The following is a 288,358-nucleotide window of genomic DNA, read 5'->3' on the forward strand; positions in this document are numbered from 1 at the left end:
GTATTCTTTGAATTCTTAGGTTGAAAAGCCTGTCCTACATTTGGCAACTCGAGTGGAAGCATCTTGTCGTAGCTACCCACCCATCTATACACTCATTGTCCAGTTATGTCTTAGATTAAAAGATCAACTTTGGTTTGGTAACTGGAGAGTACCAGCTTTGTCACCTGTGTAGGTGAAATAGAACAGTCCAAAGACAAGTATAGGTGGAAAAGTTTCTCTTTGCTTCCAATAGTAAGTGTAAGATTCCCCAACATCTTAACAATAGTTTCAAGGAGTTGCCATTCACAGGAGCGTTCATGTCCCCTTCTGGCATATTGACACCCTCTGATTTAGCAGAATATTATTTATGATCCTCTGCAAAGATGTCACACAGGAGGGAGGAGAGGCTAGCTCCTGGTTATTCTGAGGCAGGGTATTGCTGTGTTGCCCAAGCTGGAGTGCAGTGGTGCAATCATGACTCACTCAGCCTAGAACTCCTGGGCTCAACTGATCCTCCTGCCTCAGCCTCCAGAGTAGCTGAGACTATAGGCAGCACATGCCACCATGGCCGGCTAATTTTAAGACAGATTTTTTTTTTTTTTTTTTTGGTAGTGATGGGGTCTCACTGTTTTGCCCAGGCTGGTCTCAAACTCCTGTCCTCAAGTCATCTTCCCATCTAAGCTTCCCAAACACTGGGATTACAGGTGTGAGCCACTGTGCCTGGCCCCCATTTCATATTTTTATTGCAATTCATGACATTCAACATTTTTTCATGCATATTATTACAATGATTCTAAGAGATGTCAAAAGCTGATTTCCCAAATATCACCAATACAACCTATTGGTAAGACAAAACTGAGATTCTTCCTTTGGTAGTGTCTCAGAGAGGGACACTACCCTCAGAGAGGGGAAGGTAAGGTCAGAGTTTCTTGAGAATTGGAAGTTTGTTTTAAGGTGGGTATTTCCATGCAGGAGGATTTGATTAAGACCTTCTATATGACAGTCCAGGATTGGTTAAGATAAAAAAAGATGTTGAGATGAGAGATCTTAGGGCAAAAATGGTCTCCTGATGCTTTCCATTGAAGTGGTGATGAGTCCTCCAGCAAGGTCCTATAATAAAAAATCAAACCATTTACCTAGTCATGACAGTCCTGGAAAAGTAGTCATACTAATAAAGCCAGTGGAATAGCAAAGTCACGTTAGTGTAGCTGATAAGGTGTGATTTCGGCTGACTGTCAGGAAGATGGTTTTGGTTCTCAGAAGAAACATGATCATGTATCCATTTTATAGATGAGGAAAATGAAGCTCAGGAAGATTAAATGGCTTGCCATGGTCAAATATCTAATGAGTCCTAGAGAGAGAACTAGCACTGAGCTCCTTCCCATTTTGTTCACTAAGAACTTTCCCTCCTATACTGTTCTTGCCCTTGTCTCAAATCTCTCTGGGCATTGATGAGTTGCTAGAGCAAAAGGTATCTTCAAATTGATTTTAAAATATAAGCCACACCGTCTTACTTGAACAGATGATAAAATGCTTTACTGAGAATGGGTTTGTCCAATGAGTCTAAGTGCTTTCCACTCTATGTTTCAAAGATAATCTGTGGATGAGGAAAAGGGAATTATGTCCTTACTAGAGGTTCGATGTGACAAATTAATCATTAACATGGCACTGGCTGCTATATCAATGGTATGCAGGGGACAGAAATCCTTTACTGTTTTTTTCTCTAAGTTTTTTCATAGGGATGTTTTTAAGCGGAAGTAAGAAGTTTTTAAGTGGAAGTAAGAAGGAGCCAGGGAGAAAGGGAGATAAAGCTGGAAAAATGGAGAGAAAAGGTCTCTCTCTGTCTCTTACACACTCTCTCTCATTTCTGCTGTGTACATTTGGATTTTCTTTAGTTCTTTTTCACCTCCCTGACTCTTCTGTCCTTCTAATTCCCACTCCACCTTACTCCCACGTCTTATGTGCTACATCTGTGGGTATAATTCATGAAGGTAAAATATACCCCAAACAAAATGGCTGTAAAGAAAAATATGGTGCCAAAGAACTGTGAAAAAGTTTACCAGTGTGAGCCCAAGTCTTAGTGTGTTAAGTGGGACACAGATTATGCTTTTTATAAGTCTACTACTAAGAGCACATAGCAGATGCTCCAAAGTATTTGTTAAAAGAACAAATGAACAAACAGGTGGACACCAGTTACCATTTTGCTTTTGAGGTCAACTCAAGATGCCATTTTGTTTTCATTACTTTGGTCCCAGACATGCTGATCAGAGCTTATCCTAATGTCAGCAGTGTGTGAATCAGGTGACAAGTAGGCAAATATTGACAGGACTTGGTGGTGTCTCTGCCCTACCACTGCTGCTTAGAGTGCCAAGTCCTTCTCCAAGTTTGGGTGGAGATGGGGTGAGGGAGACAAAGGCTTGGAGAAGAGAAAGCCTGGATGAGCACTGGAATAAATAACAGGCTGGATGGATGGACAAGCATAAAGAGGTGGGGTGACATTCGTGAAGCAGAACTAGTTTGATTGGAAACTGAATAGATTTTTGGCAGGTTAAGTGGTTCTAAGCTTTTCTATGAATTGCTCTAATGTTGCTCTCCAAGAAATATGTTAAAATTAGTCACTAAAATCTCATAGCAGAGACTCAGGCACTAAGACTCACTTGTAAACATAACGCAACCAAAGTTTCTTGTTTTAAAAAATCTAAAGATACTTGCAGAAATGTTATAGATTTTATTAAAAATTATTATCCTCTGAAGTGATCTAACAAATGTTTTAACATTTTGACAATAGAATATTATATATTTTGATATATGTGTCTCAATAGGCTTACCTCTATGTATGCTGTACTAAAGGAAATTGCATTCAATATCAGTTGCATGGAAGAGCAATTTTCCTGTTGATTGTACTTCTATTTATTTATCTATTTAATAATTAGATCTCAGATCTAATTATTAATTTAAGGGTACATCACTCAGTGTTAGTAAGTAAAAGTGTCTGTTGAGTCTAGTTAATTTTATAACAGTTATGGGGCACCAAATTAAATATGAAATGCAAATATATACAAAATGCAAATACATGAACAAACTGATAAAATTGCTAATTGCTCTGCCTTTTAAAAAAAAGCTTCTGTGTGGCAAATGTACCTAACAAAATATTGCTACTAGTTATAAAATTTCTTTGTTCCAAGCTTGATGCAAACAGATTAGGGATATAATCTGTCACATATACACATGAAAAGGTGGATTCTTGGAGACAATGGCTGTGAGGAGTATTTTCATTAGCTTGTCTCTGTGGTATTGTATTTGTGTATAATTGAAAAGTGAACTACTTTCATTTCCTTTTTAAAAACAGAGTCCTGAGACTGACAGGATAATGGAATGGCCAGTGGAATAGCATGATTTAAACCACTATTTGTTAGTCATGATGTCTTTGTGGACAACTTAGAAAAGTAACATCCTAATAATTCTACTATTGTGAAGTTTCATGGCTACTTGAACATTTTTAAAAAATTAGATTCTTGTCAGCTTAGGATGAGGTTTTTGGTAGTGGGTTCCAGACCTCTAACTTTGGCCTTTTCTTTTTTTACTTTCTTCAACTCTTTGAATGAAGACCCCAAAGACTCATGAATCAAATTTAGAAATGAACTAAAGCTGAAAGAGATTGTTAGACTGGGAGTGTTGGAAAATAAGTCAGAGAACAAAATAAATATTCAAAGATAATGTCATAAATTGGAGTTAGGAAACAAAAGCAGCAAAATTAAACCTAACAGAGATAAGTGCGAACTTCTCATTAAGGGTTCATGATTTAATCACCTGAGTGTAAGTTGGAAGGAGATCTCAGGACTTCTTATTAAAATGACCTAGGGGATTTAATTGGTTCCAACTTTAATACAAACCAGTAAGTCTACAAAGCTATCCAAAAGCTATGATTCCCTTGGCTATAAGTTACTCTAGGAAGAAGAGCCTGTTTTTCCTTCTCCCTTCAATCTATATCCGAGGAGGAGTATTTTTTTGGATTCAAATCTGGGACATGATTATGCTATGTTTGCCAGTGGACACAGTCACTGTGTATTAACAGGTCAGCACTTGGGTGTGACTATTTTGCTGTTCTTGGAAATACTACTGAAGTGGAAAAGGTCAGGGCCTACTTTCTATTAGAGACTCTCTTCCTCTCTCTTCTTTATCTGCCATCCATATGCCAGAAATGATAAGCCAATTCAGGGCTTACTCTCCTGGAGTATATCCAACAAACTAACTTTTCTTTTTTCTTGACGTGGGACTGGAGTATGGTTAGATCTAAAATTTGGGGGCAGGTAAAAACATTCACAGGCCTCACTCACAGCCTGCTTTGGGCTGAAGGCATTTACGCTAAGTAGCCTAGGAAAAAGGTTATGCTACACGTGGCCCAGCCCAAATATTACAATATCTCTTTTTGGAAGCTTGGGATCTAAATTCAGAAATCAATAAGGATTTGTTTCATTTTTCCTGTTTCATTATTTTTGTGTGTGTGTTTGTGTCTCTTTCATGAACCTCTCCCTCTCAAGGGAGGATGGCAGTGTCTAGAGTGGGCGATACATATTCCTGTATTCTTGGGACATTTTACCATTCAGAAGCACAGCACCCTATCCTTTACTACTTCTAATAGCTGGATTAAGAGGACAATATAAGAGTTAACATCCCTTTATACTCCAGACATATGTTTTTGACTCTATCGTACATCCCTATTTGGGGGTCCCATATGCACCTCAAAGGTTTATTTTCAAAATTTAACCTCTTTGTAACCTCTTCCCCTGACTCTCCACCCCTACTACTCACTTACAAATGTGCTTCTGCTGCTGTTTGAGTATTCTCTGTTCATTAAAGACATCATCATATTCCTTGTTTCTTGGCTCTTTTGACCCTCCATATTTAGTTTGACACCGATTCTGTCATCAATTAAAAAAAAGGTCTTTGGAACATATCTACTCCTGTCTTCACATAGTTTGCCATCACTATATATCACTTGGATTATTTTCAGTCATGGCCTATATTTCCATTCCTGCTACAATGCTTAGCACATAGTTTGTGACTGACTATGGAAAATATAGCTTTTATGTCTGCCTTCAAATGTTTAATGGAACATGATGTTTGAGAAGCAATAAATTTATTTTTTGGCTGCTTCAGATATCAAGGAGGCCAATTTTCATTAATGTGGGATAGAACTTAAGACAGATTGACTCCAACTATGGACTAAACCATTTCATAAATCTTTGAGCTCTTTATCATTGGAACTATTCAAGGAGAGACTGGATAGACATCAGGGAGAAGTGCTGTCAAAAGGATGCTGGCTTTAGTAAAATGTCAGACAATATGACTTTTAGGGTCTCTTTCCATCACAAGATTTGATGATTTATATATTAATTTTCAGGGATTAATTGAAATTAATTAATTCAATTCTGTTCTGACTGGTAGAATTAGAGATGTGTAATTTTTTCTTATTTCTTTCCAAAATTTTTAAGTTTTCCAAATAGAAGTGTATTACTCTCATAATCAGAAAATTTTCATCTTGAGTAAACTCAAAGACTTTGCTTTTTAAAAGAACATTTTGATCTCCCCTTTGAATATGAGCATAACCTTTCATTATATGTATCAAAGAAACATTTTTGTTATTGTGTATATGCCAACTGTTAGTTTGATGTAGGTTTGGCTCCATATAATAGAAAAGAAAACATAACAGTAGCTTAAACAAGCTAGAATCCTAGTTCTCTGTTTTTAAGTAAAAGAAGTTTGGATGTAGGTAGCCAGAAGTGGTATGGTGACTTCACCATGTCAGGCACCAACACTCCTTTATCTTGTTCAGCTGTATGTGACTTCAATTCCTAAGGTCACCTCATGGTCCAAAACAGCCGCTGAATATTAGCATTACATATGTGTTCTGAACAGCAGGAAAGAGGAAGGAGAAGATGGACCTGCCTCCTTCATTTTAAAGTTCTTCCCAGAAATACCAGACAACACTTTTTTATAAATTTCACTGGTGAGAATTTGGCCATAAGGTCATATCTAGCTGCAAGGAATTCTGCGGGGAAAATCAGGGCTTCGTTTCCAATGAGGAAGAAGGGAATGGTTATTGGGAAGCTAATAGCTGTCTCTGTTACACCTGTTGACTAAGGGTAAGCATAATACAGAATCATTAAGGAAATGTCACTGGCCACAGCTTCTTTGCTAATAGTTTTAGGAACTTCCTATTGGGCTCCATTTATTTAGATCAGTCAACAATTATTTGCTAAAAACCTGCTATTTGCATCATTTTTTTTCTTTTGTAGAATGGATTTGTACCTTCCCAATGGGGTTTTAGTGAGCATTAAATGAGATAATAATGTAGAACGCTTGGAAGAGCATCTGATATATATTAAGCACTCAATACATGTCAGTCATTACTCTGATTAATATTACTATTTGTGAAAGAATAAAAGTGAGATTGAAAACATAGTTCCTGCCTTAGGTTCCTTCTCTTCTGGTGAAGACAAGATACATAGATGTGAAGTAACTTCAGAATAAGTGTGCAATTAAAATCCAGATGTTATGGAGCAAAGTATATATTTTGTAAACATTTAAAGGCTAAAAAAGTCCCTATAAGGGTGTGTGTGTGTGTGTGTGTGTGTGTGTGTGTGTGAGAGAGAGAGAGAGAGAGAGAGAGAGAAATATCATGGAGTATTTATGAAGACCTAAGGCTTTAGGTTTTATGATATCTTAATTTTTTCTGGTCGCATAATTTGGTTTCATTTCCCAGAGAGGCTAACCACTGGCCTATATCATCTCAGGCTGGTAAGGGTCTTTCAGTTTCTTAAAAGTTTCAAGGCAGAGGCCACAGACTCCCAAATTTTTCTCTTATGTTTATTTGTGATACTGTAAGTATTAGCTTTTTTAGGGCAAAACTCATGAATTAAAGTAAAAAATTTTTTGTAGTTTAAGAATATAGCACCAACTTAAAATTGTATCAATTGAATTAACAACATCACTGGTATGGGAGAGAATGAATCACCTATTAGAACAGATATTGCCTGCTATTTTTTTTTAGAAGTAAAGTCTTTCCTAGCATTGCATTCTATTTTATGCAGTACATTTGCTAAGAGAATTCAAAAGTAGAGATTGGGCCCATTGTCCTTCATTCCAGCAGCACTGAAGGTCCAATTTCATCTTTTGAGGCTCTTAAGGAGCATACCACATAAAAAGGAATGGACTGCTTGCTATTCAGCCATAGCTGGAATAGCAATACCAATCATTATACTGTTATCTATTTGAAAAATGTGGATTTTACTTGGAGATGGTATTTATTGAAGCCTGCAAGAAATCTGCTTTCTGTCTACCTGGCAAGAGCAATTTGAAATGGAAAATTCAAGCTCAGAAATTCAGTTGAAATTTGAACTTCTCTATATTGCCATGGATTTTGGTATGATGATATATGCAAGGGTAGGGGTGAGGGGTGTCCACTGGCTTCTAATCCTGTGCTGTGCTTGTCTCCTGCTGCACAATAGGGCAATCGAAGGGAAACCTTCTCCAGCTTTATTAAAATGGGGAGGGCGTGGGATGCTGGGGCTGATGCACTTAAAATGCGCTCTGAAGCATCATGGAAATTTTGCCGAAGACTTTTTATGTAGCAACAATTCTATTGATAGAGTCAATGAGAGTTTTGTCTGTGCAAAAACTGCAGGATGGGCCCCCAAGTCACATGCTTTCAAAATTATTCTCCCTTTGTTGGATATCACAAAGAATATTTTCCCATGAAAACAAGATCTTTTGTTTCTCATGAATTCATTCTAATTGTAAAGCGGGCTGATAGGGTTACTGCATGTTCTTTTCTCGCACTGGCAGGTGGCCTGAGGGAGCTGGTGAAATGGGCTCAGTCATCTATTAAGTTTTTTCTGGTCTTAGTGTCATTTACTTATCATCTAAAACCGTAGTCCTTGATGTTCATCTCAAAAGGAGATAACAGTGATGTCACAGATACTGATTTGTTCCTATTTGGCTTTAAGAGATAGCAGGCAAAATATCCCTGCCTTTCTGGTTTCCTTACCTTTTTGCAAATGTGTATGACTAACAAAGAGAAACACATAGGAAATATAGACAGGTAGGGAAAGTTGAGACAAGTTACAGCATCAATTTTCAAAAGAACTTGTTAAATACTTCATTGCATGTGCTAGGTTCTGTGCAGAAAATAAAATAGGTACAATTTCCTCTTTATGAGGACTTACAATTTACCAGCCACTGTGCTGTGGTGAAAACATTTAGCAGCAATTTGGCAAGCATTTGCATAAATGCTCTGTAGAAGACCTGTGCTAAATACTGAGGATTTAAGACAGGTGAGGCCTAGGCTTGTCCCTCAAGAAACTCATGCAGAAATGCTATGTAATGATGTGGCAGTGCTGCAGCAAAAAAAAAATGAAATTAAAAGTGCAATAGGAACCAGATGAAAGACAATTCAGTACGTAAACATGAAAGACTGCAGCCAAAGCCCACAATATGTTAATGAAGGATAGGAAATGTATTTTTAAAAATTTCCTGTATGACCTATTGTGGAAAGCTTTGGCCAGATCTTTTGCACGGAAATCTTTAGTAAGTCCAATGATACAGTAACAAGTGAGAGGGTGCAGATTGTGCTGAGTTACAGGATGGAGGCTGGGGCTGTGAACCTCTCTAAATAGTAATTGTAATCTGTGGACTGTGCCAGTTGTGCATGCACACACAACCACATGATCACCAAACTTCTAGAGAGCATCTGTATGGAGCAGAGGAAGGTGAGATGAAGGAGCTTCATTCACTTTTTTTGTATCTTTGATCTTGAGGACATCTATTGTACTTTTTGTTTGCTGGCTCCCCATCTAATCTTGGAAACTGGACTGACCTTTGAGGTCTAGCATAGCTCATCTGTGGTGGGTTTTGGGGACAAGGTAGGCAAGATATGGTTGGAGGCAGAGATGACTAGAGAATATCGGACACGGACAAAACATGGTGTCACCTTTAGATCAAGAAAGGAGGACTTTGTGGTGAGTAGGATGTGAGTTGTTTCCTTAATTGGATGAGGGTAGTAGATTTCCCCCCTTTTTGGTTGAAGTAAGGAAGAAAACCCTGGTTAACAGGGATGAATGGGGGAAAGGAGATGTTCTTGGCCCAAGCATAGGGATCAGGTGCAGCATAGGCCTAAGGACAATGGAAGCATTTGGGCATCATTGAGCCTGGTTTGAGTGCAGGTTATTCAAGGGCAGGGATGCACCATTGTGAAGGGAGGTGGAAAGTGCTGATCTGGGACCTGATACAATGGTATGATGACCATAGTCTTACATTAGAAACAAAGGACACATGATTCGATGAGGGACTGTATCTGAAGATGAATAGGAAAGAGACAGGCAACACAGGCAGGGCATGTGATATTAGTAATCACAGCGATAAAATAACCAGAGAGTGACTCTATTAAAAATGGGGCTTCTAGTGAAGTCTAGATTGTAGGGGGAGAAAAACTATTGTTTTATATCAATCAAGCAACATCTACAGACGTTCAAGCTCTCTGGATTGCATTCGCTGCTTATTATACTGCTTTATCAGGTTTCCAAAGGTCCTGGTTGCACATTAACCTAGAAATACACAAAAGCCAAATTCGGTAGCTGGTATGGTGAAAAGAAGATTTTCTTTTTCATGTGTTGTCTTGAAGAGAGTCTGAAGGGGCTCAAATGATTCTCACATGCAGTCCTACAGTATAAAGGGACTTCCTGATCTTTAAGCATTTTCCTCCCTTATTCCTATCCCCTCTTTTTGTCTGACCCTAACTCTAAACATCTTTAAGAAAAGCACTTAGAAAAATATAAAATAAAAGCAGCTGGGTGGGTGGAGGTGGAGTGTGCTTTGGTTGTTCTTTGTCAAAGCTGCAGGCATTAAGTGAGCCAAGGCCTCACAGAAAGAGCTCTCTCTTGCTCAAGTGTCTGTGGATTTTGCTCTGCACCATTTCTTTGAAAATCTCCTTGACATAACCCTGATGTTTCTTCTTTCTCTTGCCTGACTGCAGCTGTACCTGACTCTTATTTTGTCACTTGCCAGCGGCAGGAGCTAGCAGATACATTTTACTAATTTCAGCTGTTTGGATTAGTATCACCATAAGTGGATTAATATGGATTTCATTAAAGAACCCTAAAGACTCAATCAAGGCCAAAAACTTCAGTCGGCCAAATCTACAATTCCTTATGCAACCCTCACTGATAACAAGGCTGCACCCTCCATTGCATAACCACCAAATAGACAAAGGATGGCAGACTTTTCATAAATACATATATCTAGCAATGGCCAGCACAGTGGTCCTCAATGTTCAACTGACTGGAGTGCCAAAAGTAAGAAAATGCTAGAAAAAAAAAATCTATTGATGAGAATATGTCAAAGGGACACAGGGGCTTACTGAAAAAGCTCCCAGTGGCTAAAGCTGGAAAAATTTGAGCAACAACATGAAGTAATATCGATTTAAAACCAAAAGTATGATATAAAAAAAAAAGAGAAAAAAGAGAAAATAAATAAATAAATAAAACCAAAAGTATAAAATAAATATCCACGAGTCATACTGATATAAATAAGTACTTGAATACATAAATAAATGGGAGAGAAAGACACAAGTCTCCTGTGCAGATAAATTCCAAATAATTTATGTAGGTTCTCTGCCTTCAAGGGATGGGATATAACTTCCCACTCCTGATGTGTTGGCTACAGGGACTTTCTTTCAAGCATACAATATAGAAGAGCTGGGGGAAGAGTAACTTTACAGTGGGGAAACCTGATAAATGCTATCTCAGCCAGGTGATCAAGGGTCAGCATCAACAGTGGTCAGTCATGTTGATGGTGTGTACCCTTGAAGTGATGTGACGAAAATGGCACTTCACTTAGGTGGTCTTTCTTCTAAAAACACACAATTGCAGTCCCATTATGAGAAAAACATCAGAGAAATTCCAATTGAGGGACATTCTAAAATACGTATGACAAATACTTCTGAAACTGTCAAGGTCGTGAAAGACAAGGGAAGTTTGAGAAACTGTCACAGCCAAGAGGAACCTAAGGAGTCATGATGACTAAATGTCATGTGGTGTCCTTAATGGGATTCTGGAACAGAAAAAATAAATCTGAATAAAGTATGGTCTCTAGTTAATAATAGTATATCAACATTGGTTCATTAATAGTAACTATACAAATGTACCACACTAATAATGCAAGACGCTAACAATAGGGGAAACTGAGTGTGGGATGCATGGGAACTCTCTGTACTATCTGTAACTCAATAGCTACAGTTTTTTTAAAAAAAATAAATCTGAAACAGTTGTAAAAAATAAAGTCTTTTCAATAAAACAAAGCCCACAGATAGAGATTGCTGGCAGTCAGCCGGCCTGGGCTCATAGAGGGAAGCGTGACTAAGATGTGGGCATCTGCACCACCTAATATCTGCAGATGTGAATTACTAGAAGAGTCCCAGGCACCCTTCTGGGGCATTTTGAAAGTTCCCCTCTCTTGCTATGGTCCTCTCTTGGAGAATTTGCAATGCACACTTCAAATCTGTCAGCAGAGAGTGGGCTCTGATTACAGCCTGCACAGTGGCCTCAAGACGGTTAGGAGTCCCATCAGACCACCAAGGCTATCTGAGTCAGAGACGGGGGTGCCTGCCTGTACCGAGCTCTGCTGACCAAGTAGGCAGAGCAGCCCACCAGTGTGTATGGGCCTGTCCTTGTTCTTAGGAAACAACAATGCTACCCACTTCTCTGGGCTATTTTCTTGGGGCTTCACAGGGATCCAATATGGATGAGGCAAGAGGCTCTGCTTTGAGGGTTTCAATGAAATCTCCCCATTCTATCCAACATAATCTGGCAGTTGTAGCTGAGGAAGTCCCCAAACTACAGAACTGAGGAAGGCATCTCAGCTCTGCAGACCCTCACCAGGCTGAGGCTGCTATTTGTAAAATTTGAATATCTAAACAAAAGCAGATGGTGGCTATGCCTTTTGTTTCTGGGCAAATCATGAACAATAGTTTGTGTCTGAATTCCATAGGTGGCCAGGAGCATAGACTTCTCTGCTCATGAATGGTGTGTTTTTGTCAAGACTGACTGAACCCTTTTCTCTAACCATGATTCCCAGGAAAGAAACTGATTAACTTCAACCTGGGCAGCATGCCTCAAAGAAGTCATGTTAAGCACAAGGCATAGTCTATGTTCCATGGTACCGGCCATATTTGGCCACTAACCAATACATTTGAGAGTGGCATATACTTCCTGATTCTTCTAATTTCCCCTTTGAATTTTAAAATTAGGGGGCTGTTTCGTGGCCAGAAGACAAGGTGTTAGATGGCAATTAATGTAGGCCAAAGGTTCCATCCCTTTTCCACATTAATTTTGGGAAAAAATGCTTTTATGTTACATGGTGGCCCTCTATCAGACTAGCATAAAACTACAGTAATTAAGATGTAGGCCAGGCGCAGTGGCTCACACCTGTTATCCCAGCACTTTGGGAGGCCCAGGCGGGTGGATCACCTGAGGTTCGGGAGTTCGAGACCAGCTTGACCAACATGAAGAAACCCCGTCTCTACCAAATATACAAAATTAGCTGGGTGTGGTGGCACATGCCTGTAATCCCAGCCACTGGGGAGGCTGAGGCAGGAGAATCTCTTGAACCCAGGAGTCGGAGGTTGCGGTGAGCTGAGATTGCGCACCTGCACTCCAGCGTGGGTAACAAGAGCGAAACTCCGTCTCAAAAAAAAAAAAAAAATTAAGATGTAAACACAAAGCATTAACAAAGAACATTGGTACTTCCTGTCTTGTCCAACAGAGAGTCCCCTTACTAACAGAAATGAAAAAAGCGGGCCTTGGAAAAAAGGAATTATCTCTGACTTTTTGTCTAGTCCATCATGATAAGCAGATATCATCAATGAAACTTCATTCCTAACTGACTTTGTTCTGGGCTTTCATATATGCATAAGTTAGCAGAGAAGAAGAGTTAATAAAGGATGCCAGGCTCTGTACCTATTGATCTGAGATTGGGATTTACTGCTGCCTGGAAAGTTCTACCCAATTTCAGCTTCTGCAGTGTACCCAGCAGAGAGAATGATAAATACCACTGTGCCATTGGGGCTGTCACTTTAGAGAGTGACATGAATGATGATAAAAGACAAACACAAATTCCAGAAAAACTTGGATTGGTTTTCCTGTCAACACGACTGAAATGGGAGATGTGAGACTATTGATAGAAAGCACTGAGTGTTCCTGATGCAATGTTATATAACAATGACTATGCTGTGCGAAGGTACATTTCACTGTCTCTGGAAAACAGGAATACATTCTCCTGGGGAACCTGCTTTTAGAAAAGATTCTTGTATTTTCCTTCCAAGGGAAATGAAAGCAGAGAGAGAATGGAATTTGAAAAGCATCAGAGAAAGTTTAGAACACCATCAGAGACTACAAGATGGTGTTTGAGAAATCCTATGACTACTCTATCCTCCTCACTGCTTGAAAGAGATGATATCATTCAGGCTTTGGAAAGATGGCTTGGGCTATTTTGACCCATCTGATGGGTGACTTAATTACTTGCTTTGCCTGTTGCCTGATGCAGTCAGCAATACGAAATCGTCTTTAGAATAGCTAACGGATTATGTAAATAACAAAGCCAAAGGCACTTTAAGACGTGTTACTAAAGCATGCTCTTTATTAAGTTAACTAATGTATGTAAAGAGTTTAGAACAGTATCTGGAATATAGTAAGTGCTCAATAAATGGTGGCTATTATAGCAGACACTATTTTTAAATTTTTAATTTTAAGTTCTGGGGTACATGTGCAGAATGTGCAGGTTTGTTGCATAGGTAAATGTGTACCATGGTGGTTTGCTGTACCTATCAACCCACCACCTAGGTATTAATCGCAGAGTGCATTAACTATTTTTCCTAATGCTCTCTGTCCCCCCACCTCACCTTCCGACAGGCCCCAGTGTGTGTTGTTCCCCTCCCTGTGTCCATGTGTTCTCATTGTTCAGCTCCCACTTATAAGCGAGAACATGCAGTGTTTGGCTTTCTGCTCCTGTGTTAGTTTGCTGAGGATAATGACTTTCAGCTCCATCCATGTCCCTGCAAAGGACAGGATCTTATTCTTTTTTTATGGCTGTATAGTATTCCATGGTGTATATGCGCCATATTTTCTTTATCCAGTCTATCATAGATGGGCATTTGGGTTGATTTTATGTCTTTTATAGCAGACAATATTAATGTCCTGCCACATATTCCTTGGCCTTCCTCTGAGTTTGCCTGCATGTGCCTCCTAGTTCCTGTGCACATCAACAGGTGCCCATTTTGAGTGCTGGGCTTCCTTGGTTTCTCTGCCCAAGGGCCTCCTTAGCTACCAGTGGAGCTTGTACATTTCTTTGCGGGAGAGGCTAGAAATGCTGGGGCAACCGTCAACCCATGAGAAATGGGACCTGATGAATAAGTACCCCAGCTTCCATGTTCTTAGGTGGGAAAATTCTGAGGAGTGTTCTATAAGCTTCCTAAGAGGATCCTCTTCAGGATTGAACTCTAGTTGCCCACAGCAGAAGGCTGCTCATTAAAGCACCCTTTCCTTGTCTTTTCACTATTTCTTATTTCACTTTATCAATTATGCTTCCTGGGATCACCCCTCAAATAAAATGCCCAAACCTCAGTTGTTTTTCACAGTCTATTGTTTTGGTAATCAGAACTGAAAAAGTATTGTTGGCATTAACTGCTGCTAAGTATGGGGGCCATAAAAGGTCATGGCAGAAAAATTCATTACAATATTATGTAATATGGCTACACAATGATTTATCATTTGAAGACAAATAGATGCATGCCGATTTTTGGATTTATAGAAAATGACCAAAAATTATTCAAGTAATAAAAAATAGGCTTTTGGAATAGTAGCTATAGCTGGAATTAGCCTCCCTCAAAAAGCTCATGTTTACCAAAATGTAGAAAGAAGTAGTGGCTACGTGGTAACATTTACAGCAACTCTTGTGCTCACAGTTCATCATCTTTATTGTGTTCCAACATGGACAGCAAGACATGTCCAGTATGCATACACAGTGGCCTGCACAATTGTATTTGCTTCATGAAAAGAATAAGCAAAAAAACTGTTCAAGGCTTTTAGTTCAGTATAAATTCATTCCTCTAAAGGAAAATGCCATCCTAAACATTTTTTTACTTGCAAAACAATCTTCAAGCTATAGAGCAATTTATTTTACATGACATTTACAGAAAATCAACAGAAGTAGCTTTTATAACGTGTGTATCCACAAATCACGTTTCCTTGCTATGGTTACGCATTGAAATCTCTTGAGGTCTCTTCTGGTGCTGCCTCTGGGAGAAGGCCTTTAGAAATGATTGTTTCTGTTCACGTAAGTATCCTTTTCTCAATGGAAAATGTATATTATTCCCTACTGGGGTACCACTGCTTTCTCCACTCCCAGGCCCCCAAAGACAGTATTTGACAAGGATTGCTACCTTCTGCCTTAATACCTTCATAGTCTCCAACATTTCATATGGTGCTTTACTTGAAACAAATGAGCAAAAATTGAAAAATGAAATAACAAACAGGAAAACTGAAGTAGTATGTAATTTAACTGACAAAAATAATTTGAACATGAAAATGTGGGTGAGTTCAATGAGTATAATTATAACAGAATCTTGAGATTTCATAACAACATTAGCATCCAGCCTTAGCACACTGTTATTCCAAATGACCTTTTCCCCCTTCCCATTCACTCCCTTCAGTACTTGGAGGATGGGTTTCATAATATCAGCTGAGCTCAGGGGTACTGTGGGCTCTCACACAGTGATGCTTAATCACAACATCACTTCTCCAGCCTAGGATATTGCTGTTTACCCTTTAATGCTGGTCAACAGAAGACAGATGGTAAGCAATCACTTTCTAATGGCATGTTCGGAAATCATTATATTTAAAATGTTAATTTATTAAACTTTTTTTTTTATTCCAACTGAGCCTAGATCTTTGATCTGGAGGATTTATAGGTTATGAACAAGGACACAATGGTTACCAAAAAGAGGATAAATTAAAAGAAGTTTTCAAATGAGTAAGGTGGTGTGAAAGGGCAGAGGATGTGCTGTCAATGAAATGTAGGTGAACACAGAGTTTAGTTGTGATGAACATATTTTGTCTACAGTAAGCGAGGCATCCAGAAAATGGTCTATAAGAAAGTAACTCCCAAAGACAGATTTTTGAGTGTCCACTGGCCCAAAGAAGGCAAGGATCTTGCCAGAACTTCCCACATCAGCTAACCTTTCTGGTATTGTTAATAGCCTTAAACACACAAAGCCACCTTGTGCAAGTGAACCGAGACTGCAAAGATTCTTAAAAAAAAAAACTTTTGTATTTTTTAATAAGTAGAGACGGGGTATCACTATTGTTGCTCAGGCTAGTCTTGAACTCCTGGCCTCAAGTGATCCTCCCACCATGGCCTCCCAGAGTGCTGGGATTACAGGTAGGAGCCACAGCATCTGGCTCAGATTCCTTTTGAAGAGTTTGGCCACAAGAATTATGCAGAGGCCAGGCACAGTGGCTCCTGCGTGTAATCCCAGCACTTTTGGAGGCCAATGCAGATGCATCACTTGAGCTCAGGAGTTTGACACCAGCCTGCCAACATCGTGAAACCCCATCTCTACTAAAAATACAAAAAATTAGCTGGTTGTGATGGCATGTGCCTGTAGTACCAGCTACTTGAGAGGTTGAGGTGGGAGGATCACTTGAGCCCAGGAGCTCAGGGCTGCAGTGAGCTGTGATCATGCCACTGTACTCCAGCCTGGGTGACAGAGTGAGACTGGGGGAAAAAAAAAAAAGAGAGAGAGAGTTATGCAGAGACGTTCAAACTTGAGTTACAGGGGGAAAAATGATTCTTGGTAGCCACAAGGGCCTTCTCAGGACAGTAGGTCTCATTAAATCAGGGCTATTTTTTATTGTGATAGAATTCATATAAAAATTTTACCACTTTAAATCAGGGCTTCTTACTCTTTTCTTATGCCGTCGACCCCATTGGCAATTTGGTAAAATCTGTGGACCCCCTTCTCAGAATCATGTTTTTAAATGCATAAAATAAAATACATAGAATTTCAAAGGAAGCCAATTACTTTGAAACTTTGTTATCAAAGAATTTTAAGAATCAAATATGTGAAACTGATATATGTGCTTCTTAATTAATCTATTAATAGCAAGATCTAGCAGGCAAGACTAATAACTAGCATAATTTTAAAGTGGTGATGAACAAAGAGAATATTTTGATTCAGCTGCAACAATTATGGGGTGAAAATATCTGTGTCTTCTCCTGGTGGCAAGGGTCTCAGGTACAGATAATACTGCTGTAGGTTGTTGATTAGATTATTAATAGAAGCAAACACTAAGTTTTAGTTAGAGGTTAGTGCAAATAAAGTAACATTTTTCTATCCAAGTTTATGAAACCCCTGAACTCTTGTCACCAGATTAGGAACCCCTGCATGAAATACAAGCTCCCCTGCCTCCGCCCAGTTTTTGGTTAAGTTTGGAAGCAAATAATAGAGGGAGGGTGAAGTAGTTGGAGCCAAGAGGGACTCAGCCAGGAATCGACAAGGTGAGGCCAGTGCAACCATAGTGGCAAGGTAACCACAGGGCACTTTTAAGTCAGTGATGCCTACTCTAACTCAAAAAGTTGTTTTTTAATCACGTAGTGTCAGTCATTTCTATGTTTCCCTCTGAACGCTTCAGTAAAGTCAGGTATATTCCAGAATGTATTTTGGGAGTGGCCTTTCCATGGCCCTTGAGGAAGGGTCTGATTTACACACTTGAGAGGCAAAGGCCACTGATCACCCAGGCAGACGCAGGAATTCTCAGGGATCACCAAAGTTCTGGGGAGGGCTTTGAACTTCTGTTGCATACAGAGCTGGGGGCTTAGGTTGACCTAGACCCCCAAAAAACAGAGAGCCCAGATGATATCCAGTTGTACTTGGTTTATATGGAATAAGTATTAATAGAACTACAGGAGGTGTGGGACAGATCCAGTGAGACGAACTGCCTTCCCTTCCTCTTCAGCTAATCTCTGCAGTCTGGAGTATCTATTTTCCAGTAGAGTCAAGGGCTGTAAACTAGGATTCTAGCTAAATGAAGAGCATCATTTTGCCTCCTCTGACCTTACACAGAAGTCGCTGCTTGCCTTTGCATTTGGATTGCTCCAACTATCATTTGCTTACTGTTCCCAGTCATCTTATCTCGGATGTGAAAGATGGTGACACCACAAGCAGAGCTCTGTCATGGATTCCAGGGGCTGAGTAAGGTGGTGAGGTGTAGTGGTCTACACCTTGCACTTTGGATCTGATCCGAGTTTGAATCCTGGCTCTGCTACTTGCCTTGGGCAAGTTTCTTCACTTTTGCAAGCAACAATTCTCTCCTGTGTAAATTGAGGAAAACAATTACACTTGATTCATAAGGCTTTTGTGAGTATTAAACCCAATAATGTGTGTAGCACCTTTAGCGTGGTTTGTAGTGCATAGTAGGTGTTTAATAATATAGCTATGGCTGGGCGCGGTGGCTCACACCTGTAATCCCAGCACTTTGGGAGGCCGAGGCGGGTGGATCACCTGACGTCTGGAGTTCAAGACCAGCCTGGCCAACATGGCAAAACCCCATCTTTCCTAAAAATACAAAAAAAATTAGCCAGGTATGGTGGTGGGTGCCTATAATCCCAGCTACTTGGGAGGCTGAGGCAGGAGAATTACTTGAACCCAGGGGCGGAGGTTGCAGTTAGCCAAGATTGGGCCACTTCACTCCAGCCTGGGCAAAAAAGTGAAACTCCGTCTCAAAAAAAAAAAAAAAAAGTAGCTATGTTTGTTGCTATTAGTATTATCATTATATCACACCTCACTATATAAGAGAGGTTAGCCCTATTTTTTCAAATGTTAGTAAAAAACACAGACAATTTTTCCATAAAAATTTTAAATGTTCACAATAATACCTTCTCTCTACTCCAGTTCCTACCCATATACACCCCCACCATTTCACTTCCTCATCCCCTTTCTCCTCTTTGCCTTTCTTCACATGACAAATGTTAACTTTTTTCAAAAGAAACAGGTTTTTTTGATAACCTATTCTCATCCTCTGCCTCCTTATTCGCTATTGTAAACAGATGCATGCATACACACACTCTCACACACACACGCACACATATTCCTCTCTCCCTGCAGCAAGAGAATCAAATCCAGGCCTCCTGCCTGGAACTGCAGAACATTACCATCAGGCTGGTCCATTAAATATCATTTGAAAGTCAATTTTATCCCGCAGTGGTAAGTAGTATGCGTGCTTCTGTCTTCATCTACCTTAATTAGGAAAAGCAATTTGCTGCACATTTCTTAAAAAAAAGAAAAAAAAAAGCTGATCAAATTTGAGCTCCTGATAGATTGAAACACAGTGTATGTTGTGGTGGTGATACAAAGATGTGAAACCACTTCCCACATCTAAATTATGGCTTGGTCTAAAAACAGTCTAGCCTTATGACTCTCGTGTTTTCTAAGTAACTTGTGCAATTGCCCATAATTATGGAAATAGGGGCCATCTCCTGAAAGCTAGCCCCTCCTCATTTTGTTTCCCAAACCGAGAATAGAAAACTCCATTTTGAGTCTATCATTGGAGATCTTTCCATTCCATCATATTTTCTGTGATTCGGTACCATTAACAATCTCAAGACCATTTTTGCACATCTACTTATGCCAAAATGGTTAGAGCAGCTGAGAAGCTACAGCTCCGTTGAAGGCGGGTCTCTGCTTTGCTCATTTGTTTCTTTTAACTAGCCCAGGCTAATTATAACTCACATGGGTACCTCTGACTTGAGTTTTCCTGGTATATGAGGAGGGTGCCAGTGGCAACTTAGCTGGCACTCCAATGGCCTTGGAGTGTCTGGAGAGCTGCAGGGACAAGCCCATTGGAAGTCTTTGTGCTTGAGGAACTAAGGAGTATCCTAAGAGGGCACAACCCCTCAGAGAAGGATGAACCAGGGATGAAGCAGCCAGGCCTAAGGAGCGTGGCCTGGTAAGAGAGCTTTGGACTTTAGAAGGGAGGTGTGATTATGAGTACATGCCCTGTGGTCATTGGCATGCTAAACTGACCCCTGTGCAGCCTCTGAACCCCTGTTTGGGTCCTGGTGAGAGATGAACTGTCATTCTTGCACCACTGTCTATATTCCATTTGCCAGGAAGCAGCCAGATAACTACTTCCAAATCATAAATCAGATCACTCCTCTGCTTAAAAACCTTCTATGGCTTTCCACTCCACTTAGCAGTAAATAAAACTCCCCTTCTAAGAGCCTACAGAAAACCGACCTAAGCAGATTCTGCTGGCTTCTCCCACCTCATTTTCACCCCTTTGCCCTGAGTTTTCAACCACAGAGTCTTCTTTGTCTTCCTTAGCCAGGCCCGTTCTCACTCTACTGCCTACATATTTGCTATTTCTTCTGTCCTGATTACTCTGCCCTGGGGGATCTCTCTGTATCCTCCAGATCTCAATTTAAATATTACCTCCTCAAAGAGTCATTTTTCTGAGCCCTCTGTCTAAAGTGGCTGCTGTCTCACGCCCTCTCATGCACCAGTAACTCTCACGTATCATTCTCTTTTGTTTTACTCCTAGTCCTTATCACAGGCAAACATGATATTGCTTGCTTATTAATTTATTGTTTGTCTCTTACCTCTTGAGTATGGGGTCTGCCTTAGTTAGCTTCCATCTCAGAAGCAGAGCCTGAGACAAGGGTTTGGTGCAGGTTCTCTATCTGAGAAGATAGAGAGCCTTTAAGTATAATATTACAGAAATAAAGGGGTTTGGTGTAGGAATCAGAGCTTACACAAATATGGAAGGTTGCAGGGGAGTGAAGATCAAAGAGACTGAAGCTGGAAGGTCAGAGAAATGGCCCCCGATGACCTCAGCCTGCAGCAAAGCACTGAAATGGTTGGCTCTCAAAAGTTCTCTGGGAAATTATGTCACATCTGTCTTCTATAACTTTCTGAAAATATTAGCCTCTTGGCCTCTCCTAACTTTTGCCTTTCCAATCTCACTTAGGTTCCTCTCATTGGCAAGATGTCTTGAAGTGTGTCTGGAACTGTTCACTGTAGCCATGTTGGGATCAGAAATGAGTCTGAATGGATATGAGGTGCCTGATACAGAGATACTGCCTGTCTTTTCATTTCTCTGCCCCAGACCCTGAAATAGTGCCTGGTGCACCATAGATACTCAATAAGTGCTTGCTGAGTGGCTGATTCACAAAAGGTCTGTAAATAAAAACTCACAGAGTTGTGTCATTCAATTTGGGAACCCAGCAGCATCCAAGCCACCTTGCTATGGGACCCCTTTAATAGAGGGTACCTCAAAAATCTAAGAGGCATTCACTATCTATTGTTCCAGACAGTTGGGCTCTGCCAGTGCCTCAAGGTTCCAGGCTTTAATGACTGTGCTCAGTGGATAGTAATAGAACAAATACGGCTAACAGCAAGGGGTGGTGGATAGACATAGAGATATCTGAGCAAACTTGTTCATGAGCACGTGTGAAACAACCCTGGGACCTCCTAGAACTGCTATGGATAGGGGGAGCGGTGACTAAAATGTCTGCTATTATTTGTAATATAAGTCCATCAGGACCATTGGCTTAGCCAGGAAAAACTCAAGTAATAACAATATCTGTAAGAAAATGTGTCATGAACATAGCACTCAAGGATGGGGCACATTGCTTAAAAGTTCAGAAACTCTTAGCATAGGAACTACCCATGAGATTCCATTAACCAGTACAAAATTGTACTGGCTAGGAAGAGGGAGGAGGCTGTGAGTTTAACAGTGTTGTTCCTGCATCTGTTGATAATGTGGCCATGGAAGACAGCATGAATCCAGAGGCCTAGGGCCTGAAAGAAATCAAGTGGTGGAAAGTTGCATTAGAATTTAAATCAAACAGGGAAACCAAAGCATGAGTCATGTACAGGGCAGAGCATTAAAAGGCCCTGTACCTCTGTGTAGTAAGCATGAGCCTGCTGAGGTCTGGGGATTAGTTGATGAGATAGATGAGTGCTGTTCCATGAATTCCATAATGGAAATAGATGCTGTCCCAGAAGTTATTCAGATAAGATGTTTATAAACATCTATGTAGTGTACAGCTACTTTAATTCTCAGCTTTTACTTGAATCCTCCTGGGCATGAAGACAGCTCTTCATCATTTTGAATATGCTATTTCTATGTTCATTCATTCAACAAATATTCATTGAGACCCTACTATGTGCCAAGCAATTAGTTAAGCACTAAGGATGCACTGGTGAACAAAACAGAGCTTATATTACATATTTATCCAAAAGAAATAAAAGCATACATTCATACAAAGACCTATAGACATATGATCAAAGCAGCTTTATTTATAACAGACTAAAACAGCCCATCAACTGGAGAATGGATCAACTAGCTGTGGTACATCCATAAGACAGAATGACTCAGCAATAAAAGGAAACAAATTATCGGTAAATGCAATCACATGGATGAATCTTAAAAGGTATGCTAAGAAAGAAGCCAGGCACAAATGACTACACACTGCAATTTCATTGATATGACCCCATTCTGAAACAGGCAATATTATAGGAACAGAAAGTAGATCAGTGGTTGCCAGTGGCAATAGAGGATTGACTGCAAATGGGCAGAAAGTAACTTTTGGGATGTTGGAAGTGTTTTATATCTTGATTGTGGTGGCAGTTTTATGACCGAATACACTTATCAAACTCATTGAACTTTACTCTTCAGTGTGGACTGAATGCTCAAAAGGCTGCGTATTACTGTATGTAAATCGTACCTTAATAAACATAACTTAAAAAAAACCATGATAGTCTGTATTCTAGCAGGGTAACAGACACTAATGACTCAATATATAAGATGCATCAGACCCACTTGTGCCCCACAACACTTCCTGTCAGCCCACCTCTTATTTCACCTGCTGCTCCAGGGGACAGTCCCCTGCAAACTTGTGCTTGTCTCACATTCACAGCATCTCTCCTCAAGCATGCACTCTATGCATTGTTACTTTCAGCTCTGGGGCTTCTCCAACACCTTGGGAATTTTTGGCCTGCAGGCAAATGCAGCCTGGATGTGGGGTACATTAATTACCAGGGGTAAGCTCAGCACTTCAGGCTGAAATTTCTAGGAGGCATTCTGTATACTTTTCAGGAGGTCTCAATGGAACTGAGCCCTCATGGCCCAAGTGGCAACATTATGAAAGTACCCTTGCATTGGCCATTGGCTTTTTCTCCTTCCCTGCCTCACTTTCCCCATTTCCTCACTCCTGCTTCATGGGATAACCTCCCCTAATAAACTATCTGCACTGGAGTCCTTCTCTGAGGCTCTGTTTATTTATTTGTGATTTCAGGGACCGAAACTGAGACATATTGTAATCTCAGATGATAGAAAGAAAAAACAAATAGAGGAGATAGAGAGATAATAATGCTACAACAGATAAGGTGAGGAAAGATAACTATGAAGTGAGGACTTCTGAGCAGAAACCTGAACTCAGCAAGGGAATGAGCAATGTGGCTTTTTCGGGGAAGAAAATTTGGGGCTGAGGAAGCAGTAAGCCTAAATATGGAACATTCTAGAAATGTCAAAGAGTTCGCTGTAGCTGGATCTCAATGAGCAAATGATTAGGGCCTAGAGGTAGTAGGGCAAGGTCATGTAGGATTTCATAGGCTACAGAGGGGATTCTGGACTTCATCCTGAATGATTTAGAAACCAGTGGAGGGTTTTGAGCAGAGGAATAAAATGATCTAAGTGTTCAAAAAGACAATTCTGACCGTTGTGTTATGATGAAATTGTAGGAGTTATTGGTGGAAGTAGGGAGAACAGCCAGAAGTCTGTTGCAATAGTGCTGATAAAAAATGATGGTAGATGAAACCTTGGTGGTCATGGTAGTTTCTGCTGAAAAGTGGTGATCCTGGATAACTTTGCAATTATAACTGATAGAATTTGCTGATAGATTGAATGTAGAATATAAGAATAGGGAGAAGATTCAGGATCGATACCAAGATTTTTGTTTTGAGCTATCTAAAGAATGGTATCATTTATTGCACTGGTTTGGGTAAGGGGAATAAAGATCCTCGTTCAAGCCATGTTAAGTTTGAGGAGTGTAATCTAAGTAGAGATTGTTGGGGAATCAATTGGACATACAAGCTAGCAGGTCAGGACAGTTGCCAAGGCTAAAGAAATAAATTTGGGAACTGTCAGCAAATGGCTAATATTTAAGGCCCTGAGATTCAGGATGAGATCACCTAGGCAGCAAGAGTATACAGAGAAGAGAAGAGGTCCAAGGACTGAATGCTCCGTCATTTATTTTAGAGGTCAGGAAGATGAGGAGTAACCAGCAAAGGAGACAGATATGGTTTGGCTCTGTGTCCCCACCCAAACTGCATCTCGAATTGTAATCTCCAGATGTTAAGTGAGAAACCTGGTGGGAGGTGATTGGATCATGGGGGTGGCTTCCCCCATGCTGTTCTTGTGATAGTGAGTGAGTTCTCATGAGATCTGATGGTATAAATGGTAGTTTTCCCTGCACTCTCACACACTCACACTCTCTCCCGCTGCCTTGTGAAGAAGGTGCCTGTGTCCCTTTCTGCCATGATTGTTAAGTTTCCTGAGGCCTCCCTAGCCATGTAGAGCTGTGAGTCAATTAAACTTCCTTTGTTTATAAATTACCCAATCTCAGGTGTTATCTTTATAGCAGTGTGAGAACGGACTAATACAGAGACTAAGAAGGGAAATCAACAAAAATAGGAGGTGATCCAAGAAGGGATGGTGTCTGGAAGGCCAAGAGAAGAAAACATTTCCAGGAGGAGAAATGATGCTGATGGGTCAAGTTAGGGAGAAGCCTGAAAATTAGTCTTGGACTTAATTGTAGGGACCATTGGTGATACTAAAAGTGAAGTTTCAGTGGGACAGTGAGGATGAAAGCCTTGTTAGAGTGAATGCAAGAAAGAAAAAAGGAGGAAGTAGAGCAAGTAGAAATAACTTCTGAGTTTTGCTGTAGAGGGGAGCAGAGGAACAAGGCAGTAAGTGGAGGGAGATATGGGGTCAAAGAATATTTTTATTTCTGTTTTTGTTGTGTTTTAGATTCATAATATAAGAGTGAGTTTGTGTGCTGGTGGGCGTGTTTTAGCAGGATGGGCTAACTTCATGGCGCAGCAGCAGGCAGGAGGGAAGTCTCAGTAGGCTGGGAGGGGACAGGATCTGATTAACATACAGATTGCTTTGGCTTTAGAAAGGAGCATGGATAGTTTATCTACTATGTCAGAAGAGAAGATGAAGTATATGATCACAGAGGCAGAGAGGCTGGGATATATGGTGGAGGATATGGAAGTTCTCTTCTGAATACTTTTGTTAGTGAAATAGGCAAGATCATCAGCTAAAAGTGAAAATGAGAAAGGGAGTATCGAAGATTGGAGGAGAGAAGAAAAAGGGTGATAGAGTTGTTTTAGAGACTGAAAGGATAGACTGACTAGGGAAGTGTAGTGGGACTCTAGGCGGCATTACAGACCTACTTCAAGTTTGTGGTCATGAATTTAAAGTGAGACCAGTCATCATGGAGCTGCCTCAACTCCTTGCTTGCCGGTGCCAAGGAAGTGGAAAGGTGGATTTAAACAGCATAGGGATGTGAAGGTAGGAGAAAGAGGTGAGGGAATTGAGGTGGTTGAAGTGGTAGGAAAGGGAGTGGGTGTTATGATGGGATCAAAGCCAGGTAAGAAGGGAAGCAAAGCTACCAAAGGGGTTAAGGGGAGTGAAAAGCTGGTAGGATCAGTGGATAAGAACTCCCAATGAGATTCAAGAATCGTTGGAGTTGAGAGACGACAGAGTAATATGGAAAGCTAGAAAGTGGTAATTGGAAAGTGGGAAACTTGAAACTGAGATATGTTGGGAATGCAGTCACTGGTAATGACAGGTCTAGAGTGTGACCTTGCTGAGTGGCTGAGGTAGGGCAGAGACACAATTGTTGGAGGAGAAAAGGTCAAAGATCTGAGAAGCTGGAGAGTTGAAAGGATCAACTCTGTTGGAGTTTTGGTCATGAATTTGACCACTAGAATTATGATAGCGCCAGTGGTGGAGGAAGTCATGAACCAGGTGCTTAAATATTTAAGAAACGAGGAGAAAGGGGTGACTGGAAGATGTATGACAGCAGCAAGGCATTTTGCGTACTCTACCTGTGATGTTCATTCTTTTGGTTTGTGGATTTTTTGTTCAACCCCTTCCCACCCTTTTCCCAACTAATTATGCTGTGAGCTCATAGAAGGAAGGGACTATGTTGTTATCTTTTTTTGGCAGGTAAGCTAGTGCTTAGACCAGAGGTGTTGGTTACTTGATTGGCAGAGGGAGCAGGACCTTCTTTCCTCAGTCCTTTTTCTAGAATTTCTAAAATACCAGACATCTGTCCAGATGCATTTCAGCCCTTGTAGCAACTGCCCTTGTAGCAACTACATTTCTAAAGATAGCACAGCCAAGTTAACTCCACATTACCAGTTATTTTTAGGGCACGGTCAGTGCCAAGTCTTGAAGTTGAGGAAATAATTTCTTCAAATCTACATAATTGTGGCCAAAGGTTAGGCCTTAGTAAAGCTGTGAAGCAGTCAATGTTGTTTCAAATGCTTTTTAATCTCACTGTATGCAAACTGTAGCACCCAGTTCCCCACTCCTTTATTTCCCCTAATCAGAGCTTTTCAAGAATGACCTGTTAATTCCTGGTCTTCGCCCTGACTAATTAAACCAGCATCATTGGGACAAGGCCCAGGAATCGGCATATTCAATGCTTGTCAGGCATTTCAGTGGGCCATTTGAGAAGCCCTGAACTAAAATAGTGAGTGGTAAGATTGGACCTCTCCCAAGTGTTTTCATATTTTAAAAGTGACCTCTTTAAGGGGACAACACTGTCAAGTCCAAAGGAGCCCATTTTGGCTGGGTGCAATGGCTCATGCCTGTAATCCCAGCACTTTGGGAGGCCGAGGCAGACAGATCACTTGAGGCCAGGAGTCTGAGACCAGCCTGGCCAATATGGTGAAACCCCATCTCTACTAAAAATACAAAAATAAGCCGGGTGTTAGTGGCGTGCACCTGTCATCTCAGCTACTCGGGTGGTTGAAGCACAAGAATCACTTGAACCTGGGAGGCAGATGTTGCAGTGAGCCAAGATCATGCTGCTGCACTCCAGCCTGGGAGACAGGACTCTGTCTCAAAAAAAAAAAAAAAAAAAAAAAAAGAGCCAATCTCTAATGGAACTTGGGGCGCCTGTCAGGATACTATTAAGCAGCAGAGGGCTGGTCTGCAGCTGTTAAATTTTATAAGTCAAGATTAAGGTAGAGAAAGAGATGCTACCAGGTGTACCATGCCTGGCCTTCATGAACTGTGATTATGATGCTCACTCAAGTTTGAGAACCACTGTTCTTCCAACTTGTGAGTCTGAGCAATGGGGGTCCCCTTCCCATGCGACTGAGCTCAAGGTAGGTTGATCTCACTCACTCTGTGGATGTACAATGCTCCCTATGCATGGTAATCTGGGATGTGGAAGAGGTCCCTTGCTCTGATTACTGTGCCAGGCTGCGTGGCTGCAATGGTGTCTGTATCTTTTCTGACACCACTCTGATAGGTAGTTGGACAAAGACTGTTGCATAAACAATAGCTCTTCCTCTCACTCCAACATCCTAAAGTCTCCTCTATGAGTGGTCACCCCACGTTTACTCTCAAAGCAGGTCTAGGGTAACACACTCTGATGTGTCTATACAGCAAACCATTTGTTCTGACAAGGGAGGGTTGCCTCCTGATGAGCTTCGTTAACATTCACCTGTTGGTTTGGATTTCAATGCTAAAAGCTATAGGCTAACACCTCCCAGGTATTGCCAGGGCTATCCCACTATAGCATTAAAGAATGTCACTAATTTAAACAGACACTTAAGTAACATCAAAGTAGCAGTGTCCATCTTATGCAAAGTCACATACAAATGATTTGGAATTACTTCCCTCCCTGCCTCTTTCATTAGTCCAGAAAATAGGGGTTTGATTGAATTACACAGGAGTCTTACATTGGCTGTTGATTATTTTTCAACTTGTTCTATTATTTAAAAGTAATAGAGATTGCAGTTTTATATGATCTGATTTTTATTCAGATTTGTAAGTCATTCACATCAAATTAAAATTCCTATGGGCCCTTTAAAATACCTTGAATTAAAGTTTATTATTTAATAACTAAAGGGTACAGAGGGAATGTGAACTGACTTACTGAATCTTCAGTGATATGGAAATTTCCAGAAGATTCACAGCTTCTCCAAATTAACATTTCCTCTATTTAGCAGACAGCGTGATGATGGGGGGAGGATCCAGGTCTGTAAACCACAATACCTGCATTTCAGTAGGCTTTGCTGAAAGTGAGTTAGTACAAAGAAAAGAACTAGAATACTTGGTCACTGTCCTTAAAGGACTTAGAAAACCAGAGGACAGAGAGAAGGGAAAAGGAGGAAAAAATTAAATGTGTAAAAGGCTGGTAGTTTTAAGAAAGTCACAGTGAATACAAACTCCTGTACCAGCAAAATGTCCAGTTCTAGGGAAAAGATCTTCCTCTGTCCTTTCCCTCCTCCTTGTTTACTTCCTTCCCTCCCCCTCCTTTCTCTTTTTATTCTTCCCCCACCATCCCTTTATCAATGAATCTATATAACTGAGCAGGCATTCATTAAACTTCTCTTGGTCCCGGATGTGTGGGAAGTGCCATCTATCCTTAGACCAGAGCTAGAGGGACCTCTGCCTGGGGCCTGGGGGTTTCAGACCCTTGCTACTGAAAGTGTGGTCCATGGACCAGCAGCATCAGCATCACCTGGTAGCTTTATAAAATGCAGACCTTGAGCACCACCCCAGATTTAAGGCATCAGAATCTTCATTTTAACAAGATCCCCGGGTGATTCTTGTGCACATTAAAGTTTGAAAAGCGCAGTCAGTAAGTCCTCCCTTGACATAATGGATTGATTTTTGGAAACCGTGACTTTAAGTGAAATGACGTATACTGAAACCAATTTTCCCATAGGCTAATGATATAAATGAGAGTTAAGTTCCTGTGGCATGTCACAAAAACATCACCAAATTTGTAAATAAAGACCAAAACATTGAAATAAATGTAAGCCACACATACATTTAAGAGCAATTAATTAAAACACATAGGATAATTATTTACCTACTTATTCCAGTTCAGGGTCATGGGTGGCTAGTGCCTATGCTGGCAGCCGAGGGTGCCAGGTGGGAACCCACTCTTGACAGGACGCCATCCCATTGCAGGGTGCACTCACACATCCACAACTCACTCACTGGGACCATTTAGACACAGCAGTTCACCCAACGTACACAACTTAGGGATGTGGGAGGAAATCAGAGTGCCCAGGGAAGACCCAAGCAGACATGGGAATAATGTCCACACGGACAGTGGCCCCAGCCAGGAATTTTTTTTTTCTTCTGACTAACACTATAATAAAAGGACATTGAATGAAACAATCTTTTAAAAAATTTATTATTTTTGAAACAGAGTCTCACTCTGTCTCCCAGGCTGGAGCACAGTGTCGCAATCACAGCTCACTACAGCCTTGACCGTCCCTGCTCAAGCAATCCTCCTGCCTCAGCCTCCTGAGTAGCTGGGACTACACCCTCAGCCTCCCAAGTAGCCTGGGACTACAGCCACATGCACCATGCCTGGCTAATTTTCATATATATGAAAATTATTATATATATATGTGTGTGTGTGTATATACATGTGTGTGCATATATGTGTGTGTGTGTGTGTGTGTATATATATATTATATATATCTATATTTTTTTTTGTAGAGATGGGGTTTCACCATGTTGGCCAGGCTGGTCTCAAATTCCTGGGCTCAAGCCATCCTCCTGCCTCAGCCTCCCAAAGTGCTGGCATTATAGGCATGAGCCACCATGCCCAGCCCAACAAAACAACATTATTTAACGACTTGCTCTACTATATTAGAGGCCCTTTCTCCAACTGCACCACTCTCTGCCAAGCAAGATTCTGAAAAGTCAAGGGATGTGCCCACCTTTGATAATACCCTCTGGATTCCTGGACCCCTAAATTTCTTGCCTACAAGCCCTGAGCCTGCTTGTGGGGCCTACAATGAACTGACTGTACAGCCAGTTCCCCTCAGTCTGCAGGGTGGGTGTGTCTGTTTAGAGGGCAGAACATGGAGGTCTGTGGAAGGAACTTGGTGAGGCAGCTGAGATAGCCACATACATGGGCCGCCAGGCTCACTCAGTGCGGGATGGACCTGCAGGGGGTGAAGGGTGAAAGGGGATGGCTGAATGTCAGCTCTCTCTCTCTCTCTCTCTTTCTCTCTCTCCCTTTGCTCCTCCAAATTCCAGTGTGAGACTCCAAAGAGCCACCAAACTCTAAATGCACACCTGGCCTTCCAAATTGTTCTGACAGATTATTAGGCAAGATAGAAGGAAATAACTTTTTTTTTATTTAAGCGTTTGTTAGCTTGATATATAACTTTTAAACATTCACACATATGGTGTGTAGGCCTCTGTTTGTACTCTTGGCTCAGTCCTGCAGATGTTAAGGGCGAGCCTGTTCCTGGTGAGATGCAAAGACATCTGAGGCTTTCATGTTTTCCAAGACAGCATGCCCCTCTTTGCCTTCCGGAGATTCAAAGCTAGAGTGGCTGTGCCGCGTCTTGCCTGCCTAGCTCCCTCCCTAAAGCTGCATTCCTTTGTGTGCTTGAAGACTCTTCCTAAACCTCATGGCCTTCTGTTTAGATTGCCTTTAGGATTTCCTTATAGGAGCTATTTGTCCAGCCTTTAACAAACCTTCCTCTGGCTTCCCTTCGATTGCTCCATATCGCTCTTTTTGGGTTCAAGCTTGTAATAGAAGTAGCATTCTATCATAAGCACCTGCCCAATGCAGGGTATAGAACCCAGGGCCTCTAACTCAGCACCCAGCATCTTGGGCCTGATCCCCAAAATTACAATTTGCTAAAGGCAAGGCCCAGGGGTCTGCATTTTGAGCAAACACCCTGGTGACTTTGATGCTGGTGGTTGGCAGGCCACACTTGGAGAAATCTTAGTATGGAGGGAGGGTGGCCTCACAGTCCCTGTGTTGCCTAGTTCCATTTATATCCTAGGTCCTGACTGCCAATTAGCTGTACAGACACTGGTGACTCACAAGTGGCTAGGAGCTCGTGAAATCCCCTGCAGTGAATTGAACTAATATTTATTAGGCATCAGCTCTACATGGAGGAATGTCGTAGGCACTGGGAACCCACTAAAGGATGAGACATGGCTCCAGTCATGAGGAGCTTGGACTCCTTTTCTGTCTATTTACACTAAGTCAGGACTGTCATTAATGTAATTTAGGAATATCTGTTTTGTTTTGTGAGTAGTCCTAGGTTGGAGAGGAAATAGACACAAGACAATACAGAGGAATGATGCAATATCTAATGGTGAAAGAGGATGTACTGACTGTATCTATAGTTACAAAATAAAACATTCTAACAATCCCAACGGCAATTATAATATGTCTGTCTTTATCAAAAACCATCCATTAAAAAAAAAACAAAGACAAAAAAACAGGCCACCAAAAGTGGAACTTTTGAGTTCTTGTGAAAGAATTTTAAAAAAGACTTTCAAGGAGCTATTACTAAGTCTGTACAGCCACACAGTTATGTGATACATGGGGAAATATCTATTTAGATTTCTTATCTGAATAAGAAGGAAACCTTTTTTGTTTCTTTTTAGCCTGGAATTGCCGAACTTGATTATCTGTGTTGTATCCAAAACTCAAGGTAATCACTTGGCCCCAGCCTTCGATATAGCTGGGGTGTGGAATTAGAGATACAAGCAGTATTGTTTTTGTTAAATTCCATGCATAGCCTCTGAAGCCTAGCACAGTGGCTGGCATCCCTGGACAGAGCACAGAAACCCACCTGGACACTGTTGTCAAGGTTTCTCTCACACAGTTCACTGAGGAAGTTAAGAGCCTCTGAGGGAGTTTGTTAACTAAATGCCCTTTAGTCATGAGGTTTATTGAGACTGTTTTTAAGATATATTTGGGGAATTCATGGAATATCTATTTTTTTAACACCCTCCATGCCTACCACACCCATCAGTCCCTGACTTCTATCTCAGAAAAAACAAAGCTGTGTTTATGATTTATTATCAGGCCGGAGCTAATGATTACAGACCCCTCCCAGGCTGCTTCTGGGGAGTAGGGATTCTGTCTGTGCTCACTAGGTGCTTGTGGGGAGGATACATTTCTCACCTAAACTGTGGGAGATCCTCTGCCTTTGCCTGAGAATGACCCAACTGCTTGATTCTCCACTCACTGCTCACTCCCTCCCACTGCCTTTCTTACCTTTATTCAATATGCAGAAGATACCCAAGTGGTCTTAGGTTAAAATTCTGAGCCCCCAAAGCAGATTTCAGAAAGGAACATCATCATGCTTTTGGGATTGTGAAATAAAGCCACACTGGACCTCCACGCAGAGGAACTCTGTAGGCGATCCACATGGTTCATTGCACCAATCATATTCCCTGGCATTTCAACTGTGGGACCACTCAAAGCAGCCGCAAGCCTGGTATTTCTCTCTTTTGTCCTCCATTGGAGAGCATGGTTGTGCCAAGGCTCTCTAGCCAGGACAGCCCATCCTCAGGCCACCCAGCTCCGTGAGTGAGTTCCCTGCACAGCCTGTGACTGACTCACCGATGCAGTGGGGCTGATCTTCACATGGCACCCCAAGCAGGCTTTTCCAGTTCACATCTGCCAACAAGGCAGCCAAGGGGGTGGTTTAGGAAGTAGAGAAAAGGTGAAAAGGCAGCGGAGGGAGCCGGCTGTCCTGTGTCTCCTCTTTTTCCTGCCCCCAGTGACTTGCATTTTCTCTGAGACAGCTGCCATTCTAGTCTCCCAGCCATTCTTAGGAAGAGACGTGCCTGTCTCTGGGAAGAGGCAACTTCTCTGCATGTCAGAGGTAAGGGGAATCATGTGACATGTAGATGGGGGAAGAGTGGGAGTTAGGGGTGGGAGAGGGCCCAATCTAAAGTCAACAAAAATCCTATTTTTCTTCCCTTAACTTTACACTCTGTTGTTTTCCCAGGCTGTGTATTATCTGCACACACACACACACACACACAGACACACACAATGCAGGAATTCTCTCCACAGTGCCCCTTGTTGATGGCTATCCGGACACCTGCCTTAAATACTTCCAGTGATGAGGCTCACTCTCTTCTGAGGCTGCCCTTTAAAGTCCACTATACAAATATCCCAGATACCCACTTGTATGCTACAGGTTCAATGTTGCGAACTCAGCCAGACCAGGCCCTCTGAGGACCACAGGTTTAGACCAAAATGGTTTTGGCCTTTAAAATGAAATCATGAACTCAGTTGCCTTCCGGGTCCACCACTCCCTGGCTTTGGACAGCTGTTAATTCTCAAGGAGCCTCATGCTGGGTCTTTGTATGTTTAATGTAAACAACACCATTGTGTTTCAAATTCTGTTACAACTACCTTTGCTTCCTGTATTTGCTGAAAGTGGTGTTCTTGTTTTTGTTTTTAGTGGGAGTAGGGAGTCAAACTAGCCTAGGTGAAAAGTTTCTAAGTAACTCTGAATAAAGAAGTGCATTTTTCAAATGAAATGAAGGTACATGGAAGTTGGAATCATACAAAGGACATTGGACTTGAATTTGTCCTTAGATACTTAGAGACTGCAATACCTTTTCGCTGTTTTATGTTTAATTTTCTTCTGGTGTTTGTTTTGCTCCACTCTCCTGGAGGCTATTCAGCTGTTTTTTACTATGGTTCTGAGGACATTTCTGTTGCAAAAATTTATCAGCTAGGACCCTTTGCAAGTATTTAAAAACCCAACTCCAACTGTCTTAAGGGGTAGTTAGAGAAAGAGTGCTGGTTTGCATAGTTTGCATAGTTTGCATAGTTTGCATATGGTTGCATAGTTTGCATAGAAGTTCAGGGTAGATGCTGGCTTTAGGTAAGGCTTGATCCAGGGACTCTCGTGCTGTCACCAAGACCCATTTCTGTCCATCTGGAGATTCATCCTGACTCTTCTCCTTCAATTGGCTTTCTTCTCAGACTTCACAAGGCAACAGGGCACTGGCAATAACGTCTCATTATTTTCTCATTTTAAATTCTGCTAGTCCAATCAGAGGGAAGCTACCAGACAGGAGCTACCAGAAAATAACTCCCTTTCTCTTTCTTTTTTTCACACCTTGATATGAGAGGTTAAGCCCTGCCTAGATCATTTGGACTTAAGATCAAGGGAAGAATCTGTGTCCAGATAAAAATCTGGGTTGTTGTTGGAAGAGAGGGTAACGGGTACTGAGAGACAAACAGAGAATGTCCATAGAGAGACAGCCATCAGTTTTCTTCTTGGATGCTGTCACCCCCTCAGTAGGACGCATATGTAAATATACATAAGAAACAGCCAGTATTGGCAGCTACAGCTTCAAATAAAACAGGGACAAATCAGGAGCTTTTTTGGAATGGAACACCAAGAGGAATTTCAAAATCAGTGACAATACTAAGAGGGTGATGGAGGAAATTCCACTCTGGGTGGTGGGAGGAGGAGAAAAATGAGGAGAATCAGAGAACACAGTTCAAGTTGTTTGGCCATAGTATCCTCCAATACTATATAATAATATGAATAGCAATCCTTTGCAATAATGTGTATTATGACTTCAGAAACTACCTAGGTACTTTACACGTATTAATGCATTTGACTCTCACAATAACCCTGTGAAGTCAAAACAATTAATATTGTAATCATCCCCATTTTATAGATAAGTAAATCAAGGACCAGAGAGGTTAAACAACTTGCCCAAGATCACAGAACCAATAAGTGGCAGTGCTGGGATTTAAATCTTGGTGGCTCTTAACTCCCCGTATTATAGTGTCTCCAGTGTATGAAATGAATGCACAGAAATGGCAATACTCTGGTGGCCCTAGGGACAGAAACATGGCTAAGAGAGTGCTTGAGTCATTCTCTAAAGCTGGCAGCCTCAAGGACATAGGAGGATGAGGAACAAGGGAAGGAAAGTTCACTTCTTCATTATAGAAGTAAAAAGGGGATAATTATGTCCCACACAGCACAATAAAGTATCAAGTCTACAGACTACAGTAGAGTAGGTGAAATGTAGGGTGTGGATTAGCAATCAGAAGCCCTGGGTTCTTTGCCAGGTCAACCACTAACTCGTAGTGCAACTGTGGACAGGTCACTTAACCTCTCTGTGCCTCAGTTTTCCCTTCTGTGAATAAGGATGACTGTTGTCTTGCCTCCCTTCTTTTATCATTATGGAGATTAGACAAGATAATGTGAGATGAAACACTTTGTATAGAGAACTCATAATTATGCCTTCTATAGGCACTTAAAAGCTTATTTGCAGTAATTTATGACATTGCCATTGAGGTACTTTTATTTCTAAAAAGCCTATTTTTCTAAAGGATATTATATAGCATCTTCTAGAAATAACTTACCTTTTTAAAATTATATGTTCCATGTAGATAATTTAAAAAACAAAGATGAATACAAAGGAGAAAACAATGAAATCACCCAGAAAAATCTACTCAACATTATTTTTTCAGTTGATTTTCTATGCCTGTCTATGCTTTTTTTAAAGCGAATAATGTTTCAATCTAATATTTTTTCTTACATACATACACTCTTTATTTTTTGCTATCTACTTTTTTCCATTTAATGCATTATGAATATATTTCCTTGTCATTAATCTTTTGCAACAGTGATTTCCAAATTTTCTGACCAGGATCTGTAATAAAAAAATTTATATTGCTACTCAGTAGACACACATACATAAACACACATTTGCCCAATAGTTATCCTTATAATATATTGTGTATTCTGATATTTTCTATTCTATTTTATAATGAATTAGTATATAAGAGAATACACTATTTCATGATTCACTACTTGATTACATGAGCCACAGACAGATCATATTTTGTAGTTTGAAAAATATTAACCCACAACATCTATTTTGTTGGTTAGATGATAGCCCATTGTAGAGATTTGCCATAATTATTGAACAAATCTCCAATTGTTGGACTTTCTTATTATTTCCAATATTTTGACATTCATTCTTTTGTTTATTAAATCGTTAAACCAATATGTATTAAGTGTTTACTACATGCCAGGCACTATTCTAGTTGCTGAGGACACAGAGGTGAACTAGATATATTTGGTCCCTACAGTTAATGCACTTGTATCCTATGGAGCACAGGGAGACAGACAATACGCACATCTAGAGACCAGGAAATCCCAGGAGACTGTGATAAGAATTGATGGAGTGGGGTTACTTTAAGTGATGGTTGGGAGCTCTCTGAGGGCCGCTTTCTGAGGACTCTCTTAAATGCCAGCTCTCTGAGGGCTGGCATTTAAGCTGACACTATAGTAACAAGAAGATATTGTTGAAGTAATTCTTGAGAAAATCCGGGGTAAGAGAATCTGGGCTGGGAGAACAGCTAGCAGAAAGGTCCTAAGGTCGTTGAGAGCTTGGCACTTTTGAGGATCAGAAGGATGGCCTGTGTGACTTGAGAACAGTGAAGAAGGGGGAATGGCCATAAGAGATTAGTCTGGAGAAGTTGTTAGAGGGTAGATCATCCAGAACTTTCTATCACAAACATACTCCATCTTTGCTTACAACCGCAGTTAGGTAATGAGGAAAAAGTTCAAGAAGTGTCCTGAACAGCAGCAGCTGTGGGTGGGGAATGTTGGATGTCTGGGAGACTGAGAGCTGGCCCAGTTTTTTGAATGAAGGCCTCTGTGCTAAAGAGGATCTAAGGTTTGTTGGAGGAGCATGGCCCTGGCACAACACTTTGTCCTTTTCCAAGTAGGTCCTTCATAGGGGATTTAAGCAATAGAGTATTTTGTTTTAAATTCTGAGCTATTATTTTTTAAAATTTGTATTTTCAATAGCTTTAGGGGTACAAGTGGCTTTTGGTTACATGGATGAATTGTGTAGTGTGAAGTCTGGGCTTTAGGAGTGCCCATCATCCAAATAGTGTACATTGTACCCAATAGGTAATCTTTCATCCCTTATGCCCCATCTAGCCTCCCCCATTCTGAGTCTTCAATGTCCACTATACTATGTATGCCTTTGCATACCCATTGATTAGCTCCCACTTATAAGTGAGAACATGCAGTATTTGGTTTTCCATTCTTGAGTTACTTCTTGCTGCAAAAGAGATTATTTTGTTCTTTTTTAAGGCTGAGTAGTATTCCATGTGTGTGTATATGTATATGAATATATATGAATATATGAATATATATGTATATATACGAATGTATATATATATATATATATATGTATGAAACTGGATCCCTATGTATATACCACATGTTCTTTATCCACTCATTGTTTGATGGGCACTGAGGTTGATTTCATATCTTTGAAATTGTGAATTGTGCTGTGATAAACATGTGTGCAGGCATCTTTTTCATAGAATTGACTTCTTTTCCTTTGGGTAGATGTCCAATAGTGAGATTACTGGATCTAATGGTAGATATACTTTTAGTTCTTTGAGAAATCTCCATGCTGTTTTCCATAAAGGTTGTACTAATTTACATTCCCACTGTCAGTGTATAAGCGTGCCCTTTTCACTGCATCCACACCAACATCTACTGTTTTTTTTTTTTTGCTTTTGAACAATAGCCATTCTTACTGGGGTAAGGTGGTATCTCATTGTGGTTTTAATTTGCATTTCCCTGATGACTAGTGATATCGAGCATTTTTTTCACATGTCTGTTGGTCATTTGTATACCTTCTTTGAGAAATGTCTGTTCATGTCATTTGCCTACCTTTTTTTTTTTTTTTTTGAGAGACAGAGTCTTGCTCTGTTGCCCAGGCTGGAGTGCAGTGGTGCGATCTTGGCTCACTGCAAGCTCTGCCTCCCGGGTTCACGCCATTCTCCTGCCTCAGCCTCCCGAGTAGCTGGGACTACAGGCGCCCACCACCACACCTGGCTAATTTTTTGTATTTTTAGTAGAGATGGGGTTTCACTGTGTTAGCCAGGATGGTCTCGATCTCGTGACCTCATGATCTGCCCGCCTTGGCCTCCCAAAGTGCTGGGATTACAGGCTTGAGCCACCGCGCCCGGCCATTTGCCCACTTTTTAATAGAATCATTTGTTTTTTTCTTGCAGATTTGTTTGAGTTTTTTGCAGATTCTGGATATCAATCCTTTGTCAGATAGACAGTTTGCAAGTATTTTCTCCCATTCTGTAGATTGTGTATTTACTCTGTTTATTATTTATTTTGCTGTGCAGAAGCTTTTTAGTTTAATTAAGTACTATTTATTTATTTTTGCTTTGTTTCATTTGCTTTTGGGATCTTAGTTGTAAATTCGTTACCTAGGCCGATATCCAAGACTTTTCCCTTGTTATCTTACAGAATTTGTATGGTTTTGGGACTTAAGATTAAAGTATTTATTCCATCTTGGGTTAATTTTTGTATACATTTGGTTATCCAATTTTCCCATCTCCATTTATTGAATAGGGTGTCCTTTTCCCAGTTTATGTTTTTGTTGGCTTTGTCGAAGATCAGTTTTTTGTAAGTATTTGGCTTTATTTCTGGGTTCTCTATTTTGTTCCATTGCTCTATATGTCTCCTTTTATATCAGTAGTGTGATGTTTTGCTTACTATAGCCTTGTAGTATAATGTGAAATTGGGTAATGTGATGCCTCCAGATTTGTTCTTTTTGCTGAGGATTGCTTTGGCTATTTGGGCTCTTTTTGGTTCCGTATGAATTTTAGGATTTTTTTTCTATTCTGTGAAAAACGATGTTTGTATTTTGATAGAAATTACATTGAACTATAGATTGATTTGGGCAGTACAATTATTTTCACAATATTGATTCTTCCAACCCATGAGCATGGGATGTATTTCCATTTGTTTGTTTCATCTATGATTATTTTCATTAGTGTTTTGTAGTTCTTCCCGTAAAGATCTTACAATTTCTTGGTTAATTATGTTCTTAGGTAGTTTATTTTTTTGCAGCTATTGTAAATGGGATTGAGTTCTTGATTTGATTCTCAGCTTGATAATTATTGTTGTGTAGCAGTGCTACAGATTTGTGTGCATTGACTTTGTAACCCGAGACTTGCAATAAGGTTTTTGCTAATTTACTGCCTGGTGCTCAACACCTAGGGCAAGGCTTGACACATAGTAGGTGTTCAATACATGTCTGTGAAGCAAACAAATGAATACATGGACATCCCCCAGGCCTAAAGGCAAAGGACAGTGGTAATTTCTGACAAATCATTATTGCACATTCAAGTTTTTCAAATGTGACTGTCTATTCTCATGCAAACAGAGAAGAAAGGACTTTCATGTGATGAAGAAGAAGAGAGCATTTCTTTCAGCTCCTCTTTGGTAAAGTCACAAATAATCTCTCAAAAGCCACTATGTATTTATTTGGTCTTTTTTTTTTTCTTTAATGAAATGCCATGACGCTTCACCAGCTGCTTTTTGCAATGAAAAAAGATAACACATTGGGATTACCAGGAACAGATGTTGAAGAGGCCTAGAAATCTGATTTTTCCACATCAGGGACCCTGTTGTGTGCTGAAATAAATTAACAGGGTTATTGGAAGCTAGATGTTGGTTTCTTTGAGATTGCTTATTGCCTTGAAGAAGGGAGGGTGGGGAATGCCATCACAGGACAGCGCTGGAGGAGCCTCCAAAGGAAGCCTTTGCCTGCCAGGGTCTCCCTGCTGCTCTGGCACTAGCTCCATGTGACACAGCTTTCCCCTACTCTGCATGCTCATCCTCATCATAAACCCATGCCCTCGGTAAACTTGAATGGGGCAAGACAGACACATTTTATTCTGGTGCTTAATGAATGCCTCTCTTGACTTTTTTTTTGTCTTCTGAGTAAATGGCCTAGGCCTGGTGCTTTGAGATACAAAAACCATTTCAGTAATCCATATAGGGCAAAATATGTGGAATAAGGAGAGATCTCTGAGAGATCAACCAAATACCTCCCTAAGGAATTTGAACTCACAAGTGTGGTCACTGGGTAAGAAAACTGCTTTGATCTTCATTGATATAATTTTCCTTGTGGAAAGAAAGAGACATTCTATCTATGTGGGAAGATTTTCTTTCCCTTTTAACAAGATTGTTCTCTGTCATTTCTTCAGCTTTTAATTGAAGCATAATGACCATACTGGAAGTGCACAAATCATAACCATACAATTTGATAGATTCACATAAAGCCAACACAGCCATGGAACTACCACCTAGATCATGAGAGTGAATGTGACCGGCACTCTGGTCCTTTCCCCTCGTGCCCCTTTCCAGTCACCTCCCCCACGAAGGGTGGCCACTATCTTGTCTTCTAATACAATAGATGAGTTTTGTCTAGTTTTGAACTTAATATGAGTGGAATCATGTAGCATACACTTTTTTTGTGTCCAGCTTCTTTCATTCAACACATTTGTGAAATTCATCTATATTGTTATGTGTCGTTGTAGTTCAGTTATTCTCATTGCCATAGAGTCATACATTGGATGCATTTACCACAGTTTATCCTTCTTACTTTTGATGGGTATCTGGGTAGTTTCTAGTTTCTTTTACAGTTATAGCTAATGTTGCTTTAAACATTTCTTTCCATGAGCCTATGTACCCATTTCTGTTGGGTATATTCCTAGGAGAGAAATTGCTGGGTCATGGGTTTGTGTATATCCCACTTTAGTAGATGCTGCCAAACAGTTCTCCAAAGTGGTGGCACCAATTCACACTCCCACTGGCAGTGCACAAGAGCTCTGGGCTTCATTATTTTGCTGTTGTATCGTCCTCCCCTATGCCTCTATCTTGGGTAACTTTCAGCCACCGCCACTGTGAATATCTGAGTATGCCTTGGCAGGATTTCACTTGAAAAAGGCTGTTCTCTGGAACTGTCTTTCCTACTTTCTCTTAAGTACTTTCTGTAGCCACAGAAGTGCAGACCGCTTAGCATCTGCTCAAGTACAAAACTGATCTTTACATAATGCTGGCTGGGATTGGGGGAAGTGCAAGTAGAAGAAACCATTCTAGTCATTGAGCTTTGTTTTTTGGAATTATAGTCTTAAAATGTCTCTAATTCCCTGGATGTTAATGCTTGTGGAAGGAATAAGTGAGAGTTAAACTTCCCTTCTGAAAAAGAACATAAGCAGGTATTAAAAGAGAGTTATGAGAATCAGTAAGAATTATAGTTAAGGGTGGGACTGCCTGGATTCAAATCGTGGCTCCATCACTTACCATGTGACTTTAGGCAAATTACTTGAAATCTCTGCTTCAGTTGCCTCAGCTGCCAAGCAGAGAGAATAGTAACATCTATGTCATAGAGGTAGATTTGTGAGGACTAAATGGATTAATACATGTGTAGCTCTTGGAAGAATGCCTGTCATGTGGTAAGTACTATGTGAGTGTTAGCTGTAATGCCTATCTTAAGTCTTGAACCCTAGAAGCAGTTCCTGTGATGCCACAGAGTCATACATTGGGTACATATACCTACGCTGAAACTAATAGAAGTGTGAATTGGTGCACCCACTTTGAAGAACTGTTTGGCAGCATTCATTAAAGTGGGATATATACAAATCTATGACCTAGCAATTTCATTCCTAGGAATATACCCAACAAAAATGGGTACATAGGCACACGGAAAGAAATGTTTAAAGCAGCATTAGCTATAACTGTAAAAGAAACTGGAAACTACCCAAATGCCCATCAAAAGTCAGAAGAATAAACTGTTTTGTTCAAGTTCAGTTGAAAGAGTATTCTCAGGAGGGGGAAGGCAGGAAGCAGGACAGGGCATAGGGAGGAGCTAAGGATGTGGTTGAGCTGGAGCCCAGCTTTAACCTGATTCCAGGGTGGTTCTTGGGGCATAAATGACACCAGAGTTATCTTACCATGAAGCAAGGGGGTTGACTTTTTATACTGTTATGTCAGTCAGTCATTGGCTATGAGATGCTGGGGCTGGGGCACTTTGGACTGGGGACTCAGTTCCTGTTAGTTGAGGACAATCCTCCAGAGAAGGCTGCAGCTGTAAGCTCTTAGCAGTCAACAGCTCACAGCAGCTGGAAGCTGGGTGCACCTGCCAAAAAGGGGATCTGGGCGGGGCAACAACACTGTTTATTTTTCATAGCCAGGTTTTTATTGTAGTGACATCAGAAGAACTGTAAGGCCAATGATAAAGCAAGTCTTTCAGAGGTAAGGCACATAGCTTCCTGGGCATTCTTTTTCAGGAGCAGGAATGTCCACATGTGCTCACGAGCCCGAGAAGTCTGTACCTGCAGATGAGTGATGAGCTCGTGAATGTACCTGCTCCTCCAACAGCAGTTGCCTCCGTATAAGCTTAAAGCATTAAGGCTCCCCTTGTCATCATGTTCCTTCCACTCAAGCGGCCCCTCCCTTAGCCCTGCTTCTTGGGATACTTACCTTTCTAGACCACTACTTTTAATCTAAGTTTTTCTCTGCCTTCTGACCATCTCTATTCCTATGAGGGAAGTGAAAAGAAATGTACAAAATACATCGTCATTTATTGGAGGCTCACTGGCTCCTTAGTCTGTTTGCTTGGCAGTGAAATGTCACCACACCAAGAGCTCATGACTTAATCAGCATTTATATAATCTGCCCCTCTCTTTGGGAGATGAAGCCAGTGAGCTCTGCTAGATGCATGTTTGATTTCTAGAAGGTATTTCTGCTGGCCGTGACTCTCTCAGTATCCAGCTCTCCACTTGCACTGAACAAGGCAACATTAAAGCAAGCTGAGTCACTCTGTAGACAAATAGGAAGCCACTTACTTCCCTGTCTCTGCACCTAGGGAATGCTGGGAGAGCCGGTGAACACCCCAGCACTAGTGGGGCTGGGAGTTTTAAAGTACTACATGAAAAAGCCAGACTCACACTAACATACACATTTCTTAATTTCAATTCAACAAAGTGGGAGAGGTGCACATCAGCCTACCTGGGAGGTAAAATCTGGGAAAGGAAACTAGAATGTACAGTGGCACTAAGCTGAAATCTGCAACATGTACCATTTTCAAGCATTGGTTTGTTAGATAGTAAGTAGTTTGCTCATTCATTCATTCAGCTGGTATTCAGTAACTATCCTCTATGTGTCAGTTTCTGTGCTCCATGCTGGACCTATCAAGGAAATTAGCCACAAAACAAATAATTGTAATTGTGATAAGTATTATAAAGGGCCAAATCCAGTAGGAACTGGGAGCTCTAGCATATTGCTTACTACTACCAGGAGAGAAGTTGGGAAGATTTTTAGCATAGGGACTGCTACTTCTGACACACATGAAACTTTGTGGGTTCATCAGAAGGCCAAAACCAAAAAGGTTAAAAAATTAATTTTTGGACTCCAGTGCTTTGCATGCAATGAATGACTGCACAGATGCCTGCCAGTTCATTCACACATTCGTTTGACAAACATCTGAACACCTCCAGGACATACCAACTGGACAGACTCATTTTTGATTCTTCAGGTATAGCCATGTGCCACATCATGACATTTCAGTCGATGACAGATTGCATATACAATGGTGGTCCCATAAAATTATAATGGAGTGATATGATGGAGTAGGCTATACCATCTAGGTTTGTGTATGTAAACTCTATGATGTTCACACAATGACAAAATCGCCTAATGTGCATTTCTTAGAGTGTATTCCCACCCTTAAGCGATGAATATCTGTAGTAACATTTTTGCATTCTGCATCAAGGGCATCATCCCTTTCTTCTATCCTCCCTGGGCTGCTCTGCTCAGATATACCTGAAGATCACCTGGGTAGGTTAGAATTTAAAAGAAAACCCTGATGGAAGAAGAAAATGATTCCATCAAGAAAAATTGTTAATTGTGTTTTCTAAACCTTTTCCCCAAGGAGGTTTTCAAGCAAGCGGTGAATTTTCATGTGCAAAGCAGGAGGGCTTGTTTATGTCTTTAACCTTGATGAACAACAGGAGAGCTGGCCAATGTTCGTGTGATTGTTGGTCACTACGTGACTCAGTGGTCAAAACAAAACCCATGGGACCTGACTCCTGAGGCCTGTGCTTCACTATCAGCCATAACTTCCTCATTTCTTTTTATGGCTGGTGGATTTGGCCCTTTAAATAGCATTGCATGAAGCTAGCGCAGTCAACAGTTCAGGATTTGAGCTAAATGGAGGCAGCATAGGCCAGATAGGTAATGTAATACAGTAGCACAGCAGCAGCAAGAGCAACAGTAATGATAGTGATAGCAGGAGTAGGAGTAGTAACCATATTGTGTGTGTTGTGCACTGTACTTAGCACTTGTCCTCATTATCTTATTTAATTCTCTCAACGGTCTCAGGATATATGTACAATCAACCGTCCACATCCATAGTTCCATATCTGCGGATTCAACCAAACTTGGATAGAAAATATTTTTTAAAATAACAATACAAATGTAAAAATAATACAAATTTTAAAAACCAATACAGTGTATCAATTGCTTTGGGAAACTGAGGTGGGAGGATTATTTGAGGCCAGTAGTTTGAGACCAGCCTGGTCAACATACTGAGATAACATTTACACTGTATTAGGTATTATAAGTAATCTAGAGATGACTTAAAGTATGCAGGAGGATATGCGTAGGTTATATGCAAACACTAAGCAATTGTATATAGATTTTGGTATCCATGGGAGGTTCTGAAACCAATCCTCCACATATACCAAGGGACAACTGTGTTAGTATTATTGTTCAATAGAGGTCAGCTAACTTGCCCAGGGTTACAATGGTTTAAGTGGCAGACTCAGAAGTGGAATCAAGATCTTTCTGACCGCAAGATTTATTTTCTTATTTCAATTTATCATCTCTCAAGAAAGTGAGCTTTGGGATAAAAGAAAAATAAAACTGCCAGTTAAAGCTCTATGAACATGGTGAGGATATTTAAACATTTTGTCCTTTGGTTTTCTTCTCTGAAAAATGAAAATAGCTCAGAAGAGTTGTGAAAATTAAATGGATTAATTAATTTAAAATCTCTGGCACATAGTAGGCACTCAATAAATGTTAGTTTCCTTCCTTTTTGAGAAAGCCACTTGGATTCCTTTGCAGGATGGAAATCAAGGAAGCATTAGCTCAAGTTGAAGCTTTTCAGAGATCTGAAACTAATACTGCCTGAGTTTTTCCAACTCAGGAAGGAGGCTAGTGAAATATCACAGCCCTCAGCCAGGTGGCCTGTTACTGAGTAAACCCTGATGGGAAATGGTGGCAGGGGACTACTTCTGTTACACAGGGTAGCTGATATGCAAACATAAGTCACTGTATTGCCATATAAAGATTTAGTTCATAACCGTGTGATACTATAGTTACTTTGAGAGAAGAGAACTAAAAAAACTCAAGCTGTAGTCCAGTGAAATTGTTCATTTTTGGTAAAAGAGATTCTGGCAGTTTGAGACTCCATCCCTGGTTGATTGTTGAAGCTTCCAGAGAATGAGTCCAGTGACTCCTCATCTCCTGTACTATGATTGGGCACTGAGTCACACTCCCAACCCCACCCTGGCCCTCTATGGCACTCCCCAACTGGCGTTCCTGCAAGCTTTCCAAACCAGGGTACAGTCATACTTCCCACAAACCTGCTAAGGGCTTCCTGGGACAGCGGATGCTTGAGGAGTGCTTGGTCAAGGCCTAGGTTTAAGTCGTGGTTTTGCCTCAAGTGAGGGATAACTCTCAGCAGTCTTGCTCATAAGTCTTTTTGAAGAACCAACTTTTTTTTTTTTTAACTTTTAAGTTCAGGGGTACGTGTGCAGGTTTGTTATATAGGTAAACTTGTGTTTACCTTGTGGGTTTTGTTGTACAGATTATTTTGTCACCCAGATATTAAGCCTAGTGTACCAATAGTTATATTTCCTGATCCTCCCCCTCCTCCCACCCTCCTTCCTCTGATAGGCCCCAGTGTCTGTTAGAACCAACTTTTCACTTCTTGAGTATCTCTATTGTCCGTTTATGTTCTTTGGCTTATCTTTATTGTTTCCTTCCTTTTGCTTTCTCTGAATGTAATGTGTTGTATTTTTCTTCTTGGAATGAATAATGAGATCACTAACTTTTAGCTTTATTTCCTAATTTATGAATTCAAAGCTATAAATTTCCCTGTAAGCATAGCTTTAACTGCACCCCACAAGTTTTGCTATGCTATATTTTTATTACCACTCAGTTCAAAGTTTTTTTCTAACCTTTATTGGGATTTTTTTTTTTACCTGGGAGTTATTTAGAAGTATAATACTTAAGTTCCAAATATTTGAGGATTTTCCAGTTATATATCCTTAAATTGCTTTTTAATTTATTCTAGCTGTGGTCAGGGAACATACTCTAAGTGATCTCAATTGTTCAAAATTTATTCGATGTGCTTTATGGCCCAGCTATATATAATTTTGGTAAATGTTTCATGTACACTTGATATATATATATATATAATATATAGTATGCAATATTAAACATATGCACAAAATATATCAATTAAATCAAGTTTGTTATTTGTATGTTTCAAATCTTCCTTATTGTTTCAATTTCGTGCCTGTTGTTTTTTTCTTTCTCTAACAGTTGTGGAGGGAAATAACTAACAAGGCAGAAATTGTAACAATAATCCAGGTCTCAGAATGAAGTACATATACCTACATTTTGCATTCCTTGGAATTCTTTTTCCATAACTTCCTGCTAACCAGAAAGATGTGAATTTGGGAAAGGTGGTCCAAAGGCTTTCTGTTGGGCTTGTATTTTCAAATGTAAGGGAGTTGCCTTACAATTCCTCACCATGATTGTGAATTTGTCTGTTTCCTCTTTATTTCAGTCAATTTTTGCTTTATAGTTTAAGGCTACATTATTACATACATATAAGATTGTTTTATCTTCCTGGTAGACTGTGACCCATTTAATCAAATGTCTATCTTTTTTCTTGAGATAGGGTTTCACTCTGTCACCCAAGCTGGAATGCATGATCTTGGCTCACTGCAGCCTCCATCTCCTGGGCTCAAGCAATCCTCCCACCTCATTCTCCTAAGTAGCTAGAACTACAGGAGCACGCCACCATGACTGGCTAATTTTTGTATTTTTTTTGTAGAGATGGGGTTTTGCTATGTTGCCCAGGCTGGTCTCAAACTCCTGGACTCCAGAGATCCACCCACCTTGGCCTCCCAAAGTGCTGGGATTACAGGCGTGAGCCACTGCACTTGGCACAAATGTCCATCTTTATGTCTTGTAATGCTTCTTCCTTTAAAGTCTACTTTGTTTGCTATCGTTACATCTACACCAGTTTTCTTTTGGTTAATGTTTGCATGGCATAACTTTTTTCATCTTTTTACTTTCAGATTTGCTGTATCTTTATACAAAAAGGCAGGGCATCGTGTCAAATGCCTAAAAAAAATGTCGGGCTCACTTCAATGTGTTTGCCTTCTCCCTGAGATCTTGACTTCTCCAGTTGTGGCCTCCTGGGTATTCCTGAACTCCAAGTTTTGCCTCCCTGGGTTGTGAGACTTCCAAAACCTCCATTTGGCTTCCTAGTGTCTCAGTTGCCACTCTTTTACTTGGTTTTTTAGACTCGTGACTCCAAGCCTCTTATGAATCAGCAGATTCATCAAGGGGAAAATTGGGTTCAAAATGCCAGATTCTTCTCAATGCATTTCCTTTCTCTACAGGATGCTGGTCTTTCAAGTCCCTGCTGCTTTGGAAGATCTCTGAGGCCTTCAACCACATTCTTTGTATTTATGTCCTACTCTTCTACTTGTTCTCTGTGGAAGAGAGACAGAGGAAAAAAGCTACTGTAACCTTATCCTAAGTGGATGCCTAGGTGAACATTTTGGATGGTCACTTAACCTAAGTCTCAGTTTCCTCATTAATAAAATGGGGGCACATGAGACATACCTCATGAGGTTGTTTCGAGGCTTAAATATACGTTAAATGTATTTTGTGAGCCTAAAAGATATTTAAACACAAGCCGCTATTACATCTTTACATGATTGAAGTTCCTGAAGGAGACCTGTAGTGGGTGTCTATACAGGGCAGTTGGTTCATGTGGCCAGGTCTACTTGGGGATGTGAATGGAAGTTTACTTCTTCTGGGAACTTTGATTGTTAATATTGTTGGATTTATCACTCTTTAGTGAAACAAGTTACTTCCTCATGGTGGTAAGAAGTCCCAGAACACTGTTCCAAACACTTTCCCAAAGGCTCATCCTTGAAAACCCAAGGCCATCAACAAGCCATTGGACTACCCTTTTTTCAAATACACATCTTTCTGGCAAACAGGGGATTCTTCTAAAATAATTTGAAGAAATGAAAAATACCAGCTTACGTGCTTCACTCTGAGATCATTTCTGTCCTGTTAGGTACAATCTTAGGGTTTATCCCTGACTTTTCCCCCTGAGCAAGTCTTACTCAGCTCAGGTGATATAAGACAGTTGCACAACTTATTGGTCTTTTTTGAGTAAATATTTGCTTGAGCTTCAGTTCTTTTTATCACTGTCCTGACAGTTCTACATTTACCCACAAGTTGTAGAACTCTCTGGCTTTTTCTCCCTGTGCAAGATCAGCACCATCCTTGTAACAGAAAGATGCATTTGTCCATCACTTGAGTGATCTTTTTGAGAGACCACTTTACCTCTTCTCTACTGAGTAGTGGATGATAAGACCTACTTCTAGTCCATTCCACCTGGCATTTGAAATATCACCTTTTTATACCCATTATCATATCCACTATTTAAGGAATCTCAGCATCCTGATGTCTTTTTGTCTATAGGAAACCTACTCTGACTCAAATCTGCCATTAAAGTCTGAACAATGCAGCCACTGATCAGGCCTCAGACAGGCTTGACTTACACATGTTATCTCAGAGGGATATCAATGTGATTCAGGATCACCCACTAAAACCTGAGCTCCAACTAGCCTTTTGAATTGGCTGACAAGCTCCTTGCCTGCCCTGATGGAACAGAACACCAGACACTATGGGGGGAAGTGAGAGGGAAAGTTCTAGTCTCTAAAGCCATGGTTTTCATTTGGGAGTTATGGGCAGTAGGGAAAACACTTCTACAATGCAAATTCCAGACTATACCTTTGGCCTACTAAATCAGAACCCAGGGTGGAGGCAACCCTTCCCCTTTCTTCTCCTTTCCCTATCCAAAGAAAAGCCATGGTAGCAAGGCACAGAGGGGGTTGAAGTGCCTGTGTGCCAGGGTCATCAAGAGAGCACTGGCATCTAAGGGTGGTAGGTTTGCCACCATTTTGACTGTGCCAGGGCTCAATAGATAGTCAAGAATAAAATTATTGGACAGCAAAATTCCTGGGTGTAGGAGACATAGTGCAGCTATACTATTTATTCACTCTGCATCTGGAAGTAATTGATTCAATCTCTTAAACAGCAATTTCTTAAATAGGAAGTGGGCTAATGAGATAGGTGTTTGGTAAAAGTTTAGTGCTTGACAAGTTGGTTTTTGTTGTTGATGCTATCAACAGCATTCTTCAAATGATGAAGAATTAGATGTTATCATCTTCAGTGCCTTTCAAGATTCCAAATGAAAATTGGCTGACTCAAGGTTGATTTGTACTAAACACTTCCTCATTATGCTAAACAGACGTCTCATGGCCAAGTTGGTTTGCCCTTTCTTCATTCTCAATATTTTAGGAACGCATGTTTACAATTTTTTAACTCTCTTGGAAAGAAGTTTGGTAATATGTATTAATAGGCTTTAAATGTCTCTTCCTCAGACCAAGGAAATTTTTAGACAGCTATTTTATTTATTTATTTATTTTATTTTTTGGAGAGATTATCACTTCTATTGCTTTATCCATACCATCTTACATATGACCAATAGGAGAATTTCTATTCCCTAATAGTGAGAGCTGGTTTATCTCACATTCTAATAGTAGGAAACTCTATCTATGATATTTCCAAATTTGCCAGAATCCGTGTCCATAATGATAGCTTCATGGCTTAGAAAATTCTGATGTGCCTGATTCTGAACAGAATTTCCTACAGTGAATTTCCTACAGTGTACCTTGTTGCAATCATATTATTCTTTGTAAATTGGCCATACATTTTGGTATAAAAATAATGAGAACCCCATTCCCTGATCATTCAAGATAACTGAGTTCACCACCTTATGGAGCAAACACAATCCCAAATGGATTAGACTTTCAGCACTAGTTGATAACTATTTTAATATGAATTGGTTCTTCATCAGCTCTCATTTCTTTCTACTAAAAGATTCTGAGGAAGATGGAAAGCCAAGCTTGGGTACACAGAATACAATACCTTTGTTTTACTTGGGGTGATGATGTTGTTTCAGGTGGTCCATTCCCAAAATATATCCACGAACCCCAGATTAGATGTTGATGGCCACTCAGTCCTTCTTAATAGCAATGAATGGAAATGGGTTTTACCAAGAAATTTCAACATTTTCTTGCTTCCACATAAACCTTTTGATGTATTTTCTAACATTTCACAACTAGATTAAAACATAACACGTAAGGGGTCTGTTACCCCTCCCAAGCCCATCTCCATTAAGAAACAACACACACACACACACACAAAAGAAACATCAGGCTGCACAATAAAGGGGTCACCTTACATAATGCACAAAGCTGTGCATGCTGCCTTCTCTCACATGCTCATGGTAGCTAATGCTCTGCACATGAGAGGGGCTCTATAAAAGTGGTCAAATGACAAAAATGGTAGGTTGTATAACAAAAGCAGCACACACTAAAATTATAATTCTCATATTCACAAAAGCAGAGGTAGGCCTTTTCTTGTGACTGTTAGAAGTTCTGCATGGATGAATGCTAGGTCACTATCAGAATTGTTTTCCCATCTGTTTTTCCACCCACTCCCTGCTATTGGTTTAGCATGTTTTCGATACCTCAATAACTCAAAGGTCAAATGTTTCCTTCCCAGGTATATTTCCAGCCTCTGTAGTAAAGTTTGTAAGCTCTCATGTCTCAAGAGGAGTCTAATAAATTCACTGTTTTGTTTAGTCTGAAGATCTTAGCCAGAAGCAACTAGAGAGCTGTATTAGTATTTGGTTTATTTCAAAATTGGTGAGCATGCTTTGAATTTTGAAAATCCCTATGTGATAACTCTTAGGAAGAGCCCTTCTGGCCACTCAGAGGCTTATCTGCAAATGGGTGGATGTTTTACTTAAATGTAAAACCCAAAACCATAAAAACCCTAGAAGAAAACCTAGGCAATACCTTTCAGGACGTAGGCATGGGCAAATACTTCATGACAAAAACACCAAAAGCAATTGCAACAAAAGCCAACATTGACAAATGGGGTCTAATTAAGCTAAAGAGCTTCTGCACAGCAAAAGAAACTATCATCAGAGGGAATAGGCAACCTAGAGAATGGAAGAAAGTTTTTGCAATCTATCCATCTGGCAAAGGTCTAATATCCAGAATTTACAAGTAACTTAACCAAATTTACAATTAAAAAAACCCATTAAAAAGTGGGCAAAGGGTATGAACAGACACTTCTCAAAAGAAGACATTTATGCGGCCAAAAAACATGAAAAAAAGCTCAACATCACTGATCATCAGAGAAATGCAAATCAAAATCACAATGAGATACCATCTCACACCAGTCAGAATGGCGATTATTAAAAACTCAGGAAACAATAGATGCTGGTGAGTCTGTGGAGAAATAGGCACGCTTTTACAATGCTGGTGGGAATGTAAATTAGTTCAACCACTGTGGAAGACAGCATGGCGATTCCTCAAGGATCTAGAACCAGAAATACCATTTGACCGAGCAATCCCATTACTGGGTATATACCCAAAGGAATATAAATCATTCTACTATAAAGACACACGCACACGTATGTTTACTGCAGCACTATTTACAATAGTAAAGACTTGGAACCAACCCAAATGCCCATCAATGATAGACTGGATTTAAAAAATATGGTACACATGCACCACAGAATACTATGCAGCCATAAAAAGGAATGAGATCATGTACTTTGCAGGGACATGGATGAAGCTGGAAGCCATCATTCTCAGCAAACTAACACAGGAAGAGAAAACCAAATACTGCATGTTCTCACTCATAAGTGGGAGTTGAACAATGAGAACACATGGACACAGAGAGGGAAACAACACACACCAGGGCCTGTTGGGGGGTGGGGGGTGAGGGGAGGGAACTTGGAGGATGGGTCAATAGGTGTGGCAAACCACCATGGGGTGCGTATTCCTATGTAACAAACCTGCACATTCTGCACATGTATCCCATTTTTTTAGAAGAAATTTAAAAAAAGCTATTTTAAAGAAATGGACAAGCTCATAAAATTGTTTTTATATCTTCAATAAAGTATTGCTTGTCAACACTAAAATATTATTTGGATGAAGTCAGGTGTTCTTTTTTTTTTCACTAGTAAATTCTTAGGACCCTGGCACACAGAATGTGCTTAATAAATATTTGTTAGATAAATGGATGGATAATTACATTCTACCTACTTGTCTCTGCATAAGTCGTTAAATTGACTAACCTTCAATTTTCTTTCCTATAAAATGGGACTAATAATACTTAACTCTTGGAGTATTTAGAAGAAAACAGCTGTAGTGGATGCTGTGACTGGCCACCCTGATCCCCTTTAAAGAATGACACACTCATTCCTCCAGCTGTTGGGACTGATGGCAGCTGAAAACACTCAGCTGAGTCCAACTTTGCAATTTGCTTCAGCTGCAGAGAGCTACCTTGCCCCAAATCATGCTCCATTTCCAGGGCATCCCACATCCAGTGACCATCTGGCACAATATATAAAGGCTTAGCCTCCCTTGCCCCAACTGAGGACAACTCTGATCAGCCACTTTTATCTCTTGAGCTCTCTATAAGGTCAACTGAGGCGTTCATTGCAGCCCAATTTTTCCATCTGTCCACTCCTGCTTTCTGTTCCTCCCTTCCCCGGGTGTTGATACCAAGAGAACACTAATAATTCTCCTACCTACTAATCTGTCTCTCAGAGTCAGCTTCCCAAAGAATCTAAATAGAGATAGTAGAACATAGTATATTCTAAATAAAACATTTATTGGGTCTGGCAGTCAAAGAGAGGCAAGAGTCCACAAGAACACATGACTGTTTTGTGAGCTCTAACGGTCCTAATAGAAGTGTTTTCTGTTAAATCTTTGTGGATAAAGGTCAGGGAAGGAGTTGCAGTCGGAGCCTACAGACCTATATCTGTTCTAATCAATACAGTGTCATAGTTAAACAAATGGACTTTGGAATCAGACAGCTCTGAGTACATATGCCAACTCTGCCATTCACCAGTTATATGACCTTTGACAGGTTATCTCTCGTGGCCTGTTTCCTCATCTACAAAATGAGGATTATAGGAAACCTACCTAGGTTGGGTGTGATGGCCCACACCTGTAATCCCAGCATTTGGAGAGGCTGAGGCGGGTGGATCATCTGCGGTCAGGAGTTCGAGACCAGCCTAGCCAACATGGTAAAACCCTGTCTCTACTAAAAAACACAAACATTAGCCACGTGTGGTGGTGCATGCCTGTAATCCCAGCTACTTGGGAGGCAGAGGCAGGAGAATTGCTTGAACCCAGGAGGTGGACCTTGCAGTGAGCCAAGACCACGCCACTGCTCTCCAGCCTGGGGAACAGAGAAAGACTGTCAAAAAAAAAAAAAAAAAAAGAAAGAAAGAAAGAAGAAAAATAAAAGAAACCTACCTCAAGGTTGTTATGAGAATTAAATGAGATAAAGTAGGTACAGCTCACAGCAGGGGTCTAACCAGTGCTTAATTATAGGAGCTGTTATGCTGTGGTCAAAAAAGACATAACTTGATCTGGGCTAGGAAATGACTAGAGATCTAGAGATGCAAAGAGTTGGGCTATGATCATGTAGGCAATTGTGAGTATCTCTGCTGTAGACACAGAGATGCATGGCTCAGATCCACCTCCAAGGGAAAGATGTACCCCAGCTGTCAGCTCTGTCAGTCACGGTTTGCCTCAGCTGCAGGAAGTGAGCTCAGTCTCAGAGTATGCCCTTGCCCTTGCAATGATGAATGAAAGTGTGGGTGGGGGATAAAGGTCCAACCACTTTAGCCCAACACAGGACCATTCCAAAGCCCCTCAGGGAAGGGAGAGCTAGCTTAGAGTTTGTCCAGCATGTGTCTTAGCTCAACTTCTTCCTGTACCCAATTCTGCTTTCCCCTCCTCCCTGCCATAGGTGTTGATCCCTCATAAACAGCCTTCACCTCAACTCCATTTCAGAGTCAATTTCAAAGAATTTAGCCTGTGACAAAGTCTGAAAGCACAGCTAAAGGATAACTCCTCAGACCCTACCCCTATCCTCCCCCACTTCCTTTGTTCATCCTTTTATCTTTCAATCTTATCCCTTTGTCTGTGTTTTGTACTTTCAATATTCAGAGCATTGAGTTTTAATGGCCTGTTGTACACAACTTGTCCACGAGCTGTCAGGTCGAGGCAAAAGCCTATTTAGACAAGTTGTCAGGTTGAAGGGGAGAGGGAAAAAAATCCTAAATCAATGTGTTTTCGCATGCAATCACACATGGGCTAATTTATCTGCAGCCACGTTCTACCCTGCCAGTTTGGCATAAGAGTCCTCAGTCAAGGGGGCTGCAAGTTGGCTGATTAACAGAGCGATTTTTATTGGGAGAAGGACAACACAATTGTTTTATGGTAATTATCACCATTTGAACCTGTGCACAAGCTCATGGGGAAGATGAAAGAAAAGGCTCTGTATGAATGATGAAGCAGCTAGAAACATATACAGGACAGAGGGCTAGAACTGTTTAGAATATTGACGTTGTATACCTTGTGTAAAGCCCCTGGAAGGCGACAGATTGGCTATTTTTTTTTTTTTTTTGAGACGGAGTCTCACTCTGTCGCCCAGGCTGGAGTGCAGTGGCGCTATCTCGGCTCACTGCAAGCTCCGCCTCCCGGGTTCACGCCATTCTCCTGCCTCAGCCTCCCAAGCAGCTGGGACTACAGTTGCCTGCCACCACGCCCGGCTAATTTTTTGTATTTTTAGCGGAGACGGGGTTTCACCGTGTTAGCCAGGATGGTCTCGATCTCCTGACCTCGTGATCCACCTGCCTCAGCCTCCCAAAGTGCTGGGATTACAGGCGTGAGCCACCGCGCCCGGCCAGATTGGCTACCTTTTTAAATAGCCCTTGTGCCTTATCTGTGGGACTGAGTGCAAGTATGTTCTGTTTTTAGAGTTGGGAAAACAGGAGGGTAGATTACTAGGTTGACTTACTTAAAGATAACAGCCAAGTCCATTTCAAGGCTGAGAACAGAGCCAACCATTCTGAAAGTGCTGAACTAGGCCATTAAACATTCTCCCTTACATTTCACAAAAACAACTAAATAGAAACAAAACACCAGAAATATAACCCTCAAAACAACACACACACACATGCTTGCACACACACACAGGAGATAGATTTTAGAGTTTTGTTGCCGTGATAATTTTAAATTTGAAACACACTGAAAACTACAAAATACATCCCAGGTGAATTGAAGACTTCAGCTGGGGAAAACACAGACTTTGGTATTTTCTCCTTTGATATTTGATAATTCTCTTTGCATCTTTGTCCATTCCCGCTGTCATAGCTGAGTTTAGGACAAGGACAGAATGAGATAAGTCTGTCACCGCAAGGTAGAAAAGACAAGTGGAGAGTGTAAAAATGGTTTGCAGACTGGAAATGTCTGTTTTAAAGGTTTGTGGTATATGATTAACTTTAAAAAATCTTGCTTAAATTGTTAAGAACAAATTCCTCCAGGTCTGCGGCGGTATCTGTGGCTAGAATTAGAAACACATAGTAATGGGGGCTATGACTTTTGGAGATCTTCCCACTTCTACTACTTTCTCTGCTTTTTATTTTTATTCCCTTTACAAGTAAGGATCATTAAATGATACCTCTCTCCTCATGGCTGGAGCAGAAGAGGGGAAGGGCACAGAGCAAGAGCATTTCTGACAATCATTTTGTTAAGAAAACCCAGGCTTAGAAATAAAAACAGCTTTCTTTCCCCAAAACCAAGAAGACAGATAAAAGTCTAGGCATTCTGGAACTCCTACCCAATTGAGAAATGCTTGCCCCAGAATGGAACATTAGAAAGCTGAGCTGCTGAGAACGCTTAAAACAGATCTCACAGGCAGGATTCCACTGTGCTTCCGCTTGTAGAATGTCTTAGAAAGACAGATTTTATAATTGAAAATAAAAACATTTGATATGTGAATGTAAAAATTTATTTTCCCCTTTGTAATGCCACCACAAAGTTTCGCTAAGGGAGGAAAGATCAATTCTCCATTAAAAAAAGATGTGCAAATTAAGCAAAGCATCATGATTCATTTCATCGTGATGGACTTAGAAGGATGAAACTGGCAATGGATTATAGAACCAGGTATCTCTCAGCTATAGCTTCACATATGAGCTCTTTTTTGGTTGTTTGTTTTTTATATCATCAGCTGGTTTCTCTCAATTTGCTAGAATTTTCTAGAAAAGAAGTTTTAGTCTCCATTTGATGTTTCTCTCAAAATCACAAATGATTTTTTTTGCGGGGGGGGGGACAGGGTCTCACTCTGTCATCCAGGCTGGAGTGCAGTTGCACTACATTGGCTCACTGCAACCTCTGCCTCTTGGGCTCAAGCAGTCCTCCCACCTCAGACTCCCAGGTAGCTGGGGCTATAGGCACGTACTACCACCCCCAGCTAGTTTTTGTATTTTTTGTAGAGACAGGGTTTCGCCATGTTGGCCAAGCTGGTCTCCAACTCCTGAGCTCAACTGATCTGCCCACCTCAGCCTCCTAAAGTGCTAGGATTACAGGCATGAGCCACTGCACCTGGCCAGATTTTTTTATTCAATAACCTATATGGTGTAGCCAGCATGTGTCAGGCACTGTGCTAGGCACAGGAAACACAGGGCTAAAAGACACAACCTCTGCTGTCAAACTGCATAGAGTCTAATAAAGGAGTAGGATAAAATGATAATGACTGGACAGTGTGGGGGTAATGAGAGCAAACACTCAGAGATTACTTTCTTCCAGGCACTTGTCTAAATGCTTACAGGTATAACATCATTTAATCCTCACCACAACTCTGTGAGGTAGGTGAGTACAGGCACAGAAATGTTAACTTATTTGCCAAAGGTCACACAGCTAGTAATTGACAGAGTCAGAATTCAAACGTAGGCAATCTGGTTCAAAGTGGGTGTTCTTCACCTCAACACTGGAGATGTGGCAGCCCCCTTGGGTTGGGTGGGATTGAGGTGGGCTTGGGGTGGGAGATCTCAAGGAAAGCTCTCCAGAAGAGATGACAACAGCCTTAAAAATACTTCCATTGGCTATGTTAAGATGAATGTGCATGATCACCCAACCAGTGTGCAGATTAGAAAGCTGAGAGTGAGGAGAGAAACAGAAAAAGAGAGAGAGAGAGAGAGAATCTTCCAGGACTTGAGAGAGAGAGAGAGAGAGAGAGAGAATTCTTCTAGGACTTCCAAGGCATGACTATATGGAAAAAGGGTCCACACTGCCTGAGAATACTGGTGCTGTAGGGCAGTATTTCCATAGCTGTTGTCTTGGAACCTTAATGCTCCCTGAGACAATAATAGGCAGTCTACAAAATAGGCTTCCAGGATCAAGTAAGTTTGAGAAATGCTGGAGTTCAACAAAGGTCAATAGGTTTCTTTACCTCTGAACTTGCAAGAGTCTTTAACATACTAATGTACACCATGAAACTCCGAGAGGTAAACAGAATTTGGCCACAAATCATCCCTTAACAGAAAGCTCTATGAAGCTCTTGTTCATAGAACAAGAGTCCCAGGAATAGTCTGGGAAATGCTGTCTTCCAGGAGGCACATAAGGGCTCAGCCTGTCCTGAATTCTGAGGCCTGCTCTGCTCCTTAGCTGGATGGTAACAAAAGCCCTGTGTCGGGTGGTGGGCAGTGGGTAGTGGGTGGAGGGTTTGGTGTTTAGTGTCTTCTTTTCTGTCAGTGCCCAAATTCCTGCCCAATTACTTAGACACTTTTCCTGGTTCCCTGACCTTTTGATCCTCAGTTTTTTGCTAAGGGCTGTAGACTCTTTCTTTGGTTCACCTGCCATGACCTGTGAAGCCAACCAGGAGCCAATTTTTCTAGACTTGACCTTTGAACATGAGGAACCTATTAGCCTAAACCTTCAAGTTGGCTTAGCTTCTCCTGACTGCACCTGCCCTGGCCCTTCCACTCCCTCCCTTCTAACTTTTTCTCCCTCCCTTCTTACCTTCCTTCCTTCAACATTTATGATTTGCATTCTATGGGAGCCACAGAGTTTTAGGGTTTAGCATGGTCACTTGCAATTTACAGTTCGTGTCAAAGTTCTGCAGTAGCTGGCCAAACTCAAGTCATGTGCCTGCTCCCTAGCTGGTAGGCTGAGGGGACATAATTCTTGTAAGAAGTATGTGGGAGAGGAAGGCTAGATTTGTAAAATATTCTTCAGATATGTTTTTCAAATACATGTAGATCCTATTGTAGTTAATAAAACATTGTGTGTAGATACTACTAGGATTCATACAATAGATCTTTATGTATACTGAATTAACATTGCTTTTGTCATTATGTATTTAAAAATCAATACATACTATAAATGCTATTGTCTTGTTGGTATCTATGAGTTTTTTGATGTTGAAAGGGGATTCTTTACACCATCCAAACCTCAGGCTTTAGAGTCAGCCAGACTTGGGTTCAAATCCCACTTTTGTCATAGATTAGCTGAGTGACTTTAGGCAAGTTGCTTAATTTTTAAAGCCTTAATTTCTTTACCTGAAAATGGAAATTGTCATACCTGCTTCATGAGTTTATGTGGCAATTAAAGAAAACAATGAATGTAAATCATCTACCAAATTGCATGGTTGTTCAATGATTGATTATTAACATTGTGGAAAAATAGGGGAAAAAGGAGGAGGGTTGCAAAAGAGCATTAGCATGAGCTAGCTGAAAATCACAGGGGCTGGAGGTACTAAGGGAGATTAAACACAGTCATATCTGTCATTACACATGTCCCACATCTTTGGCTCTTCTGAGGTTTTGCATAAACCCCTTAGCTGAATGAACAACCAATGTGAGAAGACACTTGTTATATTTTGCCTGTCCCACATCTGAGGCCCCTTCTTGTGTTCCTGAGTGGGGCTTAGTGAGAGACAAGGAGGTGGGCGGTGTCTCTTGTTTAGCAGTGACCATCCCAGTGGCAGTGGTAGCGTTCAGAGGTTGCCGTGCCTGGCACCATAACCAGGCTGGTCTTGCATCATGACCTTATCTGTGCTCGTGTTCTTCAGCTTCTTTTGGTCATCTCATTCTCTTGCTTTTTGTCAAGTCTGTGAGCTAACCAATAACCTACCAACAAATTCATCTTCAACTTTTGAATGACCTAGGAACAATTTCTGGTGTTTGCAACCAAGAGAGCTACCTAGCACATCCAGAATGTCCACCAATCTCATCTGGCTTGTCTTAGATATGTAGGCTCCAGATCTGATGGCCAATACCAGACCCTTTCTGCATAGCCCTATTCACATTGCAGAGACTTTGTGGATGACATTCTCTCTTGGTTCCATAGTCTGTCTTCCAGGGTGGTTGGTGGCAGAAAACTCATCACTCCATATTTCCTCCCTGTCACTCCATGTTTGACTGTTTCCAGTTGTCAGACCAGAAGTGCAGTGGGGGAACAACTGTGAAGGTTGCCTGGGGTAATACACAGCCAGGTCCTGACTCTAACCCTGACACACTGCAGAATCATGTTTGCAGGGCCACTTCATCTCAGTGATGGTGAGAGCAGCTAGACCCATGCATAGGGTGGAGGATAATGCTGACTTTCGGCTACACTGCCTTCTCCTTCCTCCTCACACATATTGTATTCCAGGGATCAGGCCTCTAGAGTTTACACTGGCTCTCTGTGACCTATGAATGTCCTGGCCCCAGTTTATACTGTTGTTTGTTGTGAGAAAGGACAAGGTGGCCGGGCGCGGTGGCTCACGCCTGTAATCCCAGCACTTTGGGAGGCCGAGGCGGGTGGATCATGAGGTCAGGAGATCGAGACCATCCTGGCTAACAAGGTGAAACCCCGTCTCTACTAAAAATACAAAAAATTAGCCGGGCGCGGTGGCGGGCGCCTGTAGTCCCAGCTACTCGGGAGGCTGAGGCAGGAGAATGGCGTGAACCCGGGAAGCGGAGCTTGCAGTGAGCCGAGATTGCGCCACTGCAGTCCGCAGTCCAGCCTGGGCGACAGAGCGAGACTCCGTCTCAAAAAAAAAAAAAAAAAAAAAAAAAGAAAGGACAAGGTAAGGGTGAGTGCTGCTCTAAAATCCCAGGCTCCCTGAAAGTGCTCTACAGATCCCAAACGTGTACAAAGCACTCTCGTTTTCTTTTCAAATTTCAGATGTTAATTATAAGGAAGAGAATTAGGCATATAAAACAAATTACATTGGCAGCGTTTGCTTTACTCGTACACCATGGGGCCCAGGCTCCCCTAATGAGATGTGACTACAGATCATCGTGCTTCCTGCAAACAGCCAATTGCTTCTAATGTGGCAGAGTCTTCCTTGTATTGCCTGAGAATTAGCCACAGGTGTAGCATTTGACTTTGGAGAGCATTACCCTCCCAGGGAATGTGGTTAAGTCAAAGGCAGAAAGAGGAAGGCAGAGAGGAGAAAGGGAGAGACAGACACCTAAGGTTTAAGAGCTTCCTCATAATTCGCGTTAGCTGCCCCTCCTCCAACCACCACAGCCACTCCAAACAAATGCTTAATCCGAGAAAAAATAGTGTATTTATGTCCTTTCTGTAGAAAGCAATTCTGCAGCTGCCACAGGATGCAGGCAACAAATGCTGTCTTTTATCAGTGTTTAATAATATTAATGTCCCCAGCAAAGAACAAACATCCACTCTACCATGGGTCGAAAACTGTTTGTGGGCTAATTGGAAAACATTACTTAATGTTTTTCTTAATTAGAATTAATTACAAGACCCTAGTGAAGAAATAAGTCCATATGTGAGATGCTAAGTCCTCACACTGTGATGTTAAATTTCCCTAGGAGAGCTGGTCCCTATTCTATCATACCCTCTAAACTGAAAGATCTTCCTCCATTAGAAGTACCTCTGGTAACCTATGTGTACCTAAACATCTCTGTGTTCTTTGTAAGCATGAATGCTCCAACAGTACTGAGATCAGCACAAGTAAAACTGGCTTATTGTTAAACAAAAAGGAGAAACATGATATTAGGTCTAAGGGGCATAGAGGAGGGGGTCTGATTTGTTGGGCTGACCAGCCACTAAATGATTATGGAATTTTGAGGCTCCTGTTCTCTTATCTGTAAATTAAAGGGGCGGGAATAGAGTTTTCTAAAGTTTTTTTTAAGCTCAAACACTCCCGCGCTCTCATTTTCCCAGTCCTGAGATTCTGTCTTGAAATTGCTAACTGTGAGATACCAGAACTGAAACAAAAAGCAAGCTTTTTGAGGTAAAGAATGAACAGTCCAGATAAATTATTTTGATTAAATTTTTAACTTTGTTTAGGGATAGTCAATGTATCTATCTACAGAAACAGACTTTTTTTTAGAGGAGCAACAAAGGAACTATTGAGCTAAGTCAAATGTGCAATTGCTTTGAAAATAACAAGTTAGCATCTCATGAGAAAATATTAGTTTGAATGAATCAAGCTATATTCTGTAAAAACAGATGTTTGTTTGCATATAGACTCGACCGTTACTTGCTGTAAGAATTTCCCAAACCCTGTTCTGAGGAGTAGAAGTGTTTTTCTAATCTGTAAGTATTGGTACAGTGGAGAAGAGAGGAGGTCTGTGGTTAAATAAGCTTTGGAAATGCTGAATCAAATAGTTATATAAGGTCTCTTCACAATGAGATCCTTAGGGCATTTATCATGCTGAGGGGCTTTGTGACCATCCTGTGACATACAGTTTGCAGTGTTTGATCTTATTTGACATTGGAAACCTTTTTATTGACATGTCAGCAATTCGTGAAATACCAGTGAGCTACAAAATTATTATAAGAAATAATATGGTACTAGGGTCTGAATGTTTGTGTCCCCTCAAAATTCATATGCTGAAACCTAATCCCCAAAGTGATGTTATTAGAGATGGAGTCTTTGGGAAGTGATTAGGCCATGAGGGCTGCACTCTCATGAATAGGATTGGTGCCCTTATTAAAGAGGTCCCAGAGAGCCCCTTTTGCCCGTTCACCATGTAAGGACACATAGAAGGTGCCATCTAGGAGGAACAGGCCTTCCCCAGTCATTGAATCTTCTAGCACCTTGATCTTGGACTTTCCAGCCTCCACATTTGTGAGTAATAAACTTCTGTTGTTTATAAACTACCTGGTGTAACATTTTTTTTATAGTAGCCCAAGAAGACTAAAATAGAAATTGGTACCGAGAAGTGGGGTGTTGCTATAACTAATACCTAAAAATGTGGAAGTAGCTTTCAAACTGGGTTATGGGTAGAGGCTGGAAGAGTTTTCAAGTGCATTGCTGTGAATGTAGCTTTAATGGTGATTTTGGTGGGGGCTCAGAATAAGAAGAGAGCTGTAGAGAAAGCCTCATTCTTCTTAGAGATTACCCAAGTGGTTGTAATCAGAATGTTGGTGGAAGTATCGATGGCAAAAGCCATTCTGATGAAGTCTCAAACAAAGATGAAGAACATGTTATTGGAAACTAGAGGAAAGGCCATTTTGTTATAAAGTGGCAAAGAACTTGGCAGAATTGTGTTTATATCCTAGTGTTTTATGGAAGGTAGAACTTATTAGTGATGAAATAGGAACTGCCACAGGGGTGAGACCACCGCAGAGAACCCCCACTAGGGCAATGCCTAGTGGAGCTGTGAGGTCAGGGCCACCGCAGAGCAACCCCACTAGATAAATGCCTAGTGGAGACATAGAATGGGTGTGCCTCCAAGACACTAGAATGTACCAGTGTGCAAAACCAGCCTTGGGAGAGCCACAGGCATGTGACACCAACCCACGAGAACAAAGAGCATGGGCTGTGCACAGCAAAGCCATGGGGGTGGGGCTGCCTGGAACGTTAGGGACGTAACTCCCACCCCTTCTGTATGCAGAAGGTACAACATGAAATCAAAGATTATTCTCCGGCCTTGAGTTTTTGTTTGTTTCTTGAGACAAGAGTCTTGCACTGTTGCCAGTAGTGTTAGCTCACTGCAACCTCTACCTCCCAGGTTCAAGCGATTCTCATGCCTCAGCTTCCTGAGTAGCTGGAACTACAGGCGCCCGCCATCACGCCCAGATAATTTTTGTGTTTGTAGTAGAGACGGGGTTTCACCATGTTGGCTAGGCTGGTCTCAACCTCCTGACTTCAAGTGATCCACCTGCCTTGGCCTCCCAAAGTACTGGGATTACAGGGGTGAGCCACGGTGCCTGGCCAGCCTTTAGATTTAATATTGTTTGCCTTGTTGAATTTTGGATTTATTTGGGACCAGTTACCCTGTTCTTCCTTCCTGTTTGTCCCTTTTCAAATGGGAACGTCCATCTTGTAACTGTCTCAGCGTTGAATTTTGAAAGTGCATAATTTTTTTTTTCTTTTCACAGGCTTAAAGCTAGAGAGCAATTTGGTTCAAGATTAATCATACCTTGAGTCTCACACATATCTGGAATAAGTTGATATTATATTGAGATGAGTCTTTGACTTAGATTTTAAAGTTAATGCTGGTATGAGTTGAGGCTATTGTGATGGAATGAGTGAATTTTGCATGTAAGAAGGACATGAATTTGGGGTGGAGGGCAGGGGTAGAATACTATGATCTGAATATTTGTGTCTCCCACTTCCAAATTCATATGTTGAAACCTAATTCCCAAGGTGATGGCATTAGGAAGTGGGGCCTTTGGGAGGTGATTAGGTTATGAGGGGTCCACCCTTGTGAATGGGATTAGTGACCTTATAAAAGAGGCCCCAGATTGCCCTTTTTGCCCTTCAGTCATATGAGGTTACATAGAAGGTGCCATGCTGGTGCCTTGATCTTGGACTTTCTAGCCTCCAAAACAGTGAGTAATAAATTTCTGTTGTTTATAAATTACCCAGTATGTAAGGTGTTTTGTTACAGCAGCTCAAATGGACTAAGACATACAATCTACAATTAGAAGAGTTTATTTCACTATGTCAGCTGAAAGCCCAAGCAAAACAAGCTTAGAAGAAAGAATAAACTAGAGAAATCCTGCAAATGTAGACTTTGATCAATTTCCTTCCTGATAAGATTCAAATAAGTATATGAAAGAGTTTGCCATTAAGAATCAGAATAATGAAGTTTGATTAAGTACAATCAAATGATTTCTTCTAAGTGGCAAGTGCAACACCCATTGATACGTAAAATAAATTTTATTTCTTGAAAAGAGTACAATTTTATTTGCTCTTAGAAGATTTTCATGTTGTATGATTTAGAAGACTATAGAAAAGATAGAAGATGGTGGATAGCAATTTTATTTTTCTACTTTAATAGTTATTAAATCAAACTCTATTAATCTAAACAAGGAATCCTATTTTCTTTGTGTGAAGAAAAAACCAGCAGATAAATTTCTAAGTGTCACAAAGAGAATTGTGGGTGTAAAGTTGTTGTTATTATTAATATGAGTTAGGTGTAAAATAGCCAAAGAAAATCTGCTTAAAAATCACCATTATATAAGACTTACTCTAGAGAATAAAGATGATCCCTGGAATGTACTTAGCAAGACAATAAATAAAGGTGTAAGCATCAGACGTTCTCAGAATAGGGATATTTCTTATGTGGGTGGTATATTATTTTCCCCCAGTCATGAGATATATATGTCTGTCCACAGAATAGATGGCTTAGGGATAAATCTGAAGGTGAGTAAATGATTTCATTCTGAGCATAAAGAGTTTTTGTACTTGTTTATTAGAAATACCATCTAAAACTCAGATTATTATTTTTGATTTTGGTTAACAATAATGTCTTGGTTCCTGTTTCTTTTTCTCTTTCCCATGTTGCTTAGCACCCATTATCAGTGATGTCAAAAGATGGCAGGAGAGAAAAAAGGATTAAAAAATACCACAAAATAATTTACCAGAAAGAGTACTTCTTGAATGCACTGTAATTTTGCTCTCAAGTAGGAATTTTAAACCTTCAAGGAGTGAATCTTTGTCTCCTGGGAAAAGGATATTTCCCTTTCTGGATCGGTCAGAGCTCCCATCTGCCTCCCACCATGACCATCCCTCATCATAACTGTGACTGGTATGCTTCTAGTTGAAAAGACACTGGATTTATGCTGTACGGCATGCACAAATGGGACACTGGCCTGTAGTGTTTGATTGATCGGATTCGCAGGAGGCCGTCTGAATACCACATGAGGCGTGAGGCTGGTGTTCCCCAGTCCCTACAGTGAGCTGTAGTGTTGGGGATAGGCTGGGCCACGTTGGGCGGGCTACACTTTTCAAACCTACTCGGTTCAGCTGTGGTGACGCAGGCCAGGGGCATCTCAAGCTGTTTGGGGCTTGCACTAACCACGTGTGACAGACACCTTTGCTCCTGCTTCCCAGCAGTAGAATCTCAACTAGAAACAGTGGGAAAATCGCTCTTCTACTTGAGAGGAGACTACAGAGGTGAGGACTGACTTGTATTTCGTATTATAATGAAAGGATGCTTACACTCCAGCAGGATATTAAAACCATAAATATTATAACAGATGAGTTTGCAAACACTATTTCCTCAGAGAAATCGTTTCTTATACCCCAGACTAGGTGAGGGACCTTTGTTATATAATACCCTGAATTCCTTTTTTTGTGGTATGCACTGGCATTGTCATGAATCAATCCATTATTTGAGGAATTATTTGTTTCTTATTGGTTCTCAAATATTTAATGTTAATTCCATAAGTGTAAAGAATTACATCTTTTTCTATCATTCTCCCCAGCACCCAGGGCAAAATGCGATTAAGCTCTTCCTTTCCCTTCTTTTCCCTTTTCTTCATGAATAATTTAATCCTAAAGACATTAGGTGGGGCAGAACAAGATAGGTGTCCGTGGTGGAAAGGGGAGGGGGTGTGGAGGCCTAGACTTGGATGTCAGAGCCCTAGCAGAGTAAGCAGTGTATCTGCATCCTCATATAACTAAGGGATGGGCTCATTTAACTCCTGTCCCATAGCAGACACTCTTGGTGTACTCAGCCACTTTGGAGAGGGGGGAGAGGGCCATCAGATTATAAATGCAATTAGAAAAAACATCTGTTAGATTGATTTTTTCATTGTTTCAACCAGTTCTTGTGGCATTGTAGAGACAGATCACTAGTTAATTTCATTTGATGGGCAGTAGTATCTGTGCTAATTGAATTTTTGACTGGATGTTTGGGAGTCATAAAAATATATTTGTATTTGTGTGTGTGTGTGTGTGCATGTGTGTATGTATGTGTGTGTAAGAGAGGGGGAGAGAGAGAGGGAGAGAGAGAAAACCACAGCCTTTGAAATCAGGCAGATTCTGCTTCAAGCCTTGGTTGCCTCATTCATAAAATGGGCTTGATAATAAATTTGCTTGTGGAATTGTGGTAATTATATTAAATGAGCTGTCCATATTTATTCATTATGAAATCTTGACATAGATGCTCAAAGACAGGAGTGCTTCAAAAAACTTTTTGTGCTGTGGACCCCCTTGGAAGTCTGGTGAAGGCAGTGAATTCCTTTTTGAAAGAGTGTTTTTCAAATACATAAAAAATAAATAGAGCTAAAAGGGAGCCAATTGTATTGAAATATAGTTATCAAAATATTAGTAAGCACATTTGTGATACAGTAATCTATGTGTTTTATTGATATATTCAACAAGATCTGGTGACAGATCTAATAACAGCCATAATTTTGAAGCAGAGATGAGCGTAAATGATGTGTTAATACCAAGGTATTCTGAACAACTGTAATGTGATACAAATGAATCTGTGACATTTATTGGTGACGAAGACACAAGTCTTACTAGTAAAACTGTTGTCTGTTTGCTTTATTCATAAACAAAGAAAATGTTAAATGTTAGTTAGAAGTTGGAATAAAAATACCAATCTTTCCTCATCTGAGTTCACAGACCTCTGAATTCTAGTCTCAAATCCCTCAGTGCAGCCTAGGTTAAAACCCCTACTCTAAGATAACATTGACTTATACAAATTTTTCTACTCCTGTCACCTTCTCCAAAGGTAAGTAAATAGAGTCTGTGATGATAGCTGTGGAACTTTCTGCCCTCCAGCTGCCATTACAAGCTTGTCCTCAGTCTGGGATTCTGGAAGCAGTGCCTAGGGTGTTCCCCGTTCCCCTCCGTCCTTTTTTTTTTTTTTTTTTTTTTTTTTTGAGATAGAGTCTCACTCTGTCGCCCAGGCTGGAGTGCAGTGGTACAATCTTGGCTCACTGCAACCTGCGCCCCTAGGGTTTAAGCAATTCTACCACCTCAGCCTCCCGAGTAGCTGTGATTACAGGCACCCACGATCATGCCCGGCTAATTTTGGGAATTTTAGTAGAGACAGGGTTTCACCATGTTGGCCAGGCTAGTCTTGAACTCCTGACCTCAAGTAATCTGCCCACCTCGGCCTCCCACGGTGCTGAGATTACAGGCGTGAGCCACCACACCTGGCTCCCTCCATCTTATATTTGATGTGTCAGGGCATGAACTAGAAGAGCCTGTGTGTGCTTAGACATGGAGAAATCCTTGCAATGTCCCAAATACGTTTGCTCTGCTTGCCTATGGAGGATATGTGTGTGTCCAGCATCCTTTAGGCTTTCCAGTTTTCATCACTGGCCATGCTGGGTGGGCTTGCTTCTGAGAAGACACTAATATAGCCATAGCCACTTGTGTTAAAAAATGATTTCCCTTGCCTCCAGCAAGCTATTTGTCCTCTGAACTTTATTTATAAACACCCCCACAGTTAAGGCATCTGTTTCTTCATGTTAATTTCGCCAGCACTGGTCTTCCTAGCCGGGAAGGAGGGTTTCAGCCTGTGGGTAGGCCAAGGGAGGGAAGCAGGTAGCATGAGCATTAGGCTGGGAAAGAAGAGCTCACCACAGGCCCTGTGGAACAGGCAGATGGAAATGCAGAGGGAAGCACCATTTCATTCCTAACCTCCCCTGGAGGTTTAGGGAAAAGGAAAGCTGTGAAGCCCTGAAATGAGCTCAGGCTGTAGAAACAAATGAGGTGGAGAAATGAAGAATCCAGGAAGAAAATAAAAGCCCAGTTTTTAGGTGGGTAAAAATTAAGCTGAAAAAGTTGAAGTAAAATGTCTTCTTACTTTTCTAATTAAAAAAGATAAATGATATGTGTGACTTTCTCTGCTTGGAAGCTGGCCTCTTGTGTCAGTTCAGAAGAAATCATTAAGAAACAACACTGACCTTGGAACTCTGGGATTACTGTTGCTACTCTGGCTACTTCTGTATCCATTGGCTGGGCTCTTTACAAACTCCCCTATGCCTCTTTTGGGGGTGAAGTGTGGAGAAAACTAGGTCGCTTGGAGATGGAAACAAAGGAAGGAGCGAAGAATAGATGTAGTTTTGTGCTGGCTTTTGAGGCAAGCTGAAAATCACCAACGAGATGCCTGAGCACAGCCTCCCTGAGGTGGCTCCTTGATATATCACATTAACAGTTGAAATTGTCCACTGAGAGAGCAGAGAGGGCTGTTTGCGGGTAGAAGAGGCAAAGGATGGTGTGCTATACAGCTGCCATATCTGTCTGAGGAAAGGATTTCCCCTCTAAGGCACCAAGAACTAGTAGCAGTGTGAGGTCCCTGGTTAGAAAAGGGTAGAAGGATGAGAGAATGATTAATTAAAAACCTAGCTTGGCCCTGAAAAGATCAAATGAGTAATAATGAAATCCATCAGCATCCTTGGCAGAAAAAGAATTTTCCTAAATGCTTAGAACCAGCATGAAGGCCCTATCAAGCTAGTTTCATGTTTCTTTAAATCATGTCCTTTTCTGTGGATAAAAGTCCTACATCCTTAAGGCAGGGTGCGATGGCTCATGCCTGTAATCCTAGCACTTTGGGAGGCTGAGGCCAGAGGATGGCTTGAGCTCAGGAGTTTGAGAGCAGCCTGGGCAACATACTAAGACCCTGTCTCTATTTTTAAAAAAAGTTCTACACCTTCACTGTAGGACCTTAAGTACATAAAGAGAGACAGGAAAAGTAACCTATAATATTACCACCCAGAACAGCCCATGGTTAACACCTTAACTTCTTTATTTCTTCTGTTTCCTTGGTTTCGATTTCCTCTGTAAAATTATAGAATGGACTATATTTATTTAAGAGCTATTGGCTACAGAGGAGGGAAGCTGACAGAGGCCAGGCCCTGGGCCTCACATTGCTCGCTGTTCAACGTAGCAGTTTTGTCACATGGGTACTTGCCTGTCCTCCCTCTTTGGACGGTGAGTTACTCAATTGCCCCCAGCAGTTAGACTGTTCTCTTCAGTGCCCCTTTGCCATCTTGTATGACCCTCTCTTGTCACAGTGTGAGTTCCTTAAGTTGAACCCTCAGTACTATTTTTTTTTCAATGACTATTTTTTTTAAAAAGCAATCTTGAATGCCTACTTTGGGTCAGGTCCAATGGCAGGTGCTTACACATGCCTTTAATTCATTTAATTCTTCATTTAATTCTATCAGTTTTCCTATTCCTAGGGCCAGGCCAGTGTCTGGCCTGCAGAAGGTTCAGTAGGAAGGTATTTTGGAAAGAATGTGAGCACTGAAATTAGACTGGGTTTGGATCCCAGCCCTTCTGGTCAGCTGTGTGACCTTGGGACAGCAATTTAACCTCTCTAAACTTCAATGTCCTCATTTGAAAAATGAATATAATAAGATCTTCAATTGGGGCTTGTGATGAAGATTAAATGACATGATATATGCAAAATTCTCACGCATACTATGTGTTCCATATATATAAAATGAATGAATGAATGAAGAAATGAAGAAAGAATGAGTGATCAATTAGAGTCCAAGGAAGCAATCAAAGACTACTGTGGGTATTCAGGTGGAAAAGGAGAATGAACCAAGACTCAACCTTCATGCCCCAAGGACTTCATTGTCTCCCTCCAAATCTGGTCTCAGAAGAAGTCTTAACATGAGGCATTGAACTTTAGGTGAACATGTAAGTTGACATGCTCCCTCTCTGAAAAATATTTGCATTTTTAAGGCAAATTTCCAATAATCTGGTTTAGGTAATATTTTGTAGAATTCCAGAGGGCTCACAGTTTCCTCTGAAGCCCATCTATGAACCCTGTCCTACCCATTAAGAACCTCTTATGTCTCCACAAGTATTAATTGGGGGGTCACAGAGAAATTGTTAAGAGACTTTTCTGGTAGGATGCATTTTAATTGGAAGCAAGTCAGGATACGATTTTAGTAATTGAGGCATGAAGAGTCCTTCATACTCCAGTGGTGCCAGTATGATTGGACAAAAAAAGTAGATTCCAGAGACTAAATGTTGAGAACTGAACATAGTGAGGCCCAAGCTGATGCTGTCTTTCATAGAGAGAAATAAAGAACAATTCAGATAAGGTTCCAAGTTTTGAACCTGAGCAGACAAGGTAATGACACCCTAAGGTAGTATAGAAGGGAGCTGGTTCTCTGGAGAACAGATGATAACTTTGATTTTAGCCATAGTGAATTTGGGGTGATTAGGAAGCAGCCAGCAGTCGGGGGCAGGAGTTGGGGAAGTAGGGTGCTGACAACACAGTTGGAGGTGTAAATTCCTGAAGGAAAACCATTTCTTCCAGCACCAACATCATGATTCTATGATGACTGGGAATAAAAATTGGGGCTAGAGCTTCAACTGGGGGATCTTCATCTTAGATGTAAAAGTGAAGGTGTCAGGAAGGTGGATTAATGGCCTGAGAGAAACAATGTAGAGAAAAATAATAAAGGACCAAGTACTAGATCGTGAAATTAGCTCACATTTAGGGGTGAGGGAAAGAAGTGAGCTAAACAAAGGAGCTAAAAGTGGCTGGAGAGAGAGAGAAAGAGAGAGAGAGAGAGAGAAGATACAGTGCCACATAGGAGGACCTCTCAGCAGAGAATGGACAACCCAGCCAGGCAAAGAATGAGGACATAGGCACATCTCAAAAGACTTAGACAGATGGAGACCAAGAGGGAGGCACCTCTTCCTACTGATACTGAGACAGCATTTGGGTAAGACACAAGCTGAGCTCCAGCCCAGGAGAGGGAGAAGGGGCAGCACAGGGAATTCTGAGTTTGTTTGAGCTTCAATATGGATGACAGAGAAAATCACTGAAGTGTCTGACAGCCTATTAGTGATCAGACTATGCTTTCTGCATTAGACAGATGGGAGCTCCGGGTAGAATTTAAGTCCAGTTTAGAGGGAAATTTTTAAAAGTTACAGTTTTGTATACTTGAATTTGTGACCATAATATTTATACTGCCCAAACCATAAGAATTTGAACAAAGCACTTTAAATTCTTCAAAGCCCACTTGATGTGCTTTGTTGATACACCTGTCAAGAAAGAAGACAATAAATGCCTTTGTGCATTCAAATTCTTATGGTTTGGGCAGTATAAATATTATAGTCACAAATTCAAGTATACAAAATTGTAACTTTTAAAAATTTCCCTCTAAACTGGACTTAAATCATAAATTGGGTATTGATGGGACATATCTCAAAATAATAAGAGCTATCTATGACAAACCCACAGCCAATATCATACTGAATGGACAAAAACTGGAAGCATTCCCTTTGAAAACTGGCACAAGACAGGGATGCCCTCTCTCACCACTCCTATTCCACATAGTGTTGGAAGTTCTGGCCAGGACAATCAGGCAGGAGAAGGAAATAAAGGGCATTCAATTAGGAAAAGAGGAAGTCAAATTGTCCCTGTTTGCAGATGACATGGTTGTATATCTAGAAAACCCCATCGTCTCAGCCCAAAATCTCCTTAAGCTGATAAGCAACTTCAGCAAAGTCTCAGGATACAAAATCAATGTGCAAAAATCACAAGCATTCTTATACACCAATAACAGACAAACAGAGAGCCAAATCATGAGTGAACTCCCATTCACAATTGCTTCAAAGACAATGAAATGCCTAGGAATCCAGCTTACAAGGGATGTGAAGGACCTCTTCAAGGAGAACTACAAACCACTGCTCAATGAAATAAAAGAGGATACAAACAAATGGAAGAACATTCCATGCTCATGGGTAGGAAGAATCAATATCGTGAAAATGGCCATACTACCCAAGGTAATTTATAGATTTAATGCCATCCCCATCAAGCTACCAATGACTTTCTTCACAGAATTGGAAAAAACTACTTTCAAGTTCATATGGAACCAAAAAATAGCCCGCATTGCCAAGTCAATCCTAAGCCAAAAGAACAAAGCTGGAGGCATCACGCTACCTGACTTCAAACTATACTACAAGGCTACAGTAACCAAAACAGCATGGTACTGGTACCAAAACAGAGATATAGACCAATGGAACAGAATAGAGCCCTCAGAAATAATGCCGCAGATCTACAACTGTCTGATCTTTGACAAACCTGAGAAAAACGAGCAATGGGGAAAGGATTCCCTATTTAATAAATGGTGCTGGGAAAACTGGCTAGCCATATGTAGAAAGCTGAAACTGGATCCCTTCCTTACACCTTACACAAAAATTAATTCAAGATGGATTAAAGACTTAAATGTTAGACCTAAAACCATAAAAACCCTAGAAGAAAACCTAGGCAGTACCATTCAGGACATAGGCATGGGCAAGGACTTTATGTCTAAAACACCAAAAACAATGGCAACAAAAGCCAAAATTGACAAATGGGATCTCATTAAACTAGAGAGCTTCTGCACAGCAAAAGAAACTACCATCAGAGCGAACAGGCAACCTACAGAATGGGAGAAAATTTTTGCAACCTACTCATCTGACAAAGGGCTAATATCCAGAATCTACAAAGAACTCAAACAAATTTACAAGAAAAAAAAAAAACAACCCCATCAAAAAGTGGGCAAAGGATATGAACAGACACTTCTCAAAAGAAGACATTTATGCAGCCAAAAAACACATGAAAAAATGCTCATCATCACTGGCCATCAGAGAAATGCAAGTCAAAACCACAATGAGATACCATCTCACACCAGTTAGAATGGCAATCATTAAAAAGTCAGGAAACAACAGGTGCTGGAGAGGATGTGGAGAAATAGGAACACTTTTACACTGTTGGTGGGACTGTAAACTAGTTCAACCATTGTGGAAGTCAGTGTGGCGATTCCTCTGGGATCTAGAAGTAGAAATTCCATTTGACCCAGCCATCCCATTACTGGATATATACCCAAAGGATTATAAATCATGCTGCTATAAAGACACATGCACACGTATGTTTATTGTGGCACTATTCACAGTAGCAAAGACTTGGAACCAACCCAAATGTCCTACAATGATAGACTGGATTAAGAAAATGTGGCACATGTACACCATGGAATACTATGCAGCCATAAAAAATGATGAGTTCATGTCCTTTGCAGGGACATGGATGAAGCTGGAAACCATCATTCTCAGCAAACTATCGCAAGGACAAAAAACCAAACACCGCATGTTCTCACTCGTAGGTGGGAATTGAACAATGAGAACACATGGACACAGGAAGGGGAACATCACACACCAGGGACTGTTGTGGGGTGGGGGAGCGGGGAGGGATAGCATTAGGAGAGATACCTAATGCTAAATGACGAGGTAATGGGTGCAGCACACCAGCATGGCACATGTATACATATGTAACAAACCTGCACGTTGTGCACATGTACCCTAAAACTTAAAAGTATAATAAAAAAAATTCTTCAAAGCCCTTCCCCCTCAACTATCTCATTTGATTCTTTTCATGTGGCAGGTAACACAGGCATCATAGTTCCCATTTTACAGAAAAAGAAACTGAAGCTTGAAGAGATATGAGTATATTCCCAAAGTCCCAGGGGCCAAGCAAGAACCTCAGCCCAAGGACTTTGAACTCCTGATTCTGTATTTCTTCCATGCCAGAACTCTGAGGATAGGTTCAGAAGTTCTTACCATCCCATTGGAAGTCTGTTTGGGTTTATATCTTCCAAGTTATAGAACCCAAATTATAGAGTCTACTGGATCATTTGGGTAAATGTGTCACCAGTTCTGCTCATTGACTGTAGTGAAATAGGAATGTCCTGTGTGTGTGTGTGTGTGTGTGTGCGTGCACGTGCGTGTGTGTATTGCATGTGTGTGCACCTGTGTGCATACATTGGAGGAGGGACAATTCAAACATCATTTTGAAGAATGGGCCTTTTAGCATCCCTCAAAATGCAGGATAACATAATGGCCAAAAGCATTTGCTCATTGTAAGATTTTGGACAAGTTTCCTCCCTTCCCATTGCCTCAATTTCTTACCTATAAAATGAAGATGACAGTATCTATTTTGTATGGAGTCTGAGAGGATTAAATGGGTCAAATGAGATAGTTGAGGGGGAAGGGCTTTGAAGAATGTAAAGTGCTTTGTTGATACACCTGTCAAGAAAGAAGACAATAAATGCCTTTGTGCGTAAAGTACCTGGTTCTCTAATTTTCTGTTGTAAGTATACAAAACATGTGTTGTCACCAACACAAGCAGTACTCTGTGGAGGGTGGCCCACGATGGCTGCTCTAAGTTCCAGATAATGTCGGGACACTTGAGCTGCTCACGAGCGATCAGCTGTGACCTGAGATTTGGCTTGTAGCCCCCTTCTGCAGCCTTGAGGAAAAGCTAGTCAGAGCAAAGTGGGGAGGGATGACTACAAAGGCAGACTCTGGAAAGTTATCTGGGTATGATATAGTGGTGGGACCTGCCTTACAAAAGAAGGACAGTTCTTGAAAAATCTGTTACTGTCTCCTAAGAAAGAAAGTAAACAGTTAGGGCTGCAAACTTCAGCCCGTTAGACTGGCCCTTTCTAAATAGTGGCTACAATTTACTCACATGAGTTTTCAAGGGCAGAGAGCACAGGCAGACCCACAAAGAGGTAAAGAAGGAACCTAGATTCTGACAGCCAGGCCAATGGGCAGGGAGCTGCTCCAGCCCTACAGAGATAGGCCAGGCTCTGGAGGGCCCTCTAGGAACTTCGGGGATTCAGAAAAGAAGCTGGAAGGGAGAGATATGTGGGAGGAGGCATGAGCAGATGGAGGAGTATCAGAGGCAGGGAGAATTGATAGTATTTTAGCAGCTTCAGATAAAATACAACAGATTTTCCTACATGGCCCTAAATCTGGGTCTGGGAGGCAGTTTTCAAAAGATGGGCTTGAAAAATAGTTTGAATAAGGTTGGGGGCGGGGAGTGGGAGAGCATATTTTCCAAGGAGATACATGCAGGAAGGGGTCAGTTCCTGAACTTCCATCAAGCTGTTTTCATTATTATATCCTGGTTGATTGCAGAGGCTCAATAAATAATTGTTGATTGAATCAATGAATTAGACACACACCTTACACTGGCCATTAGCACATAAAACCTTACTTTGGTTCTCAAGTGGAACAAAAGGCCAGGCCAGCACTGCCAGTTCTACTTGGGCTGAATGAAACCTCATACCCCAAGAAAGAAGTGACTTAGAAAAATATAGTCCATTACGATAACATTCATATTGCAACTTTTCGAGTGAATTAATTATCCCAGCCAACATGATCTCCGTTGGGGGTGGAGACCAGTAGAGCCTTTGCATGTTAAACACTTATAACAGGTTTTGTGGGGTGGAGCTTAGAGCATGGTAGTGCCCTTCTCCTATTAAAACCTTTATGGAAAAGCTAAGCTCTTCTGATCAAACATTTTCGTCAATTAATATGTGTGCTTCTTCTGGAGGTGTTTGCATTGTTTTGTGTCCCCTACTAAGCAGATTTCTGACATTAAGGAGCACGTTGGGAAGGCTCCTGGAGTCTTGGAAGATGAGCTACTGCTGCCTACTGTGTCCTCATTACAGCAGGGCCTGGTTAGCACCCCTATGATGTTCCCTAGGCCCTAGCAGCCCTGGGTACATCATGTGGCTCTTTCTGTTGCCAGCTTTGGACAGAGAAGCCAATTCATCTGCTGCCTTTGAACTGGTTATCTGGGCAATAATACCCAACTAGAATGTAATTCAGAAGGGGCTGATTCCTTTAAATGCAAAGGTCTTGAGGTAGGAGCAGGTTAGCAGATTTAAGGACCATCAATAAGGCCACAACATCTGGAGTCTAGTAGTGGCCAGGAAAGTGGTAGGAAACCAGGTTCCAGAGGAAGCCAGTGTAGGCTCATGTAGGGCTTTACAAGTAGGTCTGGGTATAAAAGTCTTGGGACTGGATGAGCTCACCTAGGTAAGTGTGTGTACAGTAGACAAGAGGCTCAAGGTGTGTTCTAGTGCATTCCAAAGTTTAGGATAGGGAGAAAGGAGGAGGATTCAGAAAGGAGATAGAGAAAGAGTGGTCAATGAGGTGGGAAGTATGGAAGTATGTCACATGCTGCTGAGACGCTGAGCCCAATGAGATGGAGCACGGGTCATTGTGTTTGACAACATGGAAGCTGCTGGTGACCTAGAAGAGGATAATTTCAGTGGAGTGGATGAGACTGGAAGCCTGATTGGAAAGAGATCTGGAAAGACTAGGAGAAGAGAGAGTGTGGAGATAGCAAGCCTAGACATATAGTTATGCATCCTTTAATGACATGGATTCGTTCTGAGAGATGCTTCATTAGGCAATTTTGTCATTATGCAAACCTAAATGGTACAGCCTATTACACACCTAGGCCATATGGTATAGCCTATGGCTCCTAAGCTCCAAATCTGTACAACATGTGAGTGTACTAAATACTGTAGGCAACTGTAACACAACGGTAAGTATTTGTGTATCTACACATATCTAAACATGGAAAAAGTAATGTGTTGCACTATGCCATTACAACGGCTACTATGTCATGACAGCTGTGATATCATTAGGCTATAGAAATTTTTTAGCTCCATTATAAGCTTAAGGGACTACCATTGTACATGTGGTCCCTCATTGACCAAAACATTGTTATGCGGCACATGACTGTATTTTATTTTAGCTTAATTATAGAATGGAGTAGGGAAATGGAGTGGTAGCTGGAGGCAGTGATGGGGTCAAGAGTGGTTGTTAAAGGTGGGCGACAGTTTGGGATGTTTCTATACAGATGGTACTTCCCAGTTGAAAGGGAAAAATTAGTGATGGTAGGAGGGGTATCTTTGAGGAGGTAAGAGCTGATGGGATTTCAGGGTGCAAGAGAAAGAGTTGGCCTTAGAGAGCCAATTCTTTCTGTGGGAGGGTCTGTGCAAGGGAGGGTAGAGATGTAGAGAGGTGAGGATAGTTGGAGGTAGGCTTATGTGTGGTTTCACTTCTGATGACTTCAATCATCTTAGTGAATGAGAAGTAAGGCTGTGAGCTGAGAGTGAGGAGGGAAGTTTTCTACCTTATTCTACTTTATTGAATAGTCAAGAATTTTAATTTAAAAGTTGTCCTTGGCTGGGCATGGTGACTCATGCCTGTAATCTCAGCACTTTGGGAGGCCGAGGCAGGCAGATCACTTGAGGTCAGGAGTTCCAGACCAGCCTGGACAACATGGTGAAACACTGTCTCTACTAAAAATACAAAAATTAGCTGGGGGTGGTGGCGGGCACCTGTAATTCCAGCTACTTGTGAGGCTGAGGCAGGAGAATTGCTTAAATCAGGGAGGCAGAGGTTGCAGTGAGCTGAGATCACGCTATTGCACTCTAGCTGGGCGACAGAGTGAGATTATGTTTCAAAAAACAAAAACAAAAACAAACAACAACAAAAGAAACAAAAATAAAAGTTGTCCTTGCAGATTTTTCTTTTAGAAACATCAGTAAACAGTATAACATATGTACATGACTTTTCAAGCACAACTTTTACAGGGACTCAGCAATTTCAGGCATGCATGGACTTTAGGGATGTTCTTTTCATAATCAAAACACCATGCACTGGGCCCCAACTGAGTACAGACAGTTTTCAAACTGAAATTTATCCCTCGCCCCCAAGGGAAACATCAAACAGGGTCTTGTTTACATTGTAACATTAATTTAAAAATTCTTGTTTGTTCTCTGGTCTATGACCATTTTGCTTTTTTGGATATTTATGGCATGCATTTCATTCATTTCAATTTCATTTCAGAAATCCTAATATGAGAAGTGACTGTGAATCCCAATATTTGTGTCCCATTCTCTTACATATTTAAAAAATTCTCCTTCAATTGACCCTTCAGTGGATATCCTTGACTTGTTTTTCTGAATATAGTGGTTGTCAAACTTGAAAGTGCATCAGAATCCCCTAGAGGATTGTTAAAACCCAGGGTGCCAGCCAGGCCCCTACTCCCAAAGTGTCTGAATCTGTAGGTCTGGGATGGAGCCTGAGAAATTGCATTTCCACCAAGTTCCCAGATGATGCTGATGCTGCTGGTCTGGGGACCACACTTTGAGAACTCTGCCTTAATCCATTCTATAATTTCCTCTTTTCTAGTAGTTTTTGAGGAAGGGCCATGCAGCTGCAAGGCTTCTCTCTGGACCCGCAGGAGTGATGGGGAGGGTGATATAGAGGAGAATGGCTCACAAACTTGCTCCACCCCTCTCTCCTGCCCATAGAAGCTCCTTAGCTACCCCTTACAGAGGAGACCCTGGGCTGGGTGGACCTTTGGTTTCCCCTGCAGAGCATCTCTGCTAATTCTTGTGTCTGTCCTTGTCCGAAAGCAGTCATGACTGCAGCTGCCCCAGGGTGCTTTCATCTTTCAAGTCCTGATCTCTCGTACCCCTTACCACCCTCCTGTCACCCAAATCGCCTTTCCCTGCTCAGATCCCTGATCTCTGGCTTTCCCGTCTGCTGCCAGTTGCTCCCAGCAAGCTCTTGGTACCGGATGGATGGGCCTTCATAATAACCCTGGCAGGCAGCTGTGGGCCAGGGCCTCCCCTTTGAGGTGGTGTGTCTTTGATTTCTAGACAGATTAGCAGCACACAGAAGCAAAGCCCATGTAAAAACCTGGAGTAAAAGGACCAGCTCTCCACATGACACATGCCTGTAGTACACCGTGACTGGCAGGTAAGGGGAAAATCTATTTGCAGAGCCCAGCAAGCTAGACGCTCGTTCTGAAGAGCCTGCGAGACCTAAAAATACCACAAAGGGTGGGAGGGAGAGAAAGGAAACTTTAGCATGGAATATTTTCAAAAAATTAAAAATAGAACGGCCTTTGGTAAATGAGAGTCACCAGTTGCTGTTCTGGTCACCACCTATGGGGCTTTTAGGATTCCTAGCAGACAGCCAGTAGCTGGCGTGGCAGGAACAGTGACATTATTTTGAGAAACAGACTCAAGCCACCAATAGATAGATGGTAGAGGCAAGTGTGGAGAGATGAAATTGCCACGTGGTGGGCTGAATTGATTGGGATTGACAATAAACTGGCCTGGGAATTAATGAGATCCAATAGATGTGGGGTTCTTCTCTGATTTGATGAACCACTTTGTCAGGCTTGCTTAACCTTGGTCTCAAATCAGTGAGATTGTGTAGTTTGCAACAGGACCCTGATTCTTCTCCTTTTTTTATTAGGATGCTGAAGTGCTGCCCCAAATCTCTTGTACAGCCTCCTCCTCCCTCTCCCTTCCTCCTCCCCCTACAGCCTTTTCATTCATTCTGAGCTCTGGCAGGTGTTTGGTTTGGTTTCATTCTTACTGCCTTTCTTAGAAAATGCCTGGATTAGTGAAATAAACAAATGTCTTCCATATGGATGAGTGGTCCCAATCAAGGGCCTCATATATAAATAGATTGGGCCCAGCACTAGCAAGATCTTGGGATGAGGGAAGCTGTGATATGTTAGCAGTCTAGAAGGTTTACCTTGTATCTCTATCCAGGCCTGGAAGAAAAATGGTACCTGAAAAAGGATCAGGCTTATGCAGAGGAGGAAACTGGATTTCTGCTCTCTAAGGGGTTCAACAATTCAACTCATCAGTGTAGGCACAGTTGGGAAGGGTTTAGAACAGGGGCACGTGTTCTCAAAAAGGCAATTCCCAAGGGAACCCAAGGTACAAATGTAGACTGCAGGCTCTGGAGGCAATCTGATTTATTTTCCAGTTCCCCTATAACAGATGAAGCAGAGAAGACCCTCAATAAATGTTTGTCAAATGAATAAATGGATGATGGACTAGGTTGGCATTCACGCCAAACGAGGGGACTTACCCTCAAGGCTGGGGATTTTTCAGTGAGGAGTACAGCAAACTGTCTTAGGGTTCTCCAAGGACTGGCTGGTTGTCACCTGAACTGTGCCCAGATTACACATTCCCAGCTGTCAAGTTACCAACTGTGTGCCAGGGGTCAGGGCCACCTCCATCCAAAGAGACAGTTGGCAGGACCATTGTGTCAGTAATGTCACATACCTGAGCATGACCTTAAGCTGCCCTCACAGTCCGACCCTGTCCTGTTCAGCTCGTGAGCAAGATCAGGCCTGTGCATGGTTGAAAATTCCTCCTCCTATAGACAAACTAGGTTGATAAATATTATATGTTGCTGAATTTCCATGGCACTCTCTGAGGATTTCAGGCACTCCATATCATGGATAGTCTTGATGTAAAATGTTGTATCATATAAGATGCACCAAAAACTCCTAAGGGTATATGGAGGTACTTAGATAAACAGACAACCTGGGCAAAAAAAATAACTCCAACTGAGTTGACTTTGGAGATAGAAGACTTGGGAGGAATTTCTAGCGTTTTTAGAACAGCTTTGTTGTTGGGAATTCAGAAACATAGTATCTTGGGTATAGGTTTTATTTTTAATTTATTTTTGTTGAGACAGAGTCTCACTCTGTCACCCAGGCTGGGGTGCAGTGGTGTGATCTCAGCTCACTGCAACCTCCACCTTCTGGGTTCAAGCAATTCTTGTGCCTCAGCCTCATGAGTAGCTGGGATTACAGGCGTGTACCAACACACTCAGCCAATGTTTTGTATTTTTAGTAGAGATGGGGTTTCGCTATGTTGGTCAGGCTGGTCTCAAACTCCTGTCCTCAAGTGATTTACCCGCCTTGGCCTCCCAAAGTGCTGGGATTACAGGCATGAGCCACTGCACCCGGCCGGGTATAGGCTTTAACATGTACACTAAAGATTACAAGGTATCTAATTTAATATATTCAGTATATAAGGTTCAGAGAAGTTAAGTGACTCTTCATGGCTCATCACCAGTTTAAAGCCTCACAATGTTAAAATCAGCTACCTGGGCTTAAAATGGAAGACAATTTCATCAGTCTTTCCATGGTACCATTTTGCAGTTCCTTTTCATGGCAGTTCCTTTTTCATCCATGATTTCAAAAGCATGGACGGTTAAGAACATTAGGGAAGAGAACATTACTGAGTGTATTTTGTGTGCCTTACATGTGCTAGGTACTTCATACACATGAGCATGTATCATTCTAAAAATACTCCTAAAAATACTCCTTTTAAGTCGGTAGTAAAAGCTAGATTTAGCAGTTAAGGAAACCAAGGTTGAAAGAAGTGGCTAGACTAGCACACCAATTTTAGGCATGTTAATTTGACTACAAAAGCCATGCTTGATTTACATTACCACACACACACCAGACTGCCAACCAGATTAGCCCAGAGGGCTCAGTAAGTTCAGATCTTACTCTTGTCAACTGCTAGAATATAAGGGCACTGAGTTAAGAGAAGGGAGATATCAACGCAGCCTTAACACATAATAGAAGCCTGCACATTCATTCTTTGATAATCAGTGAAGCCATAGCAAAATTAAAATTAGGAAAGTTGCTAGTAAAGAATCACAATGTATAAAACCCAAGACGTGAAACAGTGTTTCCTCTCCCTAAGTCCTTAGCTGCTGCTTTGGACTTTAAGCTCACCTATCAGGTGAGGACAGCTTTTTCCAGTATTGAAAGAGCTCCTATAATGTTTGTGGAATGATTGAATGAAAAAACAAACTTATATTCAGAAGTCCCAGGCTGCAAAACAAGGACCAATAGTTAGAAATTAAAAGAAGGCAGCTTTAAGCTAAAAGGAAAGAAGGAGTTTCTAACAAGTGGATTTGGGTGACTGTGGTAGCTTCAGGATGAGCTAAGTTCTTTTTCTCAGACATGCTTAAACAGAGATTTGGAACTACTTTGCTAGTTGGCATTGAATAAATGTTGGGTTGGATGATCTCCAGGGGTCTGAAAGCATCTGAGAGTCCATATTTTGTGGCACCAACAGTAAGACAATCAATAGTTGACTGGACTCTTTGACTTTTCTAACCTGTCATTGTGCAACCCCTCTGGTTAGTTTGCTCATCATTTCCATCAATACTAATGGAAGCTGCAGTGAGCCCGAATCCATCTTCAGCTGGAAACAGATTTAGCTCTTACCTGAGCCAATTCTGGTCTACTACTCAATGCCAAAGAAAGATTTTGCGGGGTGAGACAAAAGGCAAATGAGTATGTATGGTTCTACTTGAGGCACGGACAATTTAAAGAGAAGAGCGGGTGGAAGCCACAAGGAGGCAGGACTGTCTGAGTCCTCTGGAGGTAGTGACTTGTGCCTGAGAAAGTGGCTCAGCTCAGGTAAACTATGGATGGAGCTATGAAAGGACACCGATGTTATTCAGAAGGTCAGGCCATTACCTCTTTTTAAGATGCCTTACAATCAAAGACTCTGGTTTTTAATGAGGAGCCATTTAGGAACAGGAGACCTGTTCCCTGCCACTTTTTTTAGGTTAGGGACTTTCTTCCAAGTAATGCATCTATTAAAGTGAAACATCTAATAGATGCAAGTAACACATCTATTAAAGTGAAACATATGCCAATCCTATGACCAGCAATCCACTTCTTGGTGTGTACCCAATAGAAATGGGAGTTTTATATCCTCCAAAGGCATGTTTAAGAATATTCATGGTAGTTTTATTTATAATAGCTCCAAACTGGAAACAACCTATTATGTCAATCAACAGTAGAATGTTAACTGAATTGTCGTGTAGTCATACCACGTGGTGATGGAAAAGTAGTGACTACTAATAAATAAAATAAAATTGATGTGTCTTATAGACGTAGTATTGAGTAAAAGAATTAGATGTCAAAAAATATATACTGTACGATTCCATTTATATGCAGTCCCCAAATTGGCAAAATATTCTATGGTGAGAGAAGTGTGAACAGTAGTTTTCTTTTGAGGAGGGACTATTGACTGAGATGGGGCATGAAGATAATTTTGGTATTACTAGAAATGTTCCATATCTTGATCTGATGGTGAATAAATATAAAAATTTATGAAACTGTGATTTCTTTTTCATTTTAGTATATGTAAGTTATATTTTGATTTTAAAAAGCTAAAAAAATTAAAAAGAAATAGTAGTTACTTTCCCGTAAAGACTGGGTTATAGTCTAGATTCTGCCAGGATTCTATGTTAAGGGAAAATATTCTATCGTATTGCTTTGATAAACTGGTCCATCTACAAAAGAAATTATTGGACTGGGACTAGTAAAACCACTAATTACAGAAGATACTCAATAAAACATATTATTACAGAGATTTCAAAATGTCCTGAATCAAATTTTGGCTCCCAGACCTAGGTTCTACTTCCAGCTCTACCACTAATTAGTTGTGCATACTTGATGACTTCATTTTTTTTAGGGGGGGCTTCAATTTTCTCATGAATAAAATGGCAAGCTGTTCATTCTTTCATTCATTCAATCAACAAATATTTATTGAGTGCCTGCTATGTGCAAGGCATTGAGCTAGATGTGTGTGGGAAACAAATAAATCAAACAGCTTTTTACAGAGTTGAGAGGTTTGACTGAGATAATACATGTAAAATCTCATCATAACAGGAAAGGCTGCAGTATTGCAAGAATTTGTTATTAGGACATGACAATTACAGTCAATGCCTTATTTAGTGCAACAAGGTAATTCTTTACCCCAGAAAATTAATACTTTTGCTAAAATATTATTCTCAGTATTCTGTGTATATAAAAATTTGCATCTAGTTGGAAAATTTACTCTGTACTGAGATTTTCAATTTTAAAAGCCCCTTTAGATGTTAATGTGTTATGAATTGAGAAAGATTTAACATATAGTGTGTTGGATATAATACAGTTGTCCAACATTTGGAAACCAAATGTATTTTGTGCCTGGTTACTTTTCCATGTGCTAGAAAACTACAAAATGAGTAAAAAAAGTCATAACTGCAAAAAGTAAGTACAGTATGATACCATTTTAAAAGGGTTTTAAAACGTGAAAAAAGAATACTATTATTGTTTCTGGATGTATGCAAGCACATCAGTGATAAAAGCATCAAACCATGCCTGCCTATAAGCAGTATAAAATTCTAGGAGAGCATGTCTTAGGTTGGGTATCCCCATAGCCAATCCTGAGAACAGGACTTGAATGCTCAGTGTTTATCAGAGGGTGATCCCAGGGAGCAGGGAGATGGCGACAAAGAAGGGAAAAAGCCAAGAAAGAGTGTGTTGTTGACTTTACTGCTGTGCGCAAAAGGGCTGGACTCCAATGGGACTTCTGAGATTTGTCTGTTCTAAGAGCTTTTATATATGCACTGGCTCTGTCCCAATTGGTTGATGTTTCTCCTTGGGTTGTTAATTCCTCCATACTTCCTTGATGTGCCTATGAGGATCAAGTGTGTTCTTGAGGGTTTTGAGGAAAAGTCTTTTCATAAAGAATTGGAGACTTCAGGTGGGCCCTGGAAGCGGGATACTGCCAATGTGGTTGAACCCAGAGATGGGCTGAGGACATGTGACACAGAGCACCAGTCATATCTATTCCAAGTTCTTATCCCTAGGAAAAGAGGAAAGGAATGGGATGAGGAAGGAATATACAGGGAGCTTCCACTGGGCTTCTAGTGTGTTGATATCTTAAGAACATGTGTGAAGAAAATATGGCAAAATGTGAATCTTCAACAAAGCTAGATGGTAGGTGTATGAGTGCTCATTATATTATTCCTGAAACTTTTCTGTATTCTTGAACTATTTCAAATTTAAAAAAAAATTAGGTTGCATCAGCATTAATTTGTTTCAGGGGAGCTCTGATTGAATAATTATGCAGAGCAGTTATGTGTCAAATAGTAATATAATTTGCCACTAGTTCTTAAATTAAGTTAATGTACCTAAGTATAATTTCGATGGAATTTGACTAACAAAATATTGAGTTTTATCCCAAATGTCATGGTTTAATTTTTATTCTAGTTGAGAGATCTCACTTGATAAACTTTTGATTATATTTCCAGTTGTCTTATCGGAGCACTTTGTAAACGGGGTGATTTATCCATTTTCTGGTTGGGAAAACTGTAACTCAGAAGAATTTAGTAATTCATTTGAGATCACTCAACAGTAGAAAGGTAAGAGAACAATGCAGGAGCTCTGCCCTTTTGTTTTAACCTGTGATCTTCTCCCTGTTTTACCCAAATCTTCACAAAATGATTAGCAGAACAACCTAAGGTATAATCTGGAGGACACTTGCTTGTGATTGGGTCTACATAGGGGAGTGAGGTAGGGGACCATGGGATTTATAATCTTCACACTCAAGTGCTTTATAATCTTATGAAAATATAAATAAACATATCAGCCATATCAGCCCATCCGTCCCTCCCAAGTGTGAGGAAACGGTCACAGTGGGTTTTGCCTACAGAATATCAGCAGCAACAGCTGCCACTACACAACTATTTACTGAGCGGCCACTGTGGGAAGGTACTGTGTTAGCATTGCTCATTTCCAGACCATCCCAAGGTTACTGAGTTCCTCTTAACCTTTCCTTAGATGTGTGTGCATTGTGTTTTGTCCCCTGAGGTCGCCAACTCCTTGTCCAAGGGCAATTTGTTTGTAGCAGGAGGTGTTTTGAGGAGCAAGCAAACTCAAACCTGATGACCACATAACAACCACAAAAACCAACACAGCCACTTGAGGAAACCCCCCTTTGTAAGGACATTTTGAGATTTCATGACTTCACTCAGGTCAAACATTTCAAGTGGTTGAACTTGGAACTTGGACTCAGAACCTTGTTTTCCGGAAGGAACTTGATTGGCTGTTTAAATGGTCAATGGGTAAATATTGCAGAATAACAGCTGCAGCTCTCTGGGCTTTTGACACTTATGACTGATGGAAAATGCCATTTGTACCCCTTGATTTACATGTAAAAAGCCCCATGCAAAATGACAGCCAAAGGATTTGTTTTGCTTTCTGCCTCTTCTAGCTGAATGGCATTTGAATCGAGGAGTTCCTGTGGCATAAAGGAAAGTGGCCTGTTCTCCTCTATACACTTTCCAGACCCATCACTGCACCCATGAAGGATTAAATATTTCCTTCCATCTTGGCCCCCTGAGAGCTGCATCCTAATTCCTCAAACTGCTCTCCAACAATTGGCAACCTCAGCTTCCTATTTGTTCTTTGAGTTGTCAAAGCAGGCAGTATCAGAACTGGGGAGCTCAGAGTTTCTACAGGAAAACTAGGCTCAGTGACAGCAGTTAGTTCCTCAGTGGCTCCAATGGGAACCCAGTTGGAGGAAGCTGGGTATCTTAGATGTCTGTGTGTCTTGACTACTTACCATTGCTTTGGTTTTTTTCTTACTTCTCTGGCCACGCCTTCTGCCATTTTGGTGTTCCTCAGTGTTCTCTGGCAGAAATTCTTAACCAGGAATCTATGAGCTCTGTGGCAGATGTTGGTGGTGCCATATTCATGTCTCCTGGGCTCTCACCTTTAGGGACAATCTGATGGCTTCTTACTGCAAATACCTGTACCTGTCTGCCTGAGAGTGTTCTCTGGCTACTGGGCCATGTTGTTCTTGGGCCTGCAGGGATAAGGGCTGGGTAGGGACTGTGTCCTAGGTGAACAAAAGGGCCAGAGAATTAATGCCCCCAGAGGTGCCCTTCAACCAATGAGGGATGGGAAACTGTAGACAAATGCCTCAGTTTTCTTGTACCTAGGTGAGATTCTTCTAGGGCGTGTTCCACAGGTTTCTCAGAGGGGCCCCAGAAGAATTGAGCCCCAGTTACCCACCTGTTCATTGATGCATCTTTATTGGCTTTTCTCTTTTCTTTGTCATTTGCTCATTTCTGTACCCCGTCTCCATGTTTTCTGAGATCACGTCCCAAACAAATTTCTCACATTCAAATCTTTGTCCTAGAGTCAGCTTTTGGAGGAACCAAAACTAAGGCCTCTGAAATGCCATGCAAAGTTATGTTTAAACTTGTGAATATGGAGAACCTTCATCAGCTTTTCAAAAGGGTCTGTGACCCCCAAAGGGGCCAAGATCCAGTACCTAACTCCTTCTTCCCAGGTTTTCTCATCCACTCCTGAGATTCAGACACAAGGAGCATGGATTACCCACTGGAAGTCTCACAAGCATCTCACATTCCAGTCTGTTGTGGCTACTGTGCTGTGCCAACCAGAATCCCTGCTATGATGGAAGGCCCCCCTTCATCAGCTACTGAGAAGGTTGTCAGCTTATGGCTCAGCTATTAGCCTTTTCCACGAATGGCCATCAGCTGAAGGGAACCATATCACCCAAGGTTGGTGCATCCAATGGCTTGTTGATGTGAGTGGGTGGAGGCCTGGCTCCCTTGCCTTGACTCAAGATAACTCTTCAGGGCTCTCCTGGCTCCAGAGCTCCCTGTGAGTCTGGCTGAGGCCTTCTTGTGACTTGTATCATAGGCTACCTCCTCCCCCTGTCCCATCTTGCTTCCTTCCCCTTCTCCCAATAAGGGTCAATCCTGAGAGCACTTCCCAATAAACTTCCTGCATGCCAATCTCCAAATAGGAGTCTGCTTCCCAGGGAACTGTACCTGTGACAGCATCTAGGAATCATTTCTGCCTTCTCTCTTTTCTTACCCACCACCCCTGTATAATGAGTCACTCAATCAATCAAAACTTGAGTCTTGTTGACTATGATTTAGGAGGATCTCTTGAGTCCTTCCACAGTCTCCTACTCCACTCTTATAATCTCTTCAGTTATTTTCTGGATGTCTGTGACAGCCTCCTAACTGCTCCCAGACTTCTGTTTTGCTCCTCTCAAATATGTTCTTCCCATTGCAAACAGAGTGATCTTTCAAAAGAGTAAATCTGGTTGCTACCTTGTGTATGACCGTCCAAGATAAAGTTCTTGATTATGACTCAGACCTTCATAACCTCCATTCTCTATGGACCCCTTCAGTCTCATGTCTCCCCACTTCCTGCTGTGTGTGCTGGTCTCCAGCTAAACTGGCCAACGTGCTGTCTCAAATTTCCCACAGTCTGGGGCCTTGGTGCCTGCTTCTCCCTCTGCTGATGGTTTTGCTCTTCCACATTCACCCAACACAAACACACACCTACATACACACATGTATACACACACACACACATTTGCACACACTGTTGCTCCTTTTTTAGGTTTCTCAGACTCCAGTGCCCCTCCCAGTTGCCTCCACAGCTCCACTTTGGTGTTCCACAGTTGGAGCATGTTTAGGTTGGGTTTCTCAGAAATAGACCCTGAAGTGAGGATTCCTGGGGAAGTCATTTACTAGGAAGTGTTTCCAGGAATAACAATAGGGGAGTAGGGAAGCAGGAGACAGAAGGGGAGGAAGCCAAGCCAGGGTGCATTATTAAGCCAGCTCCTCTAGAGGGTAGGTATTATAACTTTGTCTCACTCCCAGAGCTGAGCTCTGGAGGCAGTGAAGGCCACAGCGCAGTACTGTTCCTAACAGGGGGCAAGGGAGCTAGACTATTTACACCTGCATTAGTAGTCATTGGTTAAGAGAAGGGGAAAGGAAAGTTCCCAGATACTTCTGGTTTTCTTTGGTGCAGGCAAAGCAGGCTCTAGCAGCATGAGGGCCACCCTTTGACAAAAAGACTGGGGTGATCTCTGTGGGATGAAAGCACTTTGAGGGCAGGCAAGGTCCCAGGGAGGTGTGCTCCAGGGCTCTTGCCACACCTGGCTGTAATGGCCTGTCAGCTGCCTGTGGCCCCCTGCCCCTCCTTGTCCTATGAGGCAGTGAGATCCTGGCTGGCAACATGAGTGTTCACCATGGTAAGCTGAGCACTGAGCAGGGGCTCAAATATGTTTGTCAGATGAATGAACGAGTAGATGAACAGATGCATCACCAAATGGGTGGCTGAATAAATCCACCTTCTAACAGCAGCCTTCAAAACAGGGATCTTCCACAATGAGAACACAAGCAGACAGGTGCAATTTTCCTACATTTGAAAATACTTTGTCCTTTTTGGGAGAGAAGCATGCATACATACTTGGAAAAGAGGATCCTTTTCTTTTGCAGGGACCCGTGAGGAGTCAGATTTATATGCTTAATGCGGAGCACGTGTCACATAGAAGTCTCACTTTCCCAGTTAGAGAGGTCTGGTGCCGGCAGGCAGCAGGAATGTCAGGCCTCACGATGAAAAAGCAATAGATAGCTCTGGATGTCTTCAAGTCTGAGGGCAGCCAGGAGTCATGGTCTCTTAGCCCTAGAAATGACTGTGGGAAATAAATCCACCACCCTCATTGTTGCATTTCACACTGAGTGTGAAAGGAGTTAACTTCCTTGCCCAAAGCCACATAGACCTGCTGCAGCTCCCAGAGTGACAAATGGCAGAGCCAGATTATCAGCCAGAACTGGAAGCTCTCATCCTTTTCCCCTTCCCCTACTCTGATCTCATCACTTACTATAGCCCATTCACCTAACCTTCCACCTTGTTGTTTGAATTCCTGCCCTTTCACAAAACAGTTTCCAAAATCAGCTTTACTGAGGTATGGTTGACATAAAGTAAATGTGTCAATTTTAAACATCCAGTTCTAAGAGTTTCATCAAATTTATATACCCATACGTAGTATGTGTAACCCCCAGAATCAAGATATAGAACATTTCTATTACCCTCCTAATTTTTCTTGTTCCATTTGCAGCCAACCCCACTCCAATCCCTGGCCCTAGGCAACCACTGATCTGCTTTCTGTCACTGTTGATTAGTTTTGTATGTACTCAAATGTCACATAAATGAAATCCTGCCATGTGTGCATTTTTATGTTGTCTGGTTTCCTTCATTCAGCATAAATATTTTGAGATTCATTCGTGCCATGGTGTTACCTGCCTCAGTAGTTTGTTCCTTTTTATTGCTGAATAGAGTTTCATCGTATGGATGTACAAATGTCTGTTCATTTGTTCTCCTGTTGATAGATGTTTGGGTTGTTACTAGTTTTTTGCTATTATGAATAAAGCTGCTACGGATGTTCTTGTACAAGTCTTTGTATGGACATATATTTTTGTTTCTTGTGGGTAAATATCTAGAAGTGGAATGAATGGGTCATCTGGTGGGTGTATGTTTAACTTTATAAGAAACTACCAAACTGGTTTCTAAAGTAGCTGTGCCATTTCACAATCTCACTAGCAATGTAAGCAAGTTCTACTTGTTCCACATCCTTGTCAGCTCTTGATATTGTCAGACTTTTCAATTATAGCCACTCTAGTGGATATGTAGGAATATCTTGATTTGCATTGCAACTAATGATGCCGAGCCACATTTTCATTGGCTTGTCGGTCATTTGTATTTTTCTTTTAAGGAAGTGTCTGTTAAAATATTTGCCCATTTTTTTTTATGGACAAAAGACATAAACAGACACCTCTCAAAAGAAGACATACAAGTGACCAACAAACATATAAAAAATGCTCAATATCACTAATCATCAGAGAAATGCAAATCAAAACCACAATGAGATGCCATCTCACGCCAGTCAGAATGGCTATTATTAAAAAACCAAAAAAACGACAGATGCTGGAGAGGCTGTGGAGAAGAGGGAACACTTTTACACTGTTTATGGGAATGTAAATTAGTTCAACTACTGTGGAAAGCAGTTTGGAGATTTCTCCAGGGACTTAAAACAGAAATACTGTTCAACTCAGCAATCTCACTACTGGGTATATAGCCAAAAGAATATATACCACCTTTTGGTTCCAAAAGAATATATACCACTTTTTGGTGTCATTTCACCAAAAAGACGCATGTGCTTGCATGTTCATTGCAACACTATTCACAATAGCAAAAACATGTAATCAACCAGGTGCCCATCAACAGTGGATTGGATAAAGAAACTGTGGTATGTATACACTATAGAATACTATGCAGCCATAAAAAAGAACAAGATCATGTCCTTTAAAGGGGATATAGATGGAGTTGGAGGCCATTATCCTAAGTGAATTAATGCAGGGACAGAAAACCAAATACCACATGTTCTCACTTATAAGTGGGAGTTAAGCATTGAGTACTCATGGACATAAAGGTGGCAACAATAGACAGTGGGGACTACTAGAGGCGTGGAGAAAGGGAGGGGAACAAGGATTGAAAAACTACCTATTGGGTACTATGCTCAGTACCAGGGTGACAGGATCAATCGTATCCCAAACCTCAGCATCATACAATATACCCATGTAGTAAACTTGCACATATACTCCCTGAATCTAAAATACAAGTTAAAATTATTTAAAAAATTAAAATCAAATATAGTATCTGCCCATTTTTAATTGATTTGTTTGTGTTATTATTGAGTTGTAAGAGTTCTATATTCTGGATACAAGTCCTTTGCCAAATATAGGTATTGTAAATATTTTCTCACCATTTGTGGCTTGCCTTTTTCATTTTCTTAAAGGTATTTTTTGAAAAGCCTAATATTTACATTTTGATATAGACCAATTTGTCTATTTTTTCTTTTATACTCCATGCCTTTTGTTATTATTACTTAGGAATCTTTGCCAACCCCAATGTCACAAATATTTTCTCACTTTTTTTCTAGAAATTTTGTAAAGTTCGCTTTTATATTGGGGTCTGTGCTCCATTCTTGAAGCCCTTTAGTCTCCACAAACTCAGAGAGGATTTCCGTGCTGATGCCTGAGGGACTGATTCCATAGACTGAGGGGTGCAGGGGCAACAGCTGGCCAATACGATTTGTCTCCTTTTTAGGTCCTCAGTGCACAACCTCCTGTAGCACAAGTGTCACATCCCCGGAAATTGGAACTGCAGAGTGACATTTAACACAGAGCTCCCAGAAGCTGTGGAGATCACGGCCTGTGTGACTGCAGGATAGTAGCTTGACCTTCCTGAGGCTGCTTTTTGTCTGTAAAATGGGGATAACAAACCATCTCCTGCAGGACTGCTGCCAGGATGAAACCAGAGAGTGTATTATAAGAATGCTCAGTAGGTTTTACCCAGAGGAGGCCCTCACTAAGTAGCAGCTTCTCTTCCTGCTGCTGCTGTTGCTGCTGTGTTGACTCAGCATTATTTGAAGGCTACACAGATGGCCTGGCCTGGGTTTTCATAAAATTGTGTTGATGGCATGACTTGCTGGCTCTCCGCAAGCTCATTTGAACCTTTTTAAAAATAGGGTCCCTGCTATATTAGGCAGGTCACTGCTTTGGTATGAAGGGACTTTTAGGGCCATGCTGATGAAGCATGGCTCAGGAGTGGCCACCAGTCAGCCATGAGTCAGGACCTCTTTGGCATGCTTCTTGCCAGTGTTTTAAAAATGAGTCCACGTGGGAACTTTCTGTTTATTCTCAGGAACAGGAACAGATGGGAATTATGGGAAGGCCTTACTCTTTGCTGTGACACCTTATGTGGTCACATCATCTCCTCTTCACCCTTCCCCATAGTCAGAGCCTGTGCCTCTACATGAACTTCAACAGGGGAAATGGGAACAGAAGTGCTTAGGGATATATTTTAAGGCTTGTAGTTTTATGCTTTGGGTTTACTTTCCTCTTAAACTTTATCTGTGCAGCTGAATACACTTTCTTTCCAGAACCGCTTCTGGAAAACAATGTTCTAATGCCAGGAATTCTGATTGGGTGCGTGGTTGAGTTGGTCCTGTGTACACAATTACAGCACATAAACCCATTAGTCAAGTGATGTCACCCTCTATGCCTCAGTTTTCTCACCTGTAAAGTGGGAATAATAATAATAATAATATCTCATATTATTGGTTGTGAGGGTTGTATTGGTTACTACAAATAAAGTGTTTTAAAGAGTGCCAGGTACACAGTAATAAATCCTGTAAGTATTATATTATTATTATTATTATTGGATTCTGCTTGAAATTGCCTTTTTTTTTCCGCTGTGTGTGTATGCGTACACACTCCACTGGGCAGCTGGGTGAGTGTTTTGGAGGGGCTTATCTAAACTTAACATTTTTCCTTTGATCAGATGAGTGTCTGTTTTCCAAGCCCTTAAGTAGCAGGTGATTAGCAATTAACAATAACCAGGATTCTTCTTAACCTTTATTTAATGTACTGAAATTCTCCTTGCTTCAGTGATGTTTTGTGACTCTCCTCTCCCACAGCCTCCACAACTGTTCCTGGCCCCCAGACAATTTCTCCAGAGCTTCAGAAAGTTTTGGTTGAGTATACCATAGGAACATTAATTCCTGGGACTTGCACAGAGGTGAAAAGAACCTCTTCAGCATTCTCAGCGCTATTTGTCCTCCACCTCTGTGCTCCCCTTCCTCCCCTGCCCCATTCACCAGATCTGTCACTCAAACCAAGCCCTCCTCCTCTTTATCCTAGAAAATGTTGTGCAAGCCAACATCCAGTCAAAGCAGTTGGAGAAGTGAAAAAAGTTTAAGTCTGTGTTGGGGGTGGGGTGGGAGAGGGAGGGGGTTGTTGGTTTAGTCTCACAGTGTGGTAGAAAAGTAAGAATGGACAAGCTCCGATGGAGAGGGTTGAGGTGTTAGCACTCTAACCCCATGCTGTATTCAGGAAAACATCCTCAGTGTGAAGAGAGCAAGGGCTAAGGGTTGTGTTCCCAGACTCAACCAGGATTCTCTAACCTCGGGTGGTAAAGCCAAAGGCTACCATCCTGCCCTGGTTCAGAAGTCACAGATCTCTCACCAAATATAAAGATGCCCAGTTGGGCTGGCTTCATGACCTTGCGAGCAGTGCTATAGTAGCTCAGGGCTCCATATTCAGAAAAGCCTCATGTGTGGGGTTTAATGCCTTGCATTTGCCATCTTGAAATTCTTAATCATCTTATCTTTGAATTTGTATTTGATAAATAGAGTTCAATGGTACTGTGGAACACAATAGCACTTGGGGTTTGGAGCATCAGTTTACTTGTGGTCCTGCCTTCTGCTGCCTCCCTTCTTCTCCAGAATGGATTCTTGGCCTATTGCTGTCCTGTCCCCATCCTGAGGCCCCACTTCTGTCCTCTGTTCTCATAGGGGGCCTGAGTACAGGTGCAGGAAGGTTGGGTCTGGGAGCATGCATCCTTCCCATCTCGCTGTGGGGCACAGCTGCAGCCACCTCTGCCCTGGGCTTGCAGTGCGTGCCATATTTGGTGGGAGACTTGGCAGGGGTTGGCTATGGGTTGGTATGACAAGTTTATGGAAAGAGGAGCTGTCTGGCCCAACTTCCCTGTCTCTGGCTGGGGCATTGTACGTTGGTCCGGCATCTGGTGGGAGGGTGAACTTGGCAGCCGGTGGGCTGTGAGTGTATGCATGCATGCACTAAGTCACAAGGTGGAGGCCCCCACAGCTTCTCCATGCCCAAGAGAGTGTGCTATTAAATAACAAATAAAAAACACCAGGATGGTTCAAAAGAAAGACTGCAGAAGAAAGCATGAAGCTTTGTACTTAGGATTTTTAGTGGCATGTTCTTTTTTTCTCTCTGTTTTTGTGTGAGGAGTCCTGCATTTTCATTTCGCACTGGGTTTAATAAATTATGTAGCTAGTTCTGGTGCCCATGTCTAAATGGTGTCCAGCTGGTTTTGGCTCACTCTTTCCCCAGGTCCCAGCTGGTGGCGAGGGAGAGGAAAGCATGGATGAGGCTCTCCTACTGTCATAAGTTGCCAGCTGGGGAGGGACGCACATCAGTTCCTCTCATATGTCATTGGCCAGAACCCATTCTCATGGCCACATTTAAGTGCAAGGGACAAAAAAATGTATAGTCCAGTGGAGTCCAGGAGGAAGAGGTGAATGCCAACATTGGTGAGCACTGACTGTCTCTGCTGCATCCTCAATCCTGGTTCTCTTTTTGGTAATGACACTATCATCTGTTTAATCATGGAGGCCAGTCTTCTCATGCATCCTTATCCTTCATCTCTTTATGGCCAAGGTCGCCTCAGGCCTTCACAGTCTGATCTTTGCTTGTTCCTTTGATTTGTCCACTTCAATGCATTCCCACCTCCACCATCTTAGTCGAAGCTCCCATAGTCCCTCAGCGATTTCTAAGCATTTTGATCATGCACCACTATCATTAACACATTTTGAACACAGACCCCAAATATACATACTTTGTTTAGAAATACCATCTGTTTGCACCATTGTTTTTCTGAAGATTTTTTTCTTTTTCTTTAGAATAATATATTTTTATATTTTTCTTCATACTGCCACAGATGCCCATCTCATGCATTTCCTGGAATATGAGCCTCCCATGCTGGCCCCTCCTGCTGATGATTATTGGCCTAGAAATCTACAACAGACTTTGAGTTGTCCTTTTGCTTTTGCTCTTATCCTCATCTAATTTCTTCCTTGTATCCAGGCATGCATTCGTATGCAAATAGTCACTAAGAGACCAGTGTGTGCCAGGCACTATCTTTGGCAATGGAATATACAAGACTGACAAAGTTCCTGCCCACATGGAGCTTACTCTGGTGGAGGTGGTTGGGACACAAATAAATAAAATAAATATGTCAGGTACTAGTGACTAGTGAGTCCTCCAAAAAAAAAATAATGCAAGGAAAGGGGAAAGAGAGTTAATAGAGATAGAAGTGGCAAGGTGCTCTTTTAGAGAAGACCTTGTTGATGAGGTGACATTTGAATCCTAGGTAAATGGAGGTTGAGGGCCACACATCATTCTGGGAAAGGATAATTGCATGCAGAGGGAACACTAACTGCAAATACCCTGCAGTGAGAACATGCTTAGCTTGGACATGGGACAGCAAGGAGGGGAGGCCAGTGGGCTGGAGAGGAGTGAGCGAGAGAGAAGTGTTAGGAGAGGGGCTTGGGGAGCCAGGCAGAGGCCATCTACCACAAGACCTTGTAGACCACAGTACAGACTTTGTGTCATTTTCTGAGGATGACGGGAAGACACTGAAGGGTCTTGAGCAGAAAGAGGACATGATCAATTTTACACTTTAGAAGAATGACTGGCTGCTGTATGGAAAACAGACTATGGAGGTAGGGGCTAGAGAATCAGTAGGAATGTCACTTGGGAGGTGGTTTCAGAGATCAGATGGCATGGACATCAATGATGGTGGGTTGAGTGAGGCTGGTGGCAGTGGGGATGGGGGAAGTAGTCGGATTAAGTTGTATTTTAAGGGTAGGGTCAATTTTGATAATTTCTTCTTCATACCCAAAACACCTTGTGATGGCTTTCTAGTGCCCTTTCTCGTGGAATAAAGTCCAAAATCATTAACAGGACTTACAGGGCCCTAGAGCCCCCCATGTCCCAGTGCCTTCCTACCTCTCCACCCAGCACAGTGTTCCTTCTTGGGCTCTGTATTCCAGCCCCTCTTTCTTTTGCTCAACCCACATAGTTCCCTCTACTGGAAATATTCTTCTCCTTCACCTGGTCAACGCTGACTCTTTTTTAGATCTCATCTTAATCATCAGTTTCTCTGAGGACAACTCTTTGATCTCCCTTCTGCTAGATGGCACCTCTCTAACCTTCCTATTGCTGCTCTCCCAGTGCCACATCCTCACCCATTCTTCTTAGCTCTCCTTTACATTCCTTTGTGTGATTATGTGACTCTGTCTCCCCTAATAGACTGCAAACTTCCAGAGGGCTGCCACTCTATTGTTTTGGTGATTGTTCCTCCTGCCCCAGGGTAGTGCTAAGAGCATAGTAAGCTCAATTGCTATTAGTGCATGAAGATGCAGATGAAGAAGTGTGGATGGAAGAAACAGAGAAGCTTCTTCAGGAGCACATGTGAATCAGTGTCATGGAGAACACCCTAAAATAGCTTGAGGGGAGAACACTTTCAAGAGTACTGACTCTAACAATTGGATTGGTGCAGGCTTGTGCCCTAATATTGAGTATAAGGTAGTGCAGCAATCTTACTTGAAGTCACAAGCTAACAAAGGACAGAAGCATACATTATAATTGGTGTTTTACTTATATCTCCACTTGTGTGGGGCTGTGAGAAGAAAATAGTTCATTATTCCTTCTATTGCCTTATCAAACGCGATTTCTCAGATAGGTCTTTCTCACTCCTAGATGAAATCTCAGACTGGTCCCATAGGTTTTCAATCCCCATCAGTCTCCAGTGCAATCTAATTTCAATAAATAAAATGTCCCATCCAGTCTAACCTGAAAACTTCAATCTTTTATTTAATTTCAGGCACCTTCTTTCCCCATGCCCCATGTCAGCCTACCTCTGATTGGGATGTATGCAGGGGAGAGGAGAGAGAGGCCACAGTTGATGTCCTTTGTCTCTTTTTCTCCTTTCAGTGCCTGTTTCAGTTTCTAGCTACCATTTTCAGCCCGTCCATAGTTGATGCATAGGAAAGCTGAGTAGCCAGGGCAGGGAATCCCTTGCTAGATTGGTGCATTTATTACTCGCAAGGGAACATGCCAGTTCAAAGCTAACTCTTGTTTTGGTAGCTCTTATGGTCCCTCAGGGACTTTGCATTCCTGGGACTTTCTCACTAGTAGGCCTCTGATGAGGTTGAGCATCCTCTGGTTGGCTTCTCCCTCAGAGTCCTGGCTATGGGACAACTCATCCCTTGATGGGGCCAATCGCCCTACAAGTGGCCACTTTGGCAGAGCCCTCTTGGGATGGCTTGGTCTAGATCCCTTCCAAGGTCCACATCTGACTCAAGGGAAATGTGCATGCATTCTTGACCCTCCAGCACTGGAAGTGCTGGTAGTTCCCAGAACATTACCTCTCTTTATGCTGCTTCTGGGGCAGCTGGGCAGCCACAGGCTCATACCTTCATATTTCCCCAGGAGGCAGTTCGATGGCTGCCTTTATGTCCTTCAAGCTTCAGAGAGCATTGGCCAGGTTCTCATGTGTTCTCTTAAAGCCCTTGTCACGCAATTTAGGTGAAGAGGAAATACCCTATTTTCCTCAGTCACAGCGGTGGTGAACACCAGCACTGTAATCCCTCTCTCTCTCCCTTTAACTTCAAGTGAATATCTGGCTCCTCTTATATAGCCGGGAGCTGGGTAAAAGACATAGTTTCCTTATAATTTATCATCAAAAAAGTCACTTTTTAAGATTGTAGTTATTTTTTCACCTTACATAAACTTTTTAATGAAGTGTGATATTCATATAGCAAAGTGGACAAATCACAAGTGTACAGCTTCATGAAGGCTCACAAAGTGAGCATGTGTGTGTAATCAACACTTAGATCAAAAAAGCAGAACATTCTCAGCACCCCAAAAGCCCCCTTGTAGTCCTGCCAGTCACTTCCCTTCTCTCAAGTGGAACCACTATCCCAACTTCTTAAGACTACAGATTTATTTTGAAAACTAGGAACATTCTGAGAGTGAAAGGGGACATGCAGGTACTTGCCCCTCAAAATGGCCCCCATGAATGCCTTCTCTTCCTGTAAACATATGCTATGGTTCCATTAAGATATGGTAACCATTCTTACATCCCATTGAATGTGGGCTGGACTCTGACTACTTTGACCAATAGAATATTGCAGTATGATGCCTTTCCAGTTGTGGTCCAGTCTTGACCCTTAGTCTTCATGCGGAAAGTCAAGGCTACCCTGCTGAAGAGAGGGGCCATATGAAAGGAACACTGGGCTCCAGACATGTGAGTGAAGAAGCCAATCTTGAATGTTCAGCCTTGTGAAGTTGTCAGATGACTCCTATCCCAGCTGCCATCTGACTACAAATGCTGAGATTCTCACTCTTGGATCTTTTATTTTAACTGACTCTATTGGTTTTCAATTCAGAAAGGTCAACGAAGAAAATTCCCTTTGGCAGGTACAAATCAAAAGAAAGGTATATAAAAAAGAATCATGAAAGATTTAAGCATTAAAATATTTATTTTTGCATAGTTTAATCTTTTTCTGTTGGACTTCTGTCCCACATACCCAATCACAATGTGTGTGAGTAGAATAAACTATGATCTGAATAATTTACAAATGTTCTTAATTCTAAAAAATTAAGAATACCACTATCACTGATGATAAATTAGCTTAGCATTTTCAAAGCAATGCATTTTACACTTATGTACTTATTTTAAATGATTTTAGAATTGACTTAAAAATAAAGGGAAATTTGTCACCCTTAGATCTTTAAGGAGAAAGTGGCTTTGGTCCCCAACTCCTAGAACCCATTCAAGTGCAGGCAATGTAACCACCTACCATGGAATTACTCACTAACTCTTTTATTCTTTTCCCCAGATGTTTTCTCTCTCCTGAAATAAGCCTTGACTCTATTTGATCTGCAGAGCCTTGGCATGAAGAATATTTTATGTTTCTTCTGTGAAGTAAAAAGGCAAGTCTTGTTGACTGATGGTGATTAACCATAATAAAGATGCCTCAGTCATAACATGAACATTGAATATAGGATATCATCTGCTCAGAAGCAGACCCGAGTAATCCAAATGACAGACTGTGATATGAAGCTCAGTGATGCCAGGCTTCTGTGTGAAGACTCAGATGCTCAAAAAGTAACAGAGAAGCTCTAGAAAGGTTATTTGTGCCTCCATTATGGAAACTTCTTCTGAGCTTAGGAGTAATGTTATGGGAGAAATGCAAATAAAGAGTGCCTGCTGTCTCTGTTCTGGTTCTTTCTACTTCCCCTCTGTCCTCCCAAGGTAAATAGCTGATGGGCTGCCAGACAAATACTTTCAGAGTACTCAAGGACAGAGCAGACTAAGAAAGGCTTAGCCAAAGCTGGACAGGGACCAATAATAGAATCATTTCTACTCATCCTTTGGAGAAGAGCCATTTCTCCTTTCTGCAAACTAAGAGTGGGTCTTTTGTTTGTTGGCCTTGACATGAGGTGGTAATATCTCTAGGTTTGACTCCCAATTTTTCTCTTGGAATTGAACCTTCTTTCATATAACTATTTTTTTTCAAAACAATATAAGAAATGCAGATTAATTAGAGGAGAAATAGGCAAAATAGAGACATGATATCAGCAATTATGGGATCTGTCCTTCCATATTGTCAAGTGTGAGATGCCATATCAATCTCTATTCACTTTTACTATTGGCATTTTGAATTCATGACAGTATTACTTGGAACTTTCTTTTATTTGAACTGCAGGACTTATCATTTATCAATATTTACACGCCTACAAAATGTGGCTGTAACAGGTCATATCCTAGGAAAGGAGCAATTTACATCCGAAGTTCATTTGGCATTTTATCATTGGTTACACTTTCTAGAGGGCAGATAAATACTTTGCCAACACTGCATCAATGATTTGAAGCATTGTGATTGCTCAGGGTGCCTGTTGAATCATGTATATTTATACTCTATGACATATTTCACCTATTTTCCTCTAATACCTTGTAAGTAATTCCTTCTGGGAGGAGGGAATGTGTTCTGGAAGACGTGCCAGAAATGTGAAGAACATGGAAGTAAGGAAAAGGAAATGAATAAAATATGTTTCAATTGTCTATTGCTATATAATAAACCACAGTGAAACTTAATCGCTCAAAACAACAATGATTTATTATATTTCATGATTCTGTGGGTTGGTTGGACTTAGCTGGGCAGCTCTTCTGCTCTTTGTGGTGTTAGCTGAAGTCACTCATGTAACTGTAGTCAAGTAATGATAGGGCTGGAGATGTCAGTTTGGAAGCTTTGGCTCTTTTCCACATGACCTCTTTGCTTTGTTAGCTTGGACTCCCTTATAGCATAGTGGTCTCAGGGTTCTAAGAACATGAAAATAGAAGGTGCCAGACTCCTTAAGGGCTAAGTCAAATACTGTGGAATTAAACCACATCAATTTTACAGCATGTTATTGGTCCCAACAAGTCACAAGGCCATCATAGATTCAACAGTAGGAGAAATAGATTCCACTTAAGTGAAAGCAAGATCATGTACATTCAGAATCAGAAGAATAAATAATTGACAGACATCTTTAGTGACAATTTACCAACAATGAGAAATTAAAAACGTAAAGAAATGGTAAAGAAACTTTAAAAAACAACACAGACATTGAAGAATATCAAAGAATATAATAAGAATATTCTTCAAATATTCATTCATTCATGTGTGCATCCTCAACATTTAGCATAGTGTCTGGCATATAGAAGACTCAGTTAATGATTGTTAAAAGCATGAATTTGATAAAGCTACTATGGCAGAAACTGTCTATTAACTAAACTGATTCTTATTTTTTCTGGGCACATAGACAGATTATCCTTCCCATCCTCCCTTGTGGTAATGAATGGCCTGTAATTTCTAGTTGATGGAACTGAGTGGAAGCACTATGTCCACATCTGACTCATAGAAACCTATCACATGTTATTCTTCATTTCTTCATGTTCTTTTCCCCTTATGGATTCCTGGAATAGAAACAACCTCTGGGGTGACCTTGGAAGCCACTTTGAATATAGTTGAGCAACAAGATGGAAGGAGCCCAAATCCCTGAATCACCACTTGGAGGAGTCCCACCTGAATTGGAAAACCCATACTGCATGGTTATATTAGCAGTGAATAACCTCGTTTGTGTGCAGCCAGGGAAATCTGGGCTTTTTTTGTTGTTATAGCAGCCAGTGTTATCTAAAACAACACATCTCTATTTCTCAACCATCCTACAGTTTCAAGGAGTACAATAAAGTTCAAATTTATTAGAATTGATATTGTAGTAATATGTATAGGTAGTAACACCTCTAGGTTTGATTCCCAATTTTTCTCTTGGAATTGATTCTTCTTCTTGTATAGCTATCTTTTTTTCAAAATAGTGCAAGAAATGCAGATCAACTATAGGAGAAATAGGCAAAATAGAGACAGGATATAAGCAGTTATAGGATCTATCCTTCCATATTGTCAAATATGAGATGTCATACCAATCCTTGTTCACTTTTACTATTGGCATTCTGAATCCATGACCATACCACTTAGAAGTTTCTCTTATAAGAACTACAGAACTTATCACTTATCAATAGTTGACAAGTAATAACTTATCATTTATCACTCTAGTTGATACAGTGAAACATATGCTTAGAACCACACTGTGGTAGACAGACTTCTAAATGGCTCCTATTGATTCTCACTCCTTGGAATTCACATCCATGTATAATCCTCTTACCTTGAGTGTGAACTGGATCCAATGACTATTTTCTATCCAGTAGAATATGGCAAAGATGATGAGAGGTCAATTCCATGATTATGCTACAGAAGGTTGTGACTTTCCTTTTGCTAGCAGACTCTCTTTCTAGCTGGCCTTGATGAAGCTGTCATGACAGAAGGTTGTGACTTTCCTTTTGCTAGCAGACTCTCTTTCTAGCTGGCCTTGATGAAGCTGTCATGTTGGAAAGGCCTGTGTGGCAAGAAATTGAGGATGGCCTCTGAGCAATAGCCATTGAGGAACCGAGGCCCTCAGTTCAACAGCCCTTAAGGAATTGGAGTCTGCCAGCAAATATATATATATATATGAGTTTGGAAATGGATCCTTCTCCAGTTGAACCTTGAGATGAGACTGTAGCCTTGGCCAATACCTTGATGATAGACTCTTGACTCTAAAATAGAGGACCCAACTAAGCTGTGCCCAGATTTCTGATCCATGAAAATGGTGAGATAATAAACGTGTTGTTTTAAGCTTCTAAAATTTGGGGCAATTTATAATGCAACAATAGGCAACTAATACACCCACAAGCCTGGATTTTAATCTGGGGTTTACCTGTAATCTATCGACACTGACAACCTTCTAGTTTCAAGTAGATAATCTTAGAGATAAACGCATGTTGAACTGTTTCTGGCACCCATGTGCATTTTTAAACCATGAACTTCTGGAAAAACTGCCCTATCTTACCCTTCTGGTTACCTAATCAGTGTGATGAAACCACTACATGTTTGTTTAAAATCTTATTCATGTTTGAAATTGCTTCTGAAAAAGGAAAAAAAAAACAGGGAGAGGCAGACAGAACTAAAATACGAGTGTTGTGTTCCAGATTACCATGGCTGGAGAAACCTGGAACTTTCTCCATCCACATGAAAAACAGAAAAAAACAACAGATGCTCAAAGAGTAACAGAGAATCTCTAGAAAAGTTATTTGTGCCTTCATCACAATCAGTTGCCCAATTTCAGGAGATGAGTTAGGGTTAGTATAAAGAACATGAAGTATCCTGTTGATGAAAGAGAGGATAAGAGAAGTAAACACATTTGGAAGGTCTGGCAGCAATGGATTCACAGTCCTTCAAGCCAACCATTGATGAAAGCTGAAGAGAAGCTGAACCTTCGGGATAGAGCTTGAACAATTAGTTGTTCAATTAACTACCTACTGACCTCCAATGCTGAAGCCATGTCAGTCACCATCTCTCATAGTGCTTAAAATTACTGATTCCTTTCCCTGTAATTAGAAATATTATTTTGTTTCCATGTCTCTATTGAAAGCCTTGCCTGTGTGGGGGTGGGCATGTGGAGGGAGCTAGAACACAAGGACCACATGATTTTAAGAAACACAAGGTGGGGGCATATTTCATAGTGGAAGTGGAAAACTGGGTGTTTAAAAAGAAAATTCAAGGCCTGCTGCACTCATTGATGTTAGCTACCTGGTCCCAGAAGGCATTTTACTGGGACCCTGATTTAACCTCTGCATAATTTAAATATCTTCATCTCAGTAAAAGAATTAAGATAGTTGAAGCCTAAGGTCTATGCTGCCCTAATGTTTTGACTCAGTGATTCTGACAGTGGACATTCAGGCCAGAAGAAAAACCCATTTAGAAGATTTCCTTAAAAGAAGAGAGATGGCTTATTGGAGAAAAAAATTATAATTAACTTGAATGATGTTGCTGTAGGGCAAGATAAAAATATGCTAGATGATGAAGATTCACTTTAACTGTGCCCTTAATGTAACCCTGATATCATTCTTGTTTGCCTAAGCAAAACAGAACTTTCACAGTTCTGACAGCTGAACCTAGTTCTAAGAAAAGATCAACTGGAATCAACTTTTTCCCCAGTGACTTGTCATTTCTCAAGTGCTGAGTCACTTGGAAGAGACTGAGGGTGCTGAAAATATCCAGTACACCAGGCTAAGTCCTTTCTTAATTTGACATTCATCTATGAGCAGATCCCAACATGAGCTGTATTTCCGAAAAGATTTTGTTGAAGTGTGTTATGGATCTCTTTATATTGCAACTTTACCCATGTGCCTTAAAAAAAGATTCACGGTCATACTGTTGTATTTTTCTCTCAGTTTTGATTTCTACTTCTCCAAACATCCCATTTTCCCATGATATTTAGACATATGAATGTCTCTTAGTGTTTATATTTAGGTGGTCAACAAGTATTGAACTATTGATGCTCCTCAAAAGACCTATTCTTATTTCTCTTCTCTCTATATTCAGTATACATTCCATGACTTATGTTATCCCATGGTTTCATTTACAATCTATGTGCAGATATCTTCTACAGGTATGCCTGGTTTTATTGAGCTTTACTTTATTGTGCTTCACAGATATTGCATTTTTTACAAATTAAAGTTTGTGGCAGCTCTGCCTCAAACAATCTATTGGCACTATTTTGCCAACATCATATGCTCACTTCATGTCTCTGTGTCACATTTTGGTAATTCTCACAATATTTTAAACTGTTTTATCATTATTATATCTGTTAAGATGATCTGTGGTCAGTGATCCTTAATGTTAACATTATAATTGTTTTGGTATGCCAAGAACCGTGCCCATATAAGATAATGAACTTAATTGATCGATGTTATGTGTATTCTCACTGCTCCACTGACCAATCATTCTCTGGTCTCTCTCCTTTTCCTCAGGCCTCCCTATTCTCAGAGACATACTAATATTAAAATTAGGCCAATTAATAACCCCGCAATGGCCTCTAAGTGTTCAAGTGAAGAGAAAAGTCACACATCTCTCACTAAATCAAAAGCTAGAAATTATTAAGCTTAGTGAGGAAGGCATGTCAAAAGCTGAGATTGGTTGAAAGCTAGATCTTTTGTACCAAACAGTTAGCAGAGTTGTGAATGCAAAGGAAAAGTCCTTGAAGGAAATTAAAATTGCCACTCCAGTGAATACACGAATGATGAGAAAGCCAAATTGCTGATATGGAGAAAGTTTTAATGGTCTGGATAGAAGGTCAAACTAGTCACAACATTCCCATAAGCCAAAGCCTAATCCAGAGCAAGGCCCTAACTCTCTCTTCAGTTCTATGAAGGCTGAGAGAGGTGAGGAAGCTGCAGAAGAAAAGTCTGAAGCTAGCAGATGTTGGTTCATGAGGTTTAAGGAAAGGAGCCATCTCCATAATATAAAAGTGCAAGGTGAGGCAGCAAGTGCTGATGTAGAAGCTGCAGCAAGTTATCCAGAAGATCTAGCTAAGATCATTGATGAGGGTGGCTACATTAAACAACAGGTTTTCAATGTAAACAAAATAGCCTAAGATGACGTCATCAAGGACTTTCATAGCTAGGAAGGAAAAGTCAATTCCTGGCTTCAAAGCTTAAAAGGACAAACTAATTCTCTTCTTAGGGGCTAATGCAGCTGGTGACTTTAAAGTTAAAGTCATTGCTCATTTACCATTCTGAAAGCCCCCAGGCCTTAAGGATTAGGCTAAATCTACTCTGCCTGAATACTTTTAGCCCATTTTTGAGACCTACTGCTCAGAAAAAAATATTTCTTTTAAAATATTACTGCTTTTTGACGATTCGCCTGTTCATCCAAGGGCTCTGATGGAGATGTACAAGGCGATTAATGTTGTTTTCATGCCTGCTAACTTAACCTCCATTCTGCAGCCCATGGATCAAGGAGGAATTTTGACTACCAAGTCTTATTATTTAAAAAATACATATAGTAAGGTTATAGCTACCATACATAGTGATTCCTCTGACAAATCTGGTCAAAGTAAATTAAAAACCTTCTGGAAAAGATCCACCATTCTAGATGCTAGTAAGAAAACTTATGATTCATGGGAGGAGATAAATCATAACCGTAATGTCAAAGGAGGTTAAAAGAAGTTTATTCCAACCCTCATGGATGGCTTTGAGGGGTTCAAAACTCCAGTGGAGGAAGTAACTGTAGATGTGGTGGAAATAGCAAGAGAACCAATATTAGAAGTGGAGCCTGAAGATGTGACTGAGTTGCTGCAATCTTATGATAAAACTTTAACAGATGAGGAGTTGTTTCTTATCAATGAGCAAAGAAAGTGGTTTCTTGGGATGAAATCTACTCCTGGTGGAGATGCTGTGAACACTGTTGACATGACAACAAGGGATTTAGAATATTTTCTAAACTTAGTTAACAAAGCAGCAGCAGGATTTTAGAGGATTGACTCCAATTTTAAAAGAATTTCTACCGTTGGTAAAATGCTATCAAACAGCATTGCATGCTACAGAGAAATATTTCGTGAAATGAAAAGTCAGTTGATCCAGCAAACTTCAGTGTTGTTTAAGCCACCCAATCTTCAGCAACCACCATCGTGATCAGTCAGCAGCCATCAACATCGAGGCAAGACTCTCCACCAGCAAAAAGATTAGGACTTCCCAAAGGCTGAGATGATTGTTAGCATTTCTTTTAACAATAAAGTATTTTAAATTAAGGCATATACATTACTTTTTAGACATAATGCTATTGCACATTTAATAGACTACTTTGTAATGTAAACATAACTTTTATATGCACTGAGAAGCCAAAAAAATTCATGTAACCTTCTTTATTGTGGTGGCCTGGAATGGAACCTGCAATATCTCTGAGGTATGACCATAAATGTATCTCTCCTGTTACATATGTTAAAATGTACCTCCACTTTAATCACCTCCAGGTCCCTTGAACTTAATATGCCCCAAAGCAGAATTCATCATCTGTCCATTCAGCCTCCCCTTCCTGACTTCTCTATTTTGGTTAATGGCACCATCTTTGGCCAGGTTGTCATCCAAGACTCTTCTTTTTCCCTTATTCTTTACACCCATTTCCCACACTCTGGCAGTTTTTCTTTTAACCATTTCCTGATTATGTCACCTCCTCCACTCTTGTTTCTTTGTGCCAACCCTTATCACCTCTGACCTGCATTATTTCTTTCTTTTTTTTTTTTAGTTTTTTATTTCCATAGGTTTTTAGGGAACAGGGGGTATTTGGTCACATGAGTAAGTTCTTTAGTGGTGACTTGTGTGATTTTGGTGCACCCATCACCAGAGCAGTATACACTGAACCCAATTTGTAGTCTTTCATCCCTCACCCCTTTCCCACCCTTTCTCCCGAGTCCCCAAAGTCCATTGTGTCATTCTTTATTCTTTTTTTTTTATGCTAAAAGATTTTTTAAAATTTATTATTATTATACTTTAAGTTTTAGGGTACATGTGAACAATATGCGGGTTAGTTACATATGTATACATGTGCCAAGCTGGTGTGCTGCACCCACTAACTCGTCAAGTCAATCCTAAGCCAAAAGAACAAAGCTGGAGGCATCACACTACCTGACTTCAAACTATACTACAAGGCTACAGTAACCAAAACAGCATGGTACTGGTACCAAAACAGAGATATAGATCAATGGAACAGAACAGAGCCCTCAGAAATAACGCCGCATATCTAAAACTATCTGATCTTTGACAAACTTGAGAAAAACAAGCAATGGGGAAAGGATTCCCTATTTAATAAATGGTGCTGGGAAAACTGGCTAGCCATATATAGAAAGCTGAAACTGGATCCCTTCCTTACATGTTATACAAAAATCAATTCAAGATGGATTAAAAACTTAAACGTTAGATCTAAAACCATAAAAACCCTAGAAGAAAACCTAGGCATTACCATTCAGGACATAGGCATGGGCAAGGACTTCATTCTTTATTCTTATGCCTTTGCATCCTCATAGCTTAGCTCCCACTTATGAGTGAGAAGATACAATGTTTGGTTTTCCATTCTTGAGTTACTTCACTTAGAATAATAGTCTCCAATCCCAACCAGGTTGCTGCAAATGCCATTAATTCAATCCTTTTTATGACTGAGTAGTATTCCATTGTGTGTGTGTGGTGTGTGTGTGTGTGTGTGTGTGTGTGTATATGTGTGTGTATATATATATATATATATATATATATATATATATATATATATATACCACATTTTCTTTATCTGCTAATTGATTGATAGGAATTTGGGTTGGTTCCACATTTTTGCAGTTGTGAATTGTGCTGCTATAAACTTGTGTGTGCAAGTATCTTTTTCATATAATGACTTATTTTCCCCCGGGTGGATACCCAGTAGTGGGACTGCTGGATCAAATGGTAGTATTACTTTTAGTTCTTTAAGAAATTGCCACGCTGCTTTTCCATAGTGGTTGGACTAGTTTACATTCCCACCAGCAGTGCAGAAGCATTCCTTTTTCACTGCATCCATGCCAACATCTATTATTTTTTGATTTTTTGATTAAGGCCATTCTTGCAGGAGTAAGGTGGTATTGCATTGTGGTTTTCATTTGCATTTCTCTGATCATTAGTTATGTTGAGGATTTTTTCATATGTTTGTTGCCCATTTGGGTATCTTCTTTTGAAAATTGTGTATTCATGTCCTTAGCCCACTTTTTGATGGGATTGTTTTCTTCTTGCTAATTTGTTTGCATTCGTTGTAGATTCTGGATGTTAGTCCTTTGTCAGATGTATAGATTGTGAAGATTTTCTCCCACTCTGTGGGTTGTCTATTTACTCTGCTGACTGTAGAGTTTTGCCATGCAAAAACTCTGTAGTTTAATTAAGTCCCACCTATGTTGTTTTTATTGCATTTGCTTTTGAGTTTTTTGACCTGTATTATTTCAGTGAACTCTTAGATTGTCCCAGGCCACATACTACAGAATGAGGGTAAAAATCAGGGCCAGAATATCTGTCACGAAGCTGCCTTTATCTTGGTCTGTCCCCAACTTTCTGCTAGAATTCCAAGTCAGCTCAATGGGTTCATATGATGTTGACAGTCTTCAGAGAGCATTTCACATGCAACTGAAGACCTTCTTTGCTTCTTCTTCTTGGTTTCTACACAAGAATTGTGTAGTCTTCTTTGCCACTATACAAAAGTTGTCATTTTCCTATTTCTGTGCTTTGGCTTGCTCTAGTGATAATGCATTGTCATTGTTGTTAAAAAAAAAAAAACAACCCAACCCAGCAGATACCTCACTGCTGGTGATATCCACAAATGCTGAAGTCGTAGCCCACTAAGCCTATTGAAGTGTGGCCATTGCTGCTGATGCCAGAACCAAGGGCATTGCTCACCATCTTTTTTGGACATTCTGGACACTAATGCTGCTGAAGGCCAAGTTCTTGCTGCCCCATGAGTATTTTAGTGAACCAGATCTTTTTTAAGAGTTTACATTTTCCTTGATGTAGCCCTCTTACCTTCAGACTTGGGTATGAATCTATGCAGTCTGAGACAGAAAGCAATTAAGTGACAAATTGATCTTTCCTTAGAATCATTATCCTCCCCTTACAACTTTGTCCTATTTCTATTGAATAAATTTGGCACATCTATTCTTTTTTTTTTCCCCCTTAAGGGTAGGTGTTTCCCAGGATGCACTTCAATCCCTCAAAGGTGTCCTAGGTCAAATAGTCCCAACCCCTTCTACAGTCCTCCAAGAAAGCAGGCCTGAACAATGGAATAACATGGTCTATGCTCAATCAGGGAAGCTTGGGAACACTCCATCACTTTCCACAGTGTTGAGTCATTGTTTTAAAGATCAAAACAGCCCATATTTTTTTATGTCCCTGATTAAAAGTATATCCAAATTAAAATCCTCAATGGCTTCTCAATGCCTAAAGAACAGTGTAAAGTCTTCAAAAAAGCATATAAAACTCTTCAGAATCCAGTTGTAGCCTTCTTATCCAGCATTTCCCATGAAACCAGAAAAAGTTCCCAACACAAAAGGTGGCTTGATCATTGTGCATTTGTCCATGAACTACCTGTAATATCACAAAAAGATTAAGAGTGTGAGCTATTGGTTCAAACAGGTCAAGATTCAAGTCCTGCCTCTGCCTTTACTACCTGTGAGACTTTAAGAAAGTTACTTAACCTCTCTGAGCCTTAATTTACATATCAGTAAATGAGGATAATAATAGTCCCTATTATGTGGGGAATACATGAAATTTATTCATTATTTATTGCCATGAGGAATAAATGAAATTGAAATAAATGCATATAAGGGCAATTCCTGATGCATGAAAATCACAATAACAAAATAAATAATAACCAGTGTGATTACCTGAAATACTATACTACTTTTCATCATCTTTAACTGCTGAGCAATTATTTATTCTTCATGATCCAATTGAGCAGACTTATCACAATAGTCAAAATATGGAAACAACCTGAGAGTAAACAAAATATGGCATATCCATACAATGGAATATTACTCACTCCTAAAAAGGAATGAAGTACTGAAACATGCTACAACATGAATGACCTTGAAAACATTAAGCTAAGTTAAAGGACCCAGACACAAAGGCCACATATTTAATGATTCAATTTATATGAAATGTCCAGAAAAGGCAAATCCATAAAGACAGAATGTAGATTAGTGGTTACCAGAGTCTGCAGTGAGACAGAAATGGGAAATGACTGCTAATGAGCACAGGATTTGTTTCGGGGATGTTGGAAATGTTCTGGAATTATTACAGAATTATCTATAATATGTAGAGGTGATGGTTGTACAATTTGGTGAATATACTAAAAACCACTGAATTGAGTAGTATTTTAAAGGGATGAATTTATGGAATGTAAATTTTATCTTAATTTTTAAAAACAAACAAATAGACCCAATTGAAAAACCACTTCCTTTTTGAAGACTTACCCAGACATAGTCACTCCATATTCTGTGTCCCCAAGGATCTTGATACTTACCCTTTCACAGCATTAATCCAGTAATTACTTGGCTTACATGACTATTGCCCTCATTAAACTTTAAGCTCCCTAAGGGCAGAGGTGCTACATGTCTGGAATTTGTCCACTTAACATATTTTGTTTTGAGAACTGTCCCTTTCCTGCCTGCCTGGCTGCCAATTATAATGTCCCATTTCTTTCACTGGGTTGACACAAGACCTTGCCTAGCCTACTTGACTTCTCTATCCCACTGGCCATAGTAATTGGTTTAAGGATGAACATATGACCCAAACCAGGCCAATTATTGTTCAACACTTTCATTGGAATTGTAAACTGTAAGAGCCATGTAAGTAGACAGTAAAAGTGCCTACCTTTGATAGGCAGTCATTGATACAGCTGTGTAAGAATGAAGCCAGGGGAGAGGAAGGCAGGGCTGAGCTGAGCAGCTGTGACAGGTATTCTACTCCCAGACTTTTTGGCCACCTAAGACAATTGATTCCCATTTTTACTTAAAATAGTTTGAGTCGAGATTCAGTTACTTGAAATGGAAGGAGTTTCAATATAAGAAAGTTATATATAATAGGTACTGTGTCTTAGTGTTCAACATAGCTACCTTAGTGCCTGTAAGGAGTAGGATCTCAAACAAGGTTTTCAGATGAGTATAAGATGCTGTTCTCAAACCCCCTTTCCTTTCTCCTCACCATAAGAAGCATGGGGAGATTTTTAGTAGCAATCATAGTTTCTGCCTTTCATTTTCTTTTGTCCACGCACCACACTCCCTGACATGGGAAAAGTAGAGGAAGAGAGTGCAATATTTCTTAAAATTTTAGCATTATTTAGAGGTTTTCAATGTGAGAAGTCAGAGGAGCGTGCTTCCTTTTCTCTCCTCATTGCAAATACTTCCCTTTGCTCTCCCTCTTCTAACCCCTTCTCTCTTCTGCTCAACCCCATCTATGGTTATAGAGACAGGAATTTTGCTTCTCTTGAAGAAGGTGAGCAGGAAAAAGTTGCCCACAGTCTGGAATTCTTCATTCTTACAATTTCTTAATATTCTGCTTATACTCTGTCATCTATCCACGGGGACCATCTTGCATCCTGTGATGGATAATACATTCTGGTGTCCTCCACGTTCTACCAGCATCTACACAGGACAGTTTGGTAATACCCTCCCAAAAACAGGCCTACAAATCCCACTTACTAAGTAGAATTTCTAGGGACCACAAATCCTCTACTATTTCTCCACAAGTTCTACTCCCCAATACTGCCATTTTCTCATGTCACAAGTAGAAGAAATAATATTTAATTATAGGTACTTTCAATTGCCTCCTCTGAGCCTCCTTGGGGGGAAGACTCCATTGCTTTCTTGGTTCTGGGGCCTCTGCCAGCTACTTAGGTAAGGAGGGGTGGAAAGAAGAATGACAGCACTATTTGTGAGTACAGATGAGGTAGGATGAGAGCAGGGGAAGGGAGAGAGTAAGACAAAACAGCATAAGGATAAGGGATAGAATGGGGAGAGGTGGTAAGAGAAAAAGACAGATTTTGGAAGAGCAGTGTGTAAATTAGATATTAATTAGTCTTTCTGTATGTTTCCTGATGTAATTCCCCCATCACCACCATCTCAAGAGATCGCCAGTGCTTTTAAAGGCTTTGGCAATTACATTTTTGTTTCTTTTGGATATATCACAGTGCTGAGACAAAGGCCTCAAGGCAGTCCAATTTTATTTGGGTTACACTTAAAACAATCAGGTTACCACGGGCTACAGTGTAAATGACCAGTTCCTCTCCCGGGGAGCCAAATTGTGACTGAAATGAATATAATTTACGTAATTTTCTCATTTAACAATTTTGACAGTTGTCTTTATCTTTTAATTTAAGAATTCAGAAAAAAATTCAGGATTAGAGCCAAACTACCTGTGTTCAAATCCTCATTTTCCACTTAGTGATTGTGAAAGGTTGAGCAAAGTATTCAAACTCTCCAAGCCTCAATTTCTTCATACAGAAAATCTAAAAATAGTTTATCTCACAAAGGGTTGTTGTGGGAATTAAATGAGTTAAAATATGTAAAGAGCTTCGAACATTTCTTGGCACATAGTAAGAACTCCATAAAAATTAGCTATCATAGTACTTTTAGCTATCTTCCAAAATAGATAACTCAGTTCAGTGCATACAAAAGGCATTGAAAGTCGCTATATACACACACTATATATACATGGATATGGTGTATATACACATCTCTGTACACACCATATATGTTTACGTACATATATGTGTACATACTATATATACTGTATACATACTCTCTATATTTGTGTATGTATATACAGTATATATAATACGTATATGGCATATACACATCTCTATGTATACACATATATGCACATATATATATATACACACAGACAGAGAGAGAGGGAGAGGTGTGATATTTTAGTAATTACCCTCAAGAGATAGTACCAATATTTATTTATTCGTTCATCCAAGTTATCTGTAGAACAACTACCATGATCCTATGTAAAATGGCAAGACTGTAAGTACGAGCATACCAAGTGTTGCAGTTGCTGAGGTCAGCACCATCTCAGAACTTAGAAAACACTTCACGATGTTATCAGAAACACAAAGAAAGATCTGGGGAGAGGATGAAGTGAGATGATTTGCCCAGAGCCACATGTTTTACCAGCACAATTTTGAATACAGCAGGTCAATTTGCTAGCCCTTTATTCTCTCTGCTTGTCCACCTGTGCAATGGAAATCATCATAGAAGCTTCATAAAGGGATTCTGAGGATTTGTGAGTTAAATATGAACTCTTGCTGGCTCAAGGATCATCCTCTACATTCCCTAAAATAACCTTGATTTTAAGGTAGAGGGATAATTACAGAGGGCACATTTTCTATGTGCCTTGCATAGGTGTTACGGTCATGTCCTGTTTTCTATTAGCACTCGTTCTGGAGTGCCCTTGGAACTCACCTGCTTTTTCTGTAGTTGAGGTGGACTCTTCTGGGGACTGGAAAGCTACAGTGAAAACTCAAGGGTGAGCACATGAAAACAGGAATGAGAATTCTGCAAACTATTGATGTGTTGAAGGCCACTTTAATAATGTATGTGTGGAAGAAAACCAATCATATACTCCTCTGGCACATGAACTCTTTGTTTATCACCATCCTGTCTCTTGAAGTGTTTGCAAAAAAAAAGTGTTCGTGAAGGCCTTATGTTCTCAAAATTTTTGCTTCTGCATGGTTAGATCGAGGGCAGCTGCCAGCCCTGGTTTATTCAGAATTAGACTTAAACCTGATAGTGAAGGTGGGGAGGGAAAAATAAGAATTATCTTTATAAAATCTTGACCGTGGCATCCTCCTGAAAAGATTATATCCAGGAGAGCACAACCAATGCTGCTTTTGCAATTTCACACCTGTATTGGATATTTTGTATAGGAAAGGGTGTTATCTATGGTGAAACAAACCCATGGTCTCTTTCTGCTTTCAAACAATCCTCCTGCTGTTGCCTCTTGTCTTCCCAAAAGAACATCTCATCTGTGTTATTTCCTTGCATACAAACCTTCGATGGCTCCCTTTTTCTTTTGGAATTGGCATTTCTTCATATTGTGTAACACATTCTACCTTTCCAACATCACATCCTGCCGTGCCCCTCATACACTCAATGATCCAACCAGCCAGGACCACTTGGGAATTAAATGAGGGAGTACCTATGGTATCTCAGATTGTAGGTTTTTGAAATCAGACTCTCTTGGCTTCAATCCAGGATCTCACTAGTTGTGTAGCCTCAGACAAGTTATTTACCTCTCTGTGCTTCAGTTTCTTCATCTATGGAATGGGGAAAATGATATTATCATAAGGCTACTGTGGCGAGTAAATGAGTTAATACAAATTAAATGTTTAGGAAAGTATGATAGTGCCTGACACATGGCAAGCATCATAAAAGATAAGATAGCATTAATATTATTTACAATTACCTGAATATGACATTCTTTTTGACACCTCTGAGCCTTTAACATGTAGTTACCATAGCCTGTAACACCCTCTCCCTCCTCTATGCCTAAAGGCCAACTTATTTTCAACACCTCTTTCAAATATCAATTTCTCTGCCTCTCTTTGCACATCTTATCATATGGCATTTATCACAGCACATTATTGCAGCTTTTCAAAAACACATCTTTCTTCCCCTGTATTGTGACTTTCTTGAGAGCAATAACCACCTTCATTTTTGCATCTCTAGGTCTCAAAAGTTTTGGTGTGAAACAGGCCTCAAAAATTGGTTGATCCCCACAAAAAGTGTACAGAAATGTTCATAGCAGCATTACTCATAATAGCTAAAAAGTGGAAACAACCCAAGTAACTACCAATAAACGAATAAAGAAAATGTGGTACATCCATACAATGGAATATTACTTGCCTGCAGACAAGAATGAAGTACTGATACATACTAGAACATAGATGAGACTTGAAGACATTATGCTGAGAGAAGCCAGTCAGAAAAGACCACATATTATATGAAATATCCAGAATCTGCAAATCTAGAGAGACAGAAAATGGATTAGTGGTTGCTTAGAGCTGGGGGAGGGGATGGAGGGATTTACGGGAGATAGCTAAAGAGTATAAAGTTTTTCTGGGGGGGTAATGAAAATATTCCAAAATCGTAGTGATGACTGTACAACTCTGAATCATGAAAAAAATCACTGAATTGTATAATTTAAATGGGTGAATTGTATGGTATGTGAATTATATTTTAATAAAGCTGTTTCTAAAGAAAAAATATATTGATTGAGTAAATAAGCAAATGAGTGAGAGTTGTTTTGAGTTTGTGTTGAGTGTAAACACATCCAAGAGGTAAATCAAAAGCTGCTGCTTCCTTGAGTAGGGACCCGTGCTCAGCAAGCTCCTGGCCTTCCTGCTGCTGCTTCCCCCTTCTTGAGGACTTGCTTCCCTGTTTGCGCTCCTGAATCCTTGCTTTCTTCCAGTTTCTCCTCTTTTCTCCTAATTTTCTTTTCCTTATTTGTATACAGCCCCTCAGGATGGTTTGTATGAGACCGTGAATGGAATGGGGACTTCTTTGGGAATCTGGAACATGAAAGCCCAAAGAGACCCTGGCAACATCTTTTCAGAGGAACACTTAAAAAAAAATAACATAAAGAAATGGAGGCTCAGAAGGATCAAGGAAATGTCTTAACCTTTCGCACATTGAGTTGGTGTCAGAACTGAATTTAGAATACAGGTCTTTTATTCACCTGTTCAGTACAATTTCTACCACACTACCTGCCTTCCTCACCTGCCCACATACCCACCACCAGGCCGGAATGATTTGGATGCCAAAACAAGTGTAACTAATGAGGATCCAAAACCACATATTGAATGGGTCATTTCATATTAGGTGCTTTCTATTCATTCTCTTCCCAAGAATATTGCAGATACCAATAACATCTCATCACATTGAATTCCAAGAAGTTTTTAAATTTTCCTTTTTTTGCATTTTAGTTTTATTAGTACAGAACACATGATATAGTAGAGAAAACACAGGATTGGTAGTTTAGAGGTCTAGACTCCACTTTCCACTCTGTAATTAACTAGCTTTGTGATTTATGTAAAACATTTAACCACTCAGGGCCTTACTCCTGCATTATAAAATTAGGGTTTGGATTAGATTACTTCTTTGCTTCCTCCCTCCTCTCTCTACCGTTCCATAATTTGATAACAATAGGTTGACATAAAGATACTATCAGCTAAGATGTATAGCTCTTTTCAATGTAGAGATTTTCTTTCAGAGATACTTGTGGTAATTGATTCTGATCAGTAAAAACAGTTCTTCAGCAGCGCAGCATATGAACACAGGAATAATTGAAGGAACACTTTTTTGTTCAATCTGTGTATCAATACTCTATTTTGGAACAAGACCATGACGATAATAAGGGAATTAAAACCAAGACACACTGAAATGAAGGTAACAGATGTATATGGCAGGCACTTTCATTTTCCATTTAACTCTCACAACAACCTTATAAGGAAAGGAGTGTTCACCCACTGCACAGATATGAAAAGTGAGGATTGGAAGATAACCTAACTTGTCCAGAATCACAGTGAACTGTGGGTGCCACAGGGATATGGCACCAGGTCTGTCTGGCTTTATTGAATTGGGATTTCTGGCTTCTCAGAACAGCAACTTTCTAAATAAGGGGTCAAGGATGGAGAAGACCTCTATTTTGGAGTATGGATCTCTGCCACTCACATTGCTTCTAATGCTTTAGTCCTTCTGATAAGATCCTTAATCGATTAGGTATGTTCCTTGGTCCCAGCTAATTTTTAATTTGAGATAACCTCTCTGTGGCATTGATTGACCTAGTTTGGCCAGGCAGAGTTTGTAGTTTAAATGGGAGTCAGAAGAAGCCCACCTGATCTAATCATGAATTAGCATCTGGAATCCTTTGTGCCACTTGAATCTGTTGGGCTGGTGGCAATTGTAGGCCTCACAAGAGAACTGCTAGTGGGAGACAGATAATAAAAAGAGACCCTTTCCTAGGGAATTTTCTAAAATTTGAAAATTCTTTCTGAAAGTGCCCAAAATCACAACCCACATAATTTGAGTCCTTCCTGGCATCTGGTAGCTTAACCTGGGACCCACAGAGGGGCTTCCAATGACTTGTGAGGCTCTTGAAATGATATTCACTGTTTTGTGCATTTGAGTTTGTTTCTGAGAGGATCCGTGGTTTTCTTGGGACTCTTAAAAGGCTTCCTCAGCCAAGAAAGGCTAGAAATCCCTGGCTAGTGTCATGAAGCCTTCCATACTCCCTTGTCTTTCAGAGCCCTTCCTCTTACAGAGTGTGTGGCTTCCTTCCTCTCTAGGGAGGAAAACCTGGGTCTGCATCATTCAGGGTCCTCCCTGTGGCAGTCTGGTGAAGGGAGTTTGAAGTCAGGCAGATGTACACTCCAATCCCCCATTGCACCTCTTTCTTTTGTGTCTGTGGACAAGTTGCTTAGCTCAGGGCCAACAGTCAGCACATAAACATGGGTCCAGTCTTCCTGACTGATAAAATATTGAAGTACTTAGGATCTGATTGTACAGTGCTGCTTTTTTATCCTCCTGGGCTACCTTGGCTCCTCCCAGGACCCGATCCTAGTCCAGTAACTAAGAGGTTTCTGTAATTCAAACCTGATTCTAAGTGTGATCCAAAAGAACATATTGGTGGGCTAGACAAGTGGACGCTTTCATCATCAGTTTCTAACCAAATGTAACCCTTTTTTCATTGACACATGGATTTAATTATGTACTATACAGCACACACTGTTGGTGGCTGGCCTATGTTCCCTGAGCACTCACTGTCCTGTACACCCAATGACATCTTACTGTTGGAAACAAAAGCCCTGTACCCAAAGGTTTTGTCTTAGGCCTTGCTCATGAGGCATATTGGAAGTGCTAGGAAGTTAACACCCCTGGAAACATTCCTCAGCTAACAACGCATGAGAGTTTGTTGAAAATACTCTAGCTTCCTTCCTCTCAGACAGGGAAATTGTCTACACCATCTCCCAGAGGTCTTAAGCAGGACTGAGCCCAGGTTTGCAACTGTGGCAATGAATGAGCCCTGCACTGGCTTCTTTCCCTTCCCTGTGTCAATTCCCCTCTTCCCAACCAGTGGACCAGCACTTCCTGGGATCACATCCCAAATAAGCTACCTGCACCCAAATCCTTGTCTCAGAGTTGGCTTCTGGAGGAAGCTGGCTTAAGACACATTTACAAATAAATATTACATAAATGTTAGTAGAAAAATTTTCATATACAACCTCCTCCTCAACATCAATAAAAAGGAAAATTGAGAAATGTGAGATTTAATATTCCGCAGTGGACTGTCAGCAATTTCAAAGCCCAAAGATGTCTGATAAAACATGTAATTTATTCAACCTCATTTCCTATGATCCTCCAATATTTGCTTAACTGTATTAATACTGTGGGACTCATCTGCCTTAGTTGGAAATCCTCTTCTTAAATTCTTTTTTTTAAATTAACTAACAAAAACCTCTGCTTCTGAAATGTATACCATCTTATATTATTCTATGCTCTGGAAGGAATAGTCCCATATTCCTTTATAGCATGAGACAGATTTTTCTTACCACTTTTCTCACCACTCTGCCTGCCCTTTATGAGCTCTCCCCAGCCTCTCCTCAGCAGCTATCTACTTGTTAGGAGAGATATGTAAGTTAACATTTTTCATCCATGACTTAAGTTCCACATTACTCACGGTTGTAAGATACTTTTCAAAATTTGGCCATAGTCACAGAAACCAGCTTATTCCTCCTGGGAAATCCATTTCTAGCTTTTTATGGTTGATGGGGCTGCTATGACTGTATTAGAGTCAGCACCATGCATGTACCTTTTTCTGAAGGGGTCATCAATTTTAATAAAGAGCAATAAGAAAGGGATATGTAGATTGGATGAGGTTTGGGATTCTATTCCTCATTCTTTTTACTCTGGAGATATCCATGAAAGGTTAATACATGGGCCCTGCATTACCCCAACGTAATCCAAACAAAAGTCTTATTTATAGGATTGGCAATGGCAAGAATTCCTGCAACTCTTCTTTGGGGTATGTGCTTATGTGTTTAGTGGAGGGTGTGTGGGAAGAAAATGTTGGCAGAGAAGAGCCACAGTAAAGCACTATCCCTGTACATCCCTGTCATATCCACCATGGCCTATCTCAGACAGCTATTGCCATGATGCTGCATAACAAAACACCCCAAAACACAGTGGCTTAAAACAATCAGCTATTTCTTGCTTAAGTGTATGTGAGTTGGCTAGTGGTTAGCTAATGCAGGCTGGGTTCAGCTGGATTTGGTTCCCAGCTGTTGGTTGGATCTGAATCTGCTCCTCTCATTTCTCATCCTGCTTGGACCTGTGGAAGATGCTCAGTATGTTCTTTGCATGGCAATGAGAAGCACAAGAGTGTAAGCTCATTTCAAGCCTCTGCTAACACCACATCTATTCATCATTGGCCCAAGTCGGTTATATGGCTAAGCCCAAAGTCTAGGGGCAGGGAGGTACCCCACTCACAGAGAGGCCATGGTAAGGTTGTATATGTAGGTGTTTGATAAGAGTAGTGAATAACTGGGGCCAACAATTCAGTCTACCAAATATCTTCTGGGCATCTAAGCACTTTAGACAGGTCATCTAATGGCACCATCACAGTGTCTTAGCACTATGTGTCCACATCTCTGAATCGACTACTAAACTGAAAGGCCAGGGCTGGGCTTTTTAAATCTTTGATCTCCAGGACTTAGCAAAGTGCTTAGCACATAGGACCAAAGCAGTTTAATGTGAGCACATGGATGCTCAATGAATGGGGTCTTCAGAAGAGAATAGAATAGAATAGAACTGAAACAACCTGAGGAAAGCTTTACAAAATGTGTCTTTTATCTACCCATTAGACATTTCCTCCTTAATATAGTATACATGAAATACCTACATGTCTCATTTGAATCTTCTTACATTCACAGTAAGATGCAATTTTAAATCATCTATCAACTAATCTTTCTTTTAAACATGAGATATTTGAATGGCAATATAAAAGAGTAATTGTGAATGTTGACTTTCCCAGTCTAATCTCATTGTTCAATTTGGCCCCCAATTCTCATTTTATTCCCCTTTGGTTACAACTATCATTTTTCACTCCTTAATATTAAAAATTCAACAAGTTATCCTTTTTTTCTTATAGTTCTTTTATTATGTCAAATTTGTTTTCAAAACATGCACTATTATATCTATCCCAGAATGCTTTGGTACCTAATACCTACAATGATTACATAGGAATTGTCCACTCTCATCTATATTGGTTTGCATAATCCATATAGTCTTAACACTGTAATGGCTATATTTAAAGAGAACTGATTATGTGCCAGGCACTGAGCTCTGTCATGTGCATGATCTCATTTTGTGAAGAAAAGGCTGATAACGGATTATGCCAGGTGCCTCCCCCAGCCAGTGAGCAGTGGTTTCAGCCTCTTAGCTGTCTGATTGTAAGCCCATATGCTTAACTACTACCTGATATTGCCTCTAGCTCTTTGATCTTCAGGGTGTTGGCAAGAGCAGGGTCCATGATGCAGGAGACCTCAGCTCAAGTTCTTCTTTTCTGATTCCCTTTGTGACCAAAGGAAAAATATTTGACCTTTGAGAGCCTAAGTTTCTTCTTTTGTAAATGGGAGCTCATTTACTGTCAACAAAAAGAGCCAAACTCTGTAAAATATCTGAAGAGATTTATTCTCAGCTACATATGAGTGACCATGGCCCAGGACACGGCCCCAGGAGATCCTGAAAACATATGGCCAAGGTGGTCGAGGTACAGCTTGATTTTATATATTTTAGGGAGGGATAAGCCATCAGTCAATATATGTAAGGTGTACATTGGTTGGGTCTGGAAAGGTAGGGCAACTCGAAGTGGGGATTTCCAGGTCATAGAGGGATTTAAAGATTTCCTGATTGGCAATTAGTTGAAAGAGTTAAGTTATTATCTAAAGACGTGGAATCAATAGATGGGGATGTCTGGGTTAAAATAAGAGGTTGTGGTGACCAAGTTCTTTTTTTGTTTTTGTTTGAGACAAGGCCTCGATCTGTCACGCAGGTAAGAGTGCAGTGGCATGATCACAGCTCACTGCAGCCTTGAACTCCTCGGACTTGGGTGATCCTCCCACCTCAGCCTCCCAAGTAGATGGTACTACAGGTGTGTGCCACCATGCCTTGCTAATTTTTTTTTTTTTTTGTAGAGGTGAGGTTTTGCCATGTTACCCAGGCTGGTCTTGAACTCTTGGGCTTGGCAACTCAAAGTTCTGGGATTACAGACATGAGCCACCACCTCCAGGTAGCAGGCTTCAGAGAGAATAGCTTATAAGTGTTTCTTATCAGACTTCAGAAGGTGCCAGACTGTTAGCTAATTCTCTCCTGGATCAGGAAAAAGACCTGAGAAAGAAAGAGGATTCACTACAGAATGTAGATTTTCCCCGCAAGATACAGCATTGCAGGGCCATTTCAAAATATGTCAAAAATATATTTTGAGGTAAAATACTTCAGTTTCTTCCAGAGCCTGCTATCTGTAATGTTGGTATTTTACTGCTACAAAGAATCTGCTTTGTCAGTGTTAAGGTCTCTGTTTTAATTTTAGTGCTGGTCAGTTGTGCCTGAATTCCAAAGGGAGGAGGGTATAATGAGGCATGTCTGAACACCCTCCCCCACCACCCCGCTTCCCATCATGGCCTGAACTAGTTTTTCAGGTAAACTTTGGAATGCTTTTGGCTGAGAAAGGGGATCCATTCAGTTAGTTGGGGGTGCTTAGAATGTTAGTTTTGTTTTACATTACCTTATTTACCATACAAGGGAGTTGTATGTGGAAATACTTTAGAAATATAACATCCTACTCAAATTCTGAGGGATCTCTATTGTATTCTCTTTAAGTGTCCCCTAAACTTCTGTGCTGACCATCCTTCCATCAGAAATGGTTTTGCTTCTTTGTTTTTGCTCCACATTCGCTGACAAGGCCCATCTGGTCTTCTGTCTTGAGAAATTTCATTTCCCTTGAGCCTTCCTATTTGTTTGTTGAACAAACCACACATCACTAGCAATGTCATATTCCCAGGCTTTCTCAATATTTCTTGATTAATTTCCCCCTTGTCCTTGCAGCTTTGCTGTTTTTTTCCCAGGCTCTCCCCTCAGAAGGGCTGCAGACTGTGTCTGATTGTGTCCACACTTGCCAAAGGCCAAATGGGAATTCAAGAGCTTCGGTTTTCTTTTCTGAAGTTGTTATTTTGTCTAATTAGCCCCAAATATTTAATTATTTTGAAATGACAATAGTCTCATTTTTAAAAACTGACCTAAGTGTTCAGCCTCGTAATTTCTATTTGGGGCCTTCATCCCTCTCTCCATCCCTCCCTGCCTGGGAATATGAGGGTGAGATCAAACAAACACAGTCCCTGCACCCCATTTTACATTTACATTCTCCGTGTGTGTGTGTGTGTGTGTGTGTGTGTGTGTGTGTGTGTGTGTGTGTGTGTTCATCATTGAATTAATGCTAAGTCGTTCTATTTAACTTGTCTTGGCCTAATAAGAAAATCAAAAAGACAGACCTTATATGTAAATGAAGCATTTGCACTGAATGCACATTGCTTGAGCCAAGGTTTCCTAGTAATTTGAAAATAATTTGCAAAGTACTAGGAAAATTAAGCCATTGTTTGACCTGTGGTTGTGTAGGCATAATGTCCTCTCTCATACTCTCAGTGCCAGTTTAGTTTAGTTTCAGCAAAACAATATTACCCATTATTTCAAACCAATGTTGTTAATTGGAATTGTACTAGTGTTACAGTTCTATTTATATTAATTTGTAAATATTTAAGGGCCTCAAGGATGTAGACGATTGGTAATATAAGAATTCTGTGGTCTTAAGTTTGCATATAATAAGCACTGTTTTAACTAAATACTACTATTCAATAATGCACATCCAAGAGAAAAAAATTTCCCTCAGAAAGGACTGTACATTACTCAAATTTGAAAACATGAAAGCTTCAGATTTTTCTCTGAATCATCACCAGCAGCAGATAACAGTGAAGCTATATTCACCACTCCCACCCCTGCTATCATCTTGGTAGGTCTGGGAAATGGCTTGAATGCAAAGTTGACCTATGCTTTATCTCAACAGTCATTTTGCAAAGTTCTACTTTGTAACATACAATGGAATCACGTCATACACTCATTTAAATTACCTGAGTTTAACTACATATATTAGTCACCTCCACCTGTAAAAGGAGGAGATACACAAACACAAAAATACATAGGCAGGTGAGGAGAGACTACCTTTTGAATAAATGTGGATGATTTCAGAACACCTCCTGTGCATTACCTCAAATTCCCACCACCTTTTGGTGTCCTCGTTGTTTATTGTTTCCATCTTTACATCTATGTGTACCCAGTGTTTAGCTCTCACTTTTCATTGAGAATCTCTGGAATTTGGTTTTCTATTTCTGCATTAATTCACTTAGGATAATGGGCTCCAGCTCCAGCTCCATCCATATCCCTGCAAAGACATGATTTCATTCCTTTTTATGGCTACATAGTATTTCAAGGTGTATATGTTCCACGTTTTCTTTATCCATTCCACAACTGATGGGCACCTAGGTTGATTCAATGTCTTTGCAGTTGTGAATAGTGCTGTGATAAACATACGAGTGTATGTGTCTTTTTGATAGAATGATTTATTTTCCTTTGCGTATTTATTCAGTAATAGAATTACTGGGTTGAATCGTAGCTCTATTTATAGGTTCTTTGATAAATCTCCAAACTGCTTTCCATAGTGGCTGAACTCATTTGCATTCTCGCCAATAGTGTATAAGCATTCCTTTTTCTCTGCAACCTCACCAACACCTGTTATTTTTGACTTTATAGTAATAGCCATTCTGACTGGTGTGAGATGATGTCTCATTGTGGTTTTGATTTGCGTCTCTCTGGTTAGTGATGCTGAATATTTTTTCATATGGGTGTTGGCTGCTTGTATGTCTTCTTTTGAGAACTGTCTATTCATGTCCTTTGACCATTTTTTAATGGGATTGTTTTTTCTTATTGATTTGTTTGAGTTCCTTACAGATTCTGGATATTAATCCTTTGTCAGATTCATAATTTGCAAACATTGAGAACAGATTTGTAAACATTATTCATTCAGTTTTTATTTTTATTGTATTATTATATTTCTATCTCTTACTATACAGAATTATATTGTATATAATATAGTTACTGTATTAGTCTGTTTTCACGCTGCTATGAAGAAATACCTGAGACTGGGTAATTTATAAAGAAAAGAAGTTTAATTGACTCACAGCAGGGGAAATGCCAGATGCTTATAAAACATCAGATCTCATAAGAACTCACTCAGTATCATGAGAACAGCAGGGGGAAATGCCCCCATGATTCAATTACCTTTCTCTGAGTCCATCTCATGATACTTGGGGACTATGGAGATTACAATTCAAGATGAGATTTTGGGTGGGGACATAGCCAAACCATACAATTCCAACCCCGGCACCTCCCAAATCTCATGTCCTCACATTTCAAAACACAATCATGCCTTTCCAACAATCCCCCAAGGTCTTAATTCATTCTGGCATTAACCCAAAAGTCCAAGTCCAAAGTCTCATCTGTGACAAGGCAAGTCTCTTCCACCTATAAGCCTGTAAAATCGAAAGCAAGTTAGTTACTTTTTAGATACGATGGGGGTACAGGCATTTGGTAAATACACCCATTCCAAATGGGAGAAATTGGCCAAAACAAAGGGACTGCAGGCCCCATGCAAGTCTGAAATCCAATAGGGCAGTCAATAAACCTTAAAGTTCCAAATGATCTCCTTTGATTCCATTTCTCACATCCAGATCATGCTGATGCAAGAGGTGGGCCCCCATGGCCTTGGGCAGCTCTGCCATTGTGGCTTTGCAGGCTACAGCCCCTCTCCCAGCTGCTTTCATGGGCTGGTGTTGAGTGTCTGTGGCTTTTCCAGGCATACGGTGCAAACTCTCAGTGGATCTACCATTCTGGGGTCTGGAGGATGGTGGTCCTCTCCTCGCAGCTGCACTAGGCAGTGCCCCAGTGGGGACTCTATGTGGGAGGTCCAAACCCACATTTCTCTTCCACACTGCCCTAGCAGATGTTCTCCTCAGGGCTGCACTCCTGCAGCAAACTTCTGCCTGGACATCCAGGTGTTTCCATACATCCTCTGAAATCTAGGTGGAGGTTCCCAAACTTCAGTTCTTGACTTCTGTGCACCTACAAGCCCAACAGCACATTTAAGCCGCCAAGGCTTGGGGCTTGCACCATCTGAAGCAACAGCCTGAACTGTACTTTGGCCCCTTTTAGCCACAGCTGGGACTCAAGCAGCTGGGACTCAGGACACCATGTCCCAAGGCTGCACAGAGCAGGGGGACCCTGGGCCCAGCCCAGGAAACCATTTTTCCCTCCTAGACCTCTGGGCTTGTGAAGGGAGAGGCTGCTGTGAAGGTCTCTGACATGCCCTGGAGATATTTTCCCCATTGTCCTGGTAATTGACATTTGGCTCCTCGTTACTTATGCAAATTTCTGCAGTGGGCTTGAATTTCTTCCCAGAAAATGGGCTTTTATTTTCTGTTGCATCTCCAGGCTGCAAATTTTCCAAATTTTTATTCTCTGCCTCTTCTTGGACACTTTGTCACTTAGAAATTTCTTCCACCAGATACCCTAAATCATCTCTCTTAACTTCAAAGTTCCACAGATCTCTAGGGCAAGGACAAAAAGCCTCCAGTCTTTTTCCTAAGGAATAGCAAGAGTGACCTTTACTCCAGTTCCTAACAAGTTTCTCATCTTCATCTGAGACCACCTCAGCCTGGACTTCATTGTCCATATCACTATCAGCATTTTGGGCAAAGCCATTCAACAAATCTCTAGGAAGTGCCAAACTTTCCCACATTTTCCTGTCTTCCTCTGAACCCTCCAAACTATTCCAACTTCTGCCTGTTACCCAGTTCCAAAGTTGCTTCTATATTTTCATGTATCTTTGTAGCAGTGCCCTACTACCTTGGTACCAATTTACTGTATTAGTTCATTCTCATGTTGCTATGAAGAAATAACCATAGTCTGGATAATTTATAAAGAAAAGAGGTTTAATTAACTTAGAATACTGCATGGCTTGGGAGGCCTCAGGAAAGTTACAGTCATGGCAGAAGGCACCTCTTTACAGGGTGGCAAGAGAGAGAATGAGTGCAAGCAGGGAAATGCCAGATGCTTAGCAGATCTTGTGAGACTCACTCATCATCATGAGAATAGCATGGGGGAAAATGCCCCCATGATTCAATTACCTCCACCTGGTCCTGCCGTTGACACGTGGGGATTATGGGGATTATAATTCAAGATGAGATTTTGGGTGAGGACACAGCCAAACCACATCAGTTACCTATTACTATAAATAATATACAGGTACACTTGCATATTTTTGAATGTGCAATATGCATGCATACCCACAGCACAGAGCTGCAAACTCCTAAACATGCATATGATACTTTGGTGAATTCCTTAAGAGTTTTTTCATAGGAAATTGAATAGTGCTTACATACTGGATGTAGAATCCCCATATATGATGGTGCTCAACTCCATTTGCATTTAATATAAGTCATGGCTAGTGGGAGTATAAAATGATAGAACCACTTTGGAAAACAGTTTATCAGTTTTCAATAAAATTAAACATAGACTTATCTTAAGACTCAGTTATTTTGCTCCTTGATATTTACCCAAGAGAAATGAAACGTGTCCACATAAAAACTTGTACACAAATATTCTAGGAGCCTTATTCCTAACAGCCAAAACTTGAAACAACCTGAATTTTTATCAACATGAGAAATGGTTTAAAAAAATTCTGCTATGTTCTTACAGTGGAATACTACATAGCAATAAAAAAGAAAGAACTGATGCACAAAACAACATGGATGAATCTCAAAACTTATGGTGAAGAAAAGAAGCCAGATGCAAAGGAGCACATTGAAGGGGTACTAACTGTGAACAAGCAGAAGGAAAATTTGGAAGATGATGAGGAAATTTGCCTTGTTTTGATTGTGGTGGTGTTTGTATGGGTATTTACATTTGCTAAAACTCATGTACACTTAAATTTTTTTTTCTATCTCACAAAGTCGATTTTCAAATTAAAAAGAAGCATAATTTAAAGTTATCAAGATTGATGCTTTTGCAAGATGTGCCATGCTTATTCCTGGGGTACGTGTCCATCTGACATTTCACTGTCTTCCCTTGTTTCAGAAGCATAGGCCTGGTGCTTATCTGTTTTTTCTCAAGCAACAGAACCAGTGGCCAAGGTCAGTCTAGGACCCCTGCCACTTTGCTTCCAGCCTTGTTTATGGATTTCTCAGCGTCGTCATTGTAAGTGGTTTCCCTGCTTTCTCAACTAATAGCAAAACGGACCTTCACTCGTTGCCCTTAATACTAAAATTGAAATGTTTCCCATTTCAATTCAGAGCCAGCATCCAAAGGGTGCTTTTGTATATCTATATATTTCCTGTATCTTATTTTAGGGCAATTTAGTTCCTAGATATATCTATATTTCAAAACCCAGATTTTCATCAGATTAATCAGGATGAATCTTAATCAATTTCTTAAATTTGCCATTCTATACCAGCCATATTTTGCAGGAGTCCTTAAACCCAGGGTAACTTGCTCCAGTGTTCCTTGCTGCTGGGTTTGTCAGTGAGCCCAGCCCCATTGGAAGCTGTTCTGATGTTCCTGTCCCTCGGCATGGGAAGGTAAACTGCTTGGTACGCGTAGTGTGCAATCCTTTCCCTCGCTTGCTGTCGTCTTAAGCAGGGAGGACTGCTGACAGCTAAGCCGGCTGCCTCATTAGAATTCACTGGGTGAGCTGATTCTCCATTTAACTGATGAGGGAATTCTTGCATCAAAGGGGTGGGGGAGAGGTTCATTCTCTCAGAAAGCTGCTTTCTTCCTGCTTTGCTGTTAGGAGGAGGGGATGCCTGGTATACAATCTAAAATGGCTTATACAGGAAGCACTAGGAAACCCCAAACAACTCCACCAGGAAACATTGAAAATTATTTCCAAGAATTACTTATGTCAGGGTGTCACACATACATCATATTCCTTTTGAAAAATGGTGAGTACACTTTATCTCCCTCAGAATACAAAGCCTATGCCAAATTGACATTCCTTTCCTTCTAAAACCTTCTTACACACCAGAATTTTGGGCCTTCACTAAAGGGGATGGAGGAAGGAGAAAATGTGCTTGTAGGTTGTGCTGAAGCATTTTCATTCTGCCTGTGATCACATTATTGAAACTTCTTCCCACCGTTGATTTGTCTGACATGTTGCAAAGCAAGACCTGGGCTTCTGCTTTAGCTGCAAGCATTAAACTTTGCAACTACAAGAGGTCTTCAAGGCCATCAAGACAAACTTCTTTGTTTTATGAAGGCAGAAGCCAAGGAGTGACATGAAAAATCTCCCAGATGCAGAACAGAAGACTCCCTGAGATCTCGTCTGATCCCAACTCCTAAAGACCACATTCCCTAATTGGAAAGGCTGACCCTCTCCAAAGTTGCACCATGATGATTCCAGGTTCCAGATTCTAAAGCAATTGCTCCCCTTTGTTTTTAGCTAGATTCAAGTCAAATTAGTTTATGAACGATGGCGTTGCAAAATGGGCGTGGGGACACCTTGAATGATTTATCAACCTGGAACGAGATTGAGCTCTTGTCTCAGAATCTCTGAAGGGCTTTGCCCTGTGCTTGTAGCTGTTTGGAACAGGATCTATTTTGTATGAGATGACAGGAGGCATCAACTGGTGGTTTTCTTCAGAAGAGGAAGGTGAATAGCCCATGACAATCCAAGTTAACCAGAATAGGGGAAGGTTGTTGGTGAGGCTAGTGATATGGCTAGAGTACAGGAGAGACCTCCTCTGCTTTTCTAAAAAGACTTTCTTCTCTTTTACATTTTCCTTTCAGTTTTCTCCTTTTATTTTCAAGCTAAAAGAGAAACATGGGTTGGCTGCAAAAAAATTCAGACAATAAAGAAATGTATTTTCTACCAGTTATGTATTGCTATGTAACAAACCACCCCAAAACTTAGTGGCATAAAGAAGCAACATGTATTTTGCTTTTGAATCTGCAATTTAGGCAGTGCTCAGCAGGGAAAACCCGACTCTCCTCCTTGCGATGTCTGTGACCCCAGCTGGGAATGATCGGAAGTCATAGGGGCTGGCCCGTCACTTCTCTCTCCTTTTTCAGGTAGTCTTAAGGCACATGTCTCAGTGCCACATGTTCACTTTATGTGTCCTCTCCAGCATGGTAGCCTCTGGGTAGTCAGAATCCTTATGTGACAACTGGCTTCCTCCACAGCAAGCATCCTAGGAGAGCTTTGCAGAAGCTGCAAGGCTTCTCATGACTTAGCTTGGAAAGTCCCAGAACATAAATTTCACTGCATGCTATTGATCAAGCAAGTCAGTAAGGTGAGCCAGGATACAAGTTGGACATTAGACTCCACCTCTTTATGGGAGGAGTAGCAAAGAGTTTTGCACCATCTTTAATCTACAAGATCATATTCATGCTTAGTCACAAACTCAAGAGGTGACTTCTGTTAACACTTTGCTGTGCATTTTTATGTGTGCATTCTCTGAAAGTGTAGATACCATGAGTCTACATGTAGAAATCTATGCACTGGGATACGGGCTGGATTTTGTTTCTGTTTTGATGGGTTGTAGTAAGGGGTGATGAAGGGGATATGCTGTAAATTCTCCGATTCTGCTGGGGGCTTTTTATTCACCAACCCTAAAATTCTGTTTCAAGATTATGGTTCCCTCAGGAGTTTTATACACAGCAGAGCATTAAAAAATCCATGACAAGTGTTCTCAGTGGTCTTCATGGTGCTCTGAGTAACTCAGAGAGCTATAATCACATACATCATCTCATTTTGTCTTCCCAGCTGTTCCATGAGGACAGTATGGTAGAATGGCATCCTACCCACCTAGGCAAATTCAACTGATAATATTCTTATTCCTATTTTCCAGATGAGTTCAGAGAAGCTAGGTAACTCACCAAGGTCACTTAACTATTCAATAAAACACCCAACTTCAATTCCTAGACAGCCTGGTAACCAAACCTATGCCCTGAACCTCTTCCATTCATCTTAATTTTCTAGATGAAAAAAATTAAAGGTCAGAAAGCCATCTGGCATGTTTCATTTCCCAGAGTGGTTACAACAGGCACAGAAACATTTATCTGATTCCCATATTCTGGAGTGTTAACCTCTCATGAAGAGTGTTTTGTGTTGCCCATAGCAACAAAGTTTATTGCTGCTTCCACTTGCAGGAACTACTTCCACAGGCTTAACATCTTGAGTAATCTAAGAGCAGTGGGAACATTAGAGTGGAGGGGGTTGGAGAAAATCCAGTGAATTTTCTAGCAAACTAAAAGATAAACTGAGAACAACTGGATCCTAAATTTGAAGCATGATTTCAAGCCATCATGACAGGGTGGTTTTTTGGATTAATTGATACTTCCCTTTCATTAGAGAGATGAAGAAGCTACAGATGCATCATCATCGGGCTGATTCTGGAATAGTTCCTCTTTATCTTTTGTCATCTGTTTCTGTGTTTGGCTTTGATTTGATTCAACATTCATATGCCACCAGTCTCATCCAAATAGAAGCTGGACTGGCCACATCCCTCGTGACAAGTCAAGTCATTGATATCGGGCAGCTTTCTGGCCCTCTGTTAGCAACTGTGAAACATTCAAAGCAGAGACCTTCTGCTTTGTCCTACATGGACTTCTCTAACTGTGTTTCTGTTGTCCTAGCTCTTTCTGTTCCCATGTGCTCTTGCTTAAATCCATACAGGGCTGGAGTGTAGCTCTCAGTGCAGCCACAATGTACAAAGATAATGAACTCAGCTGGGGCCTTCTGCAAAATACTTTATTTTAAAAAAAAGTCTGCTGCCTCTGGATGTCTATAAATGGCCTTGACTCATGAATGACTGTCATTGCTAAGGTGGAATGAGTTTTGGGGGTGGATATCTTGGTCTTTAAGAGAGAAAAGAAAAACTTTAATCCAGAATGGTGCCTGGAAGACTTTCCTCCATTATTCATTAATCCTTTTACCTATAGCTTGTTCTTTTGTTACTGCATTCATTCAATAAGCATTTTTTGAAGTCTTCTTCTATAACAGGGATTGACTGGACACACAAGAATATGCAAGGTCAAATAGAAAATAATCCCAGGACCTACTCTCTGGGAGCATACAGCACAGTGGTGAGGCTTCTATACTCATTTCAGGTGTTTCTTTGTTCCTTTCCCTTTTTCTCTCCTAGCCCCTTCCTGCTGCCCCTTTCTACAGAAGTTACCTCACTCAGGTTTTGTTGTCAAATTATTAAAGTCACTCTAAATTTTAATTACAGTTCTTACAAGTTATTATTATTTTTACAAGTTTATCATTACTATTACATTATAATATCTATTTATTCCTTTATCTCTTTAATAACTTTTAGGATCTTTATTTTATAAGCTCCTTCAGATTTTTCTACTATTTCCAGTGGTCAGGCTGTACTTTTTCTCTTTGTTGCATCTGCTAACTATCCCTTATGGTATTTACTTTCCTTGTGTAGCTAGTAATTTTTTTTTAAATTTTGAGCTTATCTGTAGCTTTTGCTTACCTATGTGAAAGTCCCTGTGTTCTTCAGATTTCATGTTAATTTTACCAAAACCCTAGGGTTTCCCAGGCCTTGGGCCGGTTTTTATGTTAATTTCTCAACTTGAGTTTTCTATACCCATAGGTAGTATTAACTAATACTTATATCTTCAAGGAATAGAGGCCTGGGTTGTTTATTTTGCATAGATGTCTTTTTTTAAAAATTTATCTACTTAAGGCCCAGACATACAGCAAGTATCCTTATTGCCCCCACTGAGCCAGTGGACAGAGTAATTCTGTACCCTTCTAATGGGCAGGGCATTTCTGTGGTTCCAAGTTCTATGCAGGTGGCTCAGTTTGAGCGGTCACTTTGCATAAGCCTGAGGCCACAGTTTCTGTATGTGTCAGGTTATTAAAGCCCCTGTCTTAGTCCCTGGAGCCTATATCTGGGCTGAAGTTCTTGTGGGACACCATGGTACCAGTATGTATTTACTGCTCTGGTTTTCATTTTCCTCTTCTTATCTAATACTTGGATGTTTGTCTTTCTTTCAAGCCAAGCTCTGTGCTTTTCCTAAAATTTGGGGAGGAATAGTGCTATATTTTATCTAGACTTTCCATGTGTTGTAGCAGGACAGTTTCTTTTTATTTAGTTCTTAGTATTTTTAAAATATATTTTGAGTTCTTATAATATTTCAGGCACTGTTCCCACTCAGATTGTCATCACTTGGAGCCTTTGCAATTTTTCTAACATGTTTTCTTAGAAACAGCAAATTAAAAGGTAGCATGGCCAGTGATGCTGCAGATGGGTACAATGACACCAGCAAATAGAGCTCACGACTGATAACAACAAAGAGATGAAAAAAAAGTTACTAAACGCAAACAAAACCCTAAAAAACCATGATTTTCTTTCAGCAAATAATGTGAACAAACCAACTGACATGACTGTATCACATAATAACTTCATCTTATTACATCACAATAATATAATAGCTGATATTCACGATGATGTCTCTGTTGAGGAATCTTCCTGTAATAGAAACTGTATCTGCTGTTGTCATCATGTGTTTAAAGCATTTTGATATTCTATGGCAGCCACCTGAGGACTGTGAGAGCTCACACAACTAGGGGTATGGGAATGGAAACTGTGTGTGGCAGTGGTGGTTTGAACGAGTCACCAGGGAGAATATGGATGAGATATGATCTGTTGATGATCACATTGAGTTATGTCAGTCATATCTGTCCTAAAAATGAACTGAGAATTAGATGGCTCCAATTACCAGGAAACTAGAATTGAGTGGGAGGTCCGATGGGGCCACTGGTTTTAAAATGGGAAGAGTGGAATTGGAGGTAGGTAGGAGTAGTGTTGTTAAAAGGATCTGAGGGTAGCCTCGTGGACTCTAGGAAACATGGCAAAGCTGCCATTAATGTCCCACGCTGCCAGAAAGCCTGGGCTGGTAGCTTAAAATAATAGGCAAGAAGCCCAACTTCACCTGAGGCCAGAAGCCTCCTTGGAAGTTTGCAAGTGAACTTTCTTCAGGGGACTGGAACAAGACAAACAGAAGGGATCAAGGGGGAAAGGAAGATTCCAGAGGCCAGAGGATTATTGACCTCTGGGGAGCAGAGATGATTCCTGCCAAGGCGTTGGCATCCTGTTAAGACAGTGACTTTCTTAGTTGGGGCAAGGACCAGAGAACAATACTACAGTTCCAGGCTGCTGCAGAAGACATGGGTGGGGCTATTCTGAGACTAAAAGAAATCTGAGGAGGGTGCCAAGCCCCTCACTGAGAGAGAAGTGGAGCGAAAACAGCCCTGAGTCCTGAGTTGGTGACCAGGCTGGGTTGGCTCTAGGTGAATTTTTAAAGAGGGTGAAAATAGCTTCTAGAAACTTCCTTTTCTGCACCTCCTTCTGCCTCTTAGGGTGCTCTCTTCCTATCCTTAGCTCAGTTTCCTCTGTTTCCTTCTGGCCATATTAAAACTTTACCCCAGCTCCACCACTTCATGAAACTGTCCTCTTTAATATCACCAATGGATGTTAAATCCAGTGGAAACTTCTCAGTGCTCATCTTATTTAATATTGGCAGTGGGACTGTGATGCATTGAGGAGAGAATGGGTGATAAGGGTATAGAGATGTTAAAGGTATTTTATGTATTTTTGAGACGACAGAAGAGGTTTCTTCTACTAGCAGTTGGAGAATTGGGACCTCATGAACACTAGGGTCTTGAGTTTAGCTTGGCTTTAGGTCGGGTGGCTTCCTTCCCTAAAACCTGACCCAGACCCAGTGAAAAAAATGAGAAATACAGCAGTGGATAACTCTTTGTCCTGGTGAGCACAGAACTCAGAGACCACGAAAATGTGTATTCCCCTCTCTCTGGTCCCAGGTGACATTAAAGACTAATAATTTTCATTTATATAAATTACTTCTATTTTTGTATCTTACCTTATGAGGCAATAAAATTAATATATATATATATATATATATATATATATGCTCAATGAATGGGAATCAGATTAAGTTGAAGATTGTTTTGGATTTCATCACTTAAAAATGTCAGCCACTTGAGAAGGTTCACCATGTGATAGTGGGAAGTAGAATGTATGAGTTGATAGGTCTATTCCACTTATACCTGTGAACCTATAATGTATTTCCATCAATCCAAAATTATTCTTGGTAGCCAAAACCCCCCTGGAAACAACAAAATATCCATCAACAGGTGACTGGATAAACAAATTGTGATAATTTATATAATGGAAAAAATACTATTTTTTTTTTTGAGACAGGGTCTTGCCCTGTTTCCCAGGCTAGACAGTGTGGTGATTCCTCAAAGACCTAGAAACAGAAATACCGTTCAACCCAGCAATCGCATTACTGGGTATATACCCAGAGGAATATAAATCTTTCTATTATAAAGACACATGCATGCATGTGTTCACTGCAGCACTATTCACAGTATCAAAGACATGAAATCAACTTAAATGCCCATCAATGATAGACTGGATAAAGAAAATGTGGTACATATACACTATGGAATACTACACAGCTATAAAAAGAATGAGAACATGTCCTTTGCAGGAACATGGATGGAGCTGGAGCCCATTATCCTTAGCAAACTAATGGAGGAACAGAAAACCAAATACAGTGTGTTCTCACTTATAAGTGGGAGCTGAATGATGAGAACACATGGGCACATAGAGGGGAACAACACACACTGGGGCCTATCAGAGGGAGGAGGGTGGGAGGAGGGAGAGGATCAGGAAAAATTACTAATGAGTACTAGGCTTAATACCTGGGTGACAAAATAATCTGTACAACCAATCCCTATGATGCAAGTTTACCTATATAACAAACCTGCCTATGTGCCCTTGAACTTAAAAGTTAAAAACAAACAAATTAACACAAAAAAAATTTCCTTGGAAACTACCTATGACTACTCTTGATTGCACAAAGAGAGAAATGCAGGGACTTAGAGCTGGTAAATTGGCACACACTACTCCCACTTCCCTCCTTCCCTGTCCCCTCCCTGAACTCTATTGAATTTGTAATGATAGGATCTGTCACCTCCCCAAATTGTATTGTAAAATCAGAAAACATACATTCTCTGGAATTGACATTCCCATCTCGTGACCTCATTTGGCCAGAGGCTCAGCTGCGATTTGCCTGGAGGCTCACATCCCCTGTGTGGGCTGGGCTGACACCACATGACCTTCCCACCATTGCAATCTCTTGCACATGTACATTACACAGAATGCGAAGTGTAGGTCAAAAGAGGCTGCCAGGAATTTTTTTTTTTAAAGCTCCCTTCTTCTCCATGCTGTTTAGCTTGAAAACAGAATACTGCATTTGATATTTTTCTGTCACTGCCTTAAAGCTTCTGTGCAGGGAGCTGAAGCATAAATAAATGAACATACAAGTAAACCCTTTATTTGGAGGCAGGGAATTGTAAGTTAACTCTTGCTGTAACATACAAAGTTTTTCTACCAAACAATTTAGTTGAGATGGAGGACACCAATTTATTTGATCTCATCTAGGCCAAAGCCACTTGAAGAGAAAGGTAATGGCCTAAATCTCTGTTTCTAAGGTAATTAGAAAGCATTTGTGCTGACAGTTAACATGTAGCCTGTAGTGCCTCCCTTTCTGAGGGTCAGAGTTGGTCTTCAAAGAAAAGCCAGGTTTCATCAAGGAAGGCCAAATGCATTTCTATTGTTTAAGATCTGAGAATAGACATGAAACTCCGTTTCTGTGGCTGGACTGCTTTATAGTCATCCATTCAACAAATATTTATTGAGCATCTACTATATGCCAAGTATTATTCTTGGACTCTCAGGTCTTTGCATGTGGTCCCTTATGTGGTGGTGCCTTATATGGCTCTGTTATTTCTGTGTAGTTCAGCTCTTCTACCGGGCATTAGCACTTTTTGTTGGGCTTTGTTTTATTCACTCCAGTAGTTTTTTCACCTCTGTTGTCTCACTGGATGAGTTTTCAGGCCCCTCATGGTTGGTTAAATGTAGATGTTCTGTGATTGTGTGATTGTGACTTGAGCATAGAAATGGCCTGACCGACAGACCCTGAGTTGGTGGAAGGCACAGCAGCTGTGAGCTTGGGCTCCTGCTAGCTGACAGCAGCCAACTCCCCCTTAAAAAGCCAGGCAGGGCATGGTGGTGCCAATCCAAGAGACAGTAGGCTCTGGGGAGAGATGAACTTTCTTTGCTGTAACCTTGGATTTTGAATAACTACCTACGGTTGGCCAGTCAGTTGGCATCTCCATGCACACATATTGCTGGCTTACTCAAGTAGTGGGTGGTGTCCTTCATGCCTGCTAGCCTGAGTGAAATGTCTCAAGTTGACTTGTTGACAGCAGTTGGCAGAGACTATGAGACTGGCCCTGTGTTCAAGCCTGGGGGTCTGAGAATGGCCAGACTCACCAGGTGAGAAACCTTTACTCCTCTTTGTCGTTTTGCCACATCCTTTCTTTCCTTACCCACTCCAGATTTCCCCACAGAACCAGTCACCAGTGATGCAAGGGACAGCCATTAGCCGGCTGCAACCTAAAACCAGAGCAATACTTGAAATCTTTCTTTTAGGACCTAGATCCTCTTCAAGCCAGCTTCATGTACTTAAACAGAATTTTATAAAAGCTGGTATTCTTTGTTTACCCTGAGCTTAAGTCAAAGGATGCATATGCATCTGTGTACATTGGTGTGCATTCTAGTGTGTGCATATGTGTTTGCATGAGGAATGACTTTTTAAGGTTAAGCGTGAAAAAGAAGGGTAGTTTAGCATAAAATAATGATAAACATGGAACATTAAGCACTGATGGTGCAATGCTGCTTGTATCAATTAGCTCTTTGTGTGTAACAAATCAACCCCAAATTTAATGGCTTAAAGCAACAATCATTTGTTTGCTGAAGATTCTGTGACTTCTGCTTTAAGCTGGCTTGACTGGGACTGGATGGTCTAGAATGGCCTCACTCAAGTGTCTGGAGCCTCAGTGGGGATGCTTGGGACAGCTGGGATTGTTGGAGCCCCTTTTCCCACACAGACTCTCATTTTCCAGTAGGCCATACTGGGCTTCTTCACATGGTAGTGGAAGTGTTTCCAGCAGCAAGAAAGAGCAAGCCCCAATGTGCAAACTATTTTTCAAGCCTCTTCTTGCATCATATTTGCCAATCATCATATTTCTTATCATACTTATCATACTTTTTACATCATACTTGCCAAAGGAAGTCACATGGCCAAGCTTGGGATTCAGTGGGTAAAGAAAAAGACTCAACCTCTTGGTGGGGGGAGGTGCAATGAATTTCTGGCCATTTCTTTATAATCTATCACACTGTGGATGATGTCATAGGGAATAAGCACAGGTTTAGAGATGGGAGGCACAATAAAATTACAGCTCATCTGCTTAATAGCAAAATGACCTTAGACAATCACCTACCTCTTCTGAATCTCAATTTTCTCATCTGGACATGGGAAAACCACATCCACCACACTGGATGAAATGGGATGTTTCATTTATCTCTTTTTGTAATAGGCATGTGCTAAGCCTATGTGCCAGGCTCAGGCTATGTCAATCATGGGATATAGCAGTGAATATTCTGATCTCATCCTTATGGAGATGCCAATATGGATATTATTTGTGAAAGTGTTTTGAAAACAACAAATCGTGGTACAGATTATTAGTAATATGTGTCATATCCTGATGGGTTATCTTCCTTTCCCCCTTTTTTCCTTTGTAACATTTACTTTGCCACCAATCCTGGTACACTATGGAACCATAAAGGCCTACTTACCTGAGCAGACAGTTGGCCTTTGTTACAGAGTTGTGGACAGAGTGTGAACTGGCCCCACACAGCTTTTGTGAGTTGATTCATCCATCATCATTGTATAGGGGAGGTAACCACTGTGTCAAGCCTGACAGGGAAGAACACCATAGACATTGAAAGTTGAGGAGATGCCAGAGATTATCTAGTCCAATTTGTTCATTTTATAGGTTAGAAAACTTAGGCCTCAAGGGAGAATATGACTTATACAAGGTCACACAACTAGTTGGTGCCAATAACAAGATTCCTAGTGATAGTGGTCTCAGTGGCTTTATGTTTGTTTCTGTGTCTCCCTCTTACACTTTCAGCCTATTTTGTTCCAAATCATTACACACATACATGTGCCCTCCATCCAAACACAAACATAAACACACAATTGGGCTTTTAATGGAAATAATAATAAATGGAGCCTGTTCTCTTTATCTTCCACGTGAGTAAAAAAAAAAAAAAAAAAAAAAAAAAAAAAAAAAAAAAAAAAAAAAACTCTTCAGTTATATCTCCACATCTGACCAAACAAAGAAATATCAGTTGACCAAAACTTATATATATCTTTAGCTTAGAACTTATGGATTACTTTCATTTATTTTTCACCACAAGGGAGGACAGTGAGGGAGTTGGGCCACATATTTAAATCCCTATTTTAGAGATGTGGAAGCCAAGGTCCAGAGAAGTTGAGTGAGTTGCATGAGGTTGCAGAATTAGCAGTAGTAGCAGCAGGCCCAGGACTGTGTTCTTTCCACATTATGGGTCCACATTATGGGTCCAGTGGAAGATAGCTGGCCACCACAAATCTGTTTATTGTGAATGGGTTTTCCTTGGGGGCAAATGAGCAACACTTTATTTATTTATTTATTTGAGACAGAGTCTCACTCTGTCTCCCAGGCTGGAGTGCAGTGGTGCAATGTCTGCTCACTACAACCTCCACCTCCTGGGTTCAAGCGATCCTCTCGCCTCAGGCTCCCTAGTAGCTGGGGCTACAGGTGAGCACCACCACACCTGGCCAATTTTTGTGTTTTTAGTAGAGAAGGGGTTTCACCATGTTGGCCAGGCTGGTCTTGAACTCCCGACCTCAGGCGACCCATCGCCTCAGCCTCCCACAGTACTGGGATTACAGGCATGAGCTACCGTGTTCAGCCCAAATGAACAAAAATTTGCTTAAAAATCATACTGTTTAGGTGAAATAATTCTGGAATGGGTGTATGTGACCTACTGTTAACACATACCCAGATAAATGAAAAGAATTCTAGTTACAGTAGTATATATAATTATTAACAGAAAAGAAAATGTATTTAGCATCACTGATAACTCTTTTTGTTTCTATTTGCTACACATGCTGGATCTGTGTCCTCTTTTATCTGAATTTATCACTGACATATGCATTCTGAAAAAACACCAAATACACCTGATAGTTTATAAAATTTAAAAAAATTTTCTGTGCAAAATAATTGAATGTACCAACTTTAAGAGTTACCCACTTGAGAAAAGACAGTACGAAACAATACAGAGGAACACAATTCAAATAAATTCTGAATAATCTGGAAGACAGAACTGCTTCTAGAATCCTCTTCCAACATGAAGATATTTGTTTATCAGTATTTGGTTATTCATTTATGCAACATAGTTTTCCAAACTGGGGGAAAATGGGGTCTCTAACTTCAATTGCTTTTTAACAACTATTACACTAATTGGCGATTCTGTCTTGAGATTTAGTAACACAACAAATTCCAAGAGAGCTAGGAAAGTTTCAGAGTTACAATTATAAGCCCAAACTAAAACTATCTATAACCACTCCCCAAAATAGTTAAGATTTACTGGGGTGAGTACTAACTATGTATTCAGCATAGCACTGAGTATTTTACATTAATTACCTTATTTTGTCCTCATGCCATCCCTATAGGCTGCCCCATTTTGCACACATCACCATTTGATCCATGAAGAAATGGAGGCTTGGAGGGCTAATGACCTGTCTCACTAAGTGGGCAATCTGAGATATGGGGTAGAAGAAGTCGGACTGCTTTTGGAGTCCCATTCTCAACCACTGCTGCTGTAGGTCCTTGGAAAAGAGAAAGTAGAAACCAAGGAAATATTTCCACATACCAAATTCAAAAGGTCTTCCCTTTTGGAAACATAACTTTTCCATGATAGCAAATGCTGGCCACCCCAGCCTGACATTTCATCTTTGGGAATGGCAAATACCACTTCTGGTGCATATAGAGGGGAATTTAGCTTGGCAGATGCCTAACCTCAGTGCAAACAGGCAATAATCTCTTGACAAAAGGGCCACTGATGATCTGGGCTGAATAAGACATTGTGGTACCCTTCTTCCCCCAGAATTAGGGGATTCTGATGTGCACACACATCCCCTGGAGATCTTGTTAAAATAGAGACCCTGATTCAATGGGTCCAAGGAGGGTCCACAGTTCTGCATTTCTAACACACTTCCAACTGATGCTGATGATTCTGGTTACTGGGCCACACTTTGGGTAGCAAGGTGTTAATAAACCTCCACACACTTCAGTTAATCTCACCCATGCCTCAGTTTCCTCCTCTGTAAAGTGGAGTTAATAATAATATCACCCTCAAAGGATTGTAATGTATTTAAACAGGTAAAGTACTTAAAACAGAGGTTGGCATATGGTAAGTGCTCCATAAATGCTAGCTATCACTATTATTATTCTTTTATGCCCTCACATTTTTCTTTTTGAATTCTATACCAGCTTACACCCACGGGCCGTATATTAACAGTAGCTTAGCTTTCAAACTGCATTATCCTGGCCCTTCCCCTCTGCTGTTGGAACATCTGTGCAGCAGTGAATCAAGGCAGCTCTCAGACTTCCATACATGCTCCTTACATGTGCAGCAGGCCTTGCCACACTGCCCACAATTCCTGCTGTTCCCACTACTCTGTAGCTCTGCCCTATGTATTCATGGGTTTGTAGAACCTTAGAGTTGGAGTGGGTTTAGGTGGTCAGTTAGTCCTACTTAATAGGAAGGGTCTCATGCCATACTTGCCACCTAAGTCAAGGACCTGGGCACAGGGAGAGATGGACAGGATAAAGTCCCTCACTGTAAGAGTTGGAATGATTCAAAGCAAGCCCACCTGCTCTCTGCCCATTTCTGTTTGCTGTGCTGAGACATCTCTGGAAAACCCTTGTGCCCCAGGAAATTTTCCTTCTCACACAGAAAACTGTCCCCTCTCTGGTCAGCTCTCTAAGTTATGGAACAGGGGTCTTCAGAATGGGGCATAAAATACCAGGGGGGGCAGGCGTGGTGCTGTGTGTGCCTGTAATGTCAGTTACTTGGGAGGCTGAGACAGGAGGATCACTTCAGTCCAGGAATTTGAGACCAGCCTGAGCAACATAATGAGACTCCATCTCAATAAATAAATAAGTAAATAAAAGTCCAGGGAGTAATGAGATAATCTATTGGGGAAGAAGAAGGAAAGAATTAAACTTATCTTTATATTTACTTCTTTACCTAAAACATAAAGAAATCAAGCACAACCAAATATATGATACCTAAATTGGCTTAAGTGAATGCATATGCTTTCTATATAAATGTATATCTATTGAAATGGGCCTAAAATGTTTTGCCATTAGGTGTGAACAATCTAAAATGATTTAGAGATCATGTCTAGAAACTATAATGTTCACCTCTTCATGGATGGGAAGATAAAATGTCTCTGTGGCAGAAACAATTCTGGTGTCCACCACCCTTTCATTTTCTTCCTGGGAACCCAAGAAGGAAAGGCTCTTTCCCAGCTCCTTTGCATTGATGTGGGGTCATGTAATTAGTTCTGGCCAATGGAAAATGGGGGGAAGTGCTGTACTCAGCTCCCAGGCTTGGGCCCCCTCAAATAACTTGTGAGATCCTCCACTTGGTCTGAGTCTTCTCCAATCAGCTGGTGGAATGCAGATGGTTTCAAAATCTGCCAGTGGAGAGTGGAGCCATCAGTGGAAGGTACCTGGGTTTGATCTAGGTGGGAGGAGTGCTCCCCAGAAGAGCAACTCACCTAGGAGTACCTGTGATGAACTTTGCGTGAAGAAGCAATGAGCATTCATTGGTCTAAGACACTGAGATTTCAGGGGTTTCTTGTTACTGCAACATAACCTAGCCTATTCTGACTAATACATTTCCCTGTAACTCACCCTCCTCCCTCAATTCCATTGCCTGGGTGTCTCATTGGCACCAGCCAAAGACCTTCTAGATCCTGGATATTTAACTTCTTAAGGTCTTTAGCACTAGGGAGGTTGTAGCACAGAGTAGAAGTTAGAATCAAACTCTGAAGTCAGACTACCTGGGTTCAAATCCCAACGATACCACTTATTAACAGTGTGATGTTTTCAAAAGTCACTCAGCCTCATTCTCACTTTATTTCCTTATCCAAAATAAAAGATGGTATTAATGATTTTATAGGGTTATTAGAAGAATTAAAACAGAAAATCCTCTCAAGGCAAATTAACATATGTTATCTACATGCCTGACTGTTATTATATGCCTGATATATAGTAAATGTTTAATAACTGCTAACTTTTGGTAGTGGTATTATTGCAACTGCAAAGTTCCCTGCCTTCTCCAGCTACAAAGCCCTTCTCACAATAAAATGACAAATATCAGTGCCCTCCTCCTGCCTGTGTCACTGCCTCCTAACCATCTTCCCCCAACCCCCAGCCCTCAGAAGGACCCTCTAGTCCCCGATTCCACATATCAGAAATCAGTGGGGAATTCCTGAAGGGCTTTAGCTTCTCCAGTCTCTGCCTCTACGCATAAAAACTGAACAGAATCCTGATGATAGGTTACACTGCCTCTTCTGGAACCTGTTGAGCTGCAGGAAATTTAGTGGATAGCCTCTTTACTATGGTCTGAATGTTTGTGTCTCCCCAAAATTTATATTTTGTAATACTAACCCCTGAGGTGATACCTTTGGGAGATTAGGCTCTGAGGGTAGAGCCCAAATGAATGGGATTAATGCCCTTATAAAAGAGACCCTGGGGAGTTCCCTTGCTCCTTCTGACATGTGTGGACACAGCAAGAATACACTATCTATTATCCAGAAAGCTGGCCCTCACCAGACATCAAATCTGCTGGCACCTTGATCTTGGACTTCCCAGCCTCCAGAACTGTGAAAAAATAAAGTTCTGTTGTCTGTAAGCCACCCAGCCTATGGTATTTTCTTACAGCAGCCTGAATGGACTAAGACACTCTGCCATTATTGCAATAGACTGATTCAGAATTTTTTTGTACATTAAATGGAAAATTGTCTCCTTCTTAACTGAGAAAAAGCTTACCAATTAGCCCAATGCTTATCAAATTTTAGTGAACATTACAATCGCCTGAAGAGCTTCTGAAAACGGAGTGCTGGGTTCCACTCTAGAGTTTCTGATTTCATAGGTCTAGGGTGGACACACAAATTAGTAAGTCTAACAAGTTCACAATGATACGATGCTGCTGGCCTGCGGACCATGCTTTGAGTAATTCTGTGTTAGTCTATTTGACAGCCTTTTAACTATTTAAATACAGTGAATGCGTCCTCCACCACTTTCCCCAGTCACTTCTTTTCCAGGTTAAAACATGTTAGGGCCTTCAATTTTTGTTATCCTGCATCAAACTCTATTCTTGGTCCTGGGTATCCAAAGATGAAATGTACTTAGACTTTGTCCTCAGAGAGCTTAGAATTATGTGGAAAAATAGAGAGAAAAGGAATCCAGTATACTGTGACCACAATAAATATTTACTTTATGACTACTATGTGTCGTGATTGTCCCCAGAGTCTGGTGATTCAACCGTGAAAAAGATGTCATAGTCCTTCTTCATGGAGCCCTCAATCCAGTGGGGGAAACTGACCAGTGAACAGGAGATTATAGTCCAGCATGATAAGGGTGTGGAGAGGAAAAGTCAGGGAGCTCTGGGAGCACAGAAGGGAGATCTCAAACCCCAGCATATGGCTGGAGAGTCAGGGCAGGTTTCCCGGTGGAGGCGATGGCTAGGACTGGACATGGAAGATAAATAGGCATTAAGCAGGTAAGGGATGGGGTGGGATTTTTAGGCAAAGTGCTGAGGCGCACAGGAACCTGCTGAAAGTTAGGCTCAGTGGGAAGTGCTATGTGGCTTAAAAGAGAGTACAGACAGGTCCTATGGGATTGGGAGGAGCTGGAAGACTGATAAGAAGTGTGGGAGAACAGGAGAGACTACCACTTCCCAGGTGATGTTAGTGAGCCCTGACCTCTCTGGGATCAGCTGAAATTACAGATCCATACCCCACGCCCAGTCCACTCTCCATTTGAAGGATAGAGGGCAGTTTTGCCCCTGTGTTATCTAGACAGTTGGAGGCATGACTTGTGGTGGAGGAGAGCTGGCCCATGGTTAAACATTGTCCAGAGCCCCAGCGGGACATGTCTGACAGGGGGACTTCCTTCCTGCAATAGGGCCAAGGGCATTGCCTTGGGTCATGAGTGTGCTACAGTGTGTAAGTGGCTGGGGCGGTGGGACAGTTAGAAAGAGCTCAAGGGGAATTTAATGGGCAAAGTCACAGTGGAGTAGAAAAGATGAAGCAAATGAAGAATTCAAAGTATCCCATGGTGCTCTACTCTAATTGAGAGGTTGAAGAGCCTGGGTGTCTGCGGGGGGTGGGGGGCAAGATAGGGGGTGTGGATGGAAGGAGGAGTGAGGAGGGAGAGAAAGAAGAAAGTGGAGAGTAGGGGGAGGGAGAGAGAGAGGAAGAAGGAGAGAGAGAGAAAGAGAGAGTGAGCAAAGGAAGGAGGGAGAGAGGAAAAAGGAGCGAGGTCAGGGAGAGAGAAGAAAAGACAGAGACAAGGAGACGGAAGAGGAAAGGGGAGAAAAGGAGTGAGGGTGGGGAAGAGAGAGTGAACAGAAGAAGGAGGAGAAGGAGGAAAGAAAGGGAAAGGAGGAGGAGAGTGAAGAGGGGAGGAGGGAACAGAGAAAAGCAGTCTGCCCAGAGGCAGAGCTAAAGATTTGACTGTGTTGGTTAGGCAAAGGAACACTTCAGCAGGATTTTGAACACGACTGTTTTTAAAGGAAGTGATCCCACAAGTTGGGGGAACCTGGTAGAGGGAAAGGAAGGAAAACACAGCCTCTACATGCAAACAGGCCTAGGTTTGAGTTCTATCTCTAGCACTGACTTGCTGTGTGAACTTGGGCAAGTTGTTTAAATTCTCCGTATCTCAGAATCCTTATCTGTGAGAGGAAATAATAAAAGCCAGTTCTCAGGGTTGTTGGGAGACTTAAAGGAGGTTCGGATGTGTAGCTCCTGGCACTTAGTTGGCACCCAGAAAATGTATGCTCCTGTGCTATGTATGTCCTCTCTTGGAATCCAGAGAACTCAGCCACGACCCCCATCAAGCTGAGAAGAACTGAAATTCCAAGGCTGAAAAAGTTGATGGAGGGAACTATCTCTTGCTTTGACCCTCTGCCAAACTGAGAGTGTAAATGTTCAGTTGTTCTGTGAGCTGACTGTGTGCCTTGGCTCAAAGTGGCAGGTAGCCTGGGAATGCTGGGAGAGAAGAAAGTCTGGTGCTCAGAGAAATGAACTCAGATAGAGAAAGTGTCCCCCTTTTCAGAGCAAAGAACAAAGCTAAGATTCACTAATAGGAAGACAGGGCCCTGGGCCTTGTACTCAGCAAGAATGTAGAAAGCTTTCTATTGCCATTTTGTAGATTATACTGTAAAGGTGAGTGTGTTTACAACGTATCATAGACTGTGGATAATGATTTGAGCATCATTTTATAGTTTGATATAACTTTCACTGACATCATTTGTTCAGCCATTCAACAAACATTTACAGAGGGCCTAGGTCAATCCACACACTCATTGTCTTGGGTATTCACCAATAGCACTTTTAATTTGGCTCTCCTTTGGGGATTCTCCTGGCCTTCTGTTGATGTGAATAGTTAGGAATGACCCTAATTTCTTTCCCACTTCAGCTAGGCCTGAGGAAACTTCCATTTGCATTCCTTCCCCTTTGGTGATGCCTGAGTGGTTAGCTGGCTGTGGATAATCAATCCTGCTGGTTAATGAGCTGAGCAAAGAGGTTAAGGTCACAGTTTTGATCCCTGGGGGCTGATTTACCCTCTCCACTTGGGTGCACTGTCCTTCTTTCTCTACACCCACCGTGTATGTTTCCTCCCACCTCAAGGCCTTTGACAAGTTTTTTACTCTGCCAGAAGTTGTCTTGCTTCAGCTCCTAATTATTGATATTCAGTGTCATTTCCCCAGCCAAGCCTTATTCGCTCCCTAGACCTAGTCAGGTGCTTCAGTTTATAACCCATGGTGCCTTGTATTTCTCTAGCATGGCATTTATTAGTGTTTATAATTATCCTTTCATTTTTATTATTATTTGATTAATGTGACCTATTGTTAGCATAGAAAGCTAACAGGAAACAAATATTGAGTGAGTATTTAAATCTTATCTCTGTATTCTTCAGCCACATGACCTTGGGCATGTTACTTAATTTCTCTGGGGCCAGTCTTCTCATCTGTGAAATAGGTATGATGATATTTGAACTTACTGCCCAGTAAGTCCTTGTGTCATGTAGGGTAGTGTTCAGCTGCAAGTAGTAGGAAACCGGACTGATTGTTCTTTAAACACATGGAGTTTATTTAACTCCTATACCAACATAGGCAGTCCAACACAGCTCTAGTGGCTTGATGATGCCATATAGAGCTCAGATTCATTTTCATTCTTTCTCTGCTTTCTATAGCAAGTACATTTAATCCTCATGTTTACAAGGTGACTGCTGCTACTCCAGGCATAGTATCTGTATTCCAGTCAGAAAGAAGGAGAAAGAGGGAAAGTGAGCATCAATTGACTACTGTTAATATCTCATTGGCCAGAACTAGTTCACATGGCCACTCCTAACAGCAAAGGAGTTCAAAAGTTTTTTTTTGTTTTGATTTTTGTTTTTTTGCTTTTACAACCTGTAGAGTAGAGGCAAGTCATAGAGAAATGGTAAGCCAACTAAAGACGACTGTATGCCCTAACTGAACTTCAATATCTAAGATGGAAGGAACCATGCTCCTTTTGTTCACCATCGTAGGTTCACCTTGAACAATGTCTGTCTCACTGTAGGCACCCAAGAAGCCTATCGTTAAATGTTAATGAATGAAAAAATGAACTCCTGTAGAGACCATCTCCCAATTAGGTTTTAAGAGGTACTAGACAAGGATAGATGAATCAGTGCCATCTTAACATCACAGGTAGGAAGAATTTAAAATAGACACCACCATCAGACACCACCATCACCATCAGGGGCCCCACTAGCCTTTACATTGCCTTTGCATTAATTACAAAAGGGCACCCACCCCTTCCTTAAGACACATTACTGCCATCTACTGGAAAATTTTCTTAATATAATTGTAAGTCTACGGTATCTAAGATGTGAATGGTGCCCCCTTAGATGCAGAGAGGTCATTCACCAAAAAATCTACACAGCCCTGTGTAGCCACCTTGCAGGAAATTTAAACACACCTCGCCAGTAGGGTGGATGTAGCCAATGAAGGAGCCATCACATCTGTCTCTTGAAGCATAGAAGGCGGAGCAGGGGGGTGTATTTTCATGGAGCGGTCTGAAGATTTTAGCAGGGCTGATAGGAACTTGCCTTAGGTAAAGACTTATTCTGACAAAGCAGGGATTTGGTGAGAAGAACAAACAGTGTATTTGACTCTTGCTTTTTACTTTCTGCCTCTATAATACTAGAAAAATCACTTAATTCCTCTAAATTTTTATTTCCTCATCTCTTAATTGGGGACAAGAACACCTGCCCCAAGAGATGTGTTGAGTATCCAACAAGGTAATATACATGAAAGGGTTGGGAATCTGCTCTTGATTAGAAAATGTAAGCTATTGTTAGCATGGAGAGTTAACAGGAAACAAATATTGAGAGAGTGTTCAAATCTTATCTCTACCACTCACTAGCCACGTGACCTTTGGCATGTTACTGAATTATTCTGGGACCAGTCTTCTCATCTTTAAAATCGAATTAGAATTTACTGCCCAAGAAAGTCATGAGGATTAAAGGTAGTAAGTGTTCAATAAATGTTAAGCATGAACTTTAAGGCAGTTGTGCCTTGCATTATGCTCTGCATTTTGCATTCAGTATTACATTGAAATACTTGTTTAAATTACCCTTGACTTTTTAAAAAGAGGAAAAAAATAAAATGAAATGAAACAAAAGGGTTCCTAGGCCTTTTTGTGAAGAGAGTTGAGACTGTGGGAAAAGAAGGATTCAGTACATTTTTTGAACTCTGGATCTGTTGTGATGTCTCTGAGGAAAACTTTCTCTTCCCCTCCCCACTTCATGCCACCTCCAAACACTTTTTGGCCAAATCTAGAGCTGATCTTGCTAGATTATAGCTGGAATTTCTCATGAAGTAGTTATTAAGATTGATTTCATGAAAACTTCACATGATTTATAGAGCAAATAGAGCAAAACGGAACCAAGGGGAAGAAAAGGCCAGCCAGGTAGGCAGGCAGAGTGGGGCAGATCAGGCAAGCAGAATGTTGGTTCCCACATGTTCTGGTTCTCCCTTCTGCTACCCTCCTCCCTGCAGCCCCTCTGGTGGTGGGGCCCTGTGATTGCTGAGAAAATCCGTTCAGATTGTAGTGCAGTGAAATAGGAGGGCAGAGGAGTTTGAAGCAGAAAGCAAGTAACAAAGTTGTTAATTCAACTGTTATCTAATGGCCGACTTTCTCATGCACAGTCTCCCCAACCCTGATCAGCCTAACTGTCTAGTGACTATATTTTATCTTCTTCACCACCACTAATCTTCCCCCTAATCTCTTCAGTGTGTAGGGCTATGGGGGAAACAAGATATTGTTCCTTCATTTCTCAAGTCACATTTCAGTGAAGTAAACAGCACTTTCTTTTCCTTCCTTCTGTCCCATGAAAGCTATTTTAGAGAAACTATGTTGAGCACCAGAGGTTCCTGGGCTTGGTTGCTATGTGGCCTGAAGCTGACATCTTGTGTGTGTGTGTGTCATGGTTTATGGTAGAGTGGTTAAAAATCAGCTCCCATTCTGGTGACTAAATTTTATTGACTTTTCCAGGGCCTGTGGTGGGACTGACATGTCCCCTATTTAATTACTTCCTTCTTCTTGACAGCAGATTGAGTTAACCAGAGGACATGCAGGTGGCTCCGGGGCCAGGGAGCTTGGAGTGGCCGTGGCTTGGCAGCTGAGAGGGGCCAGGGCGAGCACAGGCCTGGGGATGTAACAACCTGCTGGCAGTTGTGAGCTGTGGGTTTTATGACTGCACTGGGGGTAATAACCGAACAGTGGGGCTTTTGGACTAATTTGAAGAATACTTTGCATAAATCCCAGCTGCTAGCCATATGTCCAACCCTTGTAGAGGGGAGGGTATGTTTCCCTGAGCTCTTGTTTATTTTCCTGGAAGTCAAGACTAACCAAACCTTTAAATGCCCAGCCGGAGTCTTTGGCGGAGGAAGATTGGTCACAAAAGCTTGAACTGATTTAATCACAATCTAAATTTATATTATATTTTACCAGATTTTCTCTTCCAATGATGTTGTGTCATTTTGTCCTCACAAAACCCCAAAATATAGGCCATGTAGAAATCCTCCATTTACCCATAAGAAGACTGAGACCCAGGGAGACTGAGACCAATAATAAAAGCAGCCATTTTGGAGTTCACTATATGTTAGACACTTTTCTAAATCCTTGATAGGTGTTCATTCATTTCATACTGACATCAGTCCTACAAGGCAGGTACCATTATTATCCCTATTCCTTGATGAAGGAGATGAGCCCAGAGAGGTTACTTAACTTGCCCAGGGTCACACAGATAGTTAGTAGTGGAGCTGGGATTCAAACCTAGGCAGTCTGGCTCCAGAGTCTGTATTTAAAACCACTATACATGCTGCCAGCTAGCTTGGCATTGGTGTAGCTGGAATTCGTATTCACGTACTCAACTCCAAGTTCAGGTTTTCCCTAATGCCACACCACTCTTCTGAAATTTGCTCCTTAAATATCTCTTATTCCTGCAAACATTAGCCACAGCAATTTAGATTTGGACTCTTTTCATCTGGTATCGCAAAGTCTTTCACTTAAATTTATTTAATTAGTCCCTCCCTACCTACTTACTGTGGAGTCAGAGGCATACCCAGTCTAAAGGAGTTGTAATGTGTTAGGAAATTACTCCCAGACTAAGGCTTTGGAAAAATACAGGTATATAGGTGTTGGGAGTTGCTAAAGCCTGGCAGCCTCATATCTGGAACAAATATTTTCTCTCTCCCCATTTCCTGGGAAGAATGGGTGTGGTTCTCACAGCACTGTCTGATTTTGTGAGCATGTGCACTCCAAAGTTTCACACAGAGTTGGCCTCTCCCTTTGGGAAAAGGTAATTCCAGCCCCTACTCCTCTGGCAATTACGGGCCTCTTAGCCTGTGGTAAGTGTGAACAAATCAGGCGAAAGGGAGGGAGTTGTTTTAATGTGATAATATCTCTAGCTGCCCATGCTGACTTTCTCACGAGAGGAAAAACCAGCAAAAGTTTTGTTCTGCATTCACTGGTGCCCCAAAGAAAACCCTGGGGGAAGGCCGGGCGCGCCTGTAGTCCCAGCACTTTGGGAGGCTGAGGCGGGTGGATCGTTTCAGGTCAGAAATTTGAGACCAGTCTGGCCAACACGATGAAACCCTGTCTCTACTAAAAATACAAAAATTAACCGGGTGTGGTGGCGGGCGCCTGTAATCCCAGCTACTGGGGAGGCTGAGGCAGGAGAATCGCTTGAGCCTTGGAGACAGAGGTTGTAGTGAGCTGAGATCATGCCACTGCACTCCAGTCTGAGTGACAGAGTGAGGTCCTGTCTCAAAAAAACAAAACAAAAACAAACAAACAAACAAACAAAAACCTTGGGGAAGCCTCCAGATTCTTATATCTCATAGCCAAAACCAATGTAGACCAAACCCCAATTCGAATTTGTGATAATGACCAAAAAGCAAGAGTATGACTCTCATTTGCAGATCTGGATAGCAGTTTTCTTTCCTCATTAGCAGACAAACTCTGTAGGCAGGCATTGGGTAACATGAAACAAGGAACATGACATAACTTTGGCAGAGAAACCATCATAGGAGAGTACTAGAAGGGGAAGGACAAAATAGTTTGGGTTGTAGTGATAATTTGTCATATTTACTTAATTTATTTGGTGACTATTTCTCTAAGTTAGATTCCCCCAGATGCAGATCCTGCCACAAGAATTTGGATGCAAGTTTTTTATTTGGGAAGTGATTCCAGGAAGCATCTTTAGGAAGTGGAGAAGTGAGACAGGGAAGAGAAAAAAAAAATTCAGAGTGTCAAAATAGGTTATCACTGTGGGCAACTGAGACTCAATCCTGCTGGGGACCTCAGGTAGATGGTGTGGAACATGCCTTAAAGTCTCACCTGAGTGGCAAGGAGGCTGAGGTATTTATCCACAGTCTCCTGTTGGTCATTGCTTTAGAGTTGCCTCTATGTGTGTTGATTCATTAGCACTGTGGCCTCTCTCACCTGAGAACATCTCATTTGCTTATAGTAAGAAGGCATCAGGCTACATGGGGACAGTGAGTGCCAAGGTAATATGGGCAGGGCACTGATACTGTCTACTTAAGAACCAAACCAGTTTGTGGAGGAGGAGGATATAAGGGAAGACATATTGTAATTAAGATTATTTCAGTTGCAAGTGATAAAATCCCAACTCAAACTAGCTTGAGAAAAAAATAAAAGCAATGTATGTGAGTTATATCACTGAAAAGTTCAGGGGTAAGCAGTCTGAGGCATAGCATAGCTAGCTTCTATCCATCATTGGCTTAAGGTTTCTCTTACGTGTGTTAACTCACTAGCACTCTGGCCTCTTCCACCTATGGGTATAATAGGTGCACAAGCAATGCCATCAGGGCTCTGTCTTCTGTACGTCTCTTGTTCTGCTTTCTTCTGTCTTGGCTTTATTATCTGGCTGGCTGAGAAGAGGGTGGAAAAGATGGCACCTCTAGGCTTATATGATCCTTATTCCTGCTGGCCCTAGAGGAGAAGAGCATTTTTTTTTCTGATAGCACTGGTTAACATCTTGGGGAACAAAGGTAATGAAATCAGCAAATTGAAGAGATGTCTGTATGCCCATGTTCGTTGCAGCACTATTTATGATAGCCACAATATGAAATCAACCTAAGTGTCCACCAATGGATGAATGGATAAAGAAAACGTGATATACATGTACACAATAGAATATTATTCAGCCTTAAAAATGAAGGAAATCCTGTCATTTGCAACAACACAGATGAACTTGGAGGACATTATGTTAAGTAAAATATGCTAGTACAGAAAAAAAAATACTGCATGATATCACTTATATGTAGAATCTAAAAAAGCTGAATTCAGAAGCAGAGAGTAGAGTGGTGGTTCCCAGGAGCTGGGAGGGGAGGAGGGTTGGGAACATGTTGGTCAAAGAATACAAAATTTCAGTTAGACAGGAAGAATAAATTCAAGAGATCTGTTGTGCAACATGGTGACTATGGTTAATAATGTATTCTTGAAAATTGCTGAGTAAATTTTAAGTGTTACCGCAAATAAATGATAAACACATGAGGTAATACATATGTTAATTAGCTCAATTTAGCCATTCTACAATGTATACATACTTCAAAACATGTTGTACATGATAAATGTGTATAATTTTTGTCACTTAAAATCTGTCTACATATATGTGTGTATATATATATAATATGTGTATGTATGTGTGTATATATATACACATATATGTGTGTGTGTATATATATACATATATGTGTGTGTGTATATATACACACACATATATAAATCCTGGAGAAGGCTCTGATTGGCCTATTATGGTTCCTGTGCCTATTCCTGTACCAACTGACGTGGCCAAGAGGATAGTGCACTCTGATCAGCCAGACTCAGGTCATGTGTTGGGTTGGAGAGGATGGTATCATCTTACCCAAATAAGCAGAATTTCTGGGACCTGAGGAAGGAGTGGCTCTAGTAGTGTGCTGATAAACAAGCTTGTAAACAAATAAACAAAGCCCCTGATTTGTAGCTGATTTCCACCGTATAGATACTCCCACCATGGCTAATTTGAAGCTATCAACATGATGTCACTAAACATGGAATTGAGAAAAGTTGCACACAAGTGGCCTTGAGCCAGCACGAGCTGGCACCAGCACACCACTGGGTGATACCCCATGAAGAGGAACCATGGGCAAACAGTGTGACCACTACAACTATAAACAAGAAGGCCAGTGTCTTTCTTGTGTAGGCTTGGTAGCTACAAAGATAAAAACTGATAGGACAGCTTGCTTTCTTTGGCATGTACAATGCTTGGGATGAACTGGTATGTTAAAGCAAGTGGTCTTCTTCCCCCACACTCCTTATTTTGCAACCACCTTCAGGAAACACTTAGCTAACAATTTGATGACTTTAAAATAATATTCAGCAACATTTATTCCACTACTGTGTAAGTTTCACAAGGGCAGGGATTTTGCCTGGTTTGTTCAGTGCTATGTTCCCAGGGTCTAGAAGAGAGCTCAGGAAAACACATAGGCACTCAATATTTGTTAGATGACTGCATGAATGACTGGACAGCCCATAGAGTTAGATGCTTTTCCCAACAACACAAACATACCCACCTGGTGAGTAACCATCGCCTCACTTTGCATCTCACAGCTGCCATCCGGGTCCTCCAGACTTTCTCTTCCTAATCCTGGGAGGGCCACACTACTTCCTGGTGTGAGGAAAATGCAACTTTGGTCCTTTGCCCTGTAATGGACACTTTGTTCTCCTTGTTCCTTGATTTCGTTTACTTGGTGGTTCTTGTTGTTTTAGGTCAGGAGGGGTGGCTCTCCCTTTCTGCCTTGGGGCTCAACCCTTCCCAGACAGGGGCAAACCAAGATGGCATCTCCTTATTAAGTCATGAGAGCCTGCTGGGGCTTGTCTGATTAGAGTCTCCTTACACATTGGTACAGAGAACTTTCTGCCTTTGCAATTCTTTTGTTTCAAAATAAAAAAAGGATAGCCAGGAAGCTGCAAGGTTGGAAAGTTGTTAAACACACACACACACTCACACTGAACCAGATTTGCTGATAACAGGAGAATAGGAAGGCCTGAAGCTGAGGGAGCATTTCAAGGTCACAGGCAAGGAGGGGCCTGCAGTGGTGGTGATGGAAAAGATGAATAGACAACAGTTGAATGCATTATTTAGTGTGTTCCACATCGCAAAGCCAAGAACGGTTCCTTCGCACCAGAAGATTTGATGTATCAGGCTGGCTGTCTCCTCAGAGGACACCCCCCGGTCTCCTCTTGAGTTCATGGAGACATGGTTGTCTAGGTGACAACTGTCAGGCAAGAAGCTGCAAGCTGAAGAATAAAATCGCCTTAGCTAATAGAGCAGCATGCTATTATGTACCTGAAGTTTTAACTGCTATATTACCCTGAAAGAATCATTTGGTGGGAAGGAAGGAGCTCACTTTTCCCTGGGCTACATCAGTGAATTCAATTTCGATTGAAGAGAGACTAGCATTTTAAAAACCACTGTGTGTGGAGCTTCGAGTCCTTTTCTTCTTTCGGTGAGAAATGATTTAATAATGAACTTACAACTGCAGGGCCTCCAGTCAGCCCCATGGAGCCCTGGAAGAGGGAGGAGGCGGTGTGCAGGGGCCAGGGGCTGGCAGGCTCCATCCTGTTCTGTCCCTGCTCAGGCCCAGGCTCTGTGACTGAGGTTACCCCAGAGCAACTTGGTTCAGAAGCTTGTAGAGTCTGAGCGATAATTTTCCTCCCTCACAAGATTGCCGGGTGCCTCTAATTAATGGTTGTGAATTCCTTAGATGGGGTTGTTATCAGATGGAAAGGGGCTAATTGTACCGGTCACAATAGTTAACCTCTTCCAGAAGGAAGGGTGTGTGTGTGTGTGTGTGTGTGTGTGTGTGTGAGAGAGAGAGAGAGAGAGAGAGAGAGAGAGAGAGAGCACCCTCGTTCTGGTTCGTTCTGCAAATGAGGCAGAAAAGCTTGAGAATCATTGAGGTTCTTTGACATCAAGACACCAGAAAATGAAAGATTGTATTCACTGAGACCTTTTTGCCAAGCCAAGAGTAGCCAACATTTACTGGGCTTTTTCTAGCACTAAGTGTTTTACCAACTTGACTACATTTAACCCTCAGCATTCCCGAGTCTTAAATGTGATGGTTATCATCTTCACTCTACAGATGGGGAAACCAAGGCTTAGTGAGTTAAGGAGACTTCGCAAAGCCTTGACCAACACCAGTAACAAATGAAGGCCTTTTAGATTCAGAAGATCCTGACAAAGACTGAGAGTTGAGCAGGAAAACTTGAGCTCTCTGCATTAAAAGGCAAGTAGGACCCCTCATGCAATGAGCTGGGACAACTTTGCCAGAACACCCTCTGGGCATCAGGGCAACCTCCTGCCTTACCTTCAGCCCCAGTTATCAGCTCTGCTGTGTGTTTTCTTTGGCTCCTTTCTTGCACTACAAACAGTATCTCTAGTCTATTTCCCTGAGACTCAAGTATCTGGCCTTCAAATTGCCTACACTCCTTCAGAGACAATTCTAGTAAGACATGCCTATGTTGATCTCCTACTACGTGCTGGGCTGTGCTGGGTAGCTGGAGAGAAAAAAATAAGTGGCATCAATACACTGCTTTGAAGAAGTTCATTCTGGAGAGGGAATGAGATATAAAACCACACAATCAACACAGTATGATCAGTACAGTGACAGTAATGAAAATAATAACAACAGCTATTTTGGGAGTCTTTCCTATGTACTAGGTCTTGCGTTGAACACTGAAAACAAGCCCATAAGGTAGATACTATTATTATTTCCATTCTAGAAATGAGAAAATGAAAGCATAGAGAGGTTAGGTCACTTGCCCAAGGTCATGCAAGTAGTAAATGGGAGAGCAGGAATTTGAACTAAGAAACTCTATCTCCAAAGCTGATCCTATTAACCACTATGCTGTATTGCACATGTATAGGCCAGGATAGAAGCATATATATTATATAGGAAGCCCAAATGAAGAGATATAAATTCTCTTCTAAGTAGAATGGTTCACAGGAAGAGAGACAAAAGCTGTAACTAAGAAAGGGAGAAAGGTTGTGTGTCCAGAATATTAAAGACACAGCCCAGACACTGGGCTTGTGCTTTTGATCTCATGGCCTGTATCTAAGGTTGCATAACAAATTAAGTTTAATGCCTTATAATATCCATAATTGTGTATTATCTTTCATGGCTTCTATGGGTCAGGGATTCAGAAGTGGCTCAGTTGGGTGGTTTTTGACCCAAGTTCTCTCATGAGGTTGCACCTACATATCAACTTGGGCTGCTGGAATCCAACATGGCTCACTCACATGGCTTGTAAATTGGTGCTGGTCTAAGTTCTTAACATGAACCTCATTCCACAGGGCTGCTTGAGTGTCCTCATGACATGGCAGCTGGCTTCCTCAGAGCAAGAGATCCAGCAGACGAAAGTAGAAGCTGTAATGCCTTTATGACTTATATAGAGGTTACACACTGTCACATCTGCCATATTCTATTGGCCATTCACACAAGCTCTGCTTTTATATGGGAGAGAACTACAAAGGGATATAAATACTAGGAGCGAGAGATCATTGGGGACTCTCTTATAGTTCACCAACCTGGAATTAAAGTTCTAATATTTTGAAAGCAAAAGCCTATGCAGTCCCCTCAACTTGCCTTAGGTTTGCTGTTCCAAGCTGTAGACCTTTAGGATGAAGAAGCCCAGTATTTTATGAGGAGATGGCATGTTTGAGATCTTAGAGGCCCTGTGGCTCTGGACAAAATGGTGGCTTTGATGAGGACATTGGAGGTGAACTCAAGGCTTATAGGGAAGCTGGGAAGAGAGGCCAGAACTGGGGACAGCTATAGGCCTTTTGGTAACTAAGCCTAGGTGCCAAGTGCTCTGGAGATTTACTATCATTTAGACCATTGGACAGGAATATGTTCTGGTCCATGAATACTCTGGAAACAAAATCTATCCAACCAGAGTCTCCTGCTTCCAGACTGGAAGTCTATCTGTTCATCACATGCAGAAGGAAGCCACCAGCATTTTCTGTATAAGAATTTGGATCTTGCTTTCTTCCTTCTACTTCTGTGCTTCGCACAGACCTGGAGTATGTGTACATAGGAATATCAAAGCCATTGCTTAATAAATGGCTATTCACTTGTAAATTAAAATATTTCATGGGAATATATTAAACATGGATTTTATAGACTCAATATTTTATGTCATCCTAATATGTGCTGGGCCAGACACCACACTAGATGATAGAGGAAAGCAGTGAACAAAAAAGACATTATCTCTGCTCTTATGATGCTTACGAGAGAGATATTAATCAAATAATAGTACAAATAAATGTGTAATTATGAACTCAGATAGGCACCATGAAGGAAAGAAAGTGGCATCAGGAGATGAAAAACAGAAAACACTGAGGAAGTGGTGCTTCAGCTGAGATATGAAAGATGAATAGGTTAAAAAGGGAGGAAGGACATTTCAGGTAGAGAGAAAAGCATGTGCAAAATGTGTTTGTGGAACTGTAAGGACCCTAATGTGGCAAAGCAGAGGAAGTGAAGATGAGGGTAGAGAGGTTGTCAGGGACCCAGATCATGCAGGACTTTACAGACATGTTTAAGGATGTTGGTCATTATCCTAAACAATGGGTAGCCATTAAAATGCTTCAAAGCAATACAGTGGCATCATCAGATTTGTGCTTTGAAAATATCCATGTCTGTTATATGGAGACTGGATTAGAGAGGCAAGACTGGAGGCAGGGAGACCAGCTAGAAGGCTATGTCCAGAAGGGTGATGTTGGTAGTGGAGATAGTGAGAAGAGAGTGGAATTGAAATATTCCACAGATAATTTAGTGTAACCTGGAAGGTAAAAACATACATCAAATATCAGGGGCCAGGTGACAATGTAGGGGATGGGGGAATGGGAAGTCGGCATGGAGTTTCTAAGAGGTAAGAAGAAGAAGGTGATCTGTGCAAGACAGTTTGAGTAGAGAAAGTTAGAACTTAGTCTGTAGAAGGGATGTGTAGTTCCCGGGGTGTTTGAGTAGTGGTCTTTGTTGCTAAGAGGCATTGGTCATTCCTATGTATGGTTCTGGTACATAAGTACCTGTGGTACTGTAAGCAGTACATTTGTAATATGATTTGAATTTGTAAAATTCTACTTTTTTTTAAATATATATATATGGTTTGTAAAACAGAACAGGTAGTCTCAAGAGTGGGTTTCCAGATGGGGACTTTAAGAGTGGCCAGCCTTTGAGAGTGACTTTAGACTGCACATCTGAAATAACTGAATTTAATTAAAAAATATAGGCAGATGTCTTAGTCAGCTCAAGCTGTTATAACACAATACCATAAACTGGGTGGCATAAATAACAGCAATTTATTTCTCAGAATTCTGGAGGCTAGGAAGTCAGAGATCAAATGCCAGCAAGTTCTGTTCTTGGTGAGGGCCCTCTTCCTGGCTTGCAGACACTCATAATCTCTCTGTGTGTTCACATAACTTCTTTGTGCACTTGCTGAGAGAGAAAGCTCTGGTGTCTCTTGCTTTACTTATAAAGACACTCATCCCATTATGGAGACTCCACCCTCATGACCTCATCTAAACCTAATTAACCTCCCAAAGGACCTGCCATTTTGGGGGTTAGGGCTTCAACATATAATTTTTATTTATTTATTTATTTATTTTTTTTGATGTGGAGTCTCTCTCTGTCACCCAGGCTGGACCATAGTGGTGCAATCTTGGCTCACTGAAGCCTCTACCTCCCGGGTTCAAGCGATTCTTCTGCCTCAGCCTCCTGAGTAATTGGGATTACAGGCACACACCACCATGCCTGGCTAATTTTTGTATTTTTAGTAGAGACAAGGTTTCACCATGTTGGCCAGGCTGGTCTCAAACTCCTGACCTCAAGTGATCCACCCACCTTGGCCTCCCAAAGTGCTAGGATTACAGGTATGGGCCACCGCACTCAGCCCAACATATGAATTTGAGGGGAACATAAACATTCAGTCCACGGCAGTCAGTGTTCAAATAGGAAGACCCATGACCAATGTGATGGATTAGGAAGTCTAGAGATGGAACCGAATAGATACAGGAACTTAGATGTAAAGGTGGAATCTTTTATTAGTATGGGAAAAGATGGACTGATTTAAAAAATAGTGTTGGGACAACTGGTTAACCATCTAGATAAAAATATAAATGAATCTAGTCCTCATATAATGTGACAGAAAAAAAACAAATTTTATTCCAGATTCAAATGCAAAAAGATGAAATCTTAAAAACTGTTAGAGGAAAACATGGGGGAATTTTTGTATACCATTGGAGTGAGCAAGGTCGTTCTGAGTTGAAATGCAGAACCCATAAGAGAAAAGGGTGATAAATTTAACTACATAAAAATCAGACTAAAGTCTCTACATGGAAAAATGTACAATAAACAAAATAACAATTTGGAAGGCTAGAGCAAGAGGATTGCTTGAAGCCAGGGGTTCAAGACCAGCCTGGGCAACATAGTGAGACCCCCATCTCACAAAATACAAAAAAAAAAAAAAATTGAAAAGCTAGCTGGGTGTGGTCGTGTGTGCCTGTGGTCCCAGCTACTTGGGAGGCTAAGGCGGGAAGATTGCTTGAGCCCAGGAGGTCGAGGCTGAAGTGAGCTATGATCATGCCATTGTGCTCCAGCCTGGGTGACAGAGCTGAACCCCATCTCTAAAAACAAAACAAAACAAAAGCAAAAAAATCCCAACTAACACAACAACAATAAACAAATGACAAACTAGAAGAAAAGTTGTCACCCACATCACAACGCACAAATCTCCTTGGAAAAATCAATAAGAAGAACAATAACGTAATATAAAAATGGACAAATGATGTAAGCAAGATAGTTCACAAAAAAGGAAATATAAATAGCTCTAGAAGTTATGAAAAGATGCTCAACCACACTCATAACTGTACTAATATACTATTTATTTTTACCTCTCAGATTTAAAAACAACAACAACAGACTACTCACTGTCTATTGACAAAGCTACAGGGAAGAGGCACGCTCATACCTTAATTGTCGAGGGTAGATCTGGTGCTCCCCTATGGCAGAAAATTTGTCAATATTCATCAAAATTATGACTGCCTGCTCTATGTTGCCTAGCTATTCAATTTTAAGATTTTATCCTATAGAAACACTTGCTCTCTTGTGAAATGATGGGCACACCAGGCTATTCACTGAAGCATTATTTGAAATAGCACAAGATTGGGCACAACCCAAATGTACAACAGGAGAGGACTGGTGAAATAAATTGTATCATGTACATTTAATAGCTGTAAAAATAAATAAAGCAGATCTCCATCTACTTACATGGTAAGATCTCCAGGATATACTTTAAAGTGAAAAAAGTAATGAGTAGACTATTGTGTACTCATTGCTATCTTTAGGATGTAGAACTGACATGTACACTCATATTTGTTTGTATATACATAAAGAATTAGGGAATGACTCTATGATATACATTTTTCACATTTTAACATCTGTGAAATTGAAATGTCTTCCATTATGTGGCATTTTAGAATTACAATTAGCCATATTATTTTTTTTCTAAGTGGTACATAAAATAATGATGCATCTTAAAATGGATGACATCTTAGATTTGATGGAATACAGTAATAACAGTAGTTGCCTATGGTGAGGGGAGACTGGGGAAGGGATGAGGAGGAGCCTCTTCACTTATATGCCTTGTAATGGTTTTTATTTGAGCCATGTTAATTTATGCCTACTCAGAAATTGAATAAATAATAGTCAAAAAAATAAGATAATAGGAACTAATATATAAATGGACAATAGATTATTTCCTGGGGTCTATGTCCTCCTGCAATACTGGTCTAAGTAAGAGATTCAGTTCTAAGATATTAAAATGTGCCACAAAGTGCCCAACACTTAGCATGTGCTAGTCAATGAGACACAACAGCTGTGTGCTGTGTTGACCTGGGTCCTCCTGGGAAGCTCTTTACTCCTTGGCATCACACCTGGTTTGGCCAGTAGGCAGAACATATTATTTTTCCAGATGAGGCTAGTGCAACGTTAGTTTGGGAACCGGAAAGACATTGTGTCATCATAAAGCCTTATGAGAGGTGGAGACACACCATTTAGGCATCTACTGTGACCTAGTAGACAATTTCAGAACTCTCAGACAAAAATCAATGCTTGGGCAAACACAGAACTGAACCAAGATCTTGCTTTGACTTTTTTCTGCCTTGAGAAGACTAGATAAGCTCCAAGTTAGAAACGTTTTTCTTTTTGGTATGTATTTTAGTAGTAAGGGCAATTGCTCCTCTTTCCCTCTTCCCTACTTCCACAAACCTTTTCAGCCTCTTCTGGGTTAAATGCATTTTCTGGGTAAGATGTTGGCAAAAAGCAAGGTAATAAATGCCACAGGAAGGGCCAGATGGATAGTATTTTGAGTTGTGTTTCAAATATATTGTAATGAAAAATAGAACCTGGAGAAATCCCAGCAGATCTTTCCTTTTGTGAAAGGAAAGGTTTGTAGCTTTATGGAATGCCTAGTTTAGGTTCAGGAAACCAGGATTTTAGTTTCAGGTTCTTCAGTAAACCGCTGCATGATTTCTGGGTATTGTTTTAGTGGTTCTTTTGCTCAGTTTCCTTATCTGAAAAATGAATGTGCTAGTACCTTTTCTGCTTTTCTTAAAGGACTATAGAAAGAATACATGTCATAGTGTTTGGGAAGACATTTAAAGATAAGTTTATCAAGTTGCTACAGGTAGAGGTAAGGTTCTATTTTTGCCATAATTTTAAGGGGACTTGTGTTGAGCAGCCATTTGATAGAGACTGGTCATGTTTCAGCTAGAGAGGCCTCTTTCCCAACTGCACTGTGTGACAGTTAGGAAAATCTCTGAAAAATGACAACTGGGAGCAGGGAGGGGCTAGGCCTGTCACCATCTGAGGAAGTAACAACAACGGCCAAATGTTCTTTGCAAAGTACTTTCTCACCTTTTATACCACATCATCCTCTCAATAGTCCTTTGAGGTAGGTATTAGCATTATCATTCCTGTATTGCAGAGAAAGAATCTGAAACTGGGAGCCGAGCTGGAACTTAGGCCTATGCTTCTGTAGCTCAAAAATGTGTTCTGTCACCCATATCCTCTACTCTAAACTAATCTCAGCAACTTGTTGCAGAAACCACAGAAAGCTGGGGCCTGGACTACTCTGGGACCAGGAATAGAAACAGGGAAAGGGAGAGGGCATGGAAACTTTATCTACTTGTAACAAAAGCTATTAGCACACATGTGCTAGGACATATGGTGACCATCTGGAACTGAAGCCACATTGGTCATTGCTGAAATTCAGTCTAACAACAATGTACTCAGGTTAGATAGCATTGTATTGCCCCAGTACCCTAAAATTTTGCCTTAGGGGAGAATGACCTTGGTAAATGGTGATTAAGAGTAGCAGTATATCTGTTGACACACAGAATAAAATATTAGTTGACATATGGGGCCATGGTACTAGTTGACCTTAAGGTCAACATTTAATGTCTTCAGGCAGATTGTGTCCTAATCTTATCATACATGACTTCATTAATAATCTGGCCATGCAAGATTATACAAACAGAAAGGACACCCACAAAAGGATCCAGCTCAGTTCCATAAATCAGGTGTCCCTAATGAAGAACCAGATAACCAGTTCCAGCTGGTGGTGCTTAGAGCTAGACTGAGGATAAACAAACTACAGTCCTTGGGCAAAATCTGTCCTCTGACCTGTTTTTGTAAATAAAGTTTTATTGGAACAAAGCCATACCTATTCGTCATACATTGTTTGCTTTTATGCTACAATGGCAATGTTGAGTGATTCTGACAGAGGCTATATGGTCTGCAAAGCTGAAAATATTTATGATTTAACCCTTTACAAAAAAAACATTTTGCCAAACTCTATTCTGTACAATGAATGTACAGGTGATCTTGAACTTGTGAGAATAGCCAAAAGCCTTGAGCATGTCCTCTGCTGGTGAGACACAGGAAGAGAAGATAATAGAAATCTCTAGATAACCATATCCAGAGAAATGCTCCAAGGGGCCTGGTTCCAGCTGATAGGGGGCAACAATCCTATGGATTCAAACGTCAGGGAGCCCAAACCATGTGTATATAGTATTTCTGTTTTAGTTAGGTCTGAAGAGCCTCAGAGACCCAGCTGACCACTCAGCTGGCTGCCCTCTCTACTAACTTTATGATGTTTGAATAAAACTGAGACAGAGTGAGCCCTCGTTAGAAGGTCATTGTGAGTGATGTCCCTGGAGCACTGAAGGCCTCTCTTGGATAGTTAAGTGGTTCTCAAAGCCCTGGAGGAACCTCTTGAACCAGGACCCCAAACTAGCAGATCTTGAGGGAACCTCAGAGATCATCTAGGCCAAAAGAATGGAATGGCTTGTGCAGAGGCTCATTATGAGTTAAGTGATGAAGTCTTCCAAATCCCATTCAGGTGCATCCCATCATGCCCTGCAACCTAACATCAATCCATGGCGCACTGTCTCAAATACCCAGTGGGCCAATGGAGTGTTTATAAGTTCAGTATGACCTATCCTTTATGATCCTGATCTGCTAGGTAGAGATGGCTGCTTGAGGGAAGCCATAAGCCTGCGGTTATTCCTGGAGCTCAGTTTCTTATAAGAGTTTTATTAATCAGTTCTCACGCTGCTAATAAAGACATACCTGAGACTGGGTAATTTATAAAGGAAAGATATTTAATGGACTCATGGTTCCACATGGCTGGGGAGGCCTCACAATCATGGCAGAAGATGAAGGAAGAGCAAAGAGACATGTTACATGGCGGCAGGCAAGAGAACGTGTGCAGGGAATCTCCCCTTTATAAACCATAAGATCTTGTGAGACTTATTCAGTACCATGAGAAGGGTATGGGGAAAACTGTCCCAGTGATGCAATTATCTCCACCTGGCCCCACCCTTGACATGTGGGGGTTATTACAATTCAAGGTGAGATTTGGGTGGGGACACAGCCAAACCATATCAAGAGTTAAGGGGATAAGGAGAGTTGTGAGAAAGCCTTTGTGGACATATGAAGGAAGAATGAAGGAGCTATCTGTGATCATTGGTGTATGGCTCTTTCATAAATGACTGGAACAGTAAACTTGGGTCAGATCCAGTGGTGCAGGAGCCAGGACAAGTAGCCAAGACGAGGGGGAAGAAAAGAAGCACATCCTAAGAATGCTACCAGGGTCTACACCCATGCATAAGAAATCTTCCAGATTAGCATCAGCATCCCAAGTCAGGGTCACTAAGTAGAAATAAGGACAACCCAGGGAAGGGAAGAAGTTCCATTATAAATGCTGGGACAGGATTGAAGGGCTGAGGTAATGACAACAATGTGAGGCATGTAGGATTAGAGATTCCACGTGTTGATAACATACCAACTCTCTTATAATAATGTTCATACTGCAGGCTCATAGGATTCCAGAATGCCAGTGTTTTTTTGAAGGAGACACTATAAAAGCCTAGAAGAAATATGTGTAACATTGGTTTACATAAAGACCACTATTGCTAGAAATATGTAAAAGGATAACCAATTATAAACACAGACTGTCCAGTCAAGGAGTTTCAAGGTAGCTACAGAACTGCCTAGGAATTGTGAGGGATAAATGATTGAGTGCCACATTTCGTTCAGTGATAACCTAGGCAACCATAAACAAACACAAGGTCAGGACAGTAGAAAACATCAGCTGCATGGTGAAGCAAAAGACAAAAAAGTGGACTGAGGAAGACCTTGAGAATAGGGTTTGAAGGTGCCCAACTGAATGTGGAGCTAACCCTAGCTTTCCTCACCATAGGTCAATTTGAAAATCATGGGTCTTTGAGTAAACAAGAGAGAATTTGTGTTCTCAGAAATAAAATCTTGAATAACTTTTATGTTAAAAATCAGTCTAGTTTGTCTTTGGCATTTGTTCTAAGGCAGTTGAACAAATTTTATTGCCTGCCTGTGGGCACTATACTTTGTAATAAGTACCGGGGGTATGAAGATTAATCAACAGTCACTTTCCTCTAGGGGTTCCTTGCTTAATAAAGGAAACCAACACATAAACAGACAATTTTGATATAATTTAGTAAGTTCCAGAGAGTTAAGGGAACGGACGTGAGCTACATAGTTCAGGATAGGATGTTATAGAAGCTTCTGGAAGGAGAGGGTACTTGATTTCCCAGTGCGGTCAGTAATGGAACAGTGGGGCAGGAGGAAAACCAGGGGACATGGAAACCAAGAGAATGGAGAGATTCAAGAAGCAGTGAAAAGACAACAGTGTCAAATACAGCAGATAAGGACAAAAAAGTGCTTTGTTGGATTTGGAAATGAAGAGGTCATTGACGATCTTAAAGATAGCATGTTTCAGTGAAGCAAGAGTGGGGTCCAAGAGCCAGTATTGAGGACTGAATGGAATTGAGGAAGAAGAAACAGGCAGCATAGACTACCTTCTGAAGGGTTGTGACTGGAGGGGAAAGAGAGCGATGAAGTGACGGACAGTGGTCAAAGGAAGTTAAAGGGAGGACCGGTGTGTGTGTGTATGTGTGTGTGTCTGGATTAGAGGGATATTTATCATGTCTATACTCTGAGGAGAAAGTGAATAGAAAGAACGCAGTGTCAGAAAAAAGAAGTGGGGTGAGTGACAGAGCTGTGAGGGAGTAGCTGGCCTTGAACAAGAAGGCTACCCTCATTCTCTGAGATTAGAGGTGGGACTGAGGAGGGGTGGGTGCCATGCAGTTAAGCCAGTAGGTGGGAAAGGGCGGTGGTGGGGGCAAATCTCCATGGCTTCAAGTTTTATCAATTTGTAGAGGCACTGACATCTTCAGCGAGTCCAGGCTGTGGAGGCTGGGCTGGAGGCCCGAGAAAAGCAACATAGGCCTGAAATGTCCCTGAGAGGAATGAGAACAATGCTAAGCAAGGACCAGCTATGTGAAAGTCAGAGCTTGCCCAGGTCCCCAGGCACTGTGGTGTGGTGATGGCACTGCTTTGTGTGTTTCCTTCTCTGTCAAGGTGACCCCGTGACATATAGCTCTGTTGTTTGTGATTATGCCCTTGACTTTGCAGTCATTGGTTCTGTGTCTCCCTGGGGAAGGAGAACATCCCTAAGGTTTTAGAACAATCGGGAGGCTAGCCAGTAGGGCAGAAGGTGGAGTTGGAGAGATATCCTGACTCCCTGCAATCAAGGTTAGGCACCTAATTAATCCTGCCATTCTTCAGAATGGCTCTGCCCTTACTTTACAAAGGTTTGTTCCAGGCCATGCAGCAGGCCAGAGTGAGAGTCCTGCATAGAGTAGAAACCTCTACTGCAGCCATTGTCCCCTACTGTGGCTCAGTTGCACCCACTCCTTCCCAGTTTAACAGCCCAGCTGAACTGCCTGCCATCTTTCCTGCCCGCTGCTGAATGCTGTGAAGCTGTCCATGCATGGTTCAATCCCACCCTCTTCATGACTCAGGCTCATAGACATTTTGACTGTTCCCACTGCAAACTCCATTCCTGTCCTAATGCAATTCACTTGAATTCAGTGCAATCCCTATAAGTTTTATTTTTTACCACTCTCTTGACATTTATTATCTACTGCTTTTTATTTATAGTTTTTCATGTTAGTTTATCTTATCCCCCTCTCCACCCAACAAAACAGTGACCCTGAAGGCAGGAGGGAATCTTGCACATTTTGTTTTGGCATTCCCCAGCACCAACCTAGAGTTGCTGCTAAATAATTACTGGTTTATTTGGCTGAACTGGTGGATAAAGCAAGTATGAGGTGTGCTTTGCCTTGGAGTAAGCTGGTTCTTTTCTGACCCCTGGAATATCAGAGTTTTGAGAGCAACCTCCCTCTTTGGGTGGAGCCAGGGAAAAAGTTACCAATAAACATGACTTTCTTATTGAAAAATGTGTGACTGGTGATTAACAGCTGCTGGTTAGTATTTCCTGATTGTCTGAGACACTGTGCAGGAGGGCATTTGGAGAAGGATGTGAAATGGAAATCTGAACCCTCTGTAGCTCCTAGGTCTCCTGCGTACCCCTCAGCCACCCACTCCTCCTGAATCTTGTCCTTGTTTCCAGGCACACATTATTGCAGATTATGAGGGCTGCCAGTCACTTAAGTGGCCCCACAAAGCAGAGGGCTTGATGATCCAGCACACTCTCTGCTTGCACATGATGTGTCCTGCTACAATGGCAAAAAAAGGACTTTATTATTTTCCTTCTGATTTATGGAGCAGGAAAAAAGATCATGTAAGTAAGAATTACAGAGATAACTAGTATTCCTTCTTGGGTTTTATTGGAGACTTTTCAAGATTTGTGCTTTGTGAACTTTGGCTTCGCCTGCTGAATTAGTTGCACCTGGTTACAGGGCCGAACCATGGAGAGTTGGGAGGCTGAACTCTTTAAACGTTGATCTAAAGAAAGCGCTTCCTGGGATTTTCAGTGGTGGAACATTACTGGATGAGTAATGGTCTTGAGCATTCTTGTTAGGTAAGATGTTTGGTCTTAAAACTGGGACAAATCAAAAGGCCATTTCATTGCTTCTTGTGGGTGAGATGTGAATTAAAATCATGGATTTTCTAATTCACTTAAGGCCAGACTATCCTTCATTTTAAGCCTTGATGTGCTTGCATTTATCTTGGTTTCTTAGGTTGTTTCTCACACTACAAAAAACAATGTAACACTTGGGCAATGCAAAAAAGGTTTCAAGGCATTTTTGTTATAAAATCTAAAATTCTCTTTGTTTGTCCTAGCTCCATTCCAGGCCACATGCCAGGTACACTTTACATTATGCTAGATAGGTCTCTTATGCCAGCCCTTCCAAAATACCACCAAATGCCACCAGTGTTAGAGCACAGGGTCATGTATTTTAAATAATGAGAAAACACTTAAAGGGTAGGAATGGCAATATGCTCACTTTCACCACCCTAAGGGCTCTATCTCCTAACATTGAATTTGTGGATTCCGGAGCAGTGGTTTAGTTCTGTGATGGTTTAGTTCTCACTTAACCTATCCTCTCAGATGACATCAGGTTCTGAGATTCACATTCTCTTTACTTGAGACTAGACCCAACTTCTTGATTCAGCATGGAATCACTTGAGTAGCAACTGCTGGTCTTTCTGTAACCACAGGAACCTCTTTTGGCCTATTTTGCAGGCGGGACGGTCTCCATGCCAAAGATCCTGTACTATTGTCTCCATAAATATGTTCATACTTATCAGGTCATGTGTCTCATATTTGAATTGCAATATATGGCCATTGATAGCACAAGACAGCAAAAAAGCCACTTTTTTTTCAACTCTAATGTACAACAGTGATTCTCAAATGTGAAGACATCTGCAAACCACCTGGGCAAAATGCAGATTCCGGCTCAGTAGGTCTGGGAAAGGGCCTGAGACTGCATTTTTAACAAGCACCCAAGGGGTACCACACATAGATGCTATCTCCCTTAAGTTAAGTACATGTTTAAAACCAGATCCTAAGTATGTATTTTAAATTTGTCAGGACAAAACTAACTGATAGTATTTGGCTTCTGATCTAGCCTGACAGCCCCTTCTTAACTCTCAGTTCATCCACTTCTGACCCTACAGGACTTGAGTTATTTGGCTTTTAATTTCAAGAGACAGGAACCTTGGGGATCCGCTTATTATTAGTGCTTGATGAATGCTGTTTGTTCATACTGAACCTGATTATGATTATCCTTTGAATGTTAGGTTCCAAATCTGTCTTTCAAACATAATAACACCTAACTAATTTTTGTCCTGTCTCACCTCCATTCTCTCAGGCCCCCCAAGGCCATTCATCAGGCCACACTATTTACTTGGTTTTAGATGTACATGTACAGATGTACATGCTAAGACCTTATTCTGTAATTCACCTGCTTCCCAAGTTCGGGCTCTTCCCACTTAATCCAATGTGGAATCATAGCAAGTCAAGAGCAAAAGGGACATTGGAAGCCACAACCCTTGTACATCATTTTGGAGCTTCCTTTGGACTTCTTCAGGTGACCTGGAGTGCTCCTGCCTCATGAAGCAGCTTGTTCCATGGTTGTGATGCCCTGATTGAGAGAGAGTTCTTTAGTATTTTCAGCCACACGTTACCTCTTTGTAATTTTTGCTGTGGTTTTGCCTTCCAGAATTAACTTCTCTTTTACAATATGGTTCTTCAACCCATTAAAAGCTACTCTTGTGACTCTCTGTTTCTTTTCTTCAGGTACAAGTGTCCCATTTATTCATTTATTTCTTGTATATCGAAGTTTCCTGACCTCTTACTCTCCTGGTCACTAGGCTCTGACATGCTCCAGTTTGACAATGTCCTCCCTCCCCTAGTTTCTCTGCTATGATCTGGCCAAGCCTGGTTCTGAACATCTATGTTGGCAGCCATGTTTTGCTGTTGACTCATATCAAGCCAAGAAATCCCCTGGAGCTTTTTAAAAGGGAGTTGAGTCTCCTTAACTAGTGCTGTTGACTATGTGAATCTAGCACAGATGTTTACATTTATCTTTATGGATTTTACCTTGTTTCTTTCAACAATTCCTTCCATTCATTTGAGATCTTGAGTCCTGATTCTATCACTTGTTATATTAGGGCTTCCTCCTAGCTTTGCCATCCACACACATACTAGGTACATCCTTTATAGCTTCATCATTGGAGATAAAAATTGAAATGAACAAGACTGAATGCTGATCCCTGTGGCCTTTCACTCAATCTATTTGCCACTTGTAAACTCTCATCCATGATTGTCAACTTGTCATCAGGAGACTCACATTCTACTGTGCCTTTCTGATCCTACCTGTCACCTGCCAGGCCAGCCTCCCATTCTTCTTATCACCTGTTTTCCTTATAAAGTGAGAACCAAGGCCCTAGAATTTGGAAGGGAAAGGCCCAGAGACTGAGTATAAACATGGAGTAGGCTCTACAGTGAGAATTAGAAAGGGAAGAGGAAAGAAAGGGAGAGAGAAAGAGAAGGGGAGAGGGAGAGAAAGGGGAAAGAAATCCCATGCAGAGGAGGCTGAGAGGGGACCCTCTGACTTGTTGGGTGGTTGGATGTGGTTGAATGTATGTGTGAGGTGAATGAGTATAAATCAGGACATGCCTACATAACCAGTATGTAGACAAGCATAGCCTCTGACATGAACAAAGCAAGACTTGATGGTTTGACTGTCTTCAGGGAGGGTAATCTTCCCCAAAACTGAATGCAAACTGAGCAAGTCTTATTTCTACTCATTGTTAGGTAATAGAAAGTCACAACTGAGTAATTAGAATGTTCCATTCAAGATGTGATAAGTCACAACTCCAAGCCTGGCTTGCCATTAAATCTTCTCTGCCTGGTTCAGGTCTATTTTAATCTGAAAGGCAGCATTGGGGAGGTAGAGTAGAGGAGAGCAGAACTTCTCCTCTCTGCCTGTTCACCTCTTCCTCTATTTGTTAGCTGTCATTTTATTGCGCCACTAATGAAGCTTGGAGAGGGAGGAGAGGCCAGGAAGCAGATAGCTCTGACTCGGCAGTGACGTTGCTCTTATGGGGCCTCATTTTCAGATGATTAAAGCTGGGGCCCTGGTTGTGGGCATGGAAGATGGATGAAGCCACCTTTTCCCTCCTGAGGTGCACTACTGGCCCTTTCAGAGGTTCCCATGGCCGTAGACCTCTCTCCTATGGTTCTCTTGACCTCTGCCTGATATGTCTCCATAAGAGGTAGTGGCTTGGGACTACTCTTCAGCTAGATATCTGGCAGAACACCTCCAGTCTCTTTATGATGAGATCCCCTTCCACTACTGGTCAGGACTGAAGTCTGCTTCACATCAGCGCTCTCTCTGCTATAGTCACTTCTGACCTATGAACCATATTCTCACATCTCTTGTCCCAACATACTCTGGGAATCCAGGGTCACCCCAAAGCATCAGCCTCCATTGACTTGGCTGCCAAAGCATGTAATGGCCCTTCCCTCTCACCTAGATGGCCCCAGGCAAGAGGCAAACTCTAACCCACAGTGTGCTTTAGCTTTTGTGGGTGTACGTGAGGTCCCCTGTGGTTACTGACCATAGCGAATATATTGCAAAGCACCTTGAAGGTCCCTCACTGGACTTGGGGTTAAAGAGTAACACCCCAACTTCTGTTTTAAAAGGAAGAGAAGAGGGCATTCACTGCAGAGCTATGACTCAGTTCCAATCTCCTCACATACAAGCCTCTCTTCCCACACTGGCCATTTCTTGTATTTTCTAAATGGGAGATGGGTTTCAAGAGTTCTCAAGAATAGCCATTTAAGAAAGCAGGTTGATATTACCTCCTAAAGTCGAGCATTCACACATCTAGGTCTATCCCTAAGAGTAACCTTGGCATATTCAGTAAGAGACACGTACAGGAATGTTCATAGCAGCTCAGTTCCCAACCTAGGGTTGTCAGATAAAACGCAGGATCCCAGTTAAAATTGAATTTCAGACAAACAACAAATAGGATTGTTTTTTCTGTCTGGTCTAAGTATGTCCCAAAGATTGCATAAGCTATAGTTCAAAAATTTCATGTTTTAAGTTCAAATTTAATTCAGTGTTCTTTATTTTTATTTGCTAAATCTGGCAACCCTATCCTAAAACAAATGCCTGTCTAAGGGTGAATGGAAGAAAAATTGTGGTATTTACACACACTGGACATACGCAGGAGTCTAAATAAATGAAAAACAGTTACACGGAAAAATATGAATGAATTTCAGCAATATGAAATCTGAAAAAATAAGGCTCCAAAATATTACATACGGTATGGTTTTTTGTTGAAATTGGAAACTACTAAAATAAAATATTTCTATATTTTTAAAGGAATCTATCTAGTTGCAATAAAACTACATAAAAAGGAAAGGGAATGATGAATATATATATGATTCAAGACGATGATACATTTTCTCAAATGGGGAGAAAAGGGTATAAATTGATGGTGTGATGAAGTGTAGGCTATTAGCAAGGTTCCAAGGTGCTAGCTTTTTTTTTGGGTAGTGGCTTTCCTAGTACTTACGGGGTGTGCATAGACCAAAGATGAGAATATTTCATTAGCCAATGCTTATAACTAATCAAATAATCTGCACCTGATATCCAAAAAGAAAATAAAAATTTAAAGAGAAGGAAAAAGAAGAAACAACTGAGGTTGGAAGAATTCTATTATAGAAGCATACAGTGTTTGTCTAGGCAGGAAGGAAAGTGGTATTGGCACGGAAGATGTCTCCAAGGAGGTAACAGCTGAATTGGCCCTTGAAGTATGAATAGAAATTCACTAGATGGAGAAGGAGGGCAAAACATTCCAGGAACAGCATGTCAGAAAGCAAAGCAGCACAACAGAGCCTGGCCTTCTCAGAGAACAGGCTCAGGATGGTCACAACCAGAAGTAGGTGACAGTGGCAAGAACAGAAGCCAGAGAGCTGGGGAGAAGGATAGGGTGTGGAAGACCTTATGAGCCCTGTCAAGGGGTGTGGAACTTACTCTTGGGCCTCAGGGTGGGAAAACAGCAAAAGGATTATGCAGGAGGTTGTTATTGTGGATCCCCAGAAGATTATTATACCAAAATGGGAAGTCTCTTGGCTTCACATATGCAAACTATTGATAAAACTGTTGCATTTGGTGGAGGGTAGAGAAGGCAATGAGGCAGGCGCTAAAAAATCATAGCCTCATGGGCTTCATGGATGCTAAGTAAAAATAGGCAAGGGATGGATTATAATTATGGTTCAAAATCATAGATACAGTATGATTGACAGCTCTGAGAATAAAGATGGTTATCAATTTGGTGGGAAAGTGGGGATAGCAGGAAAGGTTGGATAATTCTCCAAAGGGCAGTTCCAAGAAAAATTAAAAACCATTAATAAAGAAATATTAGTAGATTCCCTTGATGGCACCTCTGGATTTCTTGTGTATTGTCTGCATCAGCCACTCCTCTTCTGCCAAACCCTTAGAATTTGTTCTCTCAATTCGTTCTGTTCCATTTAGCAAAGTGTACTGTGCAACTATTATTGAATGTCAGGTAGAATGTTGGATGCTGGAAATACTAAGATAGATAAAATACAGCTCATCTCCTCATTAGGATTACATCTGAGCAGGAATACAAACCATCAACAAGTATCAATAATATATGTGAAAAGTACTAGAATAGATACAAGTTACTACACAAATATAAAAGGGAGAGCAATTGGTGCCACCTGCAGTGGGAGTGTCAGAAACGAGATGGCATTTGAGTTGGATGGGCAAAAGTTCAAGGTTGAGCAAAAGTTGGACAAGCGGATGGGAGAGGCATGCAAAGCAGAGAGAACTGTAAGAGCAAAGGCCTGAAGGTGAGGCTGCCAAGAGGAGGCTGCAGCCGGGTTGGGACAGGCTTTCTAGATCTTGCTGAGAAGTTCAAACTTTGTTGTACATGCTGTGGCTCTTAAGCAGGGTGGGGTCAGGAGCAGATCTGGGTCTTTGGAACAAGCTCGCTGGCCATGTGTGGAGGATGGAATGAAGGAGTTTGGGGCTGAGGTCACAGAGAACAGCCAGGAGGCAGCTGCAGGACTTGCCATGAGTCACAATGAGCCTATAGAAGGACTGTGTAGGTGGAGAGCCAGTGAGGTCGGGACCAGAAAAGGCCTTGCTTGTGGGGTAGTTTGCTGCCCTCCCTGCCATCCACATGGGTGGGCTGTGTGAGAGGGACAACGGCCTGCAAGGAGGCCAGGAGTGGGAGTGGATTTGGGAAGGACCTCAGTGACAGGAAGGGTGTTTCCACTGTGCAGCTGCCAAAAGAAACCTGTGACTCAGTGGGTGGCATGTGTGATACCCAGAAACTTTATAGTCCGAGTTATCCTGGCTCCTATCTACTTCCGTAAGTCAACACTGCTTCACAGGTGGGATAGCAGCCAATGGGTGGGGTCCATAATGCCTTTTCTCAAATTTAAATAGTGTCTACACCAGCCGCGAGCCTATTACAGGGGAGTGCCTTTGTAGGAGGCACATGCCATGGGAAGATTGATAAGGAGCAGGAAAAACATCTTTTTCTAAGGCCTGCAATTCTCACACCCAATTAGAGTGGTCTTGCTTGTGTAAGAATTGAGTTGTATCAGTCATGAATAATATCAAGGCAACTCCTGCTTAGAGAGGACCCACTATGTGCTATAAGCTAGGTGATACACTCTTCCTCACTATCTGATTTATTCTCCACAGTAATCACACAAGGTAGTCATTTCTTGCTCCATTTTACAGGTGGAGAAGTAAGGCTCAGAGAGTCCTAATGGGTTGGTCATCAGATGGAGTCTAGAAATATTCTCCCTATTCCAACTGGTGATGGCATTGCTTGGCATCTCACCAGTATATCGTTTTCTTTGTTAATGACCAGGGCACTGATAGCAATCATGCTAGATGCAAAACCTTCCCTTCCTCCCACACTGCAAAGTCCTTCTCTACAGCACAATCATTCCAAGAATGAGGTTTAGTTGCAAGGTCTTTTTAAAACCCAGTCACCATGGGAATTGCATTCCTGAAAGACTAGGGCTGTGATGGTTTTCAACAACGCCTGGTGTTCTGTTTGCTTCGGCTCATGCTTAACAGTCCAGCAGTTAGAAGATGGAAAATAATTATTCAGTCTAGCCGGGAGATGGGGTGATAAAAGGAAACTTTGGGCTGCTGATTAAATTGTTTATTTAAGCACAAGCTTGGCTATGTCTTCAGCATAATGTGCTGTAGGAAGAAGATAGGGATCTCTCCTTATGGAGAGACACTGACAGGGGGGACTGAAATCCCCACCTCTGCTCACTCCCACGGCTGCCTCTCTGCAATGCCCTGAATCTTTGTTTCCTGCTTGGCTCTGGATTTTGAGGACTTTATGAGGCTGGGATTGGGCAGAGTAACAGAATAGTAGAGCTTTTTGTCCAAGCTCTGCATTTTGCAAAAGAGAAAGCTGAGGTCAGAGAGAGGTTGTGATGGTGCTGGGCAGGGCAGAGAATGTCCTGGAGTCTGGGTTCCTTGATTTCTGGTCCCGTGTTCTCTGCATTATTGCATGCTCACCCAAGTGTGTGTGCATCACCTTTACAAAACATCTTTTGCCTTTTACCCTTCTTGGTCCTATTCTGCATTCTTCTCCTTCTGGCTTTTGAAACAAAATCAGCTTTCTTTAATCTCTTTTTTTGTGCACTGTTTCTCTTTATTTTCTTCCTCCTTCCCTGCATTAGAGCATGTACAAATTGTACATAATGCATAATTTAAACCCTCAGTTTGCCTATATTTTGAGCATATGCAAACTCAACTTTCAGGAAGTACTAGACCAGTAGTCAGCAAACTATGGCCCACAGGCCAAATCTAGCCTGTGACTGTTTTGGTAAATAAAGTTTTATTGGAACCTGGTCACCCTCATTTATGTATTGACTATGGCTGCTTTCATGCAACAGTGGCAGAGTTGAGTAGTTGCAACAGAGACTGTAGGGCCTGCAAAACCTGATATATTTAGTATCTGGCCCTTTACAGAAACAGTTTGCCAAGTCCCTGCACTAGAAAAATATATTACTGACTAAATTCTAATATAGGGCATTCCTGCCTCCAGAGAGCCAGGGCCTAACTTTTATGCCTGCAGAATAACAAAAACACAAGCTGTGTTTAAGTTGAACCATTGAGAGCATGAGGATTCAGCAAGAATATTGCAATTCACTAAGCTAGGATTTTGTTTATAAACTTTAATTTTTGATACTTTGAATGCTAAGGAAACTCAAATTTAGTTCCCTCTCCCACTTTTAAGCTTTTGATGACTCATCCTCTGAGCTCCATATCCCAGACCCTCACAGCCAGGCTGGCCCTTCCTGCTGGCCCTGCTCTGCCCCTTGAGGACTCCTGGCTTGGAACTGAACCACCTTGCTCCAGTTGAACCATACCTTTGCTCTAGTCATACATCTTGCAGGACTAAAGTTCAAAGGGTGGAATTTCCAGATCACAATCTCCTTTAGTGTTGCCTCAACTCATCTCACAATAAATGAAAGTTCTTTCCAAGAAGTGCTATCAATTAAGACATTCCTTCTGGCATTTTCTTTCCTTCCTTTCTTTGCATTTTGCTTATGCTGATGTGGGTTCCTTTAGCTTGATTTAGATTTTGTCGATGCTCTCCTAAGCTCATGGAATTTTGGAGGAGATCATCAAGTCTAGCCCCTTTTCCACCACGAGGAAGCTGAGGCCCATGGCAAGGTAGTCTTTAAAAGACACTTTGTTTTCACGCTTCATTTCTTTGGTTGTAAATGAGAGTTTTTATTTTCTTTTTAAGCAATTTAATTTTTTTCCAGTTCCTTTTCTGAATTTACATCTGTCTTTATTGTATATGGTCTTTACTTCTCTTTCCCCTCCAGGTGCCTAAAAGTAGAGTCTGCAAAGGGTATATTTTGCAGAAAGCTCTCCACAGATCATAGTGCTCACATTTATTTGCTCAGAAAAATTCTCCTTAGGTTTTATTAGAGTTTTCTGGAATCACATAGAAAGTGAATTCCTAGTGAAATGTTTGGGTTCAGATTGTTAATTGAATTGTGGGCAGCCTAAAGGTCTTTCTGCAACCTCCTGGAATTTCTCAGCCTGAATGTTAAAGATGGAGCATGGATCTTTGCCACCTGCAGCTACCACTTAACCAGGTGACTGGTGCCAGTCCAGCAGCATGCTGGATCTGAGGTTTGCCACCTGGGAAGATAGATGATAATGCTTCTCTCCTCCTGGCCTGGATAAGGGGGAAAAATGGCACAAGGTGCATGTGCTCAGAACATGGAGTTCCTCTTAGGATTAGGGCTAAGATGCTAGAGTCATTCTAGCCAGTGGAGACTCCCAAAGCTGCAATAGTATTGGGGCTGTCTTGGTACCTCAGCACACAATGCAGGTAGACCTGGTACAGCATGCTTTCCTAGCTGGCTGTCAGATGAGTGAGAAAATAAGCTGCTCCCTGTATGATGGATACCCCAAACAGTTTTCTTTAGGCCAACCCCTAGATGTCACAGGCAAGGAAACTGAGGTTTGATGTCAAAGTCACTGTGGTGGCTTTGTACTGTAGTAGCTAAGCTGGAACTGTGTTTCCCAGAATTCCTTTCTTTTTTATCTCCGGTTGGAGTTGGCCAGAAGAGAAATTTGTGTGCAATTTGTGGGTGGAAGTGAAGCAGCAGTCATGCCTATGCTCTGACTGTCAGGAGAAGGGCTAGTGGGCACTGTTGCAGCTCACAGGTGTCATCACTGATCTGAAGGCTTACCTTGCTGATGTGGGTGACAGCCAGGCCTGCAACCCCTTCAGTCCCATCCAGGCCTCCTACCTTGGCTTTCTGGGGTCCCAAGGCTGGGCGTGTGTGCAACTATATTGGTAAAGGGCACCGGCCTAGCCTGCAGGTCACCTGCATCAGTAAAGTTGAAGATGGTGAGAAACTGATGGGGTTTTCATCTGTCCAGGGTGGGTTCTAGTTTGTCCATGTTCTCCCCCACTTCATGTGCATCTCTCCTTCCTGACAGCCAACTCTACTGTGTTCAGGATCAAAGCTAGATGCAGAGCAGCAGACCTACATAGACTGCTTAATCAGATTCTACACCTGTGGAAGGTTCAGTCCCTATCATAAGGCCCTCATTCTAGAGCCTCATGGTGGTTTCTGCTTCTCTGACTGAACCTTAACTGATACAATCACACAGCCTTGCAGTGGAACCCAGGTGCCCCAGGCTTCCAGGACAACAGGCTTCCTGCTTCCAGTGTCACCTCTGCTTAGAGGCTCTGTCTGCACGGCACATTGCTGGTGTTGATAAATGCTGGAAAGCAAATGAGGAGGTTCTGGCCAAAGAAATCTTCTGGGTGCTCAGCCACAAACTTGTCATCAAAATGCCTGGGTCACCCCCTCAAGCCCCGTCTCACATTGCGCAGGGTAGACACTGCTTGCATTACTCTTTGTGTCAGGGCATTTGGGTACGTAAGTATGACAGAGATCGAATCAATCCTAGATGCTTGAGCCAGAGATTCTGAGCAAAATCAGATGAGTCCAAGATGCAGTTCATTTTCTCCATTGGTTACTCCACTTTCTTGTGGGAAAAGGTGGTGGGGGAGGGTCAGGCAAACTTTCATTCAATCACTCTGTGTATGGTGAGATTGGAGAAGAAAGAGGGTGTTGTCTCTGCAGTAAGCCTGAGGGAGTTGGTGAGGGACACCTTAAGTCACCCTCTCTCTTTCTGCGTGTCTCCATCTCCAAGATGCACTATGAGGAGCCCTGCTCAGAAGATGGTGGCAGGGGATTGTGTGGGAGACCCCATGGTCTTAGGTACCCAGCACTTCAAAGCAGGGAGAATTCAGCATCTCTCAGTCCTCTCACAGCATTCCAAGATTGCTGCTTGAGGTCTGAAGACTGATTTGTCTTTACAGCCACCCTCATTGAAATGCAGGTGAGCTAAGGACTCAGAGGGGTGGGGCATTACTCCTAGTTGGTTATTAATTAAACGAGACTGTATCTGAGACTAGGTGTTAGTTAATGGAGAACTAAGGAGTCCTATGAACCCTGCGAGGTGGCTACTGAGATCCCCGCCTGGCAGAGCAGGCTGATGGAGCAGTGAGGGCACCAGCTATAATGTTCTGTGATTCTCTACCACACTTAGGACCTGCAGAGACACACAGCCTCTCCACTTCAGCTCCACTGGCTCCCATGGTACACTTTGGCTCTACCAGGCATGCTCTTGCCTTAAGACATTTGTGCTCACTGTCCTCTCTACCTGGGTCCCTCTTACCCTAGAGAGCCTTCTGGCAGGCTTCATTCTCTCATTTCTTCACATCTTTGCTCTAAAGTAACTTCACCTTCAGGAACTTTTGCCTGACCACCCTACTACAAATTGCAACCCTCCCCACTCTCCATGCTAATGTAGTTTTACTATAGTGGGCATTGCCGTCTACCTTCCTACATAACTTACTAATGAGAGGGTAAGTGTCACTGGGGCAGAGATTTGCTTTATATGTACTCTGGTGTATCCAAGTGGTGGCACCTAGCGGGCACTCATTGTGGCCTTTGCCTTTCTTCACTCCACAGGACACCATTGGCACTGCATTCCCTGTTGAATGACGCCCCCTGGAACACAGCTTTATAGACTTCAATGTGAATAGTGCCCCCTAGAATTGTTCAAGTTGGCAGTACAGAGCCTAATATTTGTTGAAAAGAGGCCACAGGCGATCTACTCTCTCTGCTCATCTTCCTGATCCAGTGGCCTCTGAAATCCTTCTGGCGGCTTCTAATTGTAAACCTTCTCATACTTGAAACCTTCCCTGTGTCAGGATGAGGAAGCTCGTATGAAGAGTGGGCTGATTCCATTTGTTTGCAGTTTATGATCAAATTTGGACATCTTATTTCGAAGCGATATAAGAAAGGCACTTGATAAGCTGTCTGCAGCAGTTTCTCCTAAGGGGTCTGCCAAAAACGGTGTGGGATTTCAGGGTCTGGTTTTCTTTGCCTTCTCCAGGTAAGCTTGTTTATAAAGAGGAAACATTTGTGCCGCTCAGCAGATTTGAGAGACCCGGTGGGAATTGCTGTTTATTTGTCTTTTGATCACAAAGCCTGGGGTTTGGCTCCAAGGCTGAAGGTCTCGAGGCCTCTTTATCTCCTCCCCTTGAGACTTTAATCTCTCCTCTGACATTCCTTTGGCCCGTGAGGTGGCTGGGGAGTTGAAGGAGGGGGAGTACTGCAGGTGGACAAAGATTCCCTGGCCTCATCAGAGTATCTGTCCTTAGTCTGACCTCCCACCAGGGACTGTGGTTCTTTCTGAGATCGGCTCCGGAGCCTAACCTCCCCCTCCCCTTTGTCCTACAAACAACCAAAAGGAAGAAACAACAAAGCCACCCACCCTCCCCCAAACCCCAGGCAACATTTATTTTGGGGAGCGAATCTTTTGTATTTGAAGCCACATCTTATCACTTGCCTTTTATGGAATCCAAGAGGCGAAGTGAGGTGAAGGGTCGTGGCATTCAATTCGCTCATTTTATAGATGATGATACAGCAGTCCTCAGGGCTTCTGGGGCCTGCCCAAATGGAGAGGGGCAGCCTCTCCATAAAGGTGGCTGGGCCAGTCCCCTGGTTGTGTGCCCCCCCCAGGTGGTTTTCAGGGCGCCCCACAGCCCTATGCAATGTGAGCTGCCCATGACTGGCCTTAAACCCCTGTGAGCAGAGACAATTTTCTTTGAATCAGCATGCACACCACACAGCGTTCCCCATGGGGGACATATTGAGAAAATGAAATTCAAATCACCCCTCTGGTATGGTTTTCACTCCCTTTCCTGATAACACACAGAGAGAAGCCAATTTTGTGGGTGAGCAGGTGGGTTTTTATAGGGCCAGGCAGTAAAACCTATGAAGGCCACCCAGGTCCTTCTCCTGTCCCTAGGTGCTTCTGACAGGAGCCACAGAGAGCAGCCTAGGGCTGGGGACACAGATGAGCCTCCAGCCAGGACTTTGCTCCCTGACTCGGGGCTCACTTCCTCAAGTAGCTGAACATTTTAGGGTATATGGCTACACCCATGTCCCACTCTCTTACTTGGCACTAGGCTGAATGAACACCTGGTATTCAGTGACCTCGAGACACTGTGAACCCACTTCGAACTTACTTCCTCAAGTCATTCAGCTACACAGTAGATTGCATGCAGTCTGTCTTTAAAAAATAAATAAAAAGTCCTTAGTTTGGTGAAGTCATTTTACTCGCGCAGAAAAAAATGTAAAGGTAACCATGAAATTACAAGAACAAACCTTTGTGCTCCCTGGGGCTCTTGGAAAAAGAGGGCAGGCAGGGCTTGTGTGCACAAGGCAGGAGCTGTTTGTGCAGAAATGGAAATGCTCCCCCATCTTTCCTTCCACGCTAAGTCGCTTCATTATATTTTCAGGCGAGCAAGTCATGGGTTCCTGGTGCGCGGTGCTGTCTTTTTCAATTAATGCTTTTCACAGAAGTTCAGGTTTTAAACATCTCCCCCTCTCTTCCCAGGTCTGTTACATTTCCCAGAATGGTTCCCAGTGCTGGAGATAATTCCTTTTCGGAGAACCTACATTTCTCACCTGCTGATTGCAATTAGCCACTACCAGCTGGGGCCTGGTGTGCAGCTGAAAAGCTAACAAGAAGTGGAGACCACGCGGAACTCAGACAGGGCATAGGATGTGCATAAATAAGCAACGGTGCCTGTGTTTATGAGATGCTCCTGTGAATTCGAGGCTTCCCCACCCTCTGCATAACTCTCCCTCTTCTGGCTTTGTGCTGCACACCCCTCCCCTAACTATATTTTTTGTCTCTGGTTTTGTAGCCTACGTTTAACATCACAGTCACGAATTTACCACTAAGTACATTTTGTTAGGCAATAAACAGCCTTGGAAGAAAAATGAAATCCGACTAGGACTTCTGTTCTAATAATGTCTGTGAGCTGTGGTGGATTCAGGCAGGCCCCACATGCAGGTCTTAGAGCTAACCTTGACCATGAGGGCTAGTGGGGCTGGGAGAGGGCTCAGGGACCCCAATTCAACTCCCTTATTTTATGGGGGAGGATACTGAATCCCAGAACGGGAGCATGGCCTGTCCAAAGTCTTAAAGGAAGTCACAGGACTGGATGAAGCCCATGTCTCCCAAACCCCAGCTTAGGTCTTTAAACACTGAACTGCTTTGCTTTCAAACATCATGGGCAGCAGATTGATAGTTTGTGAGGAAAGCACCAAGGAGACTTCTGAGTGCTGGAAGGCAGTTTCTGTTGGACAATGTGGTCTCCAACCCAAGGCAATCTTTCTTTCCTTCCTCATGGGCCAGGCATGCCCCCTGTGCCAACGTTGTAACCTTTTCATTCAGAGTTGATACCCATGTTTCCGTAGCTCACAGCTGCTGAACCCAAATCCCTACTTGCCCCCTAAGGTGAGTGCTCTCGACCTTTAGAGTTGTCTTGGGTTTTTGCTGCAGGGAACAGCAGAGAACAGACACACAAACAGGGGGAAGTTAGCAGCTGTCCCTGCCTGGTAGCTCTGTGGTGTAAACGGAGGGAGGCCAGCCTCATGAGGTCTGTGGCTTCTGGTGCAATCATATTTGCTGGCTGGGGATGAGCTGGATTTTTTCTAGCCCTCTCCACTCAGAGGGTCAGCCATTCCATACCCAACTCAACTTCCATCAGGAGAGGCCATCTTGTAGGATTTAGGGTCAGGGAGTTAGACTGGCTTCCAGGTAGCAAGCAATAAAGTGTACCGGGACTTTGGACTCCAGTTCTGGCTTTGTTCTGCGGTAAGCATGCCTCTCAGCCTCTGTTTCCTTGTATGTAACATGGAGACTCCAAATGCATAGTTCAATGGGCTTTTCTGAGAGGGTAAGGGAAGGAGTCAAAAACAGGTTTGCTGTAAGTGTTCACTTTACTTCCCTCTAGTACTAATTTCTGTTTTACTGATAAGGAAAACTGAGGCCAATGGAAGTAGAAATACTCTCCCAAGGCCACAGCCTCTTCTATTGCCTCCAGCCACCTGTTTTTATCCGTCAGGCACTCGGGGGAAAAAAAAACTGCAATGAGCTTCACTAACACAAAATCCTTTCTCCAAAAATAAGTGGTTCTACATGCTGGTAAATATTTAACAATTAGCTGGGGGGTTGGAGGAGGAAAGGTGGGAGAAAGCTCTGCTTTGTAGGCTTGTTGATTTTTATTTTAAGAGAACTGTAGATTCACATGCTGTTGTACGAACTGTTATAGAGAGATCGCCTGTACCCTTCATGCAGTTACCTCCAATGGTAACGTCTTCAAAACTATAATACAATGTCACAACCAGAATATTGGCATGATATAATCCACGAATCTTTATATTTTCCCAATTTTACTTGTACTCATTTGTGTGTATATGTGTGTGTATTTAGTTCTATACAGTTTTATCACATGTGTAGGTTCCTATGACCACTACCTGTATTCACAGTCAAGATACAAAATAATTCCATCACCACAAGAACCTCTCTGTTATAATCTCTACCTCGCCGCTGCTCTAACTCACCTTGTCAATGACCCCTGACAACCTCTAACCTGTCCTCCATTTATTTAAAAGATTTCCTCAATTCAAAATGTTATATAAATGGAGTCACACATATGGAATCTTTGGCAGTTGTTTTTTCACTCAGCATAATTCTGTCAAATTTCATTCAATGTGTTGTGTGTATCAATAGTTAATTCCCTTTTATTGTTAAGTAATATTCTATGATATGAATGTGCCACAGGTTGTCTAACCATTCACCTGTTGAAGGATACCAAGGTTGTTTACAGATTTTGGCTCTTGTGTATAAAGATACTATGAATATTCATGTATAGGTTTTTATGTGCACAAAAGTTTCCATTTATTTAGAAACTTGGCATTCTATCCAATAAGTGATTGCTGGATCTCAGGGTAGTTACATGTTTAGTTTTATCTTTAAAATGCTAAATTGTTTTCCAGAGTGACTGTACCATTTTATATTCTCTCCAGTGATGTACAAATGATCCAGATTCCCCACATCTTCACCAGCATTTGATGTTGTCAGTATTCTTTATTTTAGCCATTCTGATAGATGTGTAGTGATATCTCATTATGGCTTTAGTTTGCGTTTCTCTAATAGCTAATGAAACTGAACATCTTTTCACATGCTTGTCGCCTGTTTATCCTCTTTGATGAAATGTCTTTCCTTTTTTTATACTTTGCAAATTATCTAATTGGACTGTTCATTTTTGACTATTGAGTTCTGAGAGTTCTTTATATATTCTAAATACTAGTCCTTTGTGTGAAATATGTGGTCTGCAAATATTTCCTTTCACTCTGTAGCTTGTCTTTTCATCCTCTTATGGCGTACTTCACAGAGCAAAAGTTGCTCATATTGATGAGGTCCAATTTACTAATTTTTAAAATTTTATTGAGTGTGCTTTTTCTGTTATTTTTAAGAATTCATTGCCTCTCTCTAGTTCTCGGAGATTTTTCTCTTTTCTTTTTCTAAATGTTTCATAGTTTTTTGTTTCACATTTAACTCCATGATTCATTTTGAGTTAATTTTTCCGTAAGCTGTGAGGTTTAGGTCAAGGTTATTATTTTTTTTTGTGGTTGTTACTCATGTGTGTCCAATTGCTCTGGCATTATTCATTGAAAGGCTGATATTTCTCCATTGGATTACTTTTACATCTTAGTAAAAATTTAGTTGGGCATATTCATGTGGGGCTATTTCTGGGTTCTCTATTCTGTTCCATTAATTTATATGTCTATTTTTCCACCAAGTCCACACTCCTGATTATTGTGGCCAAATAATAAGCTTTAATATAATTGCTTTTCATTTCTCACCATAGAAAATATAACAAAACAATTCTCATAAGGGAGGCAATTAAAGAGAAAGCAATTAAAAACTGTAGGGAGAATGTATTATAGAAGTGTGTCAGGAAGTTAATTAATATAAATATTGGATTTAAAAAAATTTTGTGATGATTATGGTATTTTCAACCTTTTAAAATTTATTATTTATTGCAATTCCTTCTCGTGCTAAATAAATTTTCATTTTCATACTTAAAAATAATAATAAGCCTTAACACTGCAGAGAGTGATTCCTTATACTTTATTCTTTCACTTCAAAATTGTCTTACCTATTTTAGGGCTTGTGACTTACCATATAAATTTTAGAATAAGTTTGTCTATCTCTACAGAAAATCTTGATGGGATGTTGATTGGAATTGCATTAAACCTATTTACCAATTTGGGGAGAATTGATATCTTTACTATGTTGAGTCTTCTAATCCACTTACTGGAATGTCTCTCCATTTATTAGATCTTCTTTGATTTTTTTATTAGCATTTTGTAATTTTCAGTGTACAGATCCTATAAGTGTTTTAAGTGTATATCTAAGTACTTCTTACACTGTACAGCTCTTGTAAATGTTTTGTTAAGAGCATACCTAAGGTTATAAGTATTTGCAATCACATTGGAGTTATTGTAAATGGTATTGTGTTTTAAATTTGTTTCCACAGCTCATTATCAGTATATAAAATATGTTGATCTTACATCCTGCAACCTTGCTGAACTTACTTCTTAGTTCCAGGAATGTGTTTTTTTGTTTGTTTTTAGACTCCTTGAAATTTTCCACATAGACAAACATCTTATCTGCAAATGGAGACAATTTCATTTCCTCCTAATTTTTGTGATTTTTATTTCTATTTCTTGACTATTGCACTAGCTAGAACTTCATGTACTCTGGTGAATAGGAGTGGTGAGAGTGAACATCTTTACTTTGTTCCCGATCTTAAGGGGAGAGCAAACAGTTTTCACCAGTGAGTATGATGTTAGCTGTGGGTTTTTTGTAGAAGTTCTTTATCAATGTAGTTCCCTTCTATTTGTAAGTTACTGAGAGTTTTTAACATGAAGAGTTCTGGATTTTCAAATGTTTTTTTCTATTTCTATTGATATGATTTTTCTCTTTTGCCTTGTTGATACGATGGATAACCAGCCTTGCATACTTAGAATAAATCCCGCTTGATCATGACATGTAATTATTTGTACACATCATTAAATTGGATTTGGTAATATTTTGTTGAAATTTTTTGTTTCAAAGTTTATGAATTTATATTGGTATGTAGTTTGCTGTTTTGTGCAGTCTTTTTCTGCTTTTGGTATCAGTGTAATACTGGCCTCATGAAATGAGTTCTAAAATGTTCTCTGCACTTTTATTTTCTGGAAGAAATTGGGTAAAATTGATGTTAATTCTTTAAATGTTTGGGAAAAAAATCCCTGTGAATTCATCTTTCCTTTCCCATGCCGAGCCTCTGCTAACTACTATTCTACTCTCTATTGCTATGAGATACACTTTTTAGATTCCACATATGAGTGAAATCATGCAGCATTTGTCTCTCTGTGCCTGGCTTATTTCACTTAACAGTATGTTCTCCAGGTTCATCCATACTGCTACAAATAACAGGATTTCATTATTTTTTACAGTTGAATTGTATCTCATTGTGTATATATATATATAACATTTTCTTTATTCATTCACTTCTTGGACACTTAGATTGATTCCATCTCTTGGCTATTGTGAATGGTGTTGTAATGAACATGATTGCAAATATCTCTTTGATAAACTGATTTATTTTCCTATGGATAAATACCCGGTAGGATTCCTCAATCAAGTGATAATTCTAGTTTTAGTTTTTTCAGGAATCTCCATATTGTTTTCCATAATGGCTATGCTAATTTACATTCCCACCAACAGTGTATACGAGTTTCCCTTTCTCCACATTCTTGACAGAATTTATTTTTTGCCTTCTTAATAATGGCCATTCTAATTGAAGTGAGGTGATATCTCATCGTGGTTTTGATTTGCCTTTCCCTGATGATTAGTGATGCTAAGCATTTTGTCATATACCTGCTGGCCATTTGTGTGTCTTTTTTTGAGAAATGTCTATTCAGATCTTTTGCCCATTTTTAAATCAGATTATTTGTTTTGTTTCCTATGGCATTGAGTTTCTTGTATATTCTGGTTATTAACCACTTGTCAAATGCATAGTATGTAAATATTTTCTCCCATTCTGTAGGTTGTCCCTTCACTTATTATTTCCTTTGTTGTTCAGAAGCCTTTTAGTTTGATGTAACGCCATTTGTCAATTTCTGCTTTTGTTGCCTGTGCTTTTGAGCTTCTATCCAAAAGCCCTTGCCCAAGCCAATGTCAGAAAGCATTTTCCGTATGTTTTCTTGTAGTAATTTTAAGTTTTCAGTATTAAATTTAAGTTTTTAATTCATTTTGGTTTTTTTTTTGTATAAAGTCAAAGATAAAGATCTAGTTTTATTCTTCTGCATATGGATATCCAGTTTTCCCAGCAGCATTTATTGAAGATACTTTTTCCCCCAAAATGTGCATTCTTGGCACTTTTTTGTTAAAAATCAGTTGACTGTAAATGCGTGCATTTATTTCTGGGCTCTCTATTCTGTTCCATTGGTCTATGTGTCTGTTTTTATGCCAATAACAATGCTAGGTTACTACAGCTTTGTAGTATATTTTAAAGTCAAATATTGTGATGCCTTCAGCTTTGTTCCATTTTCTCAAAATTGCTTTGGCTGTATGGGGTCTTTTGTAGTTCCATGCAAAATTTAGGATCGTTTTTTCTATTTATGTAAAGAATATTATTGTTTCTTTTTTACGAAGATTGCATTGAATCAATAGATCTCTTTGGGCAGTGTGGACATTTTAATGATATTAATTCTTTTAATTCATGAGCATATTTCTATTTGTGTCCTCTTAACTTTCTTTCATCACTGTTTTATAATTTTTAGTGTAGAGATCTTTCATCTTCTTGGTTAAGTTTATTTGTAGGTATCTTTTTTGTAGCTATCGTAAATGGAATTGCTTTCTTTGTTTCTTTTTCAGATGGTTTGCTACTTGCATATACAAATGCTACTGGTTTTTGTATGTTGATATTGTGTCCTACAACTTTATTGAATTCATTTATTAGCTCTAATAGTGTTTTTGTGACGTCTTTGGGATTTTCTGTATATATAATTATGTCATCTGCAAACAGGAACAATTTGACTTCCTCCTTTCCAATTTTGATGCCCTTTATTTCTTTCTATTGCTCAATTGTTCTGTCTAGGGCATCCAGCACTATGTTAAATAAAAGTGGTGAAAGTGGACATTCTTGTCTTATTCCAGGTCTTAAAGGAACAATTTTGAACTTTTCCCCATTCATTATATTAGTTGTGAGTTTGTCATATATGGCCTTTATTGTATTGAGGTATGCTCCTTCTATAACTAATTTGTTGAGTGTTTTTATCATAATGAAATGTTGAATTTTATTGAACACTTTTTTGCATCTATGAAAATGATCATATAGTTTTCATTCTTGATTCTATTAATGTAACGTATTATGTTTATTGATTTGTGTATGCTGAACCATCCTTGCATCCCTGGGATAAATCACACTTGATCATGGTAAATGATATTTTTGGTGTGTTGTTGAATTTGGTTTGCTAGTATTTTGTTGAGGACTTTTGCATCTATGTTCATTAGGGATATTGGCCTGTAGTTTTATTGTTGTTGCTGTTGTTTCCTTGTCTGGTTTTGATACCAGGGTAATGCTGGCTTTGTAAAATTAGTTTGGAAGTATGCCCTCCTCTTCCTTTTCTGATAAGAGTTTGAGAAGAATTGGTATTTGTTCTTCTTAAAATGTTTGGTAGAAATCAGCAGGGAAGCCATCAGGTCCTGGGTTTTTCTTTGATGTGAGAGCCTTCATTATTGCTTCACTCCCGTTACTCATTATTGGTCTGTTCAGGTTTTCTACTTCATAATGATTCAGTTTTGGTAGTTTGTATGTGTCCAGGAATTCATTTCTTTTAGATTTTTTAATTTGTTGATGTATAGTTGTTCATAATAGTCTCTTAAGATCCTTTGTGTTTCTGTGGTATTAGCTATAATATCTCCTTTTTTGTCTCTTATTTTATTTGTTTGAGTCTTCTTAGTCTAGATAAAAGTTTGTTAATTTTGTTAATCTTTTCAAAAAGCCCAACTTTTTGTTTCCTTGATCTTTTGTATTGTTGTTTTAATCTATTTCATTTATTTCTGCTTTGATCTTTGTAATTTTTTTAATTCTACTAATTCTGAGTTTAGTTTGTTCTTGTTTTACTGGTTCCTTGATATGTCACGTTGGGTTGTTTATTTGTAATCTTTCTACTTTTTTGATGTAGGCATTTATTACTATAAAATTCTTTCTTAGCACTGCTTTTGCTGTATCCCACAGGTTTTGGTATGTTGTGTTTCCATTTTCATTTGTCTCGAGGAATTTTTAAATGTCCTTTTTAATTTCTTCATTGACTCATTCATTATTCAGGAGCATGTTGTTTAACTTTCATGAATTCATACAGTTTCCAGTATTCCTTTTGTTATTGATTTCTAGTTTTATTCCATCGTGGTCATAGAAAATACTTGATTTGATTTTGATTTTTAAAAATTTGTTAAGACTTCTTTTGTTACGTAACATATGGTCTATCTTGAAGAATGTTCCATGCACTGTTAAGAAGAATGTATATTCTGCAGCTGTTAGATGGGATGTTCTGTAAATATCTGTTAGGTCCATTTGGTCTAGAGTGCAGTTTAACTTTGATTTTTCTTTGTTGATTTTCCTTTCTGGGTGATCTGTCTATTGCTGAAAGTGGGATATTGAAGTCCCCTACTATTATTTTATTGCAGTCAATCTCTCTTTTCAAGTCTATTAATACTTTCTTTATATATTCAGGTGATCCAGTGTTAGGTGCATATATATTTACATTTGTTGTATCCTCTGCTGTATGGACCCCTTTATCATTACATAATGGTCTTCTTTGTCTTTTTTTGTTTTTAAATCATTCTTGATTTAAAGTCTATTTGATCTAAGTATAGCCACTTCTGCCGTTTTTTGGTTTACATTTTCGTGGACTATCTTTTTACATTCTTTCACTTTCACCCAATGCATGTTTATAGATGAAGTGAGGTTCTTATAGACAGCATATAGCATATAATTGGATTTTGTTTTTTTTTAATCCAGCTGGCCTCTCTCTCTCTCTCTCTCTCTCTCTCTATATATATATATATATATACACACACATATTAGATATACATTATATATATTATATGTATGTATATATATACACACACATATATTATATATATAATATATATATTATATGTATGTGAGTGAGTATATATATAGGAACAGGGTCTCACCCTGTAAGCCAGGCTGGAGAACAGCAGCACAGTCATAGGTCACTGCAGCCTCAAACACTGGGCTCAAGCTATCCTCCTGTCTCAGCTTCCAAAGTAGCTGGGACTATAGGTATGCACCACCACATCTGGCTATTTTTTTTTTCCTTTTTGTAGAGACAAGGTCTCACTATGTTGCCCAGGCTGGTCTTGAACTCCCAATCTCAAGGAATCCTCCTGCCTCAGCTTCCCAAAGTGCTAGGATTACAGATATGTGCCACTGGGCATAACCTATGAGTTTTAATTGGATAATGTAATCAAGTTACATTCATAATTATTATTGATAGGTAAGGATTTACTACAGTCATTTTATTACTTGTTTTCTGATTGTTTTGTAGATCTCTTATTCCTGTTTTCTTCTCATTGTATTCCTTTGTGGTTGAGTAATTTTTTCCATAGTATTATATTTTGTTTCCATGTTATTTATGGTGAGTGTATCTATTACAGGTTTTTGCTTTGTGGTTACCTTGAGGCTTACAAAAAACATCTAACAGTTATAACAGGTTATTTTAATTTGATAGCAACTTAACTTTGATTGCAAAGAAAAGTAACAAAAACATACTTTGCACTTTAACATCATTCCTCCTTCCACATTTTGACTTCTTGATATTTCAATTTACATCCTTTTGTGTTGCCTATCTCTTGACCAATTGTTATTATTATCTCTTATACTTTTGTCTTTTAGTCTTAATATTTAAGATATATGCAGTTTATATACCATAATTACAGTTTTAGAATATTCTGAATTTGTCTGTATTCTGACTTTTACCAGTGAGTTGTATATCTTCAGATGTTTTCTTGCTACACATTAGCATATTTCTTTCAGATCGAAGAACTCCCATTAGCATTTCCTGTAAGACAAGTCTGGTGTTGATGAATTCCCTAAGTTTTTGTTTGTCTGGAAAAGTGCAACTCTCCTTTGTGTTTAAAGGATAGCTTTGCTCGTTAGTTTTCTTATTTTCTTTCCCCCTTTGGGATTTTTAATGGATCATCCCACTCTCATTTGGCCTATGAGGTATCTGTTGGGAAATTTGCTGAAAGCCATGTTGGGGCTTCATTGAATGTGATGTGTTTTATTTCTCTTCTGCTTTCAGTATTCTTTCTTTGTCTTTGACTTTTGATAAATTGATTATTATGTGCCTTGAGGAATTTCTTTCTGGATTGAATTTGATTGGTGACCTCTGAACTTGTACCTGAATGCTGTCATCTTTTTCCAAATTTAGGAATTTTTCAGCCATTATTTCATTACAAATGCTTCTTAGGCCTTTCTCTCTTGTTTCATCTGGGAATTTCTGTTATGTAGAGGGTAGTTTGCTCGATAGTGTCTCATAATTCTCTTAGGCCTTCCTCACTGTTTTTAATTTTTTTTTCTTTTTGCTCCTCTGATTGAGTAATTTCATGTGTTCTGTCTTAAAACTCACTGACTTTTCTCTGATCAAGTCTGCTGCTGAAGCTTTCTAATGAGTTTTTCAGTTCAGTTACTGTATTCTTTATTTCTAGTATATCTAAATCATTTTTAAAAATGATTTCTATATTTTGTCAAATTTCTTATTTTATTCCTGAATTGTTTTCCGAACTCATTTCAGCCCTGTCAGTTTTTGCTTTATGCATCTTAAAACTCTGCTGTTTGGTGCATGTACATTTAGATTCACTATGTCTTCTTATGGGATTGATCCTCTTGTAATTATATGATGCTACTCTTTTTCCCTAGTATCATTCCTTGCTCTGAAGTCTACATTCTCTAATATTAATATAGCTAGTTCCATTTTTAAAAAAGTTCATATAAGCATGACATACCTTTTTCATTTATTTACTTTTGACATACCTATATCATTGTGTTTGAAGTGAGTTAATTTTAGTAAACACATATTGAGTCATGACATTTTATCCACTGTGATAATCTTTTAATTGGTATATTTACACCATTTACATTTAAAGTAACTATTAATCCATTAGCCTTAAGTCTGCCCTTTTATTATGTGTTTCTTTTGGTTTCTTGTTTCTTTTTTCTGTTTTCTTGCCTTCCTGTGGGTTACTTGAACTTTTAAAAAAATTCCATCTTATTTCATTTATACTAATTTTTAGTATAGCACTTGTATAATTCTCTTAGTGGTTGCTCTGGGTGCTACAATATACATACGTAACTTATTACAGCCTACTGATATCAGTGTTTGATTGCTTTTAGTGAAAAATTGAAGTCTTCTATTTAGGTCCCTTTACCATCCTTACTTGGAAAATATAATCATTTTGTGTCTGGAATTGGTGGGTTCTCGGTCTCACTGACTTCAAGAATGAAGCCACGGACACTCGTGGTGAGTGTTACAGTTCCTAAAGATGGTGTGTCCGGAGTTTGTTCCTTCAGATGTTCAGATGTGTCCGGAGTTTCTTCCTTCTGGTGGGTTCATGGTCTCGCTGACTTCAGGAGTGAAGCTGCAGACCTTCGTGGTGAGTGTTGCAGCTCTTAAAGGTGGTGCGTCTGGAGTTGTTCATTCCTTCCGGTGGGTTCGTGTTCTCAATGGCCTCAGGAGTGAAGCTGCAGACCTTCGCGGTGAGTGTTACAGTTCATAAAAGTGGCATGTCCAGAGTTGTTTGTTCCTCCTGTCCAGAGTTGTTCACCCTCCTGGTGGGTTTGTGGTCTCGCTGGCTTCAGGAGTGAAGCTGCAGACCTCTGCGGTGAGTGTTACAGCTCATAAAGGTGGTGCGGACCCAAAGAGTGAGCAGCAGCAACTAAAAGATAGTTTCAACAAATACAGAATTCATGGTTGACAGCTGTTTTGTTTTGTTTTGTTTTGTTTTGTTTTTTTGGCACTTGGAAAATGTTGTTCCACTTCCTTTTGGCTTCCATGGTTTTTTGTGAGAAATTTGTTGTCATTTGAATTCCTGTTTCCTCTAGGCAATGCATTGTTTCTCTCTGGTTGCTTTTAAGATTTTTTTCCTTTGTTTTTAGTTTTCAGATGTTTACTATTATTTTTCTTGGTATGAATGAATTTCTTTGAGTTTATTTATCTGGGTTTTATTCAGTTTCTCAAATCTATATGCTTAGATCTTGTGCCAAACTTGATAATTTTTCAGCAATTATTTCTTCAAATACCTTTTCAGTCCCATGTTCTTCGTTTCCTCCTTCTGGGATTCTGATGACATAAATTTAGATCTTTTTTTGGTGTTCTAAAAATCCCTGAGGCTCTGTTCTTTTTTTCCATCTATTTCTTTGTTGTTCAGATTGAGTAAATTTTCTTGCTCATTTATCAGGTTCACTGACTCTTCCTTTTGTCATCTCTACTATAAGCCCATCTAATGAATTTTTTATTTTGATTATTGTATTTTTAAGCTCTATAATTTCCATTTGGTATCTTTGAAATAACTTTTATTCCTTTGCTATGTTTTTTAAATTTTTAATTTGTTTAAAATAATTCATAATTATTTGTTGAAGCAATTTTATGGTGGATGCTGAAAAATCTTTGTCAGATATTTTGAAATCTAATTCATCTTGCCATTGGTACCAGTTGATTACCTTTCTTGTTCAAATTGTGATCTTCCTGGTTCTTAGTAAGGTGAGTAATTTTTTTATTGTATCTTGGACATTTTGGATCTTATTTAGGAGACTATTTAAATTTTCTCTTATAGCAGGCATTTGCACTGTTTAGGCTTAGCTTATGGGTTCTCTCCTACTTTTGTGACTTGTAGTTTCAATGATAACTTAGTTTTCTGAAACTTTGTGATAATATTCTGGTCTACTTCATTCATCTAATTCTACTTGAGCTTTCATTAGACACCTGCTGGTGCCACCTGCAGAAGTGGAAGGTGCTTCTCTGGGTCTCTTAGTATTATTATATGGCGAGTAGGGCATTCCAAACCTACAAGTAGGAGCGCATTTCACCTAGCCTGTTCACTGGTCACTTGGCACCATTTCGCTTCCCACTCTTACTTATTCAGGTGCCTCTGAAGGAGTGAAGAGCCTACCTGGCTGCCTTCTGCCACTGAGTAAAGGATCAGGAAGCACAGGGTCTGGGCAGTTCTCTGCCATTAAGTGGAGGGTTTGGAGACACTCACCTTGGGTCATTTTCTGCTACCAAATCAATGGCTGGAAACCATAGAAACTGCTGGCCCCACTGATGATACTGCTGGCTGGTGTAGGGTGTGGGTGGATTGTCCAACTCAGGACCCACTATTGCTCCTGCTATGAATACATTGGGTTTGCTGCTATTGTTGGGTGTGGGGCAGGAGATGGATTGAGCTCTAATGCTACAACCGTTGTGAATAGATTGGCCTGCCACTGCCATTGGGTATGGGTCTCTGTGCTAAGTCATTGCTAGATTTCTCTCTTCCTTGTAAAAGAAAAAAGAAAAAGAAAACCCAGGGAACTCACAGCAGTGTTGTTCTTCAAGTCCTGAGGTCTCTAGCCAGTCCATTTTTTTCTATCCAGCATTTAGAATGAATCCTTTTTATCATTTTCTGTTGATTTATTTCTAGGATATTTCATTATATTTAGAGGGTAAGAGCAGGAAAATTTGAGTCTATGTCATCTTGTCCCAGAACTGGAAGCCTGGAATGAGCTTTTTTTAAAAGCCAAAATTACTGCTCAGAATAGTAGTCTTTTCTGGGTGATGGATATACAAATGTTCATATTACATTATTTTTATACATTCCTGTGAGTCTGAAATAGCAAAAAATGGCTGAATGTAAGGTTATGCCAGATATAAGATAATCTCCTGTTGCCATTACACTGTCTTTCCTATTTTGGTTTACTTTATCTATTTTGATTAACAAAATACTTGTTTGGTCAAGACACAGTAGCCAGGAATTATTTCAATCAATACTAGTTTTGGAGGATCATCTGACAGAATAGATTTAAAATTAATCAAATAAATTTAATGCATATTTCTCATTATACATAGGGGCATGACCTCACAGTTGCAACAGTTAGATGTTGATGTAAGCAAGTCATTTAAGAATTGCTTTAAAAAGTAATGCAGTAAGTGGATACCTTTGGAAATAGTAAACATAAACCCACAGGACAATTTTATTTTAAATTTTTCCTAATATTTTAAAATTTTCCTAATAAAATAAAATTTTATTAAAATAATTTAATTTAAAATATTCCTAAGAACTTGAAGCTTCAGATATTTCCAGTGACAGCATCATACACAGAATAAAGGATACTGTATCTCACCTTTGAGGAAAATGAAGATAATATGAACAGAACTGTGTTACATGGCTCAAACATATCCCTATAATTACTAAGAAGGTTATTGATGTCAAAGATGCATGATTAGTTTAAATACAATTGTTTAATAAGGGAAAAGGATATTTCCAAATTAATAATTTGTTTTATATAAAATACAGTTTTAAATATGTATATATAATTTTATTAGAAAATTAAATATTCTAAGTAGATCTTTCACTCTTCTATTTCTTTAGAAGTTTATGAATTCAAAATGACCAAAAACTGTTCTTAAAGATTTTTTTTCATTTGGATAATTGGAGGTTATGTTATATTTGATATGGACTTATGTATAGTGATTTTGGTACTTCAGATGCCCAGAAAGTGACAGTTGTGAACCCATCACCCAGATTTATAAAATATTAGGTTCTTGTCACATTTACCATATAATTCATAAAAGAAATAGAGCGCACAGTGAAAGTCCTTTGTGTACCTCACTTCCATCGCATTCCCTCATTCCTTCCCCTAGATATGGGTTATGTATCATTTCCATGCACGTCTAATGAGATTACCACATAGATATATACCTGAAAACAATACATGGAATTAATTGCTCTGTGAGGTTTTAAAATTACGTAAATGGTACCATGCTATACATATAATTTTGCATTACTGATATATTTGGACTAATTTTTATCAGATTATTTCATGTTTTCTGCTTTTGTTATCCTTCCAACCCTCTGATGGATTGGAAAAAATTCCCTTTTGTTTCCTCCCACTGCTAGTTTAGAAGATATATGCTGCATTTCTATTTTTTTTTTACTAATTATCCTTACATTTTCAACATGAAAATTTAATTATAAATGTTTTATCAAAGTCTAAAAGTATTTAATATCTTTATTCTTCTCCCCCAAACCTTTAGCTACCACCTGATAACCTTCTCATGTTACTTGTTGTCTAGAATTTTAGTTCCATCCTTTTTTAACCACACAGTTTATAGCTCTTACTTTTTAAATGGTCACTTGTTAATTAATTTTATCAACCTATATTATTATTATGTATTTCTTTGCTCATCGTGATTTCTGGTAGCCCACTCCTCTCTGAATTCACTTTTTTACTTATTGAAACATATACTTTAATTGTTCATTTAGTGAACATCAATGGGTCTTTTATATTTGAAAATACCTTTATTTGTCTTCATCTGTAAATGATATTTTAGCTGAAAATGAAAATCTAGGTTGACAATGATTTTTCCCTTAGCAGTTTGAAGATTTCACTGTCTCTGGCATCTATTGTAGATGAGAAATCTGCTTTAAGTTTACTACTGTTTTTTTTTGAAGATAATTTATCTTTTTCATTCTAGTAGCTTTTAAAATTTTCTCTTTATCCATAATGTTCTAAAATTTCAATACAATTTGTCTAAAATTTGGATTTATTTTTATTCATACCATTTAGAGTTGGTGTGTCTTTTAATCTGAGTACTTACTAACCTTATATAATTGCCATAATCCTGGAAAATTCTGTTCCTTTGTTTTAAACTCCAATTAGTTGTATGTTGAAGCCTTCTCTCAGTCTTGCTTTTAACTGGTCTTTCATTTTATAACTAGGAATACAATGTACTCTTTGTACTCTTTTACAAATTCCACAAGACTATCTTCCAATTCATTAATTTTCTCTTTGATTAAGTCCAATCTAGAACTGACTTATTTATTGATTTGTATATTGCTTTACTTTCATAATTGTATTTTTATTTCCAAGATTGCTAAATGGGGCCAGGCGTGGTGGCTCACGCCTGTAATCCCAGCGTTTTGGGAGGCTGAGGTGGTTGGATCACGAGGTCAGGAGATTGAGACCACAATGAAACCCCATCTGTACTAAAAATACAAAAAATTAGCTCAGCGGGGTGGCAGTCACCTGTAGTCCCACCTACTTGGGAGGCTGAGGCAGGAGAATGGTGTGAACCCGGGGGGTGGAGCTTGCAGTGAGCTGAGATCACACCACTGCACTCCAGCCTGGGTGACAGAGTGAGACTCTGTCTCAAAAAAAAAAAAAAAAGAAAAAAAAGATTGCTAAATGGTTCTTCTTCATTTCCACTTATTCCAGTTTCATTTTAGCCACTTTGCCTACTTGCATTTCATAATTTTCTATTTTTTCTCTCTCTGTGTCATAGTCTTTCTTTTGTCTTTTTGAGGATCCTAGATATACTAATATTAAAGTTATTCTCATACTATTATGTTAATTTCATTTTATCTGAAGAAAATTTATTTCCTAATTGTTGATTTCGTCAGCTGTCTTAATGTTCATTTCTTCATGTGTTTGGAAATTTGGTTTTCAGGCTTATTTGAGTGGGAGTTTGATGTCAGTATTTTTCTTTCTTTCTTTATGTGGTCACTTCTTTCTGTCTAGCAGTTTTGGAGTTGCTTCCACGTGATCCACTGGGACCCCAGGTTTTGTGTTGCCTGCTCAAAGCTCCCATTTCATGATGACACTGGGATGTCACCAATCCAGTCACAGAGCCATGAGTAGCTTCAACCAGGTCCTAGTTATAGGATACTCTTACTCCCGGTTTAACCTGTAATTACTGAGCACCACCTCCTTCCCTCGACTTAAACCTGATTCTCGATTCTGATTTATTGCCAAAGAGGATCTTAGCTTTTGTTTAATTGCTGCTTTGAGTTTCTGCTTTCTTTATGTTTCCCAGAGATTATTTTATAATTTTTGACCTTGGCTAGGTTTTTAAAATTTTATCTTAAAATATTTGATCTGTCATCCCTGTTGATCTATTGGAAAAAAATAAGTATAATCTTAATTTTATTTTATTTCCTTGCCTTTATTTTCCCTTGGCCTATTTTCTACATCTATTTAGATAAATTATTATATCAAATGAGTTTATTCAAACTACCTCCACTCTCCCCTGGTTTGATGAGTAGTACAAACAAATAAATATAGAAAGATAAATAAATAATACATTATATTCCACCTACAGATTTTTGTGGTTGGTAAGGCATCAAATGTCCCTCACTTGAACCCCGTATTTTTGCTTATCAGAACCAGATCTTCAGATAACCTTTCAAAAGTGATTCTGATTACCCTACCTCTTAGGTCCAGTCCTGCAGTTTGCTGTTGGCTGCAGAACCCCTACCATTTCATTCCCGTGATACAAATATAACCACTGTGGCTTTTGATCTTACCATTTTGACTGTATAAAAAGAAAAAAATGATCATTCTTTCAACAGACATTTGTTGGGTGATTTACTACATGTCAGGCATTATGGTAGGCACTGTACTTATACAGATGAATGAGATAGATTTCTACCTTTGATGCAACCCATGTCTAGTTAGAAAAAAAGGCAAATTAGCAAACAATTCTACATGGCATCATAAGTATTATGACAAAACCATGGTGGTCTCTTAAGCATTGAGCAGCGCTACTTAGAAATAAAAAAAAGCAACCTTAGGTAAAAGCTACCAAACAAAACCTTGCAGGCCAGGTAAAATTTTTTTCCAGGTGAATAAAGAGGTGGAAGTACATGTCTGGTAAAGAGAACAACTGTACAAGGTAGAGTAAGAAATACTGTATCTGTTAGTAGCTGAAGAAGAGGCATAAGGAGTTCTAAGGAGAGGGTGAGAGATTAAATGAGAGAGGTGGGAAGAAATTAGATCCTGAAGGGTCTTGTGCACTCCGTTCTTGAGTGTGATTTTTTTTCCTGAAAGTATTATTGTGGGCAATCATTTAGCAATTGTAAGCAGAGGAATGACATCCTTAGGTTTGGGTCTTAGAAATATCACTCTAGATTGTAGGAACTTGCAGCTCGATACAGTAAATAATGAACATATGGGTTCTGGCAATGAGTAGAGGGGTTGGAGAAGATGGGGTGAATTCAAGAGATGTTTAGAAGGCAGATGTGACTGAGCTTGGCGACAGAGAGGCTGAAGGGTCTGAGAAAGAACAGAAGTCAAAGATGACTCACAAGTCTGTGGATTTTATAATTGGATAGACAAGATGTTCTCACTATAAATAAAAAGAAGGAGCATATTTGTGGGAGGATATGGGAGTGATAAAGAATCAGGGTTGGGACATGTTAAATTTGAGGAGCTTTTGGGTCTTCCAGATGAAGATGTGTAGTAATAGGCAGTCATGAAGATCTGAAAGTCACAAGAGAGCTGTTAGCTAAAGACATAGAATTGAAAGTAATAGTTAACATCAATGGCCAAAGTCATAAATGTTGATAAGCCTTCAAGGGAGAGCATAAAAAAGACAGGAGAAGAAAGTTTTTGATACTGCTGGTTCTTTGAATATACATAAATTGTTAGCATCACCTCAATGATAGAGGTGATTTTTCTGTTTTCCACATATCATCATTCTCACAAAGACCCTAGAGTTCCCAAAATCACTGACAAATGAAGGTGATAGTACCTGGAATCATTGTTCCAAGGAAGACAAGACTTAAGACAGGCTTTCAATCTCTCTTGGAGTGTAGTGAGATTCCATTGTTATCCCATTTCTATTTACTGGTTGTATCAGGCCCCTCCTCATTCAAACTACCATATGGAAGAACATGCTTGGCATCAGCCCAGTTAACACATAACACAGGGGTTTTACCTATTTGTCAGTACTTTTCCACTTCATGAAAAAAAAACATAGATAACAGTAACCAGTGTGTTTTAGGTCCACTAAACAACAACAACAACAAAACTATACATTGGTTAAAAAAAAATTGGGTTAGACACAAGAAAAGCTTCCATGAGGATCTTGGCTAAGTGCAGGAATGGTTAACCCAAAGTGTCAGGGAATCTCCTTCCTAAAATGCTTCTAAGAATATAACATTCATTCTATTGGAAAAATTTTAAGGTGGCTCAGTAAAAGCATAATTTTTTTTAGTAGCACTTCTATTGCCCTCAGGATGCAATACAAGATCTTAACAGGGCTTACATAGCCCATTATAATCTCTTCCCTGTCTAACTCTCACCTCCTGCTTCCATCCACCTCCAAACCTGTTGAATTTTTGCTCTCTGCAAAACCCCTTGCTCTTTCCTCTTTGGTCTTCTCTCTATTTGGAATCCTCTTCCTCCTGCATTATATTTCTCTTGCCTCTGATTCATCCTTCAAGTCTCACCTTAGATGCTACTTCCTGCAGGAAACCTTTCCTGATCTTCTAAATCATGGCTGTCCCTCCTATGTGCTCATATTTATTAAGTAAATCATTTAATAAATGTTTTTTAAGGACCTACTATGTGTCAGGCACTGTGCTAAATTCTGAAAAATATTAGAATCTAGAATCTACTGGAGAATCTAGAATCTAGAATCTACTGGAGAAGAGAGACAATAAACAAGTCAGCCAACAGTATTAATTAGTGCCAAAGGTGAACAACTCTACTAAGGTATCCACCAATAATATAGCATGAAGAACAAAGTGCTTTATTTCTATTTCATGTAAACAATTGGAGGTGAGTGTTCCAGGTCAATGGGCATCCCAGCTTCAAGCGGTTGTGCAAGAATCCAGACCAAGAGTGGCTGTGCCATCTTCAATGCTTTGCTTCCAAAGTCACTGTAGTCCAGTGCTGTCTAGTAGAATATTGTATGATAATGGAAATGTTCTATGCATATCTGTGCCATCCAGTATGGTAATTACCAGCCACACGTGGCTATTGAACACTTGAATTGTGGCTACTATAATCAAGGACCTGAGTTTTAAATTTTAATTAATTAGAATTTAAATAGCTACACATGGCTAGCTAGTGGCTACCATATTGGGCAATGAAACTCTCTTGCCACTCCAGCCAGTGGAATGGGAGAAAAAGTGGAATTCGAGACCCTGGGATTGCCCCTTAAGCAAGTGATGCCAAAGTTGCTTCCGTGGCTTCTGCTAACATTCTATTGGACCTACTGTGTTTCATTGCATTCAAGTTGACATCAGTTATAAGATGAACCATGGTTTTATATGCAACCAGAAAAGAAGAAAAATGCTCCAATTAAACTGCTGTAATGCTTTTTAAATATTACATAATCCTTTTTATTTTATAAATATTAGAAGTTCTTTTTTGACGTACTAAGTACACATACATGAAAAGGAAAATATAAATGAGATAAATTCCTAAAACTTTTTTCTATCTAGTCTAACTCTTCTGAGATGCTTTTAAGCTCAGAATTGTCAATGTCTGGCTTTCCACAGAAGATCTTTCTCTGTGTCCCAAAGAACATCAGTGATGTGGAATTTCTTAAAAGAGTGCTGTATTATTGTCTCCAGGATTTTCCTCCGAGATGATGAACAGCCATTTGGCTAGTTTTGATTCTGGTGCTTTACCATTTGACCAAATTAATAGCGTTATTTTTTCCTCAGTTGAAACAAATGTTGCTAGAAGTTGAGCAGTTTATGATAAACATATGTTCACTGTCTCAACAATGGTCTTGCTTGACACATGAATTGGTCACATCAGCCTCTCATGGCTTTGAAATTTCCTCAGCTTGTGCTGAAGGATTTGGCAGTTTCTCTGCTTTCAATTGCATTGTTCAACATGAGATAAGGTGATCTTTTTGCTCATATGTTGGAAGCAAAATGTAACACAGCTTCATCTACTTGTAGGTATCTTCCTTTCTTAGGTCTTATAAAGTGCTTGGTTGTTGCTTTGCAAGAAAATATGAAATTGCTGCCATTCCTCCAATGATGAATATTTGCTTTGCTAATATCGAATTTATGCCCCATTGCTCTGTTTACATGCCTTTCTGTGTACATGATACCTTTTCATTTCAATGCTAAATCATAGTATAATCTTTCTGAAGACATTTTAAACAACAATTCAATTCAGTATATGTAGCACCAGCAATGCACAAATCTCAGTTGAAGTGATGACAATGTGAATAGCTATGATCAACTTTGTATATACAAGGGCAATGACAACTCTTTCATGACTGCCATCTAGCCTACAGCAATTGTAAAATGCCATTGATTTGGGAGCAGAAGTCAGTGCCAGGACAAACCACAGCCAAAGCCAAGCCAGTTATGGGTGAGCTAAGGGGATTCTGGACTGTCGGGAAGAAGAAAAACCCACATATAGGCAGAAAGAGGCAAAAGTAAAAGCCTGTAATACCCAGAGTAGAGGAAGGAGGGAGTAAGGGGAAGAGAGAGGAAGGGAAGGATATTTGCTTTCTGAAGACTTCTCAGCTTTAGACCAGTTTTATATACACATATGTATAAACATACACATACACATACATATACATGCCTACATATTTGTATGTTTTAATAAACCAATTCTTACTTGAGCTACTTCAATAGGGTTTCTGTGCTGGCAAACAAAGACTCAAACACTACCCTTTTAAGATCTGTTTCAGTTCAAGGACTGACCTTCAGAAAAAGTCTAAAGAAGCTCACCTGAACCACCACAAAGCAACTGCATCGGTTGGGTCAGTTTGAGGGATTCTAACTAAAGAAGAAACATGAATTTCATGCAGCTTAATATGAACTGACACTCAAGCACATACCCTCTATAGGATTTCACCCATGACTAACAAGCCTTTTAATCATGGCAGAAGACACGGAGATTTTGCAAACATGCTTTTACAGTACCCACATTTGGTGTTCCTGACCCTGTTTTCTTGCCAGATTGTGAGAAGCACCTGCTCCTTTTCAAACAGTTGTCAGATCAATATTTAATCAATTGCCTTTTGATATTTGGTAGCGCTGAATGAATGGGATGCCAATATTTCTGCTCAGAGCTGTTCCTCTGGTGTACCTCATTCGTTTTCTGTGAAAGCCTTCAGGAACCTGTGAACACTAAGTGGCATATCCTCCGAGTTCTGTGGCTCCTCCCTCTACTGCAGAAGGACTCTGTGGCTAGAGGAGGCGCAAGACGCTGGTGCCTGTGCTACTCTTATTAAAATGACGTCCAAACTGAGTCATGAAAGGAGGAGAGCAGAGCCGCATTTGGGACACTGGGGGAGCTTTGCCAGGTGAGGGCTATTTAATAGACCAGACACATTAAAGAAAGGCGGTGATGTAGTGAAAGGAGCCTAATGAGCAGTAGTGAGGCTACCGTATCTAAAGAGAAAAAATAATGAGCTGCGAAATATCCCCCAAGGCGAGATTGCCAGCCTTCTGGAAGGAGGTCTCAGCCTACAGGTAAAAAGGCTCATGTGGTCCCTTATCCTTGTATGGTAAACAGAAGTTTTGTGGGCAATTAGGGACTGAGCTGAATGTGAGATTTGAAAACCGAGAACTATGTCTCCGACTCTTTGGAGATTTCCACACCCAAGACCCCAGCTTTAATTCCCAAAGGAAACAGGGAACATACTCAACCTGTGAATAGAAATGAGAAGCATCGTATCATCAAAAACAACCTTCCTGGTGTCTGTGCAACAGACGGACATCTGGAAATCTCAGTTCTAGCAAGCTCAGGGACTAGCACTACAGAATCTTTATAAAACTGTCCTTAGGGGCCATGCCATAGGGCTGCCTTGAGGGCAAAACCACTTTTTAATGAGGTCCTCTTGGTCTTTCAGTAATGACTCCTCCTAGAATAAGATCCATGATCTTATATAAGATCATGGGTAAGGCATGCTCAACTTGGATCTTATTCTAGGAGGGGTCATTACTGAAATGCTAGGGCAGATTTTGGTACATCTAGGTAGGAAAAAATTATTAAACTCAAAGCTTTACTACATTACTAATGCGGAAAAAAAAGATTTGGTTCCCACCATCAAGAAATGTACAAACCTATACCACATAGACAATAAACTATTAACAGAGCACCTTTTCAAGTTCACATAGTGGAAAAGAGGATGGTACCCATGCTTCCCAGATGGGGTAAGAGACAGGAGAATAAAATACACATAAGAAAACTGTGAAAATAATACAGCTATATGATGTAAATCCTTATCACTTATAAAGTGCCTTCTTTAGCATTTTCTAAATAGGTGCTTATAGCAACTTTATGACACAGACAGATTTGGTATTAGTCCCCCATCTCACATGCAGATAACTGAAGCTCAGAGGGGTAGAGTCAGAAGTTCCTAATTTTGTAGCCCCTGGGGAAGCACAAGGATGAGTAGAGTTCACATGCATGGTACACTCCCATGGCCATATCCAAGTTTAGAAGAAATTCAAGTTTTTAGGGTAAACAAATAGCACTATATACTGCTTTCTGAGGGATGAGGCAGGGATAGGCATTGTATTCATAAAAATTTTACAAACACATGAATAATAAAAACAATTATTAAAAAATACCAAAGTATTATCAGGAAAAAATCCAGAAAGATGTCCAATCAGTACTCACAAAATCACTGTATTAGTGTGAATTGATCAGGCAATCCATAGAGCCATTCGTGGACCAGTAATGATAGTGTATGTCCCATTAAAATTAATATGCAACAAATCACACCAAAACTTAGTAGCTTGATACAATGGCAGTTTATTATCTTTCACTGTGGCTAGAGGTGATTCTGGCTTGGGATCTCCCATGGGGTTGCAATCAGATAGTGGTTGGGGCTGAAATAGCTCGGGTGTCTCTCATCATGTAATTTCAGGGCTTCTCCAAGTGGTCTTGCCATGTGCACTAGGCTGGACTTCCTTACAGCATGGCACTTTGGGGCTCCAGCCTGAGTATGATAGCAAGCGAAGCAGAAGTTAGATCACCTTTACTGGCTTCACCACATTCTTTGGTTACAAGTGAGTTGCTCACCCAGTTTCAAGGAGAGGGGACACAGATCTCTCCTCTCTATAGGAGGAGTGTCCAGGCCATATTATTGATAAGCATGTGAGAGGAAGATATTGTTGCAGCTGCCTTTGAAAAATAAAATCTGTGGAGCAAGTCTTGAACTAAGGGTTATGCTTAATCTAATTTTATGCCTCTGAGGTCCAATAAGAGGAAAAAAATGTGGTCACTCAAATTTGCTTCAGTGGAACTTATTTTTTGAAAAATGAGTCTTGCATTTTTTTCAGACTTTCATTCCATAGGTAATTTTAATAAGGCACTAAGCATGCAATTGAAGAAAAAATATAAATAAATTTTATTTTATTGTTTAATATCACAAAAGATATAATTTACAGAGTATTAACATCTTATAAATGTGAAGACTATTTTATAATTCCATTCATTTTATCATTTTGTCTGTCTTTATTAGGAAGCTAACTTCTGTATCATAGATAGAAATGTATCTAAGACTATTTTCACTCATGTGCACTACTTTTTCTTCCCTTGTCTTTCCTTGCAGTTTTGTCATTAAAAATTTATTATTGTGTGAAATGTAAAGGAAAATTGAAGCAATTGTAGAATCGCAACTCATATGCGCTGTATAAATCTATAATCATTATAACTAATACTGATGGAGCATTAACTATCTGGTTTGGCTGAGCATGGTTGAAGAGTTTTTACAAACTTTTCCACTTCAGGACCTATATCAGCCAAGGAGAAAGAACATATAACCCTGAATCCTTGGAGACGTAGCCCTATCAGCCTCAAGTCTGTGGGCGATCTTGACAATTCAAGGACATTTTATTTTCTCTTCCAGAAGACATCAGTTTTATTATTTTAATATTTAAAAAGATAATTTGGATACCATCCCTTAACATAAAAAAGCCATGTCTATCACATAGGCTTTAAGATCCTCTGCACATCTCCTCATATCAGTTAGAGAGGCAATTGATGGGTCATACTTAGTCCCCATGATGCTGGCTATCATTTCCCTAATATGTTTTCTCTTCTTGAGAAAACACACCAGAATGCAGGTAAATAAGAATGATATGATTATTTGCATTACTTTGAATTCACTTTATGTATTTTAAATTACTGTCAAACATCAGTACTTGGCTACTATTGTTAATTAATTACTTAAGGCACACCTCACAGTGATTGTGACACTCTAGAATGTCCTTGGCACCTCTGCTAAGAGTTGCTGGGATTATTGACTAACTCAAGGTCATGTGGTTAATTAATAATAGTGCTGGTATTCAAACCCTATCTCTGGACTCCTTATCTAGTGATTTCTCTGCTACACTTTGGAGTTATAAAGACTACTAACAGAAATCCACATTCTTAATAAGGCTGGGGACGGGAGGCAGGTGTAAAATAACATTTTGCAAAGAAGAAAAATGTAACTTATGCTATGTTACTCACACATTCAATTACTTATTTAGTCCTGAAAAGTTTAAAGGAGAAACATACAGTACTGAAGAGTTTCTGCTTTGTAAACTGAACCAGACTTTGTGATCTCTGTATCGCAAGGTTCTGCAACAGTGCCACTCCATGCTGGTCCTCATACCTTATGCCCAAGGGCTATGCAGGTACTGGTGATGATGGAGCCCCACTGAGTTTTGATATGATCAAGTAGAAATGCTATGTCACTGGCTTTGCAAAGTGAGGAGTGTGTTATGATCAGTTGAGGTGAGTATTAACATCTTATAAATGATGTTCTTCTTCTCACAGCAAGGTTGCTTGAGCCACAGGGTGTTATAGACTTTAGTGTTATAGTTGCTTCAATTATCTGTGGGAAGGAGAACTTCAGTGGCGGTGAGGGGTCAGGGTCCTACCACTGTTGGCTGTCATTTTGTAGCAGAAACCATCATTTGCCTCAGAGGCTTAGGTTCTGTAGTTAAATGGTTTTCACTCCTTTCCTTATGGGGAATTACCTCTTAGTGTTCTGTTTCCCTCCATGAAATCTTGCTTCTAGATTAATAGCACATGTATTTATGTGTCTGAACCTCAATATTATTTTTTTTAGCCAAGAAACTTCTTAGCTCCTATTAAAACAGTGAAAGCAAATATGTATATATGGTGGTGGGGAGTGGGGATGTCACTTGACTGCACTCACCATTAGCATTCAAGTCCCATCTTTGTATCCTCTAATAGAGTTTGTCACACTGCTAAATGTAAAGCCTTAAGAAGCACTTTGGCAAAGAGCCCCAAAAAGAGAAAGACATTGGTGCTAAGATAGAATTGCCAAACTAGTTCACTGCATGCACTTAAGTCCACCAAAAATACTGAACAAAAAATGTGGATCTACCATTCCGCCCAGCAATCCCATTACTGGGCATATACCTAGAGGAATATAAATTATTCTACCATAAAGACAAATGCACACGAATATTCATTGCAGCACTATTCACAATAGCAAAGACATGGAATCAACCTAAATGCCCATCAATGACAGATTGGATACAGAAAATGTGGTACATATATACCATGGAATACTATGCAGCTATGAAAAAGAATGAGATCATGTCCTTTGCAGCAATGTGGGTGCAGCTGGAGGCCATTATGCTAAGCAAATTAATGCAGTAACAGAAAACCAAATACTATATGTTCCCACTTACAAGTGGGAGTTAAACATTGAGTACACATGGACACAAAGAAGGGAACAATAGATACCAGAGCCTACTTGAGGGTGGGTAGTGTGGGGGAGGGCGAGGATCATAAAACCTATTGGGTACTATGCTTATTACCTGGGTGGTGAAATAATCTGTATACCAGACCCCTGCAAAACACAATTTGCCCATGTGACAAACCTGCACATGTACCCCAGAACCTAAAATAAAAGAAAGAAAAAAAACGTGGAACACATACCACCTGGGTGTTATTGTTGTTGCTGCTGTTGTTTGCTTGCTTCTTAAAAATCATCTTTGTTTTATAAGGCTTGAGGTGTTAGAAAAACCCTGGAATCCCCTGGCCTGGGTTTTAAATCCTCATTTTTCTTAACTGACCTGGCAAACCCCTCTCCTTCCTAAGCCTTAGCCCCTCATGCTTCCTGGAGGGTTAGACTAGATGGTCTCTCAGAGACTTTGCAGCACTGTTGTGCTACAGTTCCATGAACTTGTGAATTCTGCAAAGTGATGATAGTTGTGAGAATCCAGCACAATTGCCCCCAGCAAAGTCTCCTGTAAGCTTCATAAGAATATTTAGCAAACTGGCTAATTGACTCATATGGATAGTGCACCCGGCTCTGTGACTTTAATGGGGGCCTGTGTAGAATCCTGGAACTTGAATCTGTTGGTTGCATGCCCCTTTATAAGTTTTAACAAGTAAAAACAGAAAGGAATAGCTGGTCATCTGCTACATTCAAAAAATCCAAACAAAGAGAATGCATGCAGGCAACCTATAATAAGAAGATAAGAGCTTATATTCCAGAAACAAAAGTCCCTGAAAGCAACTGTGAGTAAAGCACACACACTTGTATTGAATCCTTTGCAGAGTTTTGAACTCTCTATTTTAAACCCTCTGTTGTTTTGGACCTTCTGCAGAGTCAATAGGCTGAGTCAAATGTCTTCTTGGCATAGATTTTATTGCAATTGTCAACAGGGCAAGAGAATAATGCAGTGAGTTGTTAATGAGAAGACCTGCTCATCTTGCTTCTGGATCCCAAGTCCCCAGAGGACCCTGGCTCAACTCCAGCTTAGTGTTGGAACTCTAGCAGGTAAGGATAAGCAGGTAGAAAAAAAGGGGGAAAAGGCTCACTCTGGTCTTGAGTGATCCAACTCTGGGTTAACAGAGCTTCAGAAGCACTCAGTGGTGACAATTCAGGATCAGCTCTCTCTTCAGAAAGCCTGGGCTTTTACTTCAGGAAAGGGCTTTCCAGTTTCACTCAAGAAAAGATCTCAATCCCCTAACTAGCACCAAAACTATCTAAGTCTTCCAGGTCCAACATAAGAAAGATTATTTTATTTAAGAACCCTTTCCTCATTCTTCTGCTTGATCACATCTCATTTATTCATCAGTACCAAGCTCAATGTCACATTCTCCTGGAATTCCCCAGATAGAAAGAGGAATTCTCTTCTCTTCTCTTTTCCCAGAGCACCAAAATCTTATCACAAGCCACCCTCCTGTTATAGGACGGATCATGTTATATTGTGATTATTTCCTTTTAGTTTTGTATGTTAAGATTTTTGTTTCATTTCAAGAGTCCAAAAGCAAAACAAAGCTACTGGCTTAAACCAAGATGAGAATTTATGGGTTTGCGGCACTGAAAATTTCACCTTCAGTTGCAGCTTGATTCAGCTGCCCAACAGCATCTCCAAGATCTATCTGGGTGAGCTCCAGTCTCAGGTTTCCTGTGTTCTCTGGCTTTGTATGTTGCTCCTCAGGAGCTTCAAGTTTAAATAATCTCGGAACTCCTGCCAAGAAGAGAAAAAGCCTCCTTTTCCCCGAAGGTAGACACAAATCTTGATCCTGATTGGCCTGGCTTGCATCATGAACCCATCTCTAACCAATCACTGTGATCTGGAGGATGAACTTTTCTAATTGGCTTCAAAGAGGTCACATGCCCCACTCATAGAGTCCAGAAGTGGAGCTGAATTGCCTAAGCCTTGTGGGCTGAGGGCAACAGTGGAGTGGTTCTTACTACAAATAAAGAAAGTGGATGTTGGATTGCAAAAAAATAAAAAAGTTCAAAAAGTCCCCTGTAATGTAAGCTCCCCTGCACATAGCACTGTGTCTGACACAGAGAAGGCACTTAACAAATGACAACTGAGTTTGTGAATAAAGAAGAGAATGAATACAGCTTGGCCCCACCACCTTCTCTCCTCCCTGCTCTCATCCATTAGCCGCTCATGACCACTGAACGCCATAGCCTTCTGGGGTTTGGGGCCTAAACAGCTGACATTGTTTTACACTTTTCTCCCTCCTACACTTCTAGCCAATAACTTTGATGGGTCATGATTAAATTGCTTTTGTTTAGAAGCCACAGAAAGAAATAATTTCATGTTAATATTCTTGAAGGATTTTGCACAAAGTGATTAGATTATTGCTAATCTAGTGACACCATATAAATAGTGATATTAATAATGTTATGTGACTTTTTCCAGCAATCATATTGCTCACTCAATGAAAATTTTTGAAAATTTTCTTTCTGAAAAGCTTTGGATGACTAAGCTATAGATATAGTCAGTTGCATTACTCTGTAGTCACCTTATAGCATGTTAATAAAAACAAACAAATAAAAACTTAATATACATATCAGGGTAATGGAATTATGTGTTTTATTTCCTTTTTATGCTCATCTGTATTTTCACTCTCTCTACAGTGAGCATTCATCAATTTATACTTTAGAAACTCTTTTTTTTTTTTTTGAGAGAGTGGAGCTTTGTAGGAGATTCTATTCTCATCTACTTCATTATCACCTTGGGGCAGACTCCCTCCAGATTGAGATGGATTGGATTCAGGGGCTCTTTGGTGAGTCCCAGAAGTACGTGCCACTAACATTTGCAAAACCAGAGTGCAAGTGTAAGTGGAAACCTGCATACCATATATCTAGCTATTTACAATATATAATTAAGTTAATAAAATGTTAAGTAAAATATCTCCATCCACCTACCTTGACAATATGCCTTCAAAATGATCTGGATGTTCAGCTTTGATTTTAGAATCCTTGGACTCCTCAGAGGTGGATTCCTTGGACTCTGCAGTGGGTTCCTTCCTGGTGGCATCTAAGGGTGGGCCCCTGGCCCTTGGCCCACTCTCCTTCTCTTCCCATTCCTGGCTCCAGCTCCCATTGCAAGAGGCTTCACATATATGCATGAGTACACTTGAGCCTCCATGTCCAAGATCCATTGCCCTACTTTGGAAACAGCCATTCCTTAACCACCTCTTGAGGATAGGGGTGCACCTCAGCTATGTGATCCAACCTCAGAAGGACCTGGGGAAGAGGCCTGCATAGCCCCTAGGTATATTCCCTTGCCGCTATGAATTCCTCACCTGATAAAGATGAGTGTAGCCAGAGGAAGGCCCGGAGAGGGATCCTCTAAAGCATAGGGTCCAGGGCAAGAATATTTTGTGTTTGAGACCAGGAGAGGAAGTGCTCATGACTGAGGGTGCTGGGTCACGCCTAAGATGGAGTGGCCTCTATCATTATGACTAAGGTTCTAGGGACACTCCCTTCTACCACACACACACACACACACACACACACACACACACACATAAAAGCAGGCCATGGTCTGGGTCTTAGAAATGATCAATATAGTAAAAAACAGCGTGTTCTCAGATGGGGCCATACTTGAATGTGGATGCCACTTTATGTGTACTCTCTGGTCCTGGGGCCCTGGGTCCTTAAGGGCCCTGTTAAGGGGCCAGCTTACAGTGACCAAGACAAGTATTAATGGAGACTTCAAAGCTGTTGTAACAGATGTTGTTGCTACCCTGCCCATATTTCCTCAACACTCACCATTGCAGTCTCTGCCAACGATGTCATTTTGTGAGCACACCAAACTCTCCACCTGAAAGATTCTCTTTGCTAGAGCATGAGTGAGCCAGAACTACTGTCAAGGGGTTGATGACTTCTGGAGCAGCACTCAGCCAATAATGGGTGGAGCTGAAGGGTGAATACCCCAGCTCCCTCATTCTTCAGATAGAATCATTCTGAGGCATAAGTTTTAGCCTCTCTCCCAGAGGTGTCCAGTGGGATTGAGTCTTCGTTGTTCATGATGGTAGCCTGATCATTAATGGATCCTTTATCGGTTTCTTTTTATTTCTTGTCACGCTGCTTCATTCCTCTACCCAGACTTCCTGGGATATTTTCCTTGGATGCTTCCCTAATGAACTCCATGCACCCAAATATTTCTCACCATTTGCTTCTGGGGTACGTAACCTAAGACAGTTTTCCATTTCTAGTTTCACTGATTTTGATTGCTTATGGCATGCCAGGCACTGTTGTCTGTATTTTACTACTATAATCTCAGTTTTACAGATGAAGAAACCAATGCTCAGTGGAATTAAATACCTTCCCTGAGATTTCACAACTAGGAAGCAGCAGAAACAGGATTTGAACCAAGTGGTCAGACTTCGCAACCCAAACTATTGATGATTGAGCTCTAATTGCATACATATGTCACCATAATGCCCATACTTATTTTAGGCTTAGAGTCAAATAGAAGAGCAGCAAAGAGTGTTTGGAATCAGGTTCAGGTCCCCAATCTATAACTTGCTAGATGTCTGACCCCCCATGCTCTTCCGCATACATTAGTGTTAATAAGAATAGCTACCTTCCAGGGTTACAGGGGAAGTTAAATAACGTGATGCATTCACAGTGCTTCACACCTTGCCAGGTATGTGGGACATTCCTTGTCCATGTTAGTTGGCTTCCTGCCTCCCCTTCTCCTCCTAATCAGGTCCCTTCCCTGGTTTGACAGGAGGACAGGTAATGGCAGAAGAGAATGCAGCCTCAAAAGCCTGTTGTTTCCAGAAAGTATCTGGCTAATTTATTTCAAAAGGTTTTGCTTCTATGAAGTTTAATAGAGTTGATGAGTATTAAAGGAATCATTTAATCTTCATTTGAATGTGAGCAATAAATGTGTTTTGGAGATTATATTCATTCCCCAGTGACTCCAAGTACTTTCCTATTCCAAAGCTGATTTTCATACATCAGAGCAAAGGGTTTTCAGCTCTGTGTAGCTGGCTGAATGAAATGCAGTTCTCAAGCAAGGTGGCAGAGTCTCCTTCTGGCCACACCCACTGAGGGCCACAGTGCAGACATTTGGCTCCTTCCCGACCCATATGTTCCTGTCTCAACCTGTTCCCGAACATGTGCAAGGCTTCCTGTCTCTGTAAAACAGGCTTCGCAAACACAGGACTTAGCCGCAGGGTCTGCCTCCCTCTTGCAACTCACTAGTTCTTCCACTGTGCTGCACCTAATGGAAGGTCTGCCCATCCACCAAAGGTGAAGCTGCTAAGATCTGTCAGGGGAAGCATTTCACCAAATTAATTTTAGTAGCTTGGAATCAGGTTAAACTTGTGAAGAAGGAAAGAAAAGAAGCCTTACTTGGTATCCAATGCATGATACTAAATTTTACATCCTGTAAGCACTTGGGATGTGCATGTTGCTTTAAGGGTATGAAGAATTTTCGCTTCCCTGCTAGGAGCAATTCAGGCTTTTGCTAAGCCCAGCATTATCTGAGGAAGCGCTTGGAGTTCAGGGTTTCTTTTCTGCATTAGTAAAACATTCCCAAATTAGGACAGAGCACTGACGGGCTAGTTATACAATAAGTGTGCATTGAGTCCAGTTGTGGAGTGTGAAGGGTAACAATCAAGGAGAAGGCAGCCAAGGGTTTCCCAGGGTGTTTAGTGGGCCCCATGCCTTCTCAGTTGGATCTCTCATCCTCTCAGGTATCTTCTGAAGTGTGCCCCTGGGCACACACCTAGGCTTGTTTTGACAAATGGGAAGATAGAGTCAGAGAGATTTAAAAAACTGGCCAAGTTCCAATCCCAGTGGGGATTGGAACCCAAATCTTTCTGTGGCCAAAGCTTGTGGTTTGTTTTTTTTTTTTTGGCATTGGGACTAAGAAGACCTGAATTTTAGGCTCAGCTCCAGCACTCATGTGGACCTTACCAAGTCACTTACTCTGTTGGACACACAGTGCCATCTGCAAAATGGAAATAATTCTGATTTTCATGCATTATAAGACTGTCATGAGGAGCAAATGAGATAATACCATGTAAGTGCTTTAAAGGCAGTTAAGTGCTAGTCCAATATAATGCATTGTCATTTAGTGATGATTGTCATGATGACAACAATGGTGGTAATCATTGTATCACCAGAGACATCCAATAGAAGAATCTTTCAAGTAGGGACGCCCAGTAGCATGAGTCTCTTCGTGAAGAAATCCATGGGATTTAGTATTTGCGAGGCTGCCTTTGACAAATAGAAAGATGAAGCCAGATACTAGGGAATCAGAGGCAGTGTAGGTTGAGAGGAAATGCAGGCATGTTCGAATACTCCGGCGGTGAACTCAGATGAAGGAGCAATAAATAGGGCAGTAGCTGAGGGGTCAGCAGGGTCAAAGGCCAGCAAGGAAGCAAAGGAGGGGGCAGGGGAGAAGCCGGATGAGACAGCCCTGAGCAGCAGTGAGATCTGAATGTCTTTGTTAGCTGTCAGTTTTAGGTCATATTTTTGAACAGTGAGCAAGCAGCCTTATGCCAAAACCATCTGGGTGAGCTCTGGGACAAGCCTCCAGCTGCAAGAGTACATGGAGGTGGAATCTTACAATATTTATGGACTTCAGATGCATGGCCTCTGGAGCTCCAGGAGGCAAAAGCACATTCCACATGCATATAGGCTGAGTTTCAGTGTGGGAGACACCATGGGAGGCTCTGGTTATGAAGGTCTCACCTGAGGCTGGGTTGCTGCAAATAGAGGCAAGGAGTCCGGGAGCCTGAGGGCAAGCAGGTTTCAGGGTGAGCAGACTCTGAACTCCTCATGTTGCTTTTTGGAGAAACATCACACAGAGACCCTTACCCAAGGGATTTATTTAAGGTGGCCATGTTAGTGTTCTCTTGTGAGAGTGAGTGTAGTGAGCGTAGCTAGCAGTTCTTCCTCCCCTGTTAAAAGTTACTCTCCTCTGGGTGAGATAAAATAGGTTACCCTTGTTTCCGATGGAGCTAGAACTAATTCCAGCACTTCACGGGTGTTTGTTATACAAGAGGTGGCTTGTTCCCAGTGGCTGGGGTGACTCCAGTGCCTTTGGCCCCAGAGCTTGGTCTCAAGCCTTTGGGCAGAGAAAGTTCACAAAGAAGTGACTGTAAGAAAGTATAAAAGGCCACAGTCTGCTGAAGGTCAAGGGGTAAAGAAGGGGAACATTTCTCATTTCTGAACCACCCGAGGCTTCTCAGGTGTGACTTTGATCTGTCCATGACTCTGATAAGGTGTCCCTTCTCCAGACACATTATCTATATCACCTTTCCTCACCAACCCTTCAGCAGCTGGAAGATGGCAGGGGCCCTGTGGAGGCTGTGAGGGAGGGAAATGCCAGGGGAAGAGAAATTGGGCATTTTATGATTTAAGCCAACCTCAGTTTCCGGTGGGTAAAATGGAGATGAAAGTAGGACATTCGGGTGACTAGTTCACCACAACTGAGGTTCCTCCTCACCTCAGAAGGAAGGAAACATCTCAGGCAGCCCTTCCCAGTGAGAAGGGAGGATGGGATGGCTCTCTGGAAATGTGAGGACAGCCTTTGCCCATAAACTCAAGATATTTGGAGCTCTCCATGGAAGGCCTCTTATGCCAGGAAGAGAGGAGGCCCCAAAGGAACAAATGATACTTTGAAACCTCAACACTAAAAATATTTTGCGGCAACCACAGGAGAAGGTCTCACCAATGGTGATCTCATGGGCTCCTGAGAGTCATTGAGCTCAACATTTGTGTTTGACCAACTTTGAGAGTGGGAAGCAGAGACCCCAGTTCTAGCTTCCAGAACCCCAGCCATCTTTCCACTGCTCCCATGTATGTGCTCTACTTTTTCAGGGTGTTTTTGAGGAAAACTATACAGCAGCCATGATTCCAATGTGTAACAACCTTTTTAGTTGAATTCATCCAATGGCAGTGACTTCGTCACTATTCCTCAGCAGAACCCTTGATGATGTTCTGCTGGTCCAGTCCAGTCCATGCATATTCCTCCCTCTCAGGGTCTGTTGCTCAGCTCCTATAGTATGCAATATGGAGCATCCTTCTAGTAAATTCCTCTTCATGCCAGAGTTGATTTTTGGTGCTTCTAATTGAAGAACTCTAACTGATATTCCTATTCATGTTGCATTCATTCATTAAATCATCATTTATTCAGCACCACCATCTGCCAGGCACAGATATCATTAGGGAAAAAGCATAGCCCTTGCCTTCAAGGGCCTCAGAGTCTAATGGGGAAAAGACACAAGTATGAAGGGCCACAATAGAGTTATTAGGTAGGTACCAGAGAAGCAGAGGAGGTGCAAGCAGCTTAGACTTGGTAGAGCCAGGGAAGGCTTCCAGAGGAGAGGATGCTTACGTTTTGATGAATGGGTAGAGGTGGTCCAAACAGAGGAAGGAGGAAAGATGCATTCTCTTTAGGCAGAAAACCATTGTGCGAAGGCTTGAAGATATGCAGAAGCTGGATAAATCTGAGGCACTGCTAACAGATTAGCTGGAATATAGGGCAGGCATGAAAATGCAGCAGGAGGGGCAGCTTAAAGAGGTTGGCAGGAAGATGCCAGACCAAGATATATACTAATGATGAGCCAAGGAGGCTAAACATTCTCCCAGAGGAGTCACTGAAAAGTTTCAAACAGGGAATGCTTTGGTCATGCTTATATCTTAGAAAAGTCATTGTATCCCCAACTACAGAGTGATTTGGGAGAACCGCTGGTCAAGGAAGGGAGGTCAGTCATCCAGAGGGATGGGGGGCCTGAACCAAGTTACTTTGACATAGGAATCAAAATGCTAAGGTTAAGATCAAGGAGAGGGGCATTTAGAAGGTAGACTAGAATATACCCATCTAGATAGGAGATGAGAACAAAGGAAAAGCCAGAAGCTGAAGTCACACTGTGCTCTTTCTTTACTCCCACCTCCTACATCTAATTAGATCATGTCATTTTTCTGGTTAAAATATTTCTGGTTTCCCTTAGCTTTCAGGGAAAAGTTCAAACTCACAGGATAATCAAACAAAGCTTTTTCTAATGTGGTCCTTGATGATGTTTGTGTTGGCAGGAGCAGGAGCAAAGTCTGTTTGCTTGTTTTCCCATATTTCTGTATGAAAATTTTCAAAGCTTAAGAAAAATAGGAAAATAGCACAATGAATAACTGTAGGCTTTACCTAGATGCACCAATTGTTACCATTTTGCTGCATCTGCTTCATTTCTCTCTTTCTCTCAACTTCTCCCTCTTTCTCTCTTTTTCAATGTATGCACATTCACACACATTTATATTTTTTATCTGGGCCATTTTGGACCATTTGTAAGTTGCAGACATCATGACACCTCAATCTCTAGATACATCAGTGTGTATCTCCTAAGAGCAAGAACATTGTCCTAGAAAACACCAATATCCAAGACATTTAACATTGATTAAGTAATATCATTGAGTATACAGTCCACACATACATTTCCCAGCTGTCCCCAAATATATGCTTAATGGCTTTTTAAAAAGTCTAAAATCCAAGGATCATGAATTGCATGACTCTGTTCTGTCTTTAGCATGCCCTATCTTTCATTTGAGGCCCTTTCCTCTCCTACTGAAATATCACCCTATTCTGGGGCATACAGTGATATCTCTTTAGTCTGCTTTGATTTACAAAAGTCCCCTCTGACTTTCTGTTTCATGACGTGATCTTTCCTAAGAGTCCAGGCCAGTTGCCTTGTAGCATGAACCACAATCTGAGTATGGTGGATTGTTTCCTCATGGTTAGATTCAGGTTTCACATTTTGGGTGAGAATTCTGCATAAGTGACGTTATATCTTCCCTGTTGTGTCCCATCAAGAGACACATAATAGCCATTTATCCCATTATTAATGATGCCAAGTTTGATCTCTCCACAACAAAGGCACCTTTCCCCCCATTGTAATTAATCAGTAATTTGGGAGGTGATACTATGTGACTGTGTAAATATCTTGTTCTAAACGATGTTTCACCCATTATCATCCATTAATGATCCTTGCCCGAATGAATTATCCTATAGTTGGTTGTAAAATATTGATTTCCTAAAACCTGTCATTTCTTATACATTTGTTAGCCAGCATTCATTTGTAAAGAAGAGCTTTCCCTCCCTACTTCCACATTCCCTTCACACTTTTTAAAAAAGTATTACTGTGGACTCCTGGATTCTGTTTTTTATATGTACAATGTTATAATTTATTACTGCCATCACTCTTTTCGATGTTGTGATTGTCCCAGATTTGGCCAGTAAGATTCCCTTCGAGCAAATTTTTGTTTCCTTCTGGCATATCTACAGTTGCCTTTGAGTACTTCCTTGCTTTCTGCCATAATATTATTTTCCAGCATCATCTGTTACTTTCCTGAAAGGCAGAGTTTTGGGGGAGAAATGGTGTTTAGTTTTGGACATGCTGCATTTGAATTTGGTATATCTTTATGATATCTGGTGTCTAGTAAACAGTTGCACATTCACATACACACACACACACACACACACACAGACACTTATATACATCTCCAGCTTTGTTTCCAATGTATTTGAGTGGTGGTCTTTCCTCTTGACAGGGTAGGCAGCCCCCTTCCAGCTATGCTGCAACTATGGAAAGGGAAACATGAACCGCTGGCTGTGTCTGCCACAGGGAATCATCGGTTTGTCAATCAGTAGTCTCCAAGAAGGATGTGGGCAAGATGATCCATTAAGAAGGAAAAGAACAGATTGGAACTTCTATCTAGATTTATTTTTATCTAATTTTTCACATTTCTATAATATACAGGTTTTATAATATAATGAGTAAATAAGTACAGTAATACATGTATGTCACCTTGTAAATAAACATCCATACACACAGAGGGGTCTATGCTCAATTTAAAAAATGAAACCATGAAGAAAAATATTGGAGAACCCTAGTATAATTGCAGTGGAAGCTATGGGTTGAAAGGAGTCATCTGGGAGGTGTTTGTAGAAAGAGAAGAGTAGAGGGTATAGAATGGAAGCACAGGGAAGCCCCAACCCTTTGGAAATGAGGAAAGGACTAGAGTAGACACCAAGAAAGGAGACTAAGAGAAAGCTAGTCAAGAAGCAACAGAAAGATCTGGAAGAGTGCTGTCACAGACACACAGAGAATGATGGAAGTGTTTCATATAACCAAAAAAGGTTGAGGAAGAGAGGCCAGAAATGTGCCCACTGGATATGGCAATATGGTGGCCATCATATTGCTGACAGATCACAGTGGCCTGAGGAAGGAATGCCAGGAGGTATGTAGAAAGTGAGGATGAGTCAACAACTGTGGCTATAAAGGGGAAAGAGATCAGACAGACCCTGGAAGCATGTGTGGGACCAGCTAGAACAATAGTCATTTTAGCTGCTGTAACAAATTCAACCCAGCTGGGAAGTGGGAATCATAATAGAATATGATGTGGAGTTTTGAGAGACCTGTGAAATACTCTGAGGCTCCGAGAGGAAGGGGTTGCAGAAGTCTGCCTTGATGTGACTGAAAGCAGACAGTAGCACAAGGCACTTTGGGGCATGTGTTTTAACAGCACAATGTCAAGCACAATCCGTATTTGCTGAATAACAATGACCTTCAACTCTCCTCCACCAAGGCTGGGCCCAGTCTGAGGTGGCCCAGTGTTACCCCTTACATAGCCTGAATTTTTCTGGCAAAAACCTGTGACAGACTCTGTTCTGTCTTTAGCACTGCCTGTCTTCCATTTGGGGTCCTTCCCTGTCCTATTGAAGCATCACACCATTGCAGGGCACATAGTCATGTTCTGTGCCCCACCTGGCCCTTTCTGTGACTCTTCACCTGAGCAGAGCTTTTACTTTGGACCTCTTCCCTACACTTGTACCCTAGAAGCATTGGCTGCTCTCAGGAGCCTTATTCTCTGCTGGATGATACATAGAAAATAACCTGTGCTAAAAGGTGAGCTTGCTAATGTGCTTGCAGAGAAAGAATTTGGCCCTGCTTTGGGTGAGAAGTCACGGAAAGGGCCCAGGTGTGCAGGTCAAAGAGGCTTTCAGTTCTCTTCTGGGCTCTTCTACTTTCCACATTTAAGGCCTGGTTGGGGCAAGGGCTTAAGCCTGCCAGGCCCAGTTTCCTCACCCTGAAAATGGGGACAATGATGATAATAATATCTAGCCTGCAGGTCATCATGAGAATGAAATTAAGTCATCTTCAGAAAGTCCTCAATATGTAAGTATGTTAATAAATTCATTCATTTACTAAAGATGTACTGTGCATGTATTTTAGACCAGACATTGTCCAGGCACTGGGGATGTGAGAGTGCAAAGAGTTAAAAAGAAAAGAACAAATGCTTCCCCTCATGGAGCTTGAATTCCACTGAGGGAGGGGAAAAGTAAGCAAATAAATGCATAATACATCGTCAGACAGTAATAAGTTCTATGAAGAAAAATAAAGGAGGATAGGGCCTAAGGAATGAATGGGAGGTAAACTGAGAAACGTGCTGTGAAGACCTCCCTAAGAAGGTGACTATGAGTAGAAATCTAAGTGAAGTGAGGCTGTGAGCCGCAAAATGATGGGAACAAGAGCATTTCAGGCAGACGGATCCGCAATTTCGAGGGGCACAGTAGGGAAGCACCGTAAGTGTATGTGGGGGTGGGGTGGGGAGAGCAAAAGGAGATGAGATCAGAGAGGTAGGCAGATGTCAGATCATTTGAATCTTGTAGGCCACTGGAATCTTTTGGGTTGGATTTTATTCTAAACATGTTAGGTAACATTGGAATGTGAGGGCAGAGAAAGATGATATGATTTATTTATTTTTAAATGATTCTTCTGGCTGCTGTGTGGGAGATAGATCATAGGTAGGGGCAGGAATGGAGTGAGGAAACCAACTAGAAGGCTCTTCCAGGCATCCAGGCAGGAGATACTGGTGGCTTAAACCAGGACAGAAATAGTGGGCATGGTCAGAAGTGGTCAGATTTGGGATATGTTTTAAAGTTAGAGCCGACAGCATTTGCTGATAAATTGGGAGTGGAAATGGGAAAGAGCTGAATCAAGGATGATGCCAAGGTTTTTGGCCTGAGTAACTAGGAAAATGGTAAGGTCTTTAAAAAAAATGAGTATATTAGAGATTATCAGCAGCAGCAGCAGCATCTTGACATTCAACCCTATTTAATGACTATTTGGAACAGTATGGAGGAGATAAGAGTTCCAAGGTCATTACCAGGCTTAGTAGAAAAGTGGGAGTTGACTGATTAGCTCTTTCTGCCATGAGCACAGGAGCAGAGCTAGGTGTTTTATGTCCTGAATAGTTATCAACCTGGGCCTATAGCAGTGTTTCTCAAAGTGTGGCCCAGCAGTGTCAGCATCACCTGGCAACTTGTCAGAAACGCACATTCTCAGGCCCCACCCCAGACCTGCCGAATCAGAAACTCTGGGAGGGAAATGCGCTGAGAACTCTGTTTTAACAAGCCTTCCAGGTGATTCTGATGCATGCTCAAGTGTGAGAACCACTAGCCTAAGGTGTTTCTATGCTGATGGGCACCTGTAGAATGCTGCAATGTTTCCCAGGGATGGGTCATTACAATGTGTGTTCCTAGAAGGTCTGTGTGACAAGAGATCTCTGCTTGGAAAGGGAAGGGAAAGGAAAGAAAGTGGGGGAAAACCTAGGAATCTAGAAAAGATATTGTTTCGGGCATTAGAGTCCTGAAAAATAGGCCCATGAGCCAAGTGAAGAATCAGCTAGAATAGAATCAGAATCCTTTACTTGATAAACATGACTTGCTTAATATTTGTGTAAGGGGTAGGGTGGGGGAGTGGGGAGTTGTATCCGTTTTCCCTTGTTTGTTCCTAGAATTTTAGAGAGATTTCTTTTTGAAAATTCATGACTTTCACAGCAGCCTGCATGGTTAAAAGGAAGGGATCATTTATCTATGCTAGGGCCAGAGTTTTAAAGGGAGAAGCCCCCAAGACTAGCCACTAAGGTCATGAATGGCAGCTATGGGAGCCAGAGAACACTAGAGGGATGATGAAATTTAGGTGGGGATTCCTCCCTGACCTGACAACCTATTCTAAAGATAGCCCCTTTGGAAGGTTATCTGCTCTCAAACCTAGGAAGTGTTGAGGCTTTGTTTTTATAATGGCCACTTCTAAACCTAAACAAAAAAACTAACAAAAAAGTAACCCTCCTTAAAATAAGGCCCTAAAGGTCAGACTTTTAAAATGGACCAGGTGGGGCTGGGTGCAGTGGCTCACACCTATAATCTCACCACTTTGGGAGGCCGAGGTGGGAGGATTGCTTGAGGCCGGGAGTTTGGTGGCATGAGCCTGTAGTCCCAGCTACTCGGGAGGCTGAGGCAGGAGGATCACTTGAGCTCAGGAGAACAAGGCTGCAGGGAGCCATGATCATGCCACTGCATTCCAACCTGGGTGACAGAGCAAGACCCTGTCTCAAAAAAAATACAATAAGATAAAAAATAAAATGGGCCAGGCCATCTTTCCAATGTGGTCTGCTTCTCTTCACTCCAACTGCCAGTTGCCAGGAGCAGCCTGCTCTGCCTGGGAGTGAGGCTGACCCTGATCCTTATCTTTCCTCAGTGGCCAGCTGCAGGACTTCCAATTGGCTGACCCCATTAGTTCTAGTTTCTTTGAGTAACCATAGAACACTTGCTCACATTGACACAGGATTCTTTCAGTGCCACTTCACCAGCCAGAGACCTCCATGGCTGGCAGCACCTCTGTCTGGAGTTCACTTGGACCCACTGGGCTCAATCTTCCCACTCTGCCCAGCAGGCTGTGCTCGGCTCAGGCTACCAGCCTCGATGCCATGCCCAACATGGCTCTGCACTCAGCCTGTAGCTGGTCTAGGCATGCCGTGACCGGCTTCCACCTTGGGTGCCATCTGGATGAGGGAGATGTGGTGGCATCCGAAAAAAATTGAAGATGCCAGCAACTACAGAGCCCCAAAGGGGTGTCACAGCTTCTGCTTAGGGAGTCCTGAGGTCTGAGCCACCAGGGAATGTCACAGTTCTCTCTCTCTCCCACCACTCACAGCTCAGTGAACAGGGGTGTGTCATAGCTCTAGGCTCTGGGAGTCCCAAGGTCTGGGCCCCCAGAAGGGTTGTAGCTCTTCACTTCTGTAGCCCATTGAATGGGAGTGTGTCACAGCTCTTTTCATTCACGCTGCCTGCAGCTCGGCGAGCCAGCCAGGAGTGTGTTACAGCCCTTTTTTGCTCCCGCTGTTTGGTGGGTTCTGGGTTTTTGTCCCATGATGAAGAAGAATGAGGTACATGGACGCTGGAGAGTGAGCAAGGCAGAGAATAATTTTACTGAGTCACAGAAAAGCTCTTGACAATGAGAGGGGACCTGAAGTGGGTAGCCCTCTGTGTGAGAGGGGGCCTGAAAGCAGGTAGCCGTCTGTGTGGCTGAGTCTGGGGTTTTTATAAATTTGGAATGAGGAGGCATGGGTTGTAGGTAGCTTTGGAAAAGGCAACATTCAATTGGTTAGAAAGCATTATTCAGAAAGAACCAATCGGGAAAGAGTGGGCAAACAGGAATAGAAGTTCTCACTTCAGTCGTGGACTCTATCTGGAATTGGCAGCTCAGTTTTCAGGCTTTAAATTGTCTTTGGCTTGAAGGTTGGGTTTCACTGGGGACCCACCCCTGTCTGCCTAGGAATTTGTCTGTCTCTTTCCACTAATGTGGGTCCCATGGTGCCAAGGAACACCTGGGGAAGCATGAGGTCTCTGTTGTTTCTCATCAGAAAACTGCCTTTTCATAGAAAGCTTCAATTGTTCATTGCTTCAGGCTGAGTTGCCCTTTGTGCCCTGGCCAGGGTCTCTGTAACCAACTTGGTGGTCTTGAAATGCCTGCTTCTCTTGAGGGCTCTCTCCCTCCTCTACATTGTGGTCTGCTGCACGCCATTGTCACTGCTCTCATCCTGAGCATTTTCCATTTCTCAGCCCACCCAACTTCTTAGAAGCATTTGGCACTGACAGCCACCCTCCATGTTGAAATTTGTTTTCTCCTTGTTGTCTGTGACCTCCAATCCACTTCCTTGCTCACTCGACAGCTGCTAGCAGGCTCCTTCTTCTATGACTATTTCTTAGAGTGTGCTCCTCAGGATTCTGTCCTGTGCCCTCTTTATGCATCCTTGAATGGCCTCATCCATTACTGGGATTTCGACTATAATCTGCCCGTGTTCTAATGTGTCCCAACCACCACCTCAAGCCCAGGCCAGGCTTCTGAGTTTCAGACCCAACATCTACCTGGGAGTCCCATGTCCCTCTCAAATACAATATGTTAAAACGTGCTCATCCCCTGCAGCACCTGGAAATCTGCTCCCAGCCTTTGTCTCTGATATGATAACAGTGAACTGCTCCACCATCCCTCTAGTCCCTCAAGCCTGAGCCACGCACATTGTCCTCACCTCCTCCTGCTCCTCCTCCACTTCCCATATCCAGTCACTCACCAAGTCTAAGTCCATTTACAAAATGCTTCCTAGATCCATGCTCCTCTCTCCATCTGCATCCGCCCCGGTATAGACCCACAGCATCTCCATTCCCTTTGCATACTCTTAGCACCAGCCATGCCAAGGTTCTCTTTTGCCTCCAAGTCTGAAATCATTCATTGGGCGACTTCCTCTCTCTATAGCACCTTGATCTTCTCTGTCTCACCACCATTTCCCTTTGCTGGCTTACTCCTCATCCTTCAAGTTTTAGCTTAGATGGCACCTCCTCTGGAAGTCTTCCCTTATCTCCTCACTCCCAGCCCAAGACTGGAGTAGGTATCCTGCTTTGGGGTCTCACTGTACTGTTATTGCCTCCTTATTTGCCTGGATTCCACTCCAGCCATATCTGTTTGTTTCGTTCATCTTATTCACCATAATAGTCTGCACTTATCAGAGAGTCTGGCACATAGGGACACAGAATGAAGAAGCCAGAGAACTTATTTCCCAGCACACCTTTAGACTAGGTCAGGGACTGGTCTGAGGCTTAGAGTGAGGTGGGTTCATAGGCAGACCCTCAGTGTGGGGCCAGCAGCAGTTCTCTCTCTCGATGGGCTTCCTCTTTGTGCCCTGTCTGGCATCAATATAGGGAGGGCAGAAGACCCAGCAAGAATTCCAGGCATACCTGCAAGCTCCTTTCATCTGGGTAGATGTACCTTGCAAGCTAGTGGACTATAAATCAGTGCCCATTACTTAGCACATTGTAAATGAACATACATTGATGAAAAATGGTCCTATTTGGCTCAGTTATCTTGGGTGAAGCACGAAAATGGCACCTGTTTCCAAATCTTTATCTATGGAGACTAGAACCTCCTTGTATTCTCATAGCCAGCAGGTTACACACTCCTATTATGGCATTTGTCACACTGGTTTATAATTATTTCTTTATGTTTCTGTCACTTTGGGAGCTCTTCGAAGGCAGGAACAGATTTTACTCATCTCCTGGGCCTCAGCTGGTGGCATGGAGCCTGGCAATGACTAGGAGAACACAAGAGTTTGCTGAACAAATATCCCAGGTATATATTGTTTTGCTATTGGATATAAGCCAGGAGTGGTAGTGATGAATTACTGCCACAGCCCCTTTCTGATTCTAGGAGCCCTGGCCAGCATTATCTCAGTATTGTGTATAGGAAAGATGCCACAGGCTCCTTTGAAATGATGCTGGTGCCACTACATATGTAATAACAGGTCATGAGGCAATATTACGAGGTCAAAGTGTGATGCAAGGACCTCCTTGCAACACCCAGCAAGGAGGAAGTGATGTGAGAGGAGAACAGGATTGACGCCCCTGGACCAGGTCCAGAGCTTTAAGAGCTTGTGCTTCAGGGAGTGTATCTGGGTGATGCCGCCTCTGTGAATTTCACAAACCTGTGTGTCCAGTCAGGAAAGGAACTGAAAGCCTGGGCCACCCACCCTCTCCACAGTATTGGGGCAGATGTAAAACGGGACCCAAAGGATTGCCTTTTTGCTCTGCTAGAAGGTAACTGTATAAGCTATGTGAATTCAGGGAGGAAACTGCTCCAAAACATGCCCCCATCCACTGAGCCACATCCCTTTACCCAAGGATGTAGTCTTTCTTCTCTCTCTCTCACCCTAGAAGGAAATGAGGTGTCTTAGGTTGCACTTCCTGGAAAACCCAATTTGAGTCAGCAATTGATGTGCAGGAAGTTTATTGGGAATGCCCTGGGGAGCAACACCTATTAGGGAGGGAGAGGGCAGGGGAGCAAGAGGGAGAAGTTGAACTGCAATGCCAGTGTGCTTGTCACAGAGGCCACAGCTCATCCCTCAAGGGCCTCCAGAGCTGGGGTGGCCTTGCAGAATTGGCCCAAATTGAAGCAAAGGGGCTGGGCTTTTGTATTGCCCCCACCCATGAAAGAGGGGGTGACCTTGGGCAAAAAAAGTTCTTATCAGCTGAGAGCAGTTCCCAGAGGAGGACTTACCAGCCAACAGTCATGGTGACTGAAGGAGGAAGTGCCTGGGAAATAGCACCTGGACATCACAGCATCTGCCACAGGAGGCTGAAAATACAAATATACCTGAGAAAAGTAACAGATGGTTTTCAATGGATACCAAGAAGTAAATGACTGATCCAGAGCCCTTTTGGATAAGGATCATGGAAGTGGATTTGAGACTGAAATGAACAAGACCAAGATCAGGGAAGAGAAGAAGAGGATGTGCAATGTCAAGGAAGGAGAATCTGGATTCGGACTGCAGAGACCTGCCCTGGGGCTTCCTGCTGTGGAATTCTGCTAGCAGCACAGGAATGGAGTTTAGTTGTCCAGGACCTGGAACTGCACCTTACCTCTGAGAGACGTTGGGTAGAAGTTCTCTATTTCGGCTCTCCCACTTGGCAAATGAGGACTGGTGATGCCAATCTCATCTAGGGACTTCAGTCTTTAGGGGGAAAAAGATATAACACAACATCTATATTTGCAGCAAGGGACACACAGATAAAAACAAACTTTGTTAATACGAAATAAGATATAAATCATTATCAGAATCACAGAAGCTGGGATGGGCAAGTTCAATCCACTCATTTTATAGATGAAGAAACAGATTCAGGGAGCAGAAGTGACTTGCCCAAGGTCTCCCAGCAGCTCCTTAACCAAAAATAAGCCCAAAGTTCCTAACCCCTGGTTCAGGGCTCATTTATAACACCCAGCTTCTAGAAATCTTTATGGGGTTGCCTGTCTTTTTTTGTTGTTTTTTTTGAAACAAAGTCTTGCTCTGTTGCCCAGGCTGGAGTGCAGTGGCTCTATCTCGGCTCACTGCAACCTCCGCCTCCCGGGTTCAAGCGATTCTCGTGCCTCAGCCTCCCGAATAGCTAGGATTAGAGGCGCCCACCACCATGCCTGGCTGATTTCTGTATTTTTAGTAGAGAAGAGGTTTCACCATGTTGGCCAGGCTGGTCTTAAACTCCTGACCTCAAGTGATCCACTCGCCTCTGCCCCCCAAAGTGCTGGGATTACAGGTGTGAGCCACTGTGCCTGGCTGCCTGTCTTCTTAAAAGCAACTTCAAACTCAGGCAGATTCCAAATTTTCTAAGGCAAATTTGTCTTAAGTACCCCTCTCTGTCGGAAGCTCCTGTCCTTAGCAGAGTTCTGTCGCTGCCACTGCTCGCCAGCGCCAGTGAAAGGCCGGCCAGCCAGAGAGGCCTTGGAGACATTTGCATTTGGGTGAAAGGAGCTGATGGTCTTGGACTCACAGCTGAAGGTTTTCTGGGGTGGAAATTAAAGTGGCAGCAGGAAGCAGAATGCGACCTAATTAGCAGTTTGGTCTCTGAGGCTGACCTCCTTTCGGGAAAGCTGGCACTCATAGGAGCATAAAGCAGCTGTTGCCTCTTCCCTGCCTGGCCAGGTGGGCTCAGAGCAGTGCCAGCCCAGCCGTCACCCCATGGCAGATGCCCTCCTGGAAAGAAGTCTTGCCTCACCCCTCAGCTCTCCATCTATGGCTCCAAGCAGGGTTGTGAAAACGAGCAGTACGCCCAGCATGAAACTCCTTAAAAAGGAGGGAAGGAAGAGAGAAGACAAAAGCCTTTCATATCTCTGGCGGGGGCTGGCGGGGAGGCTTAATGACTTGAATGGGGCTCAGGAGGTGGAGGGAGGGGGAGCAGAGGGCTGCGCTGTGGGCAGTTGATGTGTTCACCAGCGTCTCGCACCTGTTGTTGTCTTCTGTGACCACACGTGCAGGCAACCCTGGGAGCTCCAGCTAAACAGGCGAGGAGTGTAATTAATCCATTGTTTAGCATTATTGGAGCTCACTGCTGTGCGGATTCTTCCTGGCAGTTCTCCCAGCCTGATGGTGGCGGTGGAGGCAGCAGCTCAGCGAGCAAGGAGGGGGTTTGGACGGATTGAGATGTCAGGTCTGGGGAAGGGCAACTACTTATTAAAGAAGGCTCATGCCTGAGGGTGAGGGGAGGACAATGCCCAGCTCTCCTCCCTGGTGGCTCACTTCCCACTGCTAGGAAATAATGTCTATCTGTTTGGCTCCTGTTGAGAAAGCCCATTTTCCTCCTTGTTCCTGGGAGGCTGGCTGAGCTGTGAGCACAGTATGGATGATGTTTGCCTAGAGGCCTGGGCCTGGTCTCTGTCTCAAACTGGGCTGCTTCCTACTACCTGGCCTCTTGTCTGGTGCGGTCGGTGGCTTTCACCTGACATAATGATCCAGCATCAGCCTACGTAGGAGTCTTAGCAGCCTCCCCAAGGGTAAGAGCCAACACTTTGACAGCTCTTACTAAGTGCCAGGCATTGTTCTAAGCACTGGGCATGTATTACTGCATTGAATTTTCACAACAATCCTACGAGATGGGTGCTATTCTTATCCCTACTTTACAGATGAGGTAAAGGAGGCACAGAAAGGCTAAGTAACTTACCCAAAGTAGCACAGCTAATAAGAGGTAGAGGTGTGATTCAGAGTCTTGCTGCAGACCTTATGTGTTCAACTGTTGCACTGTACAACCTCTTCAGCTCACACTCCTAGCACCAGTGGGACACAAAGAACATTTCCTGGTATTTCAATCCCCATACCTACCTGCCAGGGGACATTTCTATTTCTGCCCCATGAGTCCAGATCATCCAGTGGAGGAACTTTGCTGGCTCCTTTTTAATAAGCATTAGGCATACCTTTCATGATTTGGTCTGTTTGAGAAATCCTGGAGATAGGGAGTTACTTCAGCTCATTGATTCGCAAACTTAGGTGTCAGGAACAAACACTCTGGAGGTTATTAACGATACCAGTTCCTAGACCCCTTGGACTGCCCGTCCCCCTCCCTGCCCCCGCTAGATTTCTGGTTTTAGACCCACTGGTTGTGTTGCATCACTCTCTGTCTGTAGCAGATATGATAGGACTATTCATTCTTTGTTCCTCTTCACTCTGTTCTCGTACCTGCAGCCAGGAAGTCCAGAGCTGCCCTGAGCATCTTGATTGTGCAGCACTGGTCTGAGGCAACTTATAGGGCTCACTGGTTTTCAGAGGCATGGAGAGGAGAAAGGCAGGCTGAAGAACTGGCCGAGGGATCACGAAGCAACCTCAGTGATGTTGCTACTTAATTGGGTGGTTACTGGATTGCCAAGGCTGGGCCTTGTTGGCTCCTTACTTAAAAGCATGCAGAAACCCAATCTGAGACAACAAGAGTGGCTTTTTGCTTCTCTGGACTCATGTGGATAGTGGTCAGTGTTTTCCTTTCTCTCCCAATTCCTGGGAACACATTCATGGAACTTGGCACTATCAAATAATAAAACAAAGACCATCCAAGCTTATGTATATATAAAGGCGAGTCTATTAGCCTTCTAGGCATGGGAGCATAGACCTGTCAGTGGTTCTCCGAGGGGACGGCTCAGGAGTTTTTATTTTCTCTAAATGGAGAAGCACTTGATGTTTATGCTAATTAAGAATAAAAAACTAGCACTGGGGACAGGACGAGAGAGTATAAAGCTTCACACACAGTTGGTTAAAAGCAAGTCCAGTTTTAACTTAGGAAAGTGTCTTCAGTTAGGTTGAGTGAGGACTGGCATCTTGGGTTCTTTGACCACACAGCATTCGGTTATGATACCTCCTAGGCAAGTGGTGCTGTAAATAAAAAATTATCCTTTTACAACTTGCCAGGGCTGTAGCTGTGAGCAGGCCCAGAAAGACCCAGGTTGGTTCCTTGAGGTCATTTTGAGCCCCTTCTGGGTGGAAGTACAGCTGTTCCCAGTCTCCTAGAGCCCAGGCTGGTGATCCTTCCCTGCAAGGGTAGAGCAAAGCAAGCAAGGTATCTGGGGGCAGTATTTAAGGAGGTACACACTTTCATGTTTGTGCAAGTGCAGAGTTGACCCTTGAGAGTGAGCACCTCCTTAAATATTGAGTTAGTGTCAGCCTACAGCTGCTGTCTTCCAAGATGTAAGGGAAAATGTTTTCAGTGTTGGTCTTGCTATAAAACATTCTCTTTGGATGAACTATGATTGCCTTTGCTCCAGATACATAATATTTCCAGTTGCTCTTGTTTCGCCAAGACTAGAAATGAATAGCATGTGGACCAGGACGGGAGAGTAAGGAGGAACGCATCTGAGGATGCGTCAACTCTTGATCATGTTCTCTGTAATTTCAAGGATTTTACTCATGTGACCAGATCACAGTGGCACAGACAGTCTGTCCCATTACAGAGCTGTACTCAGTGTTCTCTCTCCATTCCCTCCGGCCAGAGATATTTTGTTTCAGGAGATACTTATTTGAAGTTTCAGGCCACAGGGAAATTATTCATATCAGATCTTATCCATGGAATTCTTTTTGCCTGGCTGTTATGAAACATCATCTGCAAAAAAGTACAGGAGAATGGCTCCCTAATTCTAGTTCCCTTAGTGGGGCTTCTCCTACAGTTTTCTAGAAAGTCATCGAATCCAATTCCAGGTATCCTGATTTGCAAATAAACATGGGCCTCTGGGAGCCTCCACATGCAACTAAATTATCCATGCCCCTGACTCTGGGTTGAATTGGGCCTCAATACTCCTGAGCAGATAAAACTCTGTTCTATTTTTTTTTCATTATTATAATTTAAGTTCTAGGGTACATGTGCACAACGTGCAGGTTTGTTACATAGGTATACATGTGCCATGTTGGTTTGCTGCTCCCATCAACTCGTCATTTACATTCGGTATTTCTCCTAACACTATCCCTCCCCCAGACCCCAACCCCCAACAGGCCCTGGTGTGTGATGTTCCCCTCCCTGTGTCCATGTGTTCTCATTGTTCAACTCCCACTTATGAGTGAGAACATGCAGTGTTTGGTTTTCTGCCCTTGTAATATTTTGCTAAGAATAATGGTTTCCAGCTTCATCCATGTCCCTGCAACGGACATGAACTCATCCTTTTTTATGGCTGCATACTATTCCATGTTCTATTTTTAATGGCCTCTCATTAAGGCAAGCTGTGGTCTATGGCAGTCCTGATTTCAGGAGCTACCCCCTCCCCCAGCCTCAAGACTATCTCATGATAGCATTGTTGTGTTGATAAAAAGAGTCAAACTCTGTGAAATATTTGAAGAGACTGATTCTAAGCCAAATATAAGTGACCAATGGCCAGTGACACAACTCTCAGGAGACTCTGCGAGCATGTGCCCAAGGTGATCAGGGTGCAGGTTGGTTTTATACATTTTAGGGAGACATGAGACATCAATAAATACATGTAATAGTGTGTCCAGAATTGGTGGGTTCTTGGTCTTGCTGACTTCAAGAATGAAGCTGCGGACCCTTGCGGTGAGTGTTACAGTTCTTAAAGATGGTGTGTCTGGAGTTTGCAGCTTCAGATGTGTCTGCAGTTTATTCCTTCTGGTGGGTTCGTGGTCTCCTGACTTCAGGAGTGAAGCTGCAGACCTTCACAGTGAGTGTTACAGCTCTTAAAGGCAGCACGTCTGGAGTTGTTCCTTCCCTCAGGTGGGTTCGCGGTCTTGCGGGCCTCAGGAGTGAAGCTGCAGGCCTTTGTGGTGAGTGTTACAGCTCATAAAGGTGGTGCAGACCCAAACAGTGAGCAGCAGCAAGATTTACCACAAAGAGCGAAAGAACAAAGCTTCCACAACATGGAAGAGAACAAGAGTGGGTTGTCGCAGCTGGCTGGGGGTGGCCTGCATTTATTCCCTTATCTGGCCCCACCCACATCCTACTGATTGGTCCATTTTACAGAGAGCTGATTGGTCCATTTTACAGAGAGCTGATTGGTCCATTTTACAGAGAGCTGACTGGTCCATTTTGACAGGGTGCTGATTGGTGCATTTACAAACCTTGAGCTAGACACAGAGTGCTGATTGGTGGCACATTTACAATCCTTTAGCTAGACACAAAAGTTCTCCAAGTCCCCTCTAGATTAGCTAGACACAGAGCACTGATTGGTGCATTTACAAACCTTGAGCTAGACACAGAGTGCTGATTGGTGCATTTACAAACCTTGAGCTAGACAGAGAGTGCTGATTGGTGTGTTTACAATCCTTTAGCCAGATAGAAAAGTTCTCCAAATCCCCACCGGACCCAGAAGTCCAGCCAACTTCACCTTTCAATGGCCCTTGCCACAGGACTTTGCAGCACCCAGCCCAGGCACTCTGGCAGCCCAGAGGGAGCTCGTTCCCCCATCAAGCCCATGAGGCGCCGGCCTGCCGCACCGAGTGCGGGGCCCGCCGAGCTGTGCCAACCCGGAACCCGCACCGGCGCTCCCGGGAGCGCCGCGTGCAGCCTGTGCTCCCGCCTGCGCCTCTCCCTCCACACCTCTCCATCCACACCTCCCTGCCAGCAGAGGGAGCCGGCTCTGGCCTCGGCCAGCCCCAGAAAGGGGCCCCCACAGCCCAGGGGCGGGCTGAAGGGCTCCTGGAGAGCAACCAGAGCGGACGCCAAGGCCGAGGGGGCGCCAAGAGCGAGGGAGGGCTGCTAGCACGTTGTCACCTCGCAATAGGTTGGTGCAAAAGTAATGGCGGTTTTCACCATTAAAAGTAATGGTGAATACTGCCATTACTTTTGCACCAACCTTATAAGACTTACATTGGTTTGGTCAAGAAAGGCAGGACAACTCGAAGCAGGGGGTGGAGGGGGCTTCCAGGTTGTAGGTAGATTCAAATATTTTCTGATTGGCAATTGTTTGAAAGAGTTATTATCAATAGAAAGGAATGTCTGGGTTACTATAAAAGTGACATGGTTTGGATCCGTGTCCTCATCCAAATCTCACATCAAATTGTAATCCCCAGTATTAGAGGTGGGGCCTAGTAGGAGGCCCTTTGGTGCTGTTCTCGTACTAAAGTTCTCACAAGAGCTGGTCACTTAAAAGTGTGTAGCACGCCCCCCCAACCTTCTTTTCCTCCTGCTCCAGCCATGTTAAGACATGCCTGCTTCCACTTCGCCTTCTGCCATGATTGTAAGTGTCCTGAGGCCTCCTCGGAAGCTGAGCAGATGCAGGTGCTGTGCTTCCTGCAGAGCCTACAGAACCCTAAGCCACCTAAACCTCATTCCTTTATAAATTACCCAATCTCACGTATTTCTTTATAGCAATGCGAGAACGAACTAATACAAAGAGGTTGTAGAGACCAAGGTTTTATCATGCAGATGAAGCCTCTAGGTAGCAGGTTTCAGAGAGAACAGATTGTAAATGTTTCTTATCAGACTTAAGGTCTGTGTGGATGTTAAATGCTGGTGGGCTTTTCCTGAATTCCAAAAGGGAGAAGGGCATAATGAGGTAATGAGGCATGTCTGACCCCAATCCCCTTTTGCGTCATGGCTTGAACCAGTCTTTGGGTTAACTCTGGAATGCCCTTGGCTGAGAAGAGAGGTCTATTCAGATGGTTGGGGGGCCTTAAGATTTTAGTTTACAGTTGTCTCTGGAAGAATCAGTCCTTTCTGTGTGATTTAAATTTTTCCAGCTAGTTTACCTCCTCTTGCAGCTATTTCAGCTGTTTCTTCTTGTTCTGTCCTTCAAAGACACAGGGAGGAGCCAGCCACCAACTGCTTAGTAATAATCCTTCATGTGCAGCTTGTAAGAGACACATAAGAAAATGCAGGGTTAATTTGAGAGCCACATTCCAATTTATTCATGCAGGGACCTCAGGAAGTTTTCTTGTTGCATCCACCTCCCTCCCACTCCCAACATCAAGTAAGCATAATGAAGTCAGTTCAGGATGGGCTTTAAGCCAAAATTCACTTGCTTTGGGATTCGTCACTAAGGCTCCTATATTAAATTCACCTTGGGGTCTATGGTAAATTTTATGAAATGTTACTTTCCTCTTTATGGCTAGTATAAACATTTATTATACATCCTGTGATATATGTTTCCAGGAAGTAAGGAAATGCTGTTGTGGAAAGATATGATTCCCAACTGATTTGAAATATAGACAAATAGCATGTTTTAGAAAGGGGCCAGGACTTTAATGGAAAAAAAAGTAGTTATCAGATTTTTTCTTTCTTGTCTTGCTCTGCCTTCTCTTCTGGCACCAGTTAAAGGAATATTTCTCATCCTTTCTCCCCATGCACACAAAAGATGATACCTGATATGAAATGCTGTCAAATCCTGCTTCATTAAAGCCCACAAAAGCTAATGCACAGCTCTCCTTGCACTGCCCTAAAATGGGAACAAAGAAGCAGAATAATGTCAAAATAGAACACAAAGGAAAAGAGTTTGTCCTCTGGGCCCGAGAGATGAAAGATATCAGGAGTCTTCTGTGAATGTTGGGCTGGGCCAATGTTTCTAGGGCTTGTTTCATAGATGATGGGGGATTGCCAGATAGGGCAACTCATGAAAACACAGCCAGAGTACAGTGAGGATCCTCCAACGAGGACCCAGCCAATGCTTCTGTCATTGACTCAGTCACAGGCAACAAGGAAGATTGCTTGCCTCAGCACAGGGACAGCTAAATAGTCAGGGAATATGGCTTTCCCATTCACTTCCTGTGCAGAAGAATACACCTTGCAGAGGAAAGAGGTCTGGGGACATGAGTTCAGTTGGAGGACCCTGGTTGGGGAACCCAGGAAACAGGCAGTTGTAAAAGATGTGCGGGATTCTTAATAGGAAGTAGCTTTAAGAAAACTCAAGTCATATAACAAGCTTTATCACTACTGGTAGCATGAACCACCATGAGGACCAAGCCCCTTGGCTTTGTGGTTAAACAGGGTTTATTAGTAAATCACAGATGGGGACAAATGTATTCTGCCAAATCGGAGTATGACCCCTGGAAATGTGAGAGGGCAAATTCAGAGCAACTTAGGTGGCATCACCGGGAAATGGCAGACTCAAGTTAAAATTAGGGCTCAAGTCAAAATCTAGCACTATGGGATTCAATGATGTGATGCAGTCAGTCAAAGCAGGGATAGAACATAGTCCAGTCCCTTCCCACCATCCCACGCTACCTCCTCATTTAATCTCCTGTCCTCCCCTTCATCTTCCTTCACTCTTCTGTCATCCACAGCTAAAGCCAGCTGCTGGATGCTATCACTGGGCCGTGGGAAAAGAGGAAACAGTGAGGGTTGGACAGCCACTGGGAGCACACAGTTTGGCAAGTGAGGTTGTTTGTTACTTGAGTTATCCCAAAGCAGAGCCTGAAACAAGTATTAGAGAACAGGTAGTTTGTTTGGAAGGGCATTCCAAAGAGCAGGAGTGAGGGAGTGGGGAGTATGAGGCATGGATGGAGAGAAAGTCAGTATAAGGATGAATTGTTAGGGCACCGTTCTGCCAGAATTCCCTAGGAAGCATACAGAAGACTTCCCAAAAATGTCCATCTAAAAGATGGCAGGCAGGAGCTGGCTCCCATCCTTCATTGATTGAGGGCTGCCCCTGTATGTGTTGACATTCCTGAAATTCCCACCTGGGCATGCAGTGTCCTGGACTCATAAGTGCCTTGGGGCAGAGAGCAAAGGTGTGGTGCTCACTCATGGTGAGACAGGTGAGTCTAAGCTCACACAGAGCTGTGCACCCCAGTCAGCTGTGGAATTAGAAGTATGACCGACAGGATGTGTGACAGGGCACAAGACATATGTACTACAGGATGTAAGTCTGCCAAAGTGCAAGAGAACAAGGAGATACTATACTATCACTGGGAAGCCAAAAATGAAGGGAACTTGGAAAAAAGTCCTCAGAAAATAAGCTGGCATAGAATTATTCAAACTGACAGAAGTGAGGAGGCTTAAAAGAAGAGTTGAGGAGGGTTACGGGGAGTTGGATGGGGGATACTGTCAGAAAAAAGGGAAGAAATCTTTCTGGATAGTCAGCATCCTGAGCATTAGAGTGCACTTGATACCTGAACCAGCAGAGACCTCAACATGGGGTGATAAAGGAGGTGAAACTACACTGTAATGAGATCTTCTGGATCCAACCTTAATAAACCTTTGTGGGCAGGGACAAGGATGCCTTACATATTATTGATTTCAAAGCTACAGCAAAGTCATATTTTTGTGAGAGTATTTGGAAAGCTTAGAGTGCTTGAAAACAGGGGAGGCTTGAGCTGGGATCTTGATTAGACTTTTGGAGCTATATGCCCTACAGAGCCAGAGTCTAGACATTGTCATTGCCACTTCTACCTGCAGCAAAGCACCTTGGGAGTAGTCAAGGATCTCTGAGGCACTGCAAGCCCAAACCTTCCCTTACAAGAAAGGAAAGCCCCTCTGTGGCATTCATATTGTAAACATTTAACTTCTAGAAAGAGCCTGAAGATTACAAGCTTCACAGATTAGTAAGATGAAGTCTGTGAGGTTGAACTAATTAAGTATATGAAAGGATAATAGAAGATATGTATAGGAAAGACCTACTAATAGACCCATTAGAAATACACTGATGCCTCCCAGTACCACAGTCTTAAAAGTTATAGTGAACTTTATACAAAATTATAGTAAACATATATTATTAGTGTTAATCTTCTCAGTGTTCCCTCCTCTGGAGAATTGACTCACTTCCATTTTATGTGGTTTTGGTGGGATATCAATCACAGTGCCTTACTCCATGCTCACCTCCAGCACCACCATCACATATTCCAGACACAGGGGTGATCATGAAAGAATCAGCCATCAGATACCTCTGTTCCTCAGGTCACAGTGATTAATTCAAGGATGAATGTGTGACTTAAAGAGGAATAATCAAAGTTTTCCACTAAAATTCAATATATTGATGCTGGCAGATAGAGAATGGTGAACCTTCTTAAAAATAAAGCAGTACCTGGAAGAAAGAAAAGCTGGAGGCCGGGCGCGGTGGCTCACGCCTGTAATCCCAGCACTTTGGGAGGCTGAGGCGGGCGGATCACGAGGTCAGGAGATCGAGACCATCCCGGCTAAAACGGTGAAACCCCGTCTCTACTAAAAATACAAAAAAAAAATTAGCCGGGTGTAGTGGCGGGCGCCTGTAGTCCCAGCTACTTGGGAGGCTGAGGCAGGAGAATGGCGTGAACCCGGGAGGCGGAGCTTGCAGTGAGCCGAGATCCCGCCACTGTACTCCAGCCTGGGCGACAGAGCAAGACTCCGTCTCAAAAAAAAAAAAAAAAAAAAAAAAAAAAAAAAAAGAAAAGCTGGAAAGACTGAAAGATATTGTTGGGTCCCTGGATTCAGCCATGTCCTATGCTACAAGTACCTTCAGACTTGCCAGTTACGTGACTAATAAACTCCCTTTTTGCTTAAGCTAGTTTGACTAGAATTTATATGATTTGCAATGGAGAAAATGTCTAATACAGTATTTTCTGAGCACATAATGTGGGCTATGCTAGGTGTAGTGGGTTGAAGGTTGGCTCCCAAAAAGACATAGCGCATCCCAGACACTATATTTGAAAAAGGGGTCTTTTCCAGTTAAGTTCAAAATCTCAACATGAGATCATATGACTATCTGGATGGGCCCTAAATCCAATGATGAGTGTTGTTATGAGACACGCAGATTAAAACAGAAGAGGAGAAGACACAGACACATAGAAGAGGAGATCGTGTGAAGATGGAGGCAGAAGTTGGAATGATAGAGTCACAAGGAATGCCAACTGCCACCAGAAACTGGAAGAGACAAAGAAGGATACTCCCCTAGAGCCTCCAGGGGGAGGGCAATTCTGCTGACACCTTGGTTTCAGACTTCTGGCCTCCAGAACTGTGAGATAATACATTACTGTTGTTTTAAGCAGCCCAATTTGTGAAAATTTCTTATGGCAGCCCTGGGGAACTTGTATATTACGCTAGTGATTTAAATTTGAAGAGAAGGAATTATTGCTCTGCAGATACTGGCATAAAATATTATTTATTATTTATTTAAAAAATAATTGTTATACAATAATTGCTTTAATGGAAGGGCATGTAAAGTGATGTAGGAGTGAAGAAGAATGGCTTATACAATGAAGTCCCATAATAGAAACAGAACTACGTAACAGTTAAAAGAACTGCCTGGGTTCAAATCCTAGCCCACTACTTACTCCACCGTAAATAGCTGTGCATGCTTGGGTAAATTGACTAGCCCCTCTGGGCCTCAGTTTCCAAAACTGTAATACAGGGTTGGCAATAAGGATTTTTTTAATTGGATTTTTGTAAGTTAAATAGGACAATATATGTAAAGTGCTTAGAATAGAGCCTAGTACATGGCAGGTAAGCAGTAAATGCTATTCAGGAGGAACTGCCCTGTAATGAGGTACTCTATATCAGAGCTTCCCCACCAGCATGCTGCAAATGGATTATGGATATAAAAATACAATATTCAAAATATGTGGGACACAGCTAAAGCAGTGCTAATAGGTAAATTTATAGCAAGTGGGTTTTAAATTGGGAATGCAAGCCTGTTTCAATATTCAAAAGTCACTCAATGCAATCCACCACATTGATAGTCAAAAGAAAAGAAATCATATGATTTTATCAATTGATGCATAAAAGGCATTTGACGTAAACGATGAGTTGATGAGTGCAGCAAACCAACATGGCACATATATACCTATGTAACAAACCTGCACGTTGTGCACATGTACCCTAGAACTTAAAGTGTAATAATAAAAAAATAAAAATAAAATAAAATAAAAAAGGCATTTGACACAATTTAAAATTCTCTCATGATAAAAACCTTTCCACAAACTAGAAACATTAGGTTGGTGCAAATGTAATTGTGGTTTTTGCCTTTAAAAGTAATGGCAATTGCATTTGCACCAACCTAATAGAAGAAAACTTCCTCAATCTGATAAAGGGCATCTACAGAAAACCTATAGATGATATACTTTTTAAAAACTTTTATTCGGCCAGGCACGATATGGCTCATGTCTATAATGCACTTTGGGAGGCCGACAGGGGCGGATCACTTGAGGTCAGGAGTTCAAGACCAGCCTGGCCAACATGGTGAAACACCGTCTGTACTAAAAATACAAAAATTAGCCAGGCATGATGGTACATGCCTATAATCCCAGCTATGTGGGAGGCTGAGGCAGGAGAATCACTTGAACCTGGGAGGCAGAGGTTGCAGTGAGCTGAGATTGTGCCACTGCAGTCTAGCTTGGGTGACAGAGCAAGACTCCATCTCAAAAAACAAACAAACAAATGAAAACAAAACAAGACAAAACAAAACAAAAATACCTTTTAAGTTCAGGGGTAAAAATTCAGGTTTGTAACACAGGTAAATATGTGTCATGGGAGTTTGTCCTACAGATTATTTTGTACATTATTTTACCCAGGTATTGAGCCTAGTACCCATTAGTTGTTTTTCTTGATCCTCTTCCTCCTCCCACCCTCCAGCCTCTGACAGGCTCCAGTGTGTGTAGTTACCCTCTAATGTGTCCATGTGTTCTCATCATTTACCTTCCACTTACAAGGGAGAACATGCGGTATTTGGTTTTCTGTTCCTGTGTTAGTATGCTAAGGATAATGGGCTCCAGCTCCATCCATGTCCCTGCAAAGGACAATATCTTGTTATTTTTTATGGCTGCACAGTATTCCATGGTGTATATGTACCACATTTTCTTTATCCAGTCTATCATTGATGGGGATTTAGGATGATTGCATGTATTGTGAATAGTGCTCCAATGAACATACATGTGCATGTGTCTTTATAATAGAATGACTTTTATTCCTTTGGGCATGTACCCAATAATGGGATTGCTAGGATGAATAGTATTTCTGTCTTTAGGTCTTTGAGGAATTGCCACACTGTCTTCCACAATGACTGAACTAATTTACACTCCCACCAACAGTGTTTAAGCATTCCTTTTTCTCCACAACCTTGCCAGCATCTGTTATCTTTTGACTTTTTTTTCTTTTTTAAAAATTTTATTATTATTATACTTTAAGTTTTAGGGTACATGTGCACAATGTGCAGGTTTCTTACATATGTGTACATGTGCCATGTTGGTGTGCTGCACCCATTAACTCGTCATGACTTTTTAATAATAGCCGTTCTGACTGGTGTGAGATGCTATCTCATTGTGGTTTTGACTTGCATTTCTCTAATGATCAGTGATGTTGAGCTTTTTAAAATATGCTTATGGGCTGCATGTATGTTCTTTTTTGAAAACTGTCTGTGTCATTTGCCCACGTTTTTATGGTTTTTTTTCTTGTAAATTTTTTTAAGTTCCTCATAGATGCTAGATATTAGACATTTGTCAGATCTATAGTATGCACAAATTTTCTTCCATTGTGTAGATTGTCTGTTTATTCTGTTGATAGTTTCTTTTGCTCTGCAGAAGTTCTTTAATTAGACCCACGTTGTCAATTTTTGCTTTTGCTGCAATTGCTTTTGGCATCTTTGTCATGAAATCTTTGCCTGTGCCTATGTCCTGAATGGTATTGCCTAGGTAGTCTTCCAAGGTTTTTATACTTTTGGGTTTTACGTTTAAGTCTTTAATCCATCTTGAGTTAATTTTTGTATATGATGTAAGGAAGGGGTTTAGTTTCAATCTTCTGCACATGGCTAGCCATTTATCCTGGCACCATTTATTGAATAGGGAATCCTTTCCCCATTGCTTTTTTGTCAGGTTTGGAGAAGATCAGATAGTTGTAGGTGTGCAGCCATATTTCTGGGTTCTCTATTCTGTTCCATTAGTGTATGTGTCTGTTTTTGTACCAATACCATGCTGTTGTGGTTATTGTAGCCCTATAGTATAGTTTAAAGTTGTTAGCTTTGTTCTTTTTGCTTAGGATTGCCTTGGCTATTCAAGCTTTTTGATTCCATATGAATTTTAAAGTACTTTTCTCTAGTTCTGTGAAGATTGTCAGTGGTAGTTTAATAGGAATAGTATTGAATACATAAATTGTTTTGGTCAATATGCCCATTTAAACCATGTTGATTCTTCCTATCCATGAGCATGGAAAGTTTCTCCAGTTGTTTGTACCATCTCTGATTTCTTTAGCAGTGATTCGTAGTTCTTGTAGAGCTCTTTCACCTTCCTGGTTAGCTGTATTCCTAGGTATTTCATTCTGTTTGGTGGCAATTGTGAATGGGAATTCATTCCTGATTTGGCTATTGGAATGACTGTTATTGGTGTATAGGAATGCCAGCGATTTCTGTGCATTGATTTTGTATCCTGAGACTTTGCTGAAGTTGTTAATTAGCTTGAGAAGCTTTTGGGCTGAGACGATGGGGTTTTCTAGATATAGGATCATGTCATCTGCAAACAGGGATAGTTTGATTTCCTTTCTTCCCATTTGGATGCCCTTTATTTCTTCCTCTTGACTGATTGCCTTGGCCAGAACTTCCAATACTATGTTGAATAGGAATGGTGAGAAAGGACATCTTGTGCTGGTTTTCAAGGGGAATGTGTCCAGCTTTTTTCGCCCATTCAGTATGATGTTGGCTGTGGGTTTGTCATATATGGCTCCTGCTATTTTGAGGTATGTCCCTTCAATACTTAGTTTATTGAGAGTTCATAACATGAATGGATATTGAATTCTATCAAAATCCTTTTCTGCATCTATTGAGATAATCATGTGGTTTTTGTGTTTAGTTCTGTTTATGTGATGTATCAAATTTATTGATTTGTGTATGTTGAACCAACCTTGCATCCTGGGAATGAAGCTGACTTGATCATGGTGGATAACTTTTTTGATGTGCTGCTGGATTTGGTTTGGCAGTATTTTGTTGAGGATTTTTGCATTGATGTTCATCAAGGATATTGGCCTGAAGTTTTGTTTTGTTTTGTTTTATCTCTGCCAGATTTTGGTATCAGGATGATGCTGGCCTCATAGAATGAGTTAGAGAGGAGTACCTCCTCCTCAATATTTTGGAATACTTTAAGTAAGAATGTTACCAGCTCTTCTTTGTACATCTGATAGAATTCAGCTGTGAATACATCTGGTCCTGGGCTTTTTTTTTTTTTTTTTTTTGGTTGGTAAGCTATTTATTACTGCCTCAATTTCAAAACTCTTTACTGGTCTGTTCAGGGATTCAATTTCTTCCTGGTTCAGTCTTAGGAGGGTATATGTGTCCAGGAATTTGTCCGTTTCTTCTAGATTTTCTAGTTTACATGCATAGAGGTGTTTGTAATATTTTCTGATGGTTGTTTGTATTTCTGTGGGGTTAGTGGTAATATCCCTCTTGTTGTTTTATTGTGTTTATTTGAATCTTCTCTCTTCTTTATTAGTGTAGTTAGTGGTCAATTTATTTTATTAATTTTTTCGAAAATCCATCTCCTGAATTTGTGGATCTTTTGAATGGTTTTTTATGTCTCTATCTCCTTCAGTTCAGCTCTGATTTGGGGTATTTTTTGTCTTCTGCTAGCTTTGGGATTTGTTTGTTCTTGGTTCTCTCATTCTTTCAGTTTTGATGTTTGGTTGTTAACTTGAGATCTAACTTTTTGATCTAGGCATTTAGTGCTATAACTTTCCATCTTAACACTGCCTTAGCTATGTCCTAGAGATTCTGGTACGTTGTCTCTGTGTTCTCATTAGTTTCAAAGAACTTCTTGATTTCTTCCTTAATTTCATTATTTACCCAAAAGTCATTCAGAAGCAGGTTATTCACTTTTCATCTAATTGTGTGGTTTTGAATGAATTTCTTACTCTTGATTTTGTATTTGATTGTGCTGTGGTCTGAGAGACTGTGTGTTATGATTTCAGTTCTTTTGCATTTGCCGAGAAGTGTTTTGCTTCTGATTATGTGATCGATTTTAGAGCAAGTGCTATTTGGTGATGAGAAGAATGTATTTTCTGTTGTTTTAGGGTGGAGAGTTCTGTAGATATCTATCACGTCCATTTTATCCAGTGCTGAGTTCAAGTCCTGAATATATTTCTTAATTTTCTGTCTCGGTGATCCATGCAATATTGTTAGTGGGGTGTTACAGTTTTCCACTATTGTTGTCTGGGAGTCTAAGTCTCTTTGCAGGTCTCTAGGACTTCCTTTATAAATCTGGGTGCTGCTGTGTTGGGTGCATATATATTTAGGTTAGGTAAATCTTCTTGTTGAATTGAACCCTTTATCATTATGTAATGCCCTTCTCTGTCTGTTTTTATCTTTGTTGGTTTAAAGTCAGTTTTTTCAAAATAAGGATTGCAACCCCTGCTTTTTCTGTTTTCAATGTGTTTTGTAGATTTTCCTCCATCCCTTCATTTTGAGCCTATGTGTGTCATTGCATGCGAGATGGGTCTCTTAAAGACAGCATACCAATGGGTCTTGGTTCTTTTTTTAGCTTGCCACTCTGTGTCTTTTAATTTGGGCGTTTAGCCCATTTAAATTTAAGGTTAGTATATATATGTGTGGATTTTATCCTGTCATCATGATGTTAGCTGGTTATTTTGCAGACTTGTTTATGTGGTTGCTTTATAGTGTAAAAATATGGAATGTTTCACAAATTTGTGTGTCATCCTTGCACAGTAGCCATGCTAATCTTCTCCGTTTGTTCTAAATTTAGTATACATGCTGTTGAAGCAAGCACTAGATAATATACTTCATGGTGAAAGACTGAATGCTTCCTGTAAGATTGGGAACAACACAAGGATGTCCACTCTCAGTACTATTCAGCATCATAGTGGAAATCTTAGACAGTTCAATAAGACAAGAAATCAAAAGAGATAAAGATTAAAGAGGAAAAAATAAAACTGTTCCTATTTGCAGATGACATTGTGGTTTACATAAAAAACCTGAAAGAATAAAAAACAAAACAAAACAATTCAGAACTCCTTAAAAAATGAGTGATTTTAGGAGAGGTTAAGAATACATTGATGAAATAGAAAGTCAATCATGTTTCCACATATTAGCAATGAACATTTGTAAGATGAAATTTAAAAACTACCATTTCTATATACTCTAAAAAAATGAAATACAGTCCCCAAGTTACCGTGATTCAACTTACAATTTTCTGACTATATTATAGGTTTGTTAGGATGTGACTCCATCATAAGTTGAGGAGCTCCTTAAAACTTATAATGGGATTATGGTTTATATTGAATGTGTATCACTTTTGCACCATCATAAAGTCAAAAGTTTGTAAGTTTAAACATCATAAATCAGGGACAACTGTGTTCCTAACATTAAAGGTATTTTCAATTTATGATATTTTTTACTTATGTTGGGTTCATCAGGATGCAACTCCATCATAAGTCAAGAAGCATCTGTACTTATGTGTAAATCACACAAAACCTGTACACAAATGTTTAGAACAGCTCTATTTGTAATCACCAAAAACTGCAAACAACCCAAATGCCCTTTAAAAGGGATAAAAAGCAGTGTTACAGCCATACAATGGAATATTATTCAGCAATAAAAAGGAATGCACTATTGATAAAATAAACAACTTTATGACTCTAAAAGGCTGAGTAAAAGAATCCAGTCTTAAAAGGTAACATTCTGTATGATTCCACTTTATATGACATCCTCTAAAAGACAAAATGATAGAGATAGAGAATAGATCAGTGGGTGCCAGGGGTTAGAGGTAGGGGCAAGGAGTGGCTACAAAGAAATTTCATGAGTGAGTCTTTTGGATAATGTAAATGTTCTTTATCCAGATATTGGTGGTGGTCACATGAATTAAAACATGTGTTAAAAGTCATAGAAATACATGTCCCTCCCAAAAAATATCCATTTTACTGTATGTTAATCTAAAAAATAAAATTTAAAAGAGAAAAGATTAAACAAGAGGATTCTGGGAAGATGACAGAGTAGAAAGCACCATGAATATGTTTCCCCAAGAAGACAACAATTGCACTAGCAAAATCTGTGTGATGTAACTATTTTGGAACTGTAGAGTTTATTGAAGGCTTTTAACTTCCAGTGGAAGGCATGGGTGGTAAACTGTGGTTAATTTCAGCTCTTAGCACAGTAGTAGCTACCCACTCTCAGCCCTATGGCAGTCATCTGTGCATTTTCCTTGGAACAACCTGTACATAGCTTGCAGTGCCCAGGATACACATAAGAACCCTGCCCTCCAAATACTGAGGATCTGTGCTCAGATTGCTGATTGCTATTTCTAATCATAGAAACACAAAAAGGTGGGACGCCACTGTTGTTGCACCTTCCCACATTTTGCAAGAGCCTCCCCCTCTGGCTAAAATGACTTCCAGGAGATTTAAAGTGCTGGCACTCTTTTTTTCTCCCTTCATTTTTCTCTTTTTCCCCTTTTTAGAGCCAGCCACTAAAGAAAAAGATACTCAGACCAGGTGCAGTAGCTCACACATGCAATCTCAGCATTTTGTGAGGCCATGGCAGGAGAATCACTTGATTCCAGAACCTCAAGACCAGCCTGGGCAACATAGTGAGACCCCCATCTCTACGGAAAAAAAAAAAAGAAAGATTCAAAAGCAACTATGTATATGAGAGAGATTAGAAAGTGACTGTGCATGCCCAGGGAAAGGTGCAGGCTCACAAAAGGCCTGGGAAGATCTTAAGTTTACACCTCAGGCTGATCCTCGGCACAAAGACAGAATACAACAATTAAGAAAGAAAAAAAATAACAAATCCTCAGGAAGGGGGGAATTTGATTTCCAGAGTTACCACATTACTAGATTCAAATGCCTGGATTTCAACAACAAAACTGACAAAGTATACAAAAAGAGAGTAAAGCATGACCTACTCAAAGGGGAAAAAAGTAAGCCAATGAAAACTGTCCCTGAAAAAGAGCAAATGGCAGACTACTAGACAACTACTTTAAAACAACTATCTTAAAGATGCTCAAAGAACTAAAGGAAGATATGGAGAAAGTCAAGAAAACAATGTGTGAACAAAATGGGAATGTCAATCAAGAGATAGAAAGCTGAAAAAGAAACAAAAAGAAATTATGGAGTGGAAAAATATAATCACTGAAATTAAAAATTCACTAGAGGGCTTCAAAGGCAAATTTCAGAAGGCAGGAGAAATAACCAGTTAACTTGAAGGTAGGGCAATGGAAATTATTCAGTCTTAAGGAACAGACAGAAAGGAGATTGAATAAGAGTGCATAGAACCTAAGGGACCTGTAAGACACCATCAAATGGAACAACATATACATTGTGGGATTTCCAGGAGAAGAGAGACAGAAAAAGGCAGAGAGAATATTTGAAAAATTAATGGAAGCAAAACTCCCCAAATTTGCTAAAGGGCATGAATATAAACATCCAAGAAGCTCAACAAACTCCAAGTAAGATGACCTCAAAGACACCCTCACTGAGACACGTTATAATCAAACTTTTGAAAGACAAAGACAAAAGGGGAATCTTGAAAGCAACAAGAGAGAAGTGATTCATCAGATACAAGGAATCCTCAGTAATACTGTGAGCAGATTTTTCATCAGAAACTTGGAGGCCAGAAGGAAGTGGGCTAATAGAGTCAAGGTGCTAAATGAAAAAACAAAAAAGTCAACCAAGAATCCTATATTCAGCAAAACTATCCTTCAAAAGTGAGGCTGAAAGTAAGACAGCCCCAAATAAGCAGAAACTGAGGGAGTTTGTTACCACTAGACCTGCCCTGCAAGAAATGCTCAAGATAGTTTTGCAGGGTAAAATGAAAGAACACTAGCAGCAAGTTAACTCTCTATGAAGAAATAAAGATCTCAATAAAAGTACATACACGGGCAATTATAAAAGATAACATTATTCTAACAATTTGTAATTACACATTTTCCCTCATGATTTCAGAGATTAATACCTTTTAAAAAATAGTCTAAAAGCTAGTGTTACTATAATTTAGCTTTATAAGTCCACAATTTGTTTTCTTCATAACCTAAGACACTAAGCATTTAAAATAATTATTGGTTTATGTTTTGGGCACAAAATGTACAAAGATGTAATTTGTAACACCAATAACCAAAAGGGGCAAGGATAGAGCTATTAAAGGAGTAGAGTTTTTGTGTGTTATTAAAGATAAGCTCACATAAATTCACTTCAGAGTGTTATAACTTTAGGATGCTGAATGTAATCTCCATGGTATCCACAAAGAAAAGGTTTATAGAATATATACAAAAGGAATTTAAACATTTCAGTACAAAAAAGCAAATAAACACAAAAGAAGACAGTAATGCAGGAAATGAAGAGCAAGAAATTTTTGGTTTCTATAAGGCTTATAGACAAAAATAGCAAAATGAAAGAAGTAAGTCCCTCCTTATCAGTAATTACTTTAAATGTAAATGGATTAAACCCTCCAATAAAAAGACAGATTAGCAGAATGAATTTTCAAAGTCCAGCTATGTCCTTTCCACAAAAGACTCACATTATATCCAAAAATACAAATATAGTGAAAGTGAAAGGATTAAAAAATATTTTATGCAAACAATGAAAAGAGAGCAGGGGTAACTAATACTAATATCAGACAAAATCAACTTTAAATCAAAAAAGGTTATAAGAGACAGTACTACAATAGTAGTTTGATACTTTAATATTACATTCTTAATAATGTGTAGAAAAACAGACAAAAGGTAAACAAGAAAACAGAGGACTTAATGCAACAAACCAAGTAGCTCTAACAGACATACAGAACACTCTACCCAACAACAACAGCATACACATCCTTCTCAATTGCACATGGAATATTTTCCAGGATAGGCCATATGTTAGGACACAGATTAAGTTTCAAATGATTTAAACAGATAGATATCACAAAATGTAGCTTCTTGGACCACAATAAGGTAAAGTTAGGAATCAATAGCAAAAATAAAACTGAAATAGTCACAACTTTCTGGAAATTAACAATTTTAAACAACCAATGGATCAAAGAAGAAATTACAAGGGAAATGAGAAAATGCTGAAAGATGAATGAAAATAAATACACAATACATCAAAACTTATGGAACTCAGTAAAAGCAATGATCAGGAAAATATGTACAGAAAAAAAAGCTTACATTTAAAAACAAAACAGATCTCAAGTCAACAACCTAATTTCACAACTTACAGAAATACAAAATAGTAACAAAATAAAACTAAAAGTAGCAGAAAGAAGGAAATACTAAAGACTAGAGCAGAGATAAATGAAATAGATAATCGAAAACCAACAGAGAAAGTCAATAAAATCTTTAGCTGATGGACAAAGAAGAAAAGAGAGAAGACTCAAATTATTAAAATCAAAAATGAAAGTTACTACCAATTCCTTAAAAATAAAAAGTATTGTGAAAGAGTACTATCTTAAAAATTGGATAAGCTAGATGAAATGGGAAAACTCCTAGAAACACAAAATCTACCAAGACTAAATTATGAAGAAATATAAAATCCAAATAGACCTATAACTAGTAAAGAGATTGAATCAGTAATCAAAAATCTCCTGACAAAGAAAACTCCTGGAGCTAATGGCTTCACTGGTGAATTTTACCAAACAATTAAAAACTAACAATTATTCTCAACCTATTCCAAAAATTGAAGAGGAGGCAATACTCTCTAACTCATTCTATGAGGCCAAAATTACCCTGATATCAAAGCCAAGTATCAAAATTACCCTGATATCAAAACACTACAAGAAAAATACAGATCATATCTCTTATGAGCAGTGACGCAAAAATCCTCAACAAAATACTATCCAACCAAATGCAACAGCATATTAAAAGGTTCATACATTATGATTAAACGTGATTTATTCCTGAAATGCAAAGATGGTTGAACATATGAAAATTAATGAATATAATACACCACATTAACCCTTTTCCCATTTGCCCTGAGAATACTCACTGGCAGCGCTTGCAGCTGTAGCATGTATCCCAAGACAACTTTGCCACAAAATGTCTCACTTTTATTATAATTTTTATATCACTCTAATATATCAGCTTTGGAAACAAAAGATGTCATACTATTTATAGCATTCTGTTTTTAGTAATGGTATTTCCATTTACAAAATATAATAATTCTCAATCACTGAAAATGTCAAATTCTATAAAACATAGCATTCCTATGTATGATTGTTCTCGAATGTTTGTTGCCTGAAGATTCATTTGATAAATCCGATTTTTCCCAAATAATAGATGATTCTGATGATTCAGACTATTCAGATGTTATTTCTGTTTAGAGATAACTCCAGGAACAGCTTTTATATTTTGTTTTCACATTAAAAATCAGTCATATTTGCTTCAGCCTCAAAGAGAGTGTTTATGTATAATTAAATAAGTGTTGGCAGCTCACTGCACTTTTTTTTCTGAATGGGAAAAGGGTTAACAGAATGAAAGGGAAAAACCACGATTGTCTCAATTGATACAGAAATAGCATTTGATGGAATTCAACACCTTTTCATGATAAAAGGACTAAAAAAACTAGAAATAGAAATAAAACCACCTCAAAGAAATAAAAGCCATGTATGAAAAACCCACAGCATACATTATACTCAATGGTAAAAGACTGAAAGCTTTTTCTTTAAAATTGGAAGTGAGGCAAAAATGTCCACTTTTGCCTTTTCTGCTCAGCATAGTATCAGAAGTTATAGCTAAAGCAATTAGGCAAGAAAAATAAGTAAAAGACATCCAAATTGAAAAGGAAGAGGAAAAATTATCTCTGTTCACAGATGATGTAATATTATATTTTTAAAAACCTTAAAAATTCCACAAAAAACTGTTAGAACTGTTAAGTTAATTCAGAAAAGTAACAGGATAAAAGGTCAACACACAAAACCAATAGCATTTCTACATACATACTAACAATGAATGATTTGAAAGGGAAATTAGGAAAAAATGTCATCTACAATAGCACTAAAAATAATAAAATATCTAGAAATTAACCAAAGAAGTGAAAGACTTGTACAATGAAAAGTAAAAGCATTGCTAAAATAAATCAAAGAAGACATAAATGGAAGAACATCCGTGATTATGAATTGGAAGACAGTATTGTTAAAATGCTCATACTATTCAAAGTGTTCTACAGATTCAGTGCAATATCTATCAAATCCCTATGACTTTTTTTGCAGAAATAAAAAAAATTTAAATTCAAAAGGCATCTTTAGAAACCTCAAAACAATCTTTAAAAAGAAGAACAAAGCTTGGGGACTGGCACTTCCTGATTTCAAAACTTACTACAAAGCTATAGTAATCAAAGCAGTGTGGTACTGGTATAAGATAGATATATAGACCAATGAAACAGAATAGGTATCCCAGAAATAAATCTTTGCTTTCTTTATGAGATGGTATGGTCAAATGAGTTTTGACAAGGATGCTTAGACCATTTAGTGAGGTAAAGACAGTCTTTTCAACAAAGCATGCTGGGAAACCTGGATATTCATATTCAAAAAATGATGTTGAACTCTTACCTAAGAATGTATACAAAAATAAACTCAAAATGGATCCAATACCTAAACAAGATCTAAAACTGTAAAACTGTTAGAAGAAAACGTATGGCAAAAGCTTTACAACACTAGATCTGGCAATGATTTCTTGGATATGACACCAAGGGCACAGACAATGAAAGAAACAAAGGAAAATTTTTAAAATGCATATGTCAAAATATAAGATCAATAGGGTAAAAACATTCAGATGAGAATACTTTCAAATCATATAGCTGATATGGATGAAAATACTTTCAAATTTTATAGCTGATAAGGAATTGATAACAGAGTGTATAGAAAACTTCTAAAACTCAACAATGACATTAATTCAAAAATGGGCAAATGACTTGAATAGCCATTTCTCCAAAGAAGACATACAAATGTCCAATAAGCAAATAAAGATGTTGAGCGTCACTAATCATTTGGAAAATGCAAATCAAAACTACAATGATGGGGGGCGGCAGGCAAGATGGCCAAATAGGAACAACTCCAGTCTGCAGCTCCCAGCAAGATCAATGCAGAAGGCGGGAGATTTCTGGATTTCCAACTGAGGTACCTGGCTCATCAAATTGGGACTGATTAGACAGTGGGTGCAGCCCACAGAGGGAGCCAAAGCAGGGTGGGGCATCACCTCACCTGGGAAGCATAAGGGGTCAAGGAACTCCCTCCCCTAGCCAAAAGAAGCCATGAGGGACTGTGCCATGAGGAATGGTGCACTCTGGACAAGATACTATGCTTTTCCCATAGTCTTCGTAACCCATAGACCAGGAGATTCCCTCAGGTGACTACGCCACCAGGGCCCTGGGTTTCAAGCACAAAAATGGGCAGCCATTTGGGCAGGCACAAAGTTAGCTGCAAGAGTTTTTTTTCATACCCCAGTGGCACCTGGAATGCCAGTGAGACAGAACCATTCACTCCCCTGAAAAGGGGGCTGAAGCCAGGCAGCCAAGTGGTCTAGCTCAGTGGATCCCACTTCCATGGAACCCAGCAAGCTATGATCCATTGGCTTGAAATTCTCACTGCCAGGACAGCAGTCTGAAATCGACCTGGGACACTTGAGCTTGGTGGGGGGAGGGGCATCCACCATTACTGAAGCTTGACTAGGTGGTTTTCCCCTCACAGTGTAAACAAAGCCGCAGGGAAGTTCGAACTGGATAGAGCCTACCACAGCTTGACAAAGCTGGTGTAGCAACACTGCCTCTCTAGATTCCTCCTCTCTGGACAGGGCATCTCTTAAAGAAAGGCAGCAGCCGCAGTCAAGGGCTTCTAGATAAAACTCTCATCTCTCTGGGACAGAGCACCTGAGGGAAGGGGTGGCTGTGGGAGCAGCTTTAGCAGACTTAAATGTTCTTGCCTGCTGGCTCTGAAGAAAGCAGCAGGTCTCCCAGCACACTGCTCGAGCTCTGCTAAGGGACAGACTGCCTCCTCAAGTTGATCCCTGACCCCCATGCCTCCTGACTGGGAGACACCACCCAGCAGGGGTTGACAGACACCTCATATAGGAGAGCTCTGGCTAGCATCTTGTGGGTGCCCCTCTGGGATGAAGCTTCCAGAGAAAGGAACAGGCAGCAATCTTTGCTGTTCTGCAGCCTCCGCTGGTGATACCCAGGCAAAGAGGGTCTGGAGTGGCCCTCCTGCAAACTCCAGCAGACCTGCAGCAGAGGGGCCTGACTGTTAAAAGGAAAACTAACAAACAGAAAGGAATAGCATCAACATCAACGAAAAGGATGTCCACACAGAAACCCCATTCGAAGGTCAACAGCATCAAAGACCAAAGGTAGATAAATCCACCAAGATGAGGAAAAAACAGCACAAAAAGGCTGAAAATTCCCAAAACCAGAATGCCTCTTCTCCTCCAAAGGATCACAACTCCTCACCAGCAAGGGAACAAAACTGGGCGGAGAATGAGTTTGACAAATTGACAGAAGTAGGCTTCAGAAGGTGGGTAATAACAAACTCCTCCAAGCTAAAGGAGCGTGTTCTAATCCAATGCAAGGAAGCTAAGAACCTTGAAAAAAGGTTAGAGGAATTGCTAACTAGAATAACCAGTTTGGAGAAGAATATAAATGACTTGATGGAGCTGAAAAACACAGCACGAGAACTTCGTGAAGCATGCACAGGTATCAATAGCCAAATTGGTCAAGCGGAAGAAAGGATATCAGAGATTGAAGATCAACTTAATGAAATAAAGCATGAAGACAAGATTAGATAAAAAAGAATGAAAAGGAACAAACAAAGCCTCCAAGAAATATGGTACTATGTGAGAAGACCAAACCTACATTTGATTGGTGTACCTTAAACTGATGGGGAGAATGGAACCAAGTTGGAAAACACTCTTCAGGATATTATGCAGGAGAACTTCCCCAACCTTGCAAGACAGACCAACATTCAAATTCAGGAAATACAGAGAACACTGCAAAGATAATCCACGAGAAGCACAACCCCAAGGCACATAATTGTCAGATTCATCAAGGTTCAAATGAAGGAAAAAATGTTAAGGACAGCCAGAGAGAAAGGCCGGGTTATCCACAAAGGGAAGCCCATCAGACTAACAGTGGATCTCTCTGAAGAAACCCTACAAGCCAGAAGAGAGTGGAGGCCAATATTCTCTCTCTCTCTTTTTTTTTTTTTTTTTTTTTTTTTTTGTGAGACGGAGTCTCACTCTGTCGCCCAGGCTGCAGGGCACTGGTGTGATCTCGGCTCACTGCAATCTCCACCTCCCGGGTTCATGCCCTTCTCCTGCTTCAGCCTCCTGCGTAGCTGGGACTACAGGCACCCGCCACCATGCCTGGCTAATTTTTTTGTATTTTTAGTAAAGATGAGTTTCACCGTGTTAGCCAGGATGGTCTCAATCTCCCGACCTTGTGATCCACCCGCCTTGGCCTCCCAAAGTGCTGGGATTACAGGCGTGAGCCACTGCACCCAGCTCAACATTTTTAAAGAAAAGAATTTTCAACCAAGAATTTCATATCCAGCCAAACTAAGCCTCATAAGTGAAAGAGAAATAAAATCCTTTACAGACAAGCAAATGCTGAGATATTGTCACAACCAGGCCTGCCTTACAAGAGCTCCTGAATGAAGCACTAAACATGGAAAGGAAAAACTAGTACCAGTCACTGCAAAAACATACCAAATTGTAAAGACCATCGACACTATGAAGAAACTGAATCCACTAATGGTGCAAATAACCAGCTAGCTTCATAATGACAGGATCAAATTCACACATAACAATATTGACCTTAAATGTAAACTGGCTAAATGCCTCAATTAAAAGACACAGACTGGCAAATTGGATAAAGAGTCAAGACCCATGTCATGTGCAAAGACACACGTAGGCTCAAAATAAAGGAATGGAGGAATGAATATTTACCAAGCAAATGGAAAGCAAACAAACAAACAAACAAACAAAAAAGCAAGGGGTGCAATCCTAGTCTCTGATAAAACAGACTTTAAACCAACAATGATCAAAAAAGACAAAGAAGGGCATTACATAACGGTAAAGGGATCAATGCAACAAGAAGAGCTAACTATCCTAAGTATATAAATATATATGCACCCAATACAGGAGCACCCAGATTCATAAAGCAAGTTCTTAGAGACCTATAATAAGATTTAGGCTCCCACACAAGTGTGAGACTTTAACACCCAACCGTCAATAATAGACAGATCAAGGAGACAGAAAATTAACAAGGATATTCAGAACTTGAACTCAGCTCTGTACCAAGCAGACCTAATAGACATCTACAGAACTCTCCACCCCAAATCAACAGAATATACATTCTTCTCAGCACCAAATAACATTTATTCTAAAATTGATCACATACTTGGAAGTAAAACACTCCTCAGCACCAAATAGCATTTATTCTAAAATTGATCACATACTTGGAAGTAAAACACTCCTCAGCAAATGCAAAAGAACGGAAATCATAACAAACAATCTCTCAGACAACAGTGCAATCAAATTAGAACCGCACAACTACATGGAAGCTGAGCAACTTGCTCCTGAATGACTACTGGATAAATAATGAAATTAAGGCAGAAGTAAATAAGTTCTTTGAAACCAATGAAAACAAAGACACAATATACTAGAATCTCTGGGACACACCTAAAACAGTGTTTAGAGGGAAATTTATAGCACTAAATGCCCACAGGAGAAGACAGGAAAGATCTAAAATCGACACTCTAACATCACAATTAAAAGAACTAGAGAAGCAAGAGCAAACAAATTCAAAAGCTAGCAGAAGACAAGAAATAACTAAGATCAGAGCACAACTGAAGGAGATAAAGATATGAAAAACCCTTCAAAAAATCAATGAATACAGGAGCTGGTTTTTTTTAAAAGGTTAACAAAATAGGCCACTAGCCAGACTAATAAAGAAGAAAAGAGGGAAGAGTCAAATAGACACAATAAAAAATGATAAAGGGGATATTACTACTGATTCCACAGAAATACAAACTACCATCAGAAAATACTATAAACACCTCTATGCAAATAAACTAGAAAATCTAGAAGAAATGGATAAATTCCTGGACACATACATGCTCCCAAGACTAAATTAGGAAGAAGTCGAATCCCTGAATAGACCAACAGCAATTTCTGCCAGACAGATTAACAGCCAAATTCTACCAGAGGTGCAAAGAGGAACTGGTACCATTCCTTCTGAAACTATTCTAAACAATAGAAAAAGAAGGACTTCTTCCTAACTTATTTTATGAGGCCAGCATCATCCTGATACCAAAACCTGGCAAAGACACAAAAACAACAACAAAAAATTCAGGCCAATATCCCTGATGAACATCGATGCGAAAATCCTCAATAAAATACTGGCAAAGCGAATCCAGCAGCACATCAAAAAGCTTATCCACCATGATCAAGTCAGCTTCATCCCTGGGATGCAAGGCTGGTTCAACATATACAAGTCAATAAATGTAATCCATCACATAAACAGAAGCAATGACAAAAACCACATTATTATCTCAATAGATGCAGAAAAGGCCTTCGACAAAATTCAACACCCCTTCAGGCTAAAAACTCTCAAAAAACTAGGTATTGGCCAGGCACGGTGGCTCACGCCTGTAATCCCAGCACTTTGGGAGGCCGAGGCGGGCGGATCACGAGGTCAGGAGATCGAGACCATCCCGGCTAAAACGGTGAAACCCCGTCTCTACTAAAAATACAAAAAAATTAGCCAGGCGTAGTGGCGGGCGCCTGTAGTCCCAGCTACTTGGGAGGCTGAGGCAGGAGAATGGCGTGAACCCGGGAGGCGGAGCTTGCAGTGAGCCGAGATCCCACCACTGCACTCCAGCCTGGGCGACAGAGCAAGACTCCGTCTCAAAAAAAAAAAAAAAAAAAAACTAGGTATTGATGGAACGTTTCTCAAAATAATAAGAGCTATTTATGACAAACCCACAGCCAATATCATACTGAATGGGCAAAAGCTGGAAGCATTCCCTTTGAAAACCAGCACAAGACAAGGATGCCCTCTCTCACCACTCCTATTCAACATAGTATTGGAAGTTCTCGCCAGGGTAATCAGGCAAGAGAAAGAAATAAAAGGTATTCAAACAGTAAGAAAAGAGGTCAAATTGTCTCTGCAGATGACATGACTGTACATTTAGAAAACACCATTGTCTCGGCCCAAAATCTCCTTAAGCTGATAAGCAAATTCAGCAAAGTCTCAGGATACAAAATCGATGTGTAAAAATCACAAGCATTGCTGTACACCAATAATAGACAAACAGAGAGCAAAATCATGAGTGAACTCCCATTCACAATTGCTACAAAGAGAATAAAATATCTAGGAATACAACTCACAAGGGATGTGAAGGACCTCTTCAAGGAGAGCTACAAACCACTGCTCAAGGAAATAAGAGAGGACCCAAACAAATGGAAAAACATTCCATGCTCATTGATAGGAAGAATCAATGTTGTGAAAATGGCCATACTGCCCAATGTAATTTATAGATTCAATGCTATCCCTATCAAACTACCATTGACTTTCTTCACACAATTAGAAAAAACTACTTTAAATTTCATATAGAACCAAAAAAGAGCCCATAGAGGCAAGACAATCCTAAGCAAAAAGAACAAAGCTGGAGGCATCAGGCCACCTGACTTCAAACTATGCTACAAGGCTACAGTAGCCAAAACAGCATGGTACTGGTACCAAGACAGATATGTAGACCAAAGGAACAGAAAAGAGGCCTCAGAAATAACGCCACACATCTGCAAACATCTGATCCTTGACAAAGCTGATAAAAACAAGAAATGGGGAAAGGAATCCCTATTTAATAAATGGTGTTGGGAAAACTGGCTAGCCATATGCAGAAAACTGAAACTGGACCCCTTTCTTACACCTTATACAAAAATTAATGCAAGATGGATTAAAGACTTAAACGTAAGACCTAAAACCATAAAAATACTAGAAGAAAACCTAGGCAATACCATTCAGGACATAGGCATGGGCAAAGACTTCATGAGTCAAACACCAAAAGCAATGGCAAGAAAAGCCAAAATTGACAAATGGGATCTAATTAAACTAAAGAGCTTCTGCACGGCAAAAGAAACTATCACCAGAGTGAACAGGCAACCTACAAAATGAGAGAAAATTTTTTCAATCTATCCATCTGACAAAGGGCTAATATCCAGAATCTACAAAGAACTTAAACAAATTTACAAGAAAAAATTGAACAACCCCATCAAAAAGTGGGCAAACGGTATGTACAGACACTTCTCAAAAGAAGACATTTATGCGGCCAACAAACATATGAAAAAAGCTCATCATCACTGGTCATTAGAGAAATGCAAATCAAAACCACAATGAGATACCATCTCACACCAGTTAGAATGGCAATCATTAAAAAATCAGGAAAAAACAAATGCTGCAGAGGATGTGGAGAAATAGAAACGCTTTTACACTGTTGGTGGGAGTGTAAATTTGTTCAACAATTGTGGAAAACAGTGTGACGATTCTGTGACCAGAAATACCATCTGACCCAGCGATCCAATTACTGGGTATATACCCAAAGAATTATAAATCATTCTACTATAAAGACACATGCACACGTATGTTTATTGCAGCACTGTTCACAATAGCAAAGACTTGGAACCAACCCAAATGCCCATCAATGATAGACTGGATAAAGAAAATGTGGCACATATACACCATGGAATACTATACAGCCATAAAAAAGGATGAGTTCATGTCCTTTGCAGGGACATAGATGAAGCTGGAAGCCATCATTTTCAGCAAACTAACACAGGAACTGAAAACCAAACACTGCATGTTCTCATTCATAAGTGGGAGTTGAACAATGGACACAGGGAGGGGAGCATCACACACTGGGGCCTGTCGGGGTGGGGTGCTAGGGAAGGGATAGCATTAAGAGAAATACCTGATGTAGGTGATGGGTTGATGGATGCAGCAAACCACCATGGCATGTGTAGACCTATGTAACAAACCTGCACGTTTTGCACATGTATTCAGAACTTAAAGTATAATAAAACAAGCAAAACGAAACAAAAAACTACAATGGTATACCACCTCAAATCCATTAGGATGGCTACTACAACAACAACAGAAAATAACAAGTGTTGTTGAGTATATGGAGAAACGGGATCCCTTATGCACTGTTAGTGGGAATATAAAACAGTATAGCCAGTGTATAAGAGTATGGTGGTTCCTCAAAAAATTAGAAATAGAATTACCATATGATCCAGCAATTTTATTTCTGGGTACATACTCAAAAGAATTGAAAGCAGGGTCTTGAAGATCTATTTGTACACTCATGCTGATAGCAGCATTATTCACAATAGCTAAAACATGGAAGCAACCCAAGTGTCTATTGATGGATGAACCGATAAGCAAAATGTGGTATATGCATACAGTGGAATATTATTCAGCCTTAAAAGGAATGGAAATTCTGCAACATGCTACAACATTGATGTATCTTGAGGACATTTTGCAAAATGAAATAAGCCAGTCACAAAAAGGCAAGTACAATATAATTTCACTTATATGAGGTACCTAGAGTAGTCAAAATCACTGAGACAGAAAGTAGAATCGTGGTTTCCAGGGGCTGGGAAGAATGGGAAATGAAGAGTTAGCATTTAACGGGCATAGAATTTCAGTCTTACGAGATGCAAAGAGTTCTGCGGATGGATGGTGGTGATGTCTGCATGACATCCTCAATGTATTTAAATACCAATGAACTGCACATTTGCAATGATTAAGATGATAAATTTCATGTGTTTTTTCCACAATAAAAAATTGGGGGGGTGAAGTGGAACAATATTCTAATTATAACCATGTTATTGGCACCACTTAGATAGCACTTGCTCTATACTAGACACTGTTCTAATTTCTCTCTATATATTAACTCAAATGTGGAAAATAAGACCCAGTGATTTCCCTAATTCAGTATTCCTCATATTTCATTTGGAGATCTGGCTAAAATGCAGATTTGAATGCAGTAGGTTTGGGCTGAGTCCTGAAATTCTCCATGGGACACTGATGCTGCTGGTCCATGTACCACACTTTGAGTAGGCAGGGCCTAATGTTCCACATCTACTAAATCAAGACCAAGATTCACACTCTGATTATCAGAGATAGAGCCCAGTGTTCTTTCTATTCCATTATTGCTATCTCTAGAGATTTTTTCCCTCCTGCTGCAGTTTGATAGAAGGCAACTCGGCAGTTAATTACAGGCTGCCAGTTCCAGAGTGCAGTGCTGTGCAGCAGAAAACAGAAAGCACCATTTTTCACAGTCAGCTCTCTATTGCACTTAGCAGCCTTGGCTATGAGTAGTTGTCTAACCCTCAGTAGATTTGGCCATGGGTGCATCATGCTTCAGAATTGAACTTTTAAAAAATAATGTGTTGGGACTGATAAGCCAGTTGTAGGTAATCAATGCAGCTCCTCAGAGGAGAAAGGAAAGGGGAAGAAGGAAGTGAATAGACTTAGGAAAGAGAATGGATGGACAATGGAAGAGTGTGGAGGCTGGAGGGGAAAAAGGTCTAAATTCCTTCTGTAGTCTATTGGGGATGATTACCATAATAAAGAAATCACAAACATGCTCCCTGGTTGGGAGCAAGCCACAGCTGTTCAGGTGGACTGCTGAGTAGCACCTCTGCTGAAGAAGCCTGATGATTATTTATTTGCATCACAGATTCCTCATTTTGCAGGTCTGGCTGTCTCAGCCTGCATGCCGACTGGCTGTCCAAGCGTGGGGCCATTGCTGATGATGATAGATTTCTGAGTTAGCCCCATTCTCTTCCTCCATGGAATAGCACTCGCTCTGAAATCAGGACTGTGCATGACCTTCCTGCTCCTGGAATAAGGGTGCCAAGGACTAGTGAGAGGCTCATGTCAGCAGGGCCAAGTACATTTGACATGTGCACAGGCCCTTTATTCTTGCTAGATTTCTGTTAAAAAGGATATCATGGGTTATATTGAAATAGGGTATTTTTCTTTTTAATTTTTTATAAAATGAAATATAACTTACATAAATCCAATAAATCTTAAACATACAGTTTGATAAATGTTCACAGATATATGTATATATGTGTGCATATGAGATATATATCGTATATATAATATATATTTTATATATAATATATAATATATATTTTATATATTTTATATATAATATATATTTAATATATAATATATATAATATATATTTTATATATAATATGTAATATATATTTTATATATAATATGTAATATATATTTTATATATAATATATAATATACAATATATTATGTATAATAATTATATAAAATATATATTATATAATATATATTTTATATATAATATATATTTTATATGTATATATAATATATATTTTATTTGTATATATTATATATAATATATATATAATATATATAACATATATATTTTATATAATATATATAATATATATAACATATATATTTTATATAATATATATAACATATATATATTATATAATATATATATATGCATATCCTGCCATAGTCTTTTGAAATTCTTTATCAACCACTAAAGACAATATCCTCAATGCTCACAGCATAGTAAATACTAATGGGAATCACCTTCATGGTAATGAATCAAATTTCACTAGTTCTTGTGCCATCACTGTTAATGGACCCCTCTACAAATTATTCTCCACAAGGTGTTTTCATGTGCTTATGAAAGAGTCTCTCTCACGGCATCAATTACCTATTTTCAGATTATTGCTGAATAATAAATTAACTAAAAAACTTCCATGGCATTCAACTATATTTTTTTATGCAACCAGAGTATTGCATAAGCATAGGCTGCTTTAGGATGGACTCAGAAAAACCGTTCTGCTAACCTTGACTGGGCTTCTTACACTTTTAAGTTGGAGATTCTAAAAATCCAAGATGGGTTTACCTGGGTGTCTCAACTGTGCTCCATGTTTCCCTCATCTTTGTGAGACCAATGGCTAACCCAGGCATGTATTTCTCATGCAATGGCAAAAGGGTCAGAATCAATTACTGCTTCATTGGACCTGACCCACCCTCACTTCTGGCTCATTCTATTGGCCAAAGCAATCACATGGCTGAACCCAGAATCAAGAAGAAGTACACACTTTGATGGCAAAGGGTGCAGAAACAAGGAAGAAAGAAATATTGTAGCATTAATGCCATGTACCACACTTGCCAAGAGATGCTGTTCTCTTTCTTTCATCAGGCACCAGAATCTTCCACCAGGTGCCACCGCTGCTCCGTACCATGGCCAGGTCCATTTTGGAGGCACCAGACCCATGATAAAGCCCAAGCTGTGAGGAAGGAGAAAAATTTAGTGCTCTCCTCTTTCTTGCAGTCTGAAAGATGGATGTGTGTAACCTTGAGTCTTTTAGAAACCTTAATAAAATGGTTTTTACTCATGGTCCTTCTCTCCCTAAGAACCCTTAGAGCTGGGGTGGGAATGAATTTATGTGACATCTACTAGGCATACTCAGAATCATTGCTTTCCTCCAAGAATGTGGTCAAACTGGAGCCTGTCTTTTTCCTTTCTTCCCAGGAAGACCTCAGGAAATCTCAGTGAAGTTGTACCAAGTTTTCTTGCTTTATTAACAGATCTCCAGCTATCTCAACATGATTTTGGCTTAAATTATATATATTTACTTATCATAATGACTGTTTAGTTAATGACTTCCTGTCATATCAGCTTTTAGAAAGCTATACCACTTTTAGGGCAACTGTTTCTTTTTTACTATTTCTCTATTGTATTTTGGTACAATTTTCTCACCCCAAAACACTCATGGCATAGTATAATATAATATAACCTATGCACATCCTCTCATATACTTCAAATCATCTCTAGATTATTTATAATACCCAATGCAATGTAAGTGCTATGTAAATAGTTGTTATGCTATATTGACTTTTTATTGTTATGTTGTTATTTTTTTCAAGTATTTTTGATCAGCAATTGAATTCACTGATACAGAGGGCTGACTACATATTCAAATCCTCTATATAAAGCATGACACAATGCTAAAAATAATTCAAGTAAACCAGAAGAAGGCAGAAAAGGGGAAAGAAAGAAACAAAAATCAAAACAACTAGAAAACAATAAAGTATCAGATGTATATCCTAACAATAATTGTTTTAAATGTAATTTATATAAATATACCAAGTAAAAGGTAATAATAGACACAGTAGATTTAAAAAATGACCCAATTATATTCTGTCTATAGGAATCTCAAGTACAATGATATAGGAAATGAAAAGTTTACCTTGTTGCATAGGTAAGCTTGTGTCATGGGGGTTTGTTGTACAGATTATTTCTTCACCAGGTATTAAGCCTAGTACCCATTAGTTATTTTTCCTGATCTTCTCCCTCTTCCCACCCTCCACCCTCCAATAGGCCCTGGTGTTTATTGTTCCTCTCTATGTGTCCATGTGTTCTCATCATTTAGCTTCCACTTATAAGTGAGAACATGCAGTATCTACATTTCTGTTCCTGAATTAGTTTGCTAAGGATAATGGCCTGCAGCTCCATCCATGTCCCTGCAAAAGACACAATCTTGTTATTTTTTATGGCTGCATAGTATTCTGTGGTGTATATGTACCACCTTTTCTTTATCCAGTCTATCCTTGATAGGCATTTAGGTTTATTCCATGTCTTTGCTATTGTGAATAGTGCTACAATAATCATACATGTGCATGTGTCTTTATAACAGAATGATTTATATTCCTTTGGGTATATACTCAGTAATAAGATTGCTAGGTCAAATGGTATTTCTGTCTTTAGGTCTTTGAGGAATTGCCACACTCTCTTCCACATGGTTGAGCTAATTTACATTCCCACCAACAGTGTATAAGTGTTCCTTTTTCTCCATAACCTCGCCAGCATCTGTTATTTTTTGACTTTTTCATAATAGTCATTCTGACTGGTGTGAGATGCTATCTCATTGTGGTTTTGATTTGCATTTTTGAATGATCAGTGATGTTGAGCTTTTTTAAATATGCTCGTTGGCCACATGTATGTCTTCTTTTGAAAAGTGTCTGTTCATGTCCTTTGTCCACTTTATCATGGGGTTTGCTTTGTTCTTGTAAATTTGTTTAAGTTCCTCATAGATGCTGGATATTAAATCTTTGTCAGATGCATAGTTTGCAAAAACTTTCTCCCATTGTTTAGGTTGTCTGTTTACTCTATTAATAGTTTCTTTTTGCTGTGCAGAAGCTATTTAATTAGATGTTCTTCGTCAATTTTTGCTTTTGTTGCAATTGCTTTTGGCATCTTTGCCATGAAATCTTTGTCTGTGCCTATGTCCTGAAATGTATTACCTAGGTTGTCTTCCAGAGTTTTTATACTTTTGGGTTTTACATTTAAGTCTTTAATCCATCTTGAGTTTTTTTTTTTTTGGTAAATGATGCAAGGAAGGGGTCCAGGTTCAATCTTCTGCACATGGCTAGCCAGTTATCTTGGCATCATTTATTGGATAGGGAATCTTTTCTCCATTGCTTGTTTTGGTCACGTTTGTCAAAGATCAGATAGTTGTAGGTGTGCAGCCTTATTTCTGGGTTCTCTATTCTGTTCCATTAGTGTATGTGTCTGTTTTTGTACCAATACCATGCTGTTTTGGTTACTGTAGCCCTGTAGTATAATTTGAAGTTGGGTAGCGTGATGCCTCTAGCTTTGTTCTTTGTGCTTAGGATTGCCTTAGCTGTTCGGGCTCTTTTTTGATTCCATATGAATTTTAAAGTAGTTTTCTCTAGTTCTGTGAAGAACATCAATGGTAGTTTAATAGGAATAGCATTGAATCTATAAATTGCTTTGGGCAATATGGCCATTTAAACGATGCTGATTCTCCCTAACCATGAGCATGGAAAGTTTTTCCAGTTGTTTGTATCATCTCTAATTTCTTTCAGCAGTGGTTTGTAATTCTTCTTGTAGAGATCTTTCACCTTCCTAGATAGCTGTATTCCTAGATATTTTATTCTTTTTGTGGCAATTACGAATGGAAATTCGTTCCTGATTTGGCTCTTGGTATGACTGTTGTTGGTGTATAGGAATGCTAGTGATTTCTGTGCATTGATTTTGTATCCTGAGACTTTGCTGAAGTTGTTTATTAGCTTAAGAAGCTTTTGGGCTGAGACGATGGGGTTTTCTAGATATAGGATCATGTCATCTGCAACCACGGATAGTTTGACAGGAAGAATAAAAGTAAACAGATGGAAAAAGATATACCATGTAAACGCTAACCAAAAGAAAGCTAGAGTGGCTATACTAATATTAGATAAAGCAGATAAAGCAAATGAAATTATTAAATGCAAGGAGAGATACTCCATGATGATAAAAGGGTCAATCAACCAAGAAGACATAACAATTATAAATGTGTATTGCCAAATAATGGTGCTAACAAAACACACGAAATAGAAACTTACAGAATTGAAAAGAGAAATAGATAAATTCACAATTATACTCAAGAGCTCAATACCCCTCTCTCAATAATTGATAGAATCACCACATAGAAAATCAGTGAAGATATAAGGGAACTGAACAATACTATTAGCCGCAGGATCTAATTAACACTTATAAAGCATTTCACCCAGCAATATAAGAATTCACTTTTTTTTGTTTGTTTGTTTTTTGCTTTTTGTTTTTGAGATGGAGTCTCGCTCTGTTACTCAGGCTGGAGTGCAGTGGCGCTATATCTCGGCTCATTGCAAGCAAGCTCCGCCTCCCGGGTTCACGCCATTCTCCTGCCTCAGCCTCCGGAGTAGCTGGGATTACAGGCGCCCACCACCCTGCCCCGTTAATTTTTTGTATTTTCAGTAGAGATGGGAAGAATTCACATTTTTTAAATCATGCACAGAACAGTCACAAAGATACTTCATATCCTGGCTCATAAAATAAAACTCAACAAACTGAAAAGAATTAAAACTGTTTAGATATCATCTCTGATCATAATTGAATCAAACTAAAAATTAACAGAAAGACAACTGGTAAATCTCCATATACTTGGAAATTAAACAACATACTTCTAACCAATTCATGAGTCAAAGAGGTAGTTTCAATAAAAATAAAAACCTACATAGAACTGAAGGAAAATGAAAATACAACAACCCAAAGCTTGTGAAATGCAGCTAAAGCTGTTCATATAAGGAAATTTATAGTATTAAATGCTTATATTAGGAAAGATTAAAGGTTTCAAAATAATAATCTAAGTTTCTACATCAACAAATTAGAAAAACAATAAAATAAACCAGAGAGCAAGCAATTGAAGAAAAATGATAAAAATAAGAGCATGAATACATGAAATTGAAAACAGGAAAATAGAGAGGAATGAATAAAAAATTAACGCAGATTCGTTGGAAATGTTAAGAAAATTGATAAAATCCTAGCACAACTGAAAAACAAAGAAGTCATAAGTTATTAATATTGGAAATGAACAGGGATACCACTGTGAACACCACAGATACTAAAGGAGTAATAAGATGATTCTACAAACATCTTTACAGACATAAAGTCAACTATAGCATGATAAAAGAAAATTACAAACCAATATCCCTCTGGAACATAGACACAGAAATTTTCAACAAAACATTAGCAAATCAAATCTAGAAACATATAAATGGAATTACAGATGACAACCAAGGAATTTTATTCCAGGAATGCAAAGGCTGTTCAGTATTTGAAAATCAATCAATGTAATCCTCTATGCTAACAGAACTGAATAAGAAAACTTGCTTGATCATATTAATTGATGCAGAAAAGGTACTTAACAAAATCCAAATTCCATTCCTGGGAAAAACTTTCAGCAAACTAGGAATTGAAAGGAACTTGAATATTCTTGACCAGAAAAAGGGCAATTGCAGAAAAACAAAACAAAAAACTCTATGGCTAACATTATACGCAATGTGAAAGACTGAATGTATTTTGCCAGAGCTAAGACAAGGATGGCTACTGCTACTACCCTCATTTGACATAGTACTACAAGTCTTAGCCTGTGCAATAAGGACATAAAAGGCAAGAAAAGGGTATAAAAGGCAGGCAGATTAGAAAAGAATAAATAAATGCTTTTTATTTGTAGAAGATAGTAGAAGATATATTGTCTATGTAGAAAAATCCCAAGGACTTTATAGGAAAACCTCTATAAATTATAAGTAAATTTAGCAAATTTACACAAAAATTAATCACTTTTTTATATACAAACAATGAACTATTGGAAAACAAAATGAAAAACAATTCAATACCATTTATAATTGTTCCCAGAAAAGGTACACAAAGGTATAAATCTAGTAAAACATATACAGATACTATATGCTAAAACTGTTGAATTTTGATAAAATAAATCAACAAAGTTATAAATATATGGAGAGACAATACCATGTTCATGGATTGGGAGACTAAACATAGTAAAGATGTTATTTCTCCTAAAATTGATCTATAGAGTCAACACAATTTCTATAAAAACGCCAGCAGTATCTTTTGTAGATATAGACAAGCATAATATAAAAATTATATGGAAAGACAAAGAAACTAGAATAGCTAAAACGATGTTAAAAAAATAAAGTTGGAGGAATCACACTACCAAATTTTAGGACATAGTATATATTTACAGTAACAAAGACAGCGTAGCATTAGTGGAGGGAGAGACAGGCAAACAGATAGATACATACATATGTACATACATACATACATAGATTGATCAGTGGAATAGAATAGAGAACCCCAAAATAATATTCACCAAACATGTGTAACTAATTTTTGCAAAGATACAAAAGCAATTCAAGGAAGGAACTATTGTCTTTTCAGCATATGTTACTAGAACAATTGGACATCAATGGGCCAAAACACACACAAACACACATACAAACACACAGAACAAGCCTTCTACCTCATATTAACATTTTTATTTCAAAATGGATTATAAATGTAAAACTATAAGATTTATTGAAGAAAACATAAGAAAACATCTTTGTTAGCAAGAGAGTTCTTAAATGTGATGCCAAAATACATTATCCATAGATTTAAAAGATCACCCAAATCTACTTAATCAAAATGTGAAATTTTTGCTCTGTGAGATGAAGAGGATGAAAAGATAAGCCACAGCCTGGGAAAAATATTTGTAAATCATATATCTGAGAAAGGAGTCATAACCAGAATATATAAGGAATTATCTAAACTCAACAGTAATAAAACAACACGGTCCAGTTAGAAAACAGACAAAAATATTTGAATAGCATTTTACCAAAGAAGATATATGGGTGGAAACTAAGTACATTTGAAAAAAGTGTTCACCATCATTAGCCACTAGGAAAATGCAAATTAAAACCACTAAACATCTTTTAGAATAGCTAGAATTTAAAAAAAAATACTGACTATACCAAGTACTGGTGGTATACTGGAGGAATTGGATCTCTCGTACATTTCTGGTGGGAATGTAAGATTGCACAATCACTTTGGAAAACAATTTAGTTATTTCTTAAGGTAAACATACATTTATCATATAATCCAGCAACCACACTTCTGGACATTTATCCTAGAAAAATGAACACTTGCATTTACACAGAAAGCTGTACATGAATGTACTTAGCAGGTTTATATGTGTAAAAGCCAAAAATTGGAAACAATCTAAAGGACCCTCAACAAGTTAATGGAGAAACAAACCTGTGGTACATCCATACCATGGAATGCTACTCATCAATAAATAGTAATGAGCTATTGATACATGTAACAACTTGGATAGATCAAGGTTATTGTAATGAGTCAGTAAAGCCAATCTCAAAAGGTAACATGATGTATGTATAATATTCTCAAAATGACAAAATCATAGACAAGGAGAACAGATTGGTGTTTGTCAAGGATTTGGAGAGGGAGTGGGAAGGTATGACTATAAAGCATCAACACAAAAGAGTTCTTTTATGGTGACATGACAGTTGTATATATTGTTGGTGATGGTGGTTCTATAAATCTATACATGTGATCAAATTTCATAGAACTGTACATACTAAATAAGTGATGAAAACACTGGCAAAACCAGAATAAAGTCTGTAGTCTAGTGAATTGTATTATGTCAATGTCAATTTCCTGGATTTGATAATGTACTATAGTTATGTAAGATGTTCCCATTGTGGGAAGCTGGGTCATGGGTACAGGAGACCTCTCTGTAGTATTTTTGCAACTTTTTGTGAATCTGTAATAATTATGAAATTAAAAGCTAAGAAATATTATTTGTTGTCATATCACAAATTGTTACAATTTGTCCCCTCTATATCTTGAGGATACATTTTCTTTATTTTCACATTAAGGAAGACTTTAATGGAATTTTTTTATATAACAGTATTACCCTGAATAATGGGTTTTTCAGGAATTAATCGAAATCATTAAACAAGGGATAAGGGCGTAGTCTTGTATCTCTTTTTTTTTTTTTTTTTTTTGAGATGGAGTCTCGCTCTGTTGCCCAGGCTGGAGTGCAGTGGCACAATCTCGGCTCACTACAAGCTCTGCCTCCCTGGTTCACGCCATTCTCCTGCCTCAGCCTCCCCAGTAGCTGGGACTACAGGCCCCCGCCACCACGCCTGGCTAATTTTTTGTAGTTTTAGTAGAGACAGGGTTTCACCTTGTTAGCCAGGATGGTTTCAATCTCCTGACCTCCTGATCCACCGGCCTCGGCCTCCCAAAGTGCTGGGATTACAGGCGTGAGCCACCGTGCTCAGCCGTCTTGTATCTCTTTTGATGACCTGACCTTCATTACCCAGAATGTGTCACATTTTGTGCGTACCCTTGACACATAGGTTAAATTGCATTACAAATAATTCTGTTACAATTGTACATATAAATTCTTCCACCTTGTTTCAGCAAACTTCTGCTGCATAAATCAACTGCATTGGTTTTCTATTGTTATATGATGCATTTATACAAAATTAGTTGCTTAAAACAGTCCTCATTTCTTAGCTCACAATTCTGTAACTCAGCAGTTCAGCATAGCTGGTCTGGGTTCCCTGATCAAGGCATCACAAGACTGAGATCAAGTTATCAGGCTAAATTCTAATCTGGAAAACACTGGGGATAAAAATCAGCTTCTAAGCTCATTTTTGCTATTGGCAGAATTCAGTTTCTTGCAGTTGTAGGACGGATGTCCCATATCCTTGTTGGTTATCATCTGGGGGCCGCTCTCAGTCCCTGGAGACCACCTTTATTCCTTGCCATATGACTTCTTTCATCTTCAAACTAGCAACTGTGCATCAAATTATTCTTATGCTTGAATCTCTGACTTTCTTCCTGCTTCTAGCCAGAGAAAACTTCACTTTTAAAAACTGTATAGAGTTAGGTCAATCTACCCAGAATAATCTTGTTTTATTTCTTTTTAAAATTGTGGTAAAAAATACACAACATAAAAATTTACTATCTTTTTTTTTTTTTTTTTTGAGATGGAGTTTCACTCTTGTTGCCCAGGTTGGAGTGCAATGGCAGGATCTCAGCTCACTGCAACCCCCGCCTCCCGGGTTTAAGCGATTCTCCTGCCTCAGCCTCCTGAGTAGCTGAGATTACAGGCATGTGCCACAACGCCCGGCTAACTTTGTATTTTTAGTAGAGATGGGGTTTCTCTATGTTGGTCAGTGTGGTCTCGAACTCCCGACCTCAGGTGATCTGCCCACCTCAGCCTCCCAAAGTGCTGGGATTATAGGCATGAGCCACCCCGCCTGGCCAAAAATTTACTATCTTAAGTGTTTTTAAGTGTACAGTATAGTAGTGTTAACCACGTGCACATTGCTGTGCAATAGATCTCTAGAACTTTAATCTTGCAAAACTGAATTACTGTATCCATTGAGAAACAACTCCCCATTTTCCCCATATCCAACCTTTGGAAACCACTACTCCATTTTCTGTTTCTAAGAGTTTGATTACTTTAGATACCTCATATAAGTGGAATCATGCAGCATTTGTCTGTTTGTGACTGCCTCACTTCACTTCAAATAATGTCCTCCAGGTTCATCCATGATGTAGCATGTTTCTTCTTTTCTAAGCCTGAACAATATTCCATTCTGCATATACTACATTTTGTTTATCCATTCATCTGGCAATGGGCATTTAGGTCGCTTTCACCTCTTGACTGCTGTGAATAATGCTGCAATGAACATGGGTGCTCAAATCTCTCTCTGAGATCCTGTTTTTAATTCTTTTGGCTATATACCCAGAAGTGAGGTTGCTGGATCATATGGTAATACTGTTTTAATTTTTTGAGTAATTTCCCTACTGTTTTTCATAGTGGCTGCACCATTTTACATTTCCACCAACAACGCAAAAGGGTTTCAATTTCTCCACATCCTCACCAATACTTGTTATTTTCTCCTTTTTTGATGGTAGCCATCCTAAAGGGTCATTTGCATTTCCCTGAAGATTTGTGATGTTGAACATCGTTTCATATGCTTATTGGTCACTTATATATCTTTTTTGAAGAGATTTGTATTGCAGTCATCTGCTCATTTTTAAATTGGATTGTTTGTTCTTTCGTTGTTGCTGTTGAGTTGAAGGTCTTTATGTATTCTGAATATTAACTCCTTAATGGATATATGGTTTGTAAATATTTTCTCTCATTCTGTAGGTTTCCTTTTCACTCTTTTAAAGCTTCTTTCATTTGCTGTGCAGTTTTTGTTTGATGTAGTTCCATTTATCTAATGTAACAAAGCTTTTCTCCTACGTTTTCTTCTAGGAGTTTTATAGTTTTAGATCTTATGCTTAGATCTTTAATCCATTTCAAGTGAATTTTTGTATATGGTGCAAGGCACAGGTCCAGTTTCATTCTTTTGCATGTGGATATCCAGTTTTCCCAATACCATTTTTTTAAAGAGACTGTCTTTCCCTCATTGTGACAACTTGTCAAAAATCGTTTGACCCTATATGTGAACATTTATTTCTGGGCTCTCTATTCTGTTCCATTGGTCTGTGTCTGTTTTTGTACTAGTGCCATACTGTTTTGATTACTATTGTCTTGTAATATAATTTGAAATCAGAGAGTATGATGCCTCCAGCTTTGTTTTTATTGCTCAAGATTGCTTTGGCTATTTGACATCTTCTGTAGTTCCATATGAATTTTAGAATTACTTTTCTATTTCTGTGAAAAATATCATTGAATTCTCATAGGGATTGCATTGAATCTCAAAATAGCTTTGGGAATTATGGAATTTTAACAATATTAATCCTTCCAATACATTAACACAGGATATATCTTTCTACTTACTTGTGTCTTCTTCAATTTTTTTAATCAATATTTTATAGTTTTCATTGTACCAATCTTTCACATCCTTGGTTAAATTCATTTCTGAGTATTTTATTCTTTTTGATGCTATAGTAATTGGAATTGTTTTCTTAATTTCTTTTTGGGATAGTTATTGTTAGTATATAGAAATGCAATTGATTTTTGTATAATGATTTTGTATTCTGAAGATTTACTGAATCCATTTATTTATTCTAATGGTTGGTGGAGTCTTTAGGGTTTTCTCTATATAAGATCATGTCATCTGCAAACTGAAACAATTATACTTATTTCCTTCCAATTTGGATGCTTTTTTTTCTCTTGCCTAATTGTTCTGGCTAGGACTTTCACTGCTATGTTGAAAAGAAGTGGCAAGAGTGGGCACTCCTGTCTTGTTCCTGATCTTATGGGAAAATCTTACATCTTTTCACTATTGAGTATGATGCTGCCTGTGAGCTTGTCATACATGGCTTTTATTGTGTTGAGTTATATTTCTTCTATACCTAATTTGTTGAGAGTTTTTATCAGGAAAGAAGGTTGAATTTTGTCAAATACTTTTCTGCATCTAGTGAAACAATCATGTGACTTTTATCCTTTTTCTTAAAATGTGACATATCACATTTATAAATATGCACATGTTGAATCGTCCTTGTATCCCAGGGGTAAATCCCGCTTGATCATGGTGTATAATCCTTTTCATGTGCTGTTTAATTCAGTTTGTTAGTATTTTGCGGATGATTATTGCTGCCTTGTTCATCAAGGATATAGGTCTGTAATTTTATTTTCTGGTAGTGCCCTTGTCTGGCTTTGGTAACATAATAATATTGGCCTCATAAAATGAGTATGGAAGTGTCCCCTCCTCTTTTTGTTATTTCAGTCTCCTCTCTTTTACTCTAGTTAAGGGGTTGCCAATTTTGTTGATATTTTCAAAAACAACTCTTGTTATTTTTTCTATTGTTTTTCTCTTCTCTGTTTCATTTATTTCTACTCTAATGTTTATGATTTCCTTCCTACTGCTTTTTTGGAGTTAGTTAATTTTTCTTTCTAATTCCTTAAGAAGAAAAGTCAGGTTGCCATTTGAGATCTTTCTTCTTTGTTAATGTAGGCAGTTACTCTATCAACTTCCCTCTTAGTACTGCCTTTGCTGTGTCCCATAAGTTTTGGTATGCTATATTTTCATTTTCATTTGTATCCTGATATTTTCAAATTTCTTGTGACTTCTACTTTGACCCATTGGTTTTTTAAGAGTGTTTTCAATTTACACATATTTGTGGATTTTCCAGTTTTGCTTTTTCTGTTGATTTCTAGTTTCATTGTATAGTGGTCAGAAAAGATAGTTGGTATTCTTTAAATCTTCATAAATCTGTTAAGACTTGTTTTGTGGTCTAACATGTGATCTACCTGGAGAACACTCCATGTGCACTTGAGAAAAATGTTTATTCTGCTATTGTTGGGTAGAGTGTTCTGTGTATGTCTTTTAGGGCCAATTAGTAGTGTTGCTCAGGCTCCCTATTTTCTTATTGATTTTCTGTCTGGTTGATCTACCCATTACTGAAAATGGACTATTGAGATCCCCTACTATGATTGCATTACTATCTACTATTCCCTTCAATTCTATCAATGTTTGCTTCATATATTTGGGTGATCAGCTGGTAGGTAAATATATATGTATAATTGTTATGTCTTCCTGATGAACTGACTCTTTTATCGTTATATAATCTCCTTTGCTTCTTATGAAAGATCTTTTGTTAAATTCTATTTTGTATGATATAAGTGTGGACACTCCTGCTCTCTTTAATTCACCATTTGCAAGCAATATATTTTTCTATACTTTTATTGTTAGCCTACATATGTCCTTATATCCAAAGTGAGTCTCTCAAAGGGAACAACACACACTGGGGCCTGCTTGAGGGAGGAGGGAGAGAGAAGAGTAAGGATTGAAAAACTACCTACTGGGTACTATGCTAATTACCTGGGTGGCAAAATAATCTGTACACCAAACCCCTGTGACAATCAATTTACCTATATCACAAACCTGCACATATATACTCCTGAACCTAAAACAAAAGTTTTTTTAAAAAGTCTCTTGTAAACAGCATATGGTTGGATCTTCTTTCCTATCTGTTTAGCTAGTTTATGCCTTTTGATTGGAGAGCTTAATCTATTTAAAGTAATTACTGATAGGAAAGCACTTACTATTAAAACGTTGTTAATTGTTTTCTGTGTATCTTGTAGTTATTTTGTCTTTCTTTGCCTCTCTTGCTGCCTTTCTTCATATTGCTTTGATTTTCTTGCAGTGACATGGTTTTATTATTTTATCATTTTCTTTTGTTCATCTTCTATTGGTATTTTTGTGGTTACCATGGGGACTACCTAAAGCATTATATATTTATATCAATCTATTGTAAACTGATAACAACTTAACTTTAGTCACATGCAATACCTCTACTTCTTTACACCTCCCTCCCCCTACTTTATGCTCATCCATGTCATAAATTCTATATTTTTATATTTTGTAGCCATTAACATAGCTTATAACCATAGTTATTTTCTTATTCTTTTATATTTTAAATTCTATACCTGAATTAAGTGATCTATGCACCACAACTACAGCATTACAGGATTCTGTATTTGTCTATATATTAATATTCACCTTTACTAAAAAGTTGTATATTTTTATTTTCTTTGCTTTTATATTGTTGTCTAGTGTGCTTTTGCTTCAATTTGAAGTACTCCCTTTTGCAGTTCTGGTAATTCAGGTCTAGTGGTGATGAACTCCCTCAGCTTTTGTTTTCTGGGAATGTCTTTGTTTCCCCTTTATTTTTGAAGGACAGTTTTGTTGGATATGACATTCTTGGTTGGCAGTTTTTTCTTTTAGCACTTTGAATATATTATACCACTTCCTTTTGGTCTATAATATTTCTTCTGAGGAACCCACTGATAATCCTATGGGTGCTCCCTTGTACATAAGGAGTTACCTTTCTCTTGCTGCTTTCAAGAGTCTTTCCTTGTCTTTGACTTTTGACAATTTGATTATTATGTGTCTTGGTATGGGTCTCTGGGTTCATCCTATTGGAATCCTTTGAACTTATTGAATTATTGAATTTGTACATCAATTTCTTTCCTCAGATTTGGGAAGGTTTTGGCTATCACTTCTTCAAATAAGTTCTCTGCCCCTTTCTTTCTTCTTCTGGGACTCCCAAAATGTGTATATTGGACTAGCTGATGGTGTCTCATAAGTCCCTTAGGCTTTCTTTTCCTTTTTTCATTCTTCTTTCTTTCTGTTCCTCTGCTGTGATCATTTCAAATGACCTGGCTTCTAGTTTGCTAAGTCTCTGGGACCCAAGTCAGGGAAAACAGAATCCAGTCACTTGGGCAGCCCCCAGAAAATCCAGAATATTGGATATATGTTTCACTCCTCCGTTTTCCTCCTGAGGTTGAAGCCGTAAACAAGGCATTTTCCCCAGATCACCTAAAGCTATATCAGCTACTGTCTGTGGTGTTAAAATTTTTTTGGTGCTGTAACAAACCACTGCGTTTTCTTTTGTTCTCAGCAGCCCCCAGGCATCCAAAACATTCCAGTTCTCTGTAAGCACTCTGAGTCAGAAACCATTCCCTTGGGCAACCTCCCAAAGGCAAGAACACTGGACATATGTTCCACTCTTCTCTCTCCTTTCCAAAAGAGAAGCCATGAATTGGACTTTTTTAGGCAGTGGGGTTGACCTGTGCAGGCTTAGGGGAAGGGCTTACACAACTGAAATAAAACAGCTTTTCTTACCATTTCAATATGGCTGATCTTGGCTTTCAGCTTGACAGGGGTACTGTGTCTTCATAACTGTTTCTATAATTCTCATAAAAGCTTTTGGACCATATATACCATATATTGTTGTTAAATCAGTGTGTCTGTGGGGCAACAAAGTCTAGGCTTCCTATTCCACCATCTTGCTGACATCACTCCAAGAGTAGTCTAATCTTCCTTTCAAAAAGCTAACGGTGCCCTATAAGATAACCTAATCACAGCAGTGATATCTTACCATATTACAATCCAGAGGGATTAGGGAAGGACGACTTATGGTCCATCTTAGAATTCTGCCTGCCATGTTACTCTAAAACTTAGTATCTTAAGAGAATCAACCATTTTATTTGCTCATTATTTTGTGTGTCAGTTGGTCAGTCCTCTGATCTGAACTGGATTGGCTGGAGCTGATGGTCTAGGAGGGCCTCATTGATATGTCTATAGCCTCAGCTGAAATGTCTGGAATGGATAAATGACTAGGGAACATTGTATTTCATTCTCCAAGATGCTAGCTCAGGCTAGTTCATATGTTGGCAAAAGAGTTCAAAGCAGCAAGAGAATGAAGCCTCCATGCACAGCACTTTTTAACTTTCTACTGGAGTCACGCTTACTAATGTCCCATCAGCCAAAGCATGTCACATGGCCAAGTTCAAATTCAAGGGGTGGAGGAATAGACTCCGTCTTTTGATGGGTGGAGCTGTAAAGATTTTATGGCCATTTTCTGTGACCTACCACAGACACTTAACTAATGCATATTTATTATCAGCAATATTTTATGCCATGAAATCCTGACACAATCAAATTATTGGGTACTCCCTTGAACTTCATTTTAACAGGATTTGACTGGTATTAATTACTCCCACATAAATTATACAGCAGAAGAGTTATTGACTTGAAATCCAGGCTATTCACCTTGCTTTTTAGCTTCTTTTTGGCTAGGGAAGACTTGGGTCACAACTCATTGAAAATTGCAAATAGCTTTTACATGTGTATGGGTTTTTCATTTGATTTTATCACACTGGTATTTCTTGCCATCTTCTTGACATTAAGATGAACACTTGAAACCACAACAAACAAAATAAGATAATAAGAAACTCTGTTTACAAGAGACAAAAAATAGTTTACTTCATTACACTGGTGGTGAAAAACAACTTCAAAGAAGGAACTACTAAAAAAGATGATGTAAAGTCAGTTATGAAAAGAAAATTACAGAAAGCAGCCAAAATTTTTGGAACAGAATATCGATCCACTCTCAGATGATAAGAATGGGCTTATGGGAAGGTCGATTGATTCCAAAACCTATCCTAGAGGCACCAAGAACCTATAAACAATACCAACTGACTCACTTAGATACTGAAGTATGTGAATAATTTAGGTCCTTCTGTTCAGGATGCAATTATTCAGTTAACAAAGCATCATGAGACTGTAAATGCAATAGGATATAATTTGTGTAGATATATAATAATAGTAATGGCCAATATGTGTTAAATAATTACTATTTGCTAGGCACTGATCCAAGTGCTTTGCCAAAACGAACTCATTTAATCTCAATAAGACCTATATGAGGTAAAGTACTCCTATTATCAGACAAAAAACTGAGACACAGAGAAGTTAACTAATTTGCCCAAAATCACAGCTAAAAAATAGCAGAGTAGGCAGTTGAACCCGGGAAGTCTTGGTTGACAGCCTGTTCTTGCAACCACTATGCTATTAGATGTGGGCGTGTGTGTGTGTGTGTGTGTGTGTGTGTATCTCAAAAGGCACACAAAAAAAGTCAGGAGTCATTATTTCAAGATGGTGGGATTACATGTGATTTTATCTTTGTTTCTTTATTTAGCTGCATTTTCTATTTTTCCATAATGTGTAGTGCTACTTATATAATCCTATTAAAGACTTTTAAAGATCATGCAATCACCTGCCTTTTCCCATACTCTGCTTCACCTCAAAGAAAATGTTCTTCAAGATCTCAGGCAGTGAAGTGATCTCATCAATAACTCACGCTTTTTCCTCCATTCTGCTCTGCCAAGCTCTGCCTGTTGGATTTTGCCCCCGTGCTTATAAACTCAGTTGAAAGATGCTTGCTGTAACTCCAAGCATCACAACTTCATTCAAGGACAGAAAGAAGTGTTGTTGATCAAACAGACAAAAAGGCTTTTACATTCAGTGACTCCTTTTATCAGAGCAGTCCTCTGAAGGACTTCCCTTTCATATTATTGATCCAAACTGGGTCCATGTACATTTCTAGCTGGAGAATTGAATATCTGGTTTCCAGTTTCTATAGTGGAGGGAAGTAAGGGAGAAGGCACTTGGGCATGACTGTTGGGTCAGCCCCAGGGGATCTGCCACATCCCAAGACTAGTGGGATATATATTCTTCTTCCTGAAGGGACTCAACAGACAGCTCATAAGGAGATGACAGCCAATACCCTGGTCAGTTATTCAAGAGATCTAGGTTCTAGTTCTACCCATCACACGAATTTACTGTGAGACTGAAGAAATCACTTACTTCCCTTCTCTGGGTCTCAGTTTACTTGACTGCAAAATGAGAGTATTGTAGTAGTGATCACTAAGGTCCACCTAATAATACTGGCAGTCAAAAGATCCTGCCAATATTTATATTGTGGAGCAAGTCTGCAATAAAACACATTCACAGAAGAGCCCCTTATCACCTGCATGGAAGGGAGAGGAAACAAGATATATACATATTCAAAAAATAACTGGCCCTATAAACACAAACCTCTGTCCTGAAGCAACAGAGTCATGTAGACTATTTGAGTCACAAATGAATCATAAGTTTTACAAAAACAATATCAATGCTGAGCTTGTGAATTGATGGAGATGACAAACCTGCTCAACAACAACAGTCATTCCTTTTAGAAGCCACCATTCCCTTTGGAAGCACCATTTCTAACATAGTGTTTCTCTCTAATTGAGTATCATTTGCATCTCTCTCTCTCTCTCTGTCTCTCTCTCTCTCTCTGTCTCTCTCTCTCTCTCTCTCTCTGTGTGTGTGTGTGTGTGTGTGTGTGTGTGGTGTTTTCATGGGTGGTCATTTGTCTTTTGTAGTGGATCCTGGGACTGGGTTGCTTGAGTTTTATTCCACTCTCTTTCTCAGCTTCTCAGCTACCTTTCTATATTGCACAGGCTAGAAAGCTAAAACTACATTTTCCTAGATTCCTTGGTTATATAGTTTGGGTATTTGTCCCCTCCAAATCTCATGTTGAAATTTTATCCTTAGTGTTAGAGGTGGAGCCTAATAGGAGGTGTTTATATCATGAGGGTGGATCCCTCTTGAATGGCTTGGTACCATCCTCACAGCAATGAGTGAGTTCTCACTTTATTAGTTCCCATGATAAATGACTGTTTAAAAAGAGTCTGGCACCTCCATCCTCTCTCTCATTTTCTGTTCTTGCCTTGTGGTAGGCTCACTTTAGCCTTCTGCCATGAGTAGAAGCTTCTTGAGGCTCTCATCAGATGCAAATGCTGGTGTCGTGTTTCTTGCACAGCCTGTTGAACCATGAGCCAAAGAAACCTCTTTTCTTTATAAATTATCCAGCCTCAAGCATTCCTTTATAACAACGCAAATGGACCACTGCACTTGGCAGTTTGAATTCTTCATGTGAATTTTAGGCTCTGCTGACTAGATGTACTCAACTCATGTGAGTTTTGGAAAGTAGAAGTGAGACAGAGGTCATAGTTCTGCCTTTTGGCTTTTTTTTTTTTTTTGCATAAAGGACATTTGTAAAAATGTGAGGTTCCCATGTCCGTTCTCCATGCTTCTTCTCCAGAGGCACTGGTGGCAATGGGTTTAAGGTTAATGGCCCCTGTTTTATTCTGGTTTCCTGATTCCTGGATCACAGTACAATGCTATGTCCTGGAACTCAATATCCTGGTCATGGGCTCAGAGGTAGTGCTACTCTGGTGGGTCAGTACTCTATTGTTCCATGAATTATTCATAGAAATAGAGCTTAGAAATCACTCTTTCATGCCTTCTAATGATATCATAAGCCCCCAGTTTTCTGTATTAAATTCCTTTTTTTGCATAATATGGGGGTTTCTGTGTCCTGCAATGAATCTTTTTCTAAAATACCTATCAATAAAGCATACATGCTAATACGAAAATAAACAAAGATATCTTTGGATGTCAACACTACCCAGGCATTTCTTTAGTCTATTTTATAATATCAGAGCTCTGTTGCTACCTGCCTTCACCTCGTCATTTTGGCTACATCTTTGGTCAAGCAGAGCTGGAGGCATACTGGAAAGACCACACAGAGAGGCCAACAGAAATCACCCATGTGTAAAATTCCTTCTGAGCCTCCAGACCTTTTGAAATCAAGGTCTTCATGACAAAGGGGTTTATGGATTAGAATTTGTTGCCACATTAGAAAATTAGCACCCTCATATTCTTGCATTGTTAATTTCTTTTCCGTAGCTTTTACTGACTGCTGGTTAACCAAAGTCTCTCTAGATCTTAATTCAAGAGGTAGGGTAGATATGGGCCAGTGCTTTAGTTTAGAGATGCTAAGTGACTTCAGAATTCTAGTGTGAAAATCCAAGTATTCACATTCGACTTCCACCTGTTAATTTTTTTCTTTCTGGTTCCAGATTTTAGTAAATAAGTAAAACTTAGCATATGTGTCTAAGGGGGAGATCTCATCAAGACAAGTGGTATATTTCTGTATGTCACAGAAACACACGTAGCTAAAAAACCCACAAGAGGTGTAGGTGGGCCAGGAAGCCTTGCAATGAGTAACAGAGGTCCTTGCTATGGGCATACTAGGGGAAAGGTACTTCAGGAGGAAGTCTTTCTGATAGTTGAAATTTAAATGCCATTGAGTGAGTTTCTCAATCACATGTCTTCCTTCAAACATATTTCACTTTGCAATAAATAGTTTCATAGAGAGGATTTAGTAATTAATAAAAGGACTAAAATACCTTGCTAAATGAGAGCTGTAAACACTCACTAAAGTTGCTCTTGTCTATGTTATTTTTTCAAAATTTGTAAAGAAAGGAAATACTATTGACTATATTTGGGGTTCTAGAAATAGTTTTCAATTATTTTATTTTAAAGAGGAGTTTGATAGTATGAGGAAAGGGACATACAGTACTTGCATACTGTTGGTGAAGGTGTAAACGCAAAATTTCTGGAGGGCAATCTGACAATATGTATAAAAAATTTTAAATGGGCATTTCTTGATCCAACTGGTAGACATTTGTTTTAAGGAAAGATTCAGACAGTTTCAAGAAGACAGACATATGTCCAAGGTTTTTCACCAAAGGAGTCTTTATGAAATATAAGAAGTGGAAACAGTCAAAAGGTTTGTTGGCAGAAGATCAGTTTAGTAAAATATGATGGAGCTTTCCAAAGGAATATTATTCTGAGTCAGGGGAATTTATGTTTTTCACATAGGAAAATATTCACAATAAATGGGATATTGATAAAAGCTAGTTAGAGAGTGTTTTGCTTTATTTTGTGTATTTTGAATGATTTGCATATTCTCTTATCACTCAAACTTGACTCATGACAGATGCTTAATAATATTTAGTGAAGTAATTCATGTAAATCTATGTCTCTGTATTTACATATGCATTATACATTCTGGAACGATACGTGCCTACCTGTTAACAGTAGTTATTTTCATCATCATTGGGTGGGGGTGAAGCCTGAGGACATACTGAAGATTATTAAAGATCAGTTTTACTTTATACTTTTTCTCTTCTGCATTATTTAAATTTTAAAATAAACATTTTATTTTATAACTTTTAAATTGTATTTCTATTTTGAAACAATACAGAGTTTCCAAATTTTGTTAACAGGCAAAGCACCTAGAATACACTAGAATTCCTACAAATCAAATGGTAAAAGGACGACAACACAACGGAAGAATGGGCAAATGGTATGAACAGGCTAGCCACAGGATAGAAAAAATGAAAGGGCAAAAAATATATGCTAAGATGACAAAGTAAAATAATGTAGCACCTCTTCTTAGCCACCAGATTGACGATATCACAGGCTTTCAATAACAGAGGGAAACGGAGATTCACAGTCAAGGCTGGTAAGACTGTGAATGAGTGCAAGCACTTTGGGGAACACCTGGTAAAATGGAAACTGTGCATGCTCTATGACCCAGCAATTGCTCTAAGTTTATACCTTAGAGACAATATAATTTTTCTGCAGAAAATCATACACATGTGTGAAATGAGGCTATTTTAATTTGTTGTACTCTAAGAGTGTTGGCAGTATGTATGAAAAAAAAAAAGTAGTCTCCCTGGAAGCCAGTGAGGGAGGAGGGAAGCAGGATAGACAAAGGGGAGAAGCCAAGCAAGGGTTGATTTCAGGCCACGTCCTCACAGCCTCAGCTGATGCAGAAGTGGAGCTCTGGGTTTTTCTTCTTTTGTACCAGTCAGTCATTGATAAGGGCCCCCTTGGAAGACATAAATTCCCAGGCACTTCTGACTCCCCGTGGCAGCAAGCAAAGAAGCTCCAGGAACCCCTGGGCAATCTCCAGAGTCTTTACTGTGTGTCATCAGAAACAAGAGCCCATATAAGCCAGGAAGGGGCTAGTAAAAAAGATCATAGGTCTAGAGGGAGTACCGAGAGCACACAAGATGGGTACAAAAAATACACTGGAATGATATTTAACAAATTTGTGATTTTCATTGAGAGGTAGGAGAGGGAACAGGCTTTTATCTTTCTATAATATTTTATTTATTTATTTATTTTGAAAAGGTGATGCCCAAATCATAAATACAAAAAATAGCCAATTCCGAGTGGTGAATATATGGATGAAACCAGGATCCTTGTGTGCACCTCACTGGGCATCAAACAAACCCAAGCATAGCTGGTGAAGAGGTGAGGAGGAATTCCAAAACTTGGTTTGCAATAGAAACTGGGGAACTTTCCTGTGCATCGATTCCACCTAGGCTTTGAGTGTCCAGTACTAGCACAGAACCTGGCACATAGCAGGTATTCAATAAAGAGCTAATGAAGAATGCAGCTTTAGGATCCCTTCAAAGGCAACTACACAAACTATAAAGAGGCCTCCTCCTGCCCACGTAGGCTTTGCTACAGACCCTGTCTTAGCTTTAGCACTTTGAGGATAGTATGTATTGGTGTCAACACCTGGCAAAGATTTCACAGTTTGAGAGGAGCAGACATGTTCATACACATCTGGGGAACACTCTGTGCACTCCCAGAAATACCTGGAGGAGGGGGCCAGGTTAAGATGGTACTTTGTAAGTGGCTGAGATACCTCACAAGCAGGAGTACATTAAAAATGAGTTATTTGGGAAATGATGGAAAATGCTGTAAAATTAGATTGTGGTGATGGTTGCACAACTCTATAAATATGCTAAAATTAATAGAATTGCTCACTTTTAAAGGGTGAATTTTATTCTATTTAAATTATAAATCAGTATATCTAAGAAATATCTGCCTGTCATGTTTATTGCAGCACTATTCACAATAGCTAAGATATGGAATCAACCTAGGTATCCAGCAACAGATGAATGGATAAAGCAAGCATGGTGCATATACACAATGGAATACTATTCAGCCATAAAAATGAATAAAATCCTGTCATTCACAGCAACATGGATGAGCTTGTAGGACATTATATTAAGTGAAATAAGTCAGACACAGATAGACAACTACATATGTGGGAGCTAAAGTTGATCTTATAGAAGTAGACAGTAGAATAATGGTTACCAGAGGTAGGGAAAGGGAGGAGAGCCGGAGGAATAAGGAGAGGTTGGTTCAGGAATATACACTTACAGCTAGACAGGAGGAATAAGTTCTAGTGTTTTATAGCACTGTAGGATGACTATAGTTAACAATAATTTATTGTACATTTTCAGATCAAGAGAGGATTTTGAATACTCCCGACAGAAAAAATGACAAATGTTTGTGGTGATGGAAATGCTAATTATCCTGACTTAATCATTACACATTGCATGCATGTATTGAAACATCACACTATACCCCCATAAATATATACAATTATTGTGTCAATTAAAAAATAAGCAAATTTTTAAAAATATAACTTAAAATTGAATCATTATTCTTAAGAAGACCTTAGTAAGTATCAGAACTAGGACCCAGGGGGAGACTGTGGCTTCTGAGAAGAACCACCTGTGCTTTTGTCCTGCAATATGTTGTGACTTTCTATGGAATAAACTCAAAATAGTTGTTAATACAGTTAATACAACTGGCATGCCACATAGGTTACAGATTTGCTGGGGCAGTACTGATCTTTACAGCCCTTGGGGCCACTGCCTGGAACCTGGAGGGCAGAAAATCCTCTTTCAATTGCTTCTGGCCAAGAACATCTTTTTTTCATTTGCCCTAGTGCGTCAAACAAATATTATACATTTTCTTGGGTCCCATAATGTGAAAAGGGCTAGAAAGCACTGCCTTAGGGAAATGCCATATCTATTGACCTTTTCTACATTTCTTAACCAGAGACTGAGCCTTGCAGGGGTGAGAATGGCACTAGAATTCTCGCTATTGGCAGATTTGGGGCTGTAGTAAATCAAAGGAAGCGAGGCTGGGTAGCTAGGAGAGGGTGCCCTGGGTAAATGTGAGGGCAGCCAGAACCAACTGTGGGAATCAACTTGGATGCTTCCTTTAATCCCACAGAGAAATATGTTTACTCACCTGGAAAGCATAAACTGTTGCTAACTGGAGCAGAAAAGTAATTTCCATTTAAATATGGCAGAGGAAGACCAGAACAACAAGAAGAGGAACCTTCATATTAAAGAAATAGGGTCACCTGTGTCTCCATTTTCAAATATAGAAACCACAGTCCAGGAGTAACTCCAAGTGCTCTGGAAGCCACCTGGGAGGTGTAGTGAAAATTTAGAGTATTTTAGGCTCTCCTTTAGGCCGATTTTAAAAGCCCTTTGCCAGGCGTCTCTAAGCTTATCTTACTTCTATGACCTACCTGTCTTTGGGGAATGATACGGTTTGGTTGTATCCCCACTCAAATCTCATCTTGAATTGTAGCTCCCATAATTCCCATGTGTTGTGGGAGGGACCTGGTGGAAGATAATTGAATCATGTGGGCAGTTGCCTCCATGCTGTTCTTTGTGGTAGACAATAAGTTTCATGAGGTCTGATGGCTTTATAAGAGGTTTCCCCTTTCGCTTGGCTCACATTCGCTCTTTACCTGCCACCATGTAAGACGTGTCTTTTGACTTCTGCCATGATTGTGAGGGCCTCCTCAGCCACGTGGAACTGTGAGTCCAAAAAGAGATTAAATATCTTTTTCTTCACAAATTACCCAGTTTCGGATATGTCTTTATCAGCAGCATGAAAGCGGACTAATACAGGGAATGTTAGACTCCTGAGATTGTTATAGATGGAGAATGTGTCTCAGAATTTATTACAATTTGCCACCAATAATCCTTTCTGGTGCCTTAGTTTGGGTTCTCTAGAAGCTGACCCTGAGACAATGAATTGAGTGTGAGTAATTTATTTGGGTGGTGCAGAAAACGCAGAAAGGGGTGCAAAGAAGTGACTCAGGGGAGAGAAGGAAGGAAGCTTATAAAGGGTGTGTTATCAAGCAAGTCACCACTTTGGGCAATAGAAACTAATCCCACTGGGCACACCTGGGAGACAGTGTAGAGCACATATTTCAGAACTATGCCCACTGAGGGGCAAGGAGGCTTCCCACTAGTTCCCTATTAGTTGAGGGCTACTTCCTGGGGATGTTAATTCCTCAGAATCCCAGGCCTATTGTGCAGATGGTCAAAGTAGGGTCTGGGGGGCAGAGAAAGCGCCCAGGGGATGTGGGTGCTGGCAGTTGCTAGTTGAGCCTGCATGTACTGATGCAGTAAGAGAGGGTGTATGGGTGGATATCACCAGCCTCCGTTACACCTGGCTAAAGCCTTCTTGTGTTGCAGGCACCTGCTGCCTCCTTTTTGAAAAGACAGAAATTAATTTCCACCAACCATTTGCTCTCAAAGCAGGGACTCTGGTACCAATGATGTTTGGCCCAGCACAGTGTGGAACTTGCAGCCACCAAGGGTGCTGACTATGCTGTTGGCTGTTCTGAGAGCATTATTTGTGATCCACCCAGAGAAAGCCTGAGAAGGGAGGATCGTTACACTGGCCTGTTGAGGACTGAGCTATCCATATCCACAAGCTGTCTGAGGTCACCTGTGTCTCTGACAACAGAAGCCAGAGCCTCTGGCCATAGCCATCAGATTGGATTTCTAGACAGCTCTGTCTCTAATCTGGAGGAGACTCAGTGGCCAAAGAAAGTGGGTCACTCTGGGCTCTTGGCTGATGTTTCTCAACTGCCATAGTGTCCTTGTGAGGTAACAGTGGGAATTTTGGTTCTTCCCATCATCCCATCCCCAACACACACACACACTTTAGCAAGGCAGCACAGCACAATGGTTAAGAATTTGTGTATACGCTCTGGGGTTAAACTGCCAGCCTCAAATGCCAGGTTTCCTACCTAGGTAAGTCACTTAACCTCTCTGTGCCTTGGTTTCACTCTCATAATAGCACCACAGAGGACTGGTACAAGGATGAAGTGATGGAAAACATCTAGAACATTCTAAGAGCATCTAGCAAGTGCCTGATAAATGGTAACATTTTTAAAATTCTGCTTATAAAAAAATAAAAACACTGGAAGTGGGGAGATGCACCCAAGGCCACAAAGCAAATTGGATTTATAGCAGAAAAGAACTGAGCTTGGCAGGCCCTACCCAACCTCTAACCCAGCAATTCTCCTCCACATATTGGGAGTCAATTGACATTCCAATTCTCTTTGCTAATCCTAATTCTTGTAACAGCTCCAGCTACAGAGACTGGGATTTCAGCATTGATTTCCCTGAAGCTAGGATCCTGACCATATGTGGGCCCTAGTCCCAAGCGTAACTCCCCCAGCCTCAATCCCATTTCCCCTAATTCCCATGCCTAGGCTTCTCTTGTGGTCCCTGTTCCCTTTCCTTGGTTCGTTCAGGGCAATGTTTGGCTCCAGGTAGGTGCTTGGACAGGGCAAGTTGCAGGCAGTAGTCTGCCTAGTGAGTAAATATAAGAGTCAATACGATTATTCCTACCAGGAGCTAAAGTCCTGTCAGGGTCAGGGGACCGATCTCATATCCTGGTACCATATCCTGTTTGCCTGGAATTCCATGCCTAATTCACCACGAGCTTCTGGGCTCCATGCTCAATCTCTACCTTTTCATGCCAATTTTTGGACTTGGATGAAGACCAGAAGTGACTATAATTTCTGATGCCAGATTCTACTTCCAGGAGAAATCTCTTCTGGCAGCACCTGCAGCTGAGCCAACACCCCCAGAATTTATCCTAGTCCAATGAATGGGTGCACAGCCTGCTTCTAACCTCTCTTCATCTCTCCATTCTGTTAGGTGATGGGGCTACTGGTCCAGGAAGTGACCCTGGCCAGACTGGCTGCACCATACTCCTTTATTCTCCACCTATGACAAACAAATGCCTCTGACTTTGGAGTCCAAACCTAGATTCAGAAATTCCATTTCCATCCAATCAGACATTGGCTGATTCTGAAACCAGTCAATTTGCAGACTAAGTTCAAACTAAAGTAATTCTTGAGGTCCTGTAAAAATGCCTGCTTCAATTCACCATTAATTTTTTCATTGCCAATTCTAGGTGCCCGAAGAACAAAAATTAATAAGTCACATCAGTTATCTCCTGATAAAGAAGGCAAATGTGTAAGCAAATAGCTATTATATGAGGTTATAAATGCTAAAATAAAAGTATTATTTGAATGCTATGGAAATTATAAAAAGAAAGAATTAATCCTATGGGGAAAGATCAAATAAAGCTTCGAAACAGAAATGATGTGTGAGCTAAGTTTGAAGGATGAATGGAACACTTCAGGTCGAGAAAGCGGAAAGGACATTTTAATTTTCCCTCCTTTTTAACCTGAGATCAAGAGAGCTCTTTCGGCTATGTCTCTTAGTTTGCAAGCACTATCTTCATTGGCCCATCAAAGTTCCCCATTTTCCTTTCTTTCTCTTTCCCTTTAAATCTTCAATTTCCCAGGTCCATTTCCTTTCCCCATAGGCTCCCTCTTGAAGGTGCATAAGTGATATCTTTAAATATTCTTTTGTATTTGTATAATACATACTGTTTTATGCATATGTGTTTTTCATTTACATAAGTGGTATTATGCTGTAAATACCATTCTCTTTCTTATATTGTTCACTCAATACTCTTTTCAAAGATCTACACATGTTGGTGTACATTTAGTTTTTTCTTCTAACTGCAGCATAGTGCTCTAGGGTGTGCATGAACATCAGTTTGCTCATCGGTTCCCCTAATAATGGACACCTAGTTTGCTTCTAACTCTCTCGCCTCACAAGAACATCCATATCACTTTACATACCTCTGCATGAACTTTTCTCGGCCAAAATCCCAGAGGTGGCACCGCTGGGTCATAAAGCATCTGCATATTAATTCTTCGAGATATTGCCAAATTGCTCTCAAAACGCATGCCTTTAGCAAAGAGTTATTGGGCACCAACCACATACATACCAGGCACTATTCTAGCCACAGGAGATTTAGCCGTGAACAAAGTCCTGCTCTCAATGAACTTAGTCAAGTGTAAGAGATAGCAATTAACTCATAAATGTATAATGAAATAACACACCGTGAAAGGTGCCATGAAGAAAATAGAGCAGGGTAGGGGACAGAGAGTAACAAAGAGTGCTATTTTAGGTAAGAAAGTCAGGGAAAGCCTCTCTGAGAGAGGGCCCAATGAAATGAAAGAGTGAGCCATGTATTGGATCTGGGGGAGAACATTCCAGGCAAAGGAAACAGCAAGGCTTGGAGATGGGAGCGGATTGGTTGAGTGTGAGCCACAGCAAGAGGGCAGCGTTTGGGGTATTTAAGCAATGGATTTATTGTCTAATTGATGGTAATGCTAGTAAAATGCTTAGCGCAGTGCCAGGTGCCACTTAAGTGCTCAATTGTGACAAACTATTACTATTATTGGAGCACTGTGATTAGATTGGAGGTTTGGAAAGGTCTTTTTCATTGTAGAAGAAAGAAGGGTGGGAGAATTAGAGGCCAATGAGAGGGGCTGGGGCATGGACTGCGGAAGTGGAGCTTCAGCTTAGCATTGTTTAAACAGCCCTAGAAATATTGTTTTGTTTGTTTTTTCACAAGTGTTCTTTTTAACAATGCTTGAGAACTGGTTTTGGAGCCAGAAATTGAGCTGATAGTCCTCATTCATCTTCATTGCCTTAGTTAGTGAACCCAGAGTATGGTCCTTACAGAAGAGGGAGTTACTTCAAGGATTAAGGAGATACTCGGAAGAGAAGCTGGACCAAAGTGTATCCTTTGCTCATTGGGAGTTTAGAGTGAACAGTATCTTGGCAGGATGTTGCAGCTAAATGCCCAAATGATCAGCTAATTACTTGGGTCTGAACACAGCTGAACAAATCCACCTTCCCAAGACACTGCCAGAGGTTTGAGCAACTTCATTCTGGCTGGATTTCAGCACCACACACCAAGGACTAGATGACTGGGCCAGGAGGGACATTTTTCACTTTCCCACTTCCTTCTGTTAAAAAAAAAAATACTACAGTACAATCAATTTTCCTACTGACAGATTTGATAGCAGTTATAGAAAA

General features: G+C 40.5%; 2 long non-coding RNA genes and 1 pseudogene across 3 annotated transcripts, besides 5 other annotated features; 1 reads left to right on the top strand and 2 right to left on the bottom strand.

The window, feature by feature from the left end:
• Positions 1 to 14,989: 14,989 nt before the first annotated feature.
• On the bottom strand, positions 14,990 to 19,413 carry LOC124905178 (uncharacterized). The gene is made up of 2 exons (XR_007068215.1): positions 19,243 to 19,413; positions 14,990 to 18,402 (listed from the first exon to the last, which is right to left on the bottom strand). It is a non-coding gene; the product is annotated as an uncharacterized LOC124905178 (long non-coding RNA).
• Positions 32,576 to 32,870: a silencer, noted in NCBI's record as "tiled region #8592; K562 Repressive non-DNase unmatched - State 5:Enh". NCBI's record gives its function as "represses a minimal TATA promoter and a strong SV40 promoter by Sharpr-MPRA in K562 cells {active_cell/tissue: K562}" and the evidence as "EXISTENCE:reporter gene assay evidence [ECO:0000049][PMID:27701403]".
• LOC124905177 (uncharacterized) lies at positions 32,907 to 181,782 on the top strand. Of its 2 annotated transcripts, none has more exons than XR_007068213.1 (2): positions 32,907 to 33,004; positions 181,389 to 181,782. It is a non-coding gene; the product is annotated as an uncharacterized LOC124905177 (long non-coding RNA). The 2 variants fall into 2 exon arrangements; XR_007068214.1 differs by lacking the exon at positions 181,389 to 181,782 and adding an exon at positions 47,698 to 47,927.
• Positions 41,955 to 42,004: an enhancer, noted in NCBI's record as "active region_29523". NCBI's record gives its function as "activates an Ori minimal core promoter by ATAC-STARR-seq in GM12878 lymphoblastoid cells {active_cell/tissue: GM12878}" and the evidence as "EXISTENCE:reporter gene assay evidence [ECO:0000049][PMID:35858748]".
• Positions 132,321 to 132,530: a silencer, noted in NCBI's record as "silent region_20738". NCBI's record gives its function as "represses an Ori minimal core promoter by ATAC-STARR-seq in GM12878 lymphoblastoid cells {active_cell/tissue: GM12878}" and the evidence as "EXISTENCE:reporter gene assay evidence [ECO:0000049][PMID:35858748]".
• Positions 226,955 to 227,545: an enhancer, noted in NCBI's record as "OCT4-NANOG-H3K4me1 hESC enhancer chrX:38924048-38924638 (GRCh37/hg19 assembly coordinates)". NCBI's record gives its function as "activates a minimal SCP1, AML or CMV promoter by ChIP-STARR-seq in naive H9 embryonic stem cells {active_cell/tissue: H9 hESC(naive)}" and the evidence as "EXISTENCE:reporter gene assay evidence [ECO:0000049][PMID:30033119]".
• Positions 227,546 to 228,136: an enhancer, noted in NCBI's record as "OCT4-NANOG-H3K4me1 hESC enhancer chrX:38924639-38925229 (GRCh37/hg19 assembly coordinates)". NCBI's record gives its function as "activates a minimal SCP1, AML or CMV promoter by ChIP-STARR-seq in naive H9 embryonic stem cells {active_cell/tissue: H9 hESC(naive)}" and the evidence as "EXISTENCE:reporter gene assay evidence [ECO:0000049][PMID:30033119]".
• RNU6-591P (RNA, U6 small nuclear 591, pseudogene) lies at positions 243,340 to 243,445 on the bottom strand (annotated as a pseudogene).

This window comes from Homo sapiens, chromosome X (genome assembly GCF_000001405.40).
Source record: "Homo sapiens chromosome X, GRCh38.p14 Primary Assembly".
NCBI lineage: Eukaryota > Metazoa > Chordata > Mammalia > Primates > Hominidae > Homo > Homo sapiens.